Source organism: Pteropus medius, unplaced genomic scaffold, assembly GCF_902729225.1.
Source record: "Pteropus medius unplaced genomic scaffold, Ma_sr-lr_union100, whole genome shotgun sequence".
NCBI lineage: Eukaryota > Metazoa > Chordata > Mammalia > Chiroptera > Pteropodidae > Pteropus > Pteropus medius.
Window position 1 is genome coordinate 25,248,373 of NW_024340696.1, and position 269,486 is coordinate 25,517,858.

Sequence of the window (269,486 nt, forward strand, 5' to 3'; positions counted from 1 at the left end):
CAGCTATAAATGGACCCTTTACATTACTGTTTGTCTGAATTAGAGGATTCCTTGCTGAAGGCACAAGACCATTGAAGGAAGTAAAGCATCTGGTTTGTTTTGTAATGAGAAGCAGGAATGCAAGGTCCACGCTCTTAATAATAAACAAACAGGACATTGTATGCCATCATCACAGGATGTCCTTCCTTCAACAGAAGACTGACTGGGGCTGTAGGAAAAGCGGGACAAGGCTCAGAATGAGCCCCACTAATTACTGCCTCCGTCTGCCTTCCACTTGCAGTGACCAGTTCAACATTCCCTTTAACTGAGAAACGATTAATGCTATACACTTCGCTTACACACTACACTGCTCACACACTCCTCGGAAGTATGGCTGTGGGGTTTGGGAGGGGAGAAAAGGCAAAGAAACTAATCTGTAAGATGATAACTTTTTCCTATTTCGCTATTTACTAAATAGTTAAAATAGGGAAGTTCTGCCAAATTTCAATGCATTTTGGTTGGGAGAAATGGAAGCTTACAGGGTGTGTGTGTGTGTGTGTGTGTGTGTGTGTGTGTGTGTGTGTGTGTGTGTGTGTGTGTGTGTGTGGCTGTGTGTGTGTGGCTGTGTGTGTGTGGGTGGGTGGAGGTGGGTGTGCAGCGCGCGCGTGTTCGTAAGAGAAAGAGAACTGTGTATTTCATAGGCAATAATAGCTTGAGGACTAGACAGCTACATTTTATTACATTAGCTGCAAAAATAATTCACTTGCTCTTTTCAAGTAAGTTTTGTATAATCTGTAGCGATGGATTCGAACCGAGGAACTACAACATTTTAAGCTAATTTTTTGGTTTCTCTGAATGTAAAGAATGTTAGCCCCCTTATAAAGCCACAGCAGGAAGGAGGGCGGTCTGGAGTATTTAGAATTCAATACAGCTCGAGCAAACGTTGAGGTTAAGTGCCTTCAAAGGGGAGTAGGAAGATTCCAAGTAAATGTTGAGATTCACATGCGAAGAGAGGAAGCTGTCGCAGGCTCGCAATCGGGGGGGAAAGCACTGGGCTGGGCAAAGCGCGGCTCCGCCGAGTCCAGGTGTGGCCACGCCTCCCACTTCAAGCTGGTGTTGAGTGAGTCGGACGAATGGGAAATCTCCTTCAGGGAGGGGATAGGAGACGCGGCGTTGGTTAACACAGACTGAAAGTGCTGCGGCGAGACTCGGTCCTCCAGTGCTGCGGCGAGGCAGAGCAGCGCGCAGCACCTGTCCGCCGCCGAGGGCCGGGACGCGGGCGCCCGGGCTGCCTTAGATAAGGAGGGAACCGCCGAGGTGCGCGTCAGTCCCAGCCCGCGAGGGGACGCGGAGGAAATGTGGGCTGTGTAGAGATGAGCGACACTTATCTCCAATGTTGGATATTTGCTTGGAAAAACGTGTGGGTACGACCTTGGTAAGGAACTTGATCTTGTTTTTAAATCTGAAATTGATCTGAAAACTTTTTTTTTTTTTGTAACGTAGTCGCGGTAGAAACCAGAAATGCTTCTGCTTTAAGGCACTTAGAACTGTCAAACATTTGTAAGACTTTTTCCTTATGAATCATTAACCCTTTCAGTTCTAGGCATAATTGTCAGTTCATTGAAATTTCAGTAACGGCAACCGCCCACCCCTCGTCAAACAAAGTAACTATTCTGGGTTGGCTTAATTTTAAATTTTTTGTTTTATTTTAACATCTCTTTGGCATCGTGACTGTACATGTTGCGACTAAATAAAAATAAGCGAAGTTGTTTGAACTGTAACTGAAGGAAAGATAACTTCGCCTGTGACTTTTTTGAAGAGCATCATATTTAGGAAAGAGATAGAAGAATATAGAAACCACCTTGAAGGACTTCCACAGTGCTCTGTTTACATTCAAAGGAGGGCATGCTCTTACGTGGAAATGATACCCATGTTCCTTTTTATCAGCATGTCTCTATGGGAAAACATTGCAGAAGTTGATTACCTTTTATTTCTCTTTGGAAAGCACTTTTCCTGCGGGTGAGGGGAGACTTGCGGAAACATCCTTATCCATTTACAAATGGAAGCAGAACGTGTCCTCTGAGTCCTCTCTATTTGTTATAACTTTAGTTACAGTAAACTGTAGCACATCAATGACTTCTGGGAATTTGTACACTTTCAGATTTAAATGGAAAGTGCTATTTGTGGCTGAGAGCTCCTGAAGGAATTCTCTCCTGGGAATTCCTATGTTTTGTTTTTGATTTTTCAAATTGGCGTGAGATGCCCACAAGTCCAAAGACACTGTGGGGCGTTTTCCCCCCTTCACCCAGTTTTCTTCCTCTTTTCCTGTGGTCCAAATAATTTCTGAAAAGCTGTACCTCGGTGATGCTGGCAGGAAAAGATCCTTTCCAGTCTTGAGAGGATGAAAGACAGCATGCAGCAGCAGCTGTGGCAGCAGTGGGTGGGGGGGGGGGGCAATGGCCATTTTGAAAGTTGTTTTGCCTTGGGAGCTGGTGGGAAACTTCAGTCTTCCCCATTTGGAAAAGGCAGGCTGGGTTCCGCTCCTGCACCACACGCGCTTTCCATTTTTAGCTTCATTCACAGGCAGACAGAGCTCCTTCCTCTTCCTCTCCTTGTTTGTGACACTTTTCTGAGGCAGCTTTTCCACAGCACTGAGGGTCTGGCAGCCATGACCCCAGGCGTTCTGGGACACAGGACCGAGTGCCCACAACATTTTTCTGCTGTGAGAGGTAAAGCCAAGGATTGTTCCGAGGAGGTTCTTCCCCCACCCCGAAGTTGCCACATTCTTTTTTTTTTGCTTCTTCTTTTTTTAAACTTAGAGTAGCATTCTGAAACCCTGCTTCTTCAAGGCAATCTTCTTTACACGGCTTTTTGGCTCTTGTTCAACTGTACCAAGCACTCTTCATCTGCATTTAAAGTCTTCAGACTATTGTATTAGTCATAGCCTCTGGTGGAGAGAGCCACAGGACAATGGGGATTAAAGGCCTTCCCCTTCTCTTCCAGGCTGCCCCCAAGTGTAGCTCCAGCGCTGTGAGGTTTCAAGGGTTGGCAGAGGGGACTGAGGGGACCATGAAAATGGACATGGAGGACGCGGATCTGACTCTGTGGACAGAGGCTGAGTTTGAAGAGAAGTGTACATACATTGTGAACGACCACCCCTGGGATTCTGGAGCCGACGGAGGGACTTCTGTTCAGGCAGAGGCATCCTTACCCAGGAATCTGCTTTTCAAATATGCCACAAACAGCAAAGAGGTAAGCCTCTGGTTTATTGCCGAAGAAGATTGGCATCTGAGGCCAAATCTCCCTACTTGCCCTTGAGGCCTCCTATCTCTGTGAGAATCTGTAAGTACCAGTAAATAATTGATCACTTCATGTCGTCCTTTGCTTTCTCTTTGCTTAAGTCAGTCCTGTCTCACTTCCTTCAGCCCTCCACTGTTCCATACTAATTAGTAAACAGTAAAATCTTTTGGCAAGATGACATGTCTTGGAAAAGCCGAATTGTAGCATGGGGTGGGCAAAATTGTCAGCGAGCTGAGAGAGAGCCGCTGCCCATGCTGTACTCACTGGCCCTGGGTCCCCCAGGTGTACGGTAGCTTTTGAGGGAGAAAACTTTTTCTTAGAAAAAACATTTGTTATAGTTTTTTTTTTTTTGTTCTCCTTTTGGTCATTAGATGGCTTTATTCTTTTTAACAAGCCAGCTTTATTGGCTGGGTTTCTAAAATTATTCTCAAAACCCTGAGGTGTTTATGAACTGAAGTGATGGCATAAACCGTGAAGAGGTTCATGTAAAAGTGTCCTCTGTCCGGATGACTTCAGACACCACTGTTTATCTGCGGAAGCTACTCTGCTGGGCTGGCAGGCTGATTCCTTACTGGCCTCTGAAGTGGGTACACTCTTTGTTGCTTCAAAGGGGCCGAAAACCCCAACTTGGAATGAGCAAAGGATTTGTGTTTACCCTTTTATATAACAATTATAGTGAGGCGTGATGTTTAGCTGTGAAGTAACTTGCAGAACCACCTCTTGTTTCCAGCACTCGGCTACTGCAGTTGCTCTCACTGCTGCTGGGCTGAGTTGAAGGAATCCAGCTCTCAGCTGACTTCGTACCACCACCGTGGCCACAGGTCACTGTCAGTTCTGTTCCTTCAGAGAGTAGTGAGAAGAGGATCATTTGTGATAAGTCGATACTGGGACTGTTCGTTACAGCCATGGCAAATCATTTTCCTCCTTCCCTAAGGAACAGCATTTGAAGGAGCCGGGGAGCCTGTTTGGGAAATACTTTGTCTCTTTCCTGTTTGTGTCTGAGTTCAGTGTTTTTGGTGAGGGGGAGACACAGCTGTCTAAAATTAAATAGAGCAACTCTGCTTTGCGTTTCATTAAAGAGTAACCTTTTTTTCCCCCCCTGCTGGGAGAGTAAAGGCAGATTGTATAAAAAGCAAAATTTAAATTGTAGTTGTACATGAACATTACTAAAAATTTAACCCCAGAGGTCGGCCTTAATTATACCTCTTTCTAAAGTAACATTCTCCTCAGTAGAAAGTCTCTTAATATGTGGCCCCTGGAATCAATGTAGGATTTGTTTCAGTATTTAAGGTTTGGCTGTAGCTTTAAAAGGTGTAGTGTGTTTTTTCCCATATCAGATTTGACCAAATAGTGGTCTGTTCCCAGGGTTTATTTGTGCCGTGTTGCCCTGTCCAACCCATTGGGGTTGAAATAAATCTCCATTCTGTGGGTCATCTTTGCTTTTTAATTCTACAATGTGCTTATCCTCAATTCAGCTCTTAGCTCAAGTTCTTCAATTTCCATCATTCTATTTTAAATCATAGTTAAATCAGGCAATGCCCTTCGATCACATAGTCCGAGGTTCAGAAAGATAGTCACTTACCCGAGCTGTGTAGTTAGAGCCAGCACTGAGACTTAGAGCAAAGTTCTGACTTCCCCAGCCAGTGCCTCTTGATTATGCCACTCTGGCCCCTCTTGGTGTCACTGTGGTTTTATTTATCATCTGAACACATTTCAGACTGATCCTTTATTAAGCTTGTTTAGTTTTTTTTTCCCCTCTGAACGTATAGCTCCCTATTTTAGTACGTTCAGCATGCAAAAAAATAAAATAAAATAAAATGCAGTTCCTATATTCTTAAAGAGGGTCCTTCAAAACTAACCTAATAAGAGATCAGGGTTCTCTTATTCTATTTTCCTGTATTTTATTTAACTGAAACATTTGCCTAGAAGAGTACGTCTTCAGTCCCGAATCATAAAAGCAATCAGAAAACCAACGTAAATACAATACTGTCTAAAGCTGACTCTGGAATTTGTACCTGTTTTTCTGTTTCTCCCATCCTCCTTTTTGAACTTTGGGAAAGGACAGCTCCATTCACGTGGTGAAAGAAGACTCTGGAGTTGGGCCATTGTGGCTATGATTGCTGCAAACCAGTTCAGAACAGAGACCTTTAGGATTGATGAAATGTTTACATTACCATTACTCAGTTAGTCCTTTCAGTCCCATAAACTGTGGAAATAGGAAAAAAGCTCTTCTACACGCAGTTTTTATCTGACTGATTTGACTGATTTAACTTGCCGTTCTTTAAATGTTTTCATTTAAGTAGTAGAAGATGTTACATTATGTACTATTGTGCTGACATACTTGGGGATTTTTTTTTAACAAGACCATTTTTCATTATGAGTTTGTGCTATGTGTCAGCACCTTTTTTCTTTCTTTTAGTTTAAAAACAAAACATACAAACCATATTTCTAATCCTGACCCTCATTTTTAGATTTGGTTTAGAATCATTCTGCACCTTTAATGAGGCGGTTCTTACTTCCTATTTCCAGAACTCAAACCAAATATAGATGTACTATTCAAAACCTTTAAAACTTTTGTAACTGATGAGTTATTCTTTTAGGGGGATTTTCCCCTTGTCCTCCTGAAATAATTTTCTATGAATACTTGAATACAGAAAGATCAATTTAAACATTTATATTTTAGAAGCAGTAGCCTGTACTGGGGTTAATTGCATTCTAGAAGCTCTGTGGCTCTCTCTGTCTGACCTCTCAAAGTCGTGTGGTGATAAACATCAGACCGATGATGGGACTAGCTCAGTGTCCATTTTGATTAAAGTCCATTATTAATTCTAGTCATCTGTAAAAAGTATCTCACCATAACGTGCGGTTCCCTTTTCTTCATACTGCCTTTTATTTGGGAGACAATGAGGCATTACTACATTTCCTATAATATAAAGGTAATTAAGGAGGAAACCTTTCAAAAACATGTCCATTCACTCCACCCCTTTGAAATAAATGGTATGCATTATAGGCTAAAGACTTGGTCCACAAAAGAGTTCTAGTTATCTCAATGAGATATCCATATATTCAAAATAGAATTTTAGGACGTGGTTCCATAGTATAGTGGTTAGCATGTCTGCTTTACACGCAGAAGGTCCTGGGTTCGTGCCCCAGTGGAGCCACGGTCCATGGTCTACGGCCATACCACCCTGAACAAGCCCGATGTCTGATCTCAGAAGCTAAGCAGGGTTGGGCCTGGTTAGTACTTGGATGAGAGACCACCTAGGAACACCAGGTGCTGTAGGCATAAATAATAATAAAAATAAACAAAATAGAATTTTAATCGAATGAGGCATTTTTAGGAGGGGATTTGAGGAGAGGGAGAGATGGCTAGTAATTAAAATGATCTTAATGTAATCCAGGGTGAGGATGCTTATACCACATTTAGACCTGAATGATGTTTCCCCTTAAAACCCACTGCTGTCTGGAAGCCACGGACTGCAGGGTGTGTTCTGTAACTGAGGCTGCTGACAGAGACCGATCTGCCCACACGGCGGAGGGGTCAGCTCCATACATAACACAAGGCATTGAAGAGCTTCTGGAGGGCAAGGGAACATTGAAGCCTGTGTCCTGTCTCTGATAGGTTTATGGAAGGCACACAGCAGCCTGTCCCCAGCAGAAATTCTTTAGGACCCTGGTCAGTTCCAATGAAGTTTCCTTCCTAAACTAGGTGAATACATTCTTAATTAGTCTTTTTAGAACTGCAAAATCCAAGGCACACACCAAGTCTTTCTGTATCTTTTGCTTGCTCCAAGGACAGAATGTTGTTGGCTAAGATTTACATCTGGATCTTTCCAGGGCCAGAGGGAGAACTATGACTTGATCTTCTACTTCCCATTAAAAACAACCCTGGTTCCTATTCCGCACCATAGTTACCTGGCGGAGCACTGTAATTTAACAATTGCAGCTCTTATGTCCTCTCTGAATAAGGTGTCTCAGATATGGATTCAAGATGAAGGTGTTTATCATGTATTAGAGTACTGGATTGGGAATAGATATAGATGGCATACAAGGTACACGATTCCTTCCAACCTCGAAATTCTACGAATTTGTGTCTCTCTCCATATGTGTGAGTTTGTATGTATCCTATAGTTCCGTGTGTAATAGGAACTTAAAATATTAAAGTTCTGTCCCACTTGTAAAGAAAATCTAATATTGAGGCTCTTTTAATTGTTTGGGGCTTGAGGATTTTCATAGATCTCTCTTCCACCACAGACCCTCTTCTTTTTAGTTGTTCTGTCTTGCCTGCTGAATTGCATTTGTAAGGTTTTAGATGGCAAGAGGTATTTCTGGTACTGCCTTATAGCTTCCCCAGTGACTTGCCCATAGTGCTCAAATAGGTGTTAGGTGGCTTATGTCTCCTGCAAATTCCTTTGTAGGAACAGGATTCCAGTAGACTTCTCTTTGGCCATAAGAGGATGTTCTGTGTTTTCCTAATGTAAAATTGGTAGCTGAAAAGTAAGAGGCCCATTGGTTAAAAAGAATGGCAATTTGAAAAAAACAAAACAAAAAACCCTGACCTCAATGTAATTCGCCTTGTTGGTACTCAAGCTCTGACTCCTAAGACACTGTCTGCAAGAGACTATAATTTAAAACAAAGTCGACGAACCAGTTGAGTACCTTTCTTAAAATTACTGCTTCAAAGTGGATATGTTGAAAATATCAACTACTAATTATTGGCTCACCAACAAATGACATTATTTGTTTTTCCTGTTCGTCATTTTAATATTATGGAATAATCACTCAAACATGAATGCCAAAGGATTGGCGTGTCATAGAAGTCAATTCCATGAATTTTTTAAATTCATTCGGTTCAATAATGTATCATAAACAGTGAGTCTCTGAATAAGTAAGTCTACTTAAGCTTTAGTATATATTTTTATCTCGAGACTGTCCTGAGGTGCTCCTGTCCTCAGTAGTTGTTCTGTCAACAAATACCAATAACTACAAACTATTATCGAAAGAGCACATAGATGTAAATGAAGGCAGAAGGAGAGGATGAAATGAACATCTGCTTTTTTCAGCTCTCTGCCAGAAATTCATAAAGGACCAAAAATAACACTAGCTCACCAACCTTGTTTCAACTTATGTTAGGTGTAGGAAAATATCTTATTTTCTGTCTTTCCAGTCTAGGTATGCTTCATTGACTTGTATAGTGAATACTAAATTGTTTTTTAAAAACTCATTGGCTGATAAGAAATGTACATGGGAAAGACCGGTTGTTCCTTCCTTATAGGTGTGCTTATTCTATATCTATTTAAACAGAGGTTTAAATTCTCAGTGCTATTTAATGAGGTGTCAGTGAATATCATAACCAAAATCTTAGATTCCACCGTGAACATTTATTGATTCATAAATTTGAGCCTACCATTTCAGGTATACAATTACACAGGAGCCACTAGGGATAATAAAAACTGGAAACAAATTTTATTTTTTACCTCTCCTCTTGGTCCATTTCAGTATAGTGTTTAGTAAGTAATTTCTTGGCTCTTTTGGATGAAAAGAAAATAAAAATGGAAAAGTGAGTGAGTGAAAATCAAAACAAAACTGTAAGTGCAAAATGTTGTATAAAGGACTACTTGCAGAGCACTTTTTGAATAGTGATGAATTGCTTCCTGATTTGTGGTTGGTGATTTTTTTTCACCCCCCTGCCCCTAAAGAAATTTACGATCAAGGAGGAACTGGCATAGTTAACATGTTTCTTTACCAAGGCCCTACAAAGTCAGAATGTGTGATACATCCAGTCTGAGAAGGTCATTTCCTCAGATCTTAGAACCCACAACTCTCCTCAGTATAAATTCCATTTCAAAAGAGGGCTTTTGACCACTGTGTAGTAGAAGATTCTAGAAAAGAACAAAAATTACAGTTAGTTAAAAGATCTTTCTTCGTAAAAGAGAACGTGCAAGCTATATTTAAAAAAAAAAGAACCTCATCTGGGATGAAAAAAAAATAGAATGCTTGGTTTCTGGTTCCTTAGGCCTTTGTGGAACAACCAAAAAGCATTATTTTGGTTTCTGAGGTTAAAACTATTTTATTCCTCTCAAATACACTGTTTATGGTTTGAGAGAGAAGGAGAAATAAGAAACTAGGAGCAGGCCAAAATGGTCTAACCTGGACTATCTAATTCTGCAGTATCTGATTCTCATTCTAAAACAGAATGGTTACCCTCTCTGTTCTTCTAGCAGAAAAAGTAATGAAAACAAAGGACCCTCAGTCACTGGAGAATAATCCTCCAGGCTATTTTAATGCTTGTTGAATATTTGTTTATGACCTAGGAGTTTCAAAAATGGTCTTGCCCTAAGGTGAAACTCGTTGTTAATTATGTAGGCGCCACTAATGTCTGCTCTCCATACCATAATGTCCTCATCACTGGTTGCAATGACCACTTGACAATCAATTCATTGAATTAAAAAGATTGGTTAATATTTTATAGTCCAGTAACCGTTTCATACATTTTACCCCTTTAGGTTATTGGAGTGATGAGTAAAGAATACATACCAAAGGGAACACGGTTTGGACCTCTAATAGGTGAAATCTACACCAATGATACCGTTCCCAAGAACGCTAACAGGAAATATTTTTGGCGGGTAAGTAGGAAAAATTCTTCCAGACTCATTATATATTAAGAAAAAAAAATGGAGCTAGAATTGCTGGGTCACTTCCTTTTTCAACCTGTACTGGGCCTCGCCACAAGTATTCAGGGTTCCCATGGACGCAGAATTCTAAGCGAGTGTGAAGAAACTGGCTCAATGTTTGGCCCTGGAGAAACAGCCTGTAAGTGGTTTGGGATGGAGATATGGACTATATGTGAATCTTAATTTTTGCAATTCATCGAGCTTTGTGATGAAAGAAAACAGTTTGTTACTTGCCTCAAGGGTAAGTTCATTTGCATTTCTCTGCAAGGAAGTAGTAATGAGTCACCAAGCCTTAGATTTCACCTCTTCTTGATTTCTTGCTGAGTTAACGTTAATTGAATGGGAGAATAATCATATATGATTTGTCTTGAAAATAAATGTCATTAAGGAAGGATGGAAGGAAGTTGGCACTGACGGGAATGGAGATGGACCTCGGGACTAGTCTGCACCATAAAACTATGGGATTTGACTATGTATGTAGATTACACCCATAGCATCAGGAAAATGCTTACAATCATGCAAGATGATAAACTCCCCTATAACAGCCAGTCAAAAAGTCTGGCCAATGCAGTTTTCTTTGGAATATCAGGTTAGAAAGGACCACAAAGTTGAACTAATTAGATGGAACCCTTGGGTAGAAGACCCTGAACTAGGAGTGAACAGAGAACAATGTCAGACTGCTTTCCATTTTCCCGTAGATCTCTCTGGGATATTTAGTTTACCTCAATTAGAAAATAAAAGTACACTTACAAAATTTATAAGTAATTTTTCATACATACTTGCATAAAAATCACATGACTGCTGCGGAGCCATTATTTGAATTCTTTTCAGAAATAGCTGAACGGTAACAAATAAAAATTGGATTGTACTTACTTTGGCCAGTATTCACCTAGAACGCTTATATCTTTGAACAAGTATCTTGATAAAAGACATATTTGAGGACCATTCAGAAGCTGTTTCCTAAGACTTTTTTTTAAATCCAGGAAGTTTCGCGTTTTTAGATTTATTATACTATTTCTAAGCAAAAGAGAGCACTAAGAATTGTGCACGCTCAATTTTTATTTAGTAACTACTCGTGCTTAAAATGCATGATTTATAATGGGCAAAATGTAAGAGAGCGCATTTTTGCTTTTACTGCCAGTCAAGTCTTGTCAGACGGGAGCCCTAAAGGTATATAATTCTTGGAGTCGCAGGTCTGAATTAAGACAATCTAGCATAAATTTCATTTATTCATGGTCATTTCGACAAATGGCAAGAAATACCTAAGAACCTCTTATCTCTGCCCCGGTTCCCTGGTTCTCTAAGTAACTGAAATGCTTTTTTGGGGGAGGATTTATTTGAATCATTTTTTCACATGCAAAGGATATTGTAGGAGATAACTTCCCACATGTTGTTAAAAGCATCCTGATTTTGCTGGCAGGAATATGAACATCTGTTGTAAGGAAAGAAAAAGTTTCATGCAAATTACACAGTCAAAGAAGAGAAGGGATGTTCAAGTTGAGAAACCAGTGACATTTCTTGTAACTGTACTATGAGTCAGCACGTTTTTAATCTTCTTGATAATATATGGAAATGTAGTGAGGTGATAGGGAGCAGTGTTCATTTGACGTATGCATTATTTTATTTTCTTGTGGGTGTGTGTGTGTGTATGTGACTTCATGGCATCGATATTTCTGTTTTTAAACGAGGATACAGTAAATTGTAGTCTGTGGAAGGCTGACTGGAATCAACACACCCGTAGCTTTAGAAAGCAGTTTCCGCCCAGCGAAGAGTGCAAGAGCGATGGAACCCCATGTTCCTGGAAGTTTGCACATCAGAGTAAACAAACTTGAAAACCCCTCTTGATAGCAGAATTCACCCAGCCTTGTTCCATTTTCTCTTAGCAAAACACACCGCAAAAGCTCTCACAAGCTGCTTTGATGAAGCCACATGTATTTCCCCCTTCAGAATTTACAGGAAGTTACTCTTAAAAGAAAGTGATTCTGGTGTTTACTGCCCGCGTTAAAGGGACAGAGTTCCTTTTTGTCTCTGATAAAGTTTGAACGAAATACAGAACCGATTTATAGACTAACGCAGTCAGTATGTGACTAAGAACAAAGCAATAACCTGCTGTCCGGTTAGAGCAATTTCTGCTACGAACCATGCCTCACTACTTGGAGACTACAAGTTGCAGATGACCAGGTATTGATTATATAAGTATAAGGAAATACTTAAGTCTGAAGAAAAGGGTGGTACATCTTAAAAAGAGGGAGAGAGAGAAACTTTCTGTGGAAGGGTAAGGAGTTTGCTTATGAACTAATTTCAGTGAGAACAGATATTTTGATGCGCCCTGTTTTGACCTCTGCCTTTTTACTGAGTGCCCTGAGTGCATCTGTTAACCAGCAGTTATTACTATGGGGCCAACTTTGAATTCTTCATTACGCGTTGCCTTTAAAGAACGACATAGTGTCTTCCTGTTCTTTTTCCAAAAACACATGCCTATGGCTCTGAGTCGGTGTTTTGACCAACCTCCTCACAGAGACGAGGGTTCCCTCTTCCCTCTTTTGACAAGGCCATACATGTTTATCAAGAGGAAAAGTGATTCTTCAGTAGACTGTCAAATTCTGGCTTCTGTCCCGGTGTTCTCTTTGTTATGGCAGGTGAAGTTCACCTTTGCCCCACCCAGTGTTTCCACAAAAAGGCAAGGTTCCAAGTATTCATATGAACAAGTGTTACTTCTGGACTCAGAGGCTTGGGGGTGGAGGATGTTTGCATAGTTTAAGCCTTGGGCGGGGGTGTAGGAAATGGCAAGTACAGAGGCCATAGAAAAAGTTGAGAGACTCAGTTTGACGTATTCACTCGGCTTGGTCTTCTACCCAGTGACTCAAAGCATTAAAAGCCAGCATAATCGGAACTCAAGTTAGTAGTATCGCCCATCTGCCATTCGCTGTTGTAGCAAAAGTAGGACTCTGTGGTGGTTTGATCTGTCTGTTGGCAGCTCCTTAAATGAAATTTTGTGTTTCGTTCATCTGTTATTTTCCCCCACACGTGAAAAGATGATAAAACCGAAATGGAAAAGGTAACTGACAAAGTGCGTCTTACCTGTTTCCGCCCTTATTTCTGCTGATTCAAGACTACCCTGGCTACAGCGATTAGATTCTTTTTCTAACTAAGCAATAGGAGACCAGAAATCACACAGAGCACTTGCTGTGTTTATTCTTAGAGGTGCAGGGGAAGCTTCCCCTGGCTTTGGGGCTGACTCTTTAACATGTCTGCCTTCTCTTTTGGACAGATCTATTCCAGAGGGGAGCTTCACCACTTCATTGATGGCTTTAATGAAGAGAAAAGCAACTGGATGCGCTATGTGAATCCTGCACACTCTGCCCGGGAGCAAAACCTGGCTGCATGTCAGAACGGGATGAACATCTACTTCTACACCATTAAGCCCATCCCTGCCAACCAGGAGCTTCTTGTGTGGTATTGTCGGGACTTTGCAGAAAGGCTTCACTACCCTTATCCTGGAGAGCTGACAATGATGAATCTCAGTAAGTGGATTACAGAACAAAAAAATTTTAAATACCAGTCATTCATGTCAGTCCTGCCCCTATGAGCTAATAACATGTTGTTTAATTATATGGCTTCATCTGTTGGGCCAAGTAGGTGGCTTAAACCAGGGACTAAGAAGAGAGGAAAAATTTTTTTAGTTCCTATTTCCTATTATAAAACTTGATCATTTAAAAGGTATTATGAGCTACTTTGAGTGTCAAAAAATTACAGGAAGAAATACATGTTCAATTTTAATCTATCTAAAAGGGAGCAAGTAGGAGTATTAGACATTGGTCCTGACATGCTGAGCATACAAGATATAGCCCCTTGTTTGTGGTAATTTGCCAGGGCTTAAAATGTGTATTGGCATATTGTAGAGACGCACATTTGGTTACCAAGTTATGGTCTGATGTGGAACATAAAAGATTGATTGCAGAAAAACTCACAGCTATAATTTTCAAATACTATCTATTCTAAACGAATAACAAGATTTTATATCTTAGCTTCCTTCCTTATGGTAAAAACCTAATTATCTGATAACCTGATCAGTATTGCAGTAGCCACCTATACTTTATCTTAACGAGTTCTCAGTTCCTCAGGTTTATAAGCTTTTACTTTTTTATTTGGTTAAAGATGCTATCATGACCTCTCTTAGACATTCTCAAGTGATCTCTATGAATGATTTAAGAATTACCATAAAATGCCAACCTGTTGTAACTATAGCTGCGTTCTCAGTTACACTAAGTTTTAAAGCATTTTTTAAAATTAAATTTAAATTTTTAAATTAAATTTTAAACTTTTTCAGTTTAAAAGTTTCAGCATTTAAATGCTGAAATTTTTGTAACTTTTTGTTTCGATATCATTTCAAGCTTAAGAATAAGTTGCAAGACTAATTCAAGGAATTCCCAGACACCCTTTATCCAGATTCATCAATCATTGATATGCTGTCCCGTTTGCTTTATCTGAAAGCTAAATTGATTTAGTTCACACTTTTACCTTTAAGACATTTGGAATGAATGTTAATATTAACGTAGACTAGCATTTTGACTTCAGCTTTAGGACCAATTAACAAACCAATTACTTATCCTAGTCAGGTATAATCCAACGCTATAGCTATTTGGTGTTCATTCCACAGTGCCTAATTTACTTGATTTCTCTATGATCTCAAGTCTATATTTGTAGTTTTCTGAAAAGCAGGAGCTATAAAAGCTGAAGGACCCCTCCTCCTCATAGAATCACCTTTTAAATTTGTGTTCGTGGTACACACACACACACACACACACACACACATACACAAGTGTACCCCTGAGCTTCAGGAAGAAGTCTTAGAATGTTCAGAAATAAACTGGCTTTCAGCATGAGCATGATAGGTATAATCAGGTCCTGGCCAAAGGTAGCTCTGTTCTTTTCCCTCATCTCTCTTCAGTGCTCTCAAGAATCTTCTGTCATGTCCCAGGAGCCATTCAGCTATTTCACCACCTGTATATGCTGGACCCAGGGCTCAGGGCCCAGTTTAAAAGACATCTTATATTCTAGCGGGGCATCTCATGGAGACATGTGCTGCTTCCCCCTAACTTTCTCAGCATAGCGAGTCACTTCCTCTCGAGGGTCTCCTTACATTCTTTGAGTTTAATCATTCATGAATTCAGAGAAACACTGATATTTTTTTAAACAGTAACTCCATTTCAGGTGACCCACCCCAGTGACTTTGCACCAACCACAAGAAAGCATTTTTGCATACGTCCCTCACTCTCTGCCAATCAAGGAAAGGTTTTGATGACCTCGTTTTTTTTTTGTTTTTTTTTTTATTCCCCATATGAAAGGCTTTGTGCAGTATTTTAAAATTCAAGGGCTTATCCTTTGTGTTCAGAAGCAACTTACTTACATCCTGTGAAATGACACCTATCTTCCTTCAAATATCTCTTTTAGCTTAGGCAGAATTTTTTTCTAAATGGTGGTTTAACATTTTCAAGTACCCTTCATTGTCTAGTCTTCATAGTAAAGAAGGAGAGTTAACAATAACCAGTCACATTAAGCCAAGACTCCCACTGCTAATTGTGAAACCAGTTGTCTTAGGTGTGGTAACTGATGATTGAGACTCTGATCAGGAAAATTTCCACTATTTCATCAGGCCTAATAGGTAGACTGTGTCTACAAGGGAGTTGTGTTGGGTTTCCATGCTTCAAGCACAATGAAGGTCTGTGCCAGGATCTCCGTGAGGGCTTTGAATGGTAGTGATGGTTCAACTAGCAGAGTTTTAAGAAGAGATTTGAAGCAAAGATAAAGAAAAATAAGTAGCCAGAAATCACAAATTGGGATTTTTTTTTTTTTTAAAGGGGCTGGGGGATCGGAGCTATTAAGTTTAACTCCTACCCCTCCCAAGTTTTTTGGTATTTTTTTCTATCTATCTAACTAACCCATCTAGAAAACAGTTGACCAAATTATAGACTTCTAAATGTTAATCTGCTTTCTCAGTTTCAGTTGAAAACAGACTTTGTTTTGCCTACTGCAGAACTTCTAGGTTCTTTCTTGTAGTCTTGGGGGTTCTTATTATAGATCGAAAATGTGAGTCGGCATAATTAAGCCATTCAGAGCCTTCAGAAGCAGTTCACTCTTGAAATGACTCTGACCGCCTACAGCCATTTAAGATTTAAGAACAAAAACAGATCTTGATTTTCTTTTTCATGTTAACTCAAGCTGCTGCTGAGTGGGAGAGTCAGAAATGACACCAATCCCACCGATTACTCAGCTGCTAAAGGATAATTTTTTGAAGTTTACCTTCGTATGGATGCCATGATTTCTACCTTAGAACATCTTAAGAAGGGCTCATGCTTTCCTCTGGATATTGTTTTGGAATAAGATATAAATTTGTTTTTATGAAGGCATAAGAAATAGCAAATATTTATTGTGGATTTATTACATGCCGGGCACTGTGTTAAGTATTTTGCGTAGAAAGTGATGAATTCTGACTTTTTTGTTTGTTGGCTCAATCATTGGCTTTGTTTCAGTTCAATAATTGAATTCTTTATTGAGGTGCTTAGGAAGAACACCTGACTAAATAGGAGGGACAGTGCTGTGGATGGACTTAAACTTTGTGCTTATGGCTGTAATTGGTTGAATTTTAGAATTAAAGGAATATTGAAGCCACTAGAAAAATTAAGAGACTTAGATGTAGTTTGCTATATAAAAATGGCAGAAAGTTATGACGATGAAGTGTTTTGTATTTTCATCATATTAAGGTGATCTTTTTTTTTTTTTTTTTAATTTGGGCCTCTACGGATGCCTCCAAATCATTCTTTTTCACCTCCATAAAATGCCTTCCTGTGGCTGTGAGATAGATGCCTTGCCTATCAGTTTTCCAACTTAGCTGTCTCTCTTCCTTTACCATTTCAGCTTTAAAAAACAAAAGTGACGATTTGAACTTCCTGCCTGCTGGGCCTCACTAATAAAAACCCTGAAAGACTGATATTGGCCTGATAAGGGGATATTTATTTTGGTTTAGTGGCTTCAGAAATCCCTCTCCCTCAACAAGCTTTCCATCACTGCCCCCATCAGCATCTTGCCTGATAGTGTCTTGGCTGTGTTTATTCTGGGGCTGCTGGCTCACCCGTGAGTAACTGATAACAGCCAGCAGCAGATAACATTCTCTGAGGGGCTTTCAAACTGGAATCAGATCCCTGAAGCCTGTCAGCCTAGAGAATAGATTTGAAGAGTTTGGAATCTGGACTTCCACTGAGTTCATTTCTAGACCTATCAGATACCAAGCCTGGAGTTTTGTCTCAATAAACCAAACAGGGACCCTTTTTTTGAGACAATGAGTGATACATTTACAGAGGCTTTAGCCTGATCCCCCCAGATCTTGTTCTCTTATAATGCTAAGGCCAAGAGCTCTCTTGCTTCTCGTGGCATCTAACACACACCATCGGCTGATGCCTTCAACTCGCTCCTGCTCCGAGGTTGGAGCTCCAATAATCCGAGCTCCAACTAAGCAGCATATGTTTTACTTTTGATTTCCAAATAAGGCTGAGCAGGGAATTTTTGGTCTTCCCTGTTCTGGCTGGTGTTTTCCTGAAGGCATCGTTTATTCTGTGTGTTTGGAGGGGCAGGGCTGGCGACGGCCTGGAAATGCCCTTTTCATTGCTGCTGTTCCTAAATAGCATATTTACCAAGTAATAATATGCCGTCTTTTGGAATAAATGCTTTCATCTTAGCTGCCTGCTTTCTTTGGTGTTCTAAGTAATTGAACTGGCTTGGGACGTGCCTGTTGTGGTTTGGCAGAGACGACTGTGTCACACCTTGTGATTCCAGGGGACAGCATTGCTGGGAGCCTGGTTAGACCAGATAAAGCCTCGGTGAAATTCTTGTGTTGTCAGCAATTCAAGGGGAAGGGGTGGCATCTATATTTCTAATCTGTTATTTGGCAAAGGCAGTTTGAACAGGGTTTTTATCAAATTTGTATTAAATGAGAATCGAGGCGAAAATTGATGACTGCTTATTACTTGAAATGAGTCTTAATCTTTCACATCTAGTTCACAGGGTGTGCTGATTTCCTCAGAATAACACTTATTAACCTATGACACCCCCGACCCCAGTATTTTTCCACCCCATTTTAATGGAAGCAAGCTCTCCTGTTCTAGCTTGAACAGCACTTTTCCATCGTAAGACCTTTTGCTAGTGGAAAGAACATAATCCACACGGCGCTATTCATTTGATTGATGCTGCCGGTGACCCTGTTTTGCTGAGAAGGAAATGGAGCCGTGTTTTGAGTGAGTGGCCCCGAGCCCTCCGGCATGAGAGGGTGTTGAGAAACCAGGTGTCTTTCACTTGTGGCCAGCTGGTGCTCAGGTTTTCTCAAGGAGAGAACAACTTTGGCAATTTCACTTCGGTTCTCTGTACCCCTCTGAGTAATCATCCTTTCTTCTTTATCTCAGCACAAACCCAGAGCCATCCAAAGCAGCAGAGCGCTGAGAAAAATGACCTTTGCCCAAAGAATGTCCCCAAGAGAGAGTACAGTGTGAAAGAAATCCTAAAACTGGACTCCAGCCCCTTCAAGGGAAAGGACTTCTACCGTTCGAACATTTCACCCTGTACTTCAGAAAAGGATATGGACGGCTTCAGAAGGAATGGGAGCCCCGAAATGCCCTTCTACCCTCGAGTCGTGTACCCAATCCGGGCCCCGCGAGCAGAAGACTTTTTGAAAGCTTCCTTGGCCTATGGGATGGAGAGGCCGACATACATCACTCACTCCCCCATTCCGTCCTCCACAACGCCCAGTCCCTCAGCAAGAAGCAGCCCCGACCAAAGCCTCAAAAGCTCCAGCCCCCACAGCAGCCCGGGGAACACTGTGTCCGTGTCACCTCTGGCTCCTGGCTCTCAAGAACATCGGGACTCTTACCCTTACACCTATGGCACTGAAGGTCTGGGTGCTTACCCTGGATACGCGCCTCCCCACCACCTCTCGCCGGCCTTCATCCCGTCCTACAATGCTCACTACCCTAAGTTTCTCTTACCCCCCTATGGTATGAATTGTAACAGCCTGAGCACTGTGGGCAGTATCAACGGCATCAACAACTTTGGCCTCTTCCCCAGGTTGTACCCTGTCTATAGTAATCTCCTCGGTGGGGGCAACCTGCCTCACCCCATGCTCAACCCCGCCACTCTCCCCAGCTCACTGCCCTCAGAAGGAGCCCGGAGGTTGCTTCAGCCTGACCATCCCAGAGAGGTGCTGGTCCCAGCGCCCCACAGTGCCTTCTCCCTCACCGGGGCCGCTGCCAGCATGAAGGACAAGGCATGTAGCCCCACCAGCGGGTCTCCGACTGCAGGGACAGCTGCCACGGCAGAACACGTGGTGCAGCCCAAAGCTACCTCAGCAGCGATGGCACCCCCCAGCAGTGATGAAGCCATGAATCTCATGAAAAACAAAAGAAACATGACTGGCTACAAGACACTTCCCTACCCCCTGAAGAAGCAGAATGGCAAGATTAAGTATGAATGCAACGTTTGCTCCAAGACTTTTGGCCAGCTCTCAAATCTGAAGGTAGGCCTCAAAATAGAGCAGTCAGATGGTTCTGCTGGTATCTGTACCTGCAGGTGCATACACCACGTTCGTATTTAGCTCGCTTTCCACAGGTTATAAATTTCATTTTCAGTGGCGTGAGACAGTCTGGGAATCCCGAATGTGGGTCTGATTCTGCTTTTGCCACTTCTGGCTGTGTGGCTTTGGACAAGTTACTTCACCTCCCCTGAGTTTCCTCTGAATACTGAAGTCATGGGGTTTGGGCTAGAAGATCATTTTAAAGTCCCTGCTAGCCTGTGACTTTTGTTCCTTCAGCTCAAACAAAACCAAGGGTTCTGAAAACATGGGGCTTTATTCGTTCTCTTTAAGACTTTGTCTTGATGCTGTTCTTAAGATGTTTGCATCATAAACGCCTGAGTCCTTAGGCAGAAATATTAACTCTTCCAGCCATCTAAGAGCAGAGCTAACACGTGTGGCTTCTTCCCAGGTCCACCTCAGAGTGCACAGTGGAGAACGGCCTTTCAAATGTCAGACTTGCAACAAAGGCTTTACTCAGCTCGCCCACCTGCAGAAACACTACCTGGTACACACGGGAGAAAAGCCACATGAATGCCAGGTGGGCAGTATTTTCTGGGTAGGACTTTTAACCTTAGTGGAAAATGTCTGCGGAGTTACCCTCCCTAGGTCATAGAGCCCGCAGATTAAGCCAGCGCAGTTCTGCCTTGCCATGGGGTGATAGCCCTGTACCCGCTGTGAGCTGAGATGATGACACAGCCGGCTTCCAGTGGGTGGAAAATGGTGGGGGAAATAAACACCACCTCATGCGCAATGTGGCCACATCGCCCTGTTTGCTTAATGCCACACCGTAGGTACCACAGGAAGGCTTCTCTCCTCCTGAGTTGCTGGGTGTTGGTTCGTAAATGTGCCCCTCCCCTTGGCAACTCTTAATCTTCCGGTCTTCCCCTCTCCCTTCTCTGCCCTCTTCCCCACACTGTAGGTTTGCCACAAGCGATTTAGCAGCACCAGCAACCTCAAGACCCACCTGCGACTCCACTCTGGCGAGAAACCTTACCAGTGCAAGGTGTGCCCTGCCAAATTCACCCAGTTTGTGCACCTGAAACTCCACAAGCGCCTACACACCCGGGAGCGGCCCCACAAGTGTGCCCATTGCCACAAGAGCTACATCCATCTCTGCAGCCTCAAGGTCCACCTGAAGGGGAACTGTCCAGTGGCCCCGGCCACGGGCTTGCCTTTGGAGGACCTGACCCGAATCAACGAAGAAATCGAGAAATTTGACATCAGTGACAATGCCGACCGGCTCGAGGACATGGAGGACAACATCGATGTGACCTCTGTGGTGGAGAAGGAAATTCTGGCTGTGGTCAGAAAAGAGAAAGAAGAAACTGGCCTGAAAGTGTCTTTGCAAAGAAACATGGGGAATGGACTCCTCTCAGGGTGTAACCTTTATGAGTCATCAGACCCATCCCTCATGAAGTTGCCTCACAGCAACCCACTACCTCTGGGACCTGTCAAGGTCAAACAAGAAACAGTTGAATCAATGGATCCTTAAGATTTTCAGAAAACGAAAAGTGTTTTGTTTTGTTTTTTAACTTATGACTTGGAGAGTCAGGGTGCCTGTAACAAGTTGCGTGTACATAATTCCAGTTCTGCAAAGCTCTCCTGACGGCAAATGGTTTCCCCTCACCTCTCTGGAATTAAAGAAGGAACTCCAAAGTTACTGAAATCTCAGGGCATAAATGAGGCAAAGACTATATATACATATTATATATATATATATACTTATTTACACCCCATCTATATATTTGAACCTGTGTATTTTAAATATTTGTGTGAATATGTTTGCATAGCCTTCCCATCGCTAAGACTATTGCCTAGCCATAATTATTTTTTCAATGATAATCCTTCATAATTTATTATACAATTTATCATTCAAAAGCAATAATTAAAAAAGTTTACAATGACTGGAAAAATTCTTGTAATTTGAGTATAAATGTTATATTTTTGTCTTGTGACCATTCTTTGTAGATAATTTCTGCACATCTGTTTCAGTACCTAAGATTGAGTCAACAAACACATCACTTCAGTCAACCTCATTCTATAGTAATGGTTTGAAAATGAGGTTTGATATTGCCAAAGTTAGATGGTTGATGTGGTAATTCACAGGATCATATCATTTGAACGGCATTTTATAATTTGGGGATACGTGTGCAGAATTACCCAATAATACCTTCGGTAGAAAAAACAAGAAAGGGAATCTTTTATGTTTCTGTAGATAGTTCAGTTATTTTTCCCTAGCCATAGATGTACTAGAAAGGTGACAAGGCTTTCTTTGCCAACCTGTCTCCCTCTCCAAACAGCAGGGCCACCCCACCCCCAAAGTCATGTGACCATTCGGAGTGGCCACGTGACTTCTGCATCCCACCTTATTATCTGAAAATGTGAAGAAGACAAAATGCCATGTTTAAAACCACTGCTAAAATGTTCCCAAAGCACAGATGGTTTTGTATGTGTGAGGTTTGGGAGCTTGAGTCTGAGTGTTGTTTTTGTCGTTGGGTTTTGTTATTGTTGTTGTTATGTCAAAATTGCACAAACGTGGTGCTCTACCAAGAAGGATTTGAGGTGAATAGGCTCAGGCCACATTTTAAAACCAAAAAAACCAAAAAACGGGTATTCTCGTTGTCTTAGGGTGTAAGCGGGTAATGAACGTTCCTATCCCCAACACATCAATTGTATTCTTTCTGTAAAACTCAGATTTTCCTCAGTATTTGTGTTTTTACATTTTGTGGTTAATTTAATTGAAGATGAAAGGGCATTGCAAAGTTGTTGAACAACAATTACCTCATCGAGTGTGTCCATTAGTGCAAGAAATGATTGATGTCTTACCTAATGATTTGCTACTCTAGACAAGAAACTTAAGTGTGCTCCAGAAAGATGGAATGGGCACCATTCTATCTTTCACCCTGCTAAGCCCAAAGATTACATGTCAGCATTCAAGGTGTAGCAAAGAATGATGTATATTTATAAATCTATTTATACCATTATACCATGTGTATATATAATATATTTATAACCACTTAAATTGTGAGCCAAACCATGTAAAAGAACCTACTTTTCCTAAAGGCAAAAAAAAAAAAAAAAAAAAATCAAACCCTTTCTGAGACTTTGCTTAACACTCAATGACCTCACAATCATATTGGTGAGCTTGGGCACCCCTCGCTATTATAAAAGACCCTAAAACCTTTGTGCAAAGGTGGGGACCACAGAACAACCAGGGAGAAAGAGAGACATTGTTTTTTCCTATTAAGGACAATCTAAAATGGCTTTATTTTTGTTTTGCCGCATTATGATTATGTGGCCACACCTAAGTCACAGAAATAAAACTTCCATTATTACTCCCTTTACCACTATAAATTTTTCTCTCTTTCCTTTCTAAATAGCTGTTGTATCACTATACAATCTGGTTTATATATTCAGCATTCTGTTCATGGCAACTAACAGCAACCTGCAGAAGAGACAACAAATTTAGGATAATCCAGGGAACCCTACGAGCCTTACTGATCTGTTCCTATAAGTAGCAAAACTGACTTTCTTTTTATGTATCAGTGTTTGAAAACACAGTCCTTAATCGTAGGTAAACCAAAGCATCACACTCTGATATTGATACCAAATACTTTCTATTCCCAACTACTCATTTGTTCTCTTTTTCCCCTTTTGTGCTTTCTCATATGTGGAATTTTTACCAAGACCTGTACAGTGGCTTGAGACTTCCTGCTTTTCTGCATTGTCTAACTTTTCCTTCCAGGCCTCTTACATGTGAATATTGAGCCCACAATCAACAGTGGTTTTATTTTTTTTCCTCGAAGTTAAAACTGACCAAAGTTATTGGCTTTTTACTTTGCTAGAACTATCTTATGTTTACGTATTGGTTTACATTGTTATTTATGTGCAAATTGTTAAAGTGTAAATTAAATACAAATGTTCATGCTTTACCAATGCTTGTCTAGTGTCTTGAGTGAGAGGCCAGTGAGCGACATCTTAATCACACTACAGAGGTGGCCCCAAAACAATTTGAACATGACAAACTTTGTCTCTCCCCTGCCACACCCCTCCCACTGCAGCAATGATTCCCTAATCTCCCCACTTCCATCAGAGACTACACTCGTGAGTGACCTGAAGAGTTGGTCTGTTGTCTCTCATAATTCAGTAGTGTAAGATTTTTCTTTATTTATGAGCTATAAAAGTGTTCTCTACGAAAAGTATTTCAAGCATTAGCCAGTAAGTGGGGGGAGATCTGTTTGTTTTTGTAGGATTTTTTTTTTTATTTGCTTTGTTGATGAGCATGGGGTGGTAGGGAGGTAAGGAAGACTTGGATCAATTCCAGAAATGCCTTCCTAGCCTTGTACCCATGTGTGTGTGTGTGCAGGTGTGTGCACGGTGCATGTGCAGGTGTGCGCATGGTGTGTGTGTGTGTTTGTGTGTGTGTGTAGACTCAGCCTTCTCATGGGTGATGGGCCCAGAGGAAGCCCTGGAAAACAGAGTCAAGGAACATTTTGCCCATTGGTGGCATCACTTTTGCTTCATTAACTAGCACTGAACATGCCACAGGGAATAAGGTCTTTTGTGCTTCTGCAGAGTCTTCCTGTCCTACATTCTATATTTTTCTTCCTTCACATCTTAACTCGGAAAGTACATTTGCCACTTGTGCATTTAAATTTGAAAAGGCTTCTGTCTTACCAGAAGCTAGGCATTATTGGTGTGAAACCCACGGATCATGGCTATATGGCCATGCAATCCCAAGGGTCATATGATGGGAAGGGGTCTACTTGCTTGTCCACTGACGCTCCAGAAACTAACCTGTCTCCAGGCACAAATAAATTTGAGTCTTTTTTGGTAAATGTGAATAGGAGTTACTTCTAGGAAAGCATTAGTGCCCTCAGTGAAAAATATCTAAAAGCCCTTTGCAAATGGTTTTCATGCTTGCCATGTCATCCATTACTAAGTTCATGGTTCCATGCCCATGCTATCTGCATGTTAAAAAAAATAATGCTGCTTCTTACATGTGGACACTCAAAACTGCCCATTTCTTTTTTAATGTTTCTTCTTTATATCCCCTTAAACATCTGTGCCAAGAATTTGAAATGCTGCCAACATGTAACTGTGGAGTTAAGAAAACCAGAACCCTATCGTCATAAACGTGCCAAATGGTGCTGGTTGCACTACTAAACTCTACAGAACCATTGTGGTAATAATATTTCAAAACAAAGCCCAATAAGATCCAGAGTCTAACAGTTGCTATCATAAATCATAGTTCTTTAGTTGGCAAAGCATGTCTTTTTTCTTGAGTTATATATCTTGAGAACACTTGCGGACTTGGCTGTTTAATGAAACATTACATGAAAAGATAATACGCATGAGGAGCACAAGTCCACCCAGCCGGCAGCCACACTGTTGGAGTGAGGCTTCGTGCAGCTGTTTGCAAGGCAAGACTAAAGAAATTGTCTTTTTTCTGAGTTTTTCCTTAAAATAAAAGCTCTGTTCAGAAAGGATACATTCAATTCCCTACCATGAAAGAATATATAGAACACACAGTTCCATGGAAGTTTATGGGCACATTTCTAGATTTTTTTTTCCTTTGGGAGTCAAGAAACCAATCGAGGACCCATACATTTATATAAGTGAGCTTATTTCTCTCTCTCTCTTCTGTGTGTGTGTGTGTGTGTGTGTGTGTGTGTGTGTGTGTGTGTGTGTGTGTACTTCCTTAAAAGGAGATAATGGGAAAAGGCCAGAGCATAGAAATGCAAGTGATGTAAAACCAGGCCTTTAGGGTAATCTGGTTTAGAACGGAAAGATGTACCACAGAGGACCACAGCTGAAAAAATTAATGAATAGCAGAGAAGTTACATAGAATGTGATCACTGAACCAATTCAGAAGACACTTCTATTTCCTTCAGGAGACCATAGAGTTCTTTGTCCATAACATGTCCATTGTCAGCTCTGGCCAGAAGAAATCAAATTGTTCTGAACACTGGCTACCTCTTGGGAGTCCACTTCTGGGTACATAGCAGTGGCAAGAAATGTTTCAGGACCCACGGATAAGCATTCCGTCACATCCTTTTTCAAGCTTTAAGTTTTCGGAACTCCCAAGTCCATTTGCTCAAAGTGCTGCTGACAGCTGTTCCTTAACTAAGTGAGAAGTGATATTGATCTCATTACTGCCTTAATCATGTACTTTAGCAAAAAACACAGCAAGATTTTAAAGTTATTTTTAAACTGATTTATGCAAATATTCCCCATGCCCAGCTTCACAGAATACTATAAACTAACAAACTCTCTCCTAGTTCACTCTTCCAGATTTAACAAGTAGGAACAAAAATTGGCTGTGTACATATGTTTCTTCTCTCTGAATTTAAGATAGGATCTCTTATTTAATAAAAATGTGAAGATAGCCACCTTGTAGCTTTCTCCTACCCCATCAAGAAAGAAAGAGGAAGTGACAGATAAGTGCCAGTGGGTGATTTTGGTAAGAAATTCTTCGTTGTGTTAACATAAGGGGGTTTGTTCTGGAATTGTATTCATCTTTAGGTATCTGAAGGATTCACCTGCAGATCATGGCAACCAGCTGATCTCCACTGGGTGAGAGACAGAGTAAAGGAAATGAAATTAAACGATAGCAGGAGAGACTTTGGTTTAAATCACAAACACTAACACCCACCTTTAGGGTTTGTAACACAGTGGGGTCCTTTCAATAGGAGAAAGGGAGTAGTCTCTGTCCTGGGAGTCCTTAGAGAGGAGTCAGGTTGTTTGAAAGCATATGATGTACAAGATGCTCTGGCAAGTCCTTCCTAGGTCTATAATTCAGAGATTTCTATCAACTTATAAATGATCATACACCTGGGGACAAGATAGATTTAAGGCTTTGGTAGAGAACTTAGGTTTCCTTAATGTTTCTGAGGCCTCCAAGAAACTATATGTCTATATATAGTATATACGTATATATATACACACACACATATAAATGTATGTATGTATATGGAATATATATATGAAAGACAAATCTGGAGAGCTTGTCTAATTCAGAGGATGAGTCCCTGATATCATGAACTAAACTGTGCTGTATATTTTGTAAAATATTTGAAAATTTATTCCACATTTGAGTTCTTAAAGATTCTGAAAGGGAGTGGAAAATGAGACATGGTAACACTCTCACCTAGCATCTGGCACTCTGCAAAGCAACCTCCAGGCTAGCAGCCTTTTAGTGCAGTTCTTCCATGGGAGGAGAAGGTATCATCACCTTCCCTCCTCCCAACAACCTGGCTGTTTCCCATCCACAAAGGCAAAGGGAAACCCTCTTCCCCTCCTATGTAACCCTTCTTTGCCTCCCAAGTTTTAGTACAAGTAACAGATGGTGAGTTGCTGTGAGACCAACCAACTGAGGATCATTAATGGGGTGATTTTACTCCTTCCATGGTTCCCTGGCCCCGAACCCAAGGTTACGAGGTCCTACTGTGGTGGAAAGCACAGTGGACCGCGGTTTTAGTCCTAGTGCTGGTTCAGCCCCTAGCTCACTGTGTGCTCTCAAGACAGTCCTGGGACTTCCTGGGGCCTCAGTTTCCTGGACCATAAAATGAGAGTCACTCCTGGGTTGTCTTCATACTCTTCCGGAAGTATTATATCTCTTCACATGCTAAGATTCCATCATTTTCTCTTATTTCCTTTGGGTTTGTTTTCCTTGGGACTCTGATTGTTGCTATGGGCAGATATTCGTAATTCAGAGAGCAGACGTCAGAGAAAATGGAAATGAGAGGCAGGTTTGTGTGCAAAGAACTATTCTGGCTTCTTTCGGCAAAAGAGATTAAGCTCACAAAGGTCCTGCTAATTTGTGAGAACCATGAACTTTCCCTAGGAATTAATATGCTCATCTGAAAGGAATCAAGATTCTTTTAATGGAATTTAAAATAATGGGTCGTGCTTAAGTCAAATTCTACTAGAGTTCTGCATGAATTCTAAGATGTTTAGTTTAGTGGGTTTAGAGATTTTTTCCTTTTTTTTTTTTTTTAAAGCAAAGACATACTTGTAAGAAAACTGGGGAAGAATTAAGTTTGTTGCCATAAAAAGTAAAGGGGCACAAAATTACTGGTAGCTAAAGAAGAGAATGAGAACCCAAGAGAGAACCCAGGAAGACGTTGAACATGTTGGTTAGTAAAGCAATCAAGGCCTCGAGAGCATTTTAACGGTTCAAGGTTTTAAAAAGGGAATAAAGAAAAATAAAGCAGAAAGAGGGAGGAGGAGAGAGGGAAAGGTTAAACCAAGACAGAAACTGTGAGTAGATAGATGTGAAAGGGGCTGAAAATAAGTGAAAAGTGAAAAATTGCTTTATGAATAAACCGTTAAAAAACAGTGAGTGAAAAAGCAATCGTGCTTCCAGTTATTACTGAATCACAAGCTTGTGGAAGTCGGAGGCTGACCCGAGCAGCGACTCCACGCTTAACCTGCATCGCAGCAGTTGGTGCACGGCCGTTCCCGTGGGCGGACACCATTCTCTACTTGAGTGTCAGTTTCATTGTGATTACCCCATCACAGACACATGCGGGCCATTTTGCCGCCTCGAACACAGAAAACATGACTTGGTCATCTCTCTAACCTGCTGACACTACAAGGCAGGTGACATCCTCCAAAGGACATCCAAGACACAGACAAATCAAGGAGTGAGGGCCATGGGAAGGTGAGCAAAACTTCTGAGGAAAGAAGAAGCCAGGAAGTCAATGAGTCCTGAAGCCTCTCGACCTGTCTCTGCCTTTTTCTGACATTGAGGACATTTTTATATGCTCAGTGCTCCTTGTCATTCTCGGTGGTATGTTCTCACAGGAACACGGTGTCTTCTATGCCAAGAGTTGACAGAATACCCTGCTCAGAAACACATCTGGACTCAGGACTAGCAAACAAAATGCCAGTCATAGCAGCACTGCCTTCACCCCGTGTACTCTTGAGGAAGTACTGGGAGCACTGGGAAGTGAACCAGTTCTACCAGTGTGACCCCACCCTCGGAGCCTCCAGGAAGGAGAGTGAGGGACGGAAGTGCTCAAGCAACCACCAGAAGACAGGTTAAGTGTCACGGGGAATGGCGGGTACAAATGGTACAAGCTCTCTCCAAAGCTACAGGTTGCTCCCCTTCTCATTCCAAGTGCAGAACACACTTCTGTACTGGAACTGCTGGCACACAGCTGACTTTTGATTATCTGCTTCAACAGAAAGGAGGTGGGAAATGGATAGTCACGAATTCCAAGATAATTTGCATGGGTGCTCCCTGAGCACACCCTTGTCTCTGGCAGACTCCAGGAAGGCAGGTGACCTTCCAAGGGAGCATTTGACCCAAACAAGCCATGGAGCAACAAGCTCATACACACAGCTGTCTGTACAATCAAAGAATGAGGTTTAATTTCAATGAATCTGTTCCATTTTTAATAACCGGGGTAAGACTCTAGTTCTGTACATCTGGCAAATGGGCTGAGATTTTCCTCAAAACCCCACACAGATCCTGGTATCTGCCCTTGCTGTTGCTGCAAGAGCTACCTGGCCTTGTGCAGGTGGAAGGGTGGAAGGCAATGTGCTTTCTTCCTTGAGCTTTTTCAAGATAGAAAGGGTTGGGCTTTCCAACTTAGAAATGGAAATATCAAAGCATGGGAGGTCAGGAGAGATGCCCAAGCCACCTGACGAGTTCCTGCTGGACCTGGAAACCAAACTGTAGCTTCCTGACTCTGCTTCCTACATTAGCCCATTAGACAATGCTGCTATTGCCAAGCTGGGCAGGGCCCATAGGAGTCACTGATGTTTGTATTTCTAGTAGGCTTGCCAAAACGGCAGTTTTATAGCATTAAATTACCACCTTTGCCTTGTCAGGAACTCGACTCTTAACTAGTTCTGCAGACATTTGGGGAAAGAAAGGAGGAGACAGGGAGTCTTGGAGAACTGTGGCCTGCTATGGCCCATCATCACTCTAAATCTATCCCACTTAGAGCTCCACACAACCATTCATATCTCCGAAGCCGAGCTGCTGCCAGATGACACTTTATTGAAAGATTTTCATGCTCTAGGGGTAGCCAGTCCTCCCACAAAGTGCCAGACTGAGTTAGCATTTCTGTGTGCTTTAGCAAAAGAGTAGAGGTGTCAGGCTTCAGTAGTTCTGTGTCAGCCTCAGGTCAATAGCGTCCCAAAAAGGAAACTGAGGAACGTAGCTAAACCCACCCTGTCAGAGCATGCCTAGAGACCTGGCAACTGCAGCTGAAGGGCACAGTGATCCTCAGATAGTAGGCAATGGGCAATTGCAAAAATTCAGATGCTATTTTAGATAAATTGGCTTTAAGTTCATTCCACTTTAAAGCATGGAGGGTCTGTGTTTTCTACAAAGGAGAGGAAACGTTAAATGGTCATATTTTCTGCTTCAAGTACACGTAAAAAAAAAAAAAAAAATTTTTGTTACTTGGGTTTAAGGAGGCTGGAAACTTATGTTTAAATATTGCCCATATATGTTAACCAATGTACCTGAGGCAGAGATAAAAGCTGGAGAGAAAGAGCAGTCTGTTTCTACTTTTTGTTTGGCAATGTAACTCAAAGGCACCCATTCTCTAAAATTATTCAAGACTTTCAGTATACCCACACCTGTTATCCAGGTTTTAAACCAACAGAAACTCAAGATTTTATAGTCAGATTAAGCCTAAATTGGTAGTTTTTGTCTTTTTAGTTTTGACCCACACGTGGGATTCCAGACTGAAACTTACATTATCTGGAAGCAAAACCATCCAGCCCATCTTAGATAGGTATTACAGTTTCAATCCTCCCTCCAACTTTAGTGTGTAACAGCATAATATATTATTGTTCTTCTATATATAGCCTGAATTATATGCTCTTAAGAGGATTGTATTGAAAAAATTTAAAAAGAAAAGGAAGGAAGAAATCTTTAAATGAGCCATAACTTAGAGATGAGAAGACCTCAAATTCAGCTCCCAATCTTGTTCACATCAGAGAAATCAGAGTTTGAAAAGTGCAGTAGGGATGGGACCAGCATTTACTATAGGGCTCCTTCTCGGTCCCAGCTCTCTGTGGGAGATCTGTTGCTGTCCAATGGGCACTTGGTGGGCTTCTCCAAAAAGAGAGGCATATGCTTCTGGAAAGACCTAAAAAAAAAAAAGGCTGAGGGTGCACAGACTTCCTTCCGTACTTGGGTTTACTCCCTTCTAAGGGGTGCTTGAAAGTTTTTCCTGTGCTTCTAACTGAGCAGAAACCACATCATGTCTTTTGCCATCATCTTTGTTCACCACTGGAGACCCTGGTGGTTAGAGAGGGAAAGTCCCTTTCGATGGTGCAAGTGGGGGTAGAAGGTGTTGGGGGCCAGACATGGTGGGTGGTGAGGAGAGGGGAGAGGAGAGATCTTTAAGGTTTTCTCTCTGGCCTAGCCAGTGTACCCACCCTGGCCAGATTCTCTAATCCTCAGAGCGGCAGAGCGTATCTTTTTATGCCCCTGATCATTTTGGGGTGATGGAGGAAGAGATCATTAGACAAAGGAAAGAACATTCAGTTCAAGAGCTCCGTGGTTCTGGGAAGCCCGAAGAGCAGCCACAGTTACCTCCGTGGAGCCCGAGACCAGCTTATACCTGACTCCTTGGCACCTGTCCCCGTGGGGCAGAAGGATGAGGAAAGAGATTGGGGCATAGCTATATATTTGGTTTGAGCTGTTTTAGGGCACTCTCTGTAGTGACTGTTCTTTTCTTTCTTAATTGTGGTTTAAAAAAAACAAAACAGAAAATGTACCATATCTTAACCATTTTCAAGTGTACAGTTCAATAGCATTAACTATATGCACATTGTTAGGCCACAGATCTCTAGAACATTTTCATCTTGCAAAGCTGAAACCCTATACTTGCTAAACAACAACTCCCCTTTCCCAACTCCCCCTCAACCTCTGTAGTGCCATTTTTTTGATCATGCTACTGGAGTGCTTTTCTTTGGTTAAATCTATAAACTTGATTTCCAAACCAAGACCTGTTTTGAGGTCACGCACCAGCCGACCTGTTTGGGGAGCAGTTCAGATTCACTCTGCCATGAATATTCATCACTTGCTATGATCCTGTTCACAAATGCATGTCCTCAGCACTCTGGCTGGGCTTCAGCAGTTTATGGAGTTGTTATTTGTACCACCAAACCAGTCAGGAATGAAAATAACAATCAACTCCTTAAATGTTTACAAGCCTGCTGGCCTATTGCACATGTAATTTAGAGCTGCCATCTTGTCTCCTTCTCTTTCACTCTCAGAGGAACGGAATGTCCTCTCCAGCAACTTGGTGGCTATAGGACCATGGGGTGGAGAATGGCCCTCACCTCCACTTTTCTAATGGAGCCTGAGTTGCAATCACCTTTGGAAGCAGGCTGTTTGGGTTCTGTTGCTCTGTGACACTTCCTCATACAAATCACTCCTAAACAAATCCTCCTGGCAAGTTGTCCTCGGAGCCTGAGCGGAGGCAGGTAAGTGCCCTCACCCAATCAGTGGCAGTCGATTTGTCATTCCCTGAAAATAGAGTTGTCCCTCTAGTCTGTCCAGTTTCCACCCCCAGCGCTTGGTGGCGGGGACAGGAGGAAGGCTGGCCTTTGAGCAAAGCCACATTCCAGGGGGCGTGGTTCGTCCACTGTCACCGCACTCGGAGGGCGGTGGTGCCTTGTGCCTGCAGCCACCCTTCAAGTGTTGTTGTTACGCAACAGTCATGAACTCTGGAATGTCTCTGTTCATTTACAGTGTGACTGTGTCACTCCATAAATGACATCGTCGAGCTTCAAGGCCCAGAAGGAGGGTTGGCTTGTTTTTCAATAGACCATTTTCTCCTACCCAGAACAAAGCTTCCAGGCTCTTACATTGCACTTCTTACTCTGAGATTCCTAAGAGGATAGAAATTCAGGGGAAAGAAAATATAGGAATAGATTACAAAGCGTCTGCCAATAGTCATGCAGACGCTTCAAAACACACTGAGCAATTTGGCCAGACTATTTGCAGATAAGAAGCTTTCTAGAAATTAGCTGGGCACTTCTTAGAGTAACTTTCCATCTTCTCTCACTCTTACCTTGACTTTTTCCTTCTTTGGTTCATTTCCTTCGTGAGATTAATGAAGAGAGTGACAGATAAAGGTTCCAAAGAACGTATGATTCATGAGTCATGTCTATTTTTGCTCTATAGTATTCATTTTAAATGGCAGTAGAGGAAACAGAAAGTAAAAATCTATCTTAAATACTGATTTTGGTGCTTCTGTAATACAATCATAATTACGGAAATAATGCCTTCCCTTTGATTTATACTGTATAGGTTACTACGGTCTGTTACAGACATTTTCTCATTTTATCATCACAGGTACCCTTAGAGGTAGGTTCTGTTATCCCCATTTTACATGCCAGGAAACAGAGGCCCAGAGAGATCAAATAAATTAGATGATGCAGGAAGACGACCTTAACCCAGTGCACACAGGCAATACTCCGAAAGAGGAACTTTTCTTAAGTACCTTGCTTAATGTCACCTAACTAGTTGCTCTCACTGGAATCTTCCTAAACCAAGTCTGATGGTCTCTCCCTTCGCCTCAGCACAGTAGCCTTAGTCCACAAAATATAAGATACATAGTTTTAAATATATTTTGGATTATATTTATATATTAGCTTTAAAATTAGTTTGTTGAAGATTCACTAAATGTAATTCTCATAGCCTTGTGTTCTTTTGACCCATTGCCCCTCAGGAAAAAAAAAAGCTTAGAAAGTCCTGCCTACTTTTCCTTTTATTTTTAAATCCTATCATCAAACAGGTCAATTCAACACATGAGTCTTGAGGGGTTTTTTGCGGGGGGCGGGGTGCGTATCTCAAATTATGGGGTTTTCAGCCTAATAATGAAAGACAAAACCAGCATTTTTACGTATGCATTTACTCACTTGTTCTTTCCGTGAACGAGTATTGCCTGCCTATAATACTTCAAATGTTGGGCCAAGCTGGAGGTGAGGCTCAGGTATGAATAAGACCAAGACCCTGATCTCAAATATTTACTTGCCTCTGGAGAGATAGAGAGAGCTATGTATAATTTGATTTATGTTACTGGCCTCTTTTAAATAAATTAGTTCTAGTATTAATTGCTAAGAAAGATCAAGTTGAATTAGAAACACTAATATTTAGCTTTCATTTCCTAGCATTTAATTTGACAGGTATTTTGGGTTTCTCCTGCATACAATTGTACTTTGGCTCAAAAAGATTTTTTAATTCAGAACAGTGTATGTTCTGACTATATTTGAATCTGACTGTCCAATAGAGAATTCCAGGTTCACTTGTTACATTTGTTCTAGCTGGCAAGAACAGAATATCAATAAAATGCGGTAAGTCTGGCTATGCCTGCAAAGAACATTTTCAAATTTTTGTTATAAATCAGTGATAATTTAGGAGTAGGTGGTCAATTCCTTGAAATGGGACTACAGTATCATTTCTATCTAAATCTTCGGCAGTGTGAATTTCCGGATAAGATCATAAACAAAAAGAACTCCAAGGTTTTTTTTCAACATTATATAAAACACTCTGTGTTGAGATGTCCTAGGTTTTACCCTCAACCATTCAAGTATTTCATAAAGATTCATAAAATCATGTCAAGTGATTGTTTTATTTCAAAAGAATGCACTCCCAGGACAACAGCAATAATGGGGTGGGGGGGTGTCCTGAAATGGAAAGAACACTCTACTAGGGGGCGGTTGGGGAAACAGTTCGTCAGGAGTCCTGGGTTTCTTTCTGGTTTGGCCAGCTGGATGACTTTAGCGAGAGGTGTAACTTCTCCAGGTCTGTTTCCACATCCTATAAAACGCAGCAGTTAAACCAGATGACCCCTAAGTCCATTTCTACAGATCAATGAATGTAAAAGCTTGTTGCTCATTTTAATAAAGCCGTGTTACGTTAAAAGGTCTTGTTGAAACCTCAGCTGGCGGCGCTCCCTTCTAGCCACTCTGCCCAGAATAATGTTTTCGTCATGGTGGCAAAGGAAGTCAGGGTGGCATTGTCCTATAGCCTGTGGCTCAGAGCTTTGGGAGGGATTGATGACTCAGCACGTGGCTTTCTGCCCTGAGGACCAGGGCTGCAGGTGCCCAGGTGGGCCTTGTTATGAGGGAGCTGCCACAACTTTGGGGTGAGGCAGGAACTTGAAATGTGGACCATTTAAAACCACTCAGATTCCAGGACACTTTACTCAAGCTTAGGAGTGTCAACCTCCATGCCTTCATCAAACTGCCACCTTGGATAATTATGCTCCTCAAATTATTCTTGCATTTTGGTGCCATGTGGCATCCACACTTCCTATTCGCTGATGTTGTATAGTTTGCTTGTTGTCATCCAGCCCGCAAACCTGATGATAAGGCTTTTTATTGATTGGGGGGTAGGGATAAGAGCGAATCAGCACATTCTTCCTAGAGCCAATGGGTCTGCTCTTTCAAGTCACTAAAGAGAAAAAAGGAAAAGAGGAAAGTAAACAAACAATTCAACACTCTTCCCAACTTGAGGGCAAAGGAAACTGACCACTTCAAAAACACTGGTGTCAATATCAGAGTCACTCTTGGTAGGTGGGGGTCTTGGAAATCCTGGAGAACTTTCACAGAGTTTAATACAACACTTATTTGTATGGAAAACTATTTTTTTAGGGGATAATAAGTTATGAAACTACAAAGCTGTATAATCTTTAAACTATGAGATGTCGACATAATTGTTTTGAGATCAACCAATCAGACCACACATTTTGTACTACCAGGTTATAATGAGTGTCATTAAACATCATGATAACAACGCCCTCCTTGTTTGCTAACAAAGGGGCATTCTCTTCATGTATCACTGATGACAGCTGATGCGGCACAATTAAAGTCATCTACTCATTCCCTCTTTTTCCTGATTTATTCCAGAGCTGTCATAGTTTCACCTCCCGAATTTTTCTTTTCCTCCTTCTTCTCCTTTTTTATCTTCCTCTGGGCTGAACTAGATTTCCTCATGTGAGGAAACGTCTCCTTACTGACCAGTCAGGTACTTCGGGTGATACTTAACTTTTCCAGGTCACTGGGACACCGTTTGGTGAACTGGAGTCAACACTTAACCAAGTGGAATTCCAATAGCTGGAGACATCTGCTGCCTCCCAAGATGACCGATATTTTCAGAGGAGTTGTTTACTCTCCTTGCAGAGCTAGCCAATGGAGTTATTTCTTCTAGGTGTGCATGTAAACTTGGAAAAATATTCTACTTTTGGAACATATTCTAAATATCTGCTTTTATTTTCATCTAGTTTACTTTGTTGGTGTTTCCTATGACTGACGGGTTTTCTGTGATTTTAGGCAAGTTATTTAACCTTTGAATTACCATTTACTTATTTCTAAAGTATCAAGGGTACAATTAAGGGTTTTTATTTCATTCATCTAATATTTATGAAACCCAAACTATGTGCATGATGCTTCATTTTGTGTTGTTGGAGTCATAGGACAGCACAATATCTGCTCCTGTTCTTTAGATATTTATAATCCAATTGAAAAGGTAGACATTTACACATGAAAATAAATCTAACAGCACAAGACGATACATGACAATGTAAAAAAGACAATGTTGTATTTATATTCAACACTGTGTCGTTTGTTTTAACGACATTTTGGAAACTGTCTAAATGTTCATTAATAGAAGACTGGTTAAACAAATTATGATCATCTATACAATGGAATACTATACAGCTGTTAAAAAGAATGGAGTAGCTCTACATATACTAAAATGGAAGAGCTCCAAAATGTACCTTTGAGAGAAAAAAAGCAAGTGTATAATATTGTGAACTGTGCTACCACTTGTGAAAAGAAAAAATGAAATATGTATGCAAAGTCTTACACACGCATTGAATATCTTTGAACAGATACACAAGAATCTGGAAAAAGTGAATGCCTGGAGGGAAAACATGAGAGGCTAAAGAATAGAGTAGAAGGAAGACTTACTTTGCTTTAATATCCTCTTCTCTTTTGAATTTCGAACCAGGTACATATATTGTCAATTTTTTAAATAAAAAATAATATTTAAAATCTACCCTAATCCTATGGCCAGCTGTCCACAGTGAGGGCTGGTAAATATTAAATGAGGGACAGAGAACTTTTATCACAGACATCTGAAATAGAGTGAATTCTCTGTAAGAGGTTTTGAAATAGTTCTAGTGCAAGTTCTACTGCTCTCTCCCTTTCAAGTCAGTTCCATTATAATGCTTCTTCTAACACATGGAGCAGATAGAAGAAGAGGTTTCTATAACTCCACACTACTTTGGGTTTGGAGTTTTAGGTCACTGCTTCAACAGGGTTATTTAAAAGGATGTGGGACTACTATGAGGGAGGGTACTTGGGGAACATAGGAGAGCAAGTCAGAAGTACTGTGAGCAGAAGATTCCTCTTTCCATGAAAACCTCTGCTGACTCTGTCACGCTTGTGGGTATCCTCTGTCACCTGGACAGAGACTGGCAGCCCCGGCTTCTGTCATAAGGTGGGTCATGTTTTCTTGCTTCTTTGTTCTTCTTGGCACATTCCCAGAGGGTATGGAAGTTTATCAGACCTTTGTTTATAGATGATAGCACTTCATAGACTAGTAGAATCTCAGAGGTAGGACAGACTCTGGAAATTATCACCAGTAACCTCATATTATAGTCATGTCATGAGGATGAGTGACCTGCCCATGGACACATCAGACATCAGGTGCAAAGCTGGGACTACACCCTTGGCCTTCTAACTCTGAGTCCAGTGCTCTTTTTATGATGCTATGTATACTGAATATCTCCTTGGATTTTTTGTAGGGGTGATCCTATGGCCATGACAGTTACTCCTCTAAAAATGATTGAACACTGTGACAGCAAACTCAACAAGTCGGGTTCAGGGCTTCCTTAAGGCTAGCCTCACAAGACAGGTTTTGGGGTGGGAGTAAGGGGAACAGGTGGTTCCCCGCTCCTGCTGGAGAAAAGGTAGGTGATCATACAGACCTCCCGGCAAACAGCCAGGACCAGTAGTCTTGAGGATACCAAAGCTCTTCTAACTCCACCTCTTCACCATAGATCCAGTCCAACCTGGAAGTTTCAGCATCAAAAATCTCCATCCCAAAATGTATCTTAGGACAATTTTTATCAGTGATGAATTATATAAAGCCTCCTACAGTCTCAGATCTTAAAATCATACTTCAAGACTAAAGCAATAAGGAAGATAGACAACTTTTGTCTCTTTTTTCTGTAGGAAAAATATAATAAAATAAAACCCCAGTAACTGGACTAACTTTAAAAAATATAATAAGAGCCAAACGTCTTCCTCAGTTCGATATCATTTTTCTTTTTGCTACATATGTGAGTCCCCTTTGTCTATGGGACCAAGTTAAGTCTCTGGGCATCAGAGCCCACTGGGTCAGGCTGGCAAACAAAGTCATCACTCCCGGACACTGACCGTGGGCCCTGTTGACAGTCTCAACTCTGTAGCTCTGATGCCTTTTACTTTCTATTTTCTAAAATGAATTTCCTCTTTTATAATGATTTCAGAAAATGGACTCTGGACTTGGAGTTTACAAGAGCAAGAACCAACTTATCTTTGCCCTGGTTATGAATCACTACCTCTTCCCACCCATGTCCACAGACACCTGAGTTAATTTAGTCTCATCTAATTCCTTCTGCTGTTTTCAGTGGGACTTCCGCCACCTAGGCAGCATGAGTCAAAAGGGATCATCCTCCTCTTCCGACTGCTTGATGAATTAAGGTATTTGTTTGGAGCTGAATGTTTACAACAAAAACCACCAACCATCTTGTTTTTTCATGATTTGACAGCCCAGAAGCTGAGCAGCAGGGAAAGGGCCCCTGGTCCTGTTGAGAAGAGACTTTTCTTGACTATCGTTTGGCTTTCATTGAAAGATTTGAAACTTCTACCCAGTGTCCAGTATCCCAGGTCTAGATGAATAAAATAGTGTCAGCACCTAAGCTAACCTTCATTCTTCATTTCCAGCCGCAGCTCATGGGTTTTGCTGTCTGTCTTTGGAAATGACTCAACTAACAGATGGGGGAGCAAGGGGACTGCACCACTAAATTAATTATACACCATCTTTAGGCTTCGTCCTTTCATTTACTGAGTCGGTGTTTAATTAACAACTTAAAACTGCACTTCCTTGCAGATGAGTTAGTTTTTCATAAGATCATAAAATTAAAGAAAAAGTCTGCCAAGCTCATCACTCGCTAATCCTTGTTCCTGGCCTGACCCTGATGACTTTCATTTCTGACTCCTCTCTAGGACTTCCCTATATGTGAGGTATCCCAGAAGGGGCAGTGAGTTTTCACTGCTGCATCCGTCACCTTTGGAGCACTCTCCTTGTTGGATCTATCCCAATGACTATTTCCCTATCTTCTCACTTTACTTTTGTCTTTTCTCCATTTTTATTTGCCAGATATTAGCAGATCATAGAGTTGACATCAGTATGTACATTACAGTTCTGTTTTAGGTAATGTTCATTTTATGAATGAACACACATATTCGCTACATACCTCCATGGCTTCTTTCCTTCTCCATTTTTACTATCCTCTTCTCTCTTGCTCTCTCCTCCCCTAAAGCAGAAAGAAGATGAGTGAGGTGGGGTTACTCTTGTTCTAATCCGAACCAGTCTTCCTGGTCCTTGCCTCCTTCTTCCAAAATAAGAGTCAGTGTTCACCAAATGCTTTAGAAATACTAACTCATATGACACCCAACAATGGCATGTTTGTCCCCATTTTACCATGGAGGTGGGCTGGCTACTAATACAGTGAAAAAAGATAACCTGCCTCTCACCACCTATGTGCTGCCTAATCACTTTTTGGCCAATTAACACACACACACACATACACACACACACACACACACACACACACACACACACACACACACACACTTAAATTTTAAAATAATTCATCTGATGTAATTTGGATTGGTAAATATTAACTTCTTTGAATAAGTTGACATAGAGCTCAAAATCTAACACAGAAATGTTATACTTACCAAAACCACATAAGTTATTTTGATGGAAAGATCTTATCCATCCAGAATATTAGCCTCTGATACACCAGAAAGGGTTTCATAAAAGTTCAATGCTAAAACCCAGTACTTGGATTATTAGTTGAGCCCCCTCTTTCAGAGTCATTTTAGTTCTATTTACTCTTACTTTCTACACAATTCTAAAAAGGCCCAGGGTCTTCCTTCTAATCCATAGAAAAGGCAGAGCTGGAGGAAAAGATGCTGGAAGCCTGCATCTAGAGTGCGTAGCAGAGGTAGCTGATACCTAAACAGAAGGAAAAAGAGCTTTGCAAAGGTGTAAATGTAAGACCATTTAATGTAGGAGATGATAGCCCCATCCACTGCTTTCCTGACTTCGAGAAATATAGTAACTTGTTCATCATAACGTCCCTAAGTCACTAAGACAAAGACACTCCATGATCAACTGTAACAAGATGAAGAGATTCACAACTTTTTCAAGGAATTCCTGTACATTTGGGTAAAGTTTTATTGTCTGAAGGATATCAGTAACACCAAGATAGCAAAAATGACTCATTCCCCAAGATTTCTAGATAGACAAGTTTTGCTTTGTATGTACATGCAAGTTATCTCCGAGATAAGTCACAGCGTCACTATCAAACTAGTTTTTGATAACTATAATTTTATATCATCCAGTGACAAGTTCTCAGATTATGACACATTAATTAGTCTTAACTTCATGAATCTCTAGAGCATGTACGACTCCTTCAGGAGACCCTGAATTTCTGCTAGTAGAGGTTTCATAACTGATTCTGGCAAGAGCAGGAGTTAGCCTAGGACTGTGGTTATTCTGCATGCAGAAGAGTCTCGTAATCTCTTTGAGGGGCCTGGACTGTGTAAAAAGATCCCTCCGTTTTTGCATAATGGTGCTTTACTTCCTGAATTATAAAAATATTTTTACTAAAGAGAAAGAAACTGGGTTTGTGGCATACTTTTGTGATAGGTTTTAATTTAATTCTCCATGTTCAAATGAACCTGTCAGCTATGAAATGGACTAAATAAAATGATATGATATATTTCAAAAAATCAATGGAACCTTTTTATTCACTCTTCCCATCTACACACAGTCAAAAGCCCACCGTAATCACCACTCTCAGTTTTTGGGTTAAATAGCATTTTTAAACTTTCTATTATGGAAATTTCTAAACATCCAGAGAAGTAAAGACAATAGTATAATAAATCCCAACGTACCCTTCATTCAGCTTCAACTATGATGAATATTTTGTCAGTCTTAAACAGTATGCCTTAGTGTGGCTCCATGAAACTCCTTCTACTTCAATTTTCCCCCAGCCTGGAAATATCTGGGACTGGCCTCCTGCAGAGCAGAGCAGCCAGGCATCCAGCCACGCAGTGTGACTGAGAGGATGTCAGAGGCTGCTTGCCCCACAGTGATGAATGCCAGCACGAGTGAGTCATTCTCGGCGCTAACCACTACTCTCTCGCTCTCGCTCTCTCGAGTTCTCTTTTAAAATGCCCTTCTGCTGGGAAATTACTAAAATCTTATGAATAGTTTTATCAGAGCAAGTTGGTTTTTATCAAATGATTTTCTTCGAGAACAGAAGACTTGGGAGAGACAATCTAACACCTCTGTAGCCTGGGAATGGACGGGGCCCTGAAACAGGGAAAGGAGATAGAATAATGTGAGGTAAGAAAGCCAGATTCACAATGCCGGCCAGGATTAGTCTTAGCAGTACTTTTTTTAAGAGGTCACCTTAGGAAAAAATTTATGACTGAAATATATTTATTACTAATAATCAGGATTTGGAAGTAGTGAAAAGTATAAGGTAGAAAGCCCTTTTAGCATTTTTTAAAAATGGTTTAAATTTACGTCAATTTAAATACTTTTTAGTTAACATAAGACGATATTTAAAAGTTCCCAACACGGACAATGGACTAGTGGTTACCAGAGGGGAGAGGGGAGAGGGGAAATCTAAAAATTTTAAAAATAAAAAACAAAAAGTAAAAAAATAAAAAAATAAAATGTTAAAAAAAATTAATAAATAAATTTAATTAAAAAAAATATTTCGTAGCCACCTCTATTTTAAGCAGCTGTGACAACTGGTCAGTCACCTTAGGAAGAATCATTTCAGTGGTCATTTTTCAGTAGGCTTTTTTTTTTTTTTTGACAAAAGTGGTCCCTCTCCATGTATTTTAGGATTTCTCTTGAGCAGGGAGTGAACATATTGTTAGAACTGACAAAGAGGAAAAACATTGAGTTCTTGGCTGTTTTTCTTTGAGGTTCAATATTATAAGAACATCTCTGATGGGCTGGTGTAGGCCTCACTGAGGTCAGCTGGTTAAAATGATCCTAGAACTCTGCTCCATGCCTACTCTATCCTCGGCCATGAAAACTCATCATGAGTGAGGAAGAGTCTGAACCAGTGACCCAGACTTGGGTCTGTTTTGTTTTGGGGTAAAATGGGTTCGGATAGAACCTGTAGCTGGCATCAGGACTCCGGGGGGAATGATGGTATATGTTTGTGTGTATGTGGGTATGTATGCCTGGGTCTGTCTGTGTATGTGGACATGTGGGTATGTATATCTGTGTGTGTGTCAGAGAGAGAGACAGAGATGGAGACGGAGACAGAGACAGAGAGACAGACAGAGAGACAGAGAGAAAGAGAGAACGCGCTCTGGGAATATCACATCACTAACAGCACTCCATGTTGCTGTGGAGTAACTGGCTTCCCAGAGATGTCATGGAATCTTCTAGCCTCAAAGGGCAAGTCTGAGCTCCAGTTTTAGCAGGTCAATAGAAGCCACCTTTTAAAATCATGGGACCACATGCAGCAGCAGCAGATCCCAGCAGCTCTGCATCTAGCAAGAAGGCCAGAGTGATAGTGCTTAGACCAAGGAACTATCTTGGTTCTTATAATTATCACAGGAAGAGACAGATTTATAGGCAGTTCGGGGCCAAATCTTATTAATTTTAATGTTAAAAGAACCGTGATCATTTTGTAGCTCAAACTGGTAAAGCAGAACATAACGGTCACAAATATGTAAAAAGGAAGAAGATTCTAGGAAAGTTTATTCATATGTGAATTATTATATTTATGGCGTGCATTTGTGGTGGATTTTTGTTTTCTTCCTTATTTTGTTCCCAGTCTTTTAAGTTCACCTTTTTTTTACAATAAAAATGTGTTGTTTTCTATTTAGGACATATAAAGACAACAGGAGATTTTTTTTAGCCCAAGTATTCTGCTCTAGTGGAATCCACTTCTCCCTCCATGGTGCCTGAGTCCTCTCCCCTTTCCAGGTCCACAGCAGAGGTGAGCCTTACCTGAGTGGGCACTCATTACCAACGAGCAACTCTGACTCTAGAAAGTTCTGGGTGACAGCAGGGGGTGCAGCTTTGGTGGTAGACAATAAGCTTTGGGGGGCGGCGAAAGCAAAATACCATCTCCAGGGCAGATCAAGAGACAAGACTGACGGTGAGGGAAGCAAGAAGTAGGAGTTGAGAGCAAGGTCAGGCTGGTCACACTCAATAGCGGTTCTCAAATGCGGATGAGTTTGTACAAGAGTCCTTAGAGGAGCTTAGGCAGAGCGCAGATTTCTGGGGCTCACCCCATTCCGGGTTGGGAAGATTTGGGGTGAGGCACAGGAATCCTCAGATGATTCTGGCCAGAAAGTAGCCTGAGGACCTTTCTTTAAAAACTGCTGCATGGCCCGGTGAGTCATGCAGGAGAAAACACAGTTATGATTTCATAAGATCACGTTCACATCAACTCATGAAACAGTTCACAGCAGTTAGCAAGAAACTCACTCATTCAGGTTCCACAGAAACTCTTCGTGGACTTAGATGAAGTAATGCTGTGTGTCGATTGGCGGTGGTGTCACAATGGTTCCTGCTCTACACGCTCCTTGGCTGACAACCCCAAGGCGGGACACCATGACTTGGATGGGCATACTCACCACACTCCCTTGGCAACATGCTCATTGTCAGGACGTCTTCCAGGTGGTATCTGAGCCACGCGAAGGGGAAGAACCATCATTTCCCTTTCGATGCCTTCCTTTTGTGCGGAGGCTCCTGCTGGAAGATATAAAATATGTTTTTGAACTTGTTGATCCTCAATCAAAGTATATTGAGCAAAACCATCTCTACAGAATTGGGTAAAATTTACAGGAAGGGTGAATTCACTGCTGTTGAATGCTTTGTACAAAGCCTGGCAGCGGAGGGCTGGCCACAGCTCACGGCCTGACTCTCCTGCTGCTCAGCCAGGTACTTCTGAGTCCCAAACTACTGGGCATGGACATGGAAGACCACCAACCACACAGCTTGGAAGATCCCACCCACTTCTGATATTTTTTTAATCACCAATAATCTCTGTCTAGAATTCCCTGAGCATCCACCATGTGTGTCCTCTTGGGGAGGTAAAGGTGTGACTCTCACCAAGGAGCACCCACTCCAGGTGGAGAACAAAGGTTTAAGGAGAGCTAAGTTATGCTTCTCCAGCCCCATGGTACCTCTTCATAGCTGCTTCCAAAAAATAATTATTTGTGTAATTATTTCCTCATTAGACCATAGACTCCAAGGGGTAGAAATGGTGGGAAAGAAAGTGAGAGAAGGAATCGGGGACCAGAGCTCCTTGAGTTCTACAGAGTTTGAGATTTATCCTTCAGACAAAAAACTCATTGAAATTTTCTGAGCTAAGGAGTCACATGGAGCTTTCCACATTTCAGGAAGATTAACGTGAAATGAGGCTGATAGGGGGAAGAAGGGAGGATGAGATGGTCTGCAGACAGTGGCTAGTGGGAGGCTACTCCAGGAGGAAAGCCTCCACCTGGAACTCCTGCCTCACCCTCCCCAGGAACTGTCATAGAGTTGTAAGCCACATAGGTGGGTTTGTAGCCACTTCTGCACTAGAAGAGATAACACTACTCAGCTGTTTTTGATACTCCAAAGAAAGTTGCATAAATACATTTGTAGCCATTTTTACATCCATACATATGTGCCTCTGCATATCCACCTGGAGTTAAGGGAACCTGTACCTGGCAGTACACTCCATCCCCATTAACTCTTTCAGGGCTTCAAGGTACCACTTAGTTCCTAGAAGAGCTAATTTTCCAAACACACATTCCAATGCCCTGAGTTAATGGGAGCACACTTCAGTCTCGTGGAATATTTTACGCACTCTGGCTCAATAGATGATTATTATGGCTAAGAGCCACAGTAATAAACTTGTTTTTGGGGGGTCACCACATTGATAGCAATTAAAGCCTAAAAGAACATAGTCCTCAGGGACCTATAACATAAGCTAATCAGGTAATTAGAAAGATTTTTTATTTTTTTTTACTTTTTCCCCTTAATCCCATCTTAATTGTGTGAGTAGAAATCAGCACTTGAAGGCTCATCCTTAAGGCCATGTTCAGTAACTGTTTCAAAAAGGTTAAGTTGTGGCACTGTGGTCTCAGAAGCCCTCAGAAGTAATGAGTAGTGTCTCACCCTAGACCAGTGTTGTCCCATAGAAATATAATACGAGCCGCATGTGTAATTTAAAAATTTCTAGTAGTCATGTTAATAAAAGTAAAAATAAGCAGGTGAAGTAATTTTAATATTTTCTTTAAATTAATATATCCAAAATATCGTTTTACCATATATTAAATATGAGAATGATTAATGAAATATTTAAGATTCTTTTGTTGTTCTAAGTCTTAGAAAACTGGTATATATTTTACACATATAGCACATTTCTCCTCGCACCAGCCACATGCACGTGTGGCTACTGCCTGTCATTAGCAGACAGCACAGGCCGAGCCACTCAGCTGGCAACGTTGCAGGCCAGCCACACGAGAAGGCTCCTTTCTAGCATTAACCACAGCAGTTTAGTACTGGGAAGCAAAGTAAGGAAAAAGGTCCAATACTTGCCCCTCTTGGTGCCAGCTGAGCAGAATAAATGCTTTTCTGGTAGAGAAAAGTCAGCAATGAGGAAAACTGTTGGGGCACAGAGAAGAAAGAAGAGGGAAAAAAGCCCTTTATAAGTTCAGAGATTTGGGGAATCTAAGTCACGCTATCAGGGCTCTGGGCAGTCAGGGAAGAGGGTGACAGGCCCAGGCAGAACCAGGAGAGGAAGAGGAAATGAGGCAGGCGAGAGGGGATTTGCTCCATCTGAATCCGGCGGGGAGGGATTACTGACTTCCGCCTGCCTAGAGCTGATCCTGTCTACCTTGGGCTTAGGGAACTTGCCAAGGAAGGAAGGAGCCACCAACCGCATCAGGGAGAGACTCATCGGAGGGAGGAAAGGAATGCCACTCAGCAGCTCAAGGGGAAGAATGGACTCAGGGGCTTCCTTAAACACAAAGGTGCTGGTGAAGCCATGTAACCAGTAGCCAAATCGCCCGGTACTCTGTCTTAGCAGCGAGGCCTTGGTGATGGTGGGGTCAGAGGTGGTCTAATCTCCCCACCAGCTTTCACAAATTAAATTTGAAATAACACATCATAAAATAATCCAAATGATTTCAGGTGACCCTAGTAGTTAAATGCAACAGAGGTGTGTAACAGAGAGTGGATGCCGGATTCCCCCGGCCTCTGTGTCACTGAAATGAATCAGCTTCGAGACTCTGAGTAATGCAGGGCAGGGCACCACACTCAGGTTGCTGTTTCCTAAAGAGAACTGGGATCTTTCCCAAATTTCACAGGTTCAGCCAGGGATCTCGAGGCAGGTAAAAGTGCTACATCACGTACCTCAACCACAAAGATTTGCCTTCCGCCGCTTGGCAGGAATTTCCCTGCCAAAGGCCACAAGTGTGAAGTGATGCTTTTGAATTAGGCCTTTTAAAATGAAAGTAGAGGTCCAGGGTCACAAGGCGTTGACCACAGGGACACAGAGACTTTGGGTCAAATGTCAGCCCATAAACTGTTAAGAGGACACATGCCGTGGACCTGGCAGGGCGTGACTTGCTGGGTTTCCCCCGTGTCAGTAGGACCATGAGCACTTTTGAACAGCTGATGCATTTAGGTTGCTGTCTGTTTTCAGGCCAATTTCTATAGAAATTACACATGTCTGTGTTTGGGGATGGGAAATGACCATGTGACAGATTGCCTGAGAGCCCAAGGGAGACTCATGCTGCAGTCTTGCAGTGGGGGGCCCACACAGAGGCCCGCCCTGGCCGTGTCAGCCCTGTGCCCATTCCGGGCCAGATTGCTTAGAAGCCACACATATGGTAAGCAAATAGAAGGGAAATGTGTTCACCCTGGGTCTACCCCACTCATTTCTCTCCCACAGAGGAAACAGCCCACTCCTAGAGTTCAAAGCTTCCTGGCTGCTCGGAAGCTGGGACAATATGCATCGGCTTAGTGGGCTCCCTCTGCTCCGATTTTGAAAGCCCGCACGCAGAGGACAGGTCAGTCCTAAGCAGTGGTGAAAAACGAAGTCTGTATCTGGCAACAAAGAAGCAGGCCAAAGGAAGCCTTGCTCCGGGGAGCCTGGCCGAGCTGACAATTATTTCTTATGACGTGACATACATTATGGTGATGGTTTCATTTCTGGTTATTACCTTCTATTAAAAAGCATCTTGAGTGAGATGATTATGGAGGCCACTCATTCCTGCCTCAGGAATCTACTCTCAAATTTTTAGTGAACTGTTGTTTTTCCTGGACATATTATTATTTTTGTTCTTGTTGTGGTTGTGATTATATAAACTGCTAGTTGTACAGAAGCTCTTTTTATTAGCCATTGCTCACAACCTCATTGCTCTGAGGTAAACAGTATGGGGTGATGTCCATACAGGGCACGGAGAGGTCGAGCACCCCTAAAGGTGTCTCCTGGGAAGGTCTCGTCTCCTAGATGAGGGTGCTAGCATTTCACCAGGGGCCGGGGATGCCAGAGGCATCTTCTCCTCCCCCTCCTCAACCACCTTGCCAGGGCCAGTCTTGGGAATGGGGAGCAAATGAAGAACAATATGCCCAGAGTGGTGTCAGCTCTACCTCGTGCTGGGTCCAGCCCTGGCCCCATACACTGGGCCAAGCTGGTGCTGGAGTTTTGCTATGGGTCCCTGGTGCTCTTGTTTGGAGTGACCTGCCTGGCAGGGACAGTCTAGTGGCAGACACGATGAGCTGGATTGGTTGCCATCCCAAATGAAGAGTCAGGGTTTGGAAGTAAAAATGTGCCTGAATCCTGAATTGGAACTAAGACACTGTGAGCGGTTGCCACATGGCTCTCCCCGCAGTGCCTCACCCTCACTTGACAATGTCTATCAACACATATTATCTTTACCCCTAAGCCAAAACAGCATCTGTGGAACTCTGTCAGTGGTATCTCTCAGTCACCCAGGAGAAAAAAACTTAGAATTATTCTTAAATAATTTATTTATTTTTTTACTATAAAATTAAATGCTTATTGCAAAATAAAATGCAGAAGCTTATAAAGTAACAAGTGAAAATGTGTCCTCTCCCCCTCCCTCCCCATTCTCCATCCTACCTCTTAGAAGTAACACTGTTAACAGTTTGGTGTGTATCTTTCTAGACTTTTTTCTCTTCAGCCATGATATATTTTCTTTTGTTGTATTTATATTTATCTTTGACCCTATCCTTGCCTTCCTTCTAATATCCAGTTAGTCATCAACTCCCACTAATTCTTCCTTTATGTTTCTCACATCTGTCCAATCTTTCCATCCAAATTCCTATTGCGTCATGCTTAAAATACTAGTGTTTCATAGTTATATGTGCAAGGGCTTTGGAACTGAATGACTTACCTTTTTTGAGCCTCAGTTTCTTGATCTGCTCAATGGAGATAATGATACCTACCTTTTGGGGTTAACGAAAATGAATAAAGTGATTTAAAACCATGGTTAGATTAATCTTTTTTAAAACACTTTATTTTGATAATCTCTTGCTCAAAACCTTTAAAAGGCTCCCCATTGTTTATAGTACAGAAGGCAAATAGTCTTTAACTCACACATCAGCTCCAGTTGATTGGTGCTGTCTGCTTGCGCGATTGCCCTAGGCCTGGTAGCACAGAGTGCCGGCTGATGTTAGCAATGTCTGCTATGGGTGCAGAGGTGCAGGTGGCAGCATGCCAGACCTACAGAATCAAGTCCAGCATTACTTCATCTCCTCTAGCTCCCCACAGGGTTCCCTCCTGACAGTTATCTTTCTCTCCCTCTGGAAGGTTCTCCTGTTCTGCCACACATATCGCAGATCCTCTGCCAATGGATATCCCCCAGATATTGCCACAACTGGCTTACCTTCTCACCTGACGCTCAAATGGCATCTCCCCAAAGAGGTCAAGCACTCCTCATCATCTTGCCATTTGTTTTCATCGTAGCACTTCATCTCTGTCTGACGTGGTCCTGTTTATTTATTTGTTTCCATGTTTATTGTCTGTCTCCCTGAGAGGAATATGAGCACCTCAAGACAGGGACTTTCTCCTATTCACCTGTGTGTCCCAAGAGCCTAGACTGTGGTGGGGCACCAGCATGAGCTCAGTGGTGTGCACCCATTGAGAGCATTGGCTTCATCAGTGACTGAATCCCACCTTCCCAAGAAGACCCTGACTTTAGCCAAGGATTGAGTCTGATTTTTCTTGGTACCTGCCACATGTACTCCAGCCTGACATATAAAATGTGCCCAATAAAACCTGATTGGCTAATTTCTATGGCCTTCAGGGAGAATCTTATTAAAGAATTTGGGACCATGAATGTTCATTCAGATGCAGTGCTCGAAGGCTGTAGGTCCCACCTGTGTCCAATCTGTTTTATCATGGGCCACTTTGTCTGTACTCCTGCTAGCAATTTCTCACTAGACTTTCTTCTTCTTAGTTTTCACGAAATCACATGTTGCTGAGTTTCTCGTTTCCCAGAGACACCTGGTGACTTGCTAGTTACTTGTGTCATTTACATCTTGACTATTAAAGGGTTTTCTATTTTCTGTCTTCACATCGTGTGTATGCTGGAATGAAAGCATATCAAAGGCTTAGAATGTTAAAATCCATCCCACAGGGAAATAACATGGCCCACAGACGGAGACTCTTGCAGAATAGAAACGATGGGTAAGATGGAGTGCTCAATCTTTTTCGCCAACGTCGGCAAACTGCCAAAGGAGAAACGATGAAAGATTATTAGGTCTGCTGTATTTCAATATTTTTTCATTGGTCATTTTTCTACTTCCAGACATTTGTTTTAATTGAAGTTTTTTCTTAAGTTTATTTATGTCTGAGATCACATAACATCAACATTGAAGCGCACGGTATGAACTAAAATTATTTCCATTTTTATCATGTTTCCTTCTAATTTTCCTGCATATGCATAATCTTTGGAATAGCTACAATCAGACTTATTTGAGAAACATTTTACTGCCAAGGTCAAAAGAATAAATGTAAAAATGAATGAATGAATGAATGAATGAATGAATGAATAAATAAATAAATGTAAGAAAGTACCAAATATTCTTAGTTTTTATAATAATATGCTCAGTTTTTCCCAAATGCCTATGTATTAAATTGCTGGGCCCTAAGCAAAGTCCAGAGGTATAAAATATCAAGGAAGAAAAGAATGGAAAAGCCTGGTAAAAGATACCCACACCTTTACAGGAAGACATTTGACTTGTTCCTATTTTAAACAGGTTCCAAAGTGTTGCAAAAGACAAAACACTTCACTCTGCCTAGTTCCCATAGGAGTGGCTTCCGTGGGCTTTGAAGGCCTGGAAACTATGTACAATCCTCACTATTTGCAGATTTTGTATTTGCAAATTTGTCTACTTGCTAAAATTTATTTATAATTCCCAAATTAATACTCATGGTACTCTTGCAGTCATTTGTAGACAGGCACATGTGCAGAGCAGTGAAAAATTTGAGTCACCCGATACATATTCCCGGCTGAGGCTAAACGAGGCAACACTCTACAGCTCCCATACTGTAAATGAGTGACTGTCACAGTCCATTTAATTCCATGTTATTCGCCTCTTTGTACTTTTGTTACTGGTTCCACTATTTAAAATAGCCCAAGCGTATTGCTTTCGTGCTGTCTAGTGTTCCTAACTGCAAGAAGGCTGTGATACCTCACAGAAAATACACGTGTTAGATAAGATTTGTTCAGGCATAAATTAGAGTGCTGTTGGCTGTGAGTTCCATGTTAATGAATCAACGGTGTATATTAAGTAGGGGTCTTGAAATAGAAACACATATAACACAAAATTATGTGCTGATCAGTTGATAAAAGTATTGTGACCAGTCTCTAAGGAGCCAACTCTTTATTTTCCCCATGGGCAACAATTCAGTATTCTTTTTTTTTTTTTTAACAGTTCAGTATTTTTTATTTCAGTGTTCCCAGCAACTTTATAGAACATATTTTTTACTATTTGCAGTGGTTGACTGTATCAACTTTGCGTGCATGTGCATTTTTTGAGAGGGAGAGGACCATGACTTTTATCAAATCTCAAGAGGGCATTGCTTCAGACCTTCAATTCTAAGAAAAATAGTGTTAGTCCTGTTGAAAAACCATGGGAGTGGCTCGACTGGATGGATCAGCCTTCAGACACCACTGGCTGCCACCCTGATCTGTGCTCCTCCTGAGGGGCGAGGTGGGGAAATAAGGGTTTTTCTAGGCCAAGCAAAACCAGTAGCGTTTCACCAACCTGGACTTAGAGGGCACTCTAAACCAGCTGGGGGAATGGTGTGTTTTCAAACCCCAAGGAAACTCAGTATTCCCATCATCCTTACGATCATCTGGAAGAGATATCCTTTTAGTAAAGAAAAACCGATATGTAAAACTCAAGAATGTAAATAACAGCTGCTGTTCACTGAATGCTTATTAGGAACTAGGATTCTCTTGCGTAACTCTTAAAACCACTGCAGGAGGGAAGGAATGACTAGCCCTAATTAACAGATGAGGAAACTGAGGCTTGCCTAGGACCCCCGACTATGGCAGGAGGTGGGGCTGGGACTGGATCCTGGTTCTGAAGGACTTCAAAGCCCACACTTCTAACCACTAGGCTAAACTTAAGCCGCACAGGTGGGGTGATGACTGTTTGCCTTGATTCTCCACCCAAGTCCTTAACCATTAGGAACCCCAGTGTGTTCAAGGTTTAATTCACTTTACTCACATCTGTCCTATACACTTCTCAGAAGCCCATCAGCCACGGAGGAGAGCAGCGTGACACTACACTCCAGGGTGACAAACTAATTCTTTGGCTCTTCTCAGATCATATTGAGGTGGCAAATTCTAGGAGTTTCTAAAAATAGTGGCAAATTCTAGGAGATTCTAAAAATAGCACTGAGACTTCAGCTTTGCTTGAGATGGGATTATTCTGACCTTTCGCCTACAAGGCCCACCTCCTGAGAGTGACAATTTCACTGCTTTGCATGACATTTGGTTTCCCTCACATGTGGCCAGTAGGATTATACTTACAGGAAGTCTGAGAGAACCTCTAACCTCCTTCTGCGCTATTTATTGCTTTTCATTCTTTTTCTCTTCTCCTCACCAACCCCCCTTTGGTTTCTTGGGTCTTTGAGACTCTTCTTAAAACCTCTTCCTGCTAGTAGCCACATTTAGCGCATGCTGGGGAATGTGTGTAATGGAGAGGAGCAGGTGGCCAGGTGACAAGGGCCTGACTTCTATTCACTGAGCCTAGCGTCACTCTCTTTGCTCTTACCCCACTGCAGAGGATTGGGGGATTGCCCCATCATCCACTCTCAGCATTTCAGGTGCTGCCCGAAGAAAGTCATTTACTACCACCACATGTGTCCATGTTTCAATGTAAAAAAAAAAAAAAACGAGGTCATCACGCTTACCTAGCACAGGTGGTGTGAGGATTAATTGCTTTCCATGGGTGCTTTGAGAGCATCAGATAAAAAGCCTTTCCACAGGTGAGTGTTGTTATGAGCATGAGTCTTCTCTTTGCCTCTCAGCTTCCCTGCTAGTCACACTCCACTAAAGTCACTCTTCCGGGGAGAAGAATGTTATGTCGATGAGGTACCCGTGAAATAGAACCAATATTCAGGGCAGAGTCCAAAATTCTTAACACAGGTTATGCAGAGCTGCAGTTTCTGCTGCTAAAAAGTATGTGTTAACACTGTAGCCTGCACAAAAGCTTTCAAATGTGTGTAGTATTTCAGAAATCCTTTTTCCCTCAGCATCTATGCCTTTATGCTTATGAAGTTAGACTGATTGTGTGCTGGCTGGAAAATTACTGCTTGGCTATCACCCATAGGAACATAGGCTATCACGCATGGGAACATAACATTCTAACAATAAGCTTTCTGCTTCTGTACCCCCGCTTGCACATCTGACCTGTGGGTTGACAGGTAGTGAACAGGAGAAAAAAAGACCTTTGTGTTAAAGACAGAATGAGGAATGGGATTTAGGGCTTAAAAACCCTGTACCTCTACATTTCAGGGCTGCTTAATTTGGGGTCTGTGTACCCCTGGCAGACCCAGTTGGCTGAATAAAGAGCGTGTTTCCTATAACTCACTGATTTCTGGTGGTCCGTGTGTCTTTTGGGGGCTGGCGGCTACAACAATGGAAGGGGTGTTCATAAGTGGATTTTGATGCAAATGGGAATCGTGCTGTGTTCAAATCACGGTCAACTAAAGCCACTGTAAACTAGTCTCTCTAGCTGCTGAGAAAGTCTGCCTCTCTCTCCCCCGAGCATGGGGATCACACACAGACACCTTCTGAGATCCAGCCCTTCTCGCAGCAGAGCTCCTCTGCGCGCTTCCTTCTTTTGCTAGGAGCACCATCCCTGGTAAGAAATCCTCCATCAGGGGACTCGACCAGCACCCCTGCCTTTCTTACATCTCGTGGGCAATTTTGCCAGGATTACAAGAGATCCCAGAATATTTTCCTCTATTGTTTGGCTCGCAGACTGAGAGGGCTGCTGGATTAGAGAGATTTTGATGGGATCATGGTATCTAAATACCAAAAGATGAAGAGCATGGGCTTTGGAGACAGGACAATACAATTTAAATCCCAGTTCCTCCACATACTAATATTAGCTGTGTGTCTTTGGGCAAACCTCTTAACCTCTCTGTGCCTTAGTTTCCTCATCTGTAACATTGAGCTCCTAGGCTTTGTGGCTTCAATGAGAGACTATACATATAGTGCCTGGCACACTGTAAATGCTCTATCTACCCCTTCCTCCCCTGTGAGCAGGGCTGTGGCCCCACTGGGCGGGCAGCAGCAGCGGTGGCAGCTCAAGCGGCTGCTCTGAGCTGAGAAGAGGTGAGAGAGGCCAGAACCCGCTGCTATACCCAGCGCTGCTCCACTTCCTAGCTCCACTCCAGGATGCATTCACAATGCACATTTGAACTTCAATGTATTCTGAAGTTGCAATTTGAAAAAATGTAGCTACATAATAAGCCTCACATCTTAAAAAGGAAATCCTACAGCACCTTAGGCCATAGTGCTAGGCCCCAGATTTTGGTCAAAAGAGTGCAGAGCACATGTGTTAGCTGAATCTCATGGTTATAGAAGTGCCCTTGAAATGGTTTCCGAGACCATGAATGCTGTCATCACAGCGGCAGTGCCCCCCTCCCCCTGCACCCCAGAAGAAGCTACTCCCCTAGGCTGTAGGGTCAGAGCAGTCACCCCTCCCACACCCGGGCCCCACACCCCCACCTTCAGTGGCTTACACCTAGAAACAAGTTGTAGATCTGTTAAAATGCCTCCTAAAATGGGAAAAAAATAACCAGTGGTAAGCCCTACACCTCCCCCAAAATTCATATGTTGAAATCCTAATACCCAATGTGATGGTGTTAAGATGGTACTGACAGGCGCTTTGGTCATGAAGGTGGAGCCCTGACGAATGGAATTAGTGGTCTTATAAAAGGAGCCCCACAAAACTCTCTAGCCCCTTCAGCCATGAGGATGTTGAAAAATCTGAAGAATGGAAGATGTCCCTCACCCAACCATGCCAGCACCCTCATCTGGGACTTCCAGCCTCCAGAACTGTGAGCAATACATTTATATTGTTTATAAACCACCCAGTCTGTGGTATTTTGTTATAGCACCTTGAACAGCTAAGACAACTAGCAACAATGAACCAAACCTCAAATGACCCTCCACTGAAAAACTATCAGCATAAGGGAGACTTAATGTGTTTTGGGAATAGAGATGCAGTACTCCACACTTGCACGGATACTCTATTCACAAAGAACAATCATTTGTTTTCTGAATACTTCTATTATTTATTTCAAGAGGAATTTTGGAAAATACAGAAAAGTTCAAAGAACATGAAACCACCCAGCAAGAGACCGGTGCTTAGTTACGGATGGCTATCGAGGCAAAAACCACACAGTGGGGTGGGGGAAACGTGGCTCGGGCCTCTTTCCTTGGACAAGTAATTCGACATCTCTGGACCGAAGTTTTGTCACTATGAAGGGAAGGCATTACACGGAGGGATTCTGAAGTCTTTCTGGCTCTGATAGGATGTCAAATTCTAGGACAGCAAGCCTCAGGCAGGATGTGGAGAACTTCTCGATGCTAGCCAGTGTTTGGGGCTCCAGGTCAGATGACGGTGCAGAGACCAGGTGTTCCTGAGAGCGTTTGCTTTGCTTGAATGTATCATGGAGCCTCTTGAACATTTCCTTGCACATCTTGCCAGGTGTCCCGAGTCCGTTGCAATCACTTCATGTGTCAGAGGGCACCACTCAGCTTGGAGCTCAGGAGAGCTGAGGTGAACTATGGCCCTGTCACCAAGTTCTACATGTCCTGGGGTCTTAGGCGAAGCTTGTAATGTTCCTAAATTCAGATTGCCCATCTGTAAAATGGGGAAAATACATCTGCCTTCCCTAGCCAACTGAATTATTCTATCAAATGAGCAAATGTGAATAGAAGCATTTAGGAAAAAAAAAAAAAAGCCAAAAAAACCATGTAAAAGAGATAATGATCATGTGTATAAGTGAGTCTGTCCGTTAAATGGAAAGCGGGGCTTCATTGTGGGCTCCATCCTGTGCTCAGATAGGGAGAGTCTAATCACCATGATCAAGAACTCAAACATCAGCGAACTTACTAAACAGGTGAATGGGAAATAGGCAGTTTCAAAGCCTGGCTTTCGGTAAATGTTAGCATTACAGCCGCAAAGCAGGCAGTGCTTCGAGAGCAGGTGGGAGACGGGAAGAGGTTTCCTGGCCCCTGGCCTTCACCTTGGTCACTGACTCAGTGTGAAACAGCGCCTGCAGGGAGGAGGAGAGTTCTCATCCTAGTTCACAGATCAGCCTGCGGCCACAGTGGGGGCAGTGAGCCGAGTTCACGGCAAAGGATGACTAAACAGCCTCCTCATCATTAATAACAATAATACTTGGCATTTATCTAGTTCTTTATGTTTTCAAAGTGCTTTACAATCATTAATTAGTTAACTAGCACTCACCAACACCCCGCCGTCTGCCTGCTGTGCTGAGCAGACAAAAGAGCCAGGCAGGACCTGCCTGTTTGCCAGGGGATTACAGAGCTGGGGAAAGTGAGGGACTGGGCCTGTGGGGTGAAGTGTGTGTGTGTGCGTGTGTGTGTGTGTGTGTGTGTGTGTGTGTGTGGTAGGGGGGTATTAACATCAAGGACTCAATTGAGAAGGAGACAGTTATGAATCAGTGCAAATAGGTATGGGTATATTCCTTGACAAGGATGTCAAGCACCTAGGCGGGAACATGATCTGTCCTTCAACAACTGGCTCCAGGCCTGGGTAGGTAAAGATGATGCCTTACAGTCTTAGAATTAGAATTTAGGCTTAGCATTTCCCTAAAATCAGATTGCTCTGGCCCTTGCCAAGTGAGTTAATACAGAAAATAGGTTGCTTCTGTGCTCTGGACAGTCTACTTCAAAATTTCTGCAAAACATGGATTTTCCTGCTCTTTAGAATGTTCATGTATCTGGGCATTGTTTTCTAAACTCCAGGGTTCTGTGCGTGGCCAAGATCCAAACCTGCTGGAATTGTTTATGCAACTTGCACTGGATACGTGGAGATTACCTCCCTGCAAAGGGTTAAACACACGGTGTCTCCCAGACACACGACTGTGATGCTGATGCTGATAGAGATGGAGAGGGCGACTGGTGGTGAGGTGAGCTTTCTCTCCTTCCCCTGTCTCCTGAACTTCACATGATGGTGGAGGAAATACAACTAAGCAATTGGGGCTAGGTGCAGCGGCAGAACCCACAAGTGTTTTCAATGAAGCTGACGTACCAGTTGTCAGCTACCTACTTTACTTACATGGAAATCTGATAACTGCTGTACTTAGAGAGTAGAAACCAAAGTCATAAGCCAAATAAGTGACCAGAAGAAAGCGATTAGTCATCTTTCTTCATGAGTGATCACAATACCTCTGAAGCTTCTCCACCTGTAACTTGCAATTTAGGGCCTTGTCTAATGACAGGGCGAGCTTCTCTTATTGATCTCTAGACTTCTTAGTAAATTAAATGGCAGGTACACAAAGAGGCAAGGGACAGGAGTGTGGCAGCAGCTTCATAACTCCAGCTGTTAGAATGAAGTTCTAATAAGCCCATGGGTCCCTGGGCTGCCCCAGAACCCCAGAACCAACAGCCTGTGGCTGGCAGCGTCTTCTGGGGCCAGTCCCTGTGGCGAGATATGCATAATCTGCTGATTAGCCTAGATTTATGGCCCTCCTCACGGCCTAGGGCTGTATCTTGTCAGATTTTAGGAACTGAAAGCAAGGGGAGGGCTTGGCTTAAACTTGGCTGGAAGACCCAGAAATGATAATAATAATTAACACGGCTCAACTTCCACTTGCACTATAAACAATAATTAATGCACACAGCAGCCCAGTGAGGCATCTAAGTTTGGATTATGAGCCTTATTTTGTAGACAGGGAAACTGAGGCCATGAGGTTAAGTGGCTTTTTCAAGGCCACACAGAGATTCAGTATCACACCTGAAATTAAAATTTGGGCTTCTCTGTCTCCTGGTCTGAGGCTTGGGTCACACCTGTCCATCAACCAAGACTTAAGAACAACATAAAACATACACACACACACACAGAGAGAGAGAGAGAGAGAGAGAGACAAGGCATTTCTCCAGTTCAGGGGAAAATGATAGCTAAAGTGTGGTGTTGGCCTGCCAGTCTGGACCAAGCCAATCACCTGATGTTAGTGAACAGCCTCTAAACCCTACAAGAACTGGCAGTGCCGTGTTTGCTCCAAGTAAGAAAAGGCAGCATCCCTACCAACTGCAGCTTAATGTAAATGCTGCAGCTTAATGTAAATGCAGTCTTTGCTGCCTTCATTTTTGAAATTTGGCCTAAAGAGTTGATAGGGTTATTTAAGTGTCTGAACTTGTTATATACTAAAGAACTGAAGATGTTCTCACGATTTAGACACTACATAGAAATCATCTTTCCTCCTGTTTACCTTGACCAATTGTTGCTTGAGGATCATAAAACTTGCATTAACTTAAAAATTCCAAATATTGCTTGTATAATCAATTATTCAAAACAGACTCATTAGAACTATCCCACTCATACATTCCTATAGTCAATAATTGATAAATTCGACACAGAATAAACAAAATCCAACTACCGAGCCAATTATTTTTTTTAGGGAGATAACATTTAGTGAGGTTGCCAAAAGGATAACCTTATTCTGGCCTCTTAGTCATCAGTGACAGGCACTCCATTCAAACTGGAGAAGTCCAGGGATAGCATCAGGTGGAGCTGAACTCCTATGAGCAAAAGGTGTCATCAGCACCGGAGTGTCTCCCTCTCTTTCTGCCTGGCATTGTCCTCAGCCAAGGCTCCTGTGTGCGGGCAAAGTAGCCACTTGAATTCAGTGGAGCCACTTCCCCCCAGTGGAGCAACCCTGCAGGTAGAAGGCCCTTCTTCACTGATAGCACAGGCAAAAAGTTCTGGGATTCGTGTTGGCTGGCCCACTGGATCCTATGTCCCTCTCTGAGGTCACTGTGACAGGTGCATGTGCCACTCTTCTTGTTGAAGCCTAGGTTACATGCTTGTCCATAAAGCCAGGGTATGTCGGTGGCCCCTCATACTGGGGTCAAATATGGGGGAGGAGTGGTTCCTGTTTGCAAAGGAGGGAAAGGATGTAAGGCACGTAAAAGGAACAGATGTGCATTACCTTACATGTAGAAATTTTAAAGTAAACATTTTACCATATATACTAACAATATTTTTCTAAATGCTATTTCTATTCCCACTCATAAAACCTTAGCCTGGCCCTCAAATACTATTGCCAAGTGACAACTCCACCTTGAGGAACTTAAAAGCAAATGTGATTCTCCTACTACTGAGTACCTCTAGCTATTGAGGATGCTTATGGTCATGGACCTCAGGACCACAGTGTGGAGTTGAGAGAAGGAGCCAGGACAAGTGGGCAGATCACATACAATGTCAACAAAAGCCTCATTGTCAATGGGACCTGGCAAATGCCACAAGCCTTGCTTTTAATATAACATATTATAATATAATATGACAAAATGTTTCCCAATATCCTTCTGCATTATTTATATTTTCCTGAGGAGCACAAATTACTTTCGTAATTAAAAAGAAACCAAAAAAATATCAGCAGAAAAAGATGCAGACAAGTGTGTAGGCTGATAATACAACTGGATGGGTTTGGGGCTGGTGGAATACCCCAGGCATAAATCCACATCTAAAGCCTGTTCCTTAAAAGCAAATGTTAAATTGACAGCATCTGAAAGACATCCTCTTATGGCTGAGCTCCTGGATCCCTGTAACCCCGGGCACCCCATGTTCTCCAGCCCTTGCAGGTCACCCTTTCCTGAGCGACCCGTGTCAGGAGGTCCATTGGTGCCCCCATTTCCCCTCTTGCTTTCCCAGGACTCCCTGGAAGCATGTCTCTGTTCTCCAAATCCATCCTGGTTGTTTCTTATTGTCTCTCACTTCTGCTTCTCTTGGTCAACACAAGCTGCCAGTTTCCCCAAAGGCCCCAGCATAACATAAAGGGATTACAGAGCAGAAGAAGAAACATCAGGTGACTATCAGCTGTCCTACAAGCCTTCCACATCACCTCTATCTTTTCATAACTACCTCTCACCAGAGCACTGGTCCACCACGGAGTGGCCAGGGTAGATTATCGCAGAATGGCTAGCCTTACTGACATGACAAAAAAATGAAAACGCTCATCAAAAAGGATTCCTTCTAGAACAACAACGACAACAACAACAAATTAGCTCCAAGGTCTAATTTCCGTCTTCTCTAGAATGCAAAAATCACTCACAAAGCAAAAATGGAAATTTCTCGGTTTTAACCATTTTTACATCCCAAATTAACCTTTGGTGACAGGGAAAAGAAGTGCTGGCAAATTTAAAAATGGAAATTTTGGTCCCTGACACATTAGGATGAAGACAAAGAAAGCGTGCTTGTCAAATCTGTAGATAGCCAAACACAGAAAGGACAATCTCTGTCCTGGATGACAGAACAAGGATCTTGACAGGATTATCATGAATCAAGACACAGCAAGCCCACTACTGTCTCCATATTAAAAAAAATCAGTGGCTTGAGTAGAGATTGGGAGAAATGGGCTTAACTTCGATTTGGGAGGGGAACAAAGAACTATAGGGTCTATTTAATTACAAGGTTAGTGTATGCCACCCCTGTGATCTATGTACTAATAAGTGACGCTGGTAGAAGGGTGATGTTGTAGCAGAGGGAAGAGATGTGGTCAGAGCAGACCACATGCAGGGGGCATTGGCCCTTGTCTAGAAGGCACCCAGCAGGTGAGGGGTGAACAAATGCTGTCAACAAGATCTCAGAGTGCTTAATCTGGAACAGAGAACTTGGGTTGATGGGTGGTGATGATACATAGAAATTGTCTTTAGATATTTAAAGGACTTAAAACTTGCTCCACGTTAATCCAGTTGGGAAAAATTAGGAGCAGCTGGTGAAAGTTATAGAAATGCAGGTTTTTGCTCATGAGCTCCATATCAAGAACTTGCTTGAGGAGTTGCTTAGATCCCACACTAGAGGCAGATACTGCATGATTCTGTGTCATGGATGCCTTAGCGGAATTCCTGCCTGCATGGGAGGTGGCACAGGTGATCTCAAAGTCCCTTCCTACCCTAGGAAAATGAGACCTAGAGGAAGAAATATAAGAGGCGTGTACCAGTCCTCAGGTTATACCTAGCAGGCACAGTACTAGGGCAGAAATACTTGCAGGAGCCTATGAAACCATTTTAAAATTTAGAACCACAAAAAAAAATAAATAAATAAATTTTGCCTAAAAGACAAAAATGTTGACGTATTTAAAGTTATATAAAAAATAATTTTTATATTGGTATTATAGTGGGAGGGGCCTAAAAAGCAGTAGTGGCCAGGGTCCTCGCAGACCAGAATGTGGCCCTGGCCCCTGCATAAGGCTGGGGTACCTCCATGCCCTGGCTTCCTGGAAAGGTCCCTTTCCGGTTTAGGCCAGCTCCAGTTCTACATTGTTACTTATAGCTCAACTCCTAACCTACCCAGTCATGGCGCTCTCCTCTCACCATTCTGTGGATCAGGGGATGACCTTTGCCTGTTTAAACAAAGGATAGTCTCCATATAAGAGGCAACTACTTGGTCTTATTTTGTCACACTGAAAATAATGCTGGAAATGATGGTCTCGGACTGCAGGACTGGATTGGAGGTGAACTGTTTAGGTTCTCTGCAGGGAATTAGCAAGGGTAACTTGGGGGAAAAATCTGAAAAGTGAAAAAGGATGCTGCGCTCTTATCTACCCACATCGAGACGTACAATGCTCCGTAACTGTCTTTCTTTTTAATTGTGGTAAAATATATATTTATCATTTTAACTGTTAGTGTACAAGTCAGTGGTATTAAATATATTCACAGTGTTATGTAACTACCATGTTTCTATACCCAAAACTTTACCATCCCCAACAAAAACTTTGTATCCATTAAATACTAACTCCCTCTTCCCCCTCTTTCCAGCACCACCATTCTACCTTCTGTCTCTGCGAATTTGCCTATTCAAGTATCTTACGTAAGTGGTATCATATTTATCCGAGTCATTTCATAATTTTTCAGGGTTCATCCATGTGCATGCAGCATGGGTCAGAACTTCATTCCTTTTTATGACTGAATGAATATTGCATTGTATGAATATACCGTATATTGTTTATCCATCCATCTGTTGACAGATAATTGATTGTTTCCACCTTTTGGCTATCGCGAATGCTACTATGACATTGATGTGCAAGTATCTGTTTGAGTCCCTCCTTTCAATTCTTTTGGCTATATACTAGTTGACTCGTTGGGCCGCAGGATAGTTCTTCATCTAGGCTTTTAAGAAACCTCCAGGAAGTTTGTAATTGTGTTTCAATGGGAAGGCTCAGCAGTTAGGTAGCTTTCTTTGGTAGAGACGGTTGGGATGTTTGAACTGGGAGTAGAGATGAAATATTGCTGCAGCTTGACATCAGGCCAAAGGACCCGAGAAAAGCATGGTACCCCCAGGCTACAGTGCTGACAGGCCACCCCAGATACTTTCCTTGTCGGGGTGGTTGTCACATCGACAGAATCCAGAAAATCACTTGACAAACAGAATTACTCAGTACCGTCCCCTGACCAAGCCATCACTCAGGACAGTGAATGGCTTCCTCAGAATTCTTGCTTGATGGCATCAATTTATACATTTTTAAATTATAAAATATAACATATAAAAAAAAGAGTACAAAAGTAAAGGTTAAATCGTATTGCCATCAAATATACCACTCATCTTAAGAAACAGAATCTTACCAACTCATTCGAAGTGTCCGTTTCTCTCTTCCTGAGCATATTTTCATTCTCCACCTCACACTGTAGTCTATCATTTTTTCTAGTTTGCCATATACACATATAGCCATTATATACTGTCCAATTTTTCATGTTTTTGAACCTCACATAAGTAAAATTATCTGGTTTGTATTTTTGTGTGACTGGCTTTTTTCATGCATCATAATTTTGAGACTCATCCGCACCGAAATGCATAGCTATAGCTCAGTAATCTGCACCACTGTGTTTTGGGATCCATTTTATGCACATCCTTAACGTATTTATCTATTCTACTGAAGATGGGCCGTTTTTGTTATTTCCTAAGAGTCCTTTTTTTTTTTTAACACCTACAGCACCTGGTCTTCTTGGCTAACCAGGCCCGACCCTGCTTAGCATCCGAGATCAAACGGGATCCGGCGATAGCTCTTCCTAATCAGAGTTTTTATTCTCATGGTAATTGGTGCTAAATGATTTTAAATGTCTGTCTTCCTACATGTATAGGTTTTGTCCCCAGACTGTGAGTATGAAGACAGGCACCGCGTCCCTTTTCTTTTGCTGAATCGGTAAACGTTGAGTGGTCCCACGCCATCACCCACACTTTTTCCTGTGCACTAGCTCTCCCTGACCCAGCAGCCCTATTTATGGCCATGACTCTCCCCTCCCATCAGGGCTGACTGGGCCAGAGGCAGATATTTGACTCACACTGGGCCAATCAGATATTTTCTTGTGAATTTTAAACTAGTTTTTTTGTGGTCGGCTCAGTAAAAGTAAGAGTTTGGGAGCCTGAATCAGCAGTTTTCCTTACCCTCGTGCTTGGTGTGGTAAAGGGAGCATGTGGGGATGGGTTTGAGTATAAGGAACAGCAGAGAGGATGAGTAGATTTTAAAGGAGGGGGAGGGTTGGTGGGCCAAGAGTCCTAAAGGCTTCCAGGCCTCAGCTCCAGACCTTTGTTGAGACTGGCCCTTTGGGCCCATGAGATCCCCCTGCTGAGTCTCTATAATAAATTAACCTTTTTCGGCTTAAATTAGTTTCAGTTGTTTTCTATGACTTGCAATCAAAGACCTTAACGTATCTAGTCAATTTGCTTCCTCCCAGGCTTTCAAAAGCATTACAGAGCTGTCCAAGGACCCCTATTAACCCGAGAATGAGTTAAATTCTTTCCCCGCCTGGAGATAGGAAATTTTCCACTTTCAAAGACACTTGGCTTCAGAGAGTTAAATAATGGAGTAGATTCTCAGCTGCTATGCTACTTTTGTCATTAAGGTATAAAGTAGCTAGCTATACCAGCTTTATCTCGTTATTTTGACCAATTCTTAGAAACGATTGAAGAATTTTGCTCTAACCTTCCTAAAAAAGGGTGCATGGCAAAGATAGTCTCATTACCTACCCTCAGGTGATTGGAAGGTAATCATGAATAAATGAATTTTTACAGATAATCCCCAAACCTTATCTAAGCTCTTGGCCAATGCTTCCTCTTCTGCCTTTTACAGGAGGTTTTGACAGGAAGCAAATGGACTGCGAGAATCTTAGTTTTTATCTCTTTTTATTTCCCTCCAGTAGAGATGCTAATGAATAAGGGCATGGAGAAAAAACACAGGTGGCAGAAGGACAAAGAGAAAGAAACAAAACCTGGATGGTTAGACAGTCCCAGGAGCTGTCTCAAAGTTGGAGGGGCTTCAGGAACACTTATCACTAAAGATGGGGAAGAGAAACGACGGGTGAGTGTGTGCAAAGCCTGATCTTGCCTGGGTGACTAGCTCCACGTTTCAGAAAACACATTTGCCAACTTGGGATCGCTGCATTGACCAAACAACACACTTCCTTCCAGGTTTTTGAGATCCTGAAGACGTAGCCCCCACTAAAAGGAAGTGAAGCGGGCCTTCCTCCTAAGTTTGGTTTTGCTTAAAATCTTTCATCAGTCTGTGCAGCCCCTAAAGTCAACGAAGTTTTTATTCTAGCCTCTGCCAAGTGGTGAAGCCAGGCCACACCCCATCTCACTTTAGAGGCAGCCATCGGCTTTGATGTGTAATTTGAGGCAAGCTATCTTCTGCCTCTCCTTTCTTTTTTCGTCAAAAACCACTGCATAGCCACAAAGCTGATGTGCAGAGGGGAGATGGCGGCTCAGTAGCGCCATCTTAGAAGAGGGTGGGGGAGGGTGCGTGGCTTAAACCTCAGCCAATCGAGTCAGATAATCCTTTGTTGTGATAGTTCAAATATAACGTTTCAAACTTGCTCTCAGAAACTGTTAGGTATTCACTGCCGAGACCTTGAATTTGGCAAGTAATACCAGAACATAAGATTGCAAGCAGAGGAAGACAATGGTGTTTCATTATTCATGGAAACATGCTGCTGGTATGCTTCGGTCTGAGCTTTTGATGAACAGAAAATATACTCTGAACTTATTTTCCTTTTTGCGAAATCCTGACACAGCATTTCTGGTTTCAAAGGAAGCTGTATAAAAAGACCAACAGAAACCCCACAAAATGAGACCACCTTAAAACCCAGTTTACTGGCTAAATGGGATTAAGCTAGAGTTGGGTTTTAAAAAGAATAAACCAGAAAAAAAACAAGACTCTGCTGCACGGTGCCCACTTCTATCTAAACAGTTCTGAAGTCCAGATGCAAGCTGTCACTGGAGCATCTCTGGAGAGAGCGTGGGAAGTTAAAAGTCAGTGTTTTTGATTAATTAATAATCATCCTCAGCTGTGTTGGCAAATGATAAAAACAAATTGTCTGCCTTTAAAGTAAGAGTGGAAGATGTGTGCTTACCCAGAACTGAGGGGGAAGGAGGAAGAGCCCGGTTGGCCTAGTCTGCCCTTGACTGGTCTGCTGGTGGCTGAACAAAAACGATGTTGTTTGCCTCTTATCCTTTACAATGATGATGATAACCGCAGGAGGGAGGTGAAGGAAGCCAGTGTCTAAGGAATGGCCCAAAGGACTATTTTATGGCTACCAAGTTGTTTTCTAGAACAACTCAACTAAGCATTTGTACAAATAGCTGTTTCTCCGTGTTTATCATTGTGAAAGTCACATAAGCATGAGTCAGCAGGCTCCAGCTGAGAGAGGGACAGAGAGAGAGAGAGAGAGAGTGTGAGTGAGTGTGAGTGTGAGTGTGTGTGTGTGTGTGTGTGTGTGTTTGTACCGGGATGAGGTGAATTTTTATTGGTTGTTTAGAGGAGAAGTGCACATACCCCTCACCTTTTAAATGTGCCACCTATAAGCGAAACAATGATTCGGTGTCATTCTTTCTTGAAGATTCTGTAGCTGCATCTGGGTGCCATCTTTCTCCTATTTGTGTCTATAATTCTTTAAGCCATGCTTCTTTTATAAGACTTACCACTTATCACCTGGTATTATAGTCACTCTTATCTCCTCAAATGTATCGATGTTTCTCTTTTTGGCAGCAACTGATACAGGTGGCTGGTTAGAGGAGACGTACAACACAGGAAGGTGGAACTCATGGCAGACCTGTGCTAGATGCTATGTTCATTCTGTGGTCCCATAGTGGAAGTTGTATCTTCTCCAGTGACTGTGACATTCTTCTTCTTTCTGTCCCTACTGCCAGAGCCATAATGCAGGCTCTGATTAATTTCTGCCTATTCTACCCTCATAGTCTGCAAATAAGCCCCACACTTAGTTCACCTTGATTCCATCATGCTCCAGCCTCCAAGCTTTCCATAGCCCCTCATACCTCTCCAAATAACCCAAACACACTAACAATTCAAGAGCCTTCATACTGTGGACCCACACCCCAACAATTCAAGGGCCTTCATACTGTGGACCCAGACTCCTCTTACTACCCCTGATGTGTCAAATACACAGTTTTGCTAACAATTGACTTATTTTTTTACCTCCAACCTTAAGAAAAACTCACTTAGCCTCTAGGGCTCAGGCCAAATGCCACTTTCTCCAGGCAGTTTTTTGTTTCACTCACTGAATGTGATTTCCCTCCTTTTTATTTTTACCTAGCATCTGCTCTGAGTCTTCTCCCTTTGTATAAGACCTTTTATATGCTAGTCTAATTACTAGATTAGAAGCTCCTGAGGGCAGGAAGGCCAAGTTCATCTTTACCTCGGGATCTGCAGCACATTGCTGGGGACCAGGCAATCTCACTTGCTGCTGAATTATATTCAGAGGGAACCAGGTGGCCAGGCCTCCACCTGCTGGGGGTCTGCAATCTAAGGCTGACAGTGCCAGATAAACATGGAAAATCCTCAACTCCAACAATTAAATAGTCATCTGCATTAGTTTTCTATTGCTGCATAACAAATCTCTGCCAATTTAGTGGCTTAAAACACTGCCTACTTATTATTTCACAGTTCTATGAATCAGAAGTCTAGTACAGCATGCCTGGGTTCTCTGCTCAGGTTAACACAATGTCGAAATCAAGGTGTTGACCCTACTGAGCTCTTGTCTGGGGGCTCTGAGGAAATCATCCACTTTTAGCTCTTGGTGGTGGTAGAACTTAGTTCCCTGTGGACATAGGAGTGAAGTCCTGTTATGAGAAGGTCAGGCTCACTGGGATAATCACCCTTTCTTAAGGTCATAATGTGATCATGGGGATAAAACCCATGTAGGAAAGGGGTTAAAAATACCTCTTTCTCTCCTCTGATTCTTTTGGCTGGTCAAATAATCAAATCAACAAGAGACAGATTGACAAGAGAAAATCAAACTGAATTCTGTGCACACGGGAACCCCGCATATGCAAGTCAGGGACCCTGTATACTTGACAGAAAGGGAAAATGGGTATAATGACATTCTGAGCTATGAATGAGGTAAGGCACCTTGGGGCTTCAGAAAGTCATTGCAGGAAAAGCACATGTTTAGTAATTAGTTTCCCCTACCATATCTGTAGGTCCAAAAATATATTATCTCTGATAATCTGTTATTATGGGCAAGGCTTCTAATTCAAATTCTTCTAGATAGATAAGATGTGGGTGGGCAGCCAGAAGTTTCTCTTGAGCACACAGGATCTCAGTTGCCTTTAGCTCAAAATAATCCACATACCACTGAGGCATAGCTTGGGGTGACTTGTTCTGAACCCCCACACATGATATTCACAGAGTGTGCACACAATAGAGGAAACAGGAAATCTTGGGTCCATTTTAGGATTCTGCTACCACATCATCTTAAGTATCAATGTGAGGTATTGTGAGAGAGCTGAGGCCAACTCAATATTGTGGGCTAATATTGGCTGCAGAGACCACCATGGTTCTTCAGTGAGTATAAAAAGACATGGTAGGGAAGGGAAAACTTAGGAGTTCTTGAAAAGTTGGGAGAGACCTAGAATTCCTGAAAGATCCTGAAAGGTGTAGGAATGGAAGGGTTTTCCGGACAGAAAATGGAGATGACAAAGGGGATATAGGGCGTGGATGAACCTGGAGGAACCAGAGAGACCAGCATGGGCAGCAAAAGCAGTAAGAAAGGAAACATGCCCGAGAGTCCCAAGTCAGGGCTATGTTTCTGATCCATACTGTGCGGGGAGGTTGCTGGCATGGCCAAGGCCAAGGGCATAGGGGACCACTTTGATGGACATGCTGGAGTAGTGGGATAAGTTTACAAGAGACCATTTGGAGCTGGATAACCTATGAGATGGCCAAGGGGGACTGTGAGGGGAGACTGAGGAAGTCAGGGCCTTTGGCTGTTGAGCGGACCTGCAGAGAACATACAGTGTTAGGGCAAAATTCACAAAAAGAGTATCACAAAAACTCTTGCTATGGAGAAAGCAGGAAACATTTTCCCTGAGATCAGAGTCCAAGGCAGAGACGAATGCTGGCGAAGGAGGCAGTTTGTGTCTTGGATCCAGTTTACTCCTGACTTGCTCTGTGACAGTGGGCACCTCGCTTGACTTTTCAATGCTTTTGTTTCCTGATCTATAAAATGGAGACTAACAGCCACCCTGCCACTGCTTTTGACTTGATTGGTGCATAGGAAACACTTCGCTGTCATTAGGTGTCAGGACCATGCCTTTTCCCTTTCCAGGGCTCTGCACTGTGGCTTCTGCTAGTGACTGGAGTTAATGGGCTATTGCTGAGGGACAGCATAGCACAGGTGCGGCTCGGCCTGTAACCTCCCACCTCTGGGTCAGGCTGTTCACAGACCTCCCCGCTGGGCCTGGGCCCTATGAGATTCACATCCAAACTGGGTGTAGATCACATAGCAATTCTTGTTCAGGAGATTCCTTTTAAGCTCTGTGATAATCTCCTGTTAGCTTCCTTTCTAAAGAACTTTCCTGAGGTTCCTAGGGTGAAGAAGGATCCATAAGTCACATTTAAATCACCATTCCTTTTTAGACCCTGTCATTCATTTTGTCAGGTGAAGCCCAAATGTCACTATTAAAAACTGTAAGGCTAATACAAGGTCTTTGAAACAAGAGCCAAGCATTAGCTTCCATCCGGTACACCCCTAAGACTACTCAGGATGGTTGTAGAGGCAGTAGACAGGCAGAAGTCCATTTCTACACTGAGCTCAGATCAAATCTTAAAACTCTCAAGACAATGTCAGGCAGTCACTGACATGGCCTAGAACTTTCCAGCCCCAATAAAGTGCTTAGAAAGGGCTGGGCTACCTTTTCAAGGACTTTAAGGGGCGAACAATGATTTCAACTGAGAAACCCAAAGTGAAAAGGTTCAGTGACAGCTGCCACTTCCCAGCTGAGCTCAGGACAAACCCTGGGTAGAGAAATAATGTAGCCAAGACGGCCTGACAATGCACCAAACTGCAGAGAGCAGTCCAAAGCAACCCACGCAATTTTGCTCCAACCTGCTGGATACATGGTGTCAAGGGTTCCTTCAGTCTTGAGCAAGAATGGCTTTCTGTAATGAAACACATCTAGTGACCTGAAAGTGCTCCACTGACGAAAAGCATCCCCTAAAAACTGGGTTTTCTTCACGTGGGGTCCCACAGTGCAACTGAGCAAATCAGCTGGGCAGTGGGGCTACCTGCCCCACCCCCATTCCTGAGAGAGACCCAGGGCCTGTAGGGATATCCTGGGGAATACTGATGGGCCTTGAAGTACTGAGCCTTGTGACTACACTCGGAGTGGCCTGGATCAGGTCCAGAATCTTCTGGTGTTTTCAGGTAGATAGGTCTGTCTCATTTCAGAGCCCAAGCTCTTCTGCGGTGTCTCAGGGAGTCTCTGGTGACGGTAAGAGCTCACGTTAGAAAGGACCCTCCTGTGGCTCCGTCCCCTAACCCGGAAGTTTCTTCCAGCGCCTTTCTAGCATTGAGCAGTGTCTGGCTATATCTTCGATTCCGGTGGCTTTGCCACTGTGGTAATTCTTGGTGCCTATTTTTATTTCTGAACACACCGTCATTACCATCTGCAACTCCATCATGTCCCTGCTCTGTGAGTAGCAAATATTAGCCTTTTAAAGAAAAGCCCTTCTGCAGTTTGCTTAACTCGAGGGTTGGTTTATAAGAAAGAATATTCCCAGTGACTTCACCACTGAGAGGCTGAGTGACTTTGGGCAAGTCACTGTATTGCTTTGACCTCAACTCTCTCATCTAGATAATGAGAAAATTGGACTAGATTGCCTCTAAAGTGATCTGGGCCCTAACATCCCATCATCTGTGGTCTAACCATTCTGGGGCTTCCCTGGAAAGCTTGTTATTCATTCAGCATAGATTCTTCAGCAACTATCATGTGACGAATTCTGTGCTAGGTCCTGGGGATATCCTGCAAACGAGATGTGGCCACTGTCCTAAGTTTATAGTCCAGTAAAAACTTGCCAAACTTTGAGACAATCATAGGGCTCACCTCATTAGTTTCTTGACTCTCAAAGATCTCTTCATTGCTTGATGTTCAGTGTCTTGAAAATTATTGTTTCATGTATTTTGTCTGTTTTTTTTTTCAGTGGGGCTTGTTTCAGACTGGAGTATAAATTTGGTCTCTATTATTTCATATTGGTCAGAAGCAGAAATTCCACCAAAACTTTTTGATACTATAATCCAATAAAAAAAAAAAAAAAAAGAATTAGAACCTAAATCCCACCACATATGTATGCGCATATACTTGCAAATATTTATACTAGTCATATTTATTACTATTACTATGAATAACAGTAAAGCATAATATCTTTCTTCGTTTATAGATTAAAACATAGATATTTTCTTCTTGCATTTCATTGGATTACCCGTGTACTCCACAGGTCCAGAGTAGAAGGCCTCAGAAGTCCAGCTCTGTGAACTTTCCAAATAAATTGAGAAAGATATCCAAGATACTTGATATGGGTAACATTATACATTTAGTTGTAAAATAAGACAAAAATAGGAGATCAACACATTTTAGCTGATACCAACTAAAGCTAAGGTTCTGTAGAAATAATTCTTTGACAAGAGTTAAAAAAACATTGCATTCTTTCATCCTGCTCAACAGAATTCCCGTTATCTTTTCTCTTTAGCTTGGTCAGACCTTATTTAAATATTGAAAGGCTCCATAAGTATTAAGTGCATTCTCAGCACTATATTAGGTAATGTGGGTGGATGCAAAATATCTTGAATACAAATGCCCATCTTGAGTTAGCTATATTTGCATTCCTGCCTGTGCTGTGGGTGAGATGCACCCGTGGGTGGGCTTTAACCACTTGCACCTGAAAAAAATTGGGCACCAGGATTAGGCCTGCATTTCCTTTCTGGGATTTGAGAAGATGCCAAGAGACCTAGCTCACTTCGTTGTTTCTCAACCAACCTGGTTCTTGAGCTTGGCTCACAAAGCAGCAGCAGCAGCAGCAGCAGCAGCAGCAGCAGCAGCAGCAGCAGCAACAGCAGCGGTGGCGAGACAGCAAGGGGAGGTCATGCTGGAGAAATGAGCCCACAGAGACTCAGGCGGTAGGTGGAGCTCAGGGTGTTAATCACTTTCACTCTGCTGCTGCTGCTGCTGCTAAGGCTGCTGCAGGCTCCCCTCCTGCTGCTGCCGGAGGGTCAGTGTAGCAAACCGGCAGGAAATAGAATGGTCGGCAGAAAGGGTAAGAAAAATACCCATTCTTTTTCAGACAGGAGCTTTATTTCCACCCTGGTTCACAGCTTCAAAAGGCAGTTGCCTCGCGGCAGATCCGGCTTGCACGTTTGAGATAAGATCATTTTTTGATCTCTGAAACTGAGTCCTGGAAGACCCCAGGCCCAGCAGCCTTAATGTCCCCTCTCCCTCCTACTCTGGCAGTCCAGGTTGTTCCAGCTGTCCTGGCTGACCGCTGATCCTCAGGGAAGGGAAGCATGGCCAAATAACCCCAGGCCTGTCCTCCACTCGGACAATTTTGCAAACTTTTGCATAAGAACAGATTGCACAAGACTGCATGTGTGAGGCTGAGGGAAGAAAAAGGGAAGAGTGTTTTCTGCTTATGACTGGGACCCTGTTATTCATTGGCTTGGGTGTTTCAGCTGAGTTTTGTGGATTAGGAGGCCAAGTCATGTCGGCACTAGAAACCTCACTGGTCTCAGTCATATGTGCTACTCCACCTTTTCCCCTCATACCATTCTTTCAAGAGAACCGTCCCTGTTTCACGTTTCCACAGAGTGAAGATGTTCTCAGTGGTGCCTTGGGTCACAACCAGCTCACACTGCCCAGCTGTAGCTGAGAAGTCTGGGGCGCTTGTCTGGGGCCTCCATCTTCTGCCCTGGCCTGGCTTCCTGAGGTGGGCAGGAAGCAGGACTCACTCTGAGAGCTGCACTCTCGTGCCTGGCAGTGGTGGAACTTCCATCCTGCCCAATGTTCAGGGAAGGAACGTTAGCCACATGAAAACCAAGGGCAGCTGTGTAATGTGGGAGACAGCGAGTGCCATGTTCCCACACTGTAAGCCATGATGACACTGTTAAAAATGGCTGGTGGGCGGGGGAAAGTGAAAGAAAAAGAATAGGGGGAACAGAAACCAAAGTGAGACATACAACAGTAACAGCCGACTCCTGAACAGAGGCCCGGGATGGGATGGGCCTGGAAGAGAATCAGGCAGAGGCGAATATCAATGAGACTGTGGGAGGGAACAGAGAAAATAGACTAGAAAAAACAATGAGACTCAAAGAGAAGACATGACCATTTGTTTGAGGAAACAGCAGGTCATTTGCCAACACATATACCAACAGAGTGCTGGAGGCCAGGTCCAAGGACAGCCCTGGGTGCATCACCTTCAAAGCCTCAAATACAGGACAGATCAGCCCCTACCAATGAAGTCTATGTTCCTGCTCGCTCAAGGCCTAAGTGCATTCAGGCGCAAAGGGCCTGTGAGATACGTAGGAGAAAAGAATGGAGATGTAAGCGGAGGGAAAAGATCAGGGAGATCCATAAGTAGTCACAGCCCTTCCATGAGCTAATCCTCAAACAGTACTCGTGGTCTTGTGAGTGATAAAAAGAAATAGAAGCCATGGCTTTTGGCCTCAAAAAATTCACAATTTAGGAGACGGGACAAGATGTACACACATAAGCAATAAACAGCAGTGACATTATTGGGACTGTTCAGGTGAACATAGTAAAAGAATGCTGGTTGAAAGAATGAATAAAATAAACACATGAAACACAGAAAGGCTTTCTTGACAATGTCTCAGGGTGGAAAAAAAAAAAGCAGGAATTAAGTTGAACGATGTTGGTCAAACTGGATGAAAAAATTTTAACTGAGCCATAAAGCTTACCTGGGCTTGACTATAGCATCACAAAGAAGACATAACTGCCAAATCCACATCCCGTGAGTTGGATCTACCAAGACATGATATTCGATTCAATATTTAACATTTTAAAAAATCTGTGCCCCTAGGAGTCATATTTAGAAGAAAGAGTCAGCAAGGAAAGGTTGGTGAGAGGGCCCTAGAGGAAGTCAGCTTGCTAACATGGAAGCGATACTTGCCTTAGTCTCAGACAGCTGTTGGAAGACAGCTTGAGGTCAAAGATCAGATGAATAACTGAGGTTGGAAGGAGGCCAGGTAGGGGAAGAGATTGGTTGTATACGGGCGAGTCAGAGGCAAGGGCATCCAACTCGTAATTGAGAAAAATGGATAGTGAAGGTGATGATAATTACAACGACTAACATTTATTGAGTGCAAACTGTATGCCACATGCTGTTCTAAGCACTTTACATTCATTAGTTTACATAACCCTCACTATCACTCTATTTGGTATTTATTATTATTACCATTTGCTTTTCATACATGAGGAAACTCAAGACAGAGATCAAGCAATTTCACAGTAGAAGTTAGCCTAGGACTCTAATTAAATTCTACAACACACACACTCTCTCTCTCTGAAGGCATGGAAAATTCATTCTCTATTTCTTCAGCTGTAAACATTTGTTATTCAAGCTTTAAACTGTTTATAGAGACACTGTAGATGACAAAGTATTTGTGAAGAGACTGGCTATGTTCTCATTATGAGAGTATTAGCATTATTAGCAATGCTTTTTTCCACAAATACTAAAAAATGTGTGCTCACTTTCTCATGCAATACCGCAAGGGCCTTAAGAAATTTACAGAGTCTCATCACTTAAAGAACCCTCCTCCGTGTTCACAATAGATAATAATTCCAAGGGAGTCTTCTCTCAGAGAAGAAAGGTCTCTTTCTGACATCCCTTTACTTTACAATTCTTAGAGGATGAGGGACTGGCACTCTTTCTTATAAAAAGGTTCCCTGCTGAGAAGAATAGCCAGGTTCTCATCCTCCCCGGAGCCTCTCCCACAAGGACCAAGCTAGAGGACCAAGCCATCTCGGAAGTCAGGTTGAGTCTGAGAAGTAGCAGATAGAGAAATAGATAGCAAATACATCTGTTTTCACAAGAGCCTGTTGTTCTCTGTACTAACTGCTATAAAAATGACATGAAACTAGCCACACATTAGTTTTAGTTCTCGTGACTAAATCAAGGAATGGCATGATGGTGCTGTGTCATTAGAAATGAAACCAGCTCTTATACAAGAGAATAGGGCCGACATTTTAATAACCCGAACGATTTCATAGAAAAATCAAAGCTGAAACTGCAGCACCCCAGCCCTGAACACCTGCTGCTCGAGTTTGGTTCTGAACCAGTGAAACTTCTTTCTTGTGATGAGGACATGTGATGGGCCCTGACTCGCCCAGCACTCATGGTGGCAAAAGGGAAATCTTCTCTCCATGTGCCACCCCCCCAGGCGGAAACGCCGGCTCCGACAGGACTGGGTGGCACTTTAAGGAAATATAAAACGTATCTCATGTTTGATTTTTTTCCCCAAATATGTAATCATATATTTTGATATACAGATATGACATATTTAGATAAATAAATTTGACCTTCCCTGAGATATTGTCATCCACATATTTTAGATGAAGAAATTGAGACTTGAAGGAGTTAAGTGACTTACCCAGAAGCAGGCAGACTGGGGTTCTGAGCAAAGGTTTTCTTTATACCTGCATTGCCTGTAATTAGGCCTTTATCGTGATAATAATAGTGTTTACATAGTAAATATACATGGGTTGCCTCACTAGCATCCATTTGTCCCTTCTCCTGTCACAGAACCCACATTTTGCCTTGAGAGAACTACCCCCTCTGGCTTCCTCTTTCTCTAATTGGTGGATAGGTACCCAACTCCCAGGGGCACCCTGTTGTGCTTAAGCTAATCCGAGTACCCATCACCTGGCCATGGTGATTAGCTCAGGGGTGGGCATACGGCCCCATTCAGGCCAGTGAGGTTTGAGAAATACTTGCTAGGGCTTCCTCCATCCTCTGTTGGGGTACCAGAGGGGACAATCCCTTTTTTCCTAAAGGGTGTACTAGAGAGTACAAAGTCCAAAATTCTCTCAGCCTTTGTGTCACCAAGAGAAGTGTCAGGATAAAGCCAGCACAAAGAAGAGGCAGTGCTATGAACAAAACAGACATGTAGCTGGTATCGTAAGGAGGGTATAAATTCTAGATCACGCTCTGGAGTTTTCATGCTATGAGCTAATGTAATTCCTTTGTTTGCTTAAGCCAGCTTGGGTTTACTATTCTGTCAAATAAAAATTCTTAACCAATGCATACACCACCAGCAGCACTCCCAGTAACATCTCATTGTTGCTTTAGCTTCTCAGTCAATAGCATTTGACCAAAATGGCCGGTCCTTCAAAATTGATCAGCATTTCTGGATAATTATAAGGTCAAAATTAATCAGCATCTCTGGCACTTGATTTTCTAGAGAGGGCTCACATTTTTCTGTTCCTAGGGTGTGGTTCCTTAGTTTTCCTCTCCATGTTGGTTCAGCCAGGCCCATCCCTCCTCCAAGTCCCTGAACAATGACAAGGGACGGCTGCATTCTGCTGAGGAAACCAGGGGGAATGGGCAGCCAGCTGTAGATCTCAGGCATCAGCACTGTCAAGAAAAGTATGTCAAGAATGGATTTTGCCACAACATATTTTTAATATAGTGTAAAATCAGGTGGGAGAAGATTCTTTGGAACAGTTAGCTATATAAGTGACTACCTCACTAGCTCGCTGTCAAAATGTGGAATCCCAAGGAATTTTGGCAACCCTCTGAAGATCTTCATTTGCTAGTGGTTGACTCTCACTGAGGTTCAAAGATTTGGCATTATAAAGCCCCATGGGTCCAAAAATCTGTGACAACTGGCTTTTGCAATTCTACTCAATCTCAGTTTCTCTTGAAAAATTCTGTTATTTCCACTTCTGGCCAATATGACTAAGCATAGAGGTAAAAACGCAGGCTAAACAGTTAAAAGAATCCTGTAACTACCCTGTGTAGAGAAAGAAAGCATAAGCAAGAGTTAGCAGGGTTAGATGTGTGAAGAAGGGCTCGCCCTCTCCCCTTCTCCCCTCTCCCTTTCCCCCACCTAATCTATCAGCAAGACTTGCCATTTCCCATGTCTTGACTGACTCATCCATTTCTATCTTTACTACAGCTGTGTAGTTTATTCATTCAACAAATATACACTGAAGACCTGCTGTGTTCCAGGCATTGCTCTAGCAGCTGGGAGAACAAGACTGAAAATGGAATGTGAACCACACGTTCTAGTGACTCTTCGTGCTTGGGCCACGTGGGCCCTTCTCACTGACTGCCCCTTGCTTTCTCCTCGTTAAGGAGAATGCCGTGTTCAGTTCGAGCGCGAAAATTGTGAAGCCCAATGGCAAGAAGCCGGACGAGTTCAAGTCCGGCATCCCTCAGGCGCTGCTGGAGCTGGAGATGAACTCGGACCTCAAGGCCCAGCTCTGGGAGCTGGATATAACAGCAGCCAAGGAAACTGAAGTTGGTGGTGGTCAGAAAGCGATTTCTTTCCAGAAAATCCAAGTCTGGCTCGTGTGCGAATTGGAGAAGAAGTTCAGTGGGAAGGACGTTGTCTTTACTGGTCAGAGAAGAAATCTGCCTAAGCCAACTCGAAAAAGCTGTACAAAAAATAAGCAGACGTGTCACAGGAGCTGCAGTCTCATGGCCGAGCATAATGCGATCATGGAGGACTTGGTTTTCCTGAGTGAAATCATGGGCGAGAGGATCTGCATGAAGCTGGAAAGCAGCCAGCTCATACAGGTTCACCTGGACAAAGCACGGCAGAACAACGTGGAACACAAGGTTGAAACTTTTTCTGGTGTCTTATAAGAAGCTCATGGGCAAGGATGTTAATTTTGAATTCCCAGAGTTTCAGTTGTAAATGAAAATGACTAAATAAAATATTCACGACAAACAAACAAACAAACAAAAACAAAACCATTCTGTGGCTTCCCGTCACTCCTTAGTTAAGTATATGAAGGTCTTTGCTCTCTTCAGAGCTTCCGATGTGCTCTTATTTCCTCCCAAAACAGTGGCTTTCAAACTTTTTTTGACAATATTCCCCAGTAAGAAATGCATTTATGTCATGAACCGGTAAATACATCCACCTCTGCATAAAGGTGACATTAGTTTTATCTGATAAATACTTCTAGTATTTTCTAGGCCTTTTTTTTAAAAAAAAAGCTAGTCGAGACCTACTAAACTGCAGTTTGAAAACACTTGACCCTTCACTCTTTAAATGATTGCATCATTCAACTTTCTGTTTAAATGTTAGCTATTCACAGGGAGTTTCTCCAGACACCTGATACAAACTGGGCCACTGATTTAGATTACATTTCATCTGAGTCTCTTGTCCCTTCCCTTCACAGCACAAATCAGAATTATAATTACGTATTTCTCAGATGAGACTTGCTCATTATCTCACATACAACATCGTTACCTTTTGAGGACAAGGACTTGGTCTGCTTTGTTCCCCATTGTACATTCAGCATCTGGTTCAGTGATTTACACGAGTAGAATATACATAAATATTCATTGACTGACTGACTGACTGGGTAGTGCCAGAAAGTAAAGAAATGTTCAAAATCAGAAGGATAGAGCCTGTCAAAGGGACACAGGAGCCAACCTGAAAGAGCTCCCAATGTCCAAAGCTGGAACAATTTGAGCAAGAAAATAAATAACCTACTATCAGAGTATAACTCAAAGAGTTAAATAAAAACCCACAGGAGTCCATACTGATATAAATAGCTGACTAAAAATTACATGAGGGAGAAGAAATAAAGCTTCCTTCTAGAAGAGTTTCTAATAATTATATAGATATATCCTCCAGGAGATGAAGCTTAATTCTCCCCACCTCACCCTCACCCCGCCGGAGAGGAGGAGGTGCTACATGAGTGACTTCCTTCCAAACAATAGAGTAAGAAATGGGGAACAAGGTAACTTTACCCCGGGGAAACTTGGCAAAAAGTACCTTGGCCAAATGATTTCAGCAGTCCTGTCATGTGCATAGCATGTACCCCCTGACATGATGTGATGAGAAGGACATCATTTCACCTCTGTGGGTTTCCCATAACCCCGGTACATGCATGAAAAGGGAACCAGACAAACCCAACTAGGGGGACATTCTACAAAATACCATACTACTCCTCAAATCTGTGAAAACGTCATGAAAAGTGACACTAGAAACTGTCACGGATGAGAGGGATTCAATGTGGTCTCCTGGATGAGACTCTGGAAAAAAAGAAATTAGTGGGAAAACTAAGGAAATCTGAATAAAATATAGACTTTAATTGATAAGAACATATCATTATTGGTTCATTAATTGTGACAAATATAATAATGTAAGATGCTAACGATTGGAGGAACAGGGTGAGGGGCATATGAGAACTCTGTATATTATCTTTGTAACGTCTCTGTGAATATGAAACTGTTCTAAAATTAAATGAAAGTTCAGTCTTATTACCAAGAGAGGGCCTCTATTCACTGGTTTTGTGGAACAGCCACAAAGCAATTCAACTCATATTGGGCACAAAGAAGACACTTAAAACAGTTGAAAGATGAGTAGAAGACTGTAGATAAGGGAAGGCATCCAAGGTGGTGGACATCACAAGCAAAGTACGCAGGTTTACAGGTTGACTATAGAGGAAAGAGAGGTGGGAGCAGGGGTGCAGAGGGTGGTAATGAGAGAAAGTGATAAGAATGAGAAAATAAGACAAGCCTGGTTGGCTTTCGTAGGGTGAACTCGGTCGGATATTCCCCACTGGAATGCAAGCTCCCTGAAGGCAGGAACCTTGTCTGTCTTTTCATCGTTACATCTCTAGTACCTAAAACCATACCTGGAATATAGTAAATGTTCAAAAATGTGCTGACTAGATGAGTGACCGTATAAAAGAACAAGGTCCTGCTGAAATTCCACCTGAACTCCAGAACCACTGTGGTAACAATAGGGCTCCCAGGTACCACTGGGTTTGCAGTTTTGTACACGGAGGTGACTGTGTTTGCATCATCAGAGGGCTTCCTGAAAGCACACGGATGTTAGCACTGGTTTTGAATGGCCCTAACGTTCATCCGCAGTGCCGGGACATAAGCTTAGTTTCTTGAAGCATTTCTTGATGGTATTAAAGAATAATTAAAGCAGGAATAAGAATATTTTATTGCTCTATTCTAGTGTCCTGTTAAACCCTGTTAAGCTGGGGCTCATAGCACTGTGGGAATGGATAGACAGCAGGGCCTTCAAGCTTTCTATGTGGTCTTCCAAGTGTAAGGAGATAGTTTAGATGACACTGAATTTCCCTCTGGGCATCTACTGACGTTCCTCCTTACTGGCCTAAATGCTCAATATATTCATTTGCGTATAACCCTGTTTATGAAATAAATTCAAATGTTGGGAAAATCATACCTAATTATGTATCTATTAACTAAAATCGGGTAGTACAGACAGTAGTATGACTGTTACCGGAGGGGAGGAGGGGAGGAGGGGCTGGGGGAAGGTGAAAAAGGTAAAGGAGATCAAATATATGGTGACAGAGGGAGACCAGACTTTGGACGTTGAGCACATAATGTAATATACAGATGACATGTTATAGAATCATACACTTGAAACTTATTTAATGTTATTAACCAATGTCACCTCAATAAATAGAAATATGTATATTAACAATGAAATAATCCCCAAAATATATAAAATGAAAAAGGGAATTACAGAACAGAGTATAGTATGTCACTATACTGTACGTGGGGTATATGTATATCACACAGGTATTATACCTGCCTAGACGCTCTCTGCAGTATACACGAAAAACTGGTGAACAAGGGAGTTCTGCACGGGAGGGAGGAGACTTTCACTACGCACTCTCAGAAACTTTCACGATGTATTTGAAACTCTAAAAAATACTTTTAAAAACGATTCCAGGAGAAGAAAAATTTGATTTTTGGCTGCAGGTTACAATAATCTTTTTTCCTGATTTATGCTTGGATTATCTCTGAGCTTTTGCTTTCTGCAGGATCTATAACGTGTCGGGTAATACACGTTAGCCTGTCATGATCTTGCTTTCAACATCTTCAAATGAGGCTTTGCATGAAGTGACTGGAGTACACCCATGGGATTAAAAAAAGAAGGAAGACATTCACCATAATTTATGTATTCTAACTAGGAATTAATTTAAAAAACAAATCTTACAGTTATTTTGTAAATAGCATACTTGTATTACATTGTGGTTTTCTGTTAAAAAGAATTACTTTGTTACATATAAACATTTAAAAATCACCTCTAGGCCATTGATAATGAATCATACTAATACCCAAAAAACATTTATAGAAAACGTTTCTCAAGTCCCTCTGAATTAACAAAAAATAAATCTCTCAAATAAATAACTGATCAATAATTCACAATAAACATTTCATCAAGACCACAGTCTGCTTTTAAGCAATTTTCTGTTTTCTTACATTTCAAAACAATATGGTTTTAAACTCCAAAGATAACATCTTAGGTCTGAGGAAATTAATGTTCGAGTTACACATAAGCAATTTAAAACTAGAAGGCATTTGTGAGAAGATACAATCATATTTCAGCTAACTTCAGGAGAAAAGACGTTCGATTTTTGTTTCATGGGTTTCATTGCAAGGTGAAGCCCGTTATAAAACATATATACGGGGAGGCAGAAAAACATGGCGGAGTGAGAGATGTCTCCAGATCTTTCCTCATGAAACAACAATAAGCTGAACATCTAAAACTCAACAAAAACCACCCAAACTGTGCACCAGCATGTCCAAGTGAGGGATCTATGCATAAGAACTACTACAGGTAATAAAAAAAAAATTACATTTGGTTGCCATTAAAAAAATAAAAAAAGCTTCACAAAAGCAAGGATGGAAGACCAAAGACCAACAGCAACAGCATCTGCTGGGTGTTTGCTGGAAATGCAAAATTTCGGGCCCAGTCCCACCTACTCATGATTACCTGCCTTTAAACAAGATCCCAGGTGGTGAATCCTATGCTTGTGAAAAGTTCAAGAAGCTCTGGGCTAAGAAGCCTTAATTAGATTCAAATTCAGGGTATACCCCTTAGTGAACACCGCATATAATCTCTAGTAATAAAAACAATGTGACTTTTTTTGAGACCAACCAGGAAGTCGCACTACAGAAATGCCTGTGACAATCCCTGTTCCCGCCCTGCCCCTGCTCCTCTTACTTGTGAAACGTTCTTCCTCTTTTCTGAATTCATCCCCTCCACTTCCTCTCAGATCATTTATTACCTCTTTCCCCAGGTCAATCAGATCTTTTTCCACTGGTTCCTTCCCTTTCACCAATGAACACACAGTGGTCTTATGCATAAAACAGACAGACACACACATTTTCTCTCCACCATGCTAATAGCTCTGTCTTTTTTTTTTTTTATCACTAAATTTCTCAAGAGTAGTCTGCATGCAACGTGACAGCTGTTGACCCAAATCAGCTCTCTTGAAGGTCCCAAGTATTTAACTATCAAATCCAAAGTCCTGGTCTCTCTGTTACTTCCCTAGATCCCTCTGTAGTTTATAAATTCTTTCTGTAGCACTATTGTCTCTGGCATCAGCCCTTTTTCCTCTTCTTGCCCCCCAAACACGGGCATTCCTCTCAGCTTAGCCCAAGGTCTTCTCTTTCTACTTCGAAGGCTGAATAATAAACAAACAAACAAACAAACAAATAAATACAAATAAAAAAATAATAATTTCTTCTAGCTGGGCTAGTAATCAAATTAACAGAGTCAGATTAATAGGAGAAAATAAAAAATTTAATACATGTGCACGGGGAATTCACATAAGCATGAAAATTCCAAAGACAGTGAGGCAACACGGGATATATGAGACATTTTTGGACAAAGGAGAAAGACTGCATGGTATTAGATTTCAGAAGTGAGAATGGGCAATTTACAGGTAGTTGAGGAAGAACAGAATGCACATGGCAGGAAAATTCTTGCAAGGCAATTCAAACAATGGAACATAGTGTGTATCTAGCTAATAGGCCCCTACCTGCAGCCCTCTTATTTACCATACTTAATTCAAATTAGGGTTATGTAGGCTAAAGCAAACATCCACAATTTCCTTCCTGAAGCAGATTTTTCTGTTTGAATCTATTGGGCAGGAAGAAGGGGAAGGTCAAAGGTTCTTTCTGAGTCTTTTGTTTCTTAACCAGCTTAAAAATCATCTAAAAAGTCAGCTTTAGTTCTCTTCACTTTTGCTGTGTGTTCTCACCCCTCCCTCCACCCTCTCCTGCTTCAGAGTTCACCTCCATGCAGAAGACTTCCCAGAAGGTATCTTCAGCACTAGCCTCTCTAAAGCCCCAATAATATTGCTCGTATTGCTTTCATTTAATAGTTATTGAGAGCCTACGACAAAGTATTGCACTGTTAGGCACTGGTGAACAAAGCAGAGCCATCCCTGCCCTTATGGAACTCACAGCTTACCATTAGTTGCTCCAGACAGGGAGCAACTAATACAAATGAGATAAATACTAAGGAAAAGTACAGTGATCTAAGGGAAGGTAGAAATGAATCTAGTTCAGCAAGTAAGGTTTCCAGAAAAAATACAGGATATCCAGTTAAAGTTGAATTTTAGATGTAAAATAAATTCTTCTTAGTATAAGCATGCCCCCAAATATTGCATGGGATACACTTACACTAAAAAATTATTTCTTATTTATCTGAAATTCATCTTCAACTGAGTCTTATATTTTTATCTGCTGTATTTGGCAATCCTACCAGAAAGAGATTGGTCAGTTGGAAAGGAAAGTCCTGAGGAATTAAAAAGTTGAGTTGGAATTAGCAAACCAAAGGGGCTGGAAGTGGTGGTAGGAATCAGGAGACATTCTGGGGAGGTGAAATAGTCAAGGCAAAGAGTTTACGAGACCTTTGTGCTTTTGAGAATCTGAAAGAGGTATAGTACAGTTGGATCACGGAAAAGAGGAAGCACATTGGGGAATAAATCTAGTGAGGGGAAGCCACATCTTGCAAAACTAGTGTTATGATACGGATCTGGCATACCCTAAAGATAACTGGAAGCCATTTACAGATTTCAAGCAGAGGAGAATATGGACCTCAAATGACTCTGGTATCAATTTCAGTATGGAGGGGGGATTGCACGCACCATAACAAGCAGTTCTCTGGAGGTTAAGAGTTTAGTCCCACAAGACTGAGCCCCTTCCCAGCCCATTGCAGATGTCAATTGCAAGCCCAGATTGCTGCCTATGCTTCTGACCAATCAGCTATGGAGTTGGTCGGGGGAGTTCCCATGATAGCTTCCTCCTCGGGTTCAATTAATTTGTTAGAGCAGTTCACGGAACTCAGGAAAACATTTTACTTACCAGATTACCAGTTTATTGTAAAAGGATGTAACTCAGGAACAGTCAGATGGAAGAGATGCATGACAGGTGTGTGGGAAGGGGTCCCACTCTCCCCCAAACTCCACGAATTCACTCACTCAGAAGCTTTCTGAACCCCATCCTTTTGGGATTTTATTGAGGGTTCCATTAAGGCACAACTGATTAAATCATTGGCCTTGATGATTCATTCAACCTCCAGCCCCTCTTCCCTCTCCAGAGGCCAGGAGGTGGGACTGGAAGTTCCAACCCTCTAATCACATGGTTGGTTCTCCTGGCAACCAGCCCCCCATCTGTAGGTGCTTTCCAGAAGTCACCTCATTCACATAACAAAAGACACCTTGATTGCTCTCATCACTATGAAATTCCAAGGATTTTAGGAGCTTTGTGCCAGAAACTGGGCGAAGACCAAATATGTATTTCGTATTATAAATCACAGTATCACAGAGCCTGAGCTGAAGTTTTAAATGATCTTTCTGGCTGCCAGATGGAGAAAGTAGTGGAAGTAGAAATTCCATTTCTGAGGCTACTGTGGTCAGTTAAGAGATATTAGTGACTTGATCATGACAGCTTTCTCTCATTGGTCTCCCAGACCCAGCCTGTTCTAAACCTCCCTATGCGCTGCCACCAGAGTCATCCACTCAAAATGTTGCCTTGAACATATGATCTAACTACCAAAAATATTCAGTGAGTGGCTCTTACTGAACACCAAATAAAATCGCATCTCCTTAGCCGTGTACTTAAGGCTTTCTGCAAACTTGTCGGGATAGAATATTTCCTGTCTTATTTTTTCCTCTCTCCTGCAGTGACAGTTTCCAGCCCAGTTGGATAAACTTTTCTCTGAGCTTTAATTCATATGGCTCTACCTGGCTGTTTCTTGAAGAATTTCCCCCTTTTCAAGCTCCAGCTCAAAAGCCTCTTCAAAGAAGCTTTTCCAAACCTACTCAGAGGTTATGGAAACAAACTCATTCAACAAATATTTAACAAAGTCTCCTGTGATGTGTCAGGCACTGTTAGCAGTATGATGATAAAGAGAGGAGTGTCTCTGCCCTCATGGAGCTTACATTCTTTTGATATCAAATGTTAAGTCAAGGCAACTTTTTGGGTAAGTGGGTTCTGGGTTTAAAGAGTGGGTTTAAATTCTGGTTGTAGCATTCACTTTATGATGCTAGTAAAGTTACTTAATTGTCCCGTGCCTTAGTTTCTCCATGGGGATAATATCAGTAACTATCTCATATAGCTCTGAAATTCAATGAGTCAATACTTGAAAAGCACTTAGAACAGTGCCTGGGACATTGTAAACATTCAATAACTGTTAATTATATAGCCACAGAGTGCAGAGTCCCTGGAGGGAGAATAATCTTGGCGTATTCAAGGGACAATATGGGCAAGGAGACTAGTGTATACATAATAAAGTAGCGAAGACAGAGAGTGATGGGGTCCGAAGCAGAAACCAGATGAAGCAGAAAATGGGAAGGATTTTAGATCTGTTGTGGGTGGGATGGAGACACCGGAACGTTTTGATCAAAGGACTGCCATGGTTCCATTTATGCTTTTAAAAAGGACAGTATATTTTGAAGGAAAGACTGAAAGAGAACAAGAACGGGAGCAGGGAGACCAGAAGAGGCTACTGTAGTAGTCCAGGCGAGATAATGGTTGCTTTTTATTTGGTGTTCAGACTTCGGCGGTGACAGTGGAAGTGCTGAGAAGTAAATATATTCAGCGTATATTTTAAGGTAGAATCATTAGGACTTATTGATGGATTAGATATGGATGTGGAAGGGAGAGAGGAATTAAAGATTACTAGGTTAAAAATAACATTGGGCTTTGGGGCTAGGTAGGATTTATTAAGATAGAAAAGAGTGGGAGAGGTATGGGTTTCAATGAAAAGTCAAATTCTGCTTCGACCAAATAAAATTTGAACTATTAGACATCTAAGATGGATGTCAAGTAGGTGGTTGGGTATAAGTCTAGGGCTCAGGGAAGAAGTTAATATTGGAGATAATATAAGTTATACGAAAAGCCATGGAATAAATACACTTATTGAGTGTAGCTAGAGAAAACTGACCAAAGCCTGAGCCCTGGGACATTTCACCATTTAGGAGTCAAGGAGAAAAAAAGAAAAAAAGAAAGATCATCAACGGAAACTGAGAAAGGGGTTGAGGTACGAGGAAAACCAGGAGGGTGTGGTCTCAAAGAAAGTGTTTCGAGAATGAAGGTGTGATCAACTGACAAATGCTTCTGAGAGGTCAAGTAGATACCATTTAGTTAACTCGAAGCAAATTGTTCTCTCACCTCTATTTTCTCATAATGCTTTATTTGTACCTTTCTCATTGCAATTTTCAGTTATTACATTGTAGAGTTATTTTTGTCTTCTCTGATAGAGGCTCCTTGAGGTCTTGTTCCTCCCTGAACATCCACTAACTTATATTCTCAATAAATGTTTGAATAGATGAATCATGTGGAATGCTATAAAATCTGAGAATATGCTCAACACAGAGTTAGAAATTAGAGCCAGTTTTATTGAGATGTTCCAAATGTTTTAACACTAACGTGTGGGCTTTGTTCTGCCTAGGATGAAAGATGTCCACTCTACATCTCAGTTCATCTATTGCTAATCACAACTTATCTGGCATTTTTTTTTTTCACTCTATTGTTGCATTCATGGCACAGTCCAAAGGTAACTCGGCTTTTGTCTGATTTGCATGTATATATATGTATATGTATTTATATAATCCCCCCACCCTACCACAGCCTTGCTATTTCTCTCCTAAGGTTGGCTCCAGTTGATAACTTCAGAGGTGATCAGTAACTCTGTCACACTTGAATATTAGCATTATTATGGTAATATCAGAAGCATCAAACTAAGCTGACATTTCATATTACATGGTAATTAATTTCAAAACCATAACAAAAGGAACAACAAAAATATAGGCACAGGGCATGGTCAAATTCTTAAGGGAGGTGTGGTTGAGATGCCATGCTTAGAAAAAGGCTAGTAGTCTGGACATGACATTTTTCCCTAGGCCTGCACAAAATGGATCAGATACAGGTCGTAGGTCACTGAGTTACTGTCTCTGGAAAAGAAAGCAAAAATCTGACAATTCTGAGTAACAAGAATATCAACATTCGAGTTACAGATGTAAGCGTTCAGCAACATTAATTTGTGCACTAGATAACACAAAAAGACAAAGTCGTCACTTCTCAAACAAGTATAGTATCCACCTAGAGATCAGAACGCCTGCTCCATGTGCCAGTGCCACAGAGAGCCACCCCTCTGTGAAGCCGGACTCTCTCTCCTTGACCTTAGGCATTCCATTGGGGGTCCTGGTGACTATTTTCCTAGAATGTCACATTTCAGCTCCATGGCTCTTATGGTGGCTTCCTGAGAATAACTATTCATCTTTGATTCCTACTTACTCTCATACTTAAGGACTGAGAAGGGGTTTATCCAATCCACTTGCCTTAGTTTTTTTATTTGGATAGATTTTTTTGTAATGAGAACTTGTGGTTCCCAGCACTTTTACTAAATCTTACTCTGAATGTGCCCTGTCAAATTATAGCACCGCTGAGAAGCCAGACTGTCCACCCAATACTAGCATTGTGAAATTATAGCATCCCCTGCACATAGCTTGTCATTGTATCAGGAACTCACTATACACTTGATGAATGAATACATGAGTGGCACTGACAAAATGGGACAGATTTAGAGGACGGAGTAAACAAACTAGAAATATTTTGTTTGGGGTCAGAAGCTCGAAAGCCTCTTTCAAATAGAGTTGTCAGAAAAGGAGGGATTAAGCCTTATAAATTCTGGGTTGTTAGGATATAATGATTCAATGTAAAATTTCCCAAACTACAGTTCAATATGATGTGATACTGGGTGAAAAATCCTATTACCCAGAAAGTTTGGGACATGTTGGATCAAATAGGTCTCTTAACCTTAGAACTTCTCAAAGCCTTTTTTTATATGTCAATGTGCTTTGGACTCTAGAAGGGAGATACACTTCACAGCTTTTTCCAAACTTTTATTCAACAAATATTGAGTACAGTCTGCTATGTTCCAGGCACAGTGCTAGGTCATGGGAATACAATACTGAGCCAAACAGACCTGGCCTCTTCTCTTACGTTTATACCATACAGATATTTATTATAAACCACAGTAAATGTTATGAAGGAAAAGCTCATCCGCATTTTCTAACATCACGAAGCAGACACCTCTTCCACTCAATATAAAAGATCGAAACCCAAATATTTCTCTTAAAGCTTTTCATGAGCATGGTTCTAACAGTCGACTTCAGTTTGAATAACCTTGCTCATAGGTCTAATACAATTTCCCTTGCTGAAGATGCGTTTACATTTTCAGAAGTAAAATCTAGAGGCAAGACACAAACCACTCATTTATGAAAAGGTCAGAATTAATAAATACCTCCAGATGCTTGATGAGAATAGCTCCAACATTAGGGGCTGCTTAAATTAGAGTGATGTTGAAACACAAGATATGTATTGTGGTCTATGCTGCAACTAAAATGAATATGGACTGACGCAAGGATCTCATCCACAGTGGTTCCTACTGAAAGTAGCAGATTTGAGTAAGCAAGTCAGAAATGCAAACCCGAACCAACTGCACTTGGTATATTGATTTCTAAACGACAGTGTTCTTCCTATTTTTATAGCTGGTATTTTTAACAGGAAAATACAATGATTTTAGTGTCATTCAAGAATCTTGAGTTAGCTTTTTCTTCTTTTCATGCACATCTGCAAAGCACCAACTATGCGCTAGTCACGGCACATAGGACCAGAGAAAACAAAGAAGAAAAAGCCTGGTTGTGTTTTTATTTGTCCTTGTGATGCGGGGGTGGATAAGCCACGGAGAGAAGGCCAAATTAATCACTTTGAGAAGTAATCAAGTGTATGTCAAAGCATGCTGACTTCTAAAACTTCGGATTTGTCTTTATCTCACTGTTGGTCATTCCAGTACATTATCAGCTAACGAAAATTGTTAAGTATCTAAAAACAAACTTAATGAATTAGCTAAATGAATTTAAAATTGAGTTTTCACTCTGTTGTTGCTATATTGTATCTACTAGATTCCACAGTATTACATTTGCTAAGTGTGGAGAATCAAATTTGTAATTCATGTTTGAGAAAATTTAAAGGATTTTGTCAAAGCTATACTGTAAATAGAATTTTATAATTACAAAGTGTCATTTAATCTCAAATTATCTGAAAAGAGGCATCCCTCTTTTCTCTCCTCCCCATCACTCCCATGGGTAATTTTTAATATTTTCAGACCAGACGATTATATATAGATTATATATATAAAACACTTTAGAGGATGGTAGAGCCTAAAAGAGGTTAAGTATTTTGACTGATTCCATCCACGTAGTTGACTACTGAAGGGGACCAATGTTTTGCCACTCTAAAGCTGCCTTTTGGGATATTGATTTTAAGCTGGTTATTTAGAAACAAAAGTCAGAAAGAACCTTTGACCCTCCTCCCTTTCCTGCACAAGAGATTCAGATAGAAAAACAAAAATAGCTTAATCACCTTAAGCATCAGACAGGAAGGACCTAAGCAGGGGCCTGTTTACTAGGTGCGCCGCTGTGTCTCATTGTTTCTGGGTTGCCAAGCAAAAATTTACCTGTCAAGTAGGTTCCCCTCTTCTTCAACCACCTGTAAATTACCAGCTTCCTTTAAAATCTCAGACTCTACCCCTTCACCCTTTCTTCTTTGTCCAAAATGACATATATACCCAAGTTTGCCTATCTTTGGAATTTTCATGCTTATGTGAATTCCCTGTGCGCACATATTAAAATTTTGATTTTCTCCTATTAATCTGTCTGTTAATTACATTATTAGCAGAGCTAGAAGAACTTAGAAAGTGGGAAGAAAAGTATTACTTTGCAGCCCCCATACTATAAACATTGTCACACTTGATTTTTCCTTATCATACCCCAAGATTCTACACTTCTACTTCAACTATGGTAGCATATCTAACAGGAAACCCAACTTAACCTCAGGCCTAAATATCAATAGTATGATAAATAAAAAGTGAGACTGTCATTTTTTTTGGCATGACCCACATAACTCAAATTTCTGAAAAATTAAAAAAGGTTACTTCATATATCCTATAAAAATAAATGTACCCTAGAAAAATAACCATTAAAAGTTACTGTCGCTCAACATGAAATCTTGTATCTCATTTTCCTATCAATTCCTTTCTAGTTTCCAGTGACTGAGGGGATAAACATAACAGGACTAGTCATGGGTTCACTTCAGCCTGACTGGAATACAGTCTATACATCATCATGCTGTAAAGACTGATAGGTCAATTTTATTCAATTATGATCAAACTACTTTGAGTATTTAGATACGTAAGGTACCTATCAATTCAATTCTATCCATGATTAGAACTAAGGTCATCTGAATGAAAAAACATTACGAAGGACAAACAATCACTTCCTTTGTTTAGGCTGAACTTATTCCTTCCTATTTAACAATGCCAATAATTTTAAAACACGTTTTCATTTTCTTACAGAGGTCACTACCAAGGATGAGTTAAACAAGCATGTAGAGATTTGTGGCCTTCCCCAGTTTTCTTTATCCCTCATAGCTTTTACTTCTTAGAGAAACTATTATGACTGGTTATAAAACTAAGGAAATTTTAGTGATTTCCACAGTAGGTAACTTGTTTTATACAAATTTCATATTTGACTTCTAGAAATAAAGACAGACACAAAATTTATTTAATTTTTTAATAAACCATAAAATTTAAATATTCAAATAAAAAGAAACAAAAATAGATATTTAAGCCAGCACTAATTTCTGTGTCTATTGTTCCTCTGGGTATTGGAAGCTTGACTTACCTGGGACTAGAGTAATATGGTTATGATGCTGGTATAATAATGAACAAGTAAGTAAAAATGGGCAAAAGTTTGATAAAATTTACTTTCAAATCTGGAAGTAAAGATCATCAGTAGCTCACTCAAGCCCACCGCAGAGACCTTGCAAAGGTCTTGTCTGTGGAAAAGTATGGCTTACCGTTTTTACCACACTTTCTTCTTCACAGATTAGCCCTCCCTGGCATTTTGATCCTTTTGCTCACTGAAGCTCACTTCAGTCTGTCAAAACATCAGGGGGAAAATCCCCAAACTGAATAGACGAATAAACACTTTTAATGTGAACAATCATATTCAGATCAACCTCTTTTGAAAAAATACAAGTCAGTGGGTTTTTTAATCCTAAAGTAACTCAAATATTATTTATTTTTTCTGCCTGCACTAAAATGGCACTTTTCGTTTTACTGACATTAGCCAGTTATTTGCTACTTGCTTCTATTTTTCTCCCATCACACTGGCACCCTGTTTTTCTTTTTGCTTGAGCCTTATACTTTCCATTCCAGAATATTTGACCTTTAACTAACTTTATCTCATTCTGTGCATAAATCTGCTATTAATCAATGAAAATCACAGAAGGAAAGAGGAAGCAGTGAGCACTAGCGGGATCTCACTTCAACATTCATATAATTTTTATAAGAAAAACATTCATTTTTATTATGCAATCTCAAACCATTATTGTATGACACTATGTCTTTTAGCATACCCAAATGGGTCAACATTCAATATGGACAGCAAGCTAGCTCACAAGAAACAAAGTGTAATGCACAAATTCTTTCGGCTGGCAGAGTCCCAGCAGTGTGGTAATAAAGTGCAGCAAAAATTTCCTTATATTGAATAAGAATCCAATAACCGCTGAATATTTTTGGTAAAGTTAAGGAAAAACTACTGCAGTCAAGAGATCAGTAGTCTTGAGACTTCACAGACTGGCCGCCCTGGACCACAGTGAAATATCAGACCTGAAGCCAATGAAAAACACTAGCTTGGAAAGGAATGGGTTTATCCCAAAACGCAAAGTTATCCTACACAGATGCTTGGCATACTATGATCTGACAGGTTTACAGTGGTAAACGGCAAAGATAAATGATAACATTATTTATACCTTTAGTGTGCTGAAGAACATAGACGTAAAAGCTGGCAGCTAGAGATTCTATGACAGCTCTTGAGACACATTATCCTGTGCCCTACATTCATTTCATGCTGATGGCGACCAGTCTGAATGGTAACACATAGAGTAAAAACAGTGATCTACTGTATGTGAGTCAGAAAGTACTGGAAAAGTGACAAAATTGTATGTTATTAAATGACAAAACATATTTTGAAGCTTTATTTAAAAATCTCTCACTGTTCATTATCAAAGTTACAAGATTGTTTGCATACCAATAGACAGACTGTAAACATAGGAAATTTTCATTAAGGAAAGATGAGTTTACTGTAATTTGATCTTTTACAAAAAATTACTGCAAGTTATTGATAACAGAATTTCTCTTTTACTTTCTTAAGTCTAATTCTCTTGAAAATTAAACCAATGTTTCCACTCCTTCGAGCTAAAGTTCAACCATGGTCACCTTAGGAAATACCCCTGTTTATTTGTTAATCAGAAATACAAATTGAGTGGCACATATTTCCATCTTCTTCTTAGGCCAAAGGTTTCAGCTTCATTATATTTTACAAGAAAACAGAAGACTTGCAGTGGTCCTGTAAAGCCTTTCATGTCGCAGCTGAGGTTTAATGACGGCAGTGGAGGAAAGCAGTGGTGATGCAAGTAAGACCAGCCCAAGTGCCCTTATCACACATGGAATCTTTTTCCTGTTTGGCTTGCAGCAGTGTTTCTGGTCAGGTTGCCTCCACCAAACCTGATTGAAGCAGAAGGGTGACATGCTCTGGTAAATCCTGTTTGAGGGTGATTCCGCTCAAGCAAATGGTTGATCCTTCAATCTACTGGTTGCGGGATGATACTAATATGAAGAAAATTATCCGGGTAGCTCAGATGTTCACTCAGCCATTGCAGAGGTGTTTCCAACATTGGCTCAATTCCATGAATCATCACTTGATTCTTTTTTTCCCCATCTATTCCAAGAAAGAAATCCAATAATAAATCCAATCGATAAGTTTGAGAAAAAATAATCTGTTGCCTTTTGAGAATCCTTAGTGAATTAAATGGATTTTACAGTTTTACAGGTTAAACCTGGTCTATCTCCTGAGCAGGAAATGTGGACATGGAGAAAGTTCAAATGTTGCAATATGTATCACCCAAAACAGAAACCTGAGGGTTACAATGAATTCTGATAAAAATTCTGTCGCTATATGTGAAAGTATTCATTCTTTCTTAATTACTGTGCTTGCCTAAGATTGACGTTAATGAAACTATAGTGGAGAAGACAGCCGATTGTACCCACTGACCAAAATTTATTTTAGTTACACATTAAAAGCTGCGCTATATGGCAATTAAAAATGACAGGTACATGAAGTAGGTCATATTTAAAATATTTAAAATATATAATATAGAAATGTGAGTAGAAATCATCAATAATCATATCAGTGTCTATTTTAGAAAGTTATTTAAGAAAACGGATGAGAGCTTTAGGCAAATTTTCAGTAAAGTATTTCAAACATGTATTAGAAAGTTTCAGAGACACTATTAGACTAAGAGTTAAAGTTTTAATGAGAAGGAACTAAGAGTCTGACTCAGGGATTTCTGCTTTAGAGTCATGAAACCTGATTGATTTTTGTTAACACCCCATTCACTAATTAAAAGGATGCTGCAATTTACACTTTTCTTTTAAATTCGTTTTATTACAAATTAAAGGTTAGTTTTGTGTCTTATTATTTTGGTATTACGTACTGACAGTCTTTAAACAGAAGCACCCTTAGTTGTTATAGAAAAACAAAGAAAGCAAAACCGAACTCTTCTTTTGGAGAGGGGAAAAAAAGAACTTTTAAGAAACTTTGTGTCATTCCTTTAGCACAATTCTTGGTTTGTCTCTATTAGTCTCTTCGAAATGTCTACGCCTCTCAGCTTGCAGACAAAAGACAAGGAAAGAGGGAATTCAGGGAACTATATAAGAGGGAAATACCCTCTTTTTTCCCTTTTTGCTCTGTTCAAAATGACTTTTGCATCGTTAGTGCTCTAATGTGTAGGCAAAAAGGGCTGATGATGTATGGTGATAATGGCTTGGCTGGCACCTGAAACAAGAGACCCTTTTAAAGAAATATTTAAACTTCCTGTTAGAGGCAGCACAATCCTGGGAGGTGACAGTCAACAGATTGACAACAAGAGAAGACAGAAAAACACTACAGAGAATTGCTAAAAGAATGCCGAAAATAAAAACCTAACAAATATACTATCAATCCCAAAGACAGCAAAATAGAGGTTCCAAACAAACTCCTGAATCACTGTCATAATTTAAACCATTTTAGAAAAAAGATGTCACCTCACAATACTAACCTAAAAAATGTTTTGTTTTGCTTGCCAATCTGTGTTGCATCTCTACATGCTTTATACACAGCTGTGATCACAGTGTTAACACAACTGGTTTTCATAATGATGAGTATCATCTATAAATAAAAGATTAAGCTATATACTGAACACTACAGAAAGTAGGGTATTAGTAATTTGAGAAGATTTTTAAATGCTGGCATTCAAATGGATAAACCCTTAGCTATCTGGAATGATTCATTCTTTGTAAGTTCTAGATTGCCAAATTTTACTGTATTAAATCTTTCTTAGAATATTTGAAAACAATTCCAGTGTAGTTCTCTTTATATTCTTATATTTCTTTGAAATATTTTAATATTCTCAGAATCTTCCTCCTACTTAGCACTGAGTCAAAAAATGAAAGAGCACTGGTGTAAGAGTAAAAGTTCTTTATCTCTAAAGTTTTTCCTTAAGCCAGAGTCACTTCTGGATATTTTGAAACCGAGTAGAAGAAACAAGTCACAATTCAGTATCCAAAATACTGTGCCTAAAGTAGTATTTAAAGGTGGGAGCAAATACACTGTGGCAAACTCATGCATAGAGTGCATGAAAGGCAAAAACCAACCCTGTTACATAAAAGGGTAGATGAAGTTTGAGTTGTACAACAGAAGTTGCAGAACATAAACATGATTCAAACACTTTGTATAACAAATCCAATAAATCACATTATCAGAAACCTGAATAGGTAGCACTGATTTTAAATTGTGGACACTTTCAGTCTGCAACATAAACGCATCACTAACTAAACTGAGACCACTAAGGAAGTATATCTAGGACTATCATATCCCTCAATATAGCAATTTAAATTTTAATTATTTTGTCAAGGCCTACATTTGTCCAAATATTTCACCTGTGTATATTTATCTTTTTTGTTTTCTGACTTCCTCCAATAACACACTGAAACTACGGGGATTCTTACAATGGGGTAGCAGTTCCCTTGGAACTATTAACTTCAGTTTCTCTTATTCGTCGCTGTATCCCCAGTTCCTAGCATGGTGCCTGACAGTAATTAGTCAATAAACGTTTTCAGAGCTTGGATAATTCTGCTGCTGGTAGAATACACTGCCCGAAATAAATGTTTTGAGAATAGCTGGTGCTACTACTTAGAAGAGCCCTACCTATAAAGACTGCTTTGGTTATTAAAACAACAAAAAGTAAAAATGTTTCCAGATAAGCCATGAAGTTTATATACTATCACTTAAATTCATGATACTGTGGGGGCTAAAAAAAAATTAATACTTTTCCTTTCACTTTCTAAGTTCCTCTAGCTGGGCTAATAAATTAACAGAGACAGATTGAGAGAAAATTAACAGGAAATCAAAATTCTAATACATGCACACGAGGAGTTCACATAAGCATGAAAATTCCAAAGACAGTGAGGCAACATGGGGTATATATGACATTTTTGGACAAAGGAGAAAAGGGGGCGGAGAAGAGAGGGTATGAGATTTCAGAAGTGAGAATGGGTGATTTACAGGTAGTTGAGGAAGAGCGGAACACACATAGCAGGCAAATTCTTGCTGAGAAACTCAGAAACAATGGGACACAGGGGGTGTCTAGCTAACGGGCTTGGAGTCTTCCTGACTAATTCTAGGGTGAAAATTCTTAAGGTGATTAAGCCCAGGCTCCCTACCTAAGGTAGGTTTTTCTGTCTGAATCTCTCGGGCAGGAAAGTGAGGAGGGCCAAAGGTTCTTTCTCAGTCTCATTTCTTTAAAAACAGCTTAAAATTAACATCCCCAAAAGTCAGCTTCAGTATGGCAAAATTTTGGTTCCCTTCACTACCATAAATAACAAAGCATGACCATATATATTCTGGCAATATCAGAACTAACGAAATGGAGCAGTGAAAAATTAGCAGATGTTCCTTTTTTCCCTAACAGGAGAAAGAAAATACTTGATGATATTGCTAAAATAAATCATGTTTTTTTTGGTAAATATGTGTTTGTGTTTCAAAATGGGAATCTAGAATTTAATAATACTTGGGAATAATATATTACTATAAAGCAAATGACTCAGGAGAAAAATGTTACTCAACACTTCACCTACTCAGATTTTTTTAAAGTTAGTTTGATGCTTTAGAGCAGGCAAACATTTGAGATAGTAATCAAAAGAACTAGCTCTATATGAAACTCTCTTATACAGGGCAGTTTTGGGGGGTACCTTTAATTTTAGTATAATTCCAAACTTATAGAAAAGTTGCCAGACTTGTACAAGAAAGTCCTATTCACCCAGATTCAGCAATTGCTTATATTTTGCCCAATTTGTTTTATCATTCTGTGTATATATATTTTCTGAATCATTTGAGAGTAAATTAGAAACAATGAGTCCTTTACCCTTAAATATTTTAGTGTGTACTTTCTATCAAAGATATTCTTTTATATAACCACAGCACCATTATCAAAATTAAAAATTAACATTGATATTGAAGGGGACCAAAGTTGTGCCACCCTAAAACTGCCTTTTGGGATACTGATTTGAAGCTGGTTGTTAAGAAATAAGAGAGATTCAGGTGGAAAGACCTGTGTTCCTGGAAGGAAATCTTAGCTTATTCACCTGAGCCTAATTTGAATTAAGTATCACAGACAGAAATACTCCAATTTGGCATTCTTTTGCTACCTGTAAATTGACGATTTTCACTTTTAAAATCTAAGATCCCCATTACTCCCTTTCTCTTTTGTCCAAAATGACATATATACCCAAATTTGCCTCACTGTCTTGGAATTTTCATGCTTATGTGAATTCCCTCCCCATGTGCACATATTAAATTTTGATTTTCTCCCATTAACCTATGGTATGTCGTTTTAATTATTAGTCCAACTAGAACTAAGAAGGTGGGGGGAAAAGGTTTTTTTTTTAGCTCCCACAATATATTATGTAATCATTTCAAATTTCATCAGCTTTCCCAATTATTTTCACTCCAGTGGAGGATCTAGTCCAGGAATCATACGTTGCACTTAATTTTCATTTCTCTATACCCTGGACAGTTTTTAGCCTTTCTTAACCTTGATTATTTTGAAGAGTACATGTCTTTATTGTGTAGAATGTCTACATAGCAATTTTAAAAACTAGTTATTTCAATTCATCTTCTAAACATAAAAATAGCCATTCATAAATACTTTGGGTCTGTGAGTTAAGGAAAAGAACAGAAACAAATGTCAAAGACGTGTAGTTTCTTTAGGCAGAAATGGAATTAAATTCTCTTTAAGAGATCATACATCAATATAGAGACTATCACAATAAAATTTCATTTCTAACATGTATCTTATAAGTCCACGTATTATGAAATAAGATAAAGTATAAATGTATCCTATAATTTTGAATTATCATCAATAGCCTAATAATTCAATACTGAACTAGCATCTACTTTAAAGTGAGTATTTTTAGAGTTGTGGGACATTTTAAGAAAAATATATTCAGGTAGATTTTGGCTGTATGATTAGAATAGTAAGAATTATATGTTAAAGCAAAAAGGAAAGGAAAAAAATTCGCATTAGCCACACAAGTCATTAATGAAAATTATGAACTTAAAACAATGGTAGTAGCTTCTTATGTATACATAAAAAATGATGCCTACATATATGTACATATATATACACATGCAATGGATAAAATGATATACAATAATGTAAATGAGACATAAAGGAAAAAGGGCTAGCTATTCACTGATAGATAGTTAACAAGATGCTATTGAAAGATGGACGAACTGGGAGGTAGGCAACTCGAATCTCAATTCTGGTAATTAAGGGCTCTGGGCATGCCTCACATTTTTTAAGGGTATTTCTTTACATATAAAATGAAGGTGTCTATCTAGATCCATGGTTTGCAAATCTGGCTGATGATCAGATTAATTTGGAAGATTTTAAAAAATACATAAACTGAGCCCCTCCCCGATACCTTCTGAATCAATTTCCAGGGTAAAGTCTGTTTTTTAAATGTTCCCTTCAGTAAATCTTACCATAATATGAGTGTAGAAGTTTTCTTCAAACAAAATCTTATGCAGAAACCCAATCTATAACACAGGTGAAGGTGGGGCAGCTTTGCTTGTTATGGGACTGAGTCTGTCCCCTAGGTTCTGCTGCTTGCTGACTTGTGACCCATGGTTGTCTCTAATATAACAGTGGTCAGTTTATAAACCACTGGTCTAGAACAGAGGATCACTAACATGCCTTCCAGTTCCAGCATATGAGTCTTTATGCTTAAACAGCAACGTATTTTAGACTTCAGATCAGCATGATTCCCTAGTTTTGAATAGGCAAATCACTTAACTTCTGTTTCCTCCTCTTATAGTGTGGATAAAGAAATCTAATCTTCAGGGTTACATGGATGATTGAATGGAACATCCAAGTAAGGTACTCTGCACAGGGTTTGGACATAGCAGGGATTCAAAAAAGTGAGTGACTCTCTTCCTCATTCCTCCCTCCCGCTCATTCCCTAAAAAAATAAGTGTCAAATATATTACTTATAGAGTAAACGAAGACAGAAGACCACTTTTTAAAAGAGCATGGTTATTAACAAAAAGTAAACATTCACTGTAATTCTCTTCCTACACACAAAGTTACGGGAATGAGATAATTGTTTTAGTACTAGATATATCAAAAGATATATAAAAACCATGGACTCGATTATGTGCTTGGAACGCAAAGGGCTGTGAGAATTTGGTTTCATGTTAATGTATACTCGGCTTTGCTCAGTCCCATTACTATGCAGTGTGGAACATGAATTTAACGAATGTGTTAAGAAAAAAAGATGACAACAAAAACCCAAAGTCTCAATCATTATGCAAACAATAAAATGAATGATATTTTCGAAAATTCCTTAAGCACTGTAAGCCCTCTGGATTAAGCTAGCAGTGCTCTCAACATGTATATTCAGTAGAGCACATCATGACAAGTCAAATGAGCCCTACTGTACTAAGATTATATTATTTAAAAGGCCTTAGGTAAGGTTTTTATTATTTGTTAAAAATGAAAGCATTCAGGTGGGGGGAACTTCCAAAATCATTGTTATATATTTTAAAAATATCATTATTTGAGAACTCATAGTTTGTGATGCATCTCTCTTTTAGACATTTCTATTAGCAATGGCTCATAGGCTTACCCATCTCAATCTGCATTTTAGTCCTTATTCTTCAGCCTATTTTCAGCAAGGAATATGACCTAAATGTCTTTAAAAACAGGTCACTTGAGATTCTAGAAAGATGCATGAGTTTCATTCTTACTATTAACAAGTATACTAAATATGTGAAATCTCTCTCAATTTAAAGGAAGCTAAAAAAATGGCTGTTATATCTTCATGGGAAAATGCTTTTAATCAGAAAATTTCATTTAAAAAATAACATTTTTTTTTAAGTTCATACTTGTGAATACGGAAATAGTAGAAATCTAAGGCCAAATGTTGTAACCACTGTGTTTAGCCTTGTGTATTCACATTTATATTTTATAATTCAGCAGAAAATGACCTGATTTGCTATTATGGAATATGCGATGCTGAAGGTAAAACTTCTAAAAAATATTTAATACTTCTGAAAGTTTTAAACAAATACAGAGATGAGCTTTTTGATTACCACTAGTCTGACAATTTTGGTCTGACAAATTCTTTAACCTCTGATATGTTCATTAGTAAAACGCCAACTAATTGAATCCATCGACATGAAAAACCACAGGCTGAAATCTGAAGTGCATACATCATGTTGAAGGATTTTGACTCAGCCTCAGCGGTAATAGTCAGTGAGGTCAGGTCAAAGAGGGTTAAACCAAGCCAGGATATAGCCAAAGGAATACATCAAACGCTGATTTTAAAAGGGCAATTAATCTTAGACAGAAATGCTTCCTGGGGAATGAGATCTCAATCTTAAGAGCACACTACATGATGTAGCAGTAAAAATGAACATATACAAGCTTACAGAGCTTTTATCCTATGATCACAAACAGAAGGAGAGTGCTGTTTATCAGAGAAATACAAACCCATTTAAAAATACTTACATTAACTTCTTCCGGATCTATACTCACTTAGCAGTACAGGTCTTAATGAACTTATAATACCACAGTTAATATATACCACATATCTCTTTTGAAGAGCAAATTTTATACTTTATATTTTTTTATTATTTCTGCCCACAATATTCTCAGAGCCTTGACTCTTAACATTTTATAAGATTTTCAAAACATGTCCATGTTAATTCTTTCACTGACTTTTGCTTACAATCTTTGTATTTCTTAATGAGAAAGACATAAACCAAAATTTAAACTAAAAAAAAAACCCCATATAATTAGTTATTATAAATAGAACACTATGAAATTAAGTGATTGTAAGAGTCTTTCAATGAACTAAAAGTCTCTTGATAATAAGATAGAAATGTGGTAAAAGTTAGAAATTACCAACCCCCCAACATAAAATGTTTAAAATATAGGTTAAAATGTTTTGATCTGTTTTCATAAAATGACCCAGTAATTCTACCTGGGTATAATAGGGCCCATTAATATTTGTCAAGTATGAATTACAGAATAGTTCAGAATTGTTTCATTTAAATATAGGCAATAATTGCACTGTTTATATATGGCCAGACTGAGTTTGCACAGGACTTGTTTTAATGATGACTAGCTTTTAATTGCCTGCATGTGTTATTATTTTGTTAAAATAATTTTCTTTTCTCATGCTAAAGATGAAATATTAATTGTGCAAGTGTCTGTTCCCACTTTTGAAAAAGTCACGTTAATCCGTTTAACTTTTGAGACTTAAAGAACAATAACTGAAGGAAATCAGTGGCATCTTCTGACAGGTCTAGCAATCTCATCTTCATTAATGGAGAATAATGAAAATAACCAGTTTATTATTTCTTTGATTTTAGAAAAGACATATGTCAGTGAATTAACTCATTAACAGATTCTGCATCACTAAGATTAGTCTATGCTACCCATGTGCTGGGTGGGACAAAGCACATAGGTGGAGGGAAAACCAAACAGCCAAGGCAAAAAAAATTGACATGTTTTAGTTTAGAATTTGATGGCATAACGATAAATTTAAGAGAATATAATTATCAAGTTAAAATTGAGCCTAACAAATTGCTTGAGTCCAAATGAGTACAGATCCTTTGCTCCGGAGGGCTTTATTTGAACTCTTTGAATTCCCACTGTGAATGATACTACATCACGCTTTTTACATAAAATGTGCACCCAATGAGGGAGAGAAAAAAATGAAATGCAGAGAATGCTAGAATGAGACTGAAAAGGCCGGGCTCTCATGAGAGCCCACTGACCCAGCCTCCTATGTAGGCTCACAGGATCTTAGCAAAATTACAACTGCACCTTCTTCTAGGGGTCTTCTTGCAAATAGTTGGAAAGTTGAAATAAATGTGCATTCTGTTGCTTAGTCTTCAATGAAAAACTTTCACTAGTAACATTTTCGGATCTCTAGCCTTACGATTTTTAGTTTTAATATATTTTAACAAGTATATGATAATCAAGCTGGCCACAGTAACTATGGAGGTGCCTTAGTAAAATAAGCTTATTTCTTCCTTAATAGAGCCACACTTCTGGCATTTCTAACCATGTCCAAAATTTCTAAAAAAAAGTAAAAATCAGTAGCATGGAACTCTTGCCATAATATAAGGTATAAGTAGTTTACAGTTCACTATATGTTCACACCTTCTGTGCAAAGGCTGAACATAAACAATTACTTGTCTCTGCAGAGTGGATTTATCAACAAACCATAATAAGAAAAAACAAAACTGCTTCTTACTAACTCGACTTCGTAAATTCCTTTTGAGTACATTTATTTTTGAGAAAATATTAAAACAAAAAAACATTAACTGTAAAATCTTGGAATAATATGATTATGAAATCTCATTTAAACAAAACTTTTATTCATTTAAACCCTACAACCATCCCATCCTATGAGAAATCTGGATCCATTAAAGAAAATAAAACCTATAAATGATCTTCCAACTCAAACAGTGTGAGAGTAGAAAGGGATACAAGAATGAAATCAAGTTCTAAATGAGTGAAAAAAAGAATTACTGATATTGTAAAACCATTATTATTCTTACTCATAAACCCACATTCTAATGAAGTTTGAGGGGTTTGTAGGTTTTATGTTTCTGTGTTATGAGTTTACAAACTGCAGTGCCACCTTTTTGGGGAACAGTGTCATCATTCTGACAAAAGTAACTACTGCTGGTTCAAACTTCAAATCGAAAGATATGCCTCAGATGAATAACATAATATTTAGATATTTCTTTTCTCTAATTGCTTTATGTCTGAAAAAATTATTATAACACCAAACAGTTAATTCACTTTATAGATACAATCTAATCACGTTACAGAGCAAAGGAGAAAAAAATGTGAGTACATCATCTTTTCTTACTTTTCGTAAAACTGTTCTGTGGTTTCTCATAAAGTATATCAAAAATTGCTTTGTAATGGCTGTGTGTAGTGCCAGGTGGGTGCTAGAGTAATCGGGGGATCACTTTATAAATTATATAAATGTCTAACCATTGTACTGTGTTAATACAATGTATTTAATATCTGAAACTAATATTAAATAAAATAAAAAAACAATATAAATTTCAAATTAGACTACCTAAATGAGGTATTATGACTCCCCTAGCTTCAAGTTGTTAAAATCATCTTCCAATGTACTAACCAAGCAAAAAATAAATCAATTTTAAGTCAGTTCCTCAGTGTTTTTCTCGTATTTCTGACCTTACTGAAAAATTTCTGCATATTTATAAGAGAAGAGAAAAATATGGCTAGTCCCTCAGCAAAGAGAGTACAGACGTTTTAGACCAGCATTTTAGACCAGATATTAGCCCTTAGCAACTACCCCTGGGTAGCTGGTGAAGGATTCTAGTTCTACAGTGGTCATGTGGTATGTGACCTGGTCCGGTCCTTCCTTTTCATCTAATTTCTGCTCTTCTTTTAAGATTTAGCTCAGTCTTCATGACCTACTTCAGAATGACGGATAAGACAGTAATTCTAGGTGCTTCCTAATATTTTTTGCATATCTCCATTCCTATATACATCATATATGTGTATCTTTTTGTCCATTCCAACTGGATCAAAGTTACTTAAAAGCAGGGACTATGTCTTATACATCTCAATATCCTCAGTGTCAGAAGACAGTACGATGCAAAAAAACCCAAATGATGAATAACGAAATCTACAATATCAAATGGAAACCAAAAGTTAAAATGGTAGTTGGGAAGGGTCTCACGGTAAATAAATTTTCAGGAAGCCGGTCAGAAATGGAAATGGGAAAAGGCAGTGATTATAGGATTGTACTTGTTGGTAAGAAAGGTGCAGGGAATCTTTACTAATTTGCCACGGCATGTAAGCCTTTCTCTATACAAACACCCAATTTGTACAATGTCAAGATGAGTTCAGGATTAAAACAGCCCAGCTGTTACAGAGGACTAATCAACTGGAACTTTGACATAAATTTATAAAAGCTATTATTCTCAGAAAACCTAACATACTAGGTTTTTATACATTACATTAGAAAACCGTGAAATGAAATATGATTAGGCAAAGCTTATAGGTGGTTTTGTATTCTCCCAAGTAAAAGGAAAAAAGCTACGGTTTTAAACTTTTGTTGTTTTGTGTTTTTTTGTATGTTGTTTTTAATGAACAAAGGAAAAATATTTCATTTCAGGTCTGGTACAGAAGCTTAGCTCTCTGAGTCATTTTAGCTAAAGCTGACACCACAGAAAATATTTACCTGGGCTCACCTTTGATTACTTCCTGTTACCTCTAACTTGGCTAACTCCTCTAGCCACTTATAAAATAACAACAAAAAGCACACGAATCATCCTTATTTACTCCATAAGAACAATGACCTAAAGCACGTCTTCATAATTGTTAGTACATTCTACCTTGATATGATGAAATAAGGCAAAATTCCTTTACTTATGAATCACCTGTAAGGAGTGGACAGTGGTGCCAATGGTACTTCAACATTTATGAAGTACTTTCTCTCTTTATCATGACAGCCAATTCTTATCCATACACACCCAATCTTAAAGTCTTTCACTTTCAACCTAACTTGGGTGGAGGTGTTTCAAAATGCTTCACGTTTGACAATGAGACAGGTGTACTGGCAGTAAACAGTTCTTTCCTGCAAGAGTGACCTGTTTTGGATATTCCCCACATATCCTGAAATGACAGTTATTTTCCAATATAAGGTGACGAAGGAAGGTAATACTTATATAATTTCAATGATGTATGTGCATGGCTTGTGTGTGTGTGTGTTCCCCAATCAATATGAGCATGTGACAATTTGGGCGGGAAGTCTGTCACACAAAGATATCCACCTATAGCATCTGAAATCATCTAAGAGGGAGGTTTGTGGATTACAGTTGTTAATGGCTACCTCCTCGCCCCCCTCTTCAAAAAAATGCAAGGGAAGTCACATTGTATATTCTTCAGCAACAGATGTGTAGGTAGAACAAGATAAAAATTTAGAAGAGAATAAAGAATTGTTAAAAGAATAAAAAGCCTCACAAATTTGTGCACCATTCTTGTGCAGGGCCATGTTAATCTTGCATGTTGTTGTGATCTGGGTGTAGGAATGGCAGAAGAGCAGGAAGGCACGTTCTGACAGCACGTCAGCTCAAAGTGCACGACTGCTTCCCATTTACATGCTTGAATGTCGCAGACATCATTTAAAAAAATTCAACAAGAGTGGTCAGAATTATATACAAGAACTCTAAAATAACAAAATGAACAAAATGAAAATAGTAGAAGTTCAGGTTCATAAGAGCATACCAGCAAGAGAGAACAGCACGAAGGCGAAATCAGGTACTACACACAAATCACAGAATAAAGAGTAAGGAATAAGCAAACATTTCAGAATGTTATTTTAAACTAAACAAAAAAGTTAAAAGGTTGAAAAAGAGAAACTGAAATAAATGGTAGCACAGTAAAGTGGAAAACCCAAAGGACTAGGAGATGAAGACTTGAATTCTAAACTTAGTTCTGCAATTAAGTAGCTAAGAGATGTTTAGCAAATCATCTAAAAAAAATTACGAGAATGAATTAATAGTTCTAAGTTTCCACAGTTTTATTATTCTTTAAAGATGTCAAATACAAAATTAACACCCAACCAATCTCATCCTGCTCTTCTGTAGCAAGTGTTCTCTCATCATTCCATGCATTTGTTGACAAGTGTGTTGCTGATTGGGGCGGGGGATAGATCATTACAGTAGAACTGTTTTCTTCAAATGTTTTGAGTTTCCTTGTGATGTTTGCACTCAATAGTCAGGATCTTATAAAGAAGTATATTTTAAATGACAATGTTTTTATAAAGTAGATTGTCAGAAAACATCTATGAAAAATATGTAGCCATTTGAATATTAAGTTTTAGTTTAAATTTCAGTTACTCTTAATTGATGCAGGCATTTCTTTCAAAGTTCTTTAAAATACTACAAATTACTCAAAAAGAAAGATACAGTGGAGAGACATGAATAACTGAAAGTCAATGCTTTCAGTGGGGGGCGGGAATGAGGCTTATGGGTTCTATCTCTGTTAGTAATAAAAATGGTTAATCTCTTAATTATATTTCAAGTGAAAAAACTAGTCTATATTCCCAAATCTTCAAGAATATAGCAAAACAGACATTAAAAACAAAACAAAACTAAAAAAAAAAAAACCTTATAGTATGGACAAAATAAATTGGTACAGCAAGTATTCCTGAATCAATAAGAGTTACTGAAAATATCCCAGTCAAAATTTCTATAACTTGACTTCAAAAATAAAAAGCTAGATAATTATCTCTATAAGGATATACAGGAAAATGGTAATATTAGTTGTCTCTGGAGAGAGGAGCTGGGTTAGGATTTGGTGGATAGGAACTGGGAGAGAAACTTTTCTTTAAATTCCTTTAAATGCTTTTCGATTTTAGAACTATATAAATGTATTATCTATCGGAAAACAATTTTTAATTATTTAGCTGAGTAAAATACATTAAAAAACATTGATAAATAGGACTTCATCAAAATTAAATACTTTTACTCTTCTAAAGAAAATGAAAAGACAAATCTCAGATGGAGAAAATAAATACAAATCATGTCTGATAAAGGACTTATATCCAGAATATATAAATAATTCTTAACCAGTAACAAAAAGATAAATATTCTATGAAAAAAAATTGAGAAAAGGGTTTGAACAGACATTCAATCAAATATATCCATGAATAATAACAAGCACATGAAAACACTCAAATCATTAGTCATTCAGGGAAATAAAAATTAAAACCACCATGAGATACCACTACACAACCACCAGGATGGCTATAAGACAAAAAGTATATGTTGGCATCTATGTGAAGAAACGGAAATCCTCATACATTGCTGGTAGGACTGTAAAATGGTGCAGCCACTTTGGAAAAGTTGAATAGTTTCTTAAAACATTAAACACAAACTTACCATACTACCCAGCCATTCCATTACTAGGAATTTAATCAGGAAAAATGAAAATGTATGTCTACACAATGATTTGTATGTGAATGTTCATAGCAGCATCATTCATAAAAGTGAGAAGGTGGAAACAATCCAAATGCCTATCAACTGGCGAATGAATAAACAAAATAAGATATACATACCCAATGGAATACTACTCAGCAATTAAAAAGAACAAACTAATGAATCATGCTATAAATGGAATGAAACCAAAAACATTATGCTAAGTGAGGAAAAAAAACAGTTGCAATTTTGTATAATTCTATTCATGTGAAATATCCAAAAGATGCAAATCACAGACAGAACGCAGACTAGTAGTTGTCTATGATTGGCAGTGGGAGCGGAGATTAGCTGCAAATGAGCACAACTGAACTTCTGAGTTGATGAAAATTTGAATAATGACTGAATAACACTATAAATTTACTAAAAATAAAAATCATTAAATTGCCAAAAAAATTATTTAACTGAAACTCTTACTGAAAACTAAAATTACACAATAAAAATAGATTAGGATTCTAAGATAGTATTATAATCAACTTAATGTTAATTATGCCATGATTAAATGATCATAAGTACTGTTTCAGGTAATGATACAAAGAAAGAGTTCAGTAATTAAAATATCGAGTAAACACTTAATCCCAGAATTAGAGATATGAGGATGTATAAGGCAACATCAAAAACCTTGACTATATGGTCTAGTAGAGTACAGAGATGACAAATGACAGTAAGATCTTATAAAATATATTTTTAACCTCTGAAACCAATGAAACCTGTTCAATTTAAATAATTCTGACTAGTGGTCAATGATCTTTTTTTTTTTTATTTAATCAATCTCTTCTGGTACTGGTTCTGCTGCTGTTTTAGATGTCCACTTTCTCCCTCCATGGAGACTTTGTGCAATGAGAAGTGCTAGACAAACAGGAATGCCAAGAAAGGCAAGCATATTTGATTAAAGAAAGTAAAGGTAAGAAAAATTATTTTTACTATCTCATATTCCTTTAGAATGAAGAAACATAATGCAAGGTTAAAAATAATATTTACCAGAATCGACTTCACATGTGAAAGACCCAGGGCACCAAAAATGTGTTAAGAGGATAATTTAAGAGCATTTATTTGTAAAAATATATGTATCCCTATGTTTACTGCAGCACTGTTCAAGGTTGCCAAGACCATGAAAACAACTGAAGTGTCCTTCCACAGATGACTGGATAAAGGAGATGTAGCATATATACATTACTCAGCCAAAAGAAAAGATGAAATACTGCCATTTGTGACAACATGGATGGATCTTGAAAATATTAGGCTAAGCGAAACAAGTCAGATGGGAAAAGTTGAGAACCATAATTTCACTCATATGTGGGATGTAAAACTGAAAGCAACAAACTAACGAGACAAACAAACTGACACAGACAACGGTATAGTGGTTACCAGGGGGAAAAGAGGGGTGGGGGGAAATAGAAAAGGATAAAAGGGATCAAATATACGGTGATGGAATAGTATTTGGCTTTAGGTGAGGAACACAATGCAATATATAGATGATGTATTACAGAACTGTACACGTGAATCCTATATAATTTTATCAACCAATGTTGCCTCAATAAATAAAAACATACTGATATGTTTCCCACAAAACAAACAAAAAGAACAGCGTGTTTTATTTTGCTAAAGAGAGTTGGATATTTTGTTGGTGTCAATAATTTATAAATTGTTATAATTTATTAATTGTTATAATTTATTAAATTGTATAATTTATTAATTTATAAATAATAAATTAAATATCAAGTGCTTCTGTTTAAAAGATTTTTCCCTACAAGATAATGAAAATATCCTCCTGAAGAAACTAGTAAATGCTATTTATAAATGCAGAATGCTTATGTTACCTCAGTGACAAAGAGAAATGAAATATTTTACTGTTGTTGACTATATTACCTTCAGGAGCAACCGCAGAAGGACAAACTTCTTTGAGGAGATCTCCTAATGTATGCAATTGCCCATCTGTAGCCACAGGACGAAAAAGCTTCTGAATGAAAGGTCGTTCAGTTGTTGTCTATTTGAAAAATGAAAAAAAAGAATTCAAACGATTAAGTCTTTGTTGCTATGAATACAAATTAATAGATCAGAAATTTAAAGTATGCATTAGATGTCTTCTGATATAGTGTAATCTGGAACATACATCACAAATGTAGTATTATTGCCAAAAGTGCTTAACAAAGTCAAGTCAATCTAATAATGAGGAAGCAATCAGACAAATCCAGAAATGTGCAACATTCTAGAGACAACAGGCCTGGACTCTCCAGAAAAGTTTTCAAAAGCATTAAAAAATAAAACGACACAAAAAGATTAAAAGAGATTGACAGGATGTAACAACTAAATTCAAAAAATTAAATCATGATTGAATATTGGATTGGAGAAAGAAATTTAAAAAAATCAGATATAAAAGACATTTTTGGAATAACTTAGGAAATGAAGAATAAACATTAGATAATATTATTGAATTAATGTCAGATTTCCTAGGTGTGACAAAGGTTATAAAGCCAATATCATTATAATTAAAAAAATCATGCTCAAGTATTTAGGGATGAGATACCATGATGTCTGAAATTTACTTTCCATTGATGAGAGGAAGAGGGGAAAGGAGAGGGAGAAGAGAGCAAATGTGGAAAAATGTTCACTGTGAATCTAGGTGAAGCATATATGATCTTAGTTGTTTTGTGATTTCAATTTCTCTGTATGTTTAAAATTTTTCAGAATTGTAGATGCAGTATTTCTTCTGACAAGTGTTATTAGCACTCTGTCATAACTTATTGCTAATAATTTCAATGTTTTACCTACTTTTAAAATTAAATTTTATTTTTCTAAACTGCCTCTATAGGAGTATGTCAATGATGACGGGAACCTCATAATGACACAGAGTGCAGAGGCTCTGGAATCAGCCAGTCTACGAACAGCAGTATCATTTATGAGCTCTATGAGCTTGCACTCAGCTTCTTTGGATATCTGGGACATTCTACATCTTCTAAGTTTGTTGTGGGAATAACTGAAGAGCTGTGCCAAGTACAGAGTAAGTAAGTAAATAAATAAATAAATGGTGAAGAGAATAACTCCCCCTGCCTCCAATTCCTTAACTGTTATTTTAAGATGGTAAGTTTTTATTTTAAGCTTCCTGGAGTGAAAAATCATAAAAACTTACAAATACAGAGTGATGCCTTATATTTTATAAGACAGTGATCTCAAATATCTAGCCATTAAGGACAATTTTTATTTGTTTTGTTTTCTTTTATCGCAGGTATACCTTGACTTCTTCGACATAACTATTATAGATTTGGGAAAACTCTGGTTTTAAGTGTGGACATACACTAAATGTAAAAAAAAAAAAACACCAAAGTAGATGTAGTGCAAGTATGTGAGAGTCACCTTTACTAGTTTTACACCGTGTATTCAGTGAATACATAATACATGTTAAAAATAGTATTCCAGTAATACAGTTGTCTATGGCAAGTATGAAAAAAATGTAGAAAACTAAAACTTTGATAATTAGTATGCACTGAATATTATGCAATTCACTTCAATAACTGAATTCATTTTTTTTTAAAGTCTGATTAATATCCTTCAATTTAGGAAGCTCATACTTTTCACACAAGATGAAACTGAGAATGGTATCATACACGATCAAGAATTACTATGTGAAGTTAATAAAGGTTAGGGGACCTCAGAGAAGAAATGAAAAGGGGACTGAAGTAATAATTTAAAATAGCCACCACCCACTTAAGGCTTTCTATCTTCCAAGCAATGAAGAGGCTTTTAAGACTTTTTAGCAAAGGAAGTGACGTGATGAAAGAAGCTTTTTCTGAAGGCTAATGGAAAGCAGCACTGTGTACAATGACTTGGTTAAGAGGTAACATCAGGATGACTGGTGAGAGAGGCTGTTTGAATAATGCAAGCCCATGTGATGACAACTGGGACCGGGTCAGTGGAAAAGGAAGGGAAGGACTGTATACCCAGTTAAAAAACAAAAAAACAAAAAAAATAAAATAAAATATCATCCATAGTTTGATCTGAAAATACTAATGTTTTCAGCAAAGTCAAAGAAATTTTTTCAAGATTCAATTGCTCCCTACTTAGTGACAGAATTGAGAGATGGCTTAGTTATAATAATATATAATATTATATAATAGCTATAATACAATAAAACAATATGCTAAACAGAAAAGGCCAACTAGTCTTAAAATTATTAAAATCCAGAAATTCTCCTTTACCTCCATTTTTAGAGAAATGTCCTCTAATTTCTCTGCATTTCTTTTTCTAGAATCTTTGAGCGGTTATAACAAAGGTATAACAACCTTTATAATGACATTATTTGCTTGGGGCAGCGGGGAAGCCCCAGTACTGTTAATATTCTAAGTAAATTGTGTAGAATGGTAACCAAGAAAACTCTCAACAAAGTGCTGTTTCTTATACAACAAAAAGCTTATTTTAAAAGACAAAGACCCAAATACCCTAATCAAAAATCTAATGAACATTCTGTGTCATACTGATTAGTGTGCCTTTTTAAGAATTTATATTCTTTTTTCCTACCCTACCCCCCAAAACTTATATTCTTATTCTTAAAATTTTATTATGCTAAAAAAAAAAAAAGCACACAAGTGTCTGAGTAAGTCACACCAAATATGAAAAATACTCAATTTCAGGAGTCACCCTTAAAACAAAAGCTCTCCACAGACAGGTCATGCATTCAAGTACTTTACAGAGGTTCCAAAGGGCAATGGGACTAGAGAGTAAATTGAGGCATATTTCTTAAACAAATCTCATTAAACCTAAATTGGAGTTCAGCAGAGAATACTAAATTATGCTAGGAAATATTTAAAAGCTATCTTCCTTTTAAATATAGCAGGAATTTAAAAAATGTAAAAAGCTCCTTGAACATGAATTCTTTTAAACTTTGATTTAGTATACATGAAACCAGACAATGCTAACCACATCCATGGTATTCTGAATCTTAGTCTGAGAGACAAGAATGCCGCTATAAGGAAATATAGCCAATACTTACTTAATCTAGCCATTAATTTATAAATATGTAAACTATTTCAGTGACTTCCAAGAAACAGTATTACTCTCTCATAAGAAATAATATGACTTGGTAAAGTCATCTTTGAAAACAGCCCTTGTTATTTAAAAAATATATATATTAGTCATTTCTTAAATATGCCAAATGGAATATAAAATTGGGGTGCTACTGGCTGGCTGTTCCCATGCCTCCTCTAGTCATGCACCCTCACCAATGAAATAACAATTTTTTCCTATATGGAAAAGTTATATTGTTGATTTACTTTGGAGATAGAGTGAACAGAAGCAGCAGAACCAAATTTGTAAATTCTGTAAATTAAATCTGTAACATTTTAGTGAATCTTACATATTTTCTTAGACTGATAGTTCAAGAGGGACACTTGAATTCTTATAATGTGTGTAACGACTACGCATCAGTACGCTAATCATGATATCATCAATTTTATGCCTAAGAAGTAAAATACAAGGAAAGGTCTATTTCCAATATAGCCAAATAGGTTAACATTAAAGTTGATAAAACAAGAAATGTTGACTGACTAGTAGACAATGTACGGACTTTAAGAATAGGTACAACTACATCACTAAGATCAAGTTTGGTTCTTATGAGTTACCTAAAGTACATACTACAACAAAAACTATGAGTTATTAAAGAGCATAGTGAGCTTTGCAGCCAGAAAGAACTGGCTTCAAGTCCAGGTTCTGTCTTTATTATAGGAGCATGGGGACAATTACCTAACTTTCCTGAACCTCAGTTTCCTCAACTGTGAAACAGAAATACACACACATGCATGAGTGTAAATGGAGATAATATCTACATTGCAGAATTTTTGCGATATATGTGAGCAAAAATCATGGTACACATGATCACCTAAACACACATCCTAAAACACAGACCACAACCATGATCAACAGTTTTAGAAGACTGGAATGGATATTTTAACTTAATACTATCCCAATTTAGCAGACTCAAGTTTTTATTTCCTTTCGATCTTTTTTTTCTCTAAGTTCACTTGTCTATATGAAATTCAGCGTATGTTGCTAATGTATTTTTATATGGCAAGGGGACAAGAGTCAGTCATTTTAGGATTAAATTTATAACTGGTCTAGAAATTAACACCAAAAGCAAGATCCATAAAAGGAAATACTGATAAACTGGGCTGCATCAAAAAGCAACAATAAAACTTCTGCTCTGCAAAAGATCCTATGAAGATGAAAAGACAAACCACAAACAGGGAGAATGTCTGTAAACCACATATCCATATAAAGAACTCTAAAAATTCAATAATAAAAAAGCAAAGAATTAAATTACAAAATGGGGAAAAGACACAGACATTTCACCAAAGAGGGTATATAGATGGCACATAAGCACATGAAAAGATGACTGACACATCATTTGCCATTAAGGAAATGCAAATTAAAACCACAATGTCATGTCACTATACACCTACCAGTATGTCTAAAAAAAAGTAATAACACAAATGCTGGTGAGTATGTGGAGAAAGTAGATCAGTCATATATCACTGGTGCAAATGTAAAACGGTACGGCCCCTCTGGAATGAGTATGGCAGTTTCTTACAAAACTAAACATACATTTACTATTATGACCTAGCAATTTTACTCTTGAGTATTCCTAGAAAAATAAACTTATGTTCTCAAAAAACTGTATATACATGTTCATAACAGCTTTGCTCATAATATCCAAAAACTGGAAACAATCCCGCTGTCCTTCAACAGGAGAATGGTTAAACTCTCTGTGCTATATTCATACCACAGAATACTACTCAGCAATAATAATTTAAAAACCTATTAATATATGCAACAACTTAGATGGCGCTCAGGGGAATTATGTTGCATAAAAAAAGCCCATTTCAAAAGGTTATGTACTGTAGGATTCCATTTACATAACATCAGCAAAATGATAAAATTTTAGAAATGGGAACCAATTAGTGGTTTTCAGAGGTTAGGGCGAGAGGGAAATGAGGTGGGTGAGGTAGATGTCTGTGGCTATAAAAGGGTAGCCTTTGTGATAGCACAAAACTAATGGAGTATGAGTAAGGTTTGTGGATTATATCCACGTCAATTTCCTGGTTATGATACTGTACTTTAGTTATACAAGATATCACTAATGGGGGAGACTGGGTGAAGAATATATAGATCTTTCTGGATTATTTGTTACAACTGTATGTGAAGATTATACGTTAATTAATGAAAAGCATTTAGAACAATGCCTAGTGCATAGTAAATACTCGGTGAGTATTGTTAGCGTTCTTACAAATGTGACTTGACATTCAAGAGAAATTTATTAAATACTAATACGTATTTTGTATGGAGTTGTAATATAAAACATGGATGATTATAAGATATACTAATTTTGTAGTCACCCTGTCACTACATATCAGTGCTAATTTTGTTGTTTGGTCATACATGTTTTATCAACATGAAATATGAATTGTAAATGTGGTTTTTGTTAAAAATGACAATTTATAGCTAGAAGGCTCAGTGACCGTCGAGCCAATGACCATAAAGAGGAGGAAGAATCATATCAGATAGTAAAGAGAGATTCTATTCATAAAATGATTAAAAGTTATTAAGGAGAAAAACAAAAATTCAGAAAGGATACAACTTAAAAGATGTCCAGTAGATGAATGATGATTCACTGGGTTGTGAAACTTACAAATGGTCTTAATTAAAAGGTGGGGTGTGGGGTGTGTGTGAAAGTGTGGTGGTGGTGGTAGTGTCTCCTATTGACACAGCAGGCAGAACTTGATGATGACAAGGGGCCCAGTTTGTTAAAACAGCTCGGACAGAATTATCCTAGTAGTAATATCCAGGTTCAGAATCTCCAACCAATGACCTGAATCACTGTAAATTGAATCCATAACATTTGCTCCAGTTAGCCTGAGGTGGTCATTTTATTCTTCTTGGTTGAGGGGAAGAAACAAATATTATATTGTTACTTCATATACATTGTATTTTTCCAGGTGTAGCAACAAGTTTTGATGTTATCAGTTACTTTGTGTGTGTGCTTTGCTTTCAAGTCCTTTGATAGGATGATTTTCTACATTTATAAGTAAAAAAAAAATTATTTGATTTATAAGAGCTGCTTCAGTATACCAAAGGATTTCCACTTATTCTATTTATAGGTATTTTTTGAAAATCAGCTATACTGAACTATACCTGGAATTATCAATGTCTATTTATTGATCAATAAAGAATGTAATTAGATTTATAATTAGTACTATGTGTTTTAGAAGAATTAAATCCAAAAAAGGGATTATAGAAATATCAAGAAGTGAAACAGATTGCTCTCATTTTTATATAAAATTTGTTATATTTATAACTAGCATAAGTTGAACTGAAAGAATTAGAAAAACTAGATTTTACAATATACAAGTCTAATAAAAAAATAAATAACTATAAGGATGCTATCCGTGTACAAAAGCCACCTCCAATATTAAAAACCTCATCAACAATTACTAGGGCTATCAAAAAACAGTTTTAAAATAAACTGTATTTGAAAAGCTTTAAATAACAAGTAGTGAAAGCTTCATTATTACCAAAATCGTGACAGTAATAAAGTGATAAAACCTTTCTTAAGTGATAAAACCTTTCTTAAAATTCTTAAAGAAAATAAAATCACAATATAATTTATTTTTGAGAATCATGTAGTCGCTGATATTCCATAGTGGTGACAGGCATTACAAGGATATAAAGATAAATAAATTGCAATAAAGGACATTTTATTTGTTTCCTGACTATGCTAAAAATAAAAAAAAAAAAAAGATTTGAGATTGCTTATAACAAAAGCAATATAACAACTAAAACTATTAACACATATGTAGCTTGGAGAGAATTATCCAATCTCTTTTTTAAGTGGAATCTAAAAATAAAACAAACAAAAAAACAACCAAGCTCATAGATACAGACAACAGAATGGTGGTGGTTGGGGGTGGGGGTTGAACTGTTTTTGTTTTAGTTGCAATAAATTTAATTTTTTTTATTAAAAAAAGACTGATCCGGCTACAGTCTATAATATGAATTAAAACCGGGAAGAAACTGAAGAATTGTTGAGTCCCTTTGGTTTATTTGAGAATTAATGAGGATATTAACTTATATGGTGGCAGAGAAAATGGATATAAGATGTAGATAAATTAGGTGATCTGAAAATAGATTTGTTTCATTGATTCATTCATTTATTCTTACTTTAATCCATTTCTTTCACTGTATAAGGTACTTGTTAGTGGTATTCAGCAAAAAATGAGTAACATAGTTTCTGCCCTCACAAAACTCTCTGACCAGTCCTAAGTAGCTCTTTTAATCTAGCAACTTAAAAATCAGTCCCACTCCCTAAGTGTTCACAGCCTCAATCCAGAACCATGCATCCCACATCCTTTCAAATTCTGTTTCCTAGCCTATTCCCAAACCTCAGTCTCTGATCACATCTTATTTTCTTGACTATGGTTCCACCCCACTCCCTTGGCAGCACTCCAGCTTTCATCTCTGGTTTTACTCCTTAGATTCACTTCCTACTTCCTATTCTGGGTTAGGGCTGATTTCATGTGCTTTGGATAAATTCTTGCCTAATCCAGCCAAGCCCTGTGGTGTTTGCAACTAGGCACAGTGCATATGGCTGCCTCCTTTCCCCCTAAACAGCCCAGACCCAGGCACTCAGAGTCCAGCCACTAAAAAAAAAAGGAAAAGGAAAAAAAAAAATGATCCCAATAGTAATATCCTGGTCCAGGATCTCAGACTAATAAATAGAGGGCAAGGGTAAAGTATATCATAAATCTTCGCTCATTAAACATTTAGTGAGCACTTACTAGGGTATCACTGTGCTAGGGGAATCAAAGATGAATAAAGCACATATAAACAACTAATTGTAATACAGTATTAAGTGATAACAGAAATATGTACAAAAGGGCTGTTAGCAAATTTAAAAGCCCAAGGACAAAATTTAATTCTGGACTTTTTGGTAGTTAGAGCAAAACCAAAAATAAACCCCCAAAACCATAACTGGCTACATAATTTCATTTCCTAAGAGAGGAAGATTCACAAGTAGGTACAAAGTAAAATATGCTAAGTGTGGTAGAATGTAAGGTAGTAAAAGAGTAGAGAGTTTCAAAAGAAGATGAAAACAAAGGAGGGAATATAGGTCTTTAAGGTTCCAACTTGAAATACATATATTTTTTTAAATAGAGAAAGAGATAAGGCCTTTTAGGCAAGCGGTCAGTACCAATCCTTCCTTTCACAAGTCTTCTCCCTACGAAAGTATTCAGAGGGCAGTTGGAATATAATGGGACCTGTGAGAAATTAGTAGATCAGAGAAGAAAAGTGGGCTAAGAGCTTAGCATGTAGAGTGTAATGTCAAATGCAGGGAGATTAGGAAAGGCTTGGTTGGAATCCCAACTCACAACACAACTGACAGTGTATCTATGACAAATTACATCAATTATTGGGAGTCTGTTTCTAAATTTGAAAAATGGGAATAATATATATTTTTAAATGACTGCTGTGATGATTAAAGGAGATCCATAAAACACCTCATACAACAGGTGCTTAATAATGATTAGTTATTTTCATTCATCCTTTTAAAAATCACTGTTGAGAAATGTAACACTATTTAGTCTCCACAGAACCAATAATGGAAAGAATAAAAAATAACTGGTAATCAACCATCGGTTCCCTCTGAAGTCTTGTTAATTAGAATAAATATGTGGCACAAATAAAAAGAGGGGTTTACACAGGATATGCCCCCAGACTTTACCAACAATGACACATCATATGTGCTTCAAACTGTCACATGCATATTTGGCCTGAGATATATTCATGCGTATCAAATTTTGCATCGCATGCTTTTCAAAAGAAGCCTCATATTAAAATTAGCTTAAGAATATACACAATTACAATACCTCATTAAGTAAAAAGAACAGACCATTTTCAAATGAATGCTTTCAGACCTTTGAGTAAACAGTCCTTTTGGTGGTGGGAAGTGGGGGGCAACACAGAGGGAGCTGGGGAGTCTGTGCCCCAATCAGACTACTTTTATCCTTTATGTAGGGAAATAGGAGATTTGAAAATAAGCACTTTCTGTAGTTATGCTACCCGAGTCTGAAGTCCACTTTTAATATTCCTGACTACTCTAAAAAATAATAATTAACATTTGAAAAGCTGTCATTATTATAGTCAGGGACACTTAATCCTCAAAGCAGTAGTGTTTTAATTGAGACTATGATTACATGAAAGCACCCATCAGAATTATATCCACACATCTGGTTTGAAATTTATGTTTTGTCTTATTTAAATTGTTATATTTATTATAATTCTGTCTAGACGATGTCAAATATATTTTGTCACATAAATAGTTAAGCAAATTTTCTTCAAAAGCAGGCAACAGTTTGTGTCTTCCTCATATCCCTTCATTGAATAAAATGTGTTTCAAGGAAGCACCATTTTCCTGTTGATCAAGATTGAGATCAATTTGGTGGTTTATGAGCCAATTTACAAAACAAGTTATATTGCTTAAAAATTTTTTATATGAAATTATTAATACAGTGGTCAAATGAGAAGCTTCCTATAAAAGTACTAGATTGATATTTTTAGTAATAGTTATCTTACTTCTAACATTTCTCCAAAAGATTTCAATATCATAAATTTCATTATCTCTAAGAGTTTTAAAATATCTTTGCTAATTTTTCCAAAGCCACACTAAAAAGGTAGACCAATTACAAGACTAATGTAATTAATAAAATGTTTTCTACTGAAGAATCAAAGAACACTTTTACATAGGGATTATTTCTATATTTACGTTATGCTTACATAAAATAAGTAGAATTTTTAATTTGCACAAATAAAGAAATCAAAATAGCAAGAAGAAACGTCTGCGTAAAAGAGGTTGTGCTGACCTCAGAATTGAAATTCTGTTCTCTTGATACCCAGTTAAGTGTCTTATCCACTATAAAAGTGTTTCTAAACCTGGGCTAGCAGCTAAGAAGCTCTGTAAAATCCTCAGCTCTCTGAACATGGTCTGTGGGTTTTACAGTGAATGCTAAATAAAGTTTTAATACGGGAATGTTGATAATTTTGTTTCTGGCACGAATACTTGGCTTTGGATTTGGCAATGGTTTCTTAATGACAACCTGAAAGCACGAGCAACCAAAAAAGCTGGACTTTGTCAATATTAAAAAATCTCTGTACTTTAAGAAAAGCAGAAAATCCACAGTATGAGAGAAGATATTTGCAAATCATATATCTGATAAGGGATCAGTATCCAGAATATACAAAGAACTCTTTCAACTCAACAATAAAAAGGCAATGTAATTAAAAAATAAGCAAAGGATTTGAAGATACTTCTAAGATGATATAAAAATGGCCAGTAAGCACATGAAAAGATGTTTAACATCTTTAGTAATTAGGAAGTACAAATCAGAACCTAAATGATATACCCCTTTATACCCATTAAAGATGGCTATAATTAAAATGACAGGAAATAACAAGTGTTGGTAAGGATGTGGACAAATTGGAGCTCTCATACATTACTGGAGAGAATTTGAAATGGTGTAGAAGCTTTGGAAAACAGTTTCGCAGCTCCTCAAAAGCTTAAATAAAAATTACCATATAACCCAGCAATTCCACTACTAAGTATCCACCCAAGAGAACTGGAAATACATGTCAACGCAATAGCTTATATATTAATGTCCACAGCAGCAGTTATTCATAACAGCCAAAAAGTAGAAAAAAATCCAAATGTCCATCAGTTGGTGAATGGATAAACAAAATGTAATGTCTCTGTATGATGAAATATTACTTGGCCGCAAAGAGGGATATACTGAAATATACTACAACGTTGATGAACCACGGCAATGTAATGCAAGTGAAAGACGCTTGATATAAAAGACCGTATTTTAAGATTCCTTTTATATGAAGTATTCGGAATAGGCAAATCCATAAAGATAGAAAGCAGATTAGCGGTTGCCATGGCTGGAGGGAAGGGGGAATAAGAAGTGACTGCTAATGGGCTATGGGGTTTCTTTTAGGGGTGATAAAAGTGTTCTGGAACTACAGCATGTCCTCAAATAACCTAGTTTCCTTACAACACTGATGAGACGCCTCAGGAACTTAACTTCTTTATATCGATTAGCCTATAGTAAAACTGGTTTTGTTACACATTTTTTGTCATTTTGCTTAAAGTTGCAGAACTTAACGTTATGTGAGGACCTACTCTATATAATAGTGATGGTTTCACCAACTCTGTGAATATTCTTTAAAAAAAAATCAATAGTACACTTTAAAAGGGTGAACTTTTTATAGTACCAAACCTCAATAAAGCTGTTATTAAAAAGAAAATGTAAGTAAAAATTCCTCATGTGGGAGGTAGGAGGAGTCCTTCTGGGCTGATAGCCTGGATTCATCATAGTTTGATTTATAACTATTCATCATACATGTTTGTTTCATGAGTTTTTAAAAACAATAATTATATCTCCCTCAAAATTTTTTTTTTAATTTTCAAGGAGGTCAAGAGCCCCCAAACAATAAGGATCAGAGAAATATTCCTGCCCTCACCAATTCAGAAAAAATACAGGTTTTTCTTTAAGAAGTTGTACAGTGTCATGGCAATTTTAAAGTCGTCTGCGGGAATTTAAAATAACTTTGCCTAACTGTCCAGCAAAATGCATTTAAAATCTATATTCTAACACTTAAAATGAAGTAAAAAAGTTTTGAAATTACAAAATGCTAGTTTAAAAGGAGGAAGGATTACTAAAGTAGACTCAGAATTTAATAATGAGTTATATCAAATAGAAGTAATCTATATTACCACATAGTGTCTGGATCATAAAAAATGTCCTTATTGATAAACTGCTGCCCAGATTGTAGGCTCATTATGTCAACTGTTTCTGAGCTTTCCCAGGACTCTCTCCACCAGTCAGTATAGCAAAGGAACTCCTCATCGTTCTACTTCCTTCCTTACTAGCGTGGAACCTCTGATTCCCACCCACAGTGCTGTGACCTGAATGGGCAGGAAGGACTCTGCAGTAAAAGGGAACTCTTCTTGCAGATTCTTGAATTAGAATCTGGAATGGTAAGGAACAATATATAAATGCAGTTAGGGTTTACAGTACTGCTATCTTAGTTCAATTTCATTATTAATTACATGACCTATCTTGAGAATTTTATTATTCATGATACGAGTCCCTATCTCCATAAAAAATTCAAATTTTTGGAGCATAGTATATGAAGAGAGGGTGGTCTATAGAATTCAAAGTAGGCTGATATATCCCAACGATATTTTATTTCAAGATAATAATTCAACAATCATCAATTCAGCAAGTCAAATTACAGGTTTCCTTTCCATAATGTAAGTTTTAAAATAGCATAAATATTTTGTTATTTAGTACACCGAAGTGATGATTTTTAAACAGGGTTTTAAGAGGATTGTAGACTTCAAAGATTAAGTCTTGTGTAATTTGACAATTTATTCATCTGAGAAAGGAAGACTGTGGTGAGGGGTTGAACAAGAGGCATTCTATTCCAAAGGATTCACTAGCAAAAGAGGATACGTTGTGGCTAAAAGCTGTAATCACAGCACTTATTTTAAAGTCTTCTCAGGAACCAGGTCTTAAAAGAGATACTTGGCTTCATGAATAGTTATCAGCCAAAATACAAAATAGTGAAAGAATGTGATATTCCAACTTAAAAGATAGTGCTTTACTTTACTTAAGGAACTTTATTTACTGTTGCAAAAACAGCATCATTATTCCCCAGAATCAATTACAATTAAATTAAAGGAAATCTTCTGTATTACACAGAATATGATTACAATACTATTTAATGTGAACATTGTTAAAACATTCCAAAGTAATAAAACTATTCATTTACATGTGACATGGCTTAGGAAGGCACAGAAGTCAAAAGTTTTAAAATGATAATGTGGTCGGGAGAAAGGCAAATTTGTTAGTTCTACTCCATTAAGGATTCCTCAAGCAATGTGAAAACCAGAGTTCAAGTTACACTTTGATGTGTAGATCCTTTTGAAAGTTACTATACCCTGTTTTATATGAAGCATCTGTAGCTAAAATGAACACCTAGTGAAGAGTACGGATGCTACATTACATAAGCAGAAGACGTCAGAACTGTCCCAAGCTGATTTTAAGTTACTTTAAACATGTACATACGCCCAGTCAGAAATTAGCTATGGCTTTCTTAGAAGTAACAGATAATTACCCTCATCATGATGAAAAGGATTTTAAATGTAAGCTAATGGAGGTATTTTTCCTTTAACAAAGCTCTGCTTTTAAAAGTAAACTTCAAAACTTCAATTAAAATAGGAAATGCTTTACTATGTAGTAAAAATAAAAACACTTTTCAGATTAGTGAGGCAGAGAAAGGAAAGGACTCTAAAGGCAGAAAGGTAGGACAGAAAGATGAAGAAAAGAAAAAGTAAGGAGGAAAAGAAGAGAAAGGAAGACTAAAAGGACACAAGGGCCTCTTGAAATATATTCCTTCAAATTTTAAACTAGAAGGATAAATTCTTTCCTTTTCACATGAAATAACCAATGTTCCTTTCATCTATGCTTTGAGAGATCTAGACAAAATGTTAATATTAAGTACTACATGGGATTTCTGGGTCTTTGGCTCTGAAAACATGCTGCTTCTTAGAAATATATGTTAATTTTCTACATTTCAAATGTAATTTCCATTTTCAATGATATTTTGAAGACAAGTTTAATTTGGTGTAAAACATGGTTAAATGAAGTTCAATACGAAGTAACATACATTAGTTTGAATCCTCAGTTTCGAATAGATTAATTCAGCCACCTATCTAATATATAAATCATTCATCAACGAACTCGATAATCATTTAAAATCCTCAAATTACTAATTCATATAATTTCACAACTAGTACAATTTTAATTGATTTATGTTTTGTATATAATTGTGTCACAACATATGCATGCAGACAGGTGACTTTCATGAAGAGAACACACCCAAGGTAGACATATGGTCTACTCAAATATGGTTTCCAAATGTAGACACGATTCTGTTAAACTTAATTATTATCAGACTCATCATTCCATTGATAGAGAACTCTCTCTATCCGTCAACCCCTCAGCAATACACTCAAACAGTGGCTCTCTGAACCAGCACTGACCTTCCTTTAAATTTATAGCCTTTTTTGAAGCAGACCTTTGAGAGATATATCCTGTTTAAGACAAGATATACAGTATTCTGTAAAATGCTCCCAAGGCATCAAAGTAAGACAATACAATTAAATGTTTAAACTAAGACATATTTCTTAACTGAGAATTAACATTTTAATATATCACAATCTGCAAAAGAAGCCACCATCCTCAATATTTGTGGCGTTTCAAATATGTATATCAATATCTGTATCTATATGTAATACCAATATAATTGTTATATATATACATCAATATATCTATACATATATATTTGTACTTATGTCATCTCCTTAGGACTCATCTTATTATAAACAATCTACATGGATCATAAAAGTATTATACAACCCCTCAAAACCTTAAAAATTAAAAACAAAACAAGTATGATACAACAACTGAGACATATACAGTATCAGAATATAAAACATCAAACAAAATTTTCTAGGATCAGGTCAGAAATAAAGAATAGAATATTGGCCTTTATATTTTCTAAATTGAAGGTTTTTCCTTTAAATATTCCTAAATAATCATCCTATATATTAACCTACTTGAAATTATTAGCAAGTAGTTATTTTAAAAGTATGAGTAATTAGACCAAAAGCAACTCTCATATTTACCCAAAAGAAGGAACCACTACTAAGAATCAATGCCTAGTAATTCTGTTCTTAACAGACAGGTGTTGTGTGTTCTGGCATGTTATATGAAAATCATTTATGAGAAGAACAGAAAAAAAAAATCAGAAGGCAGTTTTCACTATTGGAATAGATAAGTGATTAAGCAAATTTTCTTACACCATGAAATTGTCAATAGAGTAAATGACTACCCTAAAGTGTATCATTTCTGAGATGGAAAGAAAGGGACTGAAATCAGAAAAATGTGATAGGGACACAAAGAAACCAATTTGGGTCTTAGAGATTTTTTTGAATAGCAGATTGAAGGAATGAACATTCTTTGTATGGGAACTAAGCTTAGGCTTGCAACTGCCAAGACCTTATTAGGCCATAGGTAAATCAGGAAGCTAAAACCCACGTCTGAGAAAGTCAGGAAAAGATGGAAGACTGAATGTCAATCATTAAATCAGCAGCAAGACTGTGGCTGGCTGTCCTAAGGTACAGATTATCTCGGGCATTTATTACCAGGGTTGACAATTCCTCCAAGAAACTCAAATATTAACTGTAATCTGAGTTACCTTAATAAATAAGACTAATAAGTCAAGGAATAAACTTAATTTAAAAATATTTTCTTAAGAGTTATATGCTAAGATATTATTTTGTGACACAAATACTACTGAATACTTAAGAATGAACAGCTCTATTTTCATTTTAGTCAACAGTTATGACTTTTTAAGCTTATAAATTTTAAGCTCACATTTAACCTGAGCTTTTGTTAAATTTCAAACTGACCAACTGGAATCTAACTTATGTTTACCATATTTACTCATATTCTCAAAGAGTGTATTAAGGACTGGTAAAATTATCAAAAGCAGGGAAAGAAAATACATACCAATAACAGGTTAATTTTTACATATGTCAGAACATTATAATAAAACACTAAGCGTCTTACAGTCAAAAATTTCTTTGTGGAGGGAATTTTAAAAAATCATTTTTAGTGAAATAATTAAGACCATCTTATCACAATCTGTCTCCTTTAAAATGGGGTATTTGATATTTTGTCTTCTAAAATTACCCCCACAGTACTACATGCTTAAGCATGGGGAATGAAGTTCATTCTAAGTTTGAGAGTCCATGTTTTAATGTGGTCACTAAAAATTGCTTAATCGGTAATAAGAAAAAGAACATTCTGTAAATAAAAGAGAAAGAAACCACATAATTTTATCTATCTGTTTTAATCTCTTCACACTAAAGGCAGGATGTTATGTTTTTACTTTCTGTCCATGCATTTTCTATATTAGAAGGAAAAAAAGGACAGAAGTCAGGAAGCAACCAGAAGGGTGGAGTAATAAGGAGCCTGATGTGTGTATAAAGTGGAAAACAGTCTCAAATGGAAAGTTATGATCAAAGGAGTAAGAAGATAAAAGTAATAAACTTAACAACATATTAAAAGGAATACTGATTAAGAGTGTGAACTCTGGAGCACTACTGCCTGGGTTCAAATCTCAGCTCTTCCATTAACTAAACTGAGTGACTCTGGGCAAGTTACAATAACCAATTTTTACCTCAATTACTACATCGATTAATTGAGGATAGTACCTGCACATATCCCAGAGAACTACAGTGAGGATTAAATGAATGAATACTTGTAAAATATTTAAAATAGTATCTGGCACATAGTAACATGCTCAATAAATGTTAGTTATTATTTGTCTATAATTATCAGTAATGTTTTTTAATCTTGGAAATATTAAATGAAACAATGACCTAGCTTAGTGCAATAAATGAGTAATGAGAAAATGTTGACTTCATTTAATAATAGCTTTAGTAGTTTGGGATAATAATAACTTTACCTACTTTCATTTTTCTAGCAATAAGTTAGGGAAAACATAATATTCTGTTACTTTGAAATTAATAAAGCAAAATTTTAAAAAGCTCTAATAAATATCATTTTCTCTCATCCAATGCTTTAAAAACAAAACAGCGAATTATCTGCATCAGAAAGTTCCCATTCCTATACATGACAATTGTTTTAAAATACACCTGCCAAATAAGCTAATAATTAATATTTGCTTTCATTTTTCAAAAAATCCACATAAGAAGCAATTTAAATCTAAAACCATCTCAGAGTAGTAGCTAGCTTATTTTTATTCAGCAAGGGCTATCAAAACTTGCTGTGTTGGGCTGCCCCCTACTGGCCTCAATTTATCAATTTCTTTTAATTAAAAGGCGTGTTAAGTAGGGAAGATCATTTGAGTTTTACATTAAGAATGTTAATACTAAAGCAAAGTATTATTCACTCATTTGTTCGTCATTTGTTCATTCATTCATTCATTCAATCAGGAAACAGTCTCTGAGAAACATCTATAAAGATACAGAGAAAAATGAAACAATTCTTTGTCCTCCAAGAATCGACAGGTGAGTGCTTACAGAGAAACTACATAGATTTCAACACATCCACATTCTGGCTTCAGAAATGTCGATATTATATTATAATGCTGATATAAAAAAAGAACTAGGCTGAAAATCCAAGATTCAAGTTCTACTCCCATCCTGCCATCGAATATCCATTTGAACACTGGGTAAGAGTTTTGTGCAAGTTGTCTTTTATCTAAAATTAGGAGGTTTAATTAGATGATTCTTAAAGGCTTTCTCTGTTTCTAATATTCTATAATTACAAATGCCATAATAAAAGCTAGAAGGAAATGTTTTTAAAGAAAGTTAAAAGAAAGAAGAAACAATTTCTACATCGTATGAATCATTGGAGCACTTATGGAGAAACCAAGAAAGACTTTTTCTGGAAGGTGACATTTGAGGGAAGTTTAGAAGCATCCTGAGAGTAGATGCTATTCCTAGGAATGAACACTGTAAGAAAATGAAACATCGAGCATGCTTTGGGGAACACGTGATGTTCTTTGGTTAAAATCTCGCTGTGTTTTTGAAAATCTAACAGAAATGAAAGTGCGAATGGCAAGAAGGGGATAAATGCAAATGGTTCTGGTACATTACAACGTACAATTCTAAGAAATGGATCAAAAATGATTCCATGGTATTGAGTCTAAGAACTTGAAGAAAAGTGATAAAGTAAGAGAGAACTGAAACAGAAAAAGTAGGTTATGTGAGTCTTTGGTAGTGATGAGAAACAGATTTTGGGAACAGATAGAGCCTCACAGAGAAGACTATCCTAAGACTAGAAATGCACTGATATATGGAGAGAGATATTTGTCAGATATGTTCCACTAGTCATAAAAATAAAAGAATATAGGAGGCATGGCAAACCATCATCACTGCTGATAAAATAATTCACAGCAAAACTGTAATGAGTTAAGTCAATAACATCTAATAATAATACAGTAAATAATTTACAAATTATTTTTATGTACCAAGCACAACACTATTAAAAGAATTACATTTAACCTTCATAACAACCATATGAAATATTATTATCTTTCTTTTACAGATGATAAAATTGAGGTCCAGATATATGAGGTGAATGCCCCAAATCTTATACAGCTAGTTGAGACAGAAACTTAAAATTGCCTAAATGAAAACTTCTCTATCTTAACCATTTGCTATATCAATGAATGTTACAGATTCAATTTTCAAATTCTTCTAATTTTCAATTTATCAGAAAAACTATGTGGAAAAAAACTCTAAAATAATCAAGTATGTATGACTTTTACAAAAAATAATCATCTATCATTTATAGCAATATTCCTGTTCTTAAGCAATATACTGGGTTAAAATTTTATATTTAGAAATTAGTAGAAAAAATGATTTCTTTTTAAAACTTTAGAAAACTCCTTAGTCTTTATTTTCTTCCCCAAATTTCTACAAAATTCACATATCCAAATTTGAAGGTTAAAAAGCATTAGAAATGGTGATGTCATCAGTAATGGTGGAGTAAGGACCTCAAATACTCTTTTCTCTGTAAGAGCAATGAGAACACTGGTTAAAAAAAAAAAGAAAAAAGTAAGGGGTGGTTCCATGGTGTAGTGGTTAGCCCGTCTGGCACAAACAGAGATCTGGGTTCCAGCAGGCCCCAGGTGAACGGGGGAGGGGGAATTAGCGAGCAGGTGCGAGGAGACGCCCCACCTTCAGAAATCCATTTCTTAAGGGGAGATGGCAACATCCATAGGCCAGGAGTGGAAGTGTGTGTGTGGGGGGCAGGAATTAAAGAGGAGGGGAAAAAAACTATCAAAAAACTGAATAGATCAATGACAAATAAGAGATTGAATTAGTAATCTAAAAAACTTCCCACAAAGCAATAGCCAGGACCAGATGGCTTCATGGGTAAATTCTACCAATTATGTAAAAATTTAACACCAATCCTTCACAAACTTTTCAAAAACTAGAAAAAGAAACACTCCCCAACTTATTCTATGGGGCCAATATTACTCTGATACTAAAATCATACAAAGACATCTTAAAAATACTAAAGATCAATAATCCTTATGAATATAGACACAAAATCCTCAACAAAAAACTAGCAAAACAAATCTAGCTATATATGTTATATACTATGACCAAATGAGATCTATCTCAGAAATACGAGGTTGGTTCAACAAAGTCAATGAATGCAATATATATTAATAAAGGGGAAAAGATACAGTCTCCTGAATAGACACAGAAAAAGCACCTGACAAAAATTTAAAACCCTTTAAGGATAAAAATACTCAACCAAATAGGAATAGTAGGGAATTCAATCTTATAAAAGGCATCTATGAGAAACTTACAGACTAACATCATATTCAATAGTGAAAGATTATAAGCTTTCCCCGCTCAGATAAAAAACAAGACAAGTTTGTCTGCTTTTGTCACTTCTATTTTGACACTATACTGGGGGTTCTGGTGAAGAAAATTAGATAAGAAAAAGAAATAAAAGGCATTAGAAAATGGAAAGAGAATGATCACTGGAAAGAAGTAAAACTACCTCTATTTGTAGGAACATGATCTATACAGAAAATTCTAAGAAACCAGCAAAACTATTAGAATAAACAAGATACAAAATCAATATACAAAATCAATATTACTTATATACACTAGCAATGAGCAATCCAAATATAATAATAAAACATGGTTGGAAAAAACAAAGAACTAAAATGAACAGTAACCCTGTGGATTGGAAGATAATACTGTTTGTTAAGACAGTGATAACGCATAAATTGATCTACATATTCAACACAATTTCTATCAAAATCCAGTTGCCTTTTTGTATAAACTGAGTTACTATATGACCCATTTGTTCTCTTCTTAAGTACATACTCAGGAAAACTGAAAACATATGTCCACCCAAAAACTTGTATACAAATTTTCATAAGAGCATATTCATAACAGTCCCAAAGGGGAAACCATCCAAATGTTCAGGAACCGATGAACAGATAGACAAAATGTGGTATATCCATACAATGGAATGTTATTCAGTCATTAAAAGGAAAAAGGTACATGCTATAAGATAGATGCGTGTACCTCAAAAATATTAAGCCACGTGAAAGAAGGCAGACAAAAAAGGACACATACTATATGCTTCCATTTATATGTTATTAATAGACTATCCATAGAGACAAAAAGTAGATCAGTAGTTGCCAGGGGCCAGGGGAAGGAGGGAATAGGGATGACTGCTAATGGAGATGGGGTTTCTTTTTGAGGTGATTGAAATATTCTGAAATTAGATAGTGGTAATAGTTATACAACTCTGTGACTATATTAAAATTGTGTATTTTAAAGGAACGAATTTCATGGTATGTGAATTATACCTCAAAAAAAAATTAGAATAGTTGAGTAAATTTCATACAACTTTTGTTCTAGAGTCAAGTATCTTATTTTCTTCAGAAATCACTAAGCTCATACCTTACACTATGCCATTCTAGTTGTTTACTGTTATCTATAATAACTTCTAATTCCTGATTAGTACTACCTTGTGGCTCTGAAGGTGCTTAAGATTCCATGTTTACACTGTGAAAAATAATTTAATAGGCATACAAGAAAATTAAGACAAGCTTTTCTGATAACTATATATAACACTATAACTGTTCTTGAATTATTCTGATTATTGTCAAAATGTGACCACAAATTGATGACTGAAATACAGATAGGATACAAAATCCTATCAATTAAAATTAGAAAAGAAAGAGAATAGTTGCAATTTACGCTGGGGAAGAGGATATAAAGAATCAGCTCAAACCAGGCAGAAAAGAAGTGTTTAAGATTAAGGTAAAACAAACAACAAAAACAATCAAAAACAAAACAAAACAAAGCAAGCCAGAACCTAAGCATATCACAAGAACCTATCCTAACAGGAAAGAGGGGCTTAAGCTGATTAATTTACAGTTTGGACACAATTATCATGTAAGAAATTCCCACGATTCTCCCTAGTCCATAATCTGATCACCTAATTTTAAAACTTAACTTTACGGAGGTATGAAATTACATATAATAAAATGAACACATTTTAAGTATATAGCTCAAACTGTCACAGTTATAGTTTTAAGACCATTGCCCCAATAAGATATCGATATTTCCATCATTCCCCACAGTTCCTTCTTGCCTCTTCTTAGTCCATCCCTACCATACCCTACCTACTTGGTCTGGCCCCCAGACAACTACTTTTTGTCAGTACAGATTAATTTTGTCTGTTCTAGAACTTCATTAATTCAATTTTTAAAATAATTAAGACTTCAACTAATTTTAGAAAATAATTTGAGGGTTAGCATTGAAATATAGTACACAAAAAGCATATTTAAAATGAAAGGAGAACTAAACTAAAAATGCTGGACTTTGATTCCTTAATCCTTCAAAATTCAAATCGCAATGCTCCAAATGAAGTCTTTATTAATTGAACCAATTTATGTCCACAAAGCATTACTCTCATATGTAATTACTAAAGCTTCAATAAACATTGATCTTCTTGCAAAAAGAGATATTCTTTTAAAACTAGCTTTGTACCCTTTATCTGATCATTAACTTCCATCTTATAAAAAGAATATTTGTTATAAGGCATTCAAATTGGAAAGGAAGAGGTCAAACTGTCATTTGCAGATAACATACTATATATGGAGAACCCTAAAGATTCCACAAAAAAGCTGTTAGCATTGATAAATGAATTCAGTAAAGATGCAGGATACAAAGTTAATACTCAGAAATCAGTTGCATTTGTATACACCAATAATGAACTATCAGAAAGAGTAATTAAGAAAATAATCCCATTTATAATTGCATCAATGAAAAAAAATACCTAGGAATAAATTTAACCAAGGAGGTAAGAGACATGTACTTGGAAAATGATGTCATTGAAGAAAGTAACTGAAGAAGATACAAATAAATAGAAGCAAATACCATGCTCACGGTCCATACTACCCAAAGCAATCTATAAAGTCAATGCAATCTCTATCAAATACCAACGTATTTTTCACAGAACTTGAACAAATAATGCTAAAATTTATATGGAACAATAAAAGATCCCCAAATAGTCATGACAATCTTGACAATCTTGAGAAAGAAGAACAAAGTTGGAGGTAACACAATACCTGATATCAAACTATACTACAAGGCTATAGTAATCAAAGCAGCATGGTACTGGCATAAAAACAGACATACAGATCAATAGAACAGAAAAGAGAGCCCAGAAATAAATACACATCTTTATGGTCATTTAATCTATGATAGAGAAGGCAAGAATATACAACAGGGTAAAGACAGTCTAGTCAATAAATGGTGTTGGGAAAACTGGACAGAATCATGCAAAAAAATGAAACTGAGCCACCTTCTTATACCATATAGAAGAATAAACTCAAAACAGATTAAAGATTTAAATGTAAGACCCCAAACCATAAAACTCCTAGAAGAAAACACAGATAGTATACTCTCTGACACTGCTATTAGCAGTATTTTTTCTGATATATCTTTTTGGGCAAGGGAAACAAGAGAAAAATAAACAAATTGGGATTACGTCAAAACAAAATGGTTTTGCATAGCAATGGAAACCATTAATAAAACAAAAAGACAATTTACTGAATGGGAGAAGGCATTTGTCAATGACATATGTGATAAGGGGTAATAACTAAAATTTATAAAAAACTCATACAACTCAACACCAAAAAAACAAACAATCCAATTAAAAAATGAACAGAGGACCTGAATAGGTATCTCTCCAAAGAGGGCATACAGATGGTCAACAGACTTATGAAAAGATGCTCAAGATCACTAATCATTAAAGGAATGCAAATTAAAACCACAATGAGATATCACCTCACACCTGTCAGAATGGTTATCATCAATAAATCAAAAACAACAAGTTTTGGCGAGGATGTGGAGAAGAGGGAACCTTTGTGCTCTGTTGGTGGGACTGCAAATTGGTACAGCCACTATGGAAAAGAGAGGTTCCTCAAAAAATTAAAAATAGAACCACCTATGACCCAGCAATTTCACTTCTTGGTAGTTATCCGAAGAAAACTAAAACAATACTTCAAAAAGATATATATACCCCTATTTTCACTGCAGTGCTATTTACAATAGTCAAGATATGGAAGCAACCTAAGTGCCCACTGATAGATGACTGTGTAAGGAAGAGGTGGTACATACATACAATGGAATATTAGTCAGTTATAAAAAACAAATGAAATCTTACCATCTGCAATGACATTGATGGACCCAGAGGGTATTATGCTAAGTGAAATAAGTCAGACAGAGAAAGACAAATACCATATGATTTCACTTATATGTGGAATCTAAAGAACAAAATAAATGAACAAACAAAACGAAAACAGACTCAAAGATACAGAGAACAAATTGGTGATTGCCAGAGGGGAGGGGTATTCGGGGCTGGGTGAAAAAGGTGAAGGGATTAAGAAGTACAAATTGGTAGTTACAAAATAGTTACCGGGAAGTGAAGTACAGCATAGGGAATATAGTCAATAATATTGTAATAAGTATGTATAGTGCCAGGTGGGTACTGGACTAATTGGGGGAATCACTTCGTAAATTATATAAATGTCCAACCACTATGCTGTACACCTGAAACTAATATAAAATAATACTGAATGTCAACTCTAATTGAAAAATTAAAATTAAAAAAATATATTTGTCCTGTCTATATTAATGTTTTGAAAATCAAATGAGGTAGCATGAAGGTATTTTTATAAAATATAAAGTGCTATACAAATATGACTTTATTATTCTACATCCCATATTGCTTTCTTCTACAACTTTAAAGCAATAGTAGAGAATTATAGTTATTACCTAACAGAAAATCAAGCACAGAATTCTACAATAAAAATTGCAGTATGACCATTACAGTATATTTATTATGAGCCCAGAATGACGACCACTTTCACAGGTGATTGCAACTTCCGTAATTTATTCATACATTTTGTGTATTTATTGAGTAGCTATTATGTGTAAGGCACTGTGAGGAGCACATAGACATAAGTGCAGTACAGAGGCTCAGTTTCTTCTCTATGTTTACTATACAAGATTTCTCCTTAGCTGTTTAATAAATGTTTAAAATACTCTAGGAAGAAATTAACTTCATAAACTGACCTTAGATTAATATCTATACAAAAATATAAAAATGAATGCTGTGTCTTCAGCTTGCAAGTTATTTATCATGTTTTATAACTGTTATGTTCACTTGGATCAGAAGTGAAGTTACTTTAAGAACTGAGAGTCCATGCTATACTACATTCTTGTCTTTCTTTACACAAGATAACAAATCTTATTTTTAAGCACAGATGTCTCAACATATATTTTAGCATTCTACTGCCACAGCTAAGGTGTGAATTAAGAATTAGACATGTCTCTCCCCAAGGATAACTGTTACATAATTCTTTACATAAACAATATTAACAACTATACATGGATGAGATTCTGGGAACATGAAAGCTAAATGCTTCCCCATCTCTCTTCTATCCCCAATTCTATCTCCTGCCCAACACAGCTGATTTCCTGAGCTAACACGGCTGCTAGGGTGAGTGGGCAGGCAGGGCCTACACGGAGAGAGCTAAAAACCTCTGCAGATTTGATTTGAGAAAGCCTTAAAATCTTTTTTTTTTTTTACAATATAAAACAAAATCTGAATAATAAGAAAGGTGTCTCATGTTCTTATGTGGGAATATTTAATAAAATAAGAAGATGAATTCTACCAAAATTAAAATAGAAATTTAATGCGTTTCCACTTATAATTAAACAGGACACTATGGGGAAATGAATAAAATAATTTAAAAAGTCACACGGCAAAATTAATGATGAACCACCATGAAAAGTATGAAAAAAAAGGGGTGAACTGCCCTAGCAAATACCAGAAGACTAAATACCAGAAGACTAACATCACATAAAAATAACACTGGCATAAGAATAAGCAAATATAGAGAGTACAGAAATAGGTCTTAGTAGTCAAACTATTTTAATGTAAAGCAGAGGTGGCATTTTTATTCAATAGGAAAAGGACAGTTTATATCAAGAGTCAATACACTACACACTAAGCCAAATTGTGCCCTTTGCCTGTTTTTGTAAATCAAGTTTTACTGGAACACAGCCATGCCCATCATCTGCAAACTGTCTATAGCTGCTTTCAAGCTACAGAGTTATATAGTTGTGACAGAGACCATCTGGTCTGCAAAGCTGAAAATATTTACTATCTGGCTCTTTAAAGAAAAAGTTTGCCAACCTTTAGTTTATGTAATAAATGATCCTATTACAACCAGCTATCACCTGGAAGAAAATAAAGCTGTACCTCTATATTCTACACAGTATTTAAAAGTAAGTTCCAGATGAATTAAAGACATATATAAAAAAAATCAATCTTACAAGAAAAGCTAAGTAAGAAAAGTATGTTTAACCTGCAGGTATATGGAGAGGGTTCTTCAAAACAAATAAAGAAATCCATACACTACTAAGAAAAAAATACAATTGGCTATATAAAGAGTTAAAAACTTTTCTTAGAGACACCATAAAAATCAAGACAAATCTCATAGTTGTGATTATTTTTTACAAAGTGTTTGGAAAAAAAACTGGTTAATATATATATAAATCTTTTATAAATAAAACAAATAAATAACACAAAAGAAAAATGTGCAGTAAAAAACATAAGGCAATTTACAGAAAAATAAATCCACATGGTCAGCAAAGGTGAATGGATGCATGCATATTCACTAAGTGGGAGAGAAATACTTTAAAGTAAAAATGAAGTTATCTCTTTATACCCATAATACTTTTGTATGTCAAAGAGTTACAATGTCTACTGCTGGTAGAGATATAAGATGAGAAGCACACTTTCATATATTGTTGGTAGAAATCTGAATTCACACATTTTTGGAAAGTAATCTGGCTAATTTTTAAAAAATTTATATAATCTCTATTTTTTTGACTCGAAAGTCCATTCTTGGGTAGCTATTACCTAGACCTGAAAGAATACATATATAATGCTGTTTACTGTAGCACTTTTGTAGTGACAAAAACTGGAAACAAACAGAAAACTGGAAATTAATTCATCAACAGAGAATACTGAACATATTGTAGTACACCCACAGATTGAATATACTGTAGCCACTAAAAACAATAAATTGGGTCCTACAATTCAACAATAACAATAAAACAACCCAGTTAAAAAAATAGCCAAAAGATTTGAATAGACATTTCTCCAAAGATGTAAAATATCCAAAAAGCACATAAAAAGGTACTCAACATCACTAATAAGGAGGGAAATACAAATCAAAACCATAATGAGATGCTACTTCTCACCCATTAGGATGGCCACTATAAAAAGAAAAAAAAAAAACAGTAAATAATAATTGTTGGTAAGGATGTGGAGAAACTAGAACCCTCATGCACTGTTGGTAGAAATGTAAAATGGTGCAGCCACTATGGAGAATGTATGGCAGTTCCTTAAAAATAAAATTACCATATGATCCAGAATTTCACCCTAAAGAATTAAAAGCAGAGTCTCAAAGAAATATTTATATATCTATTGTAATGGTTAACTTTATGTCAACTTAGTTGCGCCATGGTACCCAGATATTTGGTCAAACATTCTGGATGTTTCTGTAATATGTTTTTTGGATGAGATTAACATTTAAATTGGTGAACTCTGAGTAGAGCAGATTACCCTCTATACTGTGGGCGAGTCTCATCTAATCAGTTGAAGACTTTGATAAAACAAAGACTGACTTCCTTTGAGCAAGAGGAATTCTACCGGGAAACTATTTTTGGATTCAAACTGCAACTCTTCCCTGAGTTCCCAGCTTGCCCATCTATCCCATCAGATTTTGTGCTTACCAAGCCTCCATAACCATGTGAACCAATCTCTTAAAATAAATCTCTCTCTAAATCCTGTTGATTTTGTTTCTCTGGACAACCCTGACTAATATATCTACGTTCATAGTAGTATTATTTATGCATGAATGGATAAATAAAATGTGGTATATACATATATGCTACAACATAGATGAATCCTGATACTAAGTGAAATAAACAAGTCACACACGAAAAAAACTTTATGATTCCACTTATATGGGGTAATAGAGTACTCAAATTCATAGTTGTTGTTTCATGGGTATAGCTTCAGTTTGCAAGGTGAGAGGTGTTTTAGAGATAGGATGCAAAATAATGTGAATGTCCTAATATTATTGAAGTATACACTTAAAAATGGGTAAGATAGTAAATTTTGTTATATGTCTTTTATCACAATTAAAGTTATTTTTTTAATTTTTAAAGAAAGGTATTATAAATAACCCTCAGAAAAGTACCATACCTTCAGCTGTGGAACTGAGAATATTTACACTCTATCTTGCTAAAGATATTAAAAATCTCTACAAAGTCAAAATGTACTACAAATTACTCAGTTTCTGTTTGAAATTACCAAAAAAAAACCAAAACTGAAAGTAATAATATTCAGTTTACTGCCCAGTAAGTCCCTCCTTTTATTCTCTGGCCTTTCTGCTAGATGTTATTGCAAGATATCGACTAAAACGGAAAATAATGAAAGAACAGAATTATAATTTCTCACCAAAACTGTCACAATTCTGGACGAGGAATCCTAACACTGCCATAATTTGTTATACATCTCTATTGTCCTCATTTTTCAAGATTCATAAATCAACATCTCTGAAAATAAACTAAAATTTTGACTGCTTCTTCAGTCTAGGATCTAGGAAAGTGTCAACTTAATTTCTGACATACTGGTTTCCATTTTTCAAAATGTACTCTCTCTCCAAAATCCTAAGTATCTAGATTCTTAAATATTTTAACACATTAAAATAGAAGTTAAATACATTTGCTTAAGTAAAATGGCTAGTAAATTCCCATTTAAACTAAAATATCAATAGTGTTTTAATGTCATAAATGAACATTCTTCCATTGAAATACTAAAGAAATAACAAGAAAGCAGAGTTCTAAATTAAAATTCTAATTTATTTTACTGTCATATAACTGATGAACAATTTCTTCCAAAGACAAGTAGGAGCCATTGTAACTTTATCAGAACACAAGCACTGTTTATCAGCTTCATGTTTGTTTAAAACTAAAAAGATTGGTACACTGTTCCTGAAAGGATTCTCTGAATTTATTTATAATCTCTAGAATAACATATAGAAAAATATTCAATAAATATTCTTTATTGAAAAATATTCAATAAATATTCTTTATTGAATAAATATGAACAGACATTCAAATTATTAAAAACATTTATAGGATAAAGAAAAAACACCTAATATGGTCTGACCCTTACCTCTACAGCCTCATTCCCACTCTCTAACTCTGTGCTCAAGACCAACAGGGTGTCCTCAAACTTCCAATGTGCCCTCTGTCTACAAAGGTCTTCTCATATCTCCTTGCCTACCTTAATTCCACCCACTTGTCAGATCTCAGGGGATTTAACATTTCATCAGCAAAGCCCTCGCTGCCCTCCCAAACTAAACCAAATTCTATTTAGAAGAATTAGGTATTTATTGCACTATATACTTCTCCTTCATAACGTCAATCACAGCTGTGATTTTACATTTGCGTGTATACTTGTTTGATTATAAGCCCTATAAAGGGTGATATTAATCACCACTTGCATCGCCTGTGCAAAGCACAGGGCATGGCATGCAAATACTTGTGAGTAAATGAACTTGCCGAATTAATGACTGAATAAGACAAACTTTTCTTACACAAAGTACATTGGGCAGGATAACATTTGTGAATCCTTTGCTTCTTGAACAGAAATAATGTGCCAAATATTCACTCTACAACCTAAATAAGATGCCTGGGGACTTCACAGTCATTTAACTATCTTCTTAACAGATATCTTTATTAATCACCATCTGTTTACATGTGCTATTCTAAATAATATTTTAGTTACATTTCTGAAACACTTCTTGCCATTAACCTCATCTCTAGAATACTGGCTAATATGAGGCACCTGGATTTCAGGAACACAGACCTGAAACACACACCAAACTAAACTGTTATGTAAATGACAGAAATGACACATTTTGGTCTGTAATGGATCTCTAGACTACTTTCAGACCTATTTTACTTTTACCACTAAAATTCTGTCACTAGATTATGGTCATTTTGAGTCCACAATAATCGAATTACAGATGAAAAAGAACTAAAGTTTTCCAATAATCTATACAAAACTCAGCCTTTAAATAATATCACCAGTTAGAGATTTTCTAGGTTTTTATCAACTTATTTGGTAGACTTCACTTTATGTGATAATTATGTCTAAAAATTCCGTAAACTTAATTTTTATAAAGAAAATCATACTTTGTTTTTAAAGTCTCACTTAGGTCTGAATTCTAGCTCTTCCATTTTTCATTTCTGCGCCCATGAACAAGTGACTTAAAATTCCTCAATTTTAGTTTCTTCCTATGTAAAATCAGACAATGATCCCTACACATCATCATAAGATGGTTTTGAGACTTCAAAAGATAAAATGAGCCTCACTCAAACATGCTCAGTGCCCTTCTTTTTTACCCCTTGTTATAAAGGAATTCTACTAGGATTCTGAAAACTAAAATAAGTAATTTAGCCAATTCATTTATTTTATTAATAAATCTGGATTTGGGGGGTTTTATTTAAATTTACTTACTAACTTAAGGTCTCAAATATTACAAAGATTTTATACCTAGTATGTTAAAGAAATAAAAGGTGCAGAGTAATGTAAATGCTACATAAATAAAAGCTACATAAATCAATGGAATATTCCAACCATACAAATGAATCAGCTGTAAGAGAGTCAGCAATAGAAATTGGTATTACCTTTATATCATATAATTAAAAAAATAGAAAGTAGAACCCATCTTTCTTTGGTCAAAGCATGAATGAAGATTCAAAAATACAAAACAGGAAATGGAAAAAGCCAAGAAATGAACAACTGGCAAAAACTAAGGTTCCTAAATTTTTATATTCACTTATGTATCTCACTTCTAAAATTGTAACAAATTCAGGTAAGAACCAAATTGGAAAGAGGTAAAGCCAATGAGAAAGTTACATAGGTCAACTGAGAACCTCAGGCTGTTTGAGGAAAAACTGCCAACTGTTGACACAGGAAAGATCAGGCAGCATGTTTTGCCCTAACAGAGAGGCTCCACCTGGCAACCAGGTTTTGTCAAACAAATGTTGAGAATTCTCTAGCTTCCCACTTTCTATCTAATTATAGAACTTTATAAAAACCATTCTCTCTCTCATACATACACATTCTCTTTCTGTCCCCCCCACCCCGCCCTACAATCGTTCTCTCTAAATCTTTCTGTGTTATGATAGACACTACAGTAAGGTGGATAATTTTCCCCAAAAGAGAATGATAGATGTGAAAAGAAAGACCTTTGTTCTATATATCTGCACTATTCTAATAATCATAACCCCTATGTTAAGTAATATAGTACAGCACACTTTTCCTACAGGAGCTTAAAGTATTTATAATATAGAAACTCAGTATAGTTAAATATATATGCTGAAATCTAATCATTCAAATAAGTGCTGGGAGGTATATATCTCAAATTAGTTTTGGAGCTCTTCTTTTGGGGATGTCTTCAGAGTCTACGATGTATTTTATTCAACTAAATTTCACAAATAAGATACTTTGCAAGGCTCTGGGAATGCATTATGTTACCATGGAGCTCGTGGTACAATGAAATAGTGCCAAATTAACTATTATGACTGATGAATGATTTAATGAATTAACAAATATTCACTAATCCTACTACATGCCAGGCACGTTCTAGACCCTGGACACACAGCGTGAACAAAACAATTATTCTGCATTTACAAAAAAAAAAAAAAAAAATGAACCACTTGAAAAGTATAAATTTCATTTTTAGGGATTAAAAGTCATACAGCACCATAAGCAAGGGTCCCCAACTCCCAGGCTGCGGACTGGTACCAGTTGGTGGCCTGTCAGGAACCGGGCCGCACAGCAGGAGGTGAGTGGCAGGCAGGTGAGCGAGCAAAGCTCTATCTGTATTTGCAACTATTCTCCAACATTAGCATCACCGCCTCAGCTCCAGATCATCAGGCATTAGATTCTCATAGGAGCACTGGTCCCTGGTGTCAAAAAGGTTGGAGACCACTGGCTTAAAGGACTTCAGTCAAAGAGTGCCATAAAGGAAAGGATGGTTTTTGTTGTAAAAATGATAAATCTGCTCTGAAGCCAGGAGTTTAAAATAATTTAAAAAATAGGAGTATGACTGATATAATTATATAAACCAGTCACATGGCTTCTTTAAAGAACAAATGCAACCAGATGTATAAATTCACTCAGTCATGCACCTTTCATTTTATGGATGAGGAAACAGAGGCCTAGCAAGGCTGAGTAACCTACTACGGATACTCAGCTAGTCCATGTCAGGCCTTCCACACACCTTTAGAAGCCTCCCTTCTAGTTCAGTGCTCTTTCTAGGAAACTTGTTTCATGGGCAATTACTTTATCCTTTGTCTCAAAATCTTTACAACTTTCTGAGCTCTGTGAGGTTTACATGTAGTCAGAAACTGTCAAACCAGAAAACTGAAGCAAAAAAAAAAAGGTAAAGAGAATTTTCAAAGTAAGGCAAAACTGTGACCTTGATCGTGCACTGTTTTTTATAATGCAATCCTTCAAATCATGCTTTTCAACTTGCTCCCCTTCTTCTCCCATCATTTCATTTAATTTAAAAAATGTTTTGTGTTTCTCCACTACAATAGCATTGCCCTTGTTAAAACCAGCATACATCTAAAATCAAGGAAACTTGGCTAGCTTTTTCAGTTTTGACTTATTTGAACTATAAAATCTTTTTTTCTGCTTTAAAATTATGTGATCTTTGATGCTTTTAACACCTTAGGATTCAATTAGATACTTATGAAGCATGCGCAGCGTATGAAACCCTGTGCTAAATCCCACCACACAGATTTAAAAAAAAATTCTGACTTTGCCTTTAAAGATATCACTAGCATGTTGAGGGTATTAGTGTATCCTGAGTGCTAGCTAGATCAAGAACTACCTGATTTGTGCAATGCACTATACCTGTCCAGGCCTAAACAGAAAGATGATTTTCAAACGGTGCTTCAGAATTTCCATATATATTTGATCCTACAACTACTGGCCCCAGGAGCAGAGAGTCAAGCCCACTCACCCTTTCTAAGCTTATAACCAAAGTGGGCTGCTGCTTTAAAAAAATTTTGAAATCTACTCAGAAAACTTAAGTACTCTCAAATTCTATGATAACTTGTTAATTTTTAATTCCAATTTTAATCACCAATTATCTGTCACTGATAGTGAAGAAGTAGACTTTTCCTATTAGATTTACAGACTACATAAAGAATCCTATCCACTACAAATATTATACTTAGTCCATAAAATCTGACTCTATTTGGCTTTTCTCTGTGGAATAAATAAATCCAATCACTACTAAACCCAGCTCTGTAAAGTTACTCCTAATGTTTCTTTTAGTGAATACCTATGTGGTCAGTATAGAGTTATATAATATGAGCTATTTCTTCTCTCAATATAAACAACTAAGCTTCCTGCAGTCTTTCCCACATTTTTTATGCAAATACAGGAACTGTTCTATTTGGCCACCATCAAACAGAACAGATGCCGAAACTGTTAGCTCCTTCTTCTCAGCAAGATGACTTTATTCCTTGCTATACTGAGAAGACTGAGCAGCAACAATTTCCCCCCTCCTTTTCCTGAACAATTTTATGCAAACTGCTCTTCTGTTGGGTTAACCATCACTGGTTAATCCCAATCCTCAACTGTCATGACCCATCAATTATTTTCCTTCTTATTTGACAGACACATTCTTACATGAAATAACTTAAAAATCTTTTCCATCTTAGCCTTTCTACTACTTCAGTTCTTTATTAGACTGCGGATGATCCATGGCTTATGATGATACATTGCCTTTAGCTATCAAGGAGTGACACTTTTTAGGAAGCAGCATTACGGAAACTATTAATTATCTTTTTATTGTAGGTAAGGTATAAAGGATATTGTTCTGTCCCTTCTAAATGAATATATTTCCTATGTAACGTCCAAGAAAGTTTAGCTTTCCTTGACGATCTAGTAGGGTTTCATCTTATTGAAAAACAAAATGAAACAAAACAACAACTTATCACATTTTCCCCCTTGCTCTGCTTACAAAAAATCTTGAGGTCAAATATGCAGGTCAATTTTAAGAAATTTAAGGATCTCACTTAGCCATAGCTTACACAATTTCATGCTAAGTTTCCGTTTTAAACTGTTAGTGGTTTTGATTATAAATTGAAACTTTTTTCTATTTTGTGATTATATATTCTTGTAAATTGCCTCAGATTCTTCATGATATAAGATAAAGTATAAATAAATAAACTATGGTATTTCCAAACCCACTGTGCCACATCTGTGCTTAACAAAGACTCGTAGAATTAAAATTGTATTTTCCTATTAAAAAAAGAAAGCAGAGGAGTGTGGCGAATTAGGTAATCTGTTTTTATTGCATTGGGCATTTTTCTCATTTTATTCCTACTGTACATATTATGAATCTATGAACTAAAAATAGTCTATGTGCCATTATGTTAATGAAATAAATGAACAGTAACCTTAAATAAGTCAGATATTTTTCACTCTGAGTATACTGGGATTTTTGTTTACTTGTTTTAAATTGGACAATTTGTTTTTCTCCTTGAACACAGAGTTACATGATGGCTCTATAAGACTTAAAAATAACTGTCAAAATAGCTATAAGTAAAAACTGTGAGATACTAAAAATGCCTACGAAGGGAAGTTACTACAACTTCTTTGAGTCTGAATGGAAGTTCTGCTAGATTAGAGTCTACGTCTTTGATAATGTTTCCAATTCCTAGTCTTAACTGCTCTTCCAAGATAGTAGGTAACTTGATTTCTAGAATATCATTCATTCAACAAAAATTTACTATTTGCCATATGCACAACACAAGAGTTTTAAAGTTACTATACAGAAACATGGAGTTTCTTTACTCCTTGAAAGTGTGCTGTTAAGAACGTCTACCACCCATTTTGTTGTACAACAATGAAGACTCACCTTCTAAAACAAATAGTTGATTCTCTTTATTTGTGGTAGTTATTTATAAGGTTACCACAAACATGGAATTAGCAATACTGAACCACTGCTCCTAGGGAAATACAGGGTTAGGTAACCACAAGTCTTTGGTCACATGCGCTTCAACTAATCAATATATAACCTCATGTTATATGTGTTTCTGTATAAAGACAGCACTTCGGTGCTATGCTTAGGAGTCATTTTTAGTATCAAAATCACCAAAAAGCATAAAACTGTGAAAAACATAGCACTAAATATACTGGAAAGAGTCACTTGTTTACAGTCTGAGAGCAGAAATAAGAAGGCACAGCACTGTTAAGAATGTGTATTGGGCAAATCGAATTTTTCATCCTTCTGTACATGTCCAGGATAGTGCTACTGAGCTTTGGCTGTGGGGTTTCAAATACATTCTAGCAAACAGGCAAATGTACAAATACAGAATATGCGAATAATGAGTATCAAGTGCATATGAGTCAAATATTTCAATTCAGTCTCTCATTTGATTGCCACCAAAACAAAGAGATTTGGAAAGCCCTAATAAATACTATTAAGTTACCATGAAAACTTAGAGTTTTGGACTAGAGTGATTCAAGAAGATGTCTGAGGCGTTCATAAATTGGTATTGTTAAAAATGTTACTTCCTACCTGATATATTCTAAAAGGGATGTAACGGAATCCATTTTCTTCCGCAGGATATTCCATGAGTTTCCGATTGATGGCCCAAAACTGGTCAAATCTGTCTGTAATGATAAATTATTTATTAAAAATGAACATTATAATTTAATACCGCACATGAAATGAAAGTTACTAAACTTCCTTTTAGAAGCTGTTGAAAGGCATAATATATATATTATTTTTTCTTAAACTTATGTTTCCATAACTAAACATAAAGATAGGAAATTAATTTTTCATTATTGCTTCCTCTTTCTAGATATGTGCATAGATGTTTTTTTCCTCATGAGAGAAACCCTGAACTGATTTTGACTGCTTGTGTTATCAAGGCAAAAAACATTGGGAAGGGATGAATGTCTTGATTCCCTTTGTCTTACTCCTCCTGTCTAAATTACAAAGGCACAGCTTCAAGTGGCCTAAATTTTAACCAAAAATTGTTTAAAGAAATGAAGTAAAAGTATCAAGCAAAGTAAATATTAAACAGCAAGAAATATAAAATTCTAGGAAAGGCCTAGAAAGAAATGTGAAACTGATACTTAAGAAATAACTGTCAACTGCCAGTTAATCTCAGACTGATTAAATAATATCTTTAAAATTTTTTCAGGCTCAATTAAAACAAAAAAAACCCCCAAAAAAACGCTTTACTAAGCTGTAACTCACGTATCATAAAATTCACCGTTTTAAAGTGTACACTGAATGCTTTTTAGTATATTCAGAGTTTAGAAAACATTACAAATATTTAATTTCAGAAAACTTTCCTCATCCCCAAATGAAATCCGTACCATTAATAGTTATTCTTCCTCCCTCCTCCCCATCCCCTGGAAATCACTAATTGCTATTCTATTCCAGAAATTTCATATAAACGAAATCATACAATATGTGGTCTTTTGCATTTTTTTTATACTATGTTTTCAAGGTTCGTTCATGTTGTAGCTTGAAATCAGAACTTATTATGGCCTTGTAATATTTCATTGTATGGAGATATCACCTTTTGTTTACTCATTCATCAATTCATGGACGTTTGGGTTGTTTCCACTTTTTGGCTATCATGAACAATGCTACTATGAACATCCATGTACAAGTTCTTATGTAGACACATAATTTCAATTTTCTTGTGTGCGCATGTTTGTTTGTGTGTGTGTGTGTGTGTGTGTGTGTGTGTGTGTGTGTGTGTGTGTGTCTAGGAATGGAACTGCTGAATTATATGGTAATTGTTTAACTGCCATATGGTAACTATGTTTTGAGGAACTGCCAAACTGTTTTGCAAAGAGGTTGAATCAATTTACATTCCTGCCAGAAATGTATAAGGGTTCCAATTTGCCCACACACATGCCAATACTTGTTATTGTCCATCTTTATTATAGTCATCCTAGTTGGTATGAAGTGGTATCTCTTTATGGTTTTAATTTGCATTCCTCTAAGAACTAATTATGTTGAGGATCAATCTTTTTACTTGTTTATTGACCATTTATATATCTTCTTTGGAGAGGTGTCTATCAAATCCTTGTCCCTTTTTTAATTGGGTTGTTTGCCTTTTTATTGTGTATTGTTAGAGTTCACTATGTATTCTGGACACAAGTTCCTTATCTGATAAATGATATGCAAATATTTTTCTCCATTCTGTGTTATTTTTAACTCACCCAGAATTCTACCTTAAAATAAAGTATTTTTTTTCCTCAGAAATTTATCTCAGAATCAAGTATCTGTAAAGCAAATCTGTGAATAGTTTCAGAATTTCAGATCAGTTTGGTATTAAAGCACATTCTCTACTACTAGACTTACCTCAATCCAATTTACTGGCAATCTATTCATTCTGCTTAGGCTATCGTAATTATAAAAAAGAATAAAATTTGTTTCCTCTTATACCCCTGTCATAGAAGACTGTGACTTGGCCTTCTCTAGTCCCATCCTCAACTCCAGTCTGGGGAAAGACTTATACTACACTGAAACTGGTAGGATAGAGAATTTAGAATCCGGTTAGTTCAATGCAATTTCACAAATGACAACTAAGGTTCAGGTTGTTATGAGTTTAACTCAGAACCAAGACCAGACTCTTGATCTTCTGATTCAAAGTCCACAACCGTTTTAACAGTTGCAACCACAAAACTGCTCCTTTGACCACAGTCCTTTCATATATGAATCAATTATTCTTTCAATGCTTTTTACAAAGTACTCTGTTTCTATCAAGTATCAAGTAAAAATGTGACAACTAAATAAAATGATTCTTCATACAATCTGAAATTTTACTCACTGCCTCAGCTTTAAATCTCTAGCTAGTACCTACCACAATGCATGCATAATATATAGTCTTGAGTCAAAGAATAACAGAATACTATGTATGTAACATTTCACTGAAAATCTGGGGTTCTAATCCTACATCTGCAATAAATAGCTAGGTGACTAAAAACAAATCAACTGAAGTCTACCCTAATTCTCTTATAGATGAAATGAAGGAGTTAGATTAAACAGCTTCTAATGCCTCTTCTAAAAACAAAATTTTATAATTTTATAAAATGTAAATTTTATAAAAAACACCCTCTTTTATTAAAATAGAACTTGTTAAAAACCACAAGCAAAACTTTATTAAATGAAACATTTATAGTTTCTAACGGGCTAAAGCAATGGTTTTTAACCAGGGAAGATTTTGCTCCCAGGTGGGTCTGGAGACATTTTTGGTTGCCACAACTGTATGTGTGTTACTAGCATCTAGTGGATAGAGGCCAGGGGTGTTGCTAACCACTTGACAATGCACAGGACAGCTCCTCAAAACCAAGAATTATCTGACCCAAAATGTCAATAGGGCTAAGGACAGGGAAGCAAGTACAAACATATAATAAAAAGTACAGAAAGGTAATTAGTAAAAAAGTTTTTACATACCTATATGGCAAAAAAAAAAAATACACTGAAAAAAGAAACATGGTTGTGCACATTATCAAGTTAATGACTCTCAGCTCCAAACTCACCCTTTAAAATACGCACTGCCATAATGGACACAATTTTGTTGAGCATCTCTACTGTGACAACCACATTAAGCTTTCTCAGAAGAGTGCTGCAAAAAACACTGTAAGAGAAAGAGGCTCTTGCCTGTATAGGCACAGCGAAGGCCTCTTACCCTTGTCAGCACCCTGATTTCCTATGGAGGCCGTATGGGTGGCTCGCCTGAGATTTCCCAGAGAGGTACCACTCCCTCTGTAGGCCCATGACCTTTGTTGCTGGTAGCTGGCACTCTAGATTGTCCTGATTGTCTAGTGACTGCAGATCAGCTCTACTCTGGGCAAACTAGTGATTTTTTTTTTTACTAATCCAGTGGGCTGACCTATACCTTCTCTAACAAGTTCTAAACTCAGCCTTAGAAAGAGGGTCCTTATAAGTGTGATCTTCCTCCCTTAGCCCTAGGGTACCATATACAGTTTTATATCTTTGTCACTCTGTTGTCAGAGTTTAATAATCAGTATGTAAAACTTACTCCGTTTAACTCTCTGTATGGTTTCTATCGCCAGACTGAACCCAGTCTGAAACAACTATGTTTAAAAAGAATAAAGATATAATAAAAGATCTATATTAATATTAGCTTTTAATCTTATAAAAATTTTGTTCTTATATTAAATAGGCATTTCCTCAACAATATCAAATATTCCAACCAAGAAAAACTTTTATAAGTCAAAGTTATTAACAAAAAAGACGCAAATAGAAAGAATTAAAAGAAAATCAGTACTGAGGTTGAATGTATAACCAAATGCTTCTTATACTGGATTTTGCAATATCAGTATCTCTTCTATCCCCTAGTTGATAATTAAAATAAAATTGGAGTAAGGATGCATTACTACCTTCCCACATACTAATGAATCAAGAATATATTGACCTGTTGTTACCAAGCAATACTTTGAAAATCGAAACTATGCTTTTAGATATTATAATTAAGTCATAAAATTAGTTGTTTTATCAGGCATTAAACAGTACTTACAAGTAAAAGAAGCATTAATGGTCTTAAGGTGTTCATTTTTAAAACTAGAAATGTAGGTAAATGTATATCAATTTCAACAACTTTCAAATTAACTTAGTTCTAATGTTAAAACAAAATAAAAGAAACAACTAAGTAGGAAAAAATTAAAACTAGCAGTCAATTAACTTACTCAAAGAAAGGGAGAAGATAATTTAAACATTTCTTGCCAGAGCTATTAACAATATGACTGATGAGTTAGTTTTTTTAAACTTAACATTCATTTAGAAAGGCTACCAAATCAAGGATCACAAAATTGAAGGACTGTTCTTAGAAAGTCAATCTATTTTTTTAAAACAAAAATATTAAAAAGAGAATTCTTCAAAACCTTGATGGCCATCCAATTTTTTCTCACTGTTGAATTAAGCTTTTATATTGTCTTGGGAATTTCCTTAAAATCCAGGAAAAATAATTTTTAAATCAAAGATCTCCCTAAAAAGAATATAAGAAATAAAGTTGATCACACTGTATTCTTTGTTCCTCGCATGGAAAAAACTGCAGAAAAAAGTGGCAATTTTAAAGAATGTATCTATTCCTCCACCAACGCTTTATGAGAGTTAAAAACTCAACACAAAATAATTTTTAACATTCTGATGCCACAAATAATGTATCTAAAAAGCCTCCAAAAGAGACGTGGAAGACATCTTCGGACTGCTTGCTCAGCCTCGTTCAGTAACGCGGTATTGTTGGCTGAATCCCTTAAACTATAGAAAAGGGGTAAAATGGCCTCCACGTGCACACACTATCTACTTCCTGCTCTTGTAATGTCTGTGATGTCAAAAAGAACGGATTTACAGCACCCCAAATAAGTATCAGATCATGACAGCATACATGACACAGACTTTGTCTTTCTTTGAAAGAAAAGCAAATGATTGAAAATGACAACGAAGGGAATTCACTCTTCACAAAATTTTGCATTCATCAACATTATTCAAGTCAATACTATAAGTGGCCATGTAATATGTGTAGTATTTTGACCTGAGAAATACAGCCCGGAAAACTGGCATTAAGGAGAGTAATCAAAATATATATTTAGAGAGCAATTAATTGTCTCTGTATTCACTGCTACAACTTTCATCTAAACCACTACCAAATCTCATCTGAACCACTGTGACAGCCTCCTAATTGGTCTCTGCCCTTCCACTTGTACCCATGCTACACAATATCTAGAGTGCTCTTTTAAAACATAAATCAAATTATATCATGAATAAGTTTCCAAACCTTTTTCTAATGGGTCATAAGGAATAATGCTTTATATGATGCACTTTAATAATACAATTATCTCAAGTACTAGAATCATTATTTAAAAAAACAATCCATCGTACCACTTGTTGCCTACAACTGGGCAAACAGCCCCCTGCCCAAACTCTGTATGCAAGCATACTTCCTCCCAAGGAAGCATGTTCCTATCAGCCACTGCCTCTCACCCCCTTGAAATACAGCATTTTCTGCATTCATCTCAGAGCTCAATGCCTACCAATCTGCTCATTTACTAAGCTACGAGTCACCCTATTTTTCTTTTTTGTCCCTAGAAAACACCAAGTTCATTCCCGTATCATGGTTTTAGCAGCTTGGCATTCTATTTTTCTAATTTTCACACAGCTGCTTCTTTCTTATCATTCAAGTCTCAAAAGAAGCGTCGCCTCCTCAGAGAACATTTCCCTCATAATTCTACCTAAAGCATTATTCTATTTTCCTCTAAACACTTACCATTACTTGAAATTACCCTATTCACATGTTTATTTATTGTCTCTTTTCCCCAACTAAAATATAAGCTCCATGAGGGCAAGGCATTTACCTACAGCCCTACAAAGTTCCTGGCACAAAGTACGTGCTGGACGAATGTTTGTGAAATGATGAAATAATAAAATGAATTAGTTAAATGATTTAGGCAAATGGGAAAAAACAAAATAAAGGAATCCCAAACGTAGCATAGCATAGTGGAAAAAGCAGACACTCTGGAGCCATATTGCCTGGGTTTGCTTCCTAACTTTGCCATTTATTAATTGCTGGGTGAGTTTAAGCAAGATACTTTTAAATTTTGTGAATCAATTTCCTCATCTATAAAATGAAAATGTTAATAGTACATATTCATAAAGTTATTGGAAGGAATAAATGAGTTAATATATGTAAAATACTTACAACAGCACCTGACACAAAGTAAGTGCTACATAAGTGTTTTGTCTCACGGGCTGCCCGGATTCGCCAGAAGACAATGACCTTCTAGATTCAGCAACAAGGTAATTGAAGGGTCAAAACCAGTATGGGAAAGTGGTTCTACCAAAACCCCATCACCACAAGATTGCTGGAGTGTTCACTCAGTCTGACTCAGAATCAGGGAGTTTATGCCATTCACATCAGATGCTATGTGAATTCTGCCTCTTGGAGTTATGCAATTGAATGTTGGGGAGAAAAAGAGCCATAACACAATCTAGCTGTAACACTTTACAACATCAAATTCCCTTTATGTCTCTTTTTGCTTCCTCTAGTCCTTTCAACTACCATATAAGGCCCTATTCTCTCACTCTGTTAATAATTTCGTTGCCATTTACCTTTAATCAATTTCAACAGCATCATCTCTCGCCATATCATGAAACAGTAGTAGGGGCAGGAACAGTGATCCAAGAACATCTAGGTCAACATCTGAGGAGTCCCTCCAGTCTTGGCAGGCTGGTCTGAGTTCCACCTCTACTACCTTTAGGATCTAATAATCATTCTTTCTCAAACCCTCTCTCTCTTAACATGTCTTAAAATATTAGGGGAGGGCAGAGTGAAAAAAAAGAGGTTTCTTGTTAATCTGTGAAGAGGCTCTCAATTGTTATACCTTTACAGCATTAGTCTACAAATGGAGTCAGTCAAAACTAGGTACTTTACAGTTAGAAAAATATTGCTGGAGACTTAAAGAAAACTAATCTTACCAAGTATTGAAAAAAACAGGCTGTAAATTTTCATTTCAACATCACGAGCCAATAAACATAACTGTACATTACAACATCTTTAATGCATTCTAAGAGTCAATCCCAGTAATTGACTTTATTTTTAAGTAGACAGAATTCAATTACTGTATTCTAACCAATTAAGAAAAGTTTATGCACATTTACTTTGAAATTGGGCCAGTAAAAACATAAAAGGGATTTAAAATTCAAAAATTTCATAATGTAAAAAGATCAACGTATTTTATGTGCTCATGTTAAAAAAAGAATGATCTTCAATTATACTCTAGTCTTCACTTACTTTACAGGACAATCTTTAAAAGGTAGCTTGTGTGCCAAAAAGAGATTTACAGAGATTTACAGCTGTAGCACAGTGGCAGGCCAAGACTAATTAACTAAATGTATTCCTGTGTAAATCACCCATAGATTTATAACCAATAATCTGATTTATTACCTTTCAAAACTACTGTAAATTGAGAAAATGTTTTTCCTCTTAGACTAAATTACAGTTTATCACTTTTCTAAATTCAGCCAGAAACAAATTTAAGGAGTAATCAAGTTCGTTTTCACTCACTCAAAGAGTACCCCAAAGTCATAATACAAAAACAAAAATCTATTTTAATTTTTGAAAGACCAACAGAGAAAAAGATACTCCATTACAGTCACTGTATCTTTGCTGTTTATTATGCAGGATATTGTCTTTTCTAATACAAATCTCTCATGCTTCTCATGAGAAAATGTAAATGAGAAAGTCCTATTAATAATTACTCATTGACAAATAACAAAATCTTTAAAGTACTAATGCCAGGCTCCCACTCTAGACCAATTATTTCAGATTCCCTGGCAACTATACTTTTGGGAAGCTCCCAGATAATTCTAGTATGTAGCCATAGTTAACAACTTCCAGATATAATGAAAAACACTTTCATTTTCATTTTAGAATCAGAGATCTAGGTTCAAATCTTGATCCTATCTCTTACTAGTTCTGTAAGCTCATTTCCTCATTTTCAAGGTTGTTTATCTAATTCCTGCAAGGAATGACTGAGATAATGCATATAAAAGTACTCAGGCCTGGGACATCACATGAATTTAGTAAATGTAATATAATTCCAGGTAAATTCTGTTTAATTTCAAATCCATCTAACCTGTTTTTGGTGGCTACGTGAAAAATAGCCCTTTAAAAGAAGTTCCGAATTTACAAATGGTTCATATTATAAATCTCCATGTTAATTCTAGGCAAGGAAAAAAGGAAGAGTAAAATAGTTGATAGACTGGTAAAGAAGTGGTATTAAAACAACACTAAATTATGCTAGAGTGAAAAGTTATGGATTCTGATTATAGTAAGACCTCAGAGATCATTTTTATTACAAATAACATATGTGAACAGAATTTAGCCATTTAAAAAACCTAATATGAGTTTTATGTTGTTTGATTTCCACAGCAACTTACTGAGGTAGCTATCGTCAGTCTACGCAAGAGGTAAGTGACTTGCCTGAGGTCACTGATCCAGTAGACTCTCATGGATGCTACTATATCATAGAAAACCTTCAGATACAATTCTATAAATAAAAACACTGCTTGCTTAGTAAAACTCCAAGTTGAGTCAATTCAATAATCTATGATTAACAAGAATCTGTGAAACCATTAATGAATGGAACATTCATATTATCAAAAATTCTAGAGTTCTATACTTTAAAATTCATGGTAGTGTCAGGTATTACATAACAGTGAAGAACCAAAGTTCTGCCACCTCAAAACTTTGCCTTTTGGGTTACTGATTTTAAGCTGGTTATTAAGAAACAAGAGACTCAGAAAGAATCTTTGATTCTCTCCCTTTCCTAAGAGATTCAGATGGAAAGGCTTGCTCCAGAAAGGGAAACAGCATATTCACCTTACCATAGATAGGAAGGCTCCACTTTACCATAGATAGGTAAGGTGAACAGCATTCACCTGGTAACTAGATGCTCTCTCCTCTCATTGTTTCTGGGCTGCCTCGCAAGAATTTGCCTGCCACATGTGTTCTGCTCTTCCTCAGCTGCCTGTAAATTGCCTATACCTTTGGAATCTCATACCCCTGCCCCCTTTCTCCTTTGTCCATAATGGCATATAAAACTCAAGTGCCCAATGCATTTGGGGTCTCATTTTTATATGGCATCCCCGCAATGTGCATTCATATAATAAACTTTGTACAGTTTCTCCAGTTAGTCTGTCTTTGTTAATTTGATTATTAGCCTAGCTAGAGAGCTTAGAAGGTGAGAGGAAAAGTAATTTTTATAGTCTCTACAATAGTTTAACAAATCTCATCTCTTTGGCAGTTTTAGATGACAAAACTGAACAGTCAGCAGTCACTGCTGCAGAAATCAATACTATTTGCTTCGACATTTTCATTAAGGCGTAATTTGTCAATAAGAACAGGAGAAATGCACTGAAAACATCGCTTGATTAGGATCAACCTCTTGAAAGAAGGCAAGGACGACGATGAGCAAAACTGAAAAATCATAGTTCAAATTTTAGCCACTAAGATTATTCAGGTGTCATTTACTACAAAATTAATTTATTTTAATAACTCATTCACTGCTAAAACAAAGGTGATTCTTAAAATTACATACACACCTCAAAAAATAGGGCCCCAAATATTTTATAAACTATAATTTATTACCTCCTATAACAAATTTATTTTTGACTAAATACTATTATTTTAAATGTATTCAGTAGCTTTTAGTGATAAATGATACACACGATATATTCTGCAAAGCATAAAAATTTAATCAGGATTTCTAAAAATCCTAAGAGTAAAAATATGAATAAAGTTATTAAAACTTGAAATTATTCTATCAGTATTTCTCGACTTATTCATTTACAACTCAAATATCTGAATCTCACACAATATTCTTTTGAGTGTAATAACATTCTTTGAGCGTTGTATCATTAATTTGAGAGAGAAAAATAACTGGGGGGGAAACTTCTAAATGTAAATAAAGCCTTCCTCCTTAACTCAACAAGCCTATGGGAAAAAAAATCTAAGAAATATATTAATACAAACAAGGAGCTAGTTTAAGAAAAACAGCCATAGTATCTTTAAGTTTTGTTTTGAGTGTGACTTATGGTAATCTGAAATAAAGTGAAACCTTATTGATTAAATCTTTTGTGGAAATTAACTCCAATTAAAAATACTTTTGAGATATTTCATTGTTATCCTTCTACTGTTAAAGACAGAAATAAACTAGACGTAAAAAAGCCAAGGAATCAAGGATAGTCTTGAATTCTAAATGGACCCTGTGGGAAGAAATGCTTAAGTAGAAAGCCACTTTGAAGATAATAATCAGAACTTGACTAAACACGCTACATCTTAGATGAACAAATTTGTTTATTTTGCACTCATTTTTTTTAATGGGCTGTTTCTTTTCTAGTTTTCTAGTGTTTGGGTTAGAATCTTGCAATTCTCTGAATGCTAATTAAAATACTGGTATAGGTTATAATATTTAAATTTGATTTTCACATAAAAGGATTTTGGAATCTTCTACAGTTTCTAAAACAAAAAAGAGATATGCAATGAATAATAAGAAATTAGTACCATTATAGAACTGTACTTACTTCTTGGTTCAAGAAAAGACATCATTAACATAGAGAATTCTGACATCCAGAACTCATTACAGCCACTAAATCAGAACTGGTCTGCATAGGCAGTGATGGAGTAAACAGGGATGGGGTAGGATAATGGGGGAGGGGAGACTTGAAATTCTGAAATTCTCAATAAATTAATTTCTATGTGTTTGTGGAAAGTGCGTGAAATAGGTACCTGGGAATAGGTAACGCACTGTCCAGCATTAATTATAGAGAGTTGAACTAAAATGTTTATCTGGCCATCCAGACCTCAGAAAGATAATAAAGGAATAGGTCAGAGACTAAGTAAATTTAAATGAGAGGTAAGTGAGAAGGAAAGAAGTATTATTAACATACGCAGAACTAGATCAAGTGCCACACAGAAAGCTGGAGAGGGCTATGAAAGGAAGCAAAAGAAGGAAAAGGAAAAATACAGAAGACGCAAGTTACTTCAAAAATGTAAGCACAATTAGTTTTACTGAAATGACAGCATACTATTGATTTATTTGTCATTTAATAGTCACCTGAGCAAAAATAAAATAATTCTCATAATCCAGAAACAATTGTGGCTAAATTTACAATAAGAAGTTCACATTGTTAAGTTTACATATAAAAAAAAGTGGTTAAAATAACTAATTTGTTTATATCTCAAATTCCTTTTGTTTAAACAATATATAGTTCCAACTACAGTCTAAATGAGTCATTGTAACATCACTTGATTAGGAATGTACTAGCAGTTCTCAAGGGCTAAACTGGTGAAATAGATGAGAAACTTCATAAATGGGTTGGCCTGAGCTTTTACATTTTCCAACATATCTTGCAAGGCTGTCGTGATGACAGCGATAATTCATATAAAGTATCCAGAACAGAACTTGGGGATTCAGTAAGTGGTCGCTTCTACTCTAAAGGAGATGTAGTTTTATTCATTAACTCTATCAGGTTTTTCTAGAGCAATGGTTCTCAAATGGGGTGGGTCTAGCACGGAGGGGATATTGGCCAAGACTGGAGACATCCCCCACGTCGACATTTTTTAACATCGTGACTGAGAGTGGGGAGTAATGTGCTACTGGTATCTAGTGAGTGGGCTGAGGCTACGAATGCTGCCAAACATCCTATAGTGCACAGGACAGCCCCATCCCTACCACCACTCAACTTCAAAGAATTATCCAGTCCAAAATATATATAAGGCAGAGGTTGAGAGATCTGGCTCCAGGAGAGTGGTTCTCAAACAATCACCTGGAGAGCCTGCTGAACCACAGGTTGCTGGGACCCACCCCAGGGTTTCATTCAGTTGGTCTGGAGTGTATTTCTGATCAGTTCCTAGATAATGCTGATGCTTCTGGCCCATTGTCTATATCTGAGAAACGCTGCTCTAGAGAAAAGTAATTTAAACTAATTGACAAAACAAACAAATACTTGGAAATAAGTACTTATAGGATATTCAGTTCTCTTAAGGAGAATTATGAAATTAAGTCTTGAAACAAAACATTTAAAAACAAAATAAGTTAAACTCTACATGAATATGTACACTGATGTAGGTCTTGGCAATAATTTTTTGAACCTGACAGCAAAAGCAAGAGCAACAAAAGCAAAAATAAACAAGTGAGACTACATCAAACTAAAATGCTTCTACGCAGCAAAGGAAACCATCAACAAAACAAAAAGGTGACCAACCAAATGGGAGAAGATATTTACAAATGATATTTCTGATAAGGAGTTAATATCCAAAATACATAAGGAATTCATACAACTCAATAGCAAAACAAAAACAAAAAAAAGAACAAAAAACTCAATTTGATTAAAATGGGCAGAATATCTGAAGACATTTTCCCAAAGAAGACATAACAGGTACATGAAAAGATGTGCAACATCACTTTTCATCAGAGAAATGCAAATCAAAACTCAACAAGATACCACCTCATACATTGAAATGGCTGTCATCAAAAAGATAAGAAATAAAAAGTGGGGAAAAAGGGAATCCTTGTGCACTGTTGGTGGGAATGTAAACTGGTGCAGCCACTATGGAAAAGAGTATGGAGATTCCTCAAAAAATTAATACTAGAACCGCTACATGATTCAGCAATTTCACTTCTGGGTATTTATCTGAAAAAAAATGAAAACACTAACTCGAACAGATGTATGCACCCTCATGTTCACTGCAGCATTATTTACAATAGCCAACATATGGAAAAAAACTTAAGTGTCTATTGATGAATGAAGAAAATGTGATACACACATACACACACAAATGGAATATTATTCAGCCATAAAAAAAAATCTTGCCACTTGCAACTACATGGATGGACCTCGGAGGCATTATGCTAAGTGAAATGAGTCAGAGAGAGAAACACAAATACTGTATGATTTCACTGATATGTGGTATCTATACTGAATCATTATGCTGCATACCTGAAACTAGATAATATTCATAAGGAAAGGCTTATAAACCTTGCCAAACTTAACTTACACAAAAACAATGAGAGTATGTTAGAAAGCATGCATTTTTTTAAAAGTTTTTTAACTGGACCAAATATAAAGATATAAGGTAGTCTTTTTACTACACATGATTTAAAATTTTTTTTGCAAATAAAACAAAAGAATTTATTTTGCCTATGATTTGAAATTTTATTTAAAAGGACATTATAAACTAAACCTTTGTGTTTCTGTAGCACTGAGTTCACTAAAAATATTTTCAATTACGAATCAGAGTTAAGGCTCAAGTATCAATCTAATCATATAGATTTATACATATATCAACTGAATCTCATATACAAAATGTATTCTTTACCACTGATGAACTCTGGAACATATGACCATTCACCATTATTAATGGATTCTTACCAATAAACTTAATGTTAGTATAATTTGTAGTATATTATAAATAACTGTCTAAATGGTTTTGCCAAGTTTTATTATCCATGACATTCACTGCCAAATATACCCAAAGCACAAGAGGCTATGATCCAAATTACTATCGAATTTATTCACTTAAATCATGTAATTTCCAAGAACAATATTTTTCCAGAGGACTAGCAAAATATCTCTATGGCTTTATATTAAAACGCCAATGCAAAAACTTTTTAGATTTCTACCACTGTTTTTAATTATAGCAAGTGGAATACTGAGAGATTGATTTAAAACACGTAATGTAATATAGTAAAATGCTTGTTCGTTTCACAGTAAACTTAATTGAATGATCAAGCATTCAAAGTTGTAGGTTCTTGAATGCCACACACACAGCTTCAGACTGAACTTATTCATCTTACTGTATTGCAGGCAAAACAATAATGGAAATGACTAATGCAGCTGTATGCGGAAAGCTAAGCACATGATGGTTAGTGGATAATAAAAAATTTCCAGACATCCAAAATATATGAGATTGCTCCGTATTTCATTGTCTTGTATCACTGGGAACGTTAACTGTCATCCTTTAATGATGAAATAATAAAGATGGTACTTATTGTGAAAATAAATGAGTATAAAATTAGAAGCGGCAGCATTTGATTCAAATCTATTAAGCTTTCTCCATCTACTGACACATACAATACTTAACATCTAACTCAATACATCTCCCTGGGAATGTCTTGGAGACATTTCAAACGTTTGACCTCAAAGCTGACCTTCTCAATTAGGCTTTGTTTCCCATCCCAAACCTATTCTCTTATCTAGCTATTTCACATCACAGTATAAAGTACACTGTCCATCTAGTTACCCAAGTCAAAACCCAGGAATGATTCTTTCTTTTCTTTTATCCTAAACTTATACCCAATCTAACAATAGATCCTATGAATTCTACCTCTAAACGAAGCCCTAGATATATTGACTTTTCTCCATCTCTACTATTGTTACCTGAAAGGCAACTATCATCTTATTCCTGGACCTACCACCAGAGCCTGTCCACTTCCACACTTGGCTCCCTCTATTCCACTCTCCATTCAGCAGCCAGAATATTCTTATATCATATTCTATACCATCACTCATCTGCTTAAAAATCTCCCAATGGCTTCCTACTGCACTTAACACCTGAATTCTTTTCCTTGGCTTAAAAGGCCCTATATCGTCTACCTCTTTCACATCTCTCCAACTTCATTTAATGTCACCCATCCTTCTTGGTCACTGGCCAAGTCACACCAGCCTTTCAATTTCCTAAACATACTAAATTTATTTTTTGCCTCATGTCCTTGAAACATGTTATGCCCTGGTGTGACTGGTTCCCTCTCATCCTTAAGATTTCGGCCTAAATACCATCTCCTCAAAGAGGTCTTCTCTAACTACCTTAATATAAACAGGTCCAATCCCTAATGGTTTCTATTCTTAGCACGTTGTTTATTGCTTTCAAAATGGTGTAAAATCAACTGAGATAAGAACTAGATAAGAACTAGATAGATAAAAGTGCCATTTTTGCTATATAGAATGCTCTAAAAAATGATGAGAGTATACTATAGATTGGCCTCTCAAGTAGAGGAGAGGTGGTGATGGTGTGTGTATGGTGGGGGGGAACCTATTATCTACTACATTTAAAAGCTACAAATAGCATTATGTTCTTCGAAAGTACCCAGCATTTTTCCTACCTCAGGGCCTTTGCCCTTGCTGTTTCCTCTGCCTAGGACGGTATTAATCTTCAAAAAATGCATGGTGAACCTGCTTCAAGTCTTCATTTAATGTCATCCAACCAGTAAGGCCTTCTGTGACCATCTGATTTAAAATAGCAACGCCCTTTCCCAACGTAGTCCCTTCATATCTTCCCCTGCTTAATTTTCTCACATAGCACTCATCATCATAGAACATATAATGTATTTTACTTATTGTCTGTCTCCCCCACTATAATTTAAGCTGTATAAGGGCAATAAGGGCAGGAATTTTGGTCTATTGTTCATTACTTTATCTTCAGTATGAATTCAATTACTACCTGTTTAATGAATTAACATTAAAATATTACTCATAAAAGATGAGCCAAGTTATAGCAGGAATGTTATGATTAATTTTATGTGTCAACTTGACCGGCCACGGGGTGTCCAGATTAAACATTTCTAGGCCAGCCTGTGAGGGTGTTTTGGGATAAGATTAGCATTTGAGTAGGTGGACTTTCAGTAGACTGCCCACCCCAATGTGGGTGGGCATTATCCAATCAGTTCTAAATAGAACGAAATGAAAGGCAGAGGAAAGAGAAATTTGCCCTTTTTTGTTTGCCCCACTGCTTGAGCTGGGACCTTTCATCTTATTTTCTCCTGCCTTCAGACCGAGATTTATACCATTGGCTCCCTGGTTCTCAGGCCTTGGGACTTGGACTGAATTACACCGCTGGCTTTCTTGGGTCTTCAGCATGCAGAAGGCAGGTTGTAGTAATTACATGAGCCAGTTCCTCATAATAAATCTCCTTTTAGATACACATGCACAGTTTTTAATTGATTCTATTTCTTTGGAAAACTCTAATACAAGGAACATGTAAGAACAGTGGCAGGAAGGCCAATACCAAGCACGAAATGAGGCTTGTAAAATGCAAAGATGAAAGAATGAAACCACAGCTAAAGTAAAAATGATGCTTTCATAGGCTTAGACATAACGATTGGAACTCTACTTTGGTCGGTATGCTGCTTTAAATTAATGCAAGTCTTCGGATAAAGGGAAATTACTTCAGAGGACGCTAAAAGAACTTAAAGATAGGATTACAAAACCAATGCCAATAATCTTATGAAACAATGGAAAATGGGGGAGGTGCCTGAGGTCAGGAGACAGGCAAATGTTTCAGCTTAAAAATATGAATGGATTTTATCATCTGGTAAGCTTGATGTCAATCTCTGGCAAAGTTATAGAATGTTTTTGAGCATTCAAATAGACTGTAATCAGTAGAAAATAGCATAAATTTAAAAATATGTATGGCATCAAATAGACCTATATTCCTCTTTATGATATTATTAAGGGACTGGGTATCAAAAAAGTAATTTATCTCGAATGTAACAATATAAGAAAGATCTACTTCTGGATAATATGTGTAAGCTGGATGAGAGTAGTCAGGAATACTCAGCAGTTTCTGATCCACCTGGGAATCATCCTTGACAGTTCCATTCTATTACCTACCATATTTAACCAAACACTAAGTCCTAGCAATTCTATATCTCAAATATTTCTCAGAACTATCCATTTTGAGAACTGGACCTCCATTTGTAATCTGAGCAATTACCATCTGTCATCTAACCACTGAAATGGACTCCTACTTGGTCTTTTAATTCCATGTGTTCCCATACTGCTATTCATTACCATACTGCAGCCAGAGAGACGTTTTAAAAAAGATAAACTGATTCTGTTATGTTCTTGCCTAAAAGCTTTCACTAGTGCCTTATCTACCTCCCCTCATTCCCTGGAGATTAAGTTCACTATCATTAAAAGGGCATATGAGGCCCTGAATAGATACGGTCTCTGTCTAAATTGCAGTGTTACCTACTTGACTCTCTCAATCTTGATCACCAGGCTCCAGTCAGAATGGCCTCTGAGCTCCCAGAACTTATGAAGCTCTTTTCTGCTCCTGAACCCAACCCAGATGATTCTCTGTGCCTGGAACACTTTCATCGCAATCACCCTGCTCTCTATCCCTTCAACTCCAGTTATAAATAATTATTTTAAAGCTATCAGTTTAGTACTTGCCTCCCCTACTAAACTTTAAACTCTGAGAAAAGGGACTGTGCCTGTCACATTCACCCCAATGTCCCCTGTGCCTAGCACAGTGTCCAGCACATAGTAGATTCTTATAATTAGTTAATCCATACTATCAGGATCTGGGCATGACTCTCCTTTAATAAATGTTTCCAAGACTTGATTAAATATCAGAGTATAAAATCTGTGAGGGATATAAATCTGTGAGCAATATTTGTGGCACTGGATGAAAGAATAAAAATTTCTATAAAGTCAGAGTTGGGGAGGGGTGAGAAAAGACGAAACAAGACTGGTCATATACTGATAACTGCTGAGGCTGGGTGATAGGCATGTAGCAATTTATACTATTTTCTCTGCTGTTATTTTTAAAATGTGACTCCAGTATTGTCACAACTGGTAAAAATCTGAATTTTTCTAAAGAAAGATGAAAAGTTTACCAAATATCAACTTTTCATTGAGATAAAAGGTTCAAGAAGAGTACTCAGACTTCCTAGTGACAATCCTACTTAGGAATCTCCTTCCACATCACCCATTCCTAGAACAGTATCTGACACTAATAAAATCATAAAAATTTAAGCTTCAAAATACAGAAGTGAGTCCAAAAATCTCTTCTCTGTTTTAGTAGTCTTTCTACGACACATGTATTTCTGAGAAGTTATTTATTACCTTCCACCTAAATCCTATTTAAAAAAGACAGGCGGAGTGAGGCGGGGCAGGAGGGAGGTGAGGAAAAGATAGAAAGAGGACAAGAGGGAGAGAAACGAAAAAAGAGAAATTATGAACAATAATTATTGTTTCGAGAAGTCCTCCTGGAATCAGTTGAGAATATCTAATTATCAGAATTCAGGAATATATATGATTACTGCTTTATAGTACTTGAGTTTGAGTCTTGTAAGGTTTTACTACCTTCACATCTATACAGAAACTCCAACTTAGAGAAAAAAGTGATCTGACAGGGCCACACAACCAATAAGAGATAGCAAAAAGCAAAGTAAAGATCAGGTCCAATTTTCCTTCTCTGAGCAACAGATTTTCCAGTCAAATACTTATTCTACTATATGCAACTGATAAAAACAAAGCAATGTAATTATAACCCAATTGTCTCTATCATACAAGTCTCCTAAGAGCTAAGACCATGCATTTATCTTTCGCATCACTTACCAAACAAAAGTACTTTCAAAATGTTATGACTTGTTATAAAAATCATGTTTAGCTAATCGTTATTTCTTCTTAAAAAACAGCTTTGATTTCTCTAAAAAATTACTTAGCTCAAAAAGATTAATCACACTTTAGAAACAATATATATTTTCAACATATTTAGCAGTCAAACTTTGCATTTATTTGAAGGTTTATGGAATTTATTTAATGCCATATTTTCTTTTTTTAGTATACACAGAAAATCAAGGCTGAAAATTCATGTATTTTGTTAAAAATATTTTTCAGAGATTTCCTCAAATCTCTAGCTTATAAGAAAAACAGTTTGAAATTTAATAGAAAATAGTCTACACATGTGAACTGCCTTATTAATAATAAAAAAGCTACTTTCTTTTCTTTTTTTGTGTGTGTTCATTAACTCTGTTTCACAGGAAGGTTAAATACTTTTATATCTAAAATGAAACCCATAAAAAACACTGAAAGACAGTATGTCTCAAATGAGTTTTCTTAGTTTCAAAAGCTTTTCTTATTTCTCTTTCACAGAGATCTGAAAAATTAAAATTAGCATTTGAAAGTATTCAAAAATTGTTTAAATTGTTGTTTAGTTGTTATGTTCTACAGGTGCAGTACTGAATGAATTAAATTTACCATCTGCTATATCTAAATTTTGACCAGTTTACAATTATACTAACCAAAAGGTGAAACAGCTTTAACTTCACAAGTTAACAAGACTTTCTATTGGATAGAAAAATTCTTAAAGAAAAATTCTTAAACATAAAATCTATTTCAGTAAATAAATACAAACAAGGCACTTCCTCTATTTTATATTAAACTATTTATAAAAAGCTATTAACATTACTTCCTTATAGTATTAGAAAGGAATAAAATAAAGGAGTCATTCAGTCATTACATTAAGTGCTCAGGGTACAAAAATGTATCTAATCAGGAGAAATTTATATTGTAGCACAATACATAAACTGTAACCATACCGGAGTGTGATAAAATAAATATGAGAGCAAAAGTGCACATAAACAGACAAAGAGCTCCAACAATATGAAAACTATACTTCTACCTCCAATTGTATATAAGGTCCATGAAGACAGGGTTTATGTTTGCTCTATCACTGCTGGATGATTACTAGGTTCAAGCATAGTGCCAGGCACATGTTCGGTGTTCAATAAATATTTGTTGGCTAAAAAAGGAGGGAAGGCTTCATACAGAAGGTAACAAAAGAGATGAGCATTAAAACATAAGTAAGAGTTACATAGACAAAAAATATGAGAAAGGGCATTCTATGCAGAAGGAACAAATGAACTACTGCACCTACCTTTCACTAATTTACGTCAATGAAGATAACATTTAGACATTTACCCAAAAATATACATTAAGTTATACCAAGTTCTGAACGTGTGACATTTTGAGTCATGCTCTAGGTCAATGATAGATAGGAACTGTTTATTTGGTCAACTTTCTATGGCCTGACAAATATTTTCCAAAAGGGTCAAAGACAGTAAATATTTTAGGCTGTGGGCCACAGGGTCTCTGACACAAAAATTTAACTCAGCTCTTGTAGCATGAAAGCAGCCATAGACAAACCATGAATGAATGGGTGTAGAAGGGCTCACATAAATCTTCGCTTACAAAAACAGGTGGCTGGCCCATGACCATTGTTTGCCAACCCCGGTTCTAGATTCCCAAAGGGACTTCTTGATAATTCTTTTCATCAAGACATTTGCTTCTTTTCAAACACTTTCACATACACTGTATTAGTGTTGCATTAAACCTTCTAAAGACACCGATAAGAGAAATAGCAGAGTCTCTTGTTTTACAGATAAAGAAACTAAAGCTAAAAGTATTGAGTGACTTACCCTAAGGAGCTACTAGTAGAGCTGATACTAAAAACGAGGACTTTGTTTTCACAACTCTTAACCATCACCCTCCATACCCAAACCTCCAATGCCCCAACTGAAACATTTTAATCATTTTTAGAATTCTCTTCTGAATCTCTAAGCTCTCTATAGCTGACTCATCACGTTCACAACAGATTTCAAGAACATCTACTTAAATGTCCATTTAAATATTTACTTCAATTCTGAAGCTAAATTATTCTTAGATCCCTTTTCTCTTTAGAAGATTTCTGTCATCTTCCATTAGGCAATCTTCTGATTCGCAAGTCTCCTAAAATGTTACTTCATCTTCAAGTAGACAGCCAGCAAGGAAAAGGGAAAAGTACACCTTAAGGGGTTGTAAATTCTTTTAATCATTTAATAAGACTTTATGTATTCAGTAATATAAATGAGGTGAAAGGCCTGATGCCTGTCTCTGCAATAATCTAGTTGAGAAATATCAAAGGTATAAAACAAAACTAAGGAGCAACTCCATGTAATTCAGGTCAAATTTAAGAAACTTAAAACAAATGAGAAAAATTAATTTATAGTACACACTGTCATAAAATATGTGCCTTTTGTACTACTGAAATAAGATAATACTCTGTATTTTACATTATGAAAGTTTATCAGAGATAGACACAATGTAAGAAGTCCTTGCTCTGCACAGTACTATGGGACTGGAAAAGTGACCATGCAAGATGTAAACATGCAAAGTGATCTTAACGGTTAATGGGAAAAATTATGATTGTCCTGTGATTTTAAAAAAATTGTCAAACATGAAAGGCTGATAGTTATAAATGTATAGGAAAATGAAAAAAAGTAAATAAAACTAGTATTTATCATAGTAATTCAAAATATTAGAAACATGCAAAATAAAAAAAAAAATCTTAAGCATAGTTTGAATAGTGCTTGCTTCCTTGGCATATGACTTATAAGTAAGCATCTTTCATAATCTGTGGTGAATTATCATACTATTCTCTTAAGTTCGGATGAATTTCTTGTGTACTATCATTTGTACTTTCAATGTCATAAAATATCTCTGTTCCTTTGATGAGTTTTCTGCCAGCACCACTTCCTCTGGGATAACTTCATCCTTTTCTCACACCAATTTCTACATTTATGTGGAAAAGTTCGCCTTCACTAATTTCCTGTGACTAATATCTAAACTCTGAAATAGCAGTAGTGTCCACATTCCCAGTCAGCTATGTCTTCCATAATTCCATTACATTCTTTTCAAACACTGCTTCCAAAAGTATCACTTTTCCTTTCTTTGCTAAAATTTCACCTTTCTTGGCCTTTCCTTCTTTTGATAATCTTGTGTTATAAAATGGTCTGTGGGCTTATCGCTGGAGACAAGGAGGTAACACAACTACATGCTTTGCTGTCTGTGGGTGAAAATAACAGATACATAATGATGATTCACTGACAGACATTGAAAGAAGTGAAGTAATCGACTGATTCTGATACATATGTATTGTTACATAATGATTCATGGGCTGAAGAGCTAGCAATAAAATTTGTACTTTATGTAATTATTCAAAGTTAATATACCACAGCAAATTTGAACCATATTCTTCAGAAACTGGTATTTCTTTTTTTAAGTTGAAGTATAATTAACATATAACATTAGTTTCAGGTGTACAACGTAATAATATAATATCTGTATATGCTGCAAAATGATAAGTCTACTTATCAATCATCACCATACAAAGTTACAAAATTTTTTTTCTTTAAGATTTACTTTTACAATTTACTCTCTTGGAAACTGAGTATGGTATTATTTAACTAAAACATAACTAAAATTCATGCATACTGGACCTGTGCAAAGTAAGGACTGCCCATATACACACAGAGCTGTTTGAAGGCACTGGAAGGCAAACAACACAGGCCAAGATTAAAGAGCTACGATCTCAAAAAGATAAAGAATACAGAGGTAAATTGCAGATTCCCCTCAGCTTTTTCCTTGCGTGTATTTTGTAAATTCTAGCCTAAGAGAGTGAGAAAATCCAAGCACAAAGCAAGTCTTACTAATTCTGAGAAAAATGAGGTTAGAGTTCACGCCCTGTCCAAGCGGACGTATTTTGGTATGCACACCAGGGCATTCAGTTGCAATTCCAAAAAGATCATGATTAAGAGTAAGGGCACTTTTTCCAGAAACAAAATACAGGAAGTTTAAACTATCATATATTATGAGAAAAGCAATCAGTCTAATGCTGGGGAATTCAGGAAGAGAGGGATGTTGGAAGAGTACAACGTAAGGGATGACTAAAGGTGGCTTCTTTGCAAAATTATGTGCTTAGAGACTGGAATCTAAACTTGTATCACCAATCCTAAAATGTATCAATCACTCATAGAATTACAGTTACTTCATACATTTATAAAGGGGTATTCTAAAATCAAACATTGCTATATTTACCATTATGTAATCCCATCCAGAGCTGCTTGTGATCTTTTTTCTGCATTTCATTGATTACTTGACTTTTGTGCTTTAAAGCATCAGCTTCTTTCACACAAGACATAAAATGAGCTTCAATTGCATCCTTAGATGGACAGTGCAGAAGGTCCTTTTCTGGAAAACCCTATCAAAGGAAAAAAATACACATATAAAACAGGTACTCACATTATAAAATTAGCTTCCTAAAGAACTATATTTCCCCCAGTTTTCCAATACTTTTCGCAAAACATCTCTTACTTTCCCAATAAAGAGATTTTAGTACAACTCCAAATACTTTTTAAATTAACTTAAAAATCTTTAGCTATCTGGGTATTTTATACTATTTCCAAAAAATCCTTATATAATATGGTATGCATTTAAACAACATGAAAAAAGATATGAAAGAATAATAATTTTAAAAACAGCTTTCTGACTGACCATACCTGGTGTTGGCAAGAATGTGAAATGGAAATCTCATACACTGCTGGTGGAAATGTAAAATGATACAACTACTTCGGAAAACAGTCTGATAGTTTCTTTAAAAAGGTAAACATATATCTACTGTCGGATCCAGTTATTCTACAACTAGGTATTTACCCTAAGAGAAAGAAGCATATATCCACACAAAAACTTGTACATGAATGTTCTTAGCAGCTTTATTTGTAACAGACAAAAAAAGGAAACAACCTAAATGTCAACAGGTAAATGAATATGTAAATCGTGGTATAAATTTATCAAAGTTTACACTTTAATATGTATAGTTTGCTAGAGGTCAATTAGAGCTTAATAAAGCTGTTAAAATGTAGCTTTTAAGGTCAAATAGCTCAATTTATATCCTATACCTTCAGTGAATCTTTTAGGAGGTTGAGGTAATGATCAATGGTCAGATAAGCAGTTATGTAAATGAGATGACTAATATACTTTGAAAAAAAGAAAGATAATAATAACTAATACTAATTGAATAAATGACAGACATTATACTAAGACATTTTATATGATTATAATTTAATTTTTATAACAACCCTTGAGGTAAACACGATTGTTATTGCTATATTACAGATTAAAAAATTAAAGTTCAGAGACTGGAGAGTCATACAGCTTGCAAATGGTAGAGCTAGGATTAGTCTGACTCAGAGTCCCAGCTCTTAACCACTATGTACTACCACTTCCTCCATAACACCTAAATACTTAATGATTATATTTCAACATTATTTTACAGAAAAAGACATTTGTTCTGTCTCATAATAAAAAGTCAAACAATAATGGTAGAAAACAGCATTTAGTTGTAGCCTACTCGTGTTACTATATTAATGGACAACATTCAATTATTCCAAATCATGGAGAGCTCCCAAATAATTAAAAAACTTACAGTAGATGCCCTCCTACTAAGAAAGTCACTTTACTATGCATAGCTATTTTCTAACGTATATTCTTTAAATGCAAAGAAACAGTCATACCTCCATTCTGTTCTCATAGTCTGATTTCACAGTTTCTGCTGAGTAAAAGGGAAGCCACTATATAAACTACGCATTGGTCGGTCACAGCTGCTCAGAGCAGAAGAAACAGCTGAGACAATCAAACTGTTTCTCTAGGTACAAAGGGATTCCAGATGCATGGTGCTGTTGTATTAGAGGTCCATAAAAAACTAAGGTGGATGTTTTCAGACACAGGAACACAAAGGCAAAGAGTAACAGAAAATGTAAAATTTCATAAAAATGAAAAGGCAAAAGGAGACCGAGAGAAAGACAAAAATAAGACATGGGAGAGGATATGGGTGCAGAGAAGGGCATCTGCCTTAATCAACTTTACAATCAGCTGCATTTGCTTCGATTTAGCTAGACTAAGTGAATTTGTCCTGGCTTCCTGATCAAAACAAATTAAATGTGTATCGTAACAATTCTATCTAGTCAAATGAATTAGCATTATGATAATTATTTCTATTTAGGAAAATTTTAACTTTCTTAAACTTGATCTATAAATTTAGAATGGATTTTTCAGATATTGTACAGTTCCCCGTGCTGCTGTTTACCCACTTTGGTTATGAATGAGTAGCAGAAAATATGAAAGTTCATATTCCAAAGAAAATAGTAGTTTCATGTAGTTTGAATTTATGACCTATTTAAGCTTAAATACTGTTAGAATGTTAAACATGTACACAAGCTGATTATGGGAAAAAGAGAGTCAGGATCTCTCAAAAGAGTAGTTTGAGATGGTAGGAGGGAGGATCCTACCATTTTTAAGTGTTGCTTCAGAGTAGGCTGCTAAGTCTCTCAATGGTGCTTGTAACCAGAGAAGGTACTTAAGTTTTGCTTTTCCTGGACTTCTATTGTTTTACAGGTTTCTAAACTTAACTAATGCTGACTGACACCTAAAATTGACAACTGACAATTACAAATGACTAGTCTTTACAGTAAATAAAGGGGGTCTATCAAGAAAATGCAGATATTTGCATATCTACCCTTCAAGAGAGGTGAACTCTTTCATGAAATGAACTCGGGGGAAACATGAGAGCAGTCACAGAAAAAGCAGAAAACTGTTTAGGCAGCCACAGCAGTTGAATTAATTGTGGCAATGAATAAAGTGACAGATGTTTCAGTCAAAGTCCTCTCAGCTCCTACTCATGAAATGCTCTTCTTTTCCATGATTAGCTTGGGGTAGGGATGGAAAATCTCTTTTTCCTAAAGCTTCACAGTAAAACTGAGCAGACTCTTGACTCATTACAATTCTAATCTCTTCTTAGATATATTAGCAGTTGTATGTATGTGCAAGTCTTCAGTCCAAACAAATCCTTAAAAATAAAGGTGAGTTTGAGACCAGGTTTACTTGCTTTCATTAATCCTCCATGTCAGAATGCCTAATAAACTAAATGTAATTTTACTTTTACACAATTGATCTAAAAGGTTCCATTTACTTAGATATTATTATTTATGTCCTTTGATTAAAATATTATTTTAGACAGTCTACAATATGTCCAGACATATTAGAGATAACCAAATAACACCAAACTAAACAACACTAATCTAAAACTACCTACAAGGTAAGTGGGGCGGGGGTGTAGGGGGAAAGCCTATCAATCTATTAATAACACCACAAGCTCTATTAAGACAATGAGCAAAACAAAACAACAAAAAAATTTCCATATAATCAATAAAAAAATCTAATATCACATTAAAAACACAAAAGTTGCCACTACATAGTGTTATGGACTTAGTGTTTGCGTACCCCCGCCAATATTCACATGTTGAAGGCCTCACTGTAATAAAAGTGCAGCTGTATTTGGAGATGGGGCCTCTAAGGAAGAAATTAAGGTTAAATGAGGTCATAAGGGTAGGGCCCTCATCCAATAGGCTTACTGTCCTTATAAGAAAACACAGCAGAGAGTCCAGTCTCTCTCTCCCCATAGACAAGGAGGAAATGCCTTCGAGAAGAGAGACCTTACCAGAAATCAACCCTGCTGGCCCTTGACGTGATCTTGGACTTTCTAGCCTCCTGAACTATGAGAAAATAAATTTCTGTTGTTGAAACCACCCAATCTGTGGTATTTTGTTATGGCAGTCCAAGCAAACTAAACGTACATAGTAGCGATGTGATTTTATTTAATGTTGATTTACCTTCTAATAGCAGACACAGCATTCTGGCAGGGAAAATATGAGGCCATAGTTTAAAGGCTTACTTTTATAAAATCTAAAATGTTCTTTCAAAAATCACTTGGGGGGGTGGGTGTGTGTGTGTGTGTGTGTGTGTGTGTGTGTGTGTGTAAATAGAAAGGGAGAGAATCTTTCAAATGTTTCTATCAAAGTATTATTTTCAGGGTAAGAAAGGAACATACTACGAAAAACATGCTAACAAGAGTTAGCTGAATCAATGCTAAAATCAGTATTAAAATCTGTTAAACTTTCTTGATTTTCTTAAATCTTCTAATTTAACCAAAATCCAATCTACAAACTTACCGGCAACCAATCTTCTTCTTTCTTGGTACAATCTAAGGAGTATCTTCCATCCTGTTTTCTAGATACCATTTTTTTGAACTATGAAATCCAATTCAACTAATTATTCCTCTCTGTTCCTGTAACATTATCTTTAACGATTTTTCTCTGTAATTACCATTTCCCATTAGTTTCTTAAAAATAAAACCACCTCCTAAAAACAAAAAACGAAACCATTCCCTCAACCTCAACTCCCTTCTGGCTGCTGCCCTCTTTCTCTTCTCCCCCTCAGAGCCAACCTTTACACTCACGTAGCTGGCATGCAGCTCTTACTTACCACCCATGGAATCTGTCTGCTACCCTTATCACTCCACTGAAACAGCTCTCTTCAAGGTCAACAATGATGACTTTCAGTCCTTAATTGTTTTAAGTCCTCACCAAATATCTAACACTTTTGACTACCTTCTTTGAAGCAGTCACTCTCAAAGCTGTTACCACACTTCTCATTTTCCTCTTATTTTTTCTCACTCTCATTTACAGGAGCCTATTTCTGGGCCATCCTTTAAATGTTGATATTTTGCAAGTTTCTGGCCTAGAATCTGTTTGGCTTTTTCATTCTATATACTCGCTTTAAATAAGCTTACCTACTTCCATACTGTGTGAACTAAGGAATCTCGGTATCAGTCTCCAGCCAAGATCCTTCTTGTGATCCCAGAACCCAGATATCCACTAATCTAGTAGACACATGTCAGGTGTATGAAACTCAACAAATCCAAAAGTAAACAAATGATTTTCCCCCTTGACTCTTCCTCCTCCCTATTTCCCACATCTACTCTAGTTCTCTTGCATCCACATTCTAAGTATATCTGAATTCACTCACTTTCAAGATTCTCAGTGCCACTTTCCTAGTACAAACTAAGCAACTATCCAACATTTCTGAAAACCTTGTAACTGAGTTCCATGCCCAAAGTCTTAATGCCTTTAATTCATTTTTCACATTTGGAGTCACACTGATCTTCCTAAAATGGAAATCTGACCTTCTCACTCAGCTGCTCTGCTCTACTTTTAAGATAAAATCAAACTTCTTCTAAAGCCTTCGATTTTCTGAATGACTTACATCTCTGCTAACCTCTCTAGCATAATCCCTCACTCTCATTTCATATACTCCATTCTCTCCCTTCTGTCATCTGCTCATTGTTTCAGTCATACTCTCTCATTTCAGTGCCTTTGCACAAACTATTTCCTCTGCCTGGAGCTCTTTATCTTTGCCTATCTCTCAATCACTTACAAGCCTACTCCCCAAAAATCCTCCTCAATCTTCAAGTTCAGTTTTGACATCACTTTCTCCAGGAAATTTCTTATTTCCCAAGTCTAGGTACAGTTTATAAAGTCCTTACACTTGACTCTGTATCATTTATATTATGTCACACTACTTTTAAAGCCCCAAAAGGAAGAGACCATGATTATTCTTACTTCTCTGTCCTCTCTCAATAAATATTTAAAAATAAATAAATTTTATTGAGATATGATGCATATACAGTGAAATGCAAAAATTTGAAGTATATAGTTAGATGAATTTTGACACCACATAACTGTCAGCTCAAACAAGGTATAGAATATTATCACCCTCAAAATTCCTTGGTGCTCTTTGCAATCAGTTCCCTCATTTCAACCCCAACTAATCGCTGAATGATTTACATCACCAGAGACTAGTTTTGCCTGTAATATAACTGCATATAAATAGAATCATATAATACGCAATATTGTGTAATATAGCATCTTTCACTTAATGTAATGCTTTTGAGATTCATCTACGTTACTACATGTATTAGTAGTTAGTTCCTTTTTGTTTCTGAGTAGTATACCACAATCTTCAAATCCAAAAACCTATTAGTAGACACTAAGATTGTACTCAGATTTGGGCTATTATTAAGAGAGCTACTATGACATTAGTGTTCAAGTCTTTTGTAAACATGTTTTCATTTTTTCAGGTATATACTTGGAAACAGAAATGTTGGATCACAGAGTAAGTTTATGTTTAACTTTGTTTAAAAATTGCCAAACTGTTTTCCAAGGTGATAGTACAATTTGACACTCCCACTAGCAATGTATGAGAGTTCTGGTTACTATGGAGCCCTCCAACTTGGTACTGTCAGTCTTTTTAATTTCATGAGAGTTCTGGTTACTATGGAGCCCTCCAACTTGGTACTGTCAGTCTTTTTAATTTTAGTCATACTAGAGTCTGAAGCAATATCTCATTGCGATTTTAATATACATTTCCCTGATAACTTAAGATGATGAATACCTTTTCATGTGCTAACTGGTTATTCCCATATAAATACATACATATGTACATATATATATATGTATATATATATACATATGTATATATATTGTCCAAATCTTTTGAATTTGTACCAAAATGCAAAATATATTTGGGAACAATTAAAGCAGTTAATTTCATGCTTACTTTTGTAAATATTGTTCACAAATAACACTAGGTAAACACAGAAAACTGCACCCAACTAAGTCAAGCCACAGAAGAATACACAAAACACATACACCTCAGAAATGGACCTGCTACCTCAATCCACATTATGAGCTATCCATATCCAGTGTTACAATTTTGTCCGATTTCAGATAACTTTCCTTTCACCACTTCACAAAAACTGAAAAGCTGCAAACCATTCCAATGCTCATTTCTACAAGCAAATTTCTTATCTAAATAAAAAGCCATTTTTGTAGTATTTATGTATTTATTAACCATTTAACATGTTTAAAACTGTGCTTTTTAAAAATTAGGTTCCTATCTTTTTCATTTGTCACTAATGAGGTTTTGGGTTTTATGTCCCTAACCTACTCTCCCCATAAGTCCTGTGATTTTTAATAGCAGTTCTTTTTAGAAATACGTATTTTACAGTAGAGTAAAACTGCCTACAGTAATGGTAGAAGCAGATGTCCTTGCCGTTTTCCTGTTCTTACAGTGAAACATTCAATAAATCCCTATTTAGCATGATTTTTACAGTAGAGTAAAACTGCCTATAGTAATGGTAGAAGCGGACCTATGGAAGCAGACATCCTTGCCTTTTTCCTGTTCTTACAGTGAATCCCTATTTAGCATGATTTTTAGTGGTAGGCTTTTCATATTTACTGTCAAATTAAGGAAATTCCCTTCTATTCAAAAGTGTGCTAAGAGATTTGATGACACATGGGTACTAAATTCTGTCAAAAGCTTTTTCTGCATTTATTTATCTGATCATACGAGTTTTCTACTTTCTTCTGTTAAATGTGATGAATTATGCTGATTCACTAATATTTGAAAATATCAATTCCTGAGACAATCTCAACACAGTCATGGTATACTGTCCTTTTTACATATTGCTGGATCAATTTGCTAGTATTTTCTTGAGAGTGTTTGCATCTATGTTCATGCATTTTTGGGAGCGGCTGTATTTTCTTTTAATATTTTTAACAGATTTTGGTATCAGAGTTATTCTGGCCTGTAAAACAAATTGGGAAATATTCTCCTCCTTTCTATTTTCTAGAAAAAGTCTCTAAAGATTGATATTATTTATTCCTTAAATATTAGAATTCAAAACTGAAACTAGGCAAGAAACATTACTTTGTGAGAAAGTTGTTTTTAATTACAAATCCAAAACTAAGGGGCTATTCATATCTGCTACTTCTTGCAGCACTTTTAGTAAATTGTATTTTCACTGAATTTGTCCATTTGTCAAATTTGCTGGCATAAAGTTATTCATAATATTTCCTTCTATCCTTTAAATGGCTATAGGATCTGTAGTAATACCCCATTTTTCATCACTGATGTCAGTAAATTGTGTTTTCCTACTACGGAAAGAAAAAGTTTTAAATTCCCTCTAAGCACTGCTTTAGGTGAATCCCATAAATTTCAGTATGTTGTGTTTCCATTATGATTTAGCTTGAAATATTTTAAAATTTCCCTTGTGATTTCTTCTGAGCCATAGCTAACTGACAATTTAGTGGCCCCATCCTTTAGACAAGTGTGGTCATTTATTTTACTTATACAGACATTATAAACCCTTCCTTAAAATTATGCTATTATTGCTTGAGACAGTCATTTCTCTTTTAAAGAAGTTAAAAAATGTAATCTGTTATATTTACCATTGCTCGTGCTCTTCATTCCTGCCTGTAGCTTCTTTCAGTCCTTTAACATGTCATTCCATTGTCTCTTGATCTCCACATCATTTACCTTACTGTTCTCTTTTATGTCATGTGTCACTTTCTGTGTATGGCTGCTTTCAAGATTTTCTATTTATAACTGGTTTTTTAGCAGTTTAATTAGGATGTGCCTGAGTATAGTTTTCTATATATTTATTTGCTTGAGATCTGCTAAGCTTCTTTGACACCCAGACTAATTTTTCTTCCTCCTAAATTTGGAAAATTAGTAAACATTATTTTAAAATTGAGATATAATTCATACACAAATCACTTAAAATTCACCATTTTAAAGAGTACAATTCAGTGGTTTTTAGTATAGTCACAAGGTTGTGCAACCATCGCTACTAATTACACAATATTTTCATCACTCCAGATGAAAATATTCATATCTATAAGCAGTCACTCCCCATTCTGCCCTCTCTCCAGCCCTTCAAAACCACTAATATACTTTCTATCTCTATAGATTTGCATATTCTGGACATTTCATATCTAAATCATATAATATGCAGCCTTTTGAGTCTGTTTTCTTTCACTCAGCAAGCTGTTTCAAGGTTCATCTATGCTGTAGCATGTATCAGTACTCCATTGCTTTTCATGATCATACTCTGTCGTATGGATACACGTTTTGTTTATAAACATTTGGGCTGCTAAACATTTAGGATGCATCCACCTTTTGGCTGTTATGATTAATGCTATGAACATTATGTACTACAAATTTTTGGGTGGACTTGTTTTCAATTCCCTTGGGTATATAGTCATATGACTATAGTGTAATTAGTGGGTCATATAGCAAGTCTATTTTTAATCATTTAAGGAACTGCCAGACTGTTATCCAAAGTGGCTCCATCATTTTATATTCCCAATAGTAACATATGAGAGTACCAATTAGTCAACACTCTCTTTACTTGTTATTGTTCAACTTTTTGATTACGGCTATCTAAGTGGGCATGAAAGAGTGACTTACTGGGGTCTCTCTTTGCATTTTCTTAATGACTCATTATGGTGACCATCTTTTCATGTGCCTACTGGCCACTCACTTATCTTTTTTGGAGAAATGTCTACTTAAATCCTTTGCTCATTTTTAACTGGGTTATTTACCTTTTTATTATTGAATTCTAAGTTTTTTAAAATATATATGTCCTGGATACTATATCATTATCAGATATATAATTTTGCAAATATTTTTTCCTATTCTGTGGGATGTCTTTTCACTTCCTTTGAGACATGAAAGTTTTTCGTTTTGATGAAGTCCTATATATCTATTGTTTCTTGTGCTTTAAGTGTCATACCTAAGAAATCACTGCCTAATCCAAGGTTACAAAATTTACTCCTATTTTTTTCCTAAGAGTTTTAAACTTTATCTTTTTTATTTAGGTCTTTGAGCCATTCCTACTTATTTTTTTTATAGGGGTCAATTTCTTTCTTTTGCATGTGGATATCCAGTTGTTCTAGCACCGACTGTTGAAAAACTATTCTACCCCTCACTGAATTGTCTTGGCACCCATACAAAAAATCAACTGCCCATAAATATATGTGTTTATATCTGGACTTTCACTTCTGTTCCATTTATCTGTCTATCCTTATATGCCAGTGACACACAGTTTTGGTGTCTGTATCTTTGAAACCAAGAAATGCGATGAGTCTAATCGTTATTTCTTAAAAATAATTTTCTGGCCTATTCCCTTGCCTCTCCTTCTAGGACTCCAATTGCATGTATGTTAGACTACTTGATATTATCCTAGAGGTCACTGGGTCTCTGTCCCACCCCCACTCCCCATTTTCTTCTCTCAGTTCTTCACATTGGATAATTTCTATGGCTCTGTCTTCAAGTTCACAGAAACTTTCAATTCACTGTTAAGCCCATCCAGGGAAGTTTATTATTCAGATATTATTCTTTTCAGTTCTACAATTTTGCGATCTTATTTTAAGTCATTGAGTTTTTAATAGTTGCTTTAATTCATTTTTTTGCTAATTCCAAATATGGGTTACTTCAGGATAAGTTTCTATCTGCAGCATTTCTTCTCCCTGATATGGTTCAAGTTTTCTTGCTTATTTGCATGTCTAGTAATAGCTGATTATACACTTATATTTTGAATACAGTGTAAAGGTTATAGATTATACTGTCTTTCTTGATGAGTTTTGTTTTGCCTGATGCTGCTCTTTAATCATAAAAAAGCCTTAATTTTAGGATATATTAAGGAAGATTCTGAGTAATTCTTACTCTATAATAGGAATTGGCAAATTTCTTCTGTAAAGAGCTAGATGGTAAATGTATTAGACTTGTGGGCCACACAGTGTCTACAGCAAGTGCTCAATTTTGCCATTGTAGCCCAAAAGCAATATGTAAATGAATGAGCACAGATGCTGAATTTCAGTACTTTACTTATGGTCACTAGAATTTATATGTCACATAATTTTTATATGTTGCAAAATATCATTCTTCTTTTGATTTTTTTTCAGCTACAAAACATAAAAATCATCCTGAGATCACAGGCCATACAAAAATTGTCAGTGGGCTAGATTTGGCACACAGGCCAACCCTCCTCTGAAGTATAATCCTTACTTCTACAGTATGGACTTTCTGGTGTCTCAGATAAATGCCCAGTATGTTAACTAGGTCTCTCCCACATCTGGCATCCAACATCTCCAAGCATCATGGGACCTGTCCCACTCAACTCCCCTAACACACACTCTCTACTAGACCTTAAGGAATATCACCTATACATGTGTAGCCCAGCTCTCGGCCAAGTACTCTTGGGGAACTCACACTTATATATCTTTTCCCTCTTCTCTGATACTCTGGCTGGCAAGTTCCAGGTGCTTCACAGCCCAGAACTCTGATCTCTCCATTCTCAGCTCAGTAGAACTTTCTTATTCTGCTTGAGTTTGACTCCCCATTACACAGACAGAAAATTGCCCTGAAGCACAGATAGGCTGAATGTGGAGCTCACCTTTTTTGTTCTCTTTCTCTCTAATGTCCAGTGCCTGAAACAGCTCTACTTCATATATTTTGTCCAGTTTTACAGCTGTTTATGGTTGGAGAAAAAATCCAATCCAGTTACTCTGTCATAGCTGAAAGCAAATGTTAACCTCGATAAATATTTGATGAATAAATTAATGACTAAAACTATATTTCATAAAGTTTTAAGTATGTATGACCCTCAGTGATCTCCACCTCTTGGTATTCACACCTTTCTTTAATTCCTTCCCCCTGGAATGTGGGCAGGACCTGTGATCTGCATTTAACCAAAAGAATGTGGCAAAGGTTATAGGATATTACTATGAGTAAGTAGCATTATATAAAACTCCAGTCTTGCTAACAGACTAGCCCTAGAGGCTCATTTTGTTGACTCAATGAAATAAGCTGATATATTAGGAAAGTCCATATGGCAAGAACTTCAAGCAGCCATTAGATGCCGAGTGTGGCATCTAGCTGACAGTCAGTAAGAAGATACGGTCCTCAGCCCTACAATCACAAGGAAATGAATTCTGCCAGCAAACTGAGTGAGCTTGAAAACAGATTCTCAAGTCTCCAGGCAAGAATGTAGCCCAATTAACATCTTGATTGCAGTCTTGTGAGACCCTAAGCAGATAACCCAGGTAAGCCTGACCCACAGAAACGGTGAGATAATAAACATTTGTTGTTTTAAGCTGCTACATTTGTGGTGATCTGTCACATAGCAATAGAGAACTAATATCATATACTATTGATATGTACTATAAAACAGCTATGAACATTTAAAGCCAGGAAGTACAGGTATCAGAAGCATGGGAGAGACTATGAAATATACTCAAGAACAAGGAAAGTTACCTCAGACTTATGTCATCACCACACAGTGGAAGAAGCCTAGATATGGTATGTTATCTGAAAGAGACACAGTGGCTTTTGGCCTAGAAAGAAAGAACTTGTCCACCAGAAAAAGGGTGTGGTCAGTCACACAAGTATACTTAAAGAAAAAGTCCCAGTCAGGACCACTGGTAGGTCTAAAAACTTAACTTTGTCTGGTTACCATCCCTCAGCAATGTTTTGCACAGAAGCACTTGCCTTAATACTCACCCTATTTTGCCCAGCAAATGTCACTGTCAAAATTCAAAACTAAAATTTCTCCCCTTAATAATCACTGTCAAAATTCAAAACTAAAATTTCTCCTCTTATCAAACCAAAAGACAATTTAGTACCATGTTATCAGACAAGAAAGAGAGAAAAACACTAAGTTATTGTTGATTCTGTTTACTCTATGAAACTTTACTTAGGATAAGCAGTAGAACTGGGCATTTTAAATGGCCCAATATTTTCACGTGATGTTACTAAATTCTGAATCACACTAATGTCTCTTTTAAAAATTCCACACTGTTAGCAACCTTTTGATTACAATTTGCAAGCCTATAGAAATAATGAAAATATCAAAGAAAAAAAGACAGAGAAGTAAAGCAAAGGTAGCATAATGTTAACAACTGGCAAATCCAGATGAAAGGTACATGGATGATAATTGGAGAATCCAACTTTTCTAATGTTGGTCTCCCAGCCCCTACCCATGAATCCACTCTGAACTACAAACTGACCACGTGTGGAGAGGAGGCAGGGGGTCTCTTGGAGACTTTAGTGCTGCAAGAGAGAGAGAGAGAGAGAGAGACAGACAGACAGACAGACATAGAGACAGAGAGACAGAGAGACAGAGAGAGACAGAGAGAGACAGAGAGAGACAGAGAGTGTGTGTGTGTGTGTAATGCATGCTAAAAGACTGAAATCTAGGTTAAAATATATCATTGCTACTCATTTATTTATTCATTCAACAATTACTGAAAATCTAATAAAAATCAACATGTATCTTTGAAAGCAAATATAAAAGAAGTAAATTCCAAGCAGTCTGGTTAAAACACAGACATCATTTGACATACTCACTACAATATCATAAAAGAAAACAAATAATGACATACCAACTGACAAAGTTGTTACTTAATAAATTTAATCTGTTGATGACAAAATATTTTCTAGAAACTTAAAACCTGCTTCCTCACTCTAAAAGCACTGCTTTTCTACCTGCAAATGTAATTTTTACTCATTTTCATCATAATCAATTGAAAGCCATAAGGTAATACAACAGAAGTGGGCCTACAACAATCAATATAAGCTATCAGTCAAACATCTGGGGACAGCTTTAGAGATAAGCTAAGTCTTATAACCCTAAATAAAGAGAATTTAGTATATAGACAGAAATATGAGCAACAGTTTTCTTCCAACAGAGACAACGGTCAGAACGAATAAGAGCAGCTAAGAGAAACACATCAGTAATTTGAGAAAATTTGTAACATCCTCTATAATTTCTTTATTAGCTATAAAATTCTGCTTTTTATTTGATTTCTCTAATAAACTTTACAGCTGGGAAGAAAAATATATGATCTACTGAGGACCCCAAAGAGCAATTCATTTTAAAATACAAAGAATAAACCCATTACATGTTAACATACAAATCTTCTTTTTGTAAAAAAGTAGCTCTATTTTCCAGAACAACAATAACAACAACAAAAAAATCTCGGGAGAAGACTGGCACTATTTTACAGTTTCGCAAATAATGTCTGGCTTAATAGAAAATAGATGGATTATGTTATTTGCTTCTACATTCAGTATTCTGCAATGTTGTTTTGAAGTATATAAATATACAGACTTATAAAATTATGTAGTTGGAAAAAGGAGTATCATTTTAATAGTCTTTTCAGATTTATGGATATTCTTTTTTGATACTACACTAAATTCAATAAGTATAGTTTATTATAACATTAATGTGGAATCTGAAACCACATCAATAAACATTTCAATCTGTGTTATATTAAAATCCTGATTCGCCCTCTAAATGGCTCTTTTATACATGTATGATTTTGTAACATCATGCATTGGTCATTTGGAAAATTTCTGTTTGTTGAGTTAATGTAGATCTCCAAATGTTGACATAATTCATTACATAAAATTTCTTAAAAATCAGATTTGTTAAAATGACCACCAATCTCATCAAAAAAATCCTTTTAAGAATAATAAAGCTGTCAAGCTTATTGTAGCAGATACATGTTTTCCAAAATTCTAATTTTCACTTAAAAGTTCAAATTTTGTCATTGGAAACAAATACTGTCAGTTGTTTCACTTGCAATGACAGGTTCACTTTATTTTCAAGAAACTGATTAATATCCAAGTATGAATAACTACAGTTGGTCTATCAGTCAATCTTTCAAATAAAAAAAATGGTGTTTCATGAGAAAAGTGGCTTTTTCAGCTTGCAACTCAAACAAGGGCACAAGCGCTTTTCCTTAGGACAACCACAATACCTGGCATACAGCGTTAAGTGTTTTATGTGTACTTCCCATTTTATCACACAGGAGATTAAAAAGATATGTACTTAAGAGTGAAGATTAATATTAATAATTTGTACTACTTCATCCAAAACAGTCAGTGTGTAGTGGTGAAGAATATAATGACTACTAGTACAGTATGGTGCATTGTCTTACTTCGTGCTAAAGGGCCAACAGTTTTACCCACCAACACTTTTGCAGACCATTACAAATGTAAACACAGTGGAAAAGGCAAATAGCATCTTAATATTATTAAGGAAATAGATTTGACCTCATGAATCCCTTGACAGGATTCTGGAAAGTCCCATGGGTCCACTTTGAGAATCATTACACTATGCCAATCCTAACAATTCTAAACCTTTCTTGTCATTATTATAATCCATCGACTCATTTCATTGATAATTTCAGAGGGCTTAGTATGTAGTACCAGTAAGTACCATAAAGAGGCTGAGTGTTTGAGTGTCTTTGTGTCATTCACCCAAGCTCCTAGAACAGTGCCTGGCTGGCACACAGCAGGGCTCTCTGTAATTGTTGAATGAATAAAGAATAGATAGCCATGATATATTTTAACCTAGATTTCAAAGTTTTTTAGCATGTATACACACACACACACACACACACACACACACACACACACACCCGCCTTCTAATTATTGAAATTAATTTTCAACATAAAATGGGAAAGACTTGTTAGAAAATACAGGACCTCTGCCCTTATTATGCTTGGAGCAATTTTATCTTCACACCATTCTAACCGTTAATTATTACATATACAGATAGTCCTTGCCTTGGACGGTACTGATACTCATACATATCAGAACCATGTCCTCATTGTGTATAATTCCATGGTGACTAAAATCTGTGGTAACATAGTACTGTGCAAAGAACGTTAGTGCAAATAATAGGGAAATAAATTTCAATAACCCACAAATTCAATTTCAGTAAGAGAGGAAGGAAAGCATCTTAGGAAGAATGAGTGAGCCATCTTTGGGCAGTGACTTTAAATGAGTGTCCCTTATGGGAAAGCATATCAAACTAAATGACTTTTCAAACTTTTAATATGCCTCCCTCTCACTATCCATTACCACCTGAGAATTACTGCCTCAAGATCAAATAATAGAAGTGGTTCAATCCTTCAGAGGTATTTATGAATTGCTTGGGGGGCAGGGATGGAGAATCAAGATGATTAGGGGGAAAGAGGGACCAGCACTTTATAAAATATTGAGACAAAATTAGGTTTTAATAAATCTCAAAACAGAATTAGATCAATTCTTTAGACTTCTCTCTCCTAATCCTTCTTTCAATTCAATCAAAATTACCCAGTGTTAGGTTGTCTCCTTCCCTACTCCCATGCCCACATCTACACTCAAGACTTTGTTCTTCTTATCTGCAATTTTTTAAAAAAAGAATATGAATATCCCAAAATATTATAAATTTTAAACACAGTTTATTCGGCTCCAACGAAGAATAGGTGTTTATACATTAAATGTTTAGAGTCAGGAAAGAGTCAGGAAAAAAACTGAAAGGTATTTTATAGGTAAGCACTAATGGCAGCTTAGCAATTAAAAAGTGCCATAGAAAAAGCAATAAACAACTTCGCTCTTTAAAAAATCTATTCTAAATCTACTTACTATGTATCACAAGTGGGACAAATGGGAAATGCTATTTAAACTATACCTTAAAATGTACTGTGATGTTCCAAGGAAGAGCTGAACTTGATGCAAGAAGATCAAATAGCAAACCAATTGGATAATGCCTAAAAATGAAAGAGTATATTTTAAGAAAGAATAAATAAAGTTATAGCTATAACTCCAAAATCAATTTCCAGCACATTCTAATGTCAAATAGCAGGGGGCTTTCACCACGAATTTCAGGAACGTGACATTTTATACTGTTACTTGCCTGGGCTAATATGGTATAATTTTCAGGCATCCAGTGGTTTTCCTTCTAACCATTTCATTCCCCAGAAAAGCCTCAATGTACACAATGGGACTGTGCTAAGGTATATTTTATCAGCATGAGCAGTGCTATATCACAGTACTGTAGCATCTAACTATCATCCCAGCATTCATACTGGGCAACCAGATTTTTAAAATTTATTTAAATATATTTCTGATTTTTAAAACAATTTAAAATTAAGAATTGAGAAGAGCAGCTAAAAGAACATGCAGTTGCCTATTCTGTGGTTATTACTATATAGCATATGAATTTCCAGTCTTTTACTTATGCATACAAATCTAAATTTAGATTAAGCCTTTCCTTTACAAACTGCTTTTTTCACATAACAATATGGCAACATTTCCCAAAGTCATTGTCTGTTCTTCTGCAACCTAATTCTAAAGTTTTTTTTTTAAATAAAATTTGGACTTCTCAAATAAGAGAACATTTCCTAATATAACCATTACTCACAGTGAAGCAAATTATTTAGCAATAAACAAAATTAGTAACACAAACCTTGCAGATTTCAATGGACAAAACTTATTTTTTAAATCACCCTTTTAAAAAATCTAAAGTAGCTTCCTTAGTGACTCAGAATTAAATAATAATGCCCAACAAAGGCAAAAAGAGGACTGCTTGGTGTGATGTACAATTCTGTTCTTTCCTATAAACTAGTGAATTACTCCTAGATTTAAGAGGTGAAAAATTTGAAAATATATGTTATTTCTCTCAAAACAAGTGATCCAATATACTATCTAAGTTTCAAATATTAGCTAATCTATATGTCTGCTTATGTCTACATAATTGTGGAAAAGTCATCAGTCATTGGAGATTATATATTTATTTAGAATGAATTTAGGATGAATGCCCTGCTAGTAAAATAAAATAGTGATAGCTTTAGTCATATCAGTTGTATCTCTTAATAATAACCCTTAACCTCCTCTCCATTCGAAAGTCAACATCTACCACGAATCTTTCAGAGACAGAGATGAATAATGAATGAAATTTTGGACTACCTAAAAAATAGGATGTTTACTTCAGGAAATTTTGAAACCAGAAAAAAAACTCTGGCCTCAATCAAAACTTAAAATAAAAATAATTTTTAAAAAATATTACACTAGAGACAAGTTATAGAATTCTATCTAATTCTGGTCCTTCTCTCTGATTCTTAAAATTGTACAAGCTCTACATAATGGCTTGTACTTTTACCAAAATGACCTTTTTATTATTCATTCCTTTTTTTTTTTTTAAAGAATGTTCGTCTTAAGTATCCACAACTAAGTTAAGAATGAACATGAGTATTTAAACTAAAAGAGCAGCTATTGCTTTCCAAACTCTATGCAGTACTGCAGATATAATTATGGAATCCTTTTAGCAAGTTCAGCAGTTGAGCTGTTGGATAGATTTACCAGTGATTCTATAAAATGGCTAGCAATTCAGTATTGTACACTTTGTCTGCCATTTACAATGGAACTGTATGCAAATTCTAAAGTTAAATCAAATATTATCTTAAAGCAATCTATAATGTCATAAAAAAATCAAATATAACTTTTAAAATAAATAGTATTTGGGTCAGAATACAAATTAAACGTAAGACTCATAATCAATTATTTTTTTACCCTCAATATTAAAAAAAGACTAAGTGCCCAGAATCTTGAACAAAGTAGATAATAAAAAGCTGTGAATGCATAAATCACAGAGCCAGAGAAGAGTTAACCCTCAGTCTATCATAAAGATCAAATGGCCCCAATTTTAGGTTCTGAATATCTTTTCTTAGCAGTTCTAGTTTAGGTTTGATCCTATATAATGTTTATTCTTTTTTAAAGATCTTCCAAAAACCACAGAGAAAACTCACTTAAAAAAAAAAGAAAAAAACTTATTCTACCTAGTAATTTCCATGTAGATCCACTGGACCCTTTTATAAATCTATAATATATTATGAGATTTTGGTGATCTTATTTTCTCCTCTATCTTAAAACGTGTTGTGAATTCATCATTCTAGGAATTATTTTATCATTCCTTATCAATTATTCCCAACTACAATTTAAAAAAATGAAAACAGTAAGAATTTAGAATAATAGCATGCCTAAAAGGATGATACAATAATGTATCTTTCTTCCATTTTCTTACTGTGTCACCTAAAATATTAATACATCATATTTCAATAATTAAAAAAAAAAAAGATGCAGCTCTCATCTTTGGAATCTGCTTTTAGCTATCATTATTAATACAGCTGAAAATTCAAAATGTCTTATTTTCCTTCTATAACGGAAAAGAGAAGAAAATTCAGAAAAGATGTTACACAATTATTAGATAAATCAGAAGATCTTTGTAGAGACAACACTACTTTAGATTTTAATGACAATGGTAAAATTGATCATTTAAGTAAAATCTCGAACCGAATCTTTAGATGATGATATACTAGATGAATTTTATAGAATTCAATAACTAATGAATAAACAATATATTTCTAAGGACAGATGGCATTCTTATCCACTTATTCGATAGAAAAAATTTCACCATGCAATATTTTATGACAAAAACCTGGACCATTCCATGTTGCTAAAAGGATGTTTGACAGTATTTTTTCACCTTTTACGCCATTTGTGCACTGCAATTTGCTTGATGGTAAGTGGACAAATGCTAAAGGCAGATTTATCCACCAAGATGACTAAAGGAATCTGATGATGTAGAAATGAAAAAGTGTTCAATTGATTATTCTAACTGGTATTTACTAATGTAAAAAAGAAAATATTTTACAATAAAGGCATAAACTGCCAAAGGTTTTAAAAATTTCTTCAAGCATTGCTGTTAGGTGCAAGAGCCAGAAGCAATAATAAGCTAGACCTTCTTAGAGGCCTATTTGAATGTATGACAACTAATAAGCAGTTAGTTGCATTCAGATGATGTTGCCCATTTCAGGTATATATATACCTTCAAAACCAGGAAAACATACAGTTAAAATACAAATTTGCTGTGTTTAAATGCTTATTAAAATTTCTAATAAAGTTCTTATACACTATTCCTTAATTCTTACTTCTGTAGGTTACTTATAAAATGATTTAAATATATATATATATTTTAAAGTTCATTGATCTCAAGTAAATGATGATGACTCTTTTTCCTCATATACTAAAGATTAGAATGAAATTTAAATATTATGGTTTCTAAAAGTTATATTTATGTCAGAATGATTTTGATGCAAGGACATCACCTCCAAACAAATATACTATCTGGATTAACTGGTTCTAAGATAGCTTGTTTCGAACAAACCTATTAATATGCAAGAAAATCTTTAAAAGAAATCAGAACCAGCAAAAATTAAAGGTACTGAATTTTTCTTACACTATAGTCTGATTTATGTCAAAGATTTCAAAAGTACTTATACGTACAATTCCTGTAAAGAGATATTCTATGTAGTTTTGTCAGGAGGCTCCTAACCCAAAATACAGAAACTACATAAGCCATAACTATAAGTAAATCATAATGTTTCCATTTGGCTATTATGTTGTTACTCCTGTCAATCTAACCCAGCTAAAGGTTCGATCTATTGCCCTAAAAAAATTGCACCAGAATATTTAATGTTAGGTCTATTTTCAAATTTTATTCAATTTTTTCTCTTCTTTAAATTGCTCTAGTCTTTTCTATATTCAATTCTCAAAATGAATATTTTCAATTTTTCTGCATAAGGTGTTTCTTCTTCACCCTTTCATTACTGCTAAAATACTTATATACATATTGGCACACAGCACAGCAATATGGATATGCTCTGAAGTCGGCCAGTGGTGCTCATTCTAATCTAAACATCTGCAGTCAGACAGCAAACCAGCATTCTAATAACAGCATTGAAAGGAATCTTCCCCATATACTACAGAACTAGTGCCGCACTCCATTTCACTGAAATAAATGCATCCTATTCATAAGTTTTCTACATTAGTGATTCTCTGGAAACAGGATTAAATTTCGCTGAACAAAAAAGTGTAACTCAAATGTAAACCAAAGTAATTTAATGATTACAACCAATTTTGCCTTACTCTATGTATTGTACAAACATGGGTAGACTAGCACTATGTTTCACAGCTTTCTCGGCCTATCTTTATGTACAAAAAGGTACAAAAATAACCAATAACCAAGGGATTACTACTACATGTATAAGATGCTAAGTAAGCCACACTTCAAAAATCTAGTTTACAGAATAATTTATAAAATTCTAGAAATTCACGACCCTAGAAAAATGATTAGACAAGAGAGAAGAGCCTGCACACTGTAATTAAGATGTTAAAGTTATTTTGTTAACATTTACTTTTGAAATCACATAGGTATAGTATTAAATTCTGGGTCATTCTATTACGTCTATGTTTAAAATCAACATCGATATTTGCTTTACTCTTTTAATTCAAAAGGTAGTTTCAACTTCTTACTTTCAACAACCAGTCCTGAAATAAGTCCATTTACACAAAATAATATCCCATTAGAGATAACTGTTTTATAGTTGACAAAAAGAGCTTTTTTTAACTTTTGTACCTGAAGGCCTAAAATTTAAACCAATATTAGGGTATATTGGCAAATTATTCTTTAAAAGAACCAAGATCAATTCTGTGAAAATAAGTCTAATATATAAGTAACAAATACAGATTTTGAACACTTGAGTTATGGTAACTAGACTTTACTCCTTAAAATGCAATGTTAGAGCACCCTCTGCTGACTATCAACTAAATCCCTCCTAAAAAAAAAAAAATAGATCCCTACATTCGAGTTAATAAACACTTTCTATTTTCCATGTAATTTTTAAAAGTTAAACTGTAGAAGATAAAGCACTAATCAGATAAAACCTCCTTGAACTCTCTCTACAAATCAGCAATATATTAAATATTCATTGTATGTATGCCACTGTTCTTAAATGTTTTCCTGTTCTTGTACAGACAAACTAACATAAGCAATTAGGGAGAAAATATAAAACTGGAGAACACCAACAACTGACAAATAGAATATCAGCAGGTGTAGTAGAAAAGAGCCCTGAACTGAGACTCTCAAAATCTGGTCCCATTTGCTCATTTGAACAAGTTACTTTATTTACTTTAGCCTCAGTTTTCTCAATAAAAAGAAGAGACTAATTTAGATTCATTCATTCATTAAACAAACATTGACCTAGTTCCTCTTACATGCTACCACTTAAGGTACTTACCTAGGTACTTAAGGTACTGTGTAAGTATCTTACCCAGATGTTTAAACAATGTAACAATAGATACAAATAGGAGAAGGAATATCAATGCTTTCTCTTATTATGAATTGTCTAAACTGGTGTTCAGTTTCCTTTCTCACCTGAATTTTTTTAAAACTGCAAAGAATCAAGTATAAGAAAGATGTTATCATCCTACTCAAATAAATGCTCCTACTCTTAAGACACTTGTATGGTCTCAAAAGCCCAAGTCCTACAAAGCTTCAGTGGTAACTGCTTCTCTGTCCTGGATTAAACTCATGCCTCTGCAAGTTATTCATTCCTCAAATACATGGAGTACTTAATGATACTAAAGGAAAATGGTACCAAAAGCCATTAAATACAATGAACTTCTAACAAGACATAACCATGCAAGTGATATGCATAAAAAGTTAACACCCCAAAAACTTAAAAGAAGAAACATACGTGAACATAATTACATTTGCTTAAACTCTCTAAAAGGGAAAATAATTTCATTATTTAATAAAAGACTTTCCAAGGGATAAATATTGAAAAAGTACTAATATATTTAAGCCAAAATATTACCCTGTAGTAACAGGGAGAAATGGTTCCAAACATTATTTTTTGATATTATATGTTGAATACAAATCATATCAAATATAAAAATAACCTTCACATAGGACAGATTAAAACAAGAACTGAAGAATGACAACAACATTTACTATAAAAGCTAAATTGAGGTTCCCCAACTTTTCCAGTTTTTCAAGTAGGGGTGGTTTTGCGCCCTAAACAAAACACTTATCACGACTGAGGTGAATGCTTACTGGAGCTGGTGAGTAGGGATCAGGGCTACTGTAAAAACTCCTACCATGTACAGGGTAGCCCTTCCACAACAAAGAATTATCCAGGTCAAAATGTCAACAGGGCCCTGTTAAGAAACCCTGCTTTACAACAGTAAAACTGAAAAACTAAAGAATTTTGTTATCTCTTCCCAGAACCACCTCAAAAGGGTATAACTCAATACAAAGTATCATCTTGTATGTTTCTACACCATCACGAAAAATTTATTCATTCTAGAGAATTCATCAGCACAACATGAGTTCTAAAAATTCACGCCTTATTTCCAAGCACTCTTTGGATTCGACAGCATTTATTATAAATAAACAACTGTTAGCTTCTTTTAAGTCTTTTAGAACTCATTTTAATATTCCCAGATTCAGAGAAGCAAGTCTATTTTAAACCTATATCTACTTTTCCTATTTCATTTAAATTTTGATTCAGTCTCTTTTTCATTCAACTATACCCATATGGCCTCATTTCAACACATATCCTATTGTACCTTGAACCATTTTATTTTTTTTATATTCTCCTCTCTGCAATTTCTCAAGTTTCACTAAATATTTTCGAAGCACAGTGAACAAAACTCCCAATAGAGGAAGTATAAAAATTCATCATCTGCACATGGGTAAAACCAGATTTAGGATTTATTTTCAATATATTTCTTAAAAATAATATACCAAAATTATTTTTCACATAAAAGAAAATCAATATTTTAAATACTAAACCAAGGCTGGATTAAGAGGTGCTTATGGCACAGTGATCAACTAAATGTAGCAATCAGTTTGAAAGATGTCGCTGTAGGTAATCAAGTATATATAAAGATCTGTAAAGATTTCAAAGATAAAAACAAAACTGAATAGTGTCACAGAATGACTTATTTATACAGGAGTTTTAAATACATCTGCAAAACAAACAGAACAAAACTACTGAAAATATAAAAATCTGTCCAGTTTTCCATGCATCCAAATAGAAAACAAATATTTTCAATAAAACAGTCTAATAATCGTTTAAATTTTCATTATTATATGAGCCAGATCAGTGATTTCTTTAATAGAATATTTTTAAAAATTGTTTTAGGACACTATACCTTTTTAATGATAGCATATGCTCAATGCTTAATAATGCAAAAAAATCCACTCACCATTTCAGTGGTGTGCCTTCATATTCAAACCATATCTCACTAATGTCTTCTTGTCTCATAACCTTCTGAAAGTGCTTTTTCACTTTGTCAGTTACCAACGTCAAATAACTTACTCTTGGCAAAAGCAACTGAAATGAAAATTTGTAAAACCATATTTATTTACTATTTAAAAAAAAAATATATATATATATATAATAAATAGGCTTTTGAATTTTAAGGAAAAACACCATGCTCTTTGCATTATTTTGATATTCCACACAAATTCAACTGCTTTTTATAACAAATCAAAGGCTAAAGGGTAAGGTGCTTTAAAATTTCTTATGAGGTCATTACTTTAAGAACAGGTTATAGCATAAATGCCTAGAATAAGTAACACAAATCTATGTACAATTTTTCCATAATAATTTTCTCCAAGTAAAAGAACAATGTAATCAGATGTCATACTACTTAGGGTACTTATTTCTATCAAATTTGACTTTAAAACATGATTCATCTGAGTTAATTAAACTGTCTTGAGAGGATAATCAACTCACTACTAATGTACCTTTGACTTATCAATCAGGATTTCTCAACTGGTTTATCATGTTTTGATAATCTATTGTGTGTATTAGATTAGCTGCAACTAAGAACACCAAGACACAGATATAATCTGTCCTATTCTATATGAGGCTAAAATACAAGTTAAAGAAATGAGTATTTGTTTAAAGTACAAAAACATTCATGGCAGCGACAGAAAGGTCTTTAAGGGTCAAACAAATTTTCATTTGAGGAACAACAACGGTCCTTTTATTATGATACCATGAATAAAAGGATGGCATGATGAGAAACAGTATTTGAGGAATGTTCTAGCAGTTGTACACAAAAGACTGAAAGAAGATAAGATTATAGACAAGATATCTGTTAAGGAAATATTACATGAGGAGACGGGTTTAAGGAATGGAAAAGTGAGAACGGTCTGGAAAGCAGTCAGAACAGATTTTGGTGATTACTAATGAAGAAATCAAAGAAGAGAGAAGTTTGAAATGACTGACTTTTGAGCTACACATTTAAATCTTTAAGGTGCAATAAAGCATAAGCCAAAGGTATAATGCTAGACTGGTGATCAATCAACTCCCTCAATCCTGTACTGTGGAGCTGGGCCCACCTGGACTTTTGAGAGAGAAAAGTCTGGGAGAGAATGTTGGGTTAGGTAAAGCCTTAATTGGAACAGTGTGAAGGCTATCGATGTTTTTCCCCCAGGGAAGATGCCCAGAAAGAAAACACAAAAGAGCGTTAAAAAAAAAAAAAATGGTTAGGACTTATATAAAGAACCCACAAGCAAATAAAAGGAGAAAACTGGCAAAAATTCACGTCTTTTCCTCCTTTGCAGTAGTCATTCTAGCCATTTCTTGCTTTCCTAAACTTCTGTCTTCCTTTGCTGGTAAAGTTGTTTTGGTACCCTCTTTCAGCTGCTTTTGTGAATCTAATTCTCCATCATTTTTCATGCTGCTTATTCAAGGTTATGTCTTTTGTTTAGTAAATCAAGGAGAACTATAAGGCTGGGAATACATACAAAGAGATATATTCTGGTTAAAGAAACTGATATTTAATCACTGAAGCTCAAGATAACAGGCCCCAAGTAGGTACGAGAATGCGACAGTGATCCTAAGTACTATTGGGTACAAGGGTGTGAGAGGTACTTGGCATACTTTAGCATCGAATATAAGGTACTAATACTATGAATAAGTTCGTGAACAGTATTATGAATTTGACAAAACATAAGGTGATTATGTTCTTCTATAAAAAAAACAACTGGAATGGATTAGGGAAGAAAAAGGAAATTAATACTGTGTATAAGGAAAAGCACTAGTTGTTTTACAGAAAATATTATCACTTCTATTATATATAGCTTAAATAACTTGCCAAAATCATATTCTATTAAAATGGCAAAGAAAAGATTCATTAGAGTAAGAAATGACAGAATCAAATACAGATATAACAGGACAGCCTCTAAGAAATTAAAACAGCATGGTAAATTAGTCATTTAAAAAAATAAATACAACACCTGTTCTTCTCAAACTATTCCAAAAAGATCAAGAAGAGGGAAGGCTCCCTAACTCCTTTTATGAGGTCACCATTACCTTGGTTCCAAAACCAAAGACATTACAAAAAAAGAAAACTATAGGTTGATTATCTCTTACGAACATTGATGCAAAAATCCTCATCGAAAAATTAGCAAATCGAATTCAGCAATACATTAAAAATATCATACACCATGATCAAGTTGGATTTATTCCTGGGATGCAAGGTTGGCACAATATCCACAAATCAGTTTATGTGATACACCACATTAACAAATCGAAAGATAAAAAACATATGAACAGATCAATAGATGGAGAAATACCTTTCAACAAAGTTCAGCATCTATTTATGATAAAAACTCTCAGCAAAGTGGGAATAGCGGGAACATATTTCAACATAATAAAAGCCATATATGACAAACCTACAGCTAACATCAGACTCAATGGGGAAAGGCTAAAAGCGTTTCCTTAAGATCAGGAACAAGACAAGGATGCTCACTTTCACCACTCCTCTTCAACATTGCATTGGAAGTCTTAGCCACAGCAATAAGACAAGAAAGAGAAATAAAAGGTATCCAAATTGGAAAGTAAGAAATAAAACTCTCGTTATTTGCCAGTAACGTGATACCATATAGACAGAACCCTAAAGATTCCACCAAAAACTGTTAGAACTGATCAATGAATTCAGTAAAGTAGCAAGATACAAAATTAATAGTCAGAAGTCAGTGGCATTTTTATACACCAATGATGAACTTTCGGAAAGAGATATTAAGAAAACAATCCCATTTACAATGCATCGAAAACAATAAAATACCTGAGAATCGAATTAACCAGAAGTAAAAGACCTGTTCTCAGAAAATTGTAAGTTATTAAAAAAAAAAATTGAAGATACAAATAAATGTAAGCATAGACCGTGCTCATGGGTAGGAAGAATAAACATCATTAAAATGGCCATACTAACCAAAGCAAGCTATAGATTCAATGTAATCCCTGTCAAAATACCAATGGCATTTTTCAAAGAGCTAGAACAAATAATCTTAAAATTTATATGGAATCATAAAAGACTCCGAATAGCCACAGCGATCTTAATAGAGAAGAATAAAGTTGGAGGTATCACACTACCTGATATCAAACTATACTACAAGGCTACAGTAATCAAAACAGTATGGTACTGGCATGTACCATACATTGATCACTGGAACAGAATAGAGAGACCAAAAGTAAATCCAAGCCTACACGCTCATTTAATATATCACAAAGGAGGCAAGAATACACAATGGAGTAAAAATAGTCTCTTCAATAAATGGTGTTGGAAAAATTGGACAAATATATGCAATAAAAGAAACTGGACACCTTCTTACACCATATACAAGAACAGACTCAGAATGGATTAAAGTTTACAGGTAAGACCGAAAACTATAAAACTTGTAGAAGAAAACATAGGCAGTAAACTCTCTGATATTGCTAACAGTAATTTCTTTTCGGACATATCTCCTTGGGCAAGGAAAACAAAAGAAAAAATAAATAATGGTACTACATCAAACTGAAGAAGTTTTGTATAGCAAAGGAAACCATCAACAAAACAAAAAGACACCCAGCTGATTGGGAGAAGATATTCACTCATGATACATCTGATAAGAGATTAATATCTAAAATATATAAAGAACTCATACAACTCGACAACAAAAATATCCAATTAAAAAATGGACAGAAGATCTGAACAGATATTTCTCCAAAGAGGAAATACAGATAGCCAATAGATATATGAAAAGATACTCAAAGTCACTAATCATCAGAGAAATGCAAATTAAAACCACAATGAGATTTCACCTCGTTCCTGTTAGAATGGCTATCATCAATAAATCAAAGAACAACAAGTGTTGGCGAGGATGCGGAGAAAAGGGAACTTTCAAAACACGGTTGGTAGGATTGCAAATTGGTACAACCACTATGGAAAACAGTCTGGAGGTTTCTCAAAACATTAAAAATGGACATACCTTTTGACCTAGCAATTGTAGTTCTAGGTATTTATCCAAAGAAAACCAAAACAATAATTCATAAAGATCTATGCACCCCGATGTTCATGGCAGCACGATTTACGATAGCCAAGATATGGAAGCAACCTAAATGCCCATCAACAGAAGATTGGATAAAGAAATTATGGTTCATATATACAATGGACTATTACTCAGCCATTAAAAAAATGAAATCCTATCATTTGCAACGACATGGATGGACCTAGAGGTTATTCTGCTGAGTGAAATAAGTCAGGCAGAGAAAGATGAATACCATATGACTTCACTTATATGCGGAATCTAAAGAATAAAAAGAAAAAACTAATCAAAAACAGACTCGCAAATATAGAGGACAATCTGGTGACAGCCAGAAGGGAGGGGAGGTTGGGGGGGAGGGGAGAGAATGGAGTGAAGGGTTAAAGAATTACAAATTAGTAGTTGACGGATGGGGAGCACGGCATAGAGAATGCAGTTAGCATTAATGTAATGGCTAGGTGGAGAACCAGAGGAAAGAAAGAGCAATTAGGGAGATGATTTTGTAAACTATATAAACCAATGTACTGTATACTTGAAACTAATAAAATAAAAATTGAAATGAATAAATACATATATAATCTATCAGTCCATTAAGTTCTATAAGTCCAAAACTTTAATTTAAAATGTCTTTTAGGCATTACATAATAATGTTTTGTAGTTTTATTAATTACTGTTTTTGGCCTTTGTTTTACTTTAGACAAACTACAGTGAAATGTAGTTGGAATCTTTTGTTCCCAACTGGCCTATTGGAGTAATTCGTAATTGCTTTAAATATCGACATTAGCTCTAAGAAATAACTCTAAGATTTAAGAATGACTATACTAGATACAAGTTATCTAGTAAATTTTAAATAGATAAAATTTCTAGTAAATATTTTAACAGTTGAAAATAAAAAAAAAATATAACAGCAAAAAGACATCATCCTGCCTTCTACATCCAGACTATACTACTCTTTTTCTTAGATGTGTTTCACTAGTTTAAGTTCTTTTTTTTTTTAATTGTGATAAAATAAACCTAGCATAAAATTTACCATTTTAACCCTTGTTCAGTGGCATTAAATACATTTACACCGTTGTGCGACAATCTCCACTATCCATCTCCAGATCTTTTTAGCATCCCAAATTCAAATTCTATACATGTTAAACAATAACTCCCCTATTTTCCTCTCCCCTTGGCTCTGGGTAATTACTTCTCTGCTTTCTGTCTTTTGAATTAGACTATTCTGGGTACCTTATATAAGTGGAATCATAAAATATTTGTCCTTTTGTGTCTGGCTTATTTCACTTCCATTAATGTCTTCAAAGTTCTTTAAGTCCTCTTATTACGAAAAAGATTAACCCCCTCTGGGGATACTGTCAACCACATGGAATCCAGTGTTCTTATTTTTCATTTGTCCCTGTCAAGTACTCAAAGAGTATGACACAAGTAGTTCACTTTTTTTTTTCTATATAGCTTGTAAGGAATACATGTTTTTATAGTTGTTTCGATTACTTATGTTTCTGAAAAAGGCGCCTGTAACAGTATTTGTTTATGCCAAATCCCATTTTGTCCAATAATTTTTAATTATAAAATGAGAGATTTACCTATCCAGAACAAAAATAGAATTAAAATATATTAGAATTCTGTTCCATTTTAATGTGTGCGGCATCACAACAGATATGAAGGAAAGAACACCGAATAAAACAAAATTCTCCCTCTTATGGAGCTTACAGGCTAGAAAGGAAGACAGTAAAAACAAAATTACAAATGTGATAAATTCAAGGAGGAAGTAAAGCATGTCATAAGAACAAGCGGCAAAAGAATTTAATCTAATCTTGGGCTTGGGAAAGGCCTTGATAGGAAGTCTATTTTGAGGCAAGAGTCAAAAGGCAAACAGGAGTGAACCAAACATGGCTGGGTGTGGAGGTTTGGGTATGAGTACAAGTGGGAGATACTGCTGCTCATTCCAAAGAAAATGTGAGAAGGCATGCAGTGAATACAAAAAGACAAAAACTGGTACATCTGATGAACTCTAAGAAGATAATTATGATAGAAATATAGAGGGCTGGGACAGAAAAGTACCAAAGCAGCAAGGGACCAGATCATGCAGAACCTTGTAAACTACATTAAGGATCCTAATCATGATGAAAGCCACTAAAAGTTTTAAGCAGGCAGGTGACAAGATCAGACATGTGTTTTAAAAGATTGCTCCAACTGAAGACTGGAAAATGGAAAGAGGGCAAGATCAAAACCAGGGAAATTAGTACTAGTAATCCATCAGTTTTTAAATGGTAGTCTGAATAGGCTGTAGTAGTTGGTATGAAAAAAGTTGGAGAAATCTGAGAGATATTTGAGATGCAAAATCAAATGGACTAAGTTATTGACTAAAGGTAAGGGATATGAGGGAAAAAATCATCAAAGAATGAGTCCCATGTTAATTACTCGTAATTAATTAGCCAGATGATAGTTCTACTTGACACAATAGGAAGGAAATACAGCAGATGACCAGACTATTTGAGGGTAAAGATGATGAGTCCAGTTTCAAACATAATCAGTTTGAATTTCTTCAAGATATCTAAGTGAGGATATCCACCAAACATGAACATCCAAAACTCAGGAGTAAAATCTTGGGAGATGTTGAGGTAAAAATGCTCAACAAAGACATAAAAATGAATGAGAGGTCTAGGGAGAAAAATGTGAAGTGAAAAATAATAAAGACAATGCCCCAAAGAATGCCAATATTGAGGAACAAGGAAGGAAATCTGGCAAAGGAGCCCACAAAAAAGCCCCCCAAAAACAAAAACAAAAAAATCCCAACAACCCAGAAAGGTAGAAGCAAAGCCAGGAATATAAGGCACTGCAGAGCAAGAGAGAACAATGCCACAAAATGGAGAAAACAGCCAACAATATTAAATACTGCTGAGAGAGCAAACAAATCAAAATTTGAAAACAGACTCTAGGTATGGCAAAACAGATGTCATTAGTGACTTTGGCAAGAATGGTTCTGTTGGAGTTGTGTGAAAATGTGATTACAGTGAAGTAAGTGGTGGGAGGTGAGAAGGAGACAATGAATATAGACAACCGTTTAGCAAGTCTGGCTGTGAAGGGAAAGTCAGAGGTTTAAAGACAGAGAGGTCAACAGAGGATTGTTTTAGGATAGGAAGGATTTAAGACAATATAAATGTTGTGGAGAAGGAGCTAGTAGATAGAAGCTGAAAGTAAAATAAGTAGAGAAGGCAGCAGTGGGGACAGGAGAATATTAGAAGCCACCAGCTTCCTGAGAAGGCAGGAGACGGGATCCAGAACAGAAATGGCAGGTTGGGTCTTGCTATGACAAAGGATACCTATTCCATTAAAACAAGAGAGAAGTAAACGTGTCAGTGCAGATAGGTTTTACAGATTTGGTGGCAGAAAGTTAAGGAAGGTTCTATCACATGGTTTCTCTTTTCTTTGTGGAGTAGGAAGTAAGGTCACCTGTTAAGAGTGAAAGATGAAGTCAGGGCTCAGAAAAATGGTCGTAATGGAGAACAGAGACACCTGACTAAGGAAATATAAAAGGCAATGTTTAGGGTCTACTCAGATTGATGACCATGTGTTTGAGTGTGTGAATTCCTCTGGTCACAAGTCACAATATACGAATGCAAATTAATGTGTTTTCACATTACATAATCTAAAAAAGCAATAGTTTAAATGAATATAAAAACAACAAAAACTGAAAAGTTGCCTAGCTTCTAATAAATTTCCTTCCTAATATTCCCTGAAAAATAAAATGTAATTCTCAATGACATACAGACATAATCCAGGCTGAAAGATTTATGAGGAGGCAACAAATCAAAATCAGAAATAAACAGGGATATATTTAACATTAATATGCTTTTCCAATAGAAAAAGAAAATTCTAGAAGACTCTGAATAATATTTAATTTAAAACTTTGGTATGAGTGGGTATTTTTAAATCTAGTTTTTAAGAAATAAACAAAAGCATTATAAAAAGTAAACTACATTCCCATTCACCTATACTTACTGCACCTGCACCTGAAACTGAACCTGAATGGGCTTTTCAGGCCATGGTAACAACTCTCAGCTTTGAGAATGTTTGGGAAAGGTGCATTGGCTCTTAGGCAATGATATTTTTAGCTCATTTCATCTAAAATCTTTAAAATCATTATTATAAACCAAACCAATTAAAAATACTTTCAAGCTCAATTTACAACCGAAACACATGTAAAGTAAAACCATAGGGGCACTAAAATGCTCACCTATAATTCTAAGACAAACCACTGCTGATGGTTTTGTATATTTTCTTCCTGTAGACACTAACTTATACTTAAGTATATGTGTGTTTAAAGAGCAAAATCTGGATTATGCTACATGATGTTAAACCATAGTTTTTGTTTAAAATTTATTATATATCTGTCACCCAATAATCTTCAAAAACATAATCATAATGACTATGTAAGAGTTCCCTTTGGGTAAAGAATTAGGAAGAATTCAAGAAAAAAACAATTACCTATTAGGAAAACAATCCTCTTCCTTCTATAATTATCTCCAATATTGCCTGCCTTTCAATTTGATTAGAAATAACTAGAAAACTACTTACAATCTAGTTCTCACAACAGTCTTTTCATACTTAAGTAGACTTGTACATAAAGAAGTAAAAATTTCATTTTCTTTACTTGGGTTTTTTAACTATAGGAAATGTGTCAAACAACATTCTGATTTAAAAGTAAATAGACTAAAATTACCTATTTCTCAGTTTTTGCCACTTTGACCAACACATATACTCCTTTGTTTAGATACTATTAGAAAGCCATCTAATGTTAAAAGTTTTAATTAAAATACAAAAAACTAGTTTGGAAATAAAACGTAAATGATATCCTAACCCATACTACAGAAGAAAAAGAGGAAAAATACATCTAATGAAATTCTTCTAAAAATAAACTTTTTTTTTTAACTATAGAAGTTTTTATAAAGGCAGAAAACTGCTGAGATTTCCAAAGTTAAAGTGACTCAAGTGTAGTTAATCAGTTATTATAAAGTAAGTATTAGTAACAAAAGACTATCCAATTTCTCTGAAATTATCATTTCCAGTAAGAAAACCCAAAGAGACTATTTAAAACAAAACCCCAACATGTGTGGGGAGGGTTTTTTACACTGAGAATCTACCACTTGCATGACCTATGTCAGACGATGAGGATGCACAGAGAAAAATGAAATAGTTCCTGTACCCAAAAAGTTAGTGAGTAGGCTCCTTAAGTAGTTTCCTCCAGCAGTCTGACTTCCCATAGCTGGAGCAGGCTGTGGAGCAGTGCTGTCTCCCAGACAGACAAGGGAGAGAGCAAAGGGCAAGCTTTATTAAGATGAAACAAGAAACAGTCCAGCACCACAAATACATTTCCACTTTTCCAGACCCTCCTGGGTAAACGATATCATGTGTATCTGAGACACAAAAAGAAAAAACTCAAATAATGACAACTGAGAATGTGCTTTGCCTATTAGGGGCTATTCAGTAAACAGGATACTATTATCTCTGAATGACAGATGCCTAAGTTTAGATTACATACATATTCAGAAAAGGAAAAAAAACCTAGGCTAAATTCAGAAGATATATGATACTCATTTTTAGAACAAATATTGTACTAACAAACCAAGTCCATAAATTTGTTATTAAATAATATATTTTATATAATATGTATTAGCTCATCAACATATGAAAACATACATATGTTCATATGTTCACTTAGCTATCTATAATAAAGAACTTGTTAAATTATTGCTTGGAACCACCTAAATACAAAAGAATCAAATCTAAACCTATTATTTTCAAAATAGCTTCCAGTTAAAAAACAGCTCATAACTTATGATTCCATTATCATATATTATATACACATCTATGCATAAGAAAGTCAAGAAGGTCCCATGTCAACATGTCAACAGAGGATTTTCCTCTGGATGGTAAGAATAGAAGTAATTTTAATGTTCTTCTTTTTGTTGATCTGTGTTTTCTAATTGTTTTCCATAATAAGCATGGATTACTTGTATATAAAATGTTGGGTAACAGCCTCCAGGTTCTTAGAGCTTTATTTACAAAAATAAAGTTAGACATTCCATTTGCCGTCATCGACATACTTACATAATATGGTTCTGCCTCCCGTTCAGTTATCTCATCCTGATACAGGGTGAAGCAAGTTGGAATTCGTCCAAACCACACATCTCGAAGCACATCTTTGTCATCTGTCATTCTTCCAGTGGTTAAAGCAGTACATATAGGCTAAATTCTTTTTTCAACCAAAGCCAAACTGAAAATAAAATGAACAACATTAATCAGATCCTTGCAAGGATGAATGAATCTGCTCTGAAACAAAGAATGATTATAGAAAAAAATGAATGTCAAATCTAAATCAGTACAACAAATTCTAAATGCAGAGCTATTATTAAAGGGATCACAGAAGTAACCAATTCGAAATTATGTATGCTAACATATACAATTAATAAACCACAGCCAAAGTAAAACTATACTTGCATCATTCTCTTAAGCCTTATCTATAGAGAACTAATACCCTATGGCTCCTTATAGCCCAACTCCAAAATATCATCCCCACAATTATCCCTGCCCCATATTTTAATCTCTCATACTTCAGACACTTCAGACTCTCTCCCTGCAAAACGAAACAAAACAAAACAAAAAAACAACTCTCATCTTGGAAAAAAATCTTGTTATAAACCTATTCCATTCTAAATTTCATCCTGTACACAATTTGATTCCACCAATATTTCCAGTCTTATTTACTATACTTCTTTTTAAACCCTCTAGCAAAACTGGCCCCTTAAACACCTTGCTCTCTGTTCTACCATCCCCCCTGACTAGTATAGTATGCTCTTCTCTCACTTGTTCAAATCCTACCCACTCTGCAAACCTAGCTCACAATTTTCTGACCCAATGAAATAGTGAAAGTTCTACTCTGAACGCAGAATATTCCATGTACCACAAATATAGCACTAAATCTGCAAATTCAAGCATTCTGGGTAAGGTAGGAAGACATGGCTTTTTGACCTCTGTAATATCCAATTGTCTTCCAGAGCTAATATTCTAGAACTAGATACCACCAGATTATACTGTATGAGTAAATCCTGAAATAAATACTGTTGGTACCTTAATACTAAGATTCAATAGCCTTCTACAGACACACACATATATATATGGGAGATTATATATATATATATATATATATATATATATATATATATATATCTCCTATCTTTCATAGACTAGCTAATTCAAAATTTATCATAATGTATCCTGTGGAAACATTTTAAATAACCATATTAGTTTAGACAAATATCAATTACTAACACTGAATTATTGAAAGAGCTTTTCTCTCTCTTTTCCACTGATCAACGCCAAGTACATCAAGACTGTCATAAATTAACTAGTCAAAGAGAGAAAAACTCAAATTTTGTATCACTATACTTAAATGGATGCAATGTCATCTACAGGTAAATAAACTGAAAGAGGTGAATAAATTTGCCCAATGTAATAAGAGCATTAATTACCAGTCAAACTAGGATTAGAACTTTGGTCACTTGAACTGAGTCCAGTGCTCCTTCCAGTATACCACAGTGTTTTAACTTTTATTAAAATATATCCATAAACAAAATTGAAGTCTTGAGAGGCACTACACTGTGGAAATTCAAAATGTAGAATATGGAGCCAAACTGCCAGGATTTAAAAACTAGCTCCAACACTTACTATGTAACCTTAAGTAAGTCACTTAACTTCTCTGTCTCAGTTTCCTCATCTGTAAAATGGGAATAATAGCACTTAACAAATTAGATAGATATAAAAATTAAATTAATACAGGTAAAGCACTTAGAACAATGCCTATAATATAGTTCTATAGAATATATCTAGCATAATTTACAGGACAAGAGCATGTCTCAAAAAAAATTTAAAAGTCATAAACACTTCAAGAACCAAGAATAATCAAAAGCATTATATAATGTAAGCAGGAATTATAAGAGTAAAGGAAAATAACTAAAAATTGTTCACTGAACATTGCTAATAACCCTCAATATAAAGTCAATAAATACTTAATCATTTGATATGCCCAGCTCTATTGCAGGTGCTGAAAGAATACAAGATAATGACAATTATAATAACACATCTTTCTAAAAACCTCAGGCATTGCCCAGAACGTAATATCGCTAAATCTACTAAACATATCATATACTTTCATGTCCTTTCCAGGGCTATGCTCATGCTGGTGGTTCCTTACTCTAAAGTAGTCTTCTCCACTGTGTCTTTCCAACTTAGACATCCTTCAGGACCCAGATCAAATATCTTTTCTTCAATGCATGACTCCGACAGAACCTGTTTCCTTAAAGCACCTTTATTTTCCTCTACTACAGCACTTATAAGCTTATTGTAAAGATTTTTCATCTCTGATTTCCAATCTCATATTCTTTCCATCATACCACACTGTCAGCATCCCATCCAACCCCAAAATGTCCATGGTTATAATGAAATGTTACTTTCAGAAAGCTTTCATAAGGGAGGAGGGCGGAGGGGAGAAGTAAAATATTAACGTATTCTATAGTGTTCAGGGAAGAATTTTAAAAGATAAGGAAATTGAAAGAATGGGTAGAATATGGACAGGCAAAGAGAAGGATACAAATATTCCACGCAGGGCAAAAGAGCATCAGCAAAGGCAGGAAGTGAGCAGGAACAACGTGTATACCAACAGCTTAGGAAACTCTGGGTTCGGTAAAGTAGATAATCAAAGAGCTGACACTGTGAAAAGTCTTAATATCACATGTAGAGCCTAGGCAAATCACTTTATTTCACTAAACCTCAATTTCCTTACCTGTAAAATTCACCAGGTTATTCTGAAAAAAATTAAAATCTTTTAAGTGTTTGACACATAGTAAGTGCAGAGAAATATGAGCAATTATTATTCTTTTAATGTCAAATCTGTAAATGTAAAATAAGACGATTATGAAGCATACCAAATAGAAGACTGTGGGTTCTTAATTTCATCCAATAAGCCTAGACAACCTGTAGGGTTTTATAATAGAGAAATAAAAACAACTAACTGGTAACAGTACACAAAAGGAGATCGCAAGTCAGAGAGAAGATAGCCGGAAGCAAGTTCAGCAACTAAGGCATATAATAATGAGTGCCTGACCTAGACTGGCAGTAGTGGAATAAGAGACAGCTATAATGTTTTTCCAAGAAAGAATGAATAAAAGTTGATGAAAAACTGGCTGAGGGATAAAAAAAATGACAGGGAACATTTAAATGCTAACAGCAGGCAAAAGAGTAAGGTAGTTAAGAGGTTTTAAAATCAGATTGACATGGATTTGAACCATGACTTTCACCAATAAGTTGTGTGTCTTTGGACAACCAACCTGACATCTCTGAAGCTCATATCTGTAAACTAAAGATAATTCTAATTTCACAGAGCTGTTGGGTGTTCAGCAGCTGGTAAACACTCAATAAATGTTTTTTCGTGTTCCCATGGATCCTCTGCTTGAATAGCCTTTCCCTCTTCTTGGCCAACTCTTATTCCTCTTTTAAGAGTCAGTTTAACATCAGCTCCTTGGGAAGCTTTCCACTAAGCAACCTCCAATCTAATTACTTCTATAATAGCATGAGCATGTCATAACCATGCATTGCAATTACATTTATCTTATCTGTCTCTTGCTCATCCCCCAAAGAACTGAGAGTTCCTTGACAGCAGAAACTGAGTCATATTTACCTTTATAGCCACAATATTAGCATAATTAGCAAATAGCAGCCTCTGCAATTTTTATAAAATAACTGGAAAATATAAATACATAAAATATATAAATCCAAAAGTTACATTATCTACTTAAGAAACTTTTCCATCTAAATGCTTTTCCAAATCAGTACAATCACACTTTAAACCTAGAAATTTCATTATTTTAGAAAAAGATTTTTCCCTTTCATATATTTGCTACACTATCATTGCCACGCACTCCATATGAAGGCAATGTTCTGGAAGCAGAGAAATTCCAACCCATGATGCAGTCTACTAGAAGTAACCTTCTTGAGGACAGGAGCTACTTTTAAATGCTGTATTCTCTGCATCTATCTCAGGACCTATAATAGAGTAGGTGCCCAACCAAAATCATTTAGCAAATAGCATAGTGAGTTATGATAAAAATATAATGCACAATGAACAGTCCCTTTGACACTACAATCCGAGAAAGGTTAACCTATTATTCAAAGCTATTTTGCTGACAAAATCTAGAAATTACTCAAAATATCAAATGTCTACCAGTAGTAAATTTGTAAACATCTAAAAATAATAATCTGTGCTGACTGGTCTCCCTATAAAATAATGAAAACTAACCTCAAAAGTGGGCCCTGAGTACTGCCCAAGGTTCCTACATTTCCCTAGTCCATTTATTCTCCCACTGTCCTAGACTGCCATTTCATACCTTCTCCCTCCTCAGATTTTCACATCTCCTTCCTTACTCTCTCTCAGCTAAGGCTCTGGCATTCTATTGCCTTCTATCTTGTAACTAAGTGGTTCTCAAGAAGGGTTTCAGTGAACAGTCCCATGCCTTTCCTGGAAGATAGTCACCAACCTCCAAATGCTCAAGTGCTTGAAACATGCCTTTAGAGATATCTCATGGCTTCAAATATCATTTATACATTAACAATTCCCACATTCATATCTTCAGTCCAGACTTCTCTTCTGAATTCATTTCATATATACTATTGCACACTGATATCTCATTTGAAAATTTAGCATGTTGCAAAACAGAATGATTTCAGATCTTCCTCCCTCCTCTCCCTATTATTCTGTAGTCTTTCCCAAATTCCTATGTGGTAACTCTATTCTTTAGTGGATCAGGTCATAAACCTGGAGTCATCCTTGACCCTTCTGCACACTAGACGGCTCTAGCTTAGACACAAGTCAAAAATATCTGCCATTTCTCACCAACTCCACTGTTACCACCTATCCAAGTCACCATGTCCTTTAATCTGGATTAATGCAATGGCCTACTGACAGATATCATTTCTGCCCTCGCAACAGAGAGACAACACAGCAATCAGAAAGGGCCTTTTAAACATAAGTCAGATCAGTTTACTCTCACTCAAAGTAAAAACTAAAATTCTTACAAAGCCCAACAAGGCCGTTTATGACCTGACCCCATTCTGACCTGATTATTTAATTCTCTTCCCCCTGGCTTACTCAGTTCCAGTCAAACTAGCTGGTATACTCCTGCCTCAGGGACTCTGTAGTTGCTCTGATGGATCGTTCCACTACATCTACATGGTACCCTTCTTTGTCACTACTAGGTCTTTGCTCAAATATCTCTTCGAAGTTCACCACTACAATTTTCTATACTCGCCATCCCATTCCCCATTCCCTTTCATTGCTTTATTTTTTCTTTCTAGCACTTCTCACCACCTGATATATATTTTAATTAAATTTTTATATTGTCTTCCACCCTCCCTCAAGATGAACTTCATGATGGCAGGAATTTTTATTTTGATCATTGTTTGCTTTGTCTACTTTTTGCTCAGTGCCTGGTACATAACAGGCATTGAGTATTTGTTAAATAAAGCTAATCTACACTTGAAGTGTATACATTATTCTAAAAACTTATATCTACATATTACCATTCTGCTCATTTTCCCCCAACTTTAGCCAACATATCTTTGAGGATCAAAGCACATGCTTAAATCTACTTTAAAATTCTAAAATTTCCCTCAACTACCCTCAGCCCAACATCCTTACTTTATTTTTATTAACATTTATTAAAATTACTGGAGTGAATGGTTAATAAAATCAAATAGATTTCAAGTGTACAATAATACGTCCTATGTATATTGCATTGTGTTCACCACCCAAAGTTAAATTTCCTTCCACCACCAAATATCTGACCCCACCACTTACACCTATCTACCTCCTCCCCCAGCCCCTTTCTTTGCTCAGGTAACCACTAATCCACTGTCCGAGTCCATGAGTCTCTATTTGTCATGTTTGTTTCAGTTTTATATCCCACATATAAGTGGAATCATATGGTTTTCACTTTTTCTGTCTGACTTATTTTGCTTAGCATGATAATCTCAAGATCCATCCATGTTGTTGCAAATAGCAACAGTTCATCATTTCTCATGGCTGACCAACACCTTTACTTTCAAATTCAAAATTCAACTAACGACTTCCTCCATGAAAATCACAAATAATTCAGTTCAGATTGAAGTACCCATACTCCTCCAAACTCTGAGATTTACCAAGTGAATTCTGGAACACTTTGGAAGTTCAGTACTGTTTGAGACTCAAGATTCTGATTCTTGCTGAAGACCTGCTGTGCCTTCCTAAACCTCAGAAAAATCTAGAACCAATCCAGTTTCTCTAGGTTCCTTAAATTCGAGTATGATTTGAAAATAATCCAAAGTATAATTAAAGTACGTGAAAATACTCTGCCAACAGAAAATGGCTTTGTTAGCACTAAATATTATGAGACTTAATGAATGCCGTTGAGATAAATTGGAGGAAATACCCACCCAACTCGGATAGAATTGAATTGCCTGTGAAATAATTATGATTTAAATAACTTACAAGAAAAATTCAGATTCTGAACTTATAAACTCTAGCGCCTGCGATTAAGACCCTGGGCTTCCTATCTTAGTATGGAACAGACGTATTCCCCAAGAGAGACCTCATAGGTTACACCCTCCCGCCAGCCTCACCTCCCCCAGAGGAACTACCTTTACCCGCCACCGCCGCCTGGGGGAGCGCTCCTCCAGCCCGCCACTCGCCCCTCCTTCTTACCACACCTACCTGGCAACTCCCCGACCCTGCTCTTTCGGGCTTTTCCTTACTCCAGGGGACACACACACACACACATACACACCCTACCAGAAACTCTGGCTCCTCCTCCGGCTTCCCGCACCGGTGAAGATGATCGAGTCCCTGGCTCCGGCGGGGTGGCGGCGCTGGGTACTTAACACACTGTCCCGCAGGGGCGCGGGAGCCAGCAGTCCCAAGAAATCGCGCAGCCGCAGAAGACACCGGTGCGGTGGTCAGAGCCGAGCCCTGCTGCACTTCCGCCCTCCGGTATCCAGCCAATACAACCCGCAGCGCAGCGGAGCCCTGAAAGCCCACCCCAAGTCCAGTCACCTTCGGCGCCCGGAGATGACGTCACGAGACCCCACGTGGCCCGCACTCCGCCCTCGGAGTTCGGCCCAACTCGGCAAGAAGGCCAGAGCCGCTCTTGAGCATGCGCAGAAGGAGCGGAATGCGTGACTGTGGTTTCACAAACCCCTGGCAAATAAATTCACAACTGCTACCCTCTTACCGGTGTCTCACGTTTTCGGCGTAGTCGTTGGCGTTTGGGGAGGTTAATGTAACAGTTCTGTGAGAGCAGAGAGTTTTAAAAATACGGAGACACTGCCTCATTGGAGCTTGATTGCGGCATCCCTTACCTAGCTTCACAAGATATTAATAAAACATTGGTTTTTAAAGTGTTTTCATATCTATTTTCTCATTTGATCGCAGCTTCATCAGAGCCACAGCAGAGATTAATAGCCGCATTTCACGGAAGACAAATACTTGAGTACTGAAGCTCTTCCATCCATCCAATAGTGCGTATCCGTAGTTTCCTGTTTGTGAAAATACTGAACAATTAACAAACTTACTCCCAGTGTTTGAATTAGACCTATCAAAAGCCTTACCAGGCTTTTAATGGTTTTCTCTTAATTATGCTAGCCGTACAACTTAATGCTATAGCTAAGTAAATACTATGTCGACACTCAAAATAGGTTCCTGATAGTTGGAAACATTAGGGAAATTCTAGTAGTAGCCACAGGATTCTTTAAGAAAGAAGAATCTTGAAGGTTGATTAGTCCAATCATTTTCAAATGGTGAATCAATCCAATAGTGATTCAAGTTAGGTCACGACTAGTACTTTTGAAAGGAAATAAAATAGCAAATATTAGCATGTTTCACACATGTTCAAGTTAAGTACTGTTTTCTAAAATTATTACCTAAGTATGTATGTTGTATAGAATGGATAGGAATGTGAAATACATTTCTTGGTATGGGTAGCAATCAAACAAGGTTGAAAGCCAGAGTCTGGTTCACGTCACCTACTTAATGCAGAAATCCCTTCTTACAGCACCCCCAACAGATAGGCATTAGCTTCCATAAAAAAGCTCTTGGGATTAAGTTAACCTTCTCAAAGGTAGCCAAAACTATATGAAATTTACTTTAAAATGCATCCCTAAAATTAGATCGATGGAAAGAGGGATGGATAAATGAATAAATACATGAAAGCTCAAGTACAAATAGAATGTTAATGGTAGAATCTAGGTGGTGAGTAAATGGGCGTTCACTGTAAAATTACTTCTACTTTGCTATATGTTTGAAAATTTCCTAATAAAATGTTGAGAAGAGACTATGTATGGAGAGCTGATAGCAAGAAAGTGATTATATTGAGCTAAAATCCAGTTTCATGTAACTTAAGAGCTGACCCTGTTGTTTTCCTTCCTCCTCTTGTTCTTCTCCTACCCCATGGCTACAACCTACAATAGAAATATTTAACTCCTGTTCTACTAGACAGTAGTTCAGATATGAAAAAAATAGCTGTCATGCCCCATAACCCATTCAGGGATAAGCACTGTCCGTTTTTTCAACCATTATTCACATGGCATATCTCTCCTCTGGATATGGTCTAGTTTTCAGTGTCCCTATTAAATAGTTATACTCTTTCTCATCTCATGATTATGCCGCTTGAGCAAAAATTTGGAAATAAGAAGGATTTTATATTTGTCCTCTGTCATTTTCAATTGTTAATATTATGTTTTCTCTCTGCATCTTTTAATATTTTTTTCTATGAAGATAACTTTAAAAGAGCTCTTTTGGATTGGCCTTACCATTTTTCCCAAGCCTCAACTCATTCTGGGTGACATCAGGCAGACGTTTGACATCTGTGAACTTGCTTATAAAGTCCTCCTTTCACCAAAAGTCAAATACACAAGTCCTCTAAAATTCTACTTCAAAGGAGAGACTCCAGAAAGTCTCTGTTAATAATATGCTTTCTTTTCTTTCACTGTAATAGTTTGCAGTTGTAAGGTCTGGCTTTTATTTTTGCATGCCTCACAACTTCTGAGACTCAAAGCTGGGGGATCACAACTTTCTTTGCTTTAAATTTACTTAAATTTGCTTTCCTAAACTCTAAAGTGTCTCTATGCATTACTTCCTGACCCTCATCCCATCTACTCTCTTTTCTCTCCAAACTGCTAGTTTCAGAGGATGAGTTAGGCCAAATTTAATTCTTCTACTTCCACTCTAGCTCCTCTGACTGCGCTCCAACCAACTAATCTGTCTCCTTGATTTCCCTCACTCCTGATTTCTTCCTGTAGCCTACAGACATGCTCAAATATAGTTCCATCCTATTAAATTCTTTATCACTTCTTACCTAAACGATTTGGATAGCCTCCTAACTGGTCTTCCTGCTCCGTCTTGTTCCACTTGCCCCAGAGAATATCTATACTTGACTTCAATTTCAATCAGAGTGGATTATCTAAAATGCACTCTAATCATGTCGCTCTCTGATAATTAAAACCTTTTAGTGATTCCTTCTGGACAACTTCCTAGTTTCTTAGCATGATCAGCTGGTTCCTTTTTTCCTTCTAAAGCCTCATTTCTCAGTATTCTCTGCCCTGTACTTCAAACTTCAATAACATCAAACATTTTGCAGTTTTGTGCACTCGGGCTATGTGATGCTTATAAACTATCATTCCTGATGTTCCTGCTGTCTAACATGCTAACCCCCACCAGATTCATCACTACATCCCTTCTTCCACAGTTGGCATACAACATTCAATCTCCAGGACTCAGTTCAGGTGCTGGAAAGTTTTCCCTGATCCACCCAATTCAGGTTAGGTGCTCTTCATAGTTGCCTCAATCATTTTTTGAATTCCCAGTGCCAGCACAATGCTTGGCATTCAATAAATGTCTGGTGAAATAAACTCAGCAGAACATGAGTGTCCTTCCATAATTCCCATGACTTTCACCATAGGAAGTAAATTTTTCCTTATAGCTTAGAGTTTAAGTGGAAAGTAGTGGTTTCCTTTATTACTTCATCAATTTCCAAATTGCCAGCAAGGAAAGTAGAAAGTGATTGAGGTACACTGCTATTAGCAGAGTGGGAGTCCTGCAGTCACCTGGCAGTCAAAGGCCTCCACCACTACTACATTCTGTCTCTGAGCCAGTTTTGTGATCTGTGTGGGAAAGACATTATTGCTTCTTCCATCTGGCTGGGCACTCCACAGTACATTTCCAGAACACGATCGCATTTCTGTTCTTCTATCCTTTTATCCTTACTCAAATGACTCCTCTAAATGATGCTAGAATGGAACTCCTAGGAAGCAGGAATGAATTTCTATATATGAAAGGTTGCAAACTGGGGTTCTACAGGCCAGAACTGGACCAATGGTATGACACTATAATGTATTTGAACCTACTTTGTCATATATACTGTGATATTATGCATGTGCTAGTTTAAGCTTCAATTCTAGTTGCCCAAACTGAGAATTCTATGCTCCAGAGGTGATCAGGTGCCAACATTAGAAAGACCACATTCCAGAGCTAAGGCTATCTGTTATCACTATCTTGATTCATACTAATTAGCATAGTGAATGTCAAAGATGGGTTTTTACTTTTGGCTGGCTCAAAAGTATGATAAATGTTAGAAACGAGATCTCATTTATGAAATTAGTAGTATTTAAGATATACAGCTTGACTAAAACTGTATATCTTAGAGATTCTTGCCACTCTTGCATGAACAGAGTATAGGAATGCATGAAGCCTGCGACTCGATCCCTAAATTTTCTTATGTCTTCTATAAAGGTTACAGAATTCAGCCTCAAGAGTGATGTTACATCTGCCTTAAGAGAAACTTTCTTGCAGGGAAATAGTGAGCCCACCTTAAAGAGCAGAGAGTTTAGGTCTTATCAAGCTTATAGAGCAGGTCGTACGAACCGTTTTGTTTAACAACTATTCTGTGTGTGCATCAGAATTTGGTCGAAGACTAGCTTCCTTTATAATCTCATATTCAGATTATGGAGAAATAATTAATTCTCACCCACTTCAATTTCTTTGATGGCTAGATACCTATCTACAGAAAAAGAATGTAAGAGTTACACATGATCAAATTAGTCTTGGTCAGTTAGCAAGAGTGGCAGATGTACAGTTGACCCTTGAGTATAATTTTTGAGTCCTCCAAGTTTATTAATAGCCTACTGTTGACTGGAAACCTTACTGATAGTATACGATATGTATTATATACTACATTCTCACGATAAAGTAAGCTAGAGAAAAGAAAATGTTATTAAGAAAATTATAAGGAAGAGAAAATATATTTACAGTATTTATTGAAAAACAATCACGTATAAGTAGACCTGCGCAATTCAAACCTGTTTTGTTCAATGGTCAACTGTATTCTTTGTCCTTTAAAGTGTTTTTCGAACTCTTAAAAAAAAATCCCAACTTTGTGAAACCTGTTGCCATTTAATTTAATTTAATTTAATTTATTTTTTTCAATGCGTAAAGAAGAAAAATAGTCTGGAAAGTTTAAAACTTAAAGAGAAGTCTTTAAAAACAAACAAACAAAACCCCTGAACAGCCCAATTCTTTAAACAGCAAAATAAATCCTTGCAATAACACATTGCTGTCACCAGATGTCACAAACGACTTTGTGTAAAGCTCAGTGCCCCCAGCCAGCAAGGCCTGTCAACAGCACACTTAATGATGTAATAATGTTTCTTAATAGGAAACCTCTGGTTATCCAAGAGGTCTTGTGAAAGCCTAAAAAAATTCTCACAACGAAATTATTTTAATTGCAAAAACAAAACAAAACGAAACAAAAAACCGACTTTGTAAACCTTGTCAATATTGACAAAATCTCTTAAATCCATTTTCCTTGCCTTCTCATTCTGTTCTTGAATCATAAGTTAATACAGCATAGCATAGCTGAGGACATGGGCTCTTAAGTCTCATATCTGACATCTATTACATGTGTGGCCGTGGGCAACATTATTCAACAAGGACTTGCTATGTACTCGCAATAGCTATGCACTTGCTATGTACTTGCTATGTATGGTCAGTGCAAAATGAAAATGAGGGCCTTTTGTAAGCAAAGAATTTCAAAATGGCAACAGCAGAGCATAAAATCAAGTGCTGTGCGATTGAACGGGTCGCTCACCCAAGAACCTGGCTCTTTATGTAACTTCTCCAAGTCTCCACTTCTCCATTTTCCTTGTGGTAAAATGAGGATAATGATAGCATCTGCTTGGTAGACTTGTTTTGAAGATCATGTGCAATGATGCTCATAAAACATTTACAGCAGTGCTTGGCACATAGTGAGCTCTCAATAAATGGAAGATGTTGTTTTATATCTTTTATTAGACTCTGTGCCTAATATTTTTAAATTAAGCTATTCAGCTTATCTAATAAAAAAAGTCTATCATAGAATAACTTTTGAAGTTCTGAAAAGCCCATTTTATGATTATGACCTTTTCACATTCACCTCTCAGATCTGATGCCACAGCCAGCCTATACCTTGCACCTTTGTCTTTCTCCTTTAGTGTTATCCCTGCCACACACATGCCATGGTTTACTTTTTATGTTTTTCTAAACACTACAAGTGAAACCTTCTATTACTATCACTGTGTTTCTAAGATCCATTTATTACCTTGGGCTTTAAAGAAATGGCATGATTAAAGAGGCTAAGAAAGAAGGGAAAGGTACAGAAATTTTAGGGAAGGAATAAAGAATGACAAAAAACAAGGAGGAAACACATTTATGCTGGGTGTAGTGAGTGTATTTTATTCTGCAAATGTGAAATACTATATGTCAAGAGGTTATAAAGTTCTTCATACATGCATAATTTGTTTAGTTAGTTAACACATGCACAGCATACCATGTGCTAGGCACAATTCTATAACATTTTTCTAATATTCTAACTAGAGTCTTAATGCTCATACAATTTGAGAGGTCCTGTTTAGAAAGCACACATACTCACAAATAACTTAAAAATACAAAATTAAGTGACCTTGGAAAGGTCCCATGATAGTGAAGCGTCCTGAAAGTTTAGCTTCATAGTAAACATTCCTCTGTTTCTAATCATTGAGGGACGGAAGTTAAGAAGTAACCTTCAGGCAGCCTGATCCTTCACCTGTCTCAGGTTTTAAGACTGCTTCTGGCCTGTGATCTAATCTCCATAGAAAAACAGTTGTATTTTGGTTGTATTGCCATTAGCACAAAGGGCAAAATTAAACAAGAATCTTTCATGTTTTGCCAGCCACGTATTACGATCCACTATTTAAGCACCTTTATTTTATTCACTGCCTTATTCTAGGCAGATTTTCTAACATTCTCTTCATCCACTAACCATAACATGAAATTTCTGTATTCCTGAAAGACATATAGTAAAGTATCATTTTCTCCCCTTTCTGCACACTTTCCCAGCAATTTATAAAATGATTAGTGTTCTCACAAACAGTGTGTTCATTCATTTAATAGGCTTTTACACGTAAGCCTGTGCAAGGTACTCAAGATACTAAGATGCATCAGAAATAATTTTTTCCCTCAAGGAACTCATATTTCAATGTGGCAGAGAACTTATAAGTAAACAAATGACTGCAACAGTCTCTAACAGGCTGTCATAGAACCATGTACAACTGTCATGGGAACCTAGTTTCAAGAACAAGTAGCAGAGAACAAACTGATGGTTGCCAGATGTGAGGGGGTTGGGAGTGCTGGGTGAAAAAAGGTGAAGGGATAAAGAACTACAAATTGGCAGTTACAAAATAGTCATGGGATGTAAAGTACAGCATCTAGAACATAGTCAATAACACTGTAATAACTGTATGATGCCAGGTGGGTACTAGGCTTATCAGAGGGATCACTTCCTAAGTTACATAAATGTCTAACCATTATGCTGTATACCTGAAACTAATATAATATTGAATATAAGCTGTAATTGAAAAAAAATTTTTTAAAAAGAACAACTAGTAGCAGTGTATAAAAGTAATCTTAGAAGATAAATAGAATACAGCAAGTGGACAGGGAAAGAAACAACTTTTAAGTCCAGGGCTCTTAATCAAAGAGTCCATGATTCAAGTTCAGGGCTTTGAAGAATTTGAATGAGAAAACAATTACATCTTTATTTGTATCAATCTCCAGTTAGAAATTTACCATTTTTTCAATTATAAATATAGGCCACAAACTGGATAGTATTAGCAATACTCGTACCTTGTCACCAATAGAAACACAGATATATTCAATTCACATTACAGTTGACACAGATTCTTGAAATGTCATTTATACTCATCATTACTTTGAAATTATAGTACGAATTAGACCCACTGTGAGACCTTATTATTTATTGCATTAATAAAAATGGCATACTATAACTCAAACTTATTTTCCTAATATTTTGATAATCGCATATAAATATAATTGGATGTCTATGTAAGAATATGTATGTCTATGCATTTAAACATGTTATTCTGAGAAAGGCTCCATAGACATCACCAGACTGTCTAAGGGATCCAATGCTAAGAAAAGAATAAACAAAAAGGTTAAGAACCCTTGTTCTAGGCAAAGGGAACAGAAGACACAGCAAGAGTAAAAGATGACAACTTGTTTAAGAATTCAGTTACCAGTGCTGCGTTTTCATTCTCATGACTCTAAATTCTTCTCACTTCTCTTCTCTTACTCTTACTTCTACTCCCTTAGTTTGAGGCACCTGTCCCTCTGGCTCTCCTCCAATCCATTTTCCAATCTTCCCCAGAATGCTCTATTTAGAATGTCAATATCATGCTACTGCTAATTGGGTCAAAGGGGGAAAGGAGAGCCCTATCTGCCTGACCTTCATCTTACCTCTCCCTGCAGTCCCCAAAATGCCTTACCATGAAGCCCTTGGGATCCTTGGGACAGATTTTAAAACATCTGGCCTGAAAGAGCGAATATGGCTTTCAAACCCTACATAGGGAGTTCAATACTTCTCCATCTTCGTCTTCTAACAGCCCTGAGCTCTCTCCTACAACTTCACTGAAACATTTTCATTCTTCATAAAGGTCTTGCCTTCTCTTGCCTCTGGGGCTACAAACAAGTTATTTACTTAGCATAGAACACTATTTCTCAGTATTCTTTTTTCCTGATTAACTCCTATTTATGTTAGGTATCAAATTAGAGATCTCTTCTGGGAAATTCCTTCTATACCCCAGCAAGAATAGCATAAGTACACCTCCTATGTGCTGCCTCAACAGCACATAGGAGGTATACTGTATTTTTCATTTTATCATTGAATAGTGGTAGACTTTCTACTGGTCTGTGCTCCACAAAAACCTGCACACTCTTATCTGCTTGTCACCGAGACTTTACTCTCTGTTTAATTCCCCACATAATGCCTGACAGATAGTAAGCATAAAGAGGTCATTTACTGGGGAGGTGAATAAATTAATGAAGCTAAAATTGTTGTTGGGGTTATATCGGGAAAAGGCTTGGAAACCAAGGTAAGGAGTTTGAACTTTATTTTCTAGACTAGAATTTTTCAAACTGTAACTTATGATCTATTAGTGGATTGTGAGATCAATTTAGTAGTTTGCAATAATTGTGTGCAAAATAGAATTTTATAGAGTAGAATACAATAGAATAAAATAGAAAATGTTGGATTGCATCACAAGTAGCATTTGTTTTCTAACATTTTTACTTCAGTTATGCATTTTTATGCATATATATGCATATCCTATATAAGAATGTGTGGATTGTGTTGCGATGCAGAATTTATAGCTTCCTGTAGGTCATGTCAACTAGATTCTAAAGATGCTGCTGTAACCACAGGGGAGCCATTGAAAGGTTTCAGTTAAGGACACGATATCATAAAATTTGTGATTTTTGGATACTTCCTCTGCATGAATGGTATTTTGACTGAAATTGTCTCTGGAGGCAATAAGAGCAGCTAAAAAGCTACTACAGTCAACTGAGAAATGACAAGGGATGAAATGGCAATGGAATGAAAAGCCAAGGATGGGAAGGAGGGAGAAATAGTGACTGAATGGAAAGTGTGTATGAGGGGGGCTGAAGTTTTTAGTTAATGTTCATGCCAAGACAGAAACATATTAGAAAGAGCTTGCTGTGAAGAATCCTTGGGAAAATCTGTAGTAACATCTAAAGAGGTTTAGAGTTTGAGAGAGAGAAGTCCAGACTGGAGGCATTTCCATAGGGAGTCATCTATCACTTATGTTAGTCTGTGTCCTCCCAGAAGCAGACACCGAGATGAGAGTAAACTTGCAAAGGTGTTATTAGGAGAAATCTCTAATAGAAAATGGGGAGGGAAACAGGAGAAACTAGGAGAGACATAAGTCAGCTAGTGCAGCCTAAGCAAGGTGAACCAAGGAATTTTGAGGAATCCTGGAGCCAAAATTGTCAGAAGAGCCCCTGTCTCCCAGGAATAGGATTGATTTAGAGTCTATGCTGTGCTCAGTCACTGGCCATGTGCAGTCCATGGGAAGCATGGGAAGTGTGCATTTCAAAGCCAGCCCTGGGCCCTTAATCAATTATTCTCATTAGCAGTTAGACATCTGTGAGGTGTATTCTTCTGCCTGCCACTACACTTTAATGAACAAACACTCACTGTCATTTAATGCATACACATCAGTGTAAACAAAAGTCCAATTTTGTAAACTGTCCTTTTCAATCAACAAGTTCTGAAAGGCAGTCTACAGCTTTGCTTCTCCTAGTGATTGTTTCAGACCATTTCTCCTCCATCTTAGGTTTCTCTTTTGTTCCTGGCACTCATTTACTAGCTATTTAGGAGTTAACGGTGAAACTTGTTCATCATGAATAGCTCCTGCCTTGTTTTTTTTTTCCTACATGTCATAATCTAACACTCATTTAGAAAGTAGGATGTTGTTTTGTGAGCTAATGCTCCTCTACTCCTCTTTGGGCAAAAAACTCTTGCCACTAATCCTTACCCATTTATTCTAAAGATTAAGACAAATTCTTATTTTGTCCTTATACATTTGGGCATGATCTCATCTTGGTAGGGAGTCATGGTGGGAGGAAGAGAAGATTAAGTAGAGGCACAGCATGATGTTTAGAATCTGAGGCCAGTTGAATTTCTAAACCCCAGTACATCAGAATGTAACATTATTTGTATATAAGGTCTTTAAAAAGTAATCAAGTTAAAATGAAGTCTTTAAGGTGGGCCCTAACCCAATATGACTGGCATCCTTATTAGCAGAGGAGATTAACACACAGACACACACAAATGACATGTGAAGACAGTGAGAAGACAGCCATGTATAAGCCAGAGGGAGGCCTCAGATCTCAGATGCCACCAGAATTGTGGGAAAATAAATTTCTATTGTTTAAACAAAAATTTAAAAAAAAAAAAAAAAAAGAATCCTACCTCTACCACCAATAAACTGTGTCACCACAGGTAAATTTAAAACTTTTCTAAGCTTCGCTCCTCTCACCTGTAAAATAGGGATAATAATAGTTAAAACCTCATAAGATTGCTGTAAGTAACAAATTATATATTAACACATAAACATAGTGTCTGTCATATGGTAAGCGCTCAATAAAAATCAAGTATAATAATTATTTTTAATATATCATTGCTTTTTTACTTCCCTGCTCTTGGATTCCCTTGTGTTTTCATGTCAATTAATTAATTAAAGCTTTTCTACAGTACTTTTTATTTACCACATCTCACATATAATAATCACCATTTTTTCAACAACCATTTGGGGTCTGTGTTATTTGACTGCAGATGGCAGAAAACTCAGTCCAAATAGAGAAGTGTTATTTTTCACATTGGAAGAAGACTACAGGTAGGTATCTAGGGCTGGGGTAGTGACTCCATGATGGCATCATCATCCCAGGATGCTTCTATTTTCTTGTCCCACAATTCTTTTGGCCATGAAGATGGATTTGGCTTCTTTGGCATAACATCTAAGTCCCGGGAGGAAAGAAGAAATGAAGATGAAAAGGATGGAGGCCAAGGACTTTTTCCTTTCAAAAGTTCACTATTTTATTTAAGAGGTGAATGCTCCCCAGAGACATCAACCTATTTCTCACTGGCCAAAATGTTGTCAAATGGCCACTCCCAGCTGGAAAAGAGAGTAGGATATCAAGTATTTTTAATTGGGTACACATCTCACCTGACATATAATCAGGGCAATGTTTTGAAGAAGGGAAATGGATATCAGGGTAGACAACTAGCCATGTCTGCTACATGATCTTATTTAATTTTACTTTTTAAAATAGCAGTCTATTTAAGATCTGGTACTGTGAGCTTGAATCTAGAATTCAATAATTCAGATAATGGGTACATCATAGTCAATGTCAATTCAGTAGGAGGAAAGGCAATTTTACTAACTTTTGCATTGAATTGATTGATTCATTTAGTCAGAACAATTAGTCCACATTGACACAAATTGTTCTGGATACTAAATATAGTAACTAATGGACTAGATTGTCCCATGTATAAATTACTCATAACTAACCAGTTAATAAGTGTTCGAATCTGATTGCTTAAACATTTAAGCTACTTTTATTATGCTATCACTACAGCGTATGAAATCATATTCTATGTTTTGAGTAGGGAATTCAAACTACACAGCCCATTACTTATGTATTATCTATATTTTACTCATTTACTTCTAATATTTTTTCAGAATAAGGCAAATATGAATAAAATAATCCAGTAATATATATAATTCATACAACTTAATAAGCATCAATAAATGAAAGGAAATAGTGCTATTTCCATTTCTTCATATAATAATTATGTCATCTCTTGCAAAGTCCTCACTTGTCTGGAAGAATTATATAATATTCTTAATTCACTATGGCTAAGAATGCTTTACCTGGGTGCTATGTACATCTATCATAACTTAATTGCAGAATGAGACCTCATCCAAGTGATTTGAATGTTTCAGTAGATAAAGTATGAGTGTTGTCCTGGCATTATTTAAGACAAACTAGGAAGAGAGGAGGAGTAATAGTGGAATAAAGTGCAGCCAAGGACTGAGACAAAAATTAAGTTCACTAATTTTTATGCATTAGATTAGTAATCTAATGATAAAATAATGATTAAAAACTCACACTAAAGCAGCAACTTCATTATTTGGTTCTGAAATCATCTAACATTTGTTAGTCTTCTGCTTTAAACTATAACCAATGTTGTAATTACTCAAAGCATCAACAAACTCTTTTGCAATTGCTTTTAAACCCAGTTAAAGAAAGAGAAGAAAAACGATTCACATTATTTTAAAAATAAAGATAACTTTTATATTATCTTTCCTGAAAAAAATATACCTATTTGGATCATCTACTTTATTCACCGTATTTGGCTTTAGATAACTCTTGGTTGTGTTAAAAAAAAATTGTCCTTGAAGAATAAATTTGCAGTCATTAAATGTACTGAAATAAACATAACATAAAATTATTCTAATACATTAAATCTTCATATGAAGAAATCCTAAGCTAGGGATACAAGCTTTATATAGTGAGGACTGTCAATAATTAACCTATATACCACTCTCTCTAGGCGTTCTTAAATTTGCTCAAGCATTAATATTAATAATACACTAATAAAAGGGAGAAATTTCAGAATGTGTCTCCTGGGACTCAAAGTTGATTAATAACAATTATGTTTGTAATAATTTCATCATTGAGTGCCATAGAACTAAATTTTGTGACTATAAGCAAACATCTAGAAACAAAGATATATGTGGAATGTGGATATATAATTAGCTTAAGCAACATATTTGGCTTCGGATTATGCAATGGAAATGTTTGTCTACTTCTAGCATTAAAAGATTCCTTGCTAGAGTCCAGGTTTTAAGGGTTATTAACATATTTTTCTAAAACAGACTAGGTTTTAGCCATTAACTAATTAATTAGTTGTTTAATACAGCTTGAGGCCATCTTCACACAAGGGAGAGATAAAAGTGGCTCTGTAAGGCTGACTCTCTGGCTTCGACTGCTGTTTCAGTTCTGCAATAGTAGATAGAGAGGTTTTGAAAATCAGGGAGACCAGAGCAAAGTCAGGTCTAGCTATGGCTATCATAATATCAGAACTCAAAATAAAACCATAATGCAGATAATCTTTTTCTTTTCTGTGAAACTCAAAGGTAAGCTATTTGAGGACAGGACTATCTGGGTCTGACATGTCATGCAGCCACCAACTCCCAAATTTTATCCTAAGCTATTTCTAGATTTGAGTGACTTATAGATTCCTCAATTATGAAGTGAAGTTAAAACTCACAACTACTAATATATTTATTGCCATATCAATGAACTAAAAATTTACTTGCTTTTAATCTTGTGCAATAACAAAAGTATACACCTCTAATTTGACATGAAATTAATCTTGTAACTCATTTATCCTGTTTTAGTATTTTTGAAAGTTTCATTTTTATTTCTTCTTGTTTTGACAGCTCTATGATCATGTCATTATGTAACAAAATGTGGAATACAATGCTGAACAAATAGGATACAATAAAATAATAATGGCGTGGTGGAATGCTTAAGTCATGGGATTTAGAATCCAACAGATCTTGGCTGGAGTCCAGGCTCTGCCATTTACTGTGTAAACCTGAATGAATTATTCAACTGCTCTTATCCTCAGTTTTTCTTCTCCAAAAAAAAAGAAAAAAAAGGGAATAATAAATATGAATATCTACTAAAGTAGTTAAGAGGATTAAATATTGTATGTAAAAGGGACATAAGAGGATTTTGGGGGGGATGGAAATATACCATATCATGATTGTGATGGTAATTACATCACTATGCATTTGTCAAAATCATAGAACTATACACAAACAATATGGATTTTACTGAATCTCAAGTATGCCTCAATAAATCTGACTTTAAAAAATAAAATAATAAAAATTTTAAATGTATGCAAAGTATTTAGCATGCTGTTTAACACTGAATGTATTCACTCTTGTCTATTTTTCATGCATGATGTGTTGTGCGGTTTTTAAAATTTTTTTCTGGCTGCATTGAAAATTTCCTATTTATTATTGGTTTTTGGAAACTTTATTACGATGTGGTTTTCTTTCTGTTTATTCTACTTGGGATTCACTGAGCTTCCTAGATCTGTGGATTTATAGTGTTTATTAAATTTAAAAAAATGTTGCCATCGTTTCTTCAATTATTTTTCTAAAATTCTAAATCTCTCTCTCTCTCTCTCTCTCTCTCTCTCTCTCTCTCTCTCTCTCTCTCTCACTGTCTCTTTCCCACGCCTTTCTGGAACTACAATTACATCTTGACACACCACCTGATATTATCCCACAATTTGCCAAGGCTCCTTCTCTCCTCCTTCCCTCTTTCTTCCTCCTTCCTTCCCATCTTTCCTTCCTTCCTTCCTTCTTTTGTTTTTCTTTTATCTAGAAACTATCTGGAGAATTTCTATTGCTATATCTTCAGATTCATTGATTATTTTTTCTGCAGTGAATAATCTGATGTTAACCCCATCCAGTAACTTTTTTTCTTTTTAGATATTACATTTTTCTCTTTAGACATTTTATTTAGTGCTTTTTTATATCTTTTCTTTCTCTCATTATGTTTATGTTTTCCTTTAAGTCCTTGGGCATATTTATAAGTCCTTGTCTGTTACTTCCATCACCTCTGCCATTTCTGGGTGAGTTTCTATTAACTGATTTTTCCCTTGCTTATGGGTCTTATTTTTTCTGCTTCTTTATCTGTGTAGTAATTTTTATTGGATATGAGACATGGTACTTTGTTGAGTGATGAATTTTGTTTTCTTCCTCCAAAGAGTTTCACATTGTTTTTCTGAGTTGTAATTAAATTACTGGGGATTAGTCTTCTTGCAAAGAGTGTTGGTCTTTGTCTTGATAAATTACTTGTGTAGCAGTGTGATGCTTTTAGGCTTGTTTTTAAGCTTCTTTTCTTTAGAGTGGATTTTCAGTAGACTTTGCTCTGGATTAGGTTAGTCCTTCTACTAAAGTGTGTTCCTTCTGGGATCTCTACTATTGCCTTAATATTCAATGAGTACTCATTACTCTGACTGATCAGAATTATAATATATCTAAGTCTTGTGTGAGCTCTGGAAATTATTCAGCTGACTAGTTATTATTTACTATTTGCTCTTTCTTGTAGAATTCCATCTTACACATGCATAGAATGGTATTCAGCAACAGATTTAAGGGACCCCTTCCCACTCTATGCATATGCATATTTATAAGTATATATATGTATTTTTTAAAATTGTATATATACATTTTTTTTTCCTGTGCAGCAGCTTCTTCTACAATTCCCTGCCCTACAAAATTCAGCCATTTCAGCCTCCTCAAAATCGAATTTCTGTCCCCTCAAGTAAATGAGAAAGCTTTTCTTTTCTTAGGATCATCTAACTTCTAATGCCTTCCAGTAAGTGTCTCAAGGCAGAAAGCAATGGCAAGTGTACTGCTTACCACACCTGTTTTCCTTTTCCTGGATCATAGTCCTGTGTTACCCACTGCCCCAATATCTGTAAACAATTTTTTCAAATTTATTTTGTTCTAGTTGCTAGTCATTTATGACGAAAGGTCAGTCCTCTTCCAGTTACCTCATTACGGCCAGAAGCAAAATTTCCTATATTATTCTATTCTTGGAACTTTTCTGTATGTTCGAAATTTTTTAAAAGAAAACATTTTGGAAGAAAAAGTATGTAGCCAAGGATGGAGGATACAAACAGCTGAAATTCTAAATCTGATGGTCTTGGCATCAAGACCTGGCCCCCATATCTGAAGGCTCCGGGCCACAAGAAGAGGCCGTAGGTTAAAGAAAGAGGGGATTGAATGGAAACTCAGGTTCTTGAGTATCTAAATTTCCACAAAAACCTCAGTCCTTCTGGTCCAAAATGATGGGAGAAGTCAAGAAGAATTGGTTCCTGGCCTTATTGTGTTCCTTTTCACCACATGATATATTATCTCATAGAAACAGTTTTACAAATGGTGGTGGCAAGCTCTCAGGCAAGCCCACAAAGTCATAAGCATTAATAGGAGAATTATATTCTATGGCTTGTCATTGCGAATAAAGTATTTGAGCTCATTATATGTTAAACTAACTCCTGTGAGCTAGTCTATGAAGTGGACCACTAAATGAATCTGTTTCTATGAGACACTATATTCTAAACTCCAAACAATTGACCCAAAGTAGATCTAATTTTTACTTTGGAGACTTCAAAAATATGACTTGATTTTAATAATAGTTGAAGAGAACAGACTTTAATCTTTTAGTATCTGTATCAGTTTTCTGCTGTCTATTGCTGCCTAAGAAATCACCCACAAATTTAGTGACTTAATTGGATACTATCTTTCTAATGTAGTACAAGTGTACTATAAAAGTGGTTATGATATTAAGTCCAGTTCAAGGATTCTCTGTTCCATCTATTAAAATGATTTTAAAGTAGATTTGTAAATTCATCTAATCCACTTTGTAACTGTTTTAGGCTAGATGCATTTTCTTATTAAGTAGTTTGAACATAATTAAATCTTTATGTGGCAGTTCAGGATTTTCCATTCCCTCCATTCATTGTACATCTCTGAGGTTAAGACACAAATGGAGTTGGCCGTTTAGGCCTTATGCCAGGTCAGTGCTTTTATTTTTTTAATAAATATTTTTAGACAAAGAAAATCTAGTAGTTTAAAACAGCATCATTTCGTTGGCTCATGATTCTGTTGGGCATTTCTGGTCTGGAATAGTCAGCTGATCCCTGATGACCTCTTTCATGAGTCAGAGACCAGTGGCGGTTTAACTGGGGGCTGGCTGGTCCAAGATGGTCTCACTTATATTTGTGATGGCTGCCTGTTGGCTGGAGGTGATGCAGATGACTTGGCCATGCATCTCTCATCATTTAGCAGGCTAGTCTAAGCATATTCATCTAGCAGCAATATCCCAAGAGAAGCAAAGAGGTAAGCCCAATGTGCAAACTCTTTTCAAGTACTGCTTTGCTTAACATGTGCTAATGTTTCATTTACCATTGTAAGTCCCATGACCAACCCAGCTTTAGGTAGTGAAAGAATAAACTCTGCTTCTTTATGAGAAGAGTTAAGAATTGTGGACATTTTTATAATCTACAATAATATCAACTTAAATTCAATAGAAAGTGTTACAGAAGGCTAGAAAGAGAGAGAAAAAAATCAGTGCAGGGAGGGTGAGTGGAGATTCAAAATGGACCTCAGATTGTTGAGGGAGAGGAGTGCAAAGGGCATTATAAGATAGATAGAGGACCCACTTCTGTCTATGAAAATTTTGTAGATAGAAATCACTCGACCTTTCCAAGGGATAACACTCTACCCTTCTTTGGCTGCTGTGTCTCACCTTTACCTGAACGATACGTAAATGTTAGTGTTACTGTTAGGGTTTTGTCCTTACTCCTCTTTCATCTTTATCCTAACATTTTTGTGAGTGATCCCATCTCTTCAGTGATGATGCCTAAATCTACCTACATAGCCCTGACATGTGACCTCCAGAACCACATTTTTTCAATGAATTAAACATCTCTGCCCGTATAGCCTCCAAGCACTTAAGCCTCAATATGCTCAAAACCAAACTTATATTCATGCCCAGAGACCCTGAAGTTTCTTCTCTTTTCCTGTTTTTAGTTAATGGTTTCACCTCCATCCACTTACCTAAGCTGGAAATCTCACCTTATAGTTATCTTAGATTGCTCCTATTACATTCACTACGATTCCTGGTGATTCCAACTCCTACACGTATTTTGTGTTTATGAGCTCTTTTCCATTCCCACCCCATTGCTTTGGTGTAGGCTCCCATCACCTTGGACCTGACTTCTTGTAGCAGCCCCTTAACTGTTCTTCTTCAAATAGTTTCGCCTTCCTAAGTTCTCCTGACTACACTCCATTCAGAGTACACTATATAAAATCAGAGTTTGATCATGTCACTCCTTTACTTAAAAAATGTAAGCTGAGTCCCTATTACTTACAAAGCTAAGTCCAAATTCCTTAAAACATGGCTTACCAAGTGCTTAGCAATCTGGCTCCACCTGATTTTACCAACGTCATGTCCTGACTCTCTGCCTCACTCCCTCCCTCTTTTCTCCAAACTCACTGAGCTTCTCACTATACCTCAACAACAACACACCCTCTTTCACAATCCTGGGCCTTGGCCCATGTTGTTTGCTCTTCCTGGATTGCCAGCCCTCTCATTTCCATCTGATAAATTCTTATTCATCAGCACAGCTCATGAACCTGCCACCTCCCTGCTGATGACTTCCTTGAACCATCCAGAGTTAGTCACTTCTTCTGTGTTCCCATAGTCTTTTGTCCTTTCCTGTGGCAGTGACCATCTTTCATCCTTTTGGCTGCCTCGACTTTTTTGAATACCTGTGCTATGTGTGGCAAATTTTTTAGCCACGTGAATTCCATCTCTCTGAAGTAGAACCCAGAAATTTTAAATTTCCCTTGCATCTAGAAAGCCATTAAATGACCTAGTCTCCACCAATTAGATGTAGCTACAGGGAATTTTTTTTCAGAAGTGGGCAATATGTATCTCAGGGGGGTGAAGTGGGGAACTGATCTGTTAAGAGTAGTAGGATTGGGCCTTTGATTCTTGGGGTGGCAATGGTAGAGCTGCTGATGTGTAGCCCATAGTGCTGAGAGGAGGTAAGAGTAGTGTTTGCTAGACCAGCTCTCCAGTGTGGCTGCTGTTTGGGCCTCAGAGTCTTGCTCTCTGGCTCTGTGGGATATTCTATGAGCTACCTAATATGCTGTGATAAATTAATTTATTGTTTAAACAAGCCTGAGTGGATCTGCTTCTGCAATGACTGAAAAACAATGAAGCACCTTAGAACACTCAAGTTTTATTGTACAAGCTGTATTGCATTTAGGTATTTGTTTCCCTCACTAGATTATTCACAAATACTGTATTTTATGCTTCTATGCATAATTCTAATTTCTTATATAATTCATATAAAATATGTATTGAGTGCCTACTTTGTACCATGCTCTATGCTAGTCGTTGGGGATACGACAGTGAAAAAGACACATGTGATCTTTGCTCTTACAAAGTGTACAATCTAAAAGATCTGTGCCTAAAACATTCTGGGTATCCAATTAAGTTAATGTACCAATTCAGTTGGTTAATTATTTCACTTAATGAATATTCATGAAAATATAAAAATAAATGAGAAATGTCTCTAAGTTTCTCTCAGGCTAATAGGAGACACGGATGTGAAAATAAATAATGTCTATGCAATGTGAACAGTGCGATAACTGAAATATGTTCCAGATTCGCTGGTGGGACAGAGGAGGGGTGGCATTCTGCTTAGAGGAGTCAGGAATGAAAGACTGAATCACTGAACTTATAAATATTTGAGCAAGCGTCTGTCAGAAGATGTCCTTTATTTCCTCTTTTCCCTCTTTGCTTGTTTTTTCCCTTCTTCTCTCTTTCCTTCTCTTCCTTTTTTCTTGCTGTTTCTTTTGCCCTTTAAGGTTCAACTCGAGGGCTAGTTTTATAATAAATTCTTACTGACCATTCCTCTTCCTCCTTCCCAAACTCCTAGGCTGGGTTAGTAATGTTTTCAAACTTCCATGCCTTGTACATACCTATACTAATTCCCTTACTCTTGGATGTATGTCACCTATGTATCTATCACTCACCTTCCCCCCCTCCCCCCGCCTCCAAGTCAGGGCCTGGCACATAATCAGTACTCAATAAATTCAATAAATATTTCTTGAGGGAACATAAATTAAAATTGCAATGAGATACCACTATACTCCATCAGAAGGACCGAAATGATAAAGATTGATAACAACAAATGTTGATGAAAATGTAGAAAAACTGGAAATTGCAAACATTGCTAAAAGGAGTATAAATTGATACAACCATTTGGAAAATCGTTTGACAAAATTCATTAAAGCTGAATATATGCATATTCTACTACCCAGAGATTGAATTCCCTGGTATATATCCAAAAGAAATGAATAATTATGTCTAAGAAGGTTCAACATACCAGCCTTATTCATAATAGCCCCAAACTGGAGACAACCTAAATCTCCATCCACAGTAGAATGGATAGATAAATTGTAATATATTCATATCATGGAATAGTTCACAAATATTTTTCTTAAAAATGAAAACTATATATAACAATATAGATAATTCTCATAGACTAATATTGAGCAAAAGAAACCTGACACAAGTACATATTGTGATACCACTTACATGAACTTCCAAAAGAGGCAAAATAAATTTATGATGATAGAGGTTAGAATAATGATTTATTTTTACAGAAGGGAGGAGTAAGTCACTGTAAAGGGACAGGAGAGAGATTTTTGAAATTTTGGAAATACTCTCTATTTTTTCTGATGGTTTATTTAATAGCCACATACAGAAGGATTTTTCTAGGACAATGTCAACTGTCCTTCATTAAAACCATTTTACACTTTCAACCACATAAATATGTAAAAATTTGATTTATATACTTATGATTTGTGCATTTTTTAAATGTATGTGGGGTGTACCTTGATAAAAATGTAAATATGAAAATAAATAAAAATCAATATTCCTTAAATGAATGAATGAGTGAATGAATGAATGAATGAGCTGGGTCTTTCAAGAAAAAAGAAAGAAGGTATTGTAACGTAATAGGGACTTTGTTGAATTTTTAAGCAGTGCTTGATTCTTGAGTTCCTTAGACTCTAATGACATCCCAAATAGTTGCTCATGTACTTCCTTTGCTCAAATATTAGTTGCCTTTGCTATTTAACCACTATTGTGAGTTTAAGAAAATAAAATCATTAACAGTAAAGCAGATGAGAAGAACCTTGTGGGAATGGCTTTTAATTTACTGTGAGGAATCTATTAAGCCCTTTGAGAACCTAATTACTTTCTGTTTTTTATCCTTTTGTTCTTTATGAGATGCTAGACTCTTGAAGGGAGAGAAGTTGGCACCCGTGTTTACAAACAAGAACAGAAGCCACCCAGTGCATGATATTGCCCAAGCCACACCAAGGCCAGAATGGAATAGTCCTAATTGCTGGGTGGCCCGGCCACGGGATGCGTCTCTCCCACCCTACTTCAGGCGGGGCTCATGGCTAAGTCACTCATCCTGCCAGCCTGACAGAGACTGTGAGCGGCCACCAACTCCGCAGGCGACCCCGTGGTTCATGGAGCTGTCGAAATCGGACCCAGCTCTGGTTCCCGGGCCAGAGAAAGAGATGCAGTTTCCAGAGATTCCAGTAGGTGTCGCTGTCCCGCAGCCGTCGTGCACCTGGAGACAGAGGACCCGTGCTGTATCCGTCTTACCTGAGGCTCCTGTCGCGCGCGCCTCACCTGGGCTGGCTCCGGGTGCCGCCCTAGCCGCGCGGGGGCACTGTGCTACTGTCCCGCCGCCGCCTCCGCCCGGAGGGCTCGCGCTGCTGTGCTGTTCTTGCTCGGCTCTGTCCTCATCCTCTAACTCCCTGCCCAGGGGGTGGGGTTCGACGGCGCACTGGGAAAGGCAGGCGAGCTGGTGCCCAGGTATGTTCTTCCACAAGGGTCGGGCGACGGAGAGAGCTGCTTCCGAGCAGCCGGTGGAGGAGGCAGACAAGAAGATGCCACTGTCGCTGCCACCTCAGGGCGACCCCGGGGAGTCCAGCCCATCCAGAACCTCCAAGAAGCACACCCCCTTTCATATCTGGCGGTCCAAGAAGAAGCAGCAGCCTCCGCTGTCTGATTGTGGAATATTCGTTCCGCACCCGGCCCCCGCTTCTCTGGGCGAGGCCAGGTAAGCTCTTCGCCTGACCCTCCACTCTCACCTCCTTCTTCTTCCTACCTACTCCAGCTACACTAACCCTTGAGTACTCTCCACCGTCAGCCTCGCTCTAACCCATTCAGAGGAGGGCAAAGGCTCAGGGTCTGTTTCATCCGGCAGGAGTGTAACGGGGTCCAGAGGGACGCAGTCGTGCCTTGTGGGGGCGATCAGGTTCCTTGCTGCTTCTGACTCAGACCAAGAACCTGTGAGGGGAACTGGTGCCCACCCACGTGGCCTTTATTTTGACTGGCAAAAGATTTATGCAAGAGTGTACATTATTAACCTGCTAACGAGAGCAGGAGGATAGTGAAAGGTTATTACCATAGTGAATGATGATAGGAACTCTACCTTGGGATTATATCATAGGTTCGATAATGGTACCTTCATTGTGAAGATCTCTGCTCTTAGAGCTATTATGTCTCCGTTCTCACAATATTGGAATCGAGAAGAAAGCAGCAGGGATGGTCACTCCCATTTTATGAGTGGATAACCTGAGACCGAAGGGTAAATGGCTTGTTCCCATTGGAATCAGTGGCAGAACTAGACAGCATCTAGTTATTCAAAGTATAACTGTCATTGTGGTTTTTAAATATTATGATTTTTTGGTGGTTTTATGTCTGTGATTATTTCAATTATACTATCTGCATCGTTACATTTATTGAATAATAATCATTTTGAAGTTGTATTTATGTGGTTTGGAGGTATAAAATATTTTTAATGAAAGACAGTTGGCAATGTCCAGTAAATCCGTCTGTGTGTGTTTTTAAGACATATCCTTATGAAAAATGAGGGCCAGAGTAAAATTGTGCAAGATTTGCATTTTGGACATACTTTTCCTTCTATTTCTGAAAAAAGAAGGTTAACTTAATCCCAAGTGCTGGGATATAAAAACAGTGAGGATGGTCTCTGTCATCAAAGAATTCTTCATCTCTTGTGGAAACTAAAAAGTAAACAATGGGGAAAAGGCTATGATAGATGTTAGAACACTGAAGGGGATCTCCGGAGGCTTAGTCAGATGGGAAAAGGGGAGGAGCAACGAGTTCCAGACAGAGATTGCACTATGAGCATCACCAGTACTGGCAAGAGCGTGGTACTTCTTCAGAAGCACAAGTGATTCAACGCGCTCTGAGTCCATGTGAGGAGATAGGGAGGGAGTGCTAAGAGAGAAGGCATTTTATTTTTCCAATTTTTCTCATCCACTGGTTTCTCAACCAGTAGCACTTGGTTGTAATAGAACATATTTTCATCTATTTGACGACATACTGTGCTTAATTAGGGATTGAAATTTCTAGCAAAACGTTATGTTGAATTATTCTTTCTATTATCTTAGTAAATATTTTAAACATTTCCATAGTGGTTGTTCTTATCTGATGTAGTCCCATCATTTGCTGTCTATCAAAATGTAATCATTCACAGCTATGGACAGTTTATTCAAATGCAAATACATCTTAGACTAAAACTTAAAATAGTAACTTTACTTCTCTTCTCAAGCGTCTTGTATTTTAATTCAGTCTTGAAGCATCTATTCTTCCCTTCAGAACTATGGTGAACTTTTGCACTAACAGAGGTTCTGAAAACTAAACATACTGGTCTGACTTTGGGATGTTTTTCTAGTTAGATCATCTTTATATTTTATTTACCTCTGAGATGGTGTACTTGTTTCTAGTCTAAAGAGAGTCAGAGTGGTCAAAGTGCACTTAGGTTTCTCATCAGTCTTCAGCCAGTGGCTCTCATGAGCCATCTGACCATGTCCATACATTTCTGTCCAGGATTTGGAGGCGGTGGAACTCAGCTGGAAAGTGCAGCACTCATTGTGGACTTAGTCTCTACATAAGGCTGGGACAGTTGGGTGGCTACATGTATTTGCCAGTCATGTACAATTAATATGGGCTTTTAGGTCAAACAAAAATGAAATAGCTGTATGACCTTGGGCAAGTTTCTTCACCTTTCTGAGTCTCAGTTTCTTCATTTGGAAAATTGAGAAAATCGTAATACTGACTCTATAGGGCTGTCATGAATAGCAAATGACCATTTAAGTTATTAAATGTAAAACTTTTATCACACTTCTAGGCACAAAGTAGAAACTCAGTAAATGTAAAACCATCATTATCATCATTATTATAAATGCAAAGATCTAATGGACGAAATGGAAAAAAATAGAGTTAGATGGGGGAAAAAATGCTTTTCTTCCTAGAATAGCTCACCACTCCAATGATGGTTCAAAGTTTATCAATGTCGGATTTCTGTATTCTGCAAATATTTGTGGCTGTTAGTGTAGATTTTCTAAAAGTCAATAATGGTCGCTTTCTTTCTTTACATAAAATATTTTTAACATGGCTATCTCTCTTCCTAAAATTCACCCTTAAAGGTTTTCTTCAGCTTGGTTTTGAAAAACACGTTATGTTATTTTTCATAGAAATAGAGCCATTGCCCTCCTGGATCAGCCCCATCTCCTGTCTAGTCCATTAGTCTCTTGCCATCAGAGTGCCCAATGGAGTGTGTAGAGAGGGCATGGCAAGCTGTGGCCAAACTTTCCTTAGCAGTCATTAGTAACACTGTCTATTAGGTTTGGAATATACTCCATTTTGTAAACAATTTATTCAGAGTGTGGGCTCTTCAGGAACAGAGTCCCTGTTCTACTTACTGTGACGCTTAGCCATATCATCTGGTCAAGTTAGAACCCTTTTTGTGCCTCGGGTTTCTAATCCATAAAGGGGCATAATAAAAAGTTGTTATAAAAATAAACAGGTTAATGCATGTCAAGTTCTCAGAATAGTGACTGGCATATTGTATGCACTCAATAAATGGGAGTCGTTTCTCTTTTTTCTTGCTAGTATCTTGCGTATACCTCCTTTTGAACAGTAATTTTATGTGTTTATTTTCTGCTATATGATGGAAATGATACTTCCTTTTCATTTTTCCTAGTTAAGGCATCCAAGGTCATTTTGATTAAAAATGAGTGCTTAGCTAAAGGCCAATGCAGTGAATTAAAAATAATTACCCTGGAACTGAACAGAACCCCAAACAGAGAAACAAGCATTAATACTTGCTGTGGAAAAGGCACACTCAAGTAGTGGGTGGCTTCATAATCCTCTGAAGATCAGCAGACCGAGTTTTATTTGGAGAAAAAATCTAGCTAGTTTCAGAGGGCAGTGTCCTCATTGGGCCGCAGAGACCAACCTCCATGTCAGGGTATGTAGGCTCAAGGACTGTAAACATACCTTACTTTTTCTGCACTTGAATGGACCTTTCTCTTTCATAAGCAGAAAACAACTTACTACCTGTTTATATCACTAGAGTGTTGTGAGGATAAACTGTTGTTTTATTCCTTCAGAATAAGAACAATCATTTAAAATGTTATTTGAAAGCATTCCAGAGCTATATTGTTAGTCTTTGTGACTTAAAATTGATTCTAGTTTTCAGTCTTTTGCGACTGCTTTAATGTTTAGAACTCTAAACAGGTTTAATTATTTCTAACAAAAAGGACATAATAGATAAGTCTATTTTTGTTTTATCTACTGTTGCTTCTAAATTGGTTAATACTGAGATATTTCTCTTATTTAGCTTATGCTAAAGGTAAGAGTTTGAAATTTTAGGTTTATTTCTTTTTACCACTGATACACCAGGAATTTAAATTTTAACTCTGTCACTTACTAGCTGTGAGCTCCTGGGGAAGTTTCTTTACTGCTCTAACTTCAGTTTCATGCAACCTACCTCATAGCATTGTTTTTGTGAGTTATAAATATATGTTTAAAACGACTAGCACAGTGCCTGGATGATAACAGATGCTCAATAAATAGTAGCATCTGAGAGCATGCTGAGAGCATGCTGAGGGCATGTTGCGGTGAAAAAAAGCATAGACTGTGGTGTTGGACAGGCTCAGTTTCAAATCTGCCTCTGCCATTTGGATAAGTTTTGATAAGGCTCAGTCTTTAGTTCAGCTTCCTCACCTGTAAAGTGGAGATAATTGCACTTTCTTTCTGGGGCTCTATGAGGATTCAGTATTATAAGTGTAAAACACCCGGCACAGGGCCTAACCCAAAGCAGGGGATCGATAGATGAAAGGATAGACAAAAGGAAGCAGGAGTGATAGTGGCAGTGATAGTTGTAATTGTCGTTGTCTTCATAGTAATGTTAGTAGCATTAATAAATATGTTTTTACTTTGTAAGTGGAGTCAAACGACTTCAGAAGCCCAGAAGTTGTAATCAGATCTGTCCAGCCTTGAAGTACTTGTGAGTATCAGGATGTGTATGTTAGTCTATAAAGAGTGGCCCTTTATGCATTAAGTGGCTTAAAAGACTTAATAATACATCTGACTTAGGAAGCCAAAATAAAGTTTATACTTGAAGTTAGAGGAGTTTCTCCTGAAGTGATTTTGGAATCTAAGATCAGTATAGGATAATTCTCTTGCACTTATCTCTGTCATTGTACCACTTTATTCACCCTCTATTTCTACATTTTCAGTCATAATCTTCTTAGTCTGTATACAATGCCTTGGGGGACCTTTAGAACTTCTGGGCGTGGATTTACTTCTTTTTATTTCTTTAGCTTTCAATTATAAATCTTATTTGTAAGGATGAAGCAGGGAATCACTGCTTTACTATTCATCCATGGTAAAACAATGTAGCAAAGATATCAGACTTTGAAATTCATTTTCTAACTCCTAATATTCATTCAAAATGCCCATCTTACTACATTAAACTTACATTAAAACCACATCTCTACCTTACAGGTTTTTAAAAAGGCTTCCCTTCGGGAGTGACATGTAATCTGAGTCTTTTTTTCCATTTGTTTTGTTTTGTTTAGGTTCCACATATAATGAAATAACCCCGTATTTGCCTTTCTCTTTCTGACTTATTTCACTTAGCATAATACTGTCCATTCTTGTTTTTATGGCTTAGTAATATTCTATCGTATATATGTACCACTTCTTTATTCATTTATCTATCGATGGACACTTAGGTTGCTTCCATATCTTGGCTATTGTAAATAATGCTGCAATATACACAAGGATACCTAGATCTTTTCAAATTAGTGTTTTGATTTCTTCAGGTAAATACCCAGAAGTAGATTAATTTCTAAGTCATATGGTAGTTCTATTTTTTACTTTTTGAGGAACTTCCATACTGTTTTCCATAGTGGCTGCACCGATTTACAATCATCCCACCAACAGTATATGGTTCCTATTTCTCCACATCCTTTCCAGCACTTGTTATTTGTTGATTTTTTTGATGATAGCCATTCTGACAGGTGTGAGATAGTATCTCATTGGTTTTGATTTGCATTTCTCTGATGATTAGTGATGTTGAGCATCTTTTCATATGTCTGTTGGCCATGTATATTTTCTCTTTAGGGAAATGTCTTTTTAGGTCCTCTGACCATTTTTTAATTGGATTTTTTTTTTTTTGGTGTTAAGCTATATGAGTTTTTTATATATTTTAAATACTAACCCCCTATCAGATGTACCATATACGAATATCTTCTTCCATTCAGTAGGTTGTCTTTCTGTTTTGTTGATGGTTTCCTTTGCTGTGCAGAAACTTTTTAGTTTGATGTAGTTCCATTTGTTTACTTTTTCTTTTGTTGCCCTTGCCAGAAGACACATATCCAAAAAGGTATTGCTAAGACCGAAGTCAAAGAGTTTACTGCCTGTGTTTTCTTCTAGGAGTTTTATGGTTTCAGGCCTTCCATTTAAGTCTTTAATACATTTTGAGCTTATTTTTGTATATGATGTTAGAAAGTGGTCTAGTTTCATTTTTTTTTTTTTACATGTATCTGTCCAGTTTTCCCAGAACCACTTATTGAAGAGATTATCTTCACCCCATTGTATATTTTTGCTTCTTGGTCATAGATTAACTATATAAGTGAGGGTCTACTTTAAAGTTTGAGTTCACCTACGTGGTCAGTTGGGTTTCAAGAATGTCCATGCAGAAAAAAAGTGATTTATTTATTTTAAAAATAAATTGTATCTGGTGAGATCATTTGTATCTTGAATTGTGTGCATTTTTGTTTACCTTGAAAGTTTATCAAGGTAAAGTTAATCTCTATTTCATGTTCTTATTGTATAGAAAATTTACAATAATGTTCATGAAAAGCGATGTAATCTGACCTGTAGAATCATTTTTCTATGGCACAAATTCTTTTCTGTATCTTCTTATTGAAATGATTATCAAATCAAATTTTAGAGAGAAGTTTCTTATGTTTAACAAACACTTACTGAGCACTTATTCTGTATCAGGCACTGGAAAATAGAAGTGAAATTGAAGGTGATCCCTGCTCATAAGAAACTTCCAGTCTAGTAGAGGATGGGGCATATGGATGGAAATGAATAAAGTAGCACATGATGCATTAAGTGTGGGGAAAAAAAGAGATTTAATCAAGCACACTGAGGTCAGAAGAAAGATTATCCTGAAGAAGCAGAATAATTTTTCTCTCATAAGAAGTTTTACTCGTGGTGAATAATTAATGAGAAATTTTATTCTCTGGCATGGAGATTATTAAAAGCTCTAAATCTTCTTGAGGTTATGATCACCTTAAACTATATTCAATACTGGACCCAAAGGAAAGTCATGGAAACTTTTATTTTCACAATGGCAATTAAAACAACTAAAAAGACTCATTTACTCAAGATTATGCATAAATCATTTTCTCCAGTTCCTTTAAATATATAGAACTCAAGATTATGTTATTTCTGCTCTTCTGTTATATTTTGGCACCTAGGAATAAAGATTGAGCTGGGAATGTGACACACTGATTTGAAAACCTTTGCTAAAATTATAGGTAAACATGATGTTGATACTCTAAATATAGGCTGGAAATGAGTGGCTCTTGACATTTTTGGATTTAAAGAGCCAAAGAGAATCGTTATTTAGAGTACACAGCAACTTGGTGTCTACTCAGTCTTTGTCAAAATGGTTTTGGAGTCTGTCAAAGTGAGCCCGGCATTTCCTGTCTTCTCCAAGCAGGGCACTCTTCCTTAAACCAACCTATCTTCATTTGCATACCAAATCGCCTGGCACATCCAACAGATGTCTTTCTACATGTTCACTTTAGAAAACTGGCTTTTACTCAAGAAAGGACAGAAATGAAAATTCAATATCATGTCCCAAAGTGAGTTTTCAAGATAAAGTATGTGTGTGTGTGTGTATATATATATATATACATATATATATACATATATATGTATATATATATATATACACATATATATACATATATATATACTATATATATATATACATACACATATATATACATATATATATACTATATATATATATATACATACTTTATCTATATATATACATACTTTATGTATATATATATATATATGACATTTGTGGGGAATTTGGCCAGAAAGGCCAGTCAATTGAGTTTCCTTAGTGCTTCTATAGCTTCTTTAAAACACAACTGCATTGGGCTAACGCAAATGCCCCATCAATATACCTCTACGTATTCAAATTAATGAGAAGTCTTCATTCTAGAGGATGAGCACTATCTTAGTGCTGTCTTGAATTGGCCTTTTCAGTGGAAGCAAAGCCATGACAGAGACCTTATAACAAGCGATCATTTTGACAAAGTATCAGGAGGTCCCAGGACGTACAAGTGAGGTAGAGAATTCGAAGTCCATTTGTGGTGTCCCCAGCTTCTCTAAACAAGTTATAGATGAGTATAGGTTGAACTTGCAGCTAACAGAGAAATGAAACACAGAATTAACAAGTTCCCTTTGTTTTTCCCTTTTTTATAGATGGCAATTTAATGAGTAAAAGCAAGTTGCTGTTAAGCTTGGCAAAATATTCTGTGGTGAAAAGAGCTGGCTGCTGGCTATATTTATTCTTGTTTTGTGCCATTTCAAGCCAGCGACCCTAGCTGAGTCTCATTTATTTGAAGCTAGGGTTATGGCATCTTGAAGGTAATAGCGACAGCTCAAATAAGAGATTTTGCCAACAGTTACTTAAAGACACCCTGCATAATACACCTATTTGTTTTTTTCAAAGTAATTAATAAGCGGTAACATAAGCTCCTGATAGTTCTTTGGATTTTCTAGTTGGATAGTTCTTTATCTTGTAATTGAGGTCAAGTGGCAAAATAACATGTGCTCTGAATAAGGTAAGAAAATAGAGGAAGTGTTTGGTTTATAATAATTACTTCAGACCATGTCTGTGAAAATATCGTTTTCCATCAAGATTCGACTGAAAGATTCAATTTATTTAACATACACTGTGTGTATCAGACACTGTTCTAAGGGCTTTACAAATATTAACTCAGTACAATTAATTCATAACATCCCTGAGAGGTAGGTACTATTGTTATCCCCATTTTGAGATCAATGAAGCACAGAGGGGTATGGTAATTTGATTAACATCAAAGAGATCATAAAAGATGAGGCTGGGGTTTCCTACCTGGTGGTCTTGAGTCCTGGGATTAATCAATGCAAATTGACATCACTGTGGTTAATCACTGTGGTTCTTTATATTCCCACAATGAGTATATGTAGGCTCTAGATTTCACAAGCAGAAATTATAATATATGTGTAGAAAATCAAGTCAATTTTTGGTACTAGACAATTTCTATCTTAAGTAGTAGAGAGAAAATATGTAAATTCATAGAACTATAAGTACATTAAAATCTCAGAAGAAAAAAACAATTTTAAAGCAAAAAAATTCTAAAGTGTATGTTATATATAAATATATCTTGTTCAGATCCCAAGTTTGGGGCTTCTGCTCAAGCTTCATCAGGAAGCAGCATAACCAGGAGATGGGCCTCGTTTGTGCACCCTTCTTCCTCCCCCACAGCCTAGGCACAGGCAGCAGAATGCAAGGTCCGAAATAAGTGGCTGGTTAGGTGGCCCTCAAAACTTACACTTGCTGCTCAGGCTAGGTGGAGGTATGAGAATTTCTCAAGTAGAGCCACTAGGAACAGCTCTAACTTTAGGTCTCTAGAAGTTCTGTTGCTTGAATCTTTTTGGTTTTATTTCCAGATTTATCAGCAACAATTCCCTGGCAATGAATACAAGTTTCATCTTATGTTGACCTTACTCTTCAAGGATTATAAACCATTGCTGATATTTTATCCCACTTGAGGCTCATAATGGCTCTGTGTAGTAAGCCCATACTTTCATTTTATAGATGAGGAAAATGAAGTTCAAAGAAGGCAATACAGATAGAGGAAGCAGGACCAAAACTCGGGTTTTCTGGTTTCCGGTCAGCTGTTCTTTTGGGTTCTTTTGGACTGTAAACTCCACCTCTCCATTCCTGGCCTATATCCACCTTCGACAGGAGTCCAACTGACTCATCTACCTTCCTGATGACTATTCCCCTGGAAATCTTCCCTGAGTTTCATAAACCAAAGACTATGAGACTGATCCCTCAACTGAATTACTAGTTATTCAGCCAGTGTATGTACTATAGTCTGGTTACAACATATTAAATACTTTCAGAGTTTCTCCAATAATTAGTACTTCACCTACTAAGTAAAACAACAACAACAAAAAAAAAACTTAAAATAACTTAATTCATGTTTTAAGAAAATTTAAAGCTTATACAAGTTATATTTTATAACAACAAAATGTCATTTATTATTACAGAGTCTATCCATATTGTACCCATGTAAGAACTTCCTTTATGAGGCTTAAAGTAATGCTGGTGATATCATATGTAACATATTTCATTAATGATTTAAGTGTTTTGATAATACTAATGGATTTATAAATATCCTATGAAAGCACAGCTTGATTGTTTTTGTGTCTGCTATTTGAAAAAAGAAATGACAGTCAAAGCAAACTGTTGGCATTCATGTTGAAATACAGTGTCTCCTTGATCTTGAGTGTCATATGGAAACCTAAGAAGGAGCCCTTTTCAAGCCTGAGCAGTGGAGGCTCCCCCAGGCCTTGCCATTCTTGGCTCTCCTGCCTTGCAAATGTTGGCTTGCTTCTCCACGGGTTAGCTCCCATGTACTAAGTGGTTGTCGTCATTTGCAAAACAAGAAAATGTAGATGCTCCAAGGTGGGATTACAAAAGTATTGTCTTTTAGTACTGGCTACCCAAAACAATTTTGTCTGGAGTGGACTCAATTATCTATCAGGAGTCCTTCACTTGAGCACATTTTGGATTGAAACAAGAACTTTGGTATTCCCTGAATGAGTCAGTAAACACGTTTAAACAAGCTAGTCTAAAACTAGATTTTGAATTTTTTTCAAGGCAAAAGCAAAGTATGACTGAATGTCTGGCATTTGCTCAAAGTTTTTACTTTTACCAATTTATATTTTGTGATTGTTCTAATCTCACCCTGTAAGAAGTTACAAGTAATTTGACCTAGAAGTCTTAGTAGCTAGTGCATTGTTGGCACTTAATTGTAATCTTCCCTGTGATTTCACTTTTATTAAAAGCTCTTTTTTCATGCCCATAGGGAAACAACTACTTTTAGGTTTAGATGATAACTATTGGAGATACAGGGGGACTTTGCCTCCTTCATCATCATGTACTTTCTTCCTACAGAGAAGCTCCTCAGGAATTTATGCATCAACTTCCTTGCTCACTAACTGGTAATGATTCCATGCATTTACAAAGCCAGCAAATGTAAAACAAAGAGAAACACCAATTTTTATCTTTATACCACTCAATAACTGAGCAACGAACAGCCAAAGTAACAGCCAGTTAGTTCAGTTTGGGCATATTTTCTGAGGAAAATGGGTGTGGCATGGAGTAATGAAGGAGGAGAATTCTTTTCAGCTAGATAATCCCCAATCACTCCTATAAATGAAATAAATATAAGAAACTTTAAGAATAAATAGGACAAAGGGCACAAACAATTATTGAGTACCTAGTATATAACTGCTGCTTTCATATTCAGTTTCTCATTTATTCTTTGTAATACCTCTGCTAGAGCTAATCTTCATAGAGCTCTGCTTTCCGTATGTTTACAGTTGATAAAACAGAACCTGAAAGCATTGTCCAAGCTAATTTAGTTAATAAATGATCGAGCACTTTTTGAACTCAGGTCTTTTTAACCCCAAAGTTCATAATATTTTCACTGCACCATGAGAAAACCGAAACTCATTAATTGAGCTGTTGCTAGAGGGTATGTGTGTGCATAGGAGGTAGTAGCTAAAGAATAGACACATCCAATAGAAATGCAGTTACCCATTTAGTCTCAGAGCTATCATCCTTCCAAAAACCAGGAAGGAAGCATTTCTCCTTTTTGATTATCTGCACCCGACCTCATCCCACTACTGAGAAGGAGAACATGCTAGAACAAGGAACTCATGTTCATTGGGAAGTCCGTGGGGCACCTTGCTTTCCCAGGAACCCTTGACTTGAGATAATTCTGCTGAGAATCAGTGACTCAGTCCCCGAAGTGTTAACTAAACTTGTTGCACCTGATTTCCATTCTATTCTAAAAGCCACAGTCTTACTACCTGCTGTCAGGATGATTCAGAGAGTATGTAAAGGAAACTAAGGTGAAAAATGTTGAGTTTTTCACTCTATATAAAGGTTAATCACAGCTCTAACAGAGGAAAGAAAATGCTGGTGTCCAAAACTCTAAATTTATGGGAGATGCTGTTGGCTAGAAAGACATGTATCTAGAGAGCTGGATGTAAAAGGATTATGAAAACTCTCTAAATAATCTTCATTTTATAGGAGCTAGTAAGTTTTTCTTTAGTGACCTTAGCTCTCAAATTTGTATTTTATTTTGACTTTTATGTATATGAGAGATTTAAAAAGTTACATTTAAGAATGCTCATTAATTTCTATGAACATTATTATATGCACAGAACTAACTCACAGGAGGTCATAGAAGACAGTAAATTTCTGCTTTCGTTATACTAGTCTAAAAATGTATGTGCTCTGGTATTTAGATTTTTTGAAAATTTATTTATTTAAATTAGTTTCAAGTATACATGGTATTTAGATTTAATGTAGTTATTTTAAAGCATAAATTATTATAGTCATAGTGACACTCGATTTCTAGAGTACAACTAGAAATCTGCTACTTTATCTTAACTCCCACCCTCTGCTCAGTTCTGCTTATTATAGACTTTTTCTAATTTTAAAAACAATTATCAAATGATAATGGTAATTGAAGCATCAGATTTGCTTCTTTCATTTGTGAGTCAAGTAACTGAGCCAACGTTACCTCTCTCAAAAGTGGTCTTGATATGTGCTCTTCAGTGACTGTGTCTGTCACATTCCAGAAGGTAAGTAAATGTGAGAGTGAAACTGCTCTAGTGTAATTCATTTATGAAACAAATATTTATGGACACCTGCTGTGCGTGAGGCCCTGGAGTGTGGGCCGGCAAACCAGTTCATGCTCTATTGTTGGGAAGCTGAGTTTCACTATCCTGTTTTCTGAAAAAGCTGCAATATTCACCATTAAAATAATGAAAAGTTTTCATACTTACTATTATAACAGGGAAGAAGAGAAAATATTCAAACATGTGCAAAACGGAGGCTGAGAGATACAGGAAGTTAAACCTCACAGGGGTTGGAGGATTGATAATTCTTGAGAGCTTTGAACACTGTTACTAAAAAAAGAAATTCCAAAGAACATCTGACAATGTTTGTGCATGTGTGTATACCTGAGATCCAGTTATATGTATATAGTGTCTAAATTGATGAGTATATTTATATCTGTATCTATAAGTATGTATATGTATGTATACACACAGACATACATTCTAGCATTAAAAATTTACGTACTCAATGCTAGATTACCTATTTGGTTAATTAAGCATGTGCTTACAATGTCAGCAAAGCAGGAATGAGCAACAGAAAAAAAATCCAGAATTCACTTGGAAATTTTATGTTTTCTCAAGATAGTAAAATTTTGTTTTAGGGTTTAGGATTGTTTTTATTTTGAATGATCTATTGGGGTGGGGGAGGCATAATGTCTTAAGTGGATAAAGTGGTCATAATACAGACTTCTATGTATACTGTGTTTAAAGAGCTGCTGGGGAAAAATGAGAAAGTATGATGTGAACTATGGAAAGTAATAGAGAAATATGCCCAGTTTATTCTCACTTTCCTTGCATGTTGTATTCCAAACCTCAAAGTATCACTTTATCTTCTTTGAAGAAGCTTGATTTGGTTTATGTCACTTTTTAAATTCTCTGTCCAGTTCTATGGAAGTAAACAGAGCAATGTAACTTGTAGGGGGCTGTTCCTTTATGATTGAGGCTCTAATTTTTTTTTATTGATGGATCTATATTTGCCTTAGCTACTTTGGCAGATTCACCATATAGTTATAATAATATATAATCTCACTCTCTATGGATAACACTATTAACATTTCGTGCATATTTTCATATAGCTTAGCACTAAAGATAAAATTACAAAGGCAGCAATTTAGATGGCTTTCGTATTCTGTTTCATTTAACATTATATCATAAGCATTTTCTCACTTCATTAAAATATGTAAAATAGTTTTCTTACTCATTGCTGGATATTTAGGTTCTAATTTTTCATTATTATAAATAATGCTGCAGTGAACATCTCTGTGAAACTTCGGTCCCTCAATTTTCTCTATTTGCCTTTCCAGATCCACTCTCTACCTTCCTCTTTGCTCTGGGAGCTGTATTTACAGGCTGCATGGACCAAGCTCTCTTGTCCCTCTAGTTTCTAGTTAGGTTCATCCAATGGGAAGCATTAGAGGAGAGGGCAGGAGCTAGAGTGTGGTTAATGGTTTTGTTACTCTGTTGAAGGCCACAGACTCTCAGGTGGACCTTTTCCACAGCTCAGATCTTTCCAGTCCCAGCACTTGCTCCCTTCCCTTGCCTCCCTCCAGGCTTAGGAATGACTTCCTGCTATTGGGAGTCCTGGGCTGCTCTACCATTCTTTATTGATTTTCCCTCACCTGTCCACATCTTATAAATAGTAGTTAGTTATTTAAACACTTTTAAATCATTTCTTTTGTGCGTGCCATCTGTTTCCTGCTGGAGTTTTGACTGGTATTATCTAAGTGGGACGCTCTTTTTATTATATTTTATGTTTGAGTCTTTGTACTGCAGAAGGTAAAGGACCATTCAGAATTGGGTAGGGGCATTGAATTAGGTCAGGTCTGAACTGGTTTTAGTGAAAAACGGAGATAGATTGCGTTTAAGTATTCTCATAGAGATATGAACAAATTTGCTATTAGAACAAAGCGAAGGGGGCAATAAATTCTTCCATGCACTGTGTGTTAAACACCTGTTCTCAAAAGATAAGGAGGATACCTTAGCTGCCAAATGTATCCAGTTTTCTTATTTCATTTGAGTATTATTGGTTCAGTTGTTTCATTTCTATTTTTGTTCTGGGATTTTTGTGGCTCACCCCTTATATTTTTTTCTCCTGCTCTTGGCAGTTTGCATATTCATAAACACAGTCCTCTATATCCACTTACATATTCCTTCTTCATCCACATGTTCTCTCGTGACCCCTTTCTTACAGAAAGCACACTCAGGATTTTGTGAGCTGACCGGATACCATGATTTTGTCATTCTTCCAAAAATGAAAGATAACTTTCTAAGTCTTTAAATGAAAAGCAAAGTGTGTAGCAAATAGTTGATTTATTTACTTTTGCTTCAGTTCGAAATCTCAAGAGTCTATAATTTTTTTGGAATAAATGCCAAAGCAGTCAGCAAATTTACTAGGCGCTGTTAATACTCTACAGATCTTTTAAATTGAATGAGAATGTTTTCTATAGTTACTGGGTCATCACTGACAGAATCCTTGACTGACACAGAGTAGTGAGGCTCATCCAAAGACTCGCTGGGTTGCTCAAAAGTCCTAGTCTTTAATGTTGGTTTTTTTAAAATAAATTTTATCTACTTTAGGAAATGTCTTTGTTGATTTGATATTCAGATTATATTTCATGCTCTTAGAAATACGAATCACTGTGAGTATATTCTACTATAGATATAAAATAAGAGTCATTCACTTAAAATGCAATATATAAAATTCTCACTGTTTACCAATGACCAGCGATAGTGGAAAAGAAAAAAACAAAAAGAAAAACCCACGATGTAAAAACGAGAAGGCTTGGATTTGAATCTAGATTTGTCAGTTGCAAATTAAGTGATTGGGGCAAATTATCTGAGCCTTGCACCTCAGGGTATTTATTCATCAATAAAATGGGGACGACACCAACGTGGCTGGCTCCCAACCAAGCAATGGCGAGGCTCCTTTGAAACGATGTGTAAAAATGCTGAGAGAACTGTGAGGACTTAGGCAGAGTAAGCTCCACCACCACTCCACTCATCCCTTGTCTCTCCTCACTTTTTTTTCTGGAAGCCTTGTAAATTCTATTCTTTCTTGTAGTCTTTTCAGAAGTGAATGGATGCACGGCAGTATTCATTTTCCCATGTCTTTTTTCCATCCTAATCTCCTCTCTGTCCGTTCCTCCCCATCTGTGGAATTCTGGTCAGAGGCTAGTATGGGGCACTTATGTCCATGCCTCTGTGCAAAGCAAGGGAGTGAAAGTGGAGGGCTCTGTGGATCCTATGGCTTTGCCCTGCACACCCCACCCCTTCTCAAGCGGTCTTTCCCACTCACCTCAGTCTTCCGCCACATAAATGCCTTCAGGAATTGTTTCAGCTGGATGGACCTGCCCATATTTCCTCCTCAGCTACTGCCACCAAGTAGCCTTTCACTCACAGACACAACATAGTTCACAGAGGAAGCTCATGTGGGCTTCCCAGGTAACTTGGAGATGTAGTTAGGTTTGGTTGTCTCCACTCTGTAGGTTAAGCAACTGAGGCATGAAGTTGTTTAGTGAGAGTCTGGGCTGTATTCCAAGACACCAGACTTTTAGCCAATGCTCTTTTCACTCCAACACCACAAGTACCCCAGCTGAGTAGATAGAAAGACAAAACATGTTTTGTAGATTTACTGGTTTATTTCAACATCCTTTCTTCTTCTTTCTTTTTTATATTTTAACATGGGTTAAGTTGATGGCACAAAATGATATTGAAGTAGAAGAGGAAATTGAAAAATATTTGATTAGTTGAGTAAGATATTGATCTTTACAGTCTAATTAAAGATGACACTATTATGAATATTAAATTTTTAACATAACATTTCTAAGAAAATTCTATATATAGAAAATAATGGATTTTGTTAGTAATATATGGCTGGCTGTTGAGTCCTGAAACTTGACTCTTACCTACTTAATGCTCTTTTGAAAGACAATTGCCTCTAGGGCATTTCAGTGTTTGGAGTTTGATAACCAAAGACACTGTCCTGACTTGTACAACTTCAGAGGAGCAAAACCCCACCAGACATGTTTCCCATCAGAGCTGCTCATATTCAGGTCCTAACATGCACCTTCAGGTCTTTATTTTTATTTTCATTTTTTTATATTTTGAAGTAGCATTAAACACAAGAAATTTAGGAAATTCAAATATTGGACAATTTAAAATATCCACAAAATGTTTGGGAACTTGTGATATGAAAAGGTCTGTTATTGAATTCTTGAGTTTCTGGAGCCCCAAAGCCAGGGCTTTGGCATAGGACAGGCACCCAGAGTGGCTGCATTCAAGTTCCCTGAGGCATCGAAGCTTAGTGGTGGATCAGAGCTGAGGGACTGCCACTTAAATGTGTCTGATGGCTTATTAGCACCATAGAGCATATGATCAGGCGATGGAAACAGGTAGCTGTTTCTATCACAAGCTTTGGGATGTTTGTACCAATAATTTAGATGTTCAGAAAGGAAGATTAATAACAATTTTGGGAAAAAAGTAAACCAGAAATCTGAAGACTTAGCTCTCTACTTATTAGCTATGTTAATTTGGTAAAACCACTTGACTTGACTGGGGCTTAGATTTCTCATTTATAGTAGGAGGAGTGAACTTGGTCTTCCCTCATAAGGTTGGTTCTTGAGTAAGTCTTCTGAATCGAATATTTGAGTTTATAATTTTTCAAGGAAAGTTGGTCAAGGTGTAAATACAATAAACAGCAATGTCTAATCAATGTCTAATTCATACAGAAACCGAATTGGTTCTAACCATAAGTAGTTATGTTCCCCCTTTTCAGTGGGCATGGCCTTTGGTGAAAAGCAGAGAGTCATCAAAGTCACAAGGTAGGTTGGCAAGGATACAGTTTCTAAACCCCTCTGAGTAGAAATCTTGTATATTTTGAACAATTGCAATAGGGAAATGAAGAAAACTGCAATAGTTATACATTTAATTTGGACAAATAACATGAAGGATGACTCATGTAAATGCTGTATCTCTCTTAAGATGTATCCATCCGTCTTTAGGCTTGAACATTATTTTACTAATTCAGCATAGGGTCATAAAACTTAAACTGAGTATTTGAATAGACTTCTATTTATAGCCTAGAAATCTTTACTAATGACAAAAGTTCAGAAAAAGAAAGATTTAGAAAATTTCTGTACCTGTCTTCTCTGTAGTCATAATGTATCTTTTGACTTAATAAAATAGCATACTGCTTTCTTTACAGGTTTGAGGCATAGTGCCTTTAGTCCTGAGCTTGTGGCCAAAATATCTAAATTTCGCTTCTAGTTCAGCTATTGGCTGGTTGTGTTACCTTAGGTAAATCATTTCGCCTCTTTGGAGCTCAGTATGAAAAACCTTAAACATGAAAAACCAGTGGAAGGATGAAGTGATTTTTATTGGTCTCTTTCTAGATTTTATATTCTATTTGTCTTGAGATTCCAACTTGCTATTGAAGAGATTGAAAAATATTAGCAAAGACAAATGTTATCCCCAACATTTACATGCTAGCAATTCTAAATATTAAAAACAGTATCCAGTGAAAGATAGCGTTACTGAGGGAAGGTTCCCCAGGAGATAGTGTCTCAGGTGGGTTCTCCCAGAAGCCGATCTTATGATAAGGATTCAAGTACAGATAGAATTCAGGAAATACACATAGGGAGTGATGAGGTGAGCAGAAGAGGGAAGCCAGCCAATAAGGGAGAATTATCATGTTCATTTCCACTATTAGTAAATGGAGGTTAATCCTCTTGGGAAATTCCAAATGTCATCGTAGAAGTCAGAGCTATATCATCCTTGGGGGAGAGATATTGGGATGTTACAACTCTAAGGTCTGCCAGTCACTGGTTGAGGGCTGCTCCTGCAGAGCACTGTTTCTCTGGCACTTCTTGCCTCTGGCAGTGTGGGCTTTTGCGGGCCAGAAAGCCTCGAGCTGGATGGGAGTCAGCAGTCACAGACTACAGTATCCTGAGGGGACATGGGTTGTTAGTTACAGTGCCTACCATAATCTGGTTACAGCAGTGCAGCCAGAGCTGTGCTTTCAAACTACTGCACTGTGGGGCACCGGCTAAAGACAGGTATGCATTCACTTTTAGGAGGAAAAACCACGAAGAAACACTGAAGCAGTGAGCAGTCCTCCTGAGCTACAGTTGTTTCCTGTCTACCTCTAAACAGGACAACGTGTAGCAGCCAGGGAGGGGCAGGCTCCTGAGTGCCTATTAGACTTAGGTCTGGGAGGTAGGCCATGGACATTTCAAAAAGGCATGTTGATAGTGCACGTGCAGTCAGTGTCATCAAAATTGCAGGACCTAATTGCTGGCCACGCCTAGGACATAGTATTTTAAAGGAAGTAGCATCCACAAGTTTGTGGTGCAAAACGTGAGACTCCATGGGCAACATGATTTTATTTTGTAGAAACTCTTCTTTTGATAGAGAAAGCAAATTCTCTAATGTGTTATAAAAGCAAATTGGGAGATGCAGAATTTTCTATCAGGTTCTGTGGAGAATCAAACCAGCTGTCAGCAGCATATTTGACTGTTTTTGAAACATCTGGGATTTGAAATAAAATGTTTGGCATAAGCATTAAAGTTTTGTTCCTTCAGCATCACCCAACATTTTGTGGAAACTCTATTGCTTTCTAGGTAAAGTTGACTTTCAAAAAATCAATTTTTCTGTGAATTGCTATTTATATAATGGAAAATAAGTGTTAGAAATATAACTATATTTCTGTTAGAAATCTAACTTTGTTTCACATTTTTGTAATAATTTAGATTTTACTTTTAATATTTATGTCAGAATTAAAGCTAAATATTTAGAAATGATTTCTCTACTACTGTTATGCAAAAGCCAGCAGAAGACCTTTAATAGTCCATGTAATTGTAATTATAAAAAAAGTATTATTAACAATAATATGACCTGGTGAATCACTGTCCTTGAGTGAACCACATTGCAAAAGAAAATTATAATTCAGGCATCATGACTATATTGCTATTAAGTAATCTGCTTACTACAAAATTATTGATATTCAGGTAGGGCTAATGGAAATCTTTCAATCATTTTCTTATGTCTCCATGCCCATGAAAGGCTGATAAAAAATCAAGAAGGCAGGTAGACTATTTAGGTAGCTTTTTTGAGAAAGGATATTGAAGATTCAACTTGACATAATCATAGAACCAGAATTCTATGGGTTTTTAAAAAGTATGTGAAGAGGTCTTCTAGTCTAGTGTTTCTCAAAATGTGTTGCTTAAATATACAAATCAAAATCACCTGGATTAAAAATTGGGTTCCTGTCCCTACCTCCAGAAATTCAAATTTGGTATGTTTGGAGTAGGAGCTAGGAGTCTGCATTTTAACCAACCTTTTACTAAAGTCATTAGTTTGAGAACCACGATCTGGCCCAATGGGGATTAGGAAACAGAAATCAAGAGATTCTACCAAAGGCACCCAGCTAGCTGCCTGGTGGCAGAGCTGGGGCCAAACTTAGGTTTTTCGAGTTTAAAGGTCATTTATTTATATCATGTTTATAATTTTTATAAATATTCGAACCCATATCCCAAACTTATCCTTTGCATAAGTAATCAGTGACTACAGAATCAAATACAGCAAATATGTAAAGTTTCAGTCCTTTTACATATATAAGTATGTAAATGAGATTTCTGCAGACTAGAATAGTAAGAATAGTTTTGGAAGGTTGAGCTTTGTATCCAAAAAACTCCACAAAATACAACAAATGAAAAGTTATGCTATGAATGGATTTATAACAAGCTTCTGATACGGATGTATTATATGGTTTGTCACACATACTTTTCCTCTGATCACTTCTTTATTTCCACATCTATTATTCATATTTGGCGATAACTTCCTCCTGCAGATCTCCATATTTAATCTCCTATGTGTTCCAACCAGCGAATATACTGCTTAGGGCCGAAGAGTTGATGACTGCCTGGGCTGGTGAGTTTGTGTGATTAGTACATGGGGTTGGAGAAACCATAATTGTGGTTCTCATCCCTGTATGTGGCCATTCAGCCATGCACAAAGAGAAAAAAATGCTTCCTTGTTCATAAGCTACATTTCTGACAAGGCAAGTCTTCCTGAAGGTGTGCAGTGTTGGCCACGCAGGCATCAGGTGAGAGCAAGTGTGTGGCTCAGCTTAGCACGTCACCTCTAGGAAGAGGCAACTTGCAGGACACTTCCTGCTGATGGTGGGTGGTTAGTGCCAACTTTGTTTAGGATGGGAAATAGCGTGAGTTTAAACTCTGACCCAGAAAAGGCTACAGAGACTCCTCTGTGACCCACTGGCCCTCCAGTAGCCTCTCACAGGGCACCTGGGCCCTCTTCTTTAGAGGAGACAAATTTGAGATAGGGTTGATTTTGAAACAGGGTTGCTTTTGGCATTGATTAAAGTAAAAATAGAATTTAGAGACAATAGCTCTACTTTTGTCTTCTCTTCCGTTTTCTTGTTACTCTTATAACTGTATCTTAATCCTGTAAGGACTTCAGGGGCTTAGAGAGAAGATGAAATCTGACAAAGTAGTGCGATTTACAAATATAGTAAAAGAACAAAGAAAAAACAAAGGTGAGACCGAAGTTAATAAGAAAAAAGGCTAAACCTGCTGATCATAATGACCTAGCCACTAGTATTACTGGGTCTCAAATTTGGTGCTGAGTTTTCTAACACTCTCAGTAAAACAAGAAATGGTCTATGTTACACAGTTCCCTCCTTAAGATAAACACAGACCTATCAGGAGAATTACACCCTTCTCTGTATTAAGGTCAGAATTCTCTTTGGGATATCGTTATAAAGAGAATTCTGGGAGCTCAGGAACAATAACACTGACAATTTCTTAAAATAGACTAAACAACAATTTTTTGAGGATATAGCCCCTAATATTGACTTAAGATATATAAGGTAATTCTGCAGGGGGCCAATACAATGCAATCTAGGAATTGATGTGCAAATTAATAAAATGACAATATGAAGTCTTTGGGATTTAAAAAACTTGTTGACCTATCGGAATTCCATAAACAGTGAGATTAATTATCACTGGAATTGCAAGAAGAAGTTGAGGAAGGTAAACCTGCCTTTTATGTGCAGAGGAGTTGAAAGAGGTTCCACTTCCCTCATGGGGCCTGGAGCCCCGGGTAACTGTACCTTCCCCTATGCTCACAGCTGACCTTACAGACAGACACCCTCCCTCCTCTGACACTTTTTTTAAAATTAATTAATTAAATAATTGTTTATGGTGACATTGGTTAATGAAATCCAGTAAATTTCAGCGGTACACTTTAACAGTAAGGCAGATATATGTTTACACTGTGTTCATCTCCCATAGTTAGATTTCTTTCTGTCACCACATATTTGACCCGCTTTACGCGGTGTACCTCCCTCCTCTTGAAATGTTTATTGAGCTGCCGTCATGCCATCTCTATATGCCAGCACTCGAGGGATGGCCATGTGTCTCAACTTATGCCTGTTGGTCCAGCATAATTATTACTGGCACCCATTTTTACTCTGAAAAAACCCTTGTTTGGATAAGTCATGAGTTTATCCCACCATGAACCTGACTGCTCACTACGACTGCTTTTTCTAAGTTATACTCGAGCCCCTGCTGCCACATTGGTAGAGCAGTAAATCACATGTACTTTTTTCTATGTATGTTGAAAAACTTCCCCAGAAGTCTTAAAATCACATTATGGATATTCTCACTCTCTCTATATTTGCACCAATATATTTCTGGGCATCGAGTGTTTTTGCATTGTACTTAAATGTGAGGAAGGGAGGAGAGATTTGATCCCCTTTTCCATCCTGTCCTTTCCCTCCATCCCCAACCAGGATCCAATCATTCTCCATGAATTGCTGGCAAATGTTTGATTGGAAAATGGACTGTCTTCTTTTTAAATTGTTGGTTTATAGGCATCCTATTCGTGTGTGTGTGTATGTGTGTATATACATAAATATGATATATTATATATATGTAATCTCCCAGTTTGTAGCTTCTCTATTTATTGTCTTGAGTGTGTCTTGAGTTACGAATGTTCTCAATTTTAATAAAGTCTAATAACTGATCATTTTTACTTTTATAATTGTTTTATGTTTCCAGTTCTGGAAATCTTTGCCTAACATACAATAGACATTTGATAAATGTTTAACAGATTAATGACCTATGGGAATTAGTCGCCCATATTTTATAACTAGTATTTCACAGAGCCATTCATTTCTATTTGTAGTTTTGCATCTATAGTATTTATATTTGCTCTTCAGTCTTCTTTAATGGAAGGAAACTAAATTCTATAATGTATTGATTGCCATTTCCCTAAAACACTGTGCCACTGTTGTCTGGGAATATCTCTTTCCTTCCTCAGAAGTTTGGAAAACACCTGTTGAAGACAGTGAATGAGTATGGGTGGGGTGCTGTATATTAATGTGGAGCTGAATAAGAACAAGTGTTTCTTTCTGCACTAGCAATGAATCACTCATGTCTTCCTGGCTCCTGATCGAGCAGCCAGTGCCCTCCACAGCGTAAGCACTCCATACTTAGATATTTTTGGTAGATGTCACCCTTCTTCTCTGCCTTTTTGTCCACTCTTTTCAGAAGCACCTTTATTAGGGACTTCTGGCCTATCTATACCGAATTATCAGAGATAAGAGTGGTTTCCCATACATTATCTTATAGAAATTGAAATAAAGGCCCTCATTTTCAGATGAGCTACGAGTATCGACATTCCAGCTCTGTGGTCCAGGAGAGCCAACAAAAGGAAAAAATAAGATATCGAGGAGCCAGTTTCTCAGTTCCATGAGAAAAAGGACATTGTTTTATTTGCTAACTTATCGCCAGTGCTTAGGGTGACATCATCTAAACTAGCCCAGTTTTGAGGACGAGGGGCTGTTTTCACAATTATGCTAGGGCAACAGACATAAGCTGGTACTCTCAGGAAAACTGGGAAGGCCTAGATGAGGGGGTCATAGACGAGGGTGGGAGGGAGGGCGGGATTCAGGTGAGGTACCGGCATTCGCCTAGAGCTGCCCACTCATTTATCTTAAAGTTCGTGTTTGCTCCTCTAAATTTTTGCTTACATCTGCTGCTGGGTACTCTTGACCTTTCACTAGTCTCCCCAACATTCTTTTAAAGAAGGAAAATGCTTCATTTCCTGATCTGTTTTCCTTTCTATTTAAAAACACGGACTTTTACTTATTGTTTTTGTCATTCCAATTTTACCTTTATGGCCAGATAACTAAGAATTAAAAAGAGACCTTCCAATCGCGTGTGGTAAAATGTAAAGAAAAGTAAGAGATTAATTAACACAAAATTCAGTACCTCTGAGGATGAAAGGAGGGAGGGAGACACAGTCAGGGACAGGAAAGAAGGGAGCTTCAAATATTTTGGTAAAATTCTATTAAGCTGAGTTGGTGGGTATGTAGGTGTTGATTTTATTATATTATAAATTTCACATGGACATAATGTGGCTTTTTGCATGTATGAAATGCTTCTTAATAGTATAAAGTAAGCAAAAATAAAAGGATACTTTTGCATGGGAGGCCACATGCTGGTGTGGGAGCGCTGGTCCCTGGCTGAGGCTGCTTAAGATTTAAATGCTGACTTATCTCAGTGACTTTGGGCAGATGACTGAGCTTGTGTGTGCTTCCTTTTCCTCATCTGTGACATGAAGACTGAAGCAAAGGTTCCATAAGGCAGTGTGTGGAAAAGTTTCTACTGTAAGAGAGAGTGCAGTTAACAGTAGTTTTCTTCCTTTACCACCTTTCCTTGTGTTCAGTCCCCACTCACTTTCTTTTCTCTATCTTCAGGTAAAAAATATTTCTTTCTAGAGGCTCTGTTTTCTCTCCTAATGCCCTCTGTTTCTAGTTTAAGATAAGCTTTGAAGAATAGGGAAGAAATGGAAGCATTTGCCCCTAATTTTAAAAAATCGTTAAGACTCCTGGCCCCAATAAACGACCCTATGCTGTTACTTTCACCTTTTGTCTGTATCGTCTTTGCATGTTTTTACATCACCCTTCTCGGAAACAAAACAAAACAAACACCATTATATTTCATGCGCTGATCAGGCCATAAAGTTTTTATTGGGGAAAAAAGAGTCTCCCAGAAAACATATGTCCTAACAAAGAAAAATGTTGGAATATGAATTTTTCCACAGTTTGTGCCTAATTATTTCGGAAGATATTCGTTTATATTTATGAATTATCAGAGCCTGGGAGGATAGAAGAGAAATCAGCATGATAAAAATCTCTCTCTTAAGCTACATTGATATGAAAATAACAAAATGATGCAGTGCAGTTAGGCTATATCTGAAGCGTATTTCACAAGTGAAAATGGAGGACAGAGTTGTCCACAGACAGCCAGTTGTCCACTCAGAGTGTTGTTTGCAGGTCAGCAGCATGGATGTCTATTTAAAAATGCAGGATCTCAGACCTCCCCTACCCTGCTGAATCAAAACCATATCCCAAGTAACTCACAGTGGCACATATTTTCATGGCATAAGTTGGCAGACTCAGTAGTTACAATTATACACAGAGATGAGGCATGTTGCTTGGCACTTTTTTCCCTCCTCCCGTTTAGTTTCACTTTAGTCTGCTTGCCTGGAAGTTTTGTCAAATTTTGATTCACTTACCTGTGAGTTGATATTCTTCAAACTTGGCTGTGAATGCTGATTCTGAGATATAGAGTTTAATGATGGAAATGAGGATGGGAAGGAGCAGATGAGCCTCCACACACTACCACTCACAGGCAGCATACCAGCCACCTCCGGCCTGAGGAGGAGACATGCTTCTCTATGCTCCTGCTTCAGGAAATTCAAGGGGAAGGAAAAAATCGTTTTCCTCTCTATGGCTTTGGGACTGGAAAGGGGGGCACGAGTCCTGGTTCATTTTAAAATCAAGTTTTATTTCCACACAAAAAAAGTATACCCAAATATTCATAACAGCGTTAATTATAATTGCTAAAAAGTAGGAAAAAAAAACATGCCAATAACTGATGAGGGGATAAATAAAGGTGGCACGTCCACAAATGGAATATTACTCAGATGTAAGAAGGAATGAATTACCCGTACATGCTATAACAAAATGAACCTTGAAAATATTATGCTAGGGGAAAGAAGTCAGTCATAAAAGATCACATATTGTATAATTCCATTAATAGAGATAGAAAGTGATTAATGATTGTGTAGAGCTGAGAGGAATGGGAGTAACTGCTAATGTGTGTGGGGTTTCTGTTGGGAGTAATGAAAGAGTTCTAAAATTGTAATGGTTACACAATTATGACTATATAAAAACTATTGAATTATATACTTTAAGTAGGTGATGGAAATGAGGATGGGATGGAGCAGGTGAGCCTCCACACACTATAAAATGCGTGAATTATATCTCCATAAAGCTGATATATAAGACCAATGTAATTTTTGCATTTCATGTTATGATCATATAAAAATGACTCCCATTTTGGTCACATGCAGTGAAAGGAGAATGAAGATGGCCTGGCTGGCCCCAGGCCAGGAGAGATAAGTACACAAGAACTTTGGTTCCTGACATAAACTATGCTGAATCCAAGGGACAGAGCTTCCCTCTCTTCTGCCAGGATCCTGCCCTTGCTTCGTTCTTTCTCTTCAAATTCCCAGCATCAGAAGCATTTCCACTGACTAGACCACAAAGGTTAGGCTGTTTCCAGAAGTTCATTGTGTAAAATGTATGTGCGTGTGTGTGTGTGTGTGTGTGTGTGTGTGTGTGTGTGTGTCTCCTGGGAAGAGAAGGGAGCTAACCTTTTAGGAAAGCATGAGCAATTGTGAGCTTTCAGACTGGTTCATCAGATTAGCTGATTACCACCATAGAAAATGCAAAGACGACTCTTGGTGGGATGGGAGTTAGTCCAGGAAATAGTGTGGCCATGGGAGTTATGATGGGGAAAGGGAAAAGCTGAGGAACTGGAATGCCCCTGGCTCCTTACCTCCAGCCCTTGCTTCTGTTAGTTTGGTGTACACACTACTTCTCTTTGCTCCTCAAGCTTGCTGCTCCCTCTTCACATACACAAAAGAGTGACAGAGGACAGCTACCCCGTCTTCTTAAAAAAGACATTGCCACAAAAACAGGAATCTACCACTTCCTTGATACAATAGTTTTCATTGTCTAGTCTCACATCATCTCTCTCATCTCAGGACGGAAAATACGAGGCAAAGAATCAGAGCCATGAAGCAGGATTTAGGAAGGCCCGGAGGAGGCAACGGGAATCATAAGTGAAAGACAGAAGAAAAGAGGGGGAGGGTGGGATATAGAAAAGAAAGGCCATAAGGAGACTAGATGGGGGAATAGTATTTTGAAATTTTGAAAATCAAACCAAGCACAATACATTTAAGTAAAATTAAATCCACCCCCCACCCCCTTAAAATAAAATAGGAAGATGAGGGTAACGAGATTATGGCAGTGAGAACTCCCACAAATAAACGTCACCATTATACAAAGGACAGCTTTGCTAAGACCTATTAGAATTTTTGGTTATTTGAAAGACAAAGAAATTAAGTGAAGTTTGTTTTTATTTTGTTTTGTTTTGTTTTTGCTCACTAGGAATGCCTCTTTGCCTTTCAGCATAAAGGCATTATCTAAATGATATCTTAATGTCTCTCTAGCTATGCTAAATTAGTATAACACATACATATTTATGTAGTGCATTTAGTGATTGGAATAATTGTGTAACGATCTGTATCATCACTCTTGGAATTTTTATTATATCAATTCTTAGGTCCCTCGCAGGTGGTATTTTATATAAGAGGGAAAGGAAAAGATTTCATTGGTATTATAATCTATGAAGAATTTCATAGATTTGAGAATGTTCAAACTCTATTTGTAGCGTGTTTTTGTTTCTACAGTTTTATTGTTTATTATATTGACTGAAGAGAATTATTGTACCTCGCATTTATAATAATTATCATGAATTATTGAGAAAAGGTTAAATTATCCTTTTTGAAAAGGTGAGAAAATTTTACAGAACACTTATGAAAGATTTTCTTTAAAAATATTTACATTGTAAAATATCCTAATGCTTACAGAGCTAGAAAAGAAACCCTGTTTTTAAAAAATCTGTTTTAAAAAAACAGCTGGGCAGGATAATTCTAGTCCTGGATCTCTGACTAGCTGAGGCTTTTATAGTATTTATGCAAAAAAAAGTATTATAATTACTCTTTTACCTGCTGAACTCTGGTGGAAAGTAGGTTTTCCCCCCATTTCTTTATCATTGACTAGCTTGTTTATGTTTAATGCCGATAATTACATAGTACTGTTTAATACTTTAATGACTGAATTTTTTGTTTAAATACATCTACAATTTTTAGATTTCAAAACAGCAAAATAAATAATAGAATCTCGTTGATTCGCAGGTATTGTTTTAGTTCTGGAATATGCTGGTAGTTTCTAAATTGTGGACACGTTGGCCCAGCTCCTCAGAGTTCTGAGAGAGAGCACAGCAGAGCTATGGTACCTTTGTCTAGAAGGCAAGGCCTGCTGACATGAGAGTGCAGGAGGAATAGCTGAAGTGCTTATGAAAGCCTTTTTAATCAAGGCCAAGGCAGGTAGCACTCACCTGTATGCACCTGTGTAGCCTCATTGATGTTAGAGTATTATACCACTAACACACCAGTGAGCAAGCAGAAACTGTATGTTACCTCCTGTACCCCAGCTGCCCAGATTCTTCTGAACTGCCATGACCCAGCTCTGCAGGGGGAACCTCCAATGTCTGAGCCATGAATCCATGGGGGTTAAATGGTTCTCTGTCTTTACCTGTTCTCAATATATTGACTACCACTGCTCTCAGCTCTGAAGATTTATTGTTCTTTGTTGACTGCTTACTCTGTGGATTCATAAGGCTGTGTAGTATCTCCTTACTCTTCAACATCTTCTTCTTCTCATCCTCCTCTTCCTCTTTGTCTCTTTCTCCTCCTCCTCCTTCTCCTACTTCTCTTTTTTTTTTTTTGTCTTTTCTTGACTTTAGGATACTTGACTACTGATCTATAGCACTTTTATCAGAAATTGGATAAAAGAGTATCTAGTCAATATTGGATTTTAGAACTGCCTTGCATAGTCTCTCACCTTTCATCCATGAACTTAAAATTCGTGCATGCCACACCTTTATGTACACTTGATTAGGCTTTCCTAACACCAAATTTCTTTGGCATCTCTGAATACACTCGTTAATTAGTGTCTTTAACATCATTTATCCTACTCTTCGTCCTCTTTACTCTCGTATTTTCTGAAAGTTTCTTTTTTTCTACCTTTCTTACATGTGCAAAATAGTATCTTACACTCATGGATGTTCATTACTTAAGTGTTTACTAAATATCTATGTGTTCTGTCTGGTGGTTGTTTCCATTTATCACAGATAGTTGAGAATTTATTGGTAAACATTTTTTTCTTTCAAACCTGCAAGCTTCTCTTATGTTCTTGTAAGACTACCTTAAAGTTGTTATCATGGAATTGTTTCAGAAGCTGAATTCTAGGAAAATGAGACATCAGGACACCTTGATTTTTATTCCTAACATTAAGCACCCTACCTAGGAAAAAAGAAAGTAATTTTAAGTTGTTTTCAAAATACAAGCTCGTTTTGGAAAGTAAAGCAGTTTCTAAACAAATACATTAAGTTTGTTTTATAATAGTACACCCAAGTTCAATGAACCATGTAATTTCTACTTATGGACGTTAAGTTAAAAAATTTTTTTTTATTTAAAAAAAACTTGACAAGCTTACTATTTAAAGAAGAAAAAAGAATATCTCTTATTTGGTAGTGCAATGCCTTAGGGAGATTATAGCAGTAGCGTGTTAAATGCACAAGACAGAAATTTACATTAATCACATTTTAGAGTGTTCATTCTGAAAATACTTAGACTTAAAAGGTAAAGTGCAGAAGCACTTGATTTTATTAGAACCTTAAATATAATTTGGTAATATCTGGTGATTTGTAAAAGACAATTCAAGGAAAAAAGAGTCACCTAGATCAACTCCTGAAAGGGTGAACCTAAAAAGTTTATTTCCTCAAGTTATTCTTGATGCAGATATTTAATATATCTCTTATTATTATTGTGTCATAGTTTTACGAGTGCTTTAAATAAAGGCGCTCCTTTAAAATTATGGGTGTATTGTGGAGTTCCAACGAGTGCTAATGTATATCTGTGTCTTTCTTTAAAAGATTTTTTGTTTTAAAATATTTAATATGCACATCGCACAAAAAATACTGTCTTTTATACTGATTTTACACTTGTTCACAATTTGTCATATGTCTCTTTTTTATTTTTAGGAAAAAAATGATTGCAGATGTATTTTAAGGCTAGCTCCATCTATTCCATTTCTCTCCTTCTTTATCTCGCCGTTACTATAAAAATGAAATTCACGTGTATCCTTCCTGCTCATGTTTTAATACTTTTATCGAATGTGCATGTGCTCACAAGTGATATGTTATTGTTTTAAATATTTTTAAGTTTACATCAACAGTATTGTATTACTTTTATCTATCCTTTTATAAACTGCTTTTAAAGATACTTATTATTATTTTGAAATATATTTGTAGTGATATAAATATATCTGGTCTATTTAACGGCTATAAAATTTTTTGCAATAACATAATTTATTTATCCAATATTCCATTGATGGAGATTTAGGTTTTCCTGATTTTTCCAATGTTTCACTGTGTGGAAACACCACCCTAATTGAGTCTGAGCACTGAATGAACTCATAAATTCAATGTGAAACAAAGAGTACATCATAATCCTTCCATATTTAGACATCAAGAACTATAGCATTAGCATCTATGTGTATGACTTTACCAAACTCTAGCAAAGGAGAATTCTACAACTTTTGCCAGAATATGTAATTTTATTTCTAGCATGATTTCAAGAAGGATCTATTTATCCTCTTTGGCAACTTTAGCACCAAAGTCAGAAAAACCAGCATCTAAAATCTCTGGCATGCCACTCTTATTATCACTCAGCAAGGGCCAGCGGAAAGGTCAAATTTAGTGGCATTGCCTCTTGACCAACTGTGCAAATGATGCGGCAATGAGCGCTCTTGTCTATCTCTTTATGGGCCATGAATACAAGTTTCCTTAGGGTTTACACCTAGAATGAGACTTGCTGGGTAATAGGATATGTGCATTCTTAACCTTTATTAGAAAGTATTAAAATTTTATCTCCAATGCAGGTTTATCAAAATGGATGAGTTTTCATTTCCCATATCTTCACCAACATTTGGTACTCTCCAAATTTTTGCCAATGATGGGTATAAAATGGTATCTGAAGGTAGTTGTTGGATTTTTGACTTTTTCATTTGGAACTATTTTCAAATGTACAGAAAAGTTCAAAAAAGAGTACAAAGAACTCTCATATACCCTTTAGCCAGATTCATAAATTGTTAACATGTAGCCTCATTTGATTTATCATTATCTACCTAAATACATTTTCTTAATCACTTCAGATTAAGCTGTGTGTATTATGCCTTACATTTAAATATTTCAATGTGTATTTCCTAAATAAGAACACCTCTTATATTATCCCAGTACAATGATCAAGTTCAGGAAAATTAACATAACATGCAGTACTTTTATCTAATCTGCCAACCATAATTTTGTCCATTGACTAATATCCTTTATAACATTTTTATCTCTAGTCCAGAGTCATGTATAGCATTTGATTGTCACAAGTTTATAGTCTTCTTTAATCTGGATTAGTTCCTCAGGCTTTCTTTACTTTGAAAAATATAGTCCTCGTGTTTTAATAAAATATTCTTTATTTTGAGTTTTGATGTGGTTTAATCTACATTTTCTTGTTAAAATCTTTATATACGTGTATTGGTTATTTAAATTTCCTCTTCCGTGAATTAATTATGCATATTCTTTGCCCACTTTTCTACTGAGTTGTCATATTGAGCTTTTTCTATATTCTGAATATAAATCTTTTGCTTGTTCTATGTATCATAAATAGCTCCTCTCAGCTTGTGGCATTTTTGTTATTGTTTAATGATTCCTTGTGTAATATAGAAGTTTAAAATTTTAATATAATAACATTTATCAATACTTTCATGTAAGATTTCTTCTTAGTCTTCCTCAAATTACCTTGGCTAATTTTGGCCTTTTGCTCTTCTATTATAAACTTAGGATAAGCTTGGTAAGTTTATTGAAAAGACCTAATGGCATCTTTAATAAAAAAGCAGTGGACTTATAAAAATTGGGAGGAATATCAACATCTTTATCATGTAATTATTCTCATTCATAATTATATCTCTTCATTTACTTAGATTTTTATCGATACCCTCTAGGAAAGATTATAATTTTATTTTTGAAGTTTTTAGCTATCTTTTTTAAAAAGAGGGAACCTATCTGCATCTTTATTTTTTATTTTTCAATTACAGTTCATACTTAATATTATATTAGTTTCAAGTGTACAGTATAGTGTTTATATTTATATAATTTACAAAGCGATCCCCCGATAAGTCTTGGTACTCACCTGGCTATCACAATATTATTGACTATATTACCTATGCTCTACTTTATATCCCCATGACTATTTTGTAGCTACTAATTTGTACTTCTTAATCCCTTCACCTTTTGCACCCAGCCTCCAAACCCTCTCCTATCTGGCAACCATCATTTTGTTCTCTGTATCTATGAGTTTGTTCCTCTTTTGTTTGTTCATTTATTCTGTTCTTTAGATTCAATATATAAGTGAAATCATATGGTATATGTCTTTTTCTGTCTGACTTATTTCACTTAGCATAATACCTTCTAGGCCCATCCATGTTGTTGCAAATGGCAAGATTTCATTCTTCTTTATAGCTGAGTACTATTCCATTGTATATATGTACCACTTCTTTATCCAACCTTCTATCGTTAGGCACTTAGGTTGCTCTTGACTATTGTAAATAATGCTGAAATAAACATAGGGATGTATATATGTTTTTCAATTAGTATTTTGGGTTTCTTTGGATAAATACCCAGAAGTGGAATTGCTGGGTCATAAGGTAGTTCTGTTTTTAATTTTTGAAGAACTTCCATTCTATTTTCTACAGTGGCTGCACCAATTTGCAATCCCTCCAGCGATCCATGAGGGTTCTCTTTTCTCCTCATCCTCACCAGTACTTGTTTTTGATTTATTGATGATAGCCATTCTGACAGGTATGAGGTGATATATCATTGTGGTTTTAATTTGCATTTTTCTGATGAATAGTAACATTGAGTATCTTTTCATATGTGTGTTGGCCATCTGTATGTCCTCTGGAGAAATGTCTATTTAGGTCCTCTGCCCATTTTTTAGTCAGATTGTTTGATTTTTTGGTATTAAGTTGGCCATTCATTTTTTGAATGCCTAAGTACCTTTAGATTTTGTTGTTATGGATAGGATTTAAATTTTTTTTTTTTTTTGCATTCTCTAATTATAGATTTTGGTATATAGAAACACTACTGACTTTTATATATTGATTTTAAATCTATCAACCTTGATGAACTCTGTTATTATTTCCGGTAATTTGTAGATTAACTTGGATTTTCTTCGATAAATATTTAATCTATGAATAATGACAATTTTGTCATTCTAATCTTTATAATAGCTTTTTTTTCTTATCTTTTGCACTGCCTGGAAATTCCAGTTCAGTGACAAATAGATATGATGATAGAAGGCATTATTATCTTATTATAGGCTTTAAAGAGACTAACATTTTACTATTTTATAATACTCACTGTATGCTTTTTGTAGACACTCTTTCAAAAAAGAACTCCAACCTCATTGAGAATTACGAAAAGTAACAAGACTTCAAAAGGATGCAAGTGAGCAGTTTGTCTTGCCATAACTCCATGATAATGAAAGTAGACAATGAGACTCAATGGATCAGAGCAAAACAGTTTATTATTCACAGTAGAGCTATCAGCATGAGCATCAGCATGGCAACACCAGTTTTCCTGACCCCAAGTCCCACAGTGTGATGTGATGGCTCAATGTGCCACAGCTGGAGAACCAAAGGCTATGGGCCCAGCACCTTTTATACCAGCAATAAAGAAACCAGTCTCTCCTGTAGAGCAAGTGGTCTTACTGTAGTCATGTTATGATTGTCTTGACCTATGTGATGTCACATGATTGATTGCCAATGTGACTAGCTACAGAAATGGCTCAAGGACAGGCTGGTTAAGGCCTTAAGGTTTGGCATACTCAGAAGGCATGTGTAAGGACGTTTGGAACTCAGGTCAGACTGCCTCTCCCAACAAGACTTTATTTATCTTTATTTAGTTTGCTAGAGGATTTTGACATGAATAGCTACTGAATTTTATCAAGAGATTTTTTTTTTCGGTATATGGTCACAAAAACATTTTTTAGTTTTTCTCCTTTAATCTGTTATATCAATAGTAACGTTATTTGTTTAGTGTGACACCAGGTTGGAATTTCCGGGGGTAAATTTATTCTGGTGAAGATATATTGTATTTTTATACATTAATCAATTCATTTTGCTAATATTTTATGTAGCATTTTTATGGCTATGCCTATAATTGAGATTGGCCCACAGTTCCCCTTTACTTTATAACCCAGTCTTTTTTGGATATCAAGGATACATGAGCCTTATACAATTAATTGGTAAGCTTTTCTTATCTCTCTATCCTCTGGAACAGTTTATATAAGAGGGATTATAAGATGAAGATTACCTAAAATTTTAATAAAGATTGCTTACTGTAAAAATATCATGGCCTAGTATGACTATTGGAATACTGTTTCAATTTTTTTTTTAAACTTAGTAGGACTTTAATCAGTGTGTCTGTTCATCTTGAGTCAATTTTGATAATTTATATATTTTCAAATTTAAAATTTTCACATGTATTGATATAATATTTTCATGATTTAAAAAAAATTTCTGTTTCTGTAGTTAGATTTATGTCTTTATTCCTAATGTGTTTGCTTTTCTTTTTCCTCTCAACAATTTCTTTGTTTTCTATTTCATTAATTTCTGATATTATCTTTATATTCACTTCATTCTCATTTGAGTTTATGCTGTTCTTTTTCTAGCTCCTAGGGTGAATGCTTAGTTCATTGATTTTTTTGTCTTTCATTTTTTCTAATATATATACTTAAAGTTATAAATTGTCTTCCAAATATAGCTTTAGCTGTATATCTTTCATTTGTTATATAGTATTTTCATTGTTATTCAATTTCATTTTACAGTTTCAACTATGATTTCTTCTTGGACCCATGAATAATTTAGAAGTGAGATTATAAATTTTTGAAGTTATAGTATTTTTTATTTGTTCTCTTTAAGTGGTAGGGTTGCTTTTGCCCTTCTTTCAGGAATCTCATCTATTCAAGACTGGTTTTTATATTAATTCCTCGGCTTGTGATTATTGCATTACAAAAGCACTATAAATTCGGACTCCACATTTTTATGGATCACAGGCTTTGGCATTTTGCTTTTCCTGGCAGACTTTTTTCTGTCCTGAGCCCTGGGCAAATAGCAAGCTTTCTTGTTTCTCCCCTGGGCCATTGCAGACTATTTCTACTTCCATTTTCATGGAGGAGGTGTACTGTCCATGGATCCAGCTTTATAATAGAGTCTTATTTCCAGCTCTCTACCTTGTATGATCCCAGCACTATGTCTCTTATCTCCTTAGGGTCATTAAAAAAGCAGTCCCTAGTTATTAGAGCCTATTTCTGGATTTGCTATCCCCGCTAGGATGCAAAGGTAACAGTTTGTGCTCTTACTGTTTTTGCTTTGAGTTCTTTCTTTACCTCTGATGTCCGGATATTTCTTTTTCTTTTTTTTTTTTCTTTGAGTTTTAATCTATTAAATGTTATTTCACATTTCTATGCATTTATGGTGAAAGGGTGTCAACCTTTGATTAGCCTCCCAGAGTCTTTTCCAAACAGAATTTTGACCCCTGTTTCAGTATGAACACTGGATAAACTCATAAATTCAGTGGAAAGCAAAGAGCATTTCACAATGCTTCCATATTTAACATCAAGCAATTACAATATTATCATCTATGTGTATGACAACATCCTCTAGCAAAAGAGAATTCTACAACTTTTGTCAGAATATGTAATTTTATTTCTAGCATTTTAACTAGAACATTTATCCTCTGACAACTTTAGAACCAGAGTCAGAAAAAATCACTTAAAATTTCTGGCATGCTACTCTTAGCATGGGTAAGTGGAAAGGTCAAGTTTAATGTTATTGCCTCTTGACCAAATATGCAGACTATAAAATTACTTAAATGCTGTTCTGCCAGAAAAACAAGATCTCAGGGCAACACCTATTATTTGAACATTGACATGTTTGATTGATTACATCATGTTATGCAAAGACCTCCCAACTAAAGTTGTGGTATTTACATGAAGTCATACTATTTAAGAGCTAGAGTTTTCCAAATGGATTTTATCTTGATTCCTTTTACTATGCATATGACTATAGATTTGAGAGGATTTGAAATGTTTCAGAAATTGTTTCAAATGAGACAAACATCAAGTTAGAGTTTAGGATCTGTAAGTGTCAGTTACTTTTAATAAACTCAATTCAGTTCATAGCCTACAACATAATCCTTCTCTAATCCTCAGCTTTAGACTCCTCATCTCTGAGAAAGGAGAGGGCGTGATCAAGGAACAGTTCAGGAGTCAGGGCATTATGCCTGGACTGAGATGGTTTGGGATCAGTGAAAGGCTACTGCCATACCTGCTTCTATGAAATCAGCAGGGTGTATCACCACTAGCTTCCTGACCCCTGATTTATAATCTCTACATTTGGAACAATTCTAACAAAGAAGTAACTAGAGATAAATTAAAATAGTCACCTACTTCCTGTGTAATTTAGGACATTCTATGTTTTTACCCTTTGCTGGTATAAATGTGGGAATTTGAACTACTATGTCTTTGCATCAAAGGAGACTTTGGGTATTGACTGTCTCTATATCAAATTTATATAACCCACATTCCCTGGCAGTTGGTGTCATCATGAGAGGTTTTCATCTTGTAATTTATCAATAAGTACAAAAACACTGTGTCTCATTCAGCTATTATACCCAATAATTTTTTTTTTTTAATCAGGAAGTACAATATATAGATTGAAGTCTTGCCCATCTATCCGATTTTAAAGATTCTCAGCACAAGTAGACACAGGCATACAGAGCTGAGATGATAGAATAATAATAACAACAACAAAAATACAGCAATCCCCCCAAAAAGATGGCACTAGCATTTATGGAGCTTCATGGCAAAAATTTATTTCCTATAAAATATACAAGAAGTACATTCTTATGAACACAAAAATATCTCTATTCAAAGACTTCTGTTAAGTGATCTTTTATTCTGAACTCTAAGCCATTGTTCATTTTCTTATTTTACTTCTCACATGCTACAATGTTATCATTTCAGAGTACTACCTCTTCCATGAAATCTTGGTTTCCTCCAAGCAAAATGACCCTTTCCTTCTTTTTGTCATATCTTGTACCCCTCTATCATAACTCCTTGTGCTTTCTTGCATTTGTTATTTTTTACATGCCTATTTCTCTCTACCAGAGAAACTCCTTAAACACTAGTGCCATCTTTTTTCACCTAGTGCCTAGAATATGTGGCACATAGTCCATATCCCATAAAGATTGATTGAATGAATAAATGAGAAATAAGGATTAGTGTTCGTGTGTTTTTACCTAGGTTCTATTAAGTTTAACTTTTCATTAAACCTCAGTGAAGAAGCTTGCCCAGAGTACCAGTTTATTTTGCACAGTAGAAGCATCCAATAAATATGTATGTGAATACTTAACACTACCTAATTTAATTCCAACTGGAGTCCATGCATTTAAAAAATAACCGAAGAAGCCTGATGAATCACCTAAGACTTTCCGTCAAAACTTCTTACCTCAGAAAAACATTTTAGTCAGCACTTTGGTAATTTTGTATGTAGAAAATCCTGACGTGAGTCAACAGATCAAACATTACAGTCAGTTTTTTGCAATCCAATTTAAAGGGATTTGTTTTTCACCATTAATTTTCTAAGTTGTAATTTGTAGCATGCCTTGGTTTGTCTTTCTAACTTCCTAGACCAAAAAATAAGGCACTACTACATTATATTTTATTTGGGGCCCTTGTTGCAATGCAATCATTAAATATCAAGAACTTAAAAAGTTAAGTTAATGCGTCTGTTAGATAGTTATGAACTTTCTGAGAGCCTCCATTCAATCAAGTTTCAGATGTATAATATAGACATGGTAAAATCCTTAAAGACCATGTAGACCCAGGGGAGTAAGGTTCAACTATTCTCTTATGGTTTGGAAAAACATTTTCTATGTGATTACTTGAGTTTGGGTTTTCAAGATCTGTACTTAAGACACAATTCAATATGTTTACCTGCACATATAACAATAAACATTGCCAAATCTTACTTGAGGCAATGCTATTTTTCTTTCAAGTCTTTTTTATATCAGCCTAATCATGCTTGTATTTTCTCCATCTCTTACTTTATTGAATCCTAAAAGGGTAGGACCAGAAACAAGTGCAACAGGAGGAGGAGCTTGTTCACAAGGAAGGCCAGAATATTTTTAGGCAGTCATGAAAGGATTTGCCTTGGCTCTGGAAGAAAATGAATGATTTAGCAGAGCCTTTTAATAGTCAATAAATATTTATAGGACAAAGACTAAACCTTGGTAAGTGCCAAGCACTGTGCAAAGAATCAGAAGTAGAAATAGAAAAATGAATACAATATAATTTTTGCCTACATGGACCTCTTACCCAGTGGGATTGACAAATACTGATCATCAGTCATGCCATATGAAATGACAACACCCATGACATTATGAGCATACAGAGGGAGAACGCTCAATTTCTTGAGGGCAAGTCAAAGGTTTCACAAAGGAGATGTGAGCTAAATCAAACTAAGAGCAGGATTGTGCCATGTAGAGGAGGGTGAGGGGAAGAGCACCTTAAGCAAAGAAAGCAATGTGACTGGAGTCGTGAAAGTGTAAGGTGTTTGAAGGGGGCCATCTCTCTTGTTGACTAGTTGAGATATTGGTCAGTGGCCTAACACTGTGCTTTGACTGTGCCAAGCTGGAACCACCTTTCCTCCTCTAAGCTCCTAGATCAGCTAATGCCCTTCTGATCACAATCAAGTTTTCAGGTGAAAAGAAGTTTGGAGAGGAGAATCATTTCTTTTCTTGATATTAAATCTAAAAATGTGAAGATCCTCTTAACCTCTTTTCGATCTTCATAGCAAATAATAGAATTGGATTCGTTTTTAACAAGCACCTCTTCAGTAAGAACTGGTGAATGTTTTGGATTTTATTTGTATTTTGTATATGTTTTCCACTATGAGAGTTTAACCTCCATTTTGCTTCTCTTTAGTTGGAAATTAGATTCTGTGAATTTTTCAGTCGTATTTCCCATTACTAGTGATATCATTATTCTCTTGTCTTCTGAAAGAGTCTTTGAGACTCACTCAGGATCATTCAATGAATGGTGGGGACATGTCAGGGAAGGTGACTGAAGAAATGACACCTAAATGGTTGATCTGTGTCCTAAAAAAGGAGTAATCATTATATCACGAGCTCGGCAATGTGTGGGATGGGGGTGGGAAGGAGAAGGAGGGGGAGAAGAGTGTGGGAAGTGTGACAAGCACACCCACCATTGGCAAGGAGCATGCTGCATTCAAAGACTGGAACATAGCCTCTATGAAGGCAAGAAACTGGTCTGTCTTGTTTGCAGTGCTAGCTCATGTATCTAGAACATTGTCTGACATGTGGTAGGTTCTTAACCAAAAAATGTTTGTTGAAGGAAGAAATGAAAAGGTCCCATTGTGGCTGGAACACAGTGCAAGCCATCATATGGAATAAAGCGATTCTGAGAGAAAGGCAGGGCCATACAAGGCCCTGTAGCTCACATTAAAGATAAGGGGCTTTGTCCTCGTAGTGGGACACCACTAAAGGCTTTTAAGCAAAGGGATGACATAATTAGATTTGCTCTACAGTGTAGGGCAATGCTTTCCATCTTTTTGATTATGACCAATAATAAGAAATACATTTTACATCATAACCTAGTAAAACACACATAAACACACACATAACTGAAATAATTTTTTATGAACAGTGCTTAGCCTTAATAATGAGATGTGCTCCATTATTTTATGTTCTATTCAGTATTTTTAAAAAGTGGTATTCAAAACCAGCATGTCTCATGAGTCATAAGTATAGTTTGAAAAACACTCCTGTGGAGAATGGCTACTCTGATGATGGAGGTTATGTGCATAAAATTATAGAAACCAACAATTTTAGGTGATCTAAGAAAGGTAGATGCTAGCTTTAAAATAATATGCAAAACAGAAGTCTGGAGAGAGCCTAGTTCCAGGGGAACTCAACAGAATGTCTACTGTGGGAAGGATTTGAGGAGTTACAGAATCCAGATGAAAAGAACCAGAGTAGAGTACACTTGCTTAAAGGCACATGAGAGAACTAGCAGTGGAGGACCGATGCCCAAATTTTTCTCACATCTGTGATCTTTCCATGATTCCCGTCAACCTCCTCTGTCAGCGCTTCTCACAACAACCTGTGAGGCATGGAGGTTTGGTGATATGATCACCATTTTATAAATCTGGTAACTGGAGCGTAGGGAGGTTCTGTGACTTGCTTCAAGGTTAGATGCCCATTAAAAGAACAGAGCAGGACTGGATTCCAGGCCTCCTTATCACTGATCTGGCAGTCTTTCCATTTTACACCCCTGTGTCATACATATGCATGAAAAAAGAATTAGGATTATACAGGGACAATGCAGCATTTTGACAGGTATACATACACTCCTGTGCTAAAACTATGAGTTCTGCCGCTAACACCATTTAATCAGTTTGGTATTAAAAATTAAAACTGAGGTGTACAAACTGCTTCTTCAGAAATCTAGGAACACAATAGTTAATCTATTTAATGAAAGAACAATTTATCTGAGCATCCAAATCTAAGTCACATAATATCTTTATTGATATCTTGGCTTGAAAGAGTAGGACTGATTTTAATCTTTAAGAACTGAGTAAAATGATGAAAGATAAAATGTGGTTAATAAGTAATATACATAAATTAGAAAGCATTTGAAATATGTTTTTCTACCAAAAGCTGCTGGGTTTCTAGAGGACATTGGCTTTTTGAACTACCATGGGGCATTATGGGCCATAACAAGATTTTCAACTAATATTGACCTACTTTTGGCTGAGCAAACATTTCCTAAATGCGCTTGCCTGTAGCAAGGGTTCTCCAAGGGAGTCCGAGGAGGCGGTTTAGCATTCACCTAGTGTTTTCATCCGGACTGGGCAATTTTGATGTTGGTTTAGTGTCTTAGCTCAAAGCTTCTGCCACCATATATTTGTATCTACGTAGGCTTAGGGTATTGAGGTTTAAATTGTTTTTTTTTTCACCCATAGTTCTCTTTATATCTTGCCTCCAGGCCTGCAAATGAAATTCTTCTAGTCCTTATTCACAGCTAGGACAGCTTTTTTCACACTCTTATTTATGTGGGAAACCCAGTTCCACCTTCCTCACTGTCAGGCCAGAGGCCTCCATGCCCATCCTGGTGCTGGCATTAAAGACCTGGCTCTAAGGAGTGCAATTTTGGGCCCTAATACTCCCCCGCCCCCGTGTCAGGCAGCTTCACTTTGTTTATGTTGATGGTTTGAGTTGAGTTTCTTCTTCTTTTTCGGCACATAAAATTCTTTTTTTTTTGCTTTTGAGTGCAATTATGTATTTTAAATATTTTAATATAATTTATCCAGGTTTTCTGTGTAGTTGGTGTGGGAGGAGAGTGGCTTCTTGAGTTCCCTCATTTTATCACCTCAACCAAAGTTCTTTTTATTCCTTTACAATTTGACTTTTTAGGGGAAAAAAAAGTATGTTATACATTATTGTTTTACCCCCTACATGTTCCCTAAAATTTGACTTTTTAGTGAAAAAAAAAAGTATGTTATATATAATTATCTTAT

General features: G+C 36.9%; 4 protein-coding genes, 1 long non-coding RNA gene and 1 pseudogene across 10 annotated transcripts; 4 read left to right on the forward strand and 2 right to left on the reverse strand.

Moving 5' to 3' along the window:
* Positions 1-942: 942 nt before the first annotated feature.
* PRDM1 (PR/SET domain 1) lies at positions 943-22,692 on the forward strand. Of its 4 annotated transcripts, none has more exons than XM_039869564.1 (7): positions 943-1,414; positions 2,983-3,231; positions 9,786-9,905; positions 13,225-13,477; positions 18,410-19,515; positions 19,982-20,110; positions 20,492-22,692. In XM_039869564.1, exons 1-7 carry the CDS (start codon positions 1,373-1,375, stop codon positions 21,062-21,064), a joined length of 2,472 nt encoding a protein of 823 aa, XP_039725498.1. In that variant the 5' UTR covers positions 943-1,372; the 3' UTR covers positions 21,065-22,692. The 4 variants fall into 4 exon arrangements, with proteins under 4 accessions (XP_039725498.1, XP_039725506.1, XP_039725524.1 ...); XM_039869572.1 differs by lacking the exon at positions 943-1,414 and adding an exon at positions 2,457-2,708; XM_039869590.1 differs by lacking the exons at positions 943-1,414; positions 2,983-3,231; positions 9,786-9,905 and adding an exon at positions 9,914-12,134.
* LOC120609842 (uncharacterized) lies at positions 6,450-6,565 on the forward strand (annotated as a pseudogene).
* Positions 22,693-34,175: 11,483 nt separating the features above from the next.
* On the reverse strand, positions 34,176-40,952 carry LOC120604472 (uncharacterized). The gene is made up of 3 exons (XR_005653354.1): positions 40,792-40,952; positions 39,081-39,140; positions 34,176-35,008 (listed from the first exon to the last, which is right to left on the reverse strand). It is a non-coding gene; the product is annotated as an uncharacterized LOC120604472 (long non-coding RNA).
* A 35,256-nt stretch (positions 40,953-76,208) lies between these two features.
* On the forward strand, positions 76,209-77,062 carry LOC120609358 (40S ribosomal protein S7-like; the record flags this gene model as incomplete). Its single annotated transcript, XM_039871800.1, is given in 2 exon segments — positions 76,209-76,778; positions 76,780-77,062. Coding segments are annotated over 2 exon segments (627 nt in total), but the record flags the coding sequence as incomplete, so codon positions are not given.
* Positions 77,063-91,500: 14,438 nt separating this feature from the next.
* Positions 91,501-206,647, reverse strand: ATG5 (autophagy related 5). 3 transcript variants are annotated; one of them, XM_039869698.1, is made up of 8 exons: positions 206,391-206,647; positions 199,627-199,792; positions 189,405-189,532; positions 181,984-182,062; positions 165,821-165,983; positions 143,147-143,241; positions 108,068-108,185; positions 91,501-92,278 (listed from the first exon to the last, which is right to left on the reverse strand). In XM_039869698.1, the coding sequence occupies exons 2-8, from the start codon at positions 199,732-199,734 to the stop codon at positions 92,142-92,144; spliced, it is 828 nt and encodes a 275-aa protein (XP_039725632.1). In that variant the 5' UTR covers positions 199,735-199,792; positions 206,391-206,647; the 3' UTR covers positions 91,501-92,141. The 3 variants fall into 3 exon arrangements, with proteins under 3 accessions (XP_039725632.1, XP_039725623.1, XP_039725641.1); XM_039869689.1 differs by having other exon boundaries at positions 206,396-206,553; XM_039869707.1 differs by lacking the exon at positions 91,501-92,278 and adding an exon at positions 106,722-107,047 and having other exon boundaries at positions 206,396-206,553.
* Positions 206,648-217,413: 10,766 nt separating this feature from the next.
* Positions 217,414-237,574, forward strand: LOC120609364 (uncharacterized). The gene is made up of 3 exons (XM_039871812.1): positions 217,414-217,591; positions 227,447-228,293; positions 237,302-237,574. Exons 1-3 carry the CDS (start codon positions 217,414-217,416, stop codon positions 237,351-237,353), a joined length of 1,077 nt encoding a protein of 358 aa, XP_039727746.1. The 3' UTR covers positions 237,354-237,574.
* Positions 237,575-269,486: the final 31,912 nt, after the last annotated feature.

Excerpts from the sequence above, each read along its gene's own strand:
- PRDM1 (XM_039869564.1), top strand. The coding sequence starts at position 1,373 with ATGTTGGATATTTGCTTGGAAAAACGTGTGGGTACGACCTTG. Across the intron at positions 19,516-19,981 it reads GCCAGCTCTCAAATCTGAAG|GTCCACCTCAGAGTGCACAG; the intron begins GTAGGCCTCAAA and ends GCTTCTTCCCAG. Across the intron at positions 20,111-20,491 it reads AAAAGCCACATGAATGCCAG|GTTTGCCACAAGCGATTTAG; the intron begins GTGGGCAGTATT and ends CCCACACTGTAG.
- ATG5 (XM_039869698.1), bottom strand. The coding sequence starts at position 199,734 with ATGACAGATGACAAAGATGTGCTTCGAGATGTGTGGTTTGGACGAATT. Across the intron at positions 189,533-199,626 it reads GGGAGGCAGAACCATATTAT|TTGCTTTTGCCAAGAGTAAG; the intron begins GTAAGTATGTCG and ends TTTTCATTTCAG. Across the intron at positions 182,063-189,404 it reads GAAGGCACACCACTGAAATG|GCATTATCCAATTGGTTTGC; the intron begins GTGAGTGGATTT and ends TTTCATTTTTAG.
- LOC120609364 (XM_039871812.1), top strand. The coding sequence starts at position 217,414 with ATGGCATCATCATCCCAGGATGCTTCTATTTTCTTGTCCCACAATTCT. Across the intron at positions 217,592-227,446 it reads TTCACTATTTTATTTAAGAG|ATGCTAGACTCTTGAAGGGA; the intron begins GTGAATGCTCCC and ends GTTCTTTATGAG. Across the intron at positions 228,294-237,301 it reads GCTTCTCTGGGCGAGGCCAG|ATTTATCAGCAACAATTCCC; the intron begins GTAAGCTCTTCG and ends TTTTATTTCCAG.